Source organism: Zophobas morio, unplaced genomic scaffold (assembly GCF_036711695.1).
Source record: "Zophobas morio isolate AGI-343-1 ecotype UQ-CSIRO unplaced genomic scaffold, CSIRO_AGI_Zmor_V1 ptg000004l, whole genome shotgun sequence".
Lineage (NCBI taxonomy): Eukaryota > Metazoa > Arthropoda > Insecta > Coleoptera > Tenebrionidae > Zophobas > Zophobas morio.
In genome coordinates this window covers 8,580,016-8,824,071 of record NW_026972109.1, presented here as the reverse complement: position 1 = coordinate 8,824,071, position 244,056 = coordinate 8,580,016, and the positions used below count along the sequence as shown (strand labels likewise).

The following is a 244,056-nucleotide window of genomic DNA, read 5'->3' as shown; positions in this document are numbered from 1 at the left end:
TTTAAACTACTTCAAAATCAGACACAAGAGGTCCCTTAGATTCTTTCAAACTACTTCAAAATCAAACACAAGAGGTACCCGAGATTCTTTCAAATTACTTCAAAAATAAGACCCAGAATGTGTGCTCGAAATTCTTTAAAATCACTTCAAAAACAAAACATAAAGATCCCCGAGATTCTTTCAAATTACTTCAAAGACAAGACAAGAAATCCCTCAGATTCTTTATCAGACTACTTCAAAAACAAGACACAAGCAGCCCCAGAGACTCTTTCAGATTACTTCAAAAATAAGATCTACAGAGGATTATCGAGATTCTTTCAAATTACTTTAAAAACAAGACCCACAAGGAATCCTCGAGATTCTTTTAAAGTACTTCAAAATCAGACACAAGAGGTCCCCTAGATTGTTGATGATATTTTGCGTAATATGGATAGGGGAAACGTTACTGCATTAACTTTATTAGATCTGTCTAAAGCTTTTGATTCCATCGATATTAATTGCTTGTTGGAAAAATTATCTTACTACGGTGTAACTAATTCTACCTTAAAATGGTTTAATAATTATTTGCACAATAGAAACCAGGTTTGTCGCATAAACTCTGTCACAGGTCAAGACACTTCTGCCACTCGTGACATTAAAAGAGGAGTTCCACAGGGATCGATTTTAGGTCCTCTCTTGTTTTCCGTGTTTATATCCGATATTCAGTTTGTGCCTAAATACTGTACCTTGCACTTGTACGCTGATGATATTCAAATGTATTTAAGCTTTAATCCCCAAGATACAACAGCTCCGATTAAGATTAATGAAGATTTGGCAGAAATTTTTCAATGGACTGCTTGCAATTCTTTTTATTTAAACACTAAAAAATGTAAAAACATAATATTCGGTTACTCTACTTTAACGGCAAACATTCATCTTAATTTAGTCATTAACGAACAACAAATTCCCTGTGAAAGTGTTGTTAAAAATTTAGGTGTAATCCTTGATTCATGTCTGAATTTTTCACAACATGTTTCTGCATTATGCCGTTCAAGTTATTTTAAACTAAAGCAGCTTGTTCCTCTCAGACAATCTTTAGAACAGGACACTAAACTCATTTTAGTTAAATCAATAGTATTGTCTAGCTTAAATTATTGTACTCAAGTCTATGGTCCGTGTCTGTCGGAGTATGACAAAATCAAACTACAAAAAATTCAAAATAGTTCTGTGAGATTTATTATTAACGTACCGAGATTTCAACATATTTCACCATATATAAAACTTTTAAAAGAACTTAAGCTAAATGAACAGCGTTTCTTACATTACGTAAATTTCATTAAAAAGATTCTAGAAATTCATGTTCCTGAATATCTTTTTGCTAAAATGATTAAAAGAAATGAAATAAATATAAGAGACTTAAGACATGTTGATCAACGACTCGAGATTCCTGTTCACAGAACTGCAAAGTTTCAGTCGTCTTTCTCCTACTTAGCATCACATATTAACAATAATTTTTTGATATATTTAAATGCATCCAGTTCTTGTATCAAAAAGAGAATTAAGTCTGATATTTTAAATGGTCATGACATAAATGTTACTGTTCGTCGATTTTAAGTTTGACTATGTTAGTTAGGTTGTTTTATTTATTTTACTTATTTACGTATTCTAATTATATATTGTATGTTTAATGTGTGTAGGTATGAGTTAGAATCGTTTTAGTATCAGGGTTAGCCTGCATTCTAACTTTTTGTACGCTGCTGTAGTTGTGCAATAAACTTATTCTTATTCTTATTCTAGATTCTTTCAAACTACTTCAAAATCAAACACAAGAGGTCCCCGAGATTCTTTCAAATTACTTTAAAGACAAGACAAGAAATCCCTCAGATTCTTTATCAGACTACTTCAAAAACAAAACACAACCAGCCCCAGAGACTCTTTCAGATTAGTTCAAAAATAAGATCCACAGAGGGTTACCGAGATTCTTTCAAATTACTTCAAAAACAAGATCCACAGGAAGTCCTCGAGATTCTTTTAAACTACTTCAAAATCAGACACAAGAAGTCCCCTAGATTCTTTCAAACTACTTCAAAATCAAACACAAGAGGTCCTCGAGATTCTTTCAAATTACTTCAAAAATAAGACACATAAAGTGTGCTCGAGATTCTTTCAAATCGCTTCAAAAACATGACCCACAAGAAGTCCTCGAGATTCTTTTAAACTACTGCAAAATCAGACACAAGAGGTCCCCTAGATTCTTTCAAACTACTTCAAAATCAAGCACAAGCAGCCCCAAAGATTCTTTCAGATTACTTCAAAATTAAGACCCACAGGAGGTTCCAGAGATTTTTTCAAAATGTGTACTTCAAATATATACAAAACACAAAAAATATCCTAGATTCTTTCAAATTATTTCAAAGACAAGACAAGGAATCCCTGAGATTCTTTATCAGACTACTCCAAAAACAAAACACAAGCAGGTTTCAGATTACTTCAAAAATTAGATCCACAGGGGAGCCCCGAAATTCTTTCAAACTACTTAAAAAACAGGACCCTCATGGGTGCCTCGAGATTATTTCAAACTACTTCAATAGCAAGACCCTCAGGGGGTCCCCGACATTATTTCAAACTACTTCATAAACAAAACAATGAGTCCCTGAGATTATTTCAAATTACTTCAAAAACAAAACAATGAGTCCTTGAGATTATTTCAAATTACTTCAAAAACAAGACCCACAGGAAGTCCCCTAGATTCTTTCTAACTACTTCAAAGTCATACACAAAAGGTCCCGGAGATTCTTTCAAATTACTTCAAAAATAAGACCCACAAGTGGTCCCCGAGATTGCTTGAAATTACTTCAAAAATAGAACCCTCAGGGGATCCCCGAGATTATTTCAAAATACTTCAAAAACAAGACCCACATGGAGTCCCTGAAATTCTTTCAAACCATTTCAAAAACAAAACAGAAATGGCCCCTTCAGAATTCTTTCAAACTACTTCAAAAACCAGACAGAATAGGTCTCTGAGATTGTTTAGATTACTAAAAAAATAAAACCCACAAGGAGTCACCAACATTCTTTCAAATTACTTCAAAAATAAAACCTACAAGGAATGCCCGAGATTATTTACAAACTACTTCCAAAACCGGACCCCAGGAGCCCTCGAGATTCTTCTAAACCACTTCAAATCAAATTCATACTATATTCATAACAAAACACAAGGGGTTCACTAAAAACTTTCAAATTCCCTCAAAAACAAGGCCCACAGGATGTCCCTGAGATTCTTTCAAAACACCCCAAAAACAGAACACAAATATCTCTGCAATTTTTGCAAACTACTTCAAAACCAGACACAAGAAGTGCCCGAGATTCTCTCAAATTACTTCAAAAATAAAACGTGCAAGGGGTCCCCGAGATTCTTTCAAATTACTTTAAAAAGAAGACCCTCAGGGGGTCCCCGAGATTTTTTCAAACTACTTAAAAAATAAAATAAAAGCGGCCCTCGAGATTTTTTCAGATTACTTCAAAAACCAAACACAGGGAGTCCTGGAGATTCTTCCGAACAACTTCAAAAACAAGGTTCTTTGAAATTATCTTAAAAATGAGACAAGGGATTCCCGAGATTCTTTCAAAATATTAAAAAACTAAACTCAAGTCGCGAGATTTTTTTTGCTACTTCAACAACAAAACACAAGGGGTCCACGAGAATCTTTCAAATTACTTCTAAAACAAAACACAAATATTCCCGCGATTTTTGCAAACTACTTCCGAATCAGATGGAAGAAGTCCCCGAGATTCTTTCAAATTACTTCAAAGACAAAACAAAAAAAGTAATTCTGAGATTCTTTCAGACTATTTCAAAAACACAACTCAAGCGGTCTTCGGGATTTTTTCGATTCTTTCAGATTACTTCAAAATTAAGACCCACAGGGGATTCCTGAGATTCTTTCAATAAACTACTGCAAAAATAATACACAAGGAGTCCTCGAGATTCTTACAAATTACTTCAAAAAGAAGATTCACAAGGAGTCCCCAAGATTATTTTAAACTACTAGAAACAAGACCCACAGGGGGCCTCGAAATTTTGTCAAACCACTTAAAAAATAAAACAGTAGCGGCCCTTGAAATTCTTTCAGATTACTTGAAAAATAAGATCTTGTGGATCTTATTTTTCAAGTTCCTCGAGATTTTTTCAAACTACTTACTTCTTTCGAAATGCTTAAAAAACAAAAAAAAAAAGTTGTCTCCAGGTTCTTGGAAATTATCTTAAAAACAAGACGAGGGATTCCCGAAATTCTTACAAACCACTTCAAAAAAATATACAGAAAGATCCCCGACATCTGAGCCGGTGTCCGAACCCAAATTTTATATAATTTTAAATGAAGTAAAATTTCGGCCTTTCAGGCACCTGTCTGAATTTTTTTCTCGCTGGTTCATCAGGTCCCAGCCGCCCCTGAATATAAACATGCAAAAGGATGTTAAAAAAAAAAAACAAATAATGAGAAAATGTCGGTAAAAAACTTAATAAAAACTATAAGGAAAGTATTAAATATTCTGGAACAAATTACGTCATTAAAAGGAACAAACAGAAAAGAAATCAAAGAAATAAAGAATTAACACGATTAACTAAAAGTCTAAAAGTGGAAAGAAAATAAATTCTGAAGCCCCAGAATAACTAGAAAAAGCAGATGACAGAGAATAGTAAGAAGGAGAAGAAGAACCACTTATAAAACTGAAGAACTAGAAGAACTGATGACGATCTAGAGCAAAGAATGGTAAAATACGTTGCGGAGAATGTAGCTGAATATCTAGAGTGAAGAATAGAGAATATGAAGATGGAACTAGAATAAGGAAACAGAAGCAAAAAATAAACTGCTCGGGAGAAGAGTTAGAAGGGAGAAGAGCTAGAAATGGTGTCGACATATGAATATATAGGAACATTGAAAACCAATGATGCAAAAGATAGACTTGAAATTAGTCTACAGAGCAAGACAATAGGTATTGCGAAAGAAAGAAATTAAAAAACGGTAAAATCATAAATTGTGAATCTAATATATGCCAGCAAACAGAAATGAACAGAATGAGAAACTAAATAATAAGGGCGGATTTAAACAGAACCAGTAATAAGAATGAGACATAACAGTAAATAGGAATTTTTATGTAAGATAATTCCTGTTTGACAAGATAAAACGAGGTGGAAAAAAATCTGATGTCGTTGCACCAGACGCTACTTAAGGATTCGAAACTGCATTCAGAACATGTATTTAATGCAGAAATAACGAAAAAGTAATTAATTCAGATTATTAATTCAATTAAAAAAACATCATTAATTGATTAAAGAAACAAACATAGCGGTTGTTAAATGATGAAACGAACCTTTTAACAAAAAACCAGCGAACAACAACTGAAATTCCAAATAATGTATTATGCAATTTCATTAATTACGGAGCCACATAGTCTATAATGGCCTGTGGGTTGCCAATACATCTCAAAATAATAGTAATTATAAGACGTTAACCTTTCGAAAAAACATTGACGTCATATTAAAACATTTTAAATAGTTGAATGTTCTGCGGAGTTTTTGACGTAAGCAGCAAATTGACCTCATAGAAATTCAGTATCAACAAAGAAATTTCCGGAGAAAATGTTGCGGATTTCCTACAAATTCCGATAAGCGCTTTAACACTGCGGACCACCCATCATCTCTCGTTATAAACAAAAGAATTAAAACTGTTAACCTTGTGTCCAGCCCATTACAATACACGCAACTTCGCTTCCATTTCCACCTTTATTGTGGCCCAACCTAAACCTTCTATGATAATAATTGCAGAATTTCACGCCTCGGGCTTTGCCAATTCCCACAATAAAGCACCCCAAATCGCTATTAAACCGCCACCATAATTTGTTCCGAACCCATAAAGTAAAATTAAAGCTAACTTTGCTTACAAAGCCACGTACGACGCAAATTCGCACTTCACACGCCATAAAAGCCGCCATAAAATTTTCACAAGTTTTTATGAAACAAGTGGACACAACATAAAGTATTGATTAGAACATACCTCGCTCCTCTAATTTATATATGAAATCGATATATTCAGTACAAGGACGCGTCTTTCATTGTTTTCGACTCATAGAAACTTCACTGTCTGATGGCCTCCTCAAGTTGAGAAAATGAGAATTGATGATATGTTCCTTCATAAATTTTCGTGTGCTTTGAGTTAATTAGAGTTTGACATACGGCTGTGGATCTTGGGCGGGATTAAGGTTAAGATGCGCGCTTTATGAATTTATGTGGCGAAAGGACAAAGTAAGCTTGTTGAGGACGAGAAACGGGCCGTTATTGGATGGTTTAGTAAAAATTTTGTGGTGAGACGAACGAAATGGCATGTTTTTTGTTTAATGTTATAAAAGTATTGTGGGGGGGTTCTTTATGATGTGGAAATTATGTTGGAAGTGGAGATAGCGGAGTTTTATGAAACTGGATATAATAAAAGTCACAGCTTTTAGTGGTTAACCCAGATTTTGTTCTTAGTCAGAGGTCTAAACGGTATCTGGACTGCCACTGATAAAGAATAACACTGTATAAAGGCAGCTATTAAATATACAACTTATGAATGTTAGTTTTTATACTTTCTTGTTCAACAACATTAACACGATGTGTCTTCAGCCAATCGTAAAGCCGAGCAACAATGGAATAAAAAATTTACAGACCTAGGTTGAATTGTTTGTAAATTCACGTTATTAATGCATGTCTGTTTCCAATTGCATGACGACTTATAATAATTAATTTCGTTGGCATAAACAAACAAAATTTCCGATGCAGGCGCTGTTGTGACGTAATTAATTATTTTTACAAAATCCTGTGTTTAGTGCGTAGTTCCTGTTGAAAAATGTATATGTACTTAAACCATGAATTTCGTTGATGGTGATTCTAATTTAATGGATCATTGGTGGACGTGACTCTATTGATTTACAAACATTTTAAGCAATTATTTGTCTTTGGCACCGAAAAGCGTAAATAAACGCTTCCTTTGCTTTTCGTTTTGTTGAAATTGGACAGTTTAGTGTAATTCGAAAACATGTGTGGGAATTTTGTGTTTCCTTCGTTTTACGATGATTGGCTAAAATTCATTGTTACTTGATTTATAAAGTAATAACTAGTGTCAAGGTGCTGATTCAGTTTTGATTGATAATATGCATATCGGATCGAAACACGAAATTTCGTGTTGCGAGCTTGTTGGACAGAATTAGTTATTCTCTATAAGTGTTTTATGGTTTGGACAGGTTCCAGTACTTCACACTGGTATTTTTTCCCATTGTTGCTTTTCATAATACACAAATGCAATAGTTAAAAATAAACGCGGCAAAAATGAATCACTGAGATTTATTTCACGTTTTAGCGGCTTTGTTACGAACACGAAAAAATTCGAACTGTCGACAACCAACAAATAACGGGCTTAGTTCTTTTTTCGGGATTGGTTGAAGGTTATTTCGACAGAACTTCCCGTCCACCTGAAGTACAAAGAAATATCCAGATTTTTCGAAAATTTATAAAATTTGATTTTGCAAATTTAATTTTTTGATTTTTCAATTATTTCGATTTTTAAATTTTCGATTTTTCAACTTTTCGAATAAAAAAAATGGTCGAAAGTTATTTCAACTGAACTTCTCTCGCTTCTGAAGTATTGTCCAACAAATACTGTTCTCTGAAAAATTATAAAATTTGATTTTGCGGAATTTTACTTTGTTGTGATAACCCCTATTTATTAAAAAATATATAGAAGGTACTAGTTACAGTGTAATAGAAAAAAAAGAAGGTTTCACCCTCTAAAGAAGGATAGTTGGGCGCCTCGAAAAGATTTAATATTCTTCAAAAAAAAAAAAAACACTTGGGACCCCCGAAAAGATTTCGCCTTCCTTCAAAAAAGACAATTGGGACCCAAGACAAGGTTCCACCTTCTTAAAAAAATTGGTCGTAGATTACTTCGACAAAACTTCCTTCGCCCATAGTCTTTTAAGCAAAGAATAGCCCCGCCCACCCACCCACCATGGAAACATTATTATCTTATTATGATATTGGCAAATTGTGCTATACCGTTGCAAAAAAAAAATAATTAACCGTAAACAAGGTACCTAGAAAGTATTAAGCTGGTATTAATTCAAAATATCAAATGTGAGAATTACATTTAAAAATCAATATTACCGACGCTCCTCCCACTCACTCAAGATCCACCTTAAAACATCGTTTCATTGGCGCGGAGACAAGGGCGGCGCTAAATTGTACTAAATTGTGTCTACTTTATATGATTTCTTTAATATTTCTCTGTAAACGTTGACGGTAAGGTCGTTTTTCGAATATGTGTTAAAATTTTATTTAAAAATAATAGTTCAATATAGATTCTATTATTGTCAATTTAAATCCAACTTCCATTTCAAAACCAATAGAAAAGGTCATCAAAGTGGAATAAGGGTGGGTGGCCACAATTTTTTGTGCAAGCAATAGCCCCGCCCACCCACCCACCGCTTGATTCTAGTGACTGATCTTGATAATGTAAATTAATGGAAACATTATTAACTTGGCAAAATATGTTATACCGTTGGCAAAAAAAAATTATAAACCGTAAACAAGGCACCTAGAAAGTATTAAGCTGATATTAAATATTAGGGGAACGAGGGGCTTGTTGTAACAGTTTTTAGGAAAACGAATATAATTTGGTATCTATTAGCTGTTTGACCATTATAAAAGTATATATCGGTAGTCTAACTATTCCCCTATTGGACTGAACAGGCAAAAGGTCAAAATTGTTCATCTTCACTTCACACCAGGCATTTTCTTAAAAAAAGTGCAGTGTTACAACTTGCCCCGTGGTTGGGGCTAGTTGTAACAGCCATGAGACAGGTAGTAACAGTAAAAATAAAGCTGATGTTGATACATATTTAGACTTTATTTTTCAAAAATCAACACAACACTTCACTATATACAATTTTTTTTCAGTAAAACTGAACTAAACTTTTAGAAGAAGAGTCAACATTAAAGATTTGAGTTTTGTCTTCCTTTTTCTTAATATATTTGGAAACCGATATATGGCATAGGTCAAAATTTTCGCTCGCTTTTCGTATGCTAGGTGAGAGATTTGTAGAAGTGAATTTGGGATAAGTTGTAACATGTTACAACTTGCCCCAAGCGTATTGTTACAACATGCCCCGTAGTACAATTTTCTACATTTAATTACATTTCGACAAAATTATGTGGCTTAGCGTCAAAATGTGTACGGAATATTAAAGCTGAGTAATTTTTGAGCTACATGCAAAACTAAACGTTTTAAATTAATTAATAACTGATACGAAAAACCAAATTTTACTAAAGCAATATTTTACATTACTTGGCCAAAACGAGACACGTGCACACATCCACTCACTGCGTTGGCTGAAGGAACAGTGGTTGTGATGACATGATGTCTTATGGTGCAAGAATTAAATTCAGTAAAAAACCTGACGTTAAAGAGTTTAAATTCTGGGTAAAAATTTAGTGTTACAACTTACCCCTGTTACAACAAGCCCCTGGTTCCCCTACTGCTGCTCCTCCCACTCACTCAAGCTCCAGCTTAAAATATCGTTTCATTGGTGCGGAGACAAGGGCGGCGCTAAATTGTACTAAATTGTGTCTACTTTATAGGAATTTTTTAAATATTTCTATGTAAACGTTTATGGCAAGGTCGTTTTTCGAATGTGTTAAAATTTTATTTAAAAAAATAGTTCAATTACTTTTCAATTTAAATCCAACTTCCATCTCTGAACCAATAGAAAGGATCATCAAAACGGAATACGGGTGGGTGGGTGGGGCCACAGTCTTTTAAGCAAGCAATAGCCCCGCCCACCCGCCCGGTCTTGACTCTCGTGACTGATCTTAATACTGCTAATTAATGAAAAATTATTATCTTATTAGAATTTTGAGCAAATATGTTATACCGTTGGCAAAAAAAGATAAACCGTAAACAAGGTACTAGGAAGTATTAAGCTGCTATTATATAAAAATATCAAATGTGAGAATTACATTTAAAAACAATATTACTGATGCTCCTCCCACTTACTGAAACTCCACCTTCAAATATCTTTCATTGGCGCAAAGACAAGGGCGGTGCTAAATTGTACTACATTGTATCTACTTTATATGATTTTTTAAATATTTCTCTGTAAACATTTACGGGAAGGTCGCTTTTCAAATGTGTTAAAATTTTCTTAAAAAAAATAGTTCGATATAGATTCTATTATTTCTCAATTTAAACCCAACTTCCATCTCAGAGCCAATAGAAAGGGTCATCAAAAGGGAATAAGGGTGGGTGGGTGGGCCCACAGTCTTTATTCAAAACGAGAACTTTTTGAAATAATATTTTAAGCCAAACATAAGAGTGATTTTTTTAACAATAATGAATCTTGAATAAATTTATTATGGGTACAATGCAAGAGAGAAAGAGAAATAAAAAAACAAAAGGCCAAGTTTGGAGTCTAATGGTAAACTGTTATTATACCGTGCGTTATGTTTTTACAAAAATTTGGCCGCTTAGGGAAAAACTCAAGCGGATTCGTACTCCACACTTTATAGGACTATATTGTTATACAATAGTTAAATCAAATAAAAATATTCTTTGAAATGACGTCATCAAATCGTTGGTGGGAATGATCAGCGAAATTTTGGTTAACCATCTACACGCTATTTCTAATATAAATACAAAATTTAACAACAGCGGTTTTAAAGAATACGTGTCTAATAAAGAGGGATGCAGACACCAGATAGACAGACAAACAGACATACAACCAGACAGACATAAACGGGAGACTCCTTTTTTGTACTCTAGGGGTCATGAAACGTCGAGAAAATATAAAAGTTGCCATTCGTCTGATGGACTCGATTGCTGTACACAAGTGAAAAAAGAAAAAAGTATGTTTTCAGTTTTTAAAAACCTAAAACTAAAATTAAAAAAAACGAAATATTTTAAATTCGAAAAGTTGAATAAATTAAAAATTATAACAGAAAAAAATATTCAAAAAACAAAAGATTGTGACATAAAATGGAGAAAATGAAAATTAAAAAATCGGGAAAATGAAAAACAAAAATTAAAAACCTAAGATAAATAGCAAAATTAAAAAAAAATGCATACGGAAAAACTGAAAAAACGAAAAAATGTGATATCAAAAAATTGATCGAAGGTAAATAAATCCAGTCGAAAATTTAGAAGATTTGATTTTGGAATTTTAGTTTTTATGACAACCCTTGTAAGTTAAAATCAAGATATGTATGGAGTAAATGTAAACAAACGGTGCTACGCGTATGTTTCAAATGAGTTTTTCCTTTACAAAATTTTGTGATAACGTTATCAACATTTTTCCAGGGACACGTATATCCAAATTGACCCATTCATTAATTGTTTTGAGTTACCCAGTAATTCTAAAATATATGAATAGAATGATAAATCACAAGTCTGTAAACTCATCATATTTTCCAAATTTTAGGTAGGATTTATTTGGCAAAATTTTGAGGTGACGTCATTAGTTTTTTTAGGGGATAAGCAAATATATTTTGATTAAAAATGTACCATGCTTGTGATAATTTTATTCAAAATATTCCGAAAAATCTGGAAGTTTCTAGTGAAAACTGAATACTGCACGTGTAGAACTACGTTATTTTATACAATTTAACACCAATTGACTGTGTACAATTTTGACGTGACGTCATCACATTGTTGGTGGGGATAACTAGACAAAGTTTCTATATTGGACTCGATTGCAATATTTCCTTAGCTTACACCTGGGAGCTAATTCTACTGATTTTTTCTGAATTCATCAGCAGTTTAAGAACCATAATTTTATGCAAAATGTTTTGCATATTTTAGCCATAACTCAAAACTCTGAAATGTTCTGTTTGGTCTGTATGCTCCGTTCAAACAAACCCTCGTTGTGAAAATGTGCACACTCTTGAGCTCCGGTTGGAAAAACGAGATCACACCCGCGTACACAGAGAAAACAAATTCACAAAAATGTAACACACCAACCACAATTAATTCCAAACCAAAAACACAATCCATTTTTAATCACACCAGTTCGACACCTCCTTTTCCGCTTTCCCGTCCAAGAAGGTTAAAAACCTGCCAGTCTCCCGGACGCGCATTATTCTAAATCAGTCAGACGTCCTGCGAACAATAAACAGAAAACTCTGCGAAAACTCACGCCAGATCAATTCAAGATTGTCTTATTGATGTCTAAACCAGCGCCTACATTAAAATGTCGTATGATTTGACGGCCACGAAGATTGATAGATCCAGTCATAACTTGCGAGTTTACTTTTACCAGATCGTCGAGAGATTAATGAGAGCTTTTACAATCAATTATCTTTGATGATGACGCTGCTTTATCGACGGAAAAATCGCCAAGCCGTCGGCTTATTTCAGTCACGTGTAACAGCAGAAAAAAATAGATCGGCCAATCAAGCGTTGATTTATTTGGGAAAGAAGGGCTCGTAAAAATTGTGAAAGTCGGGATGTTATAGGCGCGTAATTGGAGAATTTTACGGGCTTTGGTGTACACAGAGAAAAAGGTGCTTAGGAGATTTTAAATTCGATTAGCCCGGCGCATCCACCATTTTTTAATTAAATTTTTACATTTTCGTGCATTTGGAAGGAATTGGAGCGAGAGAATCCGTTCCACCTTTATACTGCATTGTTAAAAAGTGGAAGAGGCCGTCCATAAAGTTAATAGAAGAAAAGGGACAAATTGGCTCATTTCAGTTCAAATTGTTTTCTACGAAAGCGTGCACTGAATTAATTCCACATCAAAGGCATTCAAATAGAGAAACTTAGGGCTTTGTAGCCACCTACAGTGATAAGAAAAGGAGAAATCTGCTCTCATTTTACGACAGGAAAAGGCATGAATCGTACTTGGTTTAAAACTTAAAGTAATCGTAAAGTCGTTACTTTTATTGTTGTTGGTAGTCCAGAACTTTACAATTTAGATCATTTGTTAAGTAATGAGTTCGTATTTTCTCCAGACTATCTTTAAAAAGAAATGCAGACACAGTCTTCCTGTAAATACATAATATACCTAAGTATATCGACCTCAAACAACACTTACATAATTAAACTCTAAACCATTCTCCTTGAAATTATATGTCATTAAACCCACTTAGTAGTCACATAACCGCCTTATTACTATTTTACACAGCTCACACCCACCGCTTACAACTCCTTTGATTTTCTGGTAACGAAAGTCAACCTCAGTCAACTTTAACTCGAAAAACCTTTCAAGATTGACGTTCTATTTTCACCCTCATTCAACTCGATAAATCCTTGACACAACACCTTTCAATAATAAATCCAAATGAATAAAACACGACTCAGTAATTCTGATGTTTTTAATTTTAATTGACGCGCATATTTGGGCGAAAAACCGCGTGTTTCAGGACGTTTTCACGCAGTGCCGCCTGAAAACTGTAGGTGGCGCTAGGTGCAGCTGAAGCGCGGTTCGCGAATGTTGACCTTACGAACTTTCGCTGAGTAACGCTGACCTACGACAATTCAGAGAGGGTAATTCTTTTTATAGAAGCAGAAACGTGGGTGAGTTGGCTACGGGCCGGAAAATAAAAAAGTTTTAACGATTTCTTCTAAGGAGTATTGTATTTTGTGTATCGTTTAAAATTTTAATTTTGTGTAAATGAGGTGCCGCTCTTGCTGTGTTTATTGAAGCTGAAATTTACGTACTAGTAGAGGAGCTGGTGAAAAGTACTGAAATTTCATGGGTTACAGGTATTACCTTTGACTTTTATGAGCCGCGCTATAAATAAGTACATTTTAATTACGATGGAAGTGCTATTTATAGGCTCGTTTGTACATGTTTGGCGCGACTTTACATTTCCTGCAAAAAATAAAATGTTATTTGGTACTTTTTTGTCACTTAATCTATTTATACATGTTTTATAAGGTTAATTTTTTGATCTGTGTATGTTGGACCGTAGTTTTTTTTTATCAGGATTTTGTTAGTCCAAAGAATTTTATTTTATATAATTATGAGTAGCTAATATGTGGTGCTTATTTTTCTAAATAAGACACACTATATTTGTAAAACAAGTCAGAAGCAAAAAATAAAAAAATAAGAACGTATTAAATTTGCGTATGTAGACATATGTGAGCAATAAATCTATAACAAAACTATTCACGCCCACAAAGTCCATACCCCAGTCATATACGAGTATAAATATAGTTTTATTAGAAAATTATTTAAAATAAAAAGCAGCTGCAATAAATATTTTTTCTTGTTTTGAAACTCTCCCGGGTAGAGTTCTACAAAGCACAAATAAATTTTTATATCAAGATCGCAATAAAAGTTCAAAATTTAAATTATGTTTTTTTTTCCACGAATTCTGAAATTTCGTTGTTACCCACTTGTGTCCAGGATTTACAATAGTAAATTTGTTTTAATTTTTATAAAATAAGATACTCCTGCATTTCTGGTGTATGAAATCCGGGTTAAGTTTTCACCCTAGACATCCAGATTTTTGGAAAAAAAAACAAAATTTTATAACAACATTATGCAATTTAACTTCGAAACTGCATGCTAAATGGTTAATCAAAATTTATTCGTTTATCCCATTTCAAAAAATTGATGACGTCAACTCAAAATTTTGCCGAATAAATCCTCTCTGAAATATTCAAAATGTTATGACTTTTCTTGTGGTTTGTCAATGCACTCATAGTTTTTAGAATTATTTATACAGGCTGACCCAAAAAAATTAGTGAATGAGGCAGTTTATTGTATTTACAATTTTTTTATATCACTTTTTTTTTCATTTTCTTTAATTTTTCAATTTGCCATTTTTCAATGTTTCAGTTTCATCTTTTCGTTTTTGCAACTTTCATTTTTAAATTTCTCGACTTCCAAAATTTTCAGTTTTTCGTCTTTTCAATTTTTCGATTGTGCAATTTTTAGATTCTACAATATTCCATTTTTCGATTTTTCAATTTCTGAGTTTTTAATTTTCGACTTTTCAAATTTTTTTCTACAATTTTTCAAGTTCTTGATTTTTATTTTTCATTTTACCGATTTTTTAATTTTCATTTTCTCGGTTGTTGTTTCAGTTCTTGATTTTTCAATTTCTCGATTTCCCGATTTTTAAATCTTTCAAATTTGCAATTTTTAGAAATCCAAAAATTGCTAATTTGAAAGATTTAACCGATTTTTCAATTGTTCCATTTTTAATGTTTCGGTTTCATATTTTTTACTTTTGCAGGTTTTGTTTATTCAATTTTTCAATTTCTCGACTTCCATATTTTTCAGTTTGTCGGTTCTTCAATTTTTAGATTTACAATTTTTCAGTTTTGCAATTTTTTGATTTTACAATATTTATTTTTCGATTTTTCATTTCCTGTATTTTTTCAATGTTTTTTTCGAAGTTTTCGTTTATTCGGTTCTTCAAATTTTCAGTTCTTCATTTTTCAATTTCTCGATTTCCCAATTTTTAATTAAATCTTTCAAATTTTTGGATTTATTTCTCAATTAACCGATTTTTCAATTTTTCTATTTTTGAATGGTTCGGTTTCACATTTTTTCATTTTTGCTAGCTTCTTTTTTTCAATTTTTCAATTTCTCGACTTCCAAATTTTTCAGTTTTCCGGTTCTTCAATATTCCGATTTACAATTTCTCAATTTTGCAATTTTTTGATTTTACACTATTTCTCCATTTTTCAATTTTTTATTTTTCAAAATTTCGTTTCTGCAATGTTTAGATTTTTCAAAATTTTCATTTTAGACATTTTCGTTTTTTATTTTTGATTTTTCAGTTTTACAATTTTGCAATTTTTCAATTTTTCGATTCGAAACTGAAAAATGGTAATGGAATCCTCAAAATTTTGAAGTCGAAAAACTGTAACATTGAGAAATCGAAAAATTATAAAATTAAAAATTAAAAAATTGAAAAAGTGATTTTTTTTTAATTATAATTATTATTAGATACAAATTTAAAATCAAAACTATGAAAATTGCAAATCAAAAAATCAAGAAATGAAAAAATGAAAAATCGAAAAACTGAAAAATCTAAAATTGAAACAAACAAAAAATTAAAAAATCTAAAAATTGAAAAAGTTAAACAATGTACAATATTTCGTTTTTTCGATTTTGCAGTTATTCGATTTTTTAGTTTGTTAATTTTTAATCTTACGATTTTGCAATTTTTCGTTTCTTCAATTTTTCAAGTTATTTTTTTCCACTTTTTAAATTTTTCAAAATTTTTATTTTTCATTTTTAATTTTTTAATTGTACAATTTTGCAATTTTTTAATTTTATTGATTCGAAAGTTGAAAAATCAAAAATTGAGAATTCGAAAAGTGTAAAATCCAAAAATTGCAAATCGAAGAACTGAAGAAACGAAAAATCGAAAAAATTACTGGATTGAAAAATTTAAAATAAGGAAAAACGAATCGAATTGAAAAATTAGAAAGAAGGAAAAACTAAACGAATCGAAAATGTAGAAAAATAGAAATCGAAAAATCGAATAAATGATTTATTTGTTCAGTCCAATTTTTGAAAAACAGAAAAATTCAAAAAGTGAAAAATTCTGAAATAAAACTAGACAAACTGCAAAACAAAAATTGAAGAAATGAAAAATTGAAAAGTCGAAAAGTTGGAAAACGAAAAATTCAAAGCAGGAAAATTAAAATATCCAAAAATTAAAAAAATTCACATTAAAAAAAAATAGAGAACAGAACATTGGAAAACCAAAAAATTGAACTAATAAAGAGAAAAAACCGAAACGAAAAGTTGCAAATCAAAAATTGAAGAGACGAAAAACTGAAAAATCTAAACTTGAAAAAGTGAAAAATTAAAAATTTAAGAGTGAAAAAATCGAAAAATTAAAAGCCGAAAAACTGAAAAATCCAAAAAATCAAAAATTTCACATTAAAAAAAAATAGACGCTCAGAACATTGAAAAATCTAAAAATTGAAATGCATTATTGAAAAATCAAAAAACTGAAAAAACGAAAAATTGCAAATCGAAAAGTGGAAAATTGAAAAATTGCAAATCGAAGAACTCAAGAGACGAAAAATTTGAACATTTAAAAACTAGAAATCCAAAAAAATCAATCAATTGAAAAATTGGAAAAAAGGAAAAAGAATCGCATCAAAAAATTGAAAAACGCAAAAATTCTAGAAACAAAAATGGAAATAGAAACGTCAAAATTGTAAAATCAAAAACCTGTAACATTGAAAAATCGAAAAATTGGAAAATCAAAAATGAATAATGGAATAAACGAAAAAGTTTTTAAATCAAATTTGAAAAACAGAAAAATTCTAAAATGGAAAAATTGAAAAAGTGTTTTTTTTTTTAAATTGTAGTTATAAAGTATTAGATACATATTTAACACGAAAACTAGAAAAATTGAAAAAACAAAAAATTAAAAATTTAACACTTGAAAAATCGAAAACTTAAAAGCCGAAAAATTGAAAAATCCAAAAATTCAAAAATTTTACATAAAAACAGATTAGAGACTCAGAACATTGAACAATCGAGTATATAAACTGAAAAATTAAAAATTTAAAACTCGTGAAATTGCAAATCGAAAAATTGAAAAAAATTTAAATTCAAAAAAGAAAAAATTATAAACTACCGAAAAATCGAAACTTTGTAAAAATATAGACAATAAAAATCTAAACGAATAATTGCAAATCGGAAAATTAAAGAAATGAAAAGTTGAAAATATAAAAATTCAGAAATTAAGACTTGGAAATTTGTGAAATTACAAATCGGAAAATTCCAAAATGTAAAAATTGAAACATTAAAAGTTTTGAAAACTGAAAAATTTAAAAATGAAAATCGAACAGATGCATATTGTAAAACTGAAGAACCAAAAAATGAAATTTTGCAAATCGATAAATTGAAAAAAATTGAAAGCGAAAAAACAAAAAAATTGAACATTGAAAATTCAAAAAAATTTAAAAATGAAGAAAATAAAAAATCGAAAGGAAAAATTTCAAATCGAGAATTTTATGAAATGAAAAATTAAACAGTCTAGAAATTAAAGAAACAAGAAAAATGGAAAATTGCTAAATCGTAATTCGAAAAACTGAAGAAACGAAAATATTAAAAAATTAAATTTGAAAAAACAAAAGATTATAAAATCGCAACATTGAAAATTCGAATAATTGTAAGAATGAAGAAAATAAAGAACCGAAACGAAAAACTACAAATCAAAAATAAGGATCTAAAAAATAAACAAATTAAAAAACCCACACGAAAATTTACAAATCAAAAAATTACAAAACTCAAAAGTTAAATGTTAAAAATTAAACCTTGAAAACTCGAAAAATTTCAATTTAAAAGACTGTAGAAAAAAAAATTAAAATTGAATTGAAATGAAAAATTTCAGTGAAAAAAGCTGTCGAAACGGGATTCGTTGGGCGGCGCTTCAAGGATGAGGAAAGTTCTTTCGAAATAACCTTCGACCAATTTCAATTTTGTTCAAATTTAAATACGTTTGATTCATGTTAGGTGACGATGCACGTCTATGACAATGGCTGTGTTGTTGTTCGAGTAGTACCAAAGTAGTAATTAGTATTTAAGTACGTTCAATACAATTTTTGGAAAAAAAACTTTGCAAAAAATCTTCTCTGTATGCCAGCACTAAGTAGTACCTACGAAAAAGTTCACAACCATCAAGTACGCCAGTGGTACCACTAAGAGTACTACTCTCTGGTTGTGGAGATCGTGCCTACGCTTCTTTGCTTCTTCGCACCTTAGACCTCCCCTTCCACACATCCTTTCCTCGTTCCTTCGCCCCCACTCGAAAAAACCCTCTCGAATTTTCACCGAATTATACCCTGCCTTTATCAATAATTCACGCCATCGATCGCGGTTGCCTTGATGGTAATAAGTAATGGCCTGTTTGTCGCTACCATTATTAATGCACCAGGGGCCCATACGCACGCACTCACCCACGAAAAATTTTCGGCGTCCATCCATCAGTGCGTTTGGTGCACGAGCGGTGTGAAGCAGCGTCGCGATGCATCCCCGCGTCGACGCCGTCGTTTCGCGTACCTGTGCCGGTCCTCAGTTGCGTCGCGACGCTCGCCATGAACAGGTCATGTGACCCGGCCAGCCGTCGATATCATAGGTCCACTGATGGATGTGCTGTGAGCGGCGGGTGATTTTTTCAGCGCGGACTCGCGTTTTCAGTTTTTTCCCCGAGTGATGGGACTGTTCTAAACAGGGAAAGGTATGCAGTTTTTTATGAGGGGGGCGGCGGGGGTTGTATGCGCGTTTTGTTGTTTGGAGACGGCATTGATTCGACAAGTATTTCTCCTGCCGGACAATTACATCGAATGCTTGTTTATTGATTGCGGGGGAATTACGGGAATCGATATTTTAATTTTGTTTAATTGAGGGAATTATTGTTTTGGGATTTTTGGGGATTGGGGATATGTGGGTTGTTTGGGTGGAGGAGGTAAACTTTGAGAGGCACTGAGTGAGGCAATCAAGCTCGCGATAATTAAATCTGGGAGTTTGGAGCAAGTACCGATTTAATTACGTTGGGGATGCGTTTCGAGACTTTGCCGCGATGTCGATACAAATACATAATCGATTCTCCCAGATGTGATTTATAGGTAATTTATAATTCTACGAATGTGTGTACAAAAGGGATATCGATTGGAACCATTATAGGAACTTTGGTTAATTTTTTATCAACAGTAACACGAACCTTAAGCACAACATGATCGGTTAATTGGTTGAAAAAAAATTGGCCCGGCCTATTTTTTTTTGTAACTAAGTATGTAGTACTAGCACCCTTGTATACAATTGATCATCACATACTGGATGTCTCACATTTTTTGTACAGGCAATAAATGGTACTTTTTTTGGCTATTCTTGGTACTGGCATTTGCGCAGATGACAAACTTGTTTCTTTCGTTTTTTAGGTTATGTATTTACGGAACTTCCTATATCTTGCGTCGCACTATACATTTATTGTAAACTGGTTGAGTCTCATGGGTGAGTGGTTGACCCCAACTCCCACCCCACTACTCCCAGGTTTATTCAGTTCATCGTGTTTACTTAATGAAATATTAAAAAAATAACCACAACATTTCAATTCAACGTATAATGATTTTCTAAAATAATTCAAGTATTGATAGCCAGGAAGTTGAGAATGGGTAATAAAATTTATATAATTATTTACACAAAAATTCTTTTGCTTCTGAAGAAAAACATGTACCACATGTGTCTAAATGAATAAGTTTTTGAGATCATAAACCTTTTGATATTCATAAACATTATAAATTATAATTTTGCTACCGGCGTTTCCAATATTAAAAAAAATAAGCCATTGTTTTGACATAACCTTTATAAACATCCTAAAAACGCAACTGAAGCGAAATCGAGTCAAAATATTTTTCTGGATAGGTATTTTCAAATTTTTTAATGCTTCCACGTTTCCATAATTCAGAAAAATGAGATGAGTCGTTTCTGAACTGAACATTATAATAAATCAATGCGTAATTCCTCCCCGGAGGGAATGATTACATAAACTTTGCTTTACTTGTCTAAAATTTCAAACTTTTCTGTGTTCCTGTACCTACTATTTTTGAATAATAACTTTTGGAAGGAAAGAAACCTTTTTCCTCAATTTTTCAAGTTCTTGACTTTTTTTCATTTTAAAGATTTTTCAATTTTCATTTTCTCGATTTTGTGTCACAAGTTTTCGTTTTTTCATTTCCTTTATTTTTTCAATGTTTCTTTCGATTTGATACTTTTAATTTATTCGATTTTTTCAGTCTTTCATTTTTCAGTTCCTCGTTTTTCCAATTTTTAATCTTTTCAATTTTGCAATTTTTGGATTTCTCAATTATTCGATTTTCCGATTTCTTTAATTTTCAACGTACCAAAATTTCAAACTCTTATGTGTTCCTCTACTATTTTTGAGGAATACCTATTGGAAGGAAAGAAAAAATAACATTGAAATGTAGACATTTTCGAATGACGTCATATTTTCTTGGATGGATAGAGTAGACAAATTTTGGCAATAATCTTAAAATATACTAACTAATTAGGTGGTCAGTAAAGTTTTTGCACAGATTGGCTCCATAATATAATCACCAGTCAACGATAAATGTGTACAATCGCAAGCAAAAGTATTGTTGCCAGCGAGAGGTATTAGTCCTCTCTACCTCCTCGCTGGGGGTTACAATAATCCGATAAACTCTTAGGTAGGATAAAGTCGACAAAGAGCAAAAAGTCTGGATTTATTTACATTCGACCAGTTTGTTGACATCACAATTTTTCATTTTTTATTTTTTTTTAATTTTTCAATTTTTCCATTTTTCAATGTTTTGGTTTCATAATTTTTCGTTTCTGCAACTTTAATTTTTTCAGTTCAATTTCTCGGTTTCCAAATTTTTTAGTTTTTCGTTTCTTCAATTTTTCGATTTACAGTTTTTCAGTTTTACATTTTTTCGATATTACAAAATTTCATTTTTCGGTTTTTCAGTTTCTCAATTTTTAATTTTTCAATTTTTCGTTTCCTCAATTTTTTAAGTTCTTAATTTTTATTTTTCATTTTACCGATTTTTTAATTTTCAATTTCTCGATTTTTATTACAAATTTTCCTTTATTCATTTCCTTTATTTTTCAATGTTTTTTTCGATTTTATAATTTTTAATTTATTCAATTCTTCGAATTTTCGATTTTTAATTTTTTAATTCCTCGTTTTTCCAATTTTTAATCTTTTTCATTTTGCAATTTTTGGATTTCTCAATTATTCGATTTTCAATAATTTCGATTTTCAAATTTCAAACTCTTTTGTGTTCCTGTACCTACTATTTACGAAGAATAACTTTTGGAAAAAAGGAAAAAACACCATTGAGATGTTGACATTTTCGAATGACGTCATATTTTTTGGATGGATAGAATAAACAAATTTTGGCAATAATCTCAAACTACAACTAATTAGGTGGTCAATAATCAGCAGTCAACGATAATTATGTACAATCGCAAGCAAAAGTATTGTTGCCAGCGAAAGGTATTAGTCTTCTCTGTCTCCTCGCAGCGGGTTTGCATAATCCCATAAACGCTTTGGTATTATAAAGTCGACAAAGAGCAAAAAATCTGGATTTATTTACCGTCGACCAAATTGTTGACATCACAAGTTTTCATTTTTTCATTTTCTTTAATTTTTCAATTTCTGATTTCATAATTTTTCGTTTCTGCATCTTTAGTTTTTTCAGTTTTTCAATTTCTCGGCTTCCAAATTTTTCAGTTTTTCGTTTCTTCGATTTTTCGGTTTCTCAATTTCTAAATTTTCAATTTTTTGTTTCCTCAATTTTTCAAGTTTTTATTTTCCATTTTCCCGAGTTTGTTATTTTCATTTTCTCGATTTTATGCCACAAATGTTCGTTTTTTCATTTCCTTTATTTTTTCAATGTTCCATTCGATTTTATAGTTTTCAGTTTATTCAATTCTTCAAATTTTGAATCTTTGATTTTTCAGTTCCTAGATTTTCCATTTTTAAAATTTTTCATTTTTGCAATTTTTGCATTTCTCAATTATTCGATTTTCCGATTTCTTTAATTTTCAACCAAAATTTCAAATTCTTATGTGTTCCTGTGTTATCTTGAAAATAATATTGAATAACTTTTCAAAGGAAAGAAAAAACAACATTGAAATGATGACATTTTCGAATGACGTCATATTTTTTGGATGGATAGAATAAACAAATTTTGGTATTAGTCTCAAACTAATTTACTAGGAGCTCAGTAAGTACTTGAAATTGGCTCCATAATATAATCATCAGTCAAAGATAAATATGTACAATCGTACGGAAAAATATTGTCTGAACCCAGCAGCGAGAGATTAGCCTTCTCCGCCTCCTTGCTGCGGGTTGCCATAATCCCATAAACGCTTAGGTAATAGAAAGTCGACAAGGAGCAAAATTTCCTGATTTGTTACAGAAAATTTTGAATTTGAAACGAGAACACTTTGAGACAATATTTTAAACTACACACTAGACCAATTTGTTATTAAAATTATTTAGATAGAACTGCCTTCGCCCCTGAAATACAGACGAAAATTTATAAAATTTAATTTGCGAATTAAATTTTTTTTATGATCAAAATCAAATTTTGAACATTTTCGAAAAAGCTTTTAGTTTTTAAGCCAATGTTAAAAAAATGCACTGTACAACATATAGCATAAAAATACTAAAAAATACACTAATTATGTTTAATCTTATATAAAAAGAATTAAAATTCCTGGAAAACCTCACTTTTTGAACTATTTAGATTATTTAATAACTCCTTGACGGGTGTTATCGAGTTTTTTCTTGTGGAGAGGAAAGGATTTTGCCATTAAGGGCCACCCCTTTGGCTCACGACGAATAAAAAAATCATCACAATTGAGATAGGGTGGGTGGGCGGGGCTTCCATTTTGCCTTTTTTTCTTAATATATGTAGTCTTCTTTTCACAAGAAGAAACTTAAAACCTGTTTAAAATGGTAAATTTTTGTAGACAAATATGGATTTTGAAATTAAGCTCCGCCCATCGATCTGAGAACCAATTAAAAATTCATCATAGTACATTTGATTAAAAAGAAGATAAAAATCGATAGAAAACGTATTATTTTACACATTCTGAATTCAATTTACTCAGCAAAATTGTATATAACGTCATAAAATTTTGGGAGAAAAAGCAGAACAAATATTTTTGCTTCTAATTTTACTGCCTTTTTTATTTGGCGTTCTCTGGCCCCATAACCTGTTGCGCTTTCGGATTTTAATTTTACTTCTTTTACTTCCATACATACATTTATAAAAGAATTCGCAACTCCAGAAAACTTATTCCAAAAATAGATTGCGGAATTGTCATCTTTGTGCTGTGCGCGTGATTGTCGACCACCAGTTTCGGGCGATTTTTGATGAAGAAACTAACCACCAGAGGGCTCCGGTTAACATTCGAACATGTAAGCAAGAGTTAAAAAAAGGCACTGTACAATAATATAGTATAAAAAAAATACTGAAAACTACACTACTTATTTTTAATTCGATGTATAGTTTTGGAAATTCCATTGTACCCTATAAAATTTTATTGGCAATAACGAAACGGACAGTAGTACAATAACAAGAGATATTTTCGCGTGCCGGTAATCCCCAGATGTTAGGAAGCAGAATAATCCAGATCCGGACAGGGGCTATCGTTACTCATGAACGGAAATGACCATTATTTTATGAGTACAACTACCTGCTAAATGTTCTCAGACAAATTCGAGTGAACTTGTGTGAGCCACAAATATTTCTTACCATTGTACTACTGTCCGTCTCGTTATCGTCAATACAATTTTATAGGGTAAAATGAAATTTCCAAAACTATAAAAAAAAAATTAAAGTTTCTTTAAAACCTCACTTTTTTAAATTATTTAATAATTTTTTGAAAAGTCTTTTCGAGTATTTTCTTGTGGAGAAGTAAGGATTTTGCTACTAAGCTCCGCCTCTTTGGCTTACGACGAATAAAAAAAATCTCCACAATTGAGATAGGGCGGTTGGGCGGGGCTTACATTTTGCCTTCTTTCTTAATATATATAATCTTTTTTCACAAAAAGAAACTTAAAACATGTTTAAAATGGTAAATTTTTGTAGACAAATATGAATTTTCAAATTAAGCTCCGCCCCTCGATCTGACAACGAATGAAAAATTCATCACAATACATTTAATTAAAAAGAAGAAAAAAATCTACGATAGATAGAAATCGTATTATTTTGCACATTCTGAATTCAATTTACTCAGCAAAACTGTAGATAACGTCATCACATTTTGTGAGCAAAAAAAAACAGAACAAATATTTTTGCTTCTAGTTTTATTGCCTTTGTATTTGGCGTACTCTGGCCCCATAACCTGTTGAGCTTTCGGATTTTACTTTTACTTCCATGCATACATTTATAAAAAAAAATCCGCAACTCCAGAAACCCTGTTCTAAAACTAGATTGTGGAATCATCATCTATGTGCGGTGCAGGTAAATACACAAATTATTTTCAAATATATGTAAAAAAAACTAAAATTCCTGTAAAACCCCACTTTTTGAACTATGTATTTAGATTATTTAATAATTATTTGAAAAGTGTTATCGAATTTTTTCTTGTGGAAAAGTAAAGATTTTGCCACTAAGCTCTGCCTCTTTGGCTCACGACGAATAAAAAAATCTTCACAATAGAGATAGGTGGGCGGGGCTTACATTTTGCCTTTTTTCTTAAAATATATATAGTCTTCTTTTCACAAAAAGAAACTTAAAACATGTTTAAAATGGTAAATTTTTGTAGACAGATGGAGTTTGAAATTAAGCTCCGCCCCTCGATCTGACAACAAATGGAAAGTTCATCACAATACGTTTGATTCAAAACAAAAAAAAAATCGGCTACAGATAGAAAGCATATTATTTTGAACATTCTGAATTCAATTTACTCAGCAAAATTGTAAATAATGTCATCAAATTTTTCGAGAAAAAAAAGAACAAATATTTTTGCTTATAGTTTTACTGCCTTTGTATTTGGCTTTCTCTGGCTCCATAACCTGTTGACCTTTCGGATTTTACTTTTACATCTTTTACTTTTGTAAAAAAAATCCGCGAATCCAGAAACTTTGTTCTAAAACTTGATTGTGGAATCCTCATCTTTGTGTTGCGCGGGTGGCTGCCGACCACCAGTTTCGGGCGATTTTTAATGAAAATAGATTATGTGGTGTAGAAATTGTCACTTACAATAATATAGTATAAAAAATACTAAAAACTACACTAGTTATTTTTAATTCGATGTAAAAAAATAAACAAAAATTTCTATAAAACCCCACTTTCTTGAACTGTTTAAATTATTTTATAATTCTTTGAAAAGTGTTATCGAGTTTTTTCTTGCGGAGAAGTAAGGATTTTGCCACTAAGCTCCGCCCCTTTGGCTCACGACGAATAAAAAAATCATTATAATTGAGATAGGGCGGGTGGGTGGGGCTTACATTTTGGTCCTTTTTTTTAAATATGTGTAGTCTTCTTGTCACAATAAGACACTTAAAACATGTTTAAATGATAAATTTTTGCAGAAAAATATGGTTTTTGAAATTAAGATCCGCCCCTTGATCTGACAACGAATGAAAAATCCATCACAATGCAACCAAGAAATTTTGGTTCTCTATTTTATTCTACCTAAACGTTTATGGGATTATCGACGCTCTCAGAGAGGAGGCGGAGCCGCCCAATGCTTTCACTACACTGGCAATACTTTTGCGTGCGCTTGTACATACACAGATAAACAGACGGAGCCGGAAAATCTATAAAAGTACGTTTAAATTTCAACCAAAGAAGGAAGTAAGGGTTGAAAGGTAGACATTTTAGTGAAGTAGATTCGATAGAAAATTTAAATTTATAGTTCTTTTGTGTGCCGAAACAGCTCTGTAAAGGAAAAGGAGCGGCGGTATTATGCGCAATTTCTTGTTTAAAGGCGGCATTGATTCGCCTGGTATTTCCTTTTACATTCACATTACACTTATATCGAATGTTTTTTATTGATTTCGGTGGGAATTACCAGAATCGATATTTTAATTCCGGAATTATCGTTTATAGTTTTGGAATTTTTGAAAAAGGTCACGTGTGGGCGGTTTAGATTAAAATTTAGCTTTGAAGGGCACTAATTGACGCAGTCAAGCTTGCACTAATTAAATCTGTCGTACCGATTTAATTACTCGAGATGCTAGACTTTACTGCGCTGTAATATGAGTACGCAATCGATTTTCCAGACATATGATTATCCTAAATTATAACTCTAAGAATTTATACACAAAAAACGTATCGATTTCCTGTTTACAGGAACTTGTTAGTAGTAATCTTTTGTCAGGAAATATCGATGCTAAAAATTGAATCACACTGAGAAAAGTGTTTCATTTAGAACAAACTGTGACTAGTTCACCGTGAAATAAGTACCTAATGAAAATCGTTGTAATACCATGAATTTCAATCTGAACAAAGGCCGCTTTTCGCATTTTCCAGTCCCAGGAGCTTTTCCTTCGTAAATCCGGCGCGAAGACCCGAAATATAGATTGTTTGTAAGAAAAATACCGTATTGTAAACTGTCTCCCTCTTGTAATGATAGCAAACAGGAATTATAATACTGTCACAACATATCAAAAGATTTTTATTAAATAAAAAAGTAGTGTACTCGGCAAACACGATTTGGAAAAAGTAAACATCAACAATAACAACCTTCGTTTGCTTTACATTACACCTGAAATTACTTGTACATTTATCCTATAACCCCAAGTGTAAACAAGTTTATAATATCGTGATAAAAATTCAATATCGTGGAAAAAGTAGTTGGTGGGAGCGGCACCTTGGGGGTGGCTGCGTTCACAGTAATATTAACTCGAGCTGAATTTCTGCCAATACACTTATTAAAATCGATTTTAATTGCGATTCAATATGTTTCAGTTGAGTTTATGTAATTAATGTTGTGCCCCATTTCTTGTTTAATTTAAGAACTGCGAGAATCGATATTTTAATTCTGTTTGTTTGAAGAAATTATTGCAAGGTGGTGTTGTTGTTTGAAATTATTAGAGCTTAATTTGTGTTGTTTGGACGAAGGGGTAAAGGTTGAAGCGCCCTAAGTAGGACAATCAAGCCCTCTATAATTAATCAGGGAGTCTGGCCAAAGTACCGCTTGATTACGTTAATTTTTACAAAAACCAACTCCACTTTTCCTTCAATATTTATTAAATCAAGTCATAACAAGGAAGCGGAATTAAAATCCTCCTTTTCACCCATCACGTACCGACCGAGTTTACATATTAAAGACATATTTATTCAACACCAAACCGGAAACAAGCAAGCTATAAACTGTGTTATATTTCACCGAAAATATTCAGGCAACATACAACAAACGCAACCTGATCCCCGGAATCCGCGCAAACACTTCACGCCCCTGTTTTTCTCTTAAACAAACAAGTTATTTCAGAAAACGTCTATTTTAGCTGGAATTTTTGTTATCGAACGGCTTTGCCAAGGTAACGAAGTTTCGCGAATTATTTTAACATCGAAACTTTGTAATTCTAAACTGTTGGGCTTTATGCCGCTAATTGAGCACCTGGGGGATACACAACTTTAACTTTTATCCGCAGGCAACAAAAACGAGGAGAATGACAGTGATCAAATAAAATATCGCCGAAAGCTCGGCTTTGTAACTGTAATTTTTTAAGTGTGTTAAAGAAGGGAAAAACGGTTAAATCTGATGTATTTCGCAACGTTTATCACGAGATGTATTGGCTTAAGCGGATTAGTCCCGGATGAAGTAGAGTCGAAACGGGTTGACAGTGTACTACAAAAATAGTATTTGTGTTTAGTTGTAGGCAACTTTTCACTCGTTTGTTGATAACGTAAATGTGTAACTTTCATTCATACTCCTTTTTCTTTCCGTATTAAATTTTACATGCAATATCGACACATGCCACATGCAAAGTTGTTATTCACTTTCTTCATCTTCCGCGTTTTCAGTAAACTAGAAATAGCTAATTTCCATTAAATAGACACGTTTTAATTAACTATCACCGTGTTCCTATTCCGTCAACAAATATTTAGATTCGGCGAATAAAGCTTCCATTAAAGCTTTTTAGCATTGTTAGCGATCCGTCAATCTGTGTGGCAGCTTTTAAAGAAATTGTTTGGAACTGTTCGTGTGCGAAAGATAAGCTTTTACGTTGCGTGCTGTACATGGAACTTCCTAACTTTGTTTCTTCCCGTTTCTAGAGACGAGTAATAAAAACAGTTTAAGTTCCGGTGGTTTTCCGCCCGGAGTTGGTAATACATGGCGATGCGACGGAAGTTTATTTACAAAATAAAAATGTGAGCGAGAAGTAAATCCCCGGACAAATAGCCGGATTTAAATGGCGCCTACCGTAAGGATAATTAAATTTTCAGGTTTAGATGGTCTTTGTAGGAATTAATGGATTCATATGTAAATGTCAGACTGCAATAAAAATCTGAAAGGTAATTTATTTTTGGAGTTTGCGATTTTAGCGGAATTACGCTTTAGATAAAAACTTGACTGTACTGCGTGTGTTCCCATTTTTGATGAAAATAATGGGATTATAGTGGAAATGTTCAAACGCGTTCTTTTTTTGTGGAGCTTATACAACAGGGCTAAAAATAGGACTAAACAAATTTCCTGGATTAAAATGATGTTTGTCAAGCTTAACGTGCAGTTTGATTATCGAGTCGTAATTATGTTCCTTGTTCAGTTAAAAAATTAAATTCATTCCGCTGCTACTATAAATAGGTCACAACGCTTAAAACTACAGAAACATATAGGGTGTTTCATTAACATCCCGAAATTCTTTCATACATAAACATCAATTTTCACCCCAGCCTTGAACTGACAATTCGCTTGCAAATCCATCGGTTATAAAATCTCATTTGAAGGCATTTGCCTTGCAAATAAATCCATTCATTCCGCTCGTTTACCCGATTTGTTGACGTTATTACCAGTGGCGTCACTTAGTTTCAAACATAACTCGACAAAATCTTCAAAAACGTTTTTAACGACAGCATCCATTCCACCGTCACGTCTTTATCGACCTTTCCGGAATTAAATCCACCCTTAAAAATGTTAATAGATGCATAGAAACTTCAAACGAAATAAATTTTAACATCTTGCCACCCCCCCATTTTAATTCGTTAAATATTAACGAACCCAACCCAATTCCTAGTCGCTTGTTTTTCTCTTTTTGAGTCTGGCATCCTTGATGACACGCACGCTAAAACCATCAACCCTTGCATGTTTATTACAATTCAAATATTCAAACTGGATTTAAAATCGAAATGAAAAAAAACGTGTTTATTGTCGGTGAACCGCAGTCATTTTTGAGCTGATTTTTTGGCGCTAAAAAGTGTCCAAAGCCCGCGGCAATCTCCGAAATAATCCCCCAATCCGCCGTAATTTAATACACTCCAAGCGCGTCCCCTAATTGCCAATTGAATTAAGAAGAGTGAAAAGAAGGGCACTTTAGAAAACGTTTTATTCGAATCGGGCAAACCGGAAAGTCGGATTTGTGTGTAATGCTGGCGTTTCCTTCCTGCAGTAATCAAGAAGGCTAAGTTTTAGGGGGTGGTCCCATCGCGTGCCGCCGCCAAAGGTCGTGTTTGTTTTCAACAGAGCTAATGATGGGACGAATTTCGCCGTGAAAGGAAAGAGTTTGGGACTGGAGTTTGGTTGCGCTAATTAATTTAAAAGGGGTTGTTTAAATTCTGAAAGATTTTTTATTTTATTGTTATAAGGCGTCTGGGGGTTGAGTCGCGTGTGGAACGACACGTTTTGCTTATCCGTGGAATTAGGGGGAAATTTGCAAATTTTAAGGGATGTTTGCATTTAGCTTGGTGGAGTTTACCGGTTTATTTCGTTTGGAGGAAGGGAAATTTTATAGCGACGTTAAAAGGGAATACATTAATTATTTTTGCGCTTGTAAAAGCTGCGTGTTTGTATTTTTCTTTTTAGTTTAAATTTAGTGGTGGCATGCAACGGGTTTGCTGGCTTGCGGGGTTCAATTTACCCGTATGCGTATTTTTTGTTTGAATTATGGGGGATGTTTTTCTGAAATTCGTTTGTTGTGTTTGTTCAAAATTATATATACTTTTAATGTACACATGCATATTTCTTGTTGTTTGAAGAAAATTAAATTACCGACACGAATAAAACATTGTGAAATATATATTTTATTGGCAGTGTAGTAAATGAAAATAAACTTTGAAGGAACATAATTAAATTTAGCAAATCTGATTGTTCTAAAATTAGAATTTTCAACTGCAGATCCGAACATAATTACACCTTTTATATTCCATGAAACGTAATCTTGAACCATTTTATTTAAATTAACTTTCGCAGCACGATACAATTCTTCTTTTGAATTTTCATTCAGAACAAATAAACAGAATTTCCTTTACTTTCCGACGTCGAATTCAACGTTTAAACTTTTACGAAGGAAGCTAATTAAAGTAATGAAACTGTCTTTCCAAGCAGATATTATACAGCAATATAGATGTTTGCAACGTCGATCACACTAATTAATTAGTAAGTTAAAGTTAACTACATTAACTGCTAATTACAAAGTGGAAACTGAATCCAATTTAATAAAGACTTTTTCTGTGAAACACTTCATAAATAATTCTGTTTGACACGGCTGTCCAATATCATTTTACTTCCCGAGCGTGGACGAAGGAAGTATTGTAATCGATGACCCCTAGAGTACGAAGAGATAGGTCTCCTGTTTCCGTCTGCCTCTCTATCTGTCTGTTTGTCCGTCTGTCTGCCGTCCCCACCAATAATGTGATGACGTCACTTCAAAATTGTACATAATAAATGGGTTTTAAATTGTATAAAATAACATAGTCCTACACATGTTTTCGATGACTCCCTATTAAGTTTTTACCCGAAACATCCAGATTTTTGGAAAAAAAAACCAAAATTATAAAACAATTTATAATTCAATTTTGCATCTGCAAAACCCAATACTTTGAAATTTTGCAGACATTTTTAAAGTTATTGTAAGCATGGTGAATTGTTAATCAAAATATATCTGTCTATCCCCTGAAAAAATTGACGACGTCATCTCAAAATTTTGTTCAATAAATTCTACCCAAAATGTGCAAAATATACTGATTTGAATAAAAAGTGCAACACCTATTATTCGTCAAGGGATTTTGTTGAAATTTTCACAGAAGGTGTAATCTAGCATATGCAGTAAGTGATTAAAATTGGAACAAAAAATTCCAGCGATAGCTGGACTTTTCTTCTGTCTTTTGTCTACAAGGTCTGGCTCTGTCACATAGCCAATGCAAAACTCTTACCAGCTTTTCTGTCAAATTCGTGTCAAACGCATCTTTCACAATGCCTAGAATTCGACAACCTGCCAAGTATCGTCACCTAAGTCAGTTTGAACGAGGCCGAATAATTGGTTTGAAAGAGGCTGGATTTTCATTGCGGGAAATTGCCAATCGTGTGGACCGCAATGTAGCAACGGTACTAAGATGTTGGTCGAGATGGTCTGAAGAAGGACTTCATGAGCGTCGCCGCGGATCTGGACGTCCTAATACCACTACTGCTCGTGAAGAACGTCACCTAAGAACTTTAGCGCTAAGAGACAGGTTTTCCACAACACGTGCTGTGGGAAATCATTGGTTGGAAACTCTAGAAAGAAGACTGTCAATGGCATCCGTATATCGCCGAATAAGATCTTATGGACTTCGTTCGTACCGACCATTTTGGTGTCTACCTCTTACTCCACGTCATCGCACCCGCAGGCTAGAGTGGTGTAATGAGCGAGTGAATTGGGTGCAAGAATGGCATAACGTGGTGTTCAGTGACGAATCCCGTTTTTGTTTGTGGGCCCATGATGGGCGTAGGAGGGTCAGACGACTACGTGGAGAACGCAGAAATTTAGATCTTGCTCTTCAACGTCACACTGCCCTTACGCCAGGAGTGATGGTTTGGGGGGCTATTAGTTATAACAGTAGATCACCCCTCGTTTTCATTGAAGGCAATTTAAACGCTGCCGGGTACATAGCAAACGTATTGGAGCCCGTTGCAGTACCATATCTTCGGGGGTTAATTAATCCCATTTTCCAACAAGATAATGCTCGCCCACACACGGCGAGGGTTACAACACAGTATCTGGACGAAACTAGTGTGGTGGTACTTCCATGGCCTGCGCGGTCCCCTGATCTGTCTCCAATCGAGCACGTCTGGGATATGCTCGGTAACCGACTGGGTAATTTACCCCATCCTCCGGATACTTTGAATGATCTTCGGCTTCGTCTTCAAGAAGCTTGGCGTGAGCTACCTCAGGCCGATATTAATCATCTGATTGATAGTGTACCTCGGCGAGTAAATGAGTGCATAATTAATCGCGGTGGGGCAACTCATTATTAAGTAACTTTGTTAATTGTTACCCTTTCTTTTTCAAATTGTAATCATTTTCTTGTCGCACTACATTATAGCTTCTGTGAAAATTTCAACAAAATCCCTTGACGAATAATAGGTGTTGCACTTTTTATTCAAATCAGTATATATATGATGAGTTTTTACTTGTGATTTATCATTGTATTCATATTTTCTAGATTTGCTTAAAAGAATTAATAAATGACTCAATTTTTGTTATTGATTAAATCAGGAACGGCTCACTCCATTTTCCCAGAAAATTTTGAGAATACAATACTGATATTTTTCAATTTCCATTTTACACTAAATAAAATAAGTCAGTCAAATGAAGACAGGAGTTGGCCGGAGCTACATTTATCGGTTCTCTAGTTTTATGAACAAAGAGTAGCCCCCCCCACCCACCTTTTCTTCATTCCAGTGACTACTCTTAATATTGTTCAGTCCTATCTTAGCAAGTTTTAGCCCCGCCCACCCACCCTTTTTTTCTTGGAAGATATGTCATTTACCAAAATCAATCGTACCTTAACAAGTACTAGCCCCAAGGGAGCTACATTTAACTATTTTCTAGTTTTGTGAACAAAAAGTAGCCCCCACCCACCCAACTTTTCTTCGTCCAGTGACTGCTCTTAATATTGTTCAGTCCTATCCTAGCAAGTTTTAGCACCGCCCACCCACCCTTTTTTTCTTGGAAGATATGTCGTTTACCAAAATCAATCGTACCTTAACAAGTACTAGCCCCACCCACCCACCCTCTATTTTTTTTTTGAGGGTATGTCATTTACCAAAATTAGTCTTATCTTAGCTGATACTAGCCCCACCCTTTCATTCGGAGTGGACAAAATGAATCACTGAAATGGAGACCGGGTGGGTGGGCGGGGCAATTATTTGGTCTTTTGTAAAGCGAGTATGGGAACTAATAGAACGTAGGCTGTCAAAAAAAAGCATTAATCGTAATTCTTTTGTTATACTACTTATTTGCTATAATTCTTTATTTCTTATCTCTGAAGAAAAAGATGGGAGAACGGGTCGGTGGGCGGGGCCTATTTTTTTTCCTATCGAATCTTTTATAAGCAAGCAATAGCCCCGCCCACCCGTCCTCTATTTTCTTAGAAGCTATATCGTTTGCCAAAATCAGTCTTATCTTAGCAAGTACTAGGTCTTGCCACCCACATTTTATTTTCTTAGAGTCTACGATGTACGTTATTTATCAAAAGCAATCTTACATTAGCAGACACTAGCCCCGCCCACACACTCTGTTCTCATTCTAACGATTTTATCTCTCTCCTACTAAGATTGACTTTTTATTCGGACTACATAAAATGGATCTTTAAAATGGAGGGGAGGTGGGTGGGCGGGGTGAATTATATGTTCTTTTGTAAAGTAAGAATGGAAACTAATAGAACGTAGGCTGTTAAAAACAAACGTTGATCGTAATTCTTTTGTTAATACTACTTATTTGCTTTAATATTTATTTCTTATTTCTGAAGAAAAAAATGAGAGAACGGATGGGTGGGCGGAGGCCAAGTTTAACTTTTTCCTGTAGAACCTCTTAAAAGCAAGCAATAGCCCCGCCCACCCATCCTTTCTTCATTCCAGTGATTCAACTTCCATTTTACACTAAATAAAATAAGTCTGTGAAATGAAGAAAGGGGGTGGCCGGGGCTACATTTAGTTTTATGAACAAGCAGTGGCCCCGCCCACCCACCCTTTCTTCATGCCATTGACTACTCTTAGTAAGTCCTATCTTAGCAAGTTTTAGTCCCGCCCACCCACCCTTTTTTTCTTAGAGGATGTGTCATTTACCAAAATCAATCGTATTATAACAAGGACTAGCCCCGCCCATCCGCCCTCTACTTTCTTTAAGGGTATGCCATTTACCAGAATCAATCTCATTTTAGCTGATACTAGCCCCGCCCTTTCATTCGTGGTAGACAAAATGAATCACTGAAATGGAGACCGGGTGGGTGGGCGGGGTCAATTATATGTTCTTTTGTAAAGCGAGAATGGGAACTAATAGAATGTAGGCTGTTAAAAAAGCGTTAATTTTAATTTTTTGTCATACTACTTATTTGCAAAAAGATTTATTTATTATTTCTGAAGGAGAAAACGGGTGTGTGGGCGGGGCTAAATTTAACTTTTTCCTACAGGATGTTTTATAAGCAACATTAAATTTTTTTTTATTCTTAAAAACTTAAAACACATTTAAAATGGTAAATTTTTGTGAAGAAATATGGATTTTGCAATTAAATTCCGCTCCTTTGCCTTTCGACGTTTAAAAAAAAATCATCACAATTGAGATCGGGGGGTCAGCGGGGCTTATATTTTCCATTTTTTCTCAATATACGTAGTCGTCTTTTCAGAACAAAAACTTAAAACATGTTTAAAATGGTAAATTCTTGTAGACAAATATGGATCTTGCAATTAAGCCCCGCCCCTCTGCTTACGACGAATAAAAAAATCATCAAAATTAAGATAGGGCGGATGGGTAGGGCTTATATTTTGCCATTTTTGTCTTAATATACATAGCCGTCTTTTCACAACTAGAAACTTAGAACATGGTTAAAATGGTACATTTTTGTAAGGAAATACGGATTTTGCAATCATGGGGCCGAACCTAATTGCAAAATCGATATTTCCTTATACAAATTTTCCATTTTAAACATGTTTTAAATTTCATGTTGTGAAAAGCAGTCTGCATATATTAAGAAAATAAAAGGCAAAATGAAGGCCCGCCCACCCACCCTATCGCAATTCTGATGAACTTTTTTATTCGTCATGAACAAAGAGGGCGGAGCTTAACTGCACAATACTTATTTCTTCACAAGAAAATAAAAACATGAGTATCATGATGTTCAAACCATTTATGTACATTAAAAAAAAGGCAAAACTTAAAACACATAAAATGGTAAATTTTTGTAAGGAAACATGGATTTTGCAATTAAATTCCGCTCCTTTGGCTTTCGACGATTAAAAAAAAAATCATCACAATTGAGATAGGGCGGGTGGGCGGGGCTTATATTTTCCCTTTTTTCTTAATATACTTAGTTGTCTTTTCAGAACAAGAAAATTAACCACATGTTTAAAGTGGTAAGTTCTTGTAGACAAATATGGATCTTGCAATTAAGCCCCGCCCCTCAGCTTACGACGAATAAAAAAATCATCAGAATTAAGATAGGGAGAGTGGGCGGGGCTTATATTTTGCCATTTTTGTCTTAATATACATAGCCGTCTTTTCACAACAAGAAACTTAGAAGAACATGGTTACATTTTTGTAAGGAAATATGGATTTTGCAATCATGGGGCCGAACCTAATTGCAAAATCGATATTTCCTTATACAAATTTTCTATTTTAAACATGTTTTAAACTTCATGTTGTGAAAAGCAGTCTGCATATATTAAGAAAATAAAAGGCAAAATGAAGGCCCGCCCACCCACCCTATCGCAATTCTGATGAACTTTTTTATTCGCCATGAACAAAGAGGGCGGAGCTTAACTGCACAATACTTTTTTCTTCACAAGAAATTAAAAACATGAGTATCATGATGTTCAAAGAATTCTATGTACATTAAAAAAAAGGCAAAATACGCACCCCGCCCACCCACCCCATCTCAATTGTGATGATTTTTTTTATTCTTAGAAACTTAAAACACATTTAAAATGGTAAATTTTAAAAGCTACGACAAATAAAATAATCATCAGAATTAGGACAGGGCCGGTGGGCGGGGCTTATATAACATTTTGCAATTTAATTTTTGGAGTTGCATATACAGGGTGACTCAAAAAAATTAATGAATACCTGAATTTATTTGACTTATTTAGTCAGGAACTAGATAAACCGAATGCTTTGCAATCTTGGAGATGTTTTAAAGTTATCATAAACATGGTAAATTTTTGATCAAAATGTATTTGCTCATCCCCCCTAGAAAATTAAATTAATAACGTCACCTCAAAATTTTGCTAAATAAATCCTATGTGCAAAGTGTGATGTGGTTTATCATCATTGCCTTCATATTTTTTAGATTTGCTTCTACAGGGTGACTCAAAACAATTAATAAATCAGTCAATTTATTTTCTTAAACAACTCAAGAATTGTAAAACTGAATGCTTTGAAATCGTGCAGACCTTTTAAAGTCATTGTAAGCATAGTAAATTGTTAATCAAAATAAATCTGTTTATTCCCCCCAAGAAGTTGATGACGTTATCTCAAAATTTTGCCGAATAAATTCTACCCAAAATGTGCAAAATATGATGAGTTTTTACCTATGATTCATATTTTTATTGATTAAATTAAGAACGAGTCACCCCATTTTCCCGAAAATGTGAAAATACATACGTTTTGATTTAATAAGAATTATTATAATGATTTTCAGGACATTTTATCGATTGTAGTTTACTACTTAGTAGTTTTGATCCTCTGTTTTGAGGGGACAAACTCATTCAAATCAAACTAATTTCTACGTGACTTTCTTCCGATATATAAACAAAAACACTTGCAAGGTGTTGTTGTTCTTATCGAGGATAACCTAAGGACATACAGTAATGGAATCCATTGGGCAATTTGGTATTTTTATATTTTCTCGATATTTTATAACCCCTAGACAAGGCCGTAGTTCGGGTGGGCTAGGGAATACTGAGCCTCCCCCGATCTAGACAAGTTATAATTAACCAAATGTGAATTACAACATCGAAAATTAAAATAAAATGTAGTGTTTTATTCAATAAACGGAAGTCAGAGCAATAAAAAAGTCTGGACCGTCGGCATTTATGATCCGGTTATTGCAATTCGTAGAAAACATCTTTTAATTTAGTTTCTATTTCACTCTCACGTCTACAGGTTGATAAGTGTTATCGTTATTTGTCTTAGACGTGATTGAATTATTTCGTTATTTTATTGAATATAAATCACTATTCAAGAATAACAATAATACAACACTTTTAATTTTTCGAAACCACTCGAATCTTCGACCACATTTTTAAAGTTGTTTTAAATTTAGTTTTTTATTTTCCCAATACGCAGACCCATTTTCATTCGAGGTGGAATTTCTGTTGCATATAAAATTTTAACAAAATCCCCTCACGGTCCACGCATTTCCGCATCTCTCAATGCCCTCCCATCCTTCGAGTGCTTTCTTTTCCCCTTTTCAGCCCGGAAGTTTCATAAGCGTCTCTCGACCGTAGCCAGGTCAGCAGTTTCAGGTTTCAATACAAACAGCTCTTTGACACGCAACACTGCAATATCCTAGCCTCTTTACGGCGTGATTTGTACTATTGTCGTGCAGCCAAACCCCCATTGACCTTAAAAGTCGAACAGATTTGCACAAATTCGGGCCAATTTTCGCACTCCGGAAAACCAACATCGATTCTCACCTTACTTAGTTCGGTATAAAAGAAGTTTTCCTTGCTTTAAAGCGTTATTGTAAGTGCAAATTGCGTTGGCGTTTGATGTGAAGTCAAAAGACAGGTTGAAGATGAGTGTAACAACCTGAGTATAGCAAAAGCTTTGGCTTTTCGGAAAACTTGGGAGAACTAGGGAAACACCGCTAAAACCGTGTTCATATTGACATGTTTCCGATAACTTTTTCCCGTCGGAAGAGTCAAGGAAAAGTGTACCACATCCTGAAACTAAGTTGGAAGGTGTGTTTTGGCCAATTATGGTACTGGATTTTAAGATTTCATGGTCGTTGTAATCAAAGGCTTAAATTTTGGCAAGTAACACGGTTGCCGTAATTGCTCCTCACTACAACCCGATTAAATTAGCATGTATTAACATACATTTATTTTACAACAATTCTGCTTTCGGATTACTCCTATGTAAATTGTTATGTGTAAGATTTTTCGACCCGTGTCTCTGAAGCATAACCACTACCAAAATTGGTTGTAGAAGTTTGAACCAACTCTGGGATATATTTCCACCTAATTCGATTCCAGCTTTCGCCCTTTCATTATTAAAATAAACCATCTTCTTTCGTGTCTAATGAAAATATTCTGCCTCCATGCCCCACACAAAGCGCATTATGTTCCATATGCAAGATTAAACGACCGCATGGGGAGGAAATAAATGGATTCGCGTCGCAATTCTCCAGTTTGGAAGTTTAAGATTCATGGGGTGGTGAATACTGGAGAATCCGACTAGTTTCCGACAGATTTGGACGCTCGGGTGCTCCCTGGAAGCAATTTAACTTGGACAATGCGTGAGCTCCGGTCATTTTTATGAATTTGGGACGAAATTGCTACTTAGGGAGTTGAAGTTCGAAGAGAGTGGAGTATCGATCGCTCATTTCGAAACGTCAGTTCGATAATTTATTGGTGTATCAAGTTTAATATTTAACATAAGCGGAGAAGATTAAATTTCTATTAGCTTTGAGGAAGTTCAATCAGCACGGTATTATCGGTTGTTTTAAATTTTCAACGAAGCGATCATTGCAATGTTTTCGTAGTGGGAAGCTTTTAATACGGAAAGACATAATTTTCGTTGTGTGGGTTTGATGGGAAGTCGATCATTTGCTCGTTTCTATAACAGTAGAGGAGCCACAAGTGACTTACAACAAAAGAATTTGGGGTTTGTGGCGCCACAAAAGTACATACATACATTGAAAACAAAATTAGTAGAGATCGATGTTAATACCACCCGTCATTTATCAAAAATAATAAATATGTTTGGATTTTTTCTAACCAATACGAACGATAAGTTCATCCACATTTGTTATTATTCGTTATCTAGAACTACTGTAAGAGTAAAGTGCCAACGTGTGCACTTCCGTGTTAGTTTGTTCTGGTTTCAGGTAGTTTCACATAGTTATTATTCCCAGAAATGCCATTATCTGCAACAAGTTCCCGCGTAATAACACCGGGATATCGTTCTGATTACGCTAACGGCGGGACGCCTGAAAGCTTTTCGAGCTTTCTCAAGCATATATTTTCTTTTTTATTACTATTTTACCGCACAACTAATTAAACCAATCCCAACAAACACGGCTTATATTTAGTACTCTCGAACGGCCATAAAGTAAACGGTCGAACTTGATTATCTGCTACTTGATGGGCCAAAACGACTGCTCCGAGTGTCTTGGGCTATGTTTAGCCCAACTCTCGACGCATTCCACATTTAATAACGAAAGTGGAAAGTGCAACGTGTACTGTAACCTCGGACAATCGAACGTCAGTCAAGAGCTAAAAGTGCTCATAAAATATGAAATTGATTGAAAAAAATTATAAAAACGAGTTAGGATATCAAAATTTGAATTTTCTTTTGAACTAGGTATTAATCGATATCTGACACAGTTTCTTTGTTCTAACGAAATGTTTAAGAAAGTTCACGATTAAAATCGGAAGCGACCCTTAAATCAGAAGTGACCTAAAATAGTTTTCACACGGGTCGTATTTTAAGAACCATTTTGTAAACAGTCGGTAACAGTTTTCACTTCCTGAAGTAAACTAAGGAGTTTTTGATGTTCTTTAACATTTACGGGTCGTAGACTACGAAAATAAGATGCCTAGTTTTCGTTCTTTGTCAGTTTATTTAAAACAGATAAATTTGGAACCAATTACTTTAAAATTTTACGCAAACTTTTAGATTATCGTGCTGATGGCAGAATAATTTGTGTTTTTCCTTCCAAAAATTGACGACGTTATCAATAAAACTTACAAATCAGCGCGAAAGCTCACTTCCGAGATACAATGATATCGGGACGGTGATTTCAGATTTGTTACTGGCGAAAGATTATCTACAATTTGACACCAATTTTCAGTGGATTCAGCCAATTTTAACATTTTTTTTTTTATTTTAGAACATTTTGGAATCAAATTTTGTAATTGACGGAAGAGTTTCTACAATTTGATAGCAATTTTCCGTCGATTGAACCAATTTTAAGTTTTTTTCAGTTTTTTGGAAAACTTTTGAAAATTTTGAATTCACTTTTCGTCTTTATTAGAACATATATCGTGACGGCGATTCCAGATTTGTAATTAGCGGAGGATTATCTACATTTTGACACCAATTTTCGCTCGATTGAAGCAATTTTAGCCATTTTTTTGGAAAATTTTTGAAAAGTTTGAATTCACTTTTCTTGTTTATTCGAACAAATATCGTAACGGCGATTTCAGATTTGTAACTGATGAAAGATTATCTAAAATTTGACACCAATTTTCGGTCGATTGAACCAATTTTAACAATTTTTTTGGAAAATTTTTCAAAATCGAAAAAGTAAAAAATTATTGAAAAATCGAAAAATTACAAACCGAAAAATTGAAAAATTAACAAACTGAAAGATCAGAAAAAATTAATTAATAAAAAAATTGGAAACGAGAAAAAATGGATCGAATCGAAACTTTGGAAAACTCAAAAGTTTTTTGGAAAATTTTTGAAAATTTTGAATTCACTTCTCGCGTTTATTGCACCAGATATCGTAACCGTGATTTCAGGTTTGTAATTAGCGGAGGTTTATCTTCATTTTGACACCAATTTTCGGTCGATTGAACCAATTTTAACCATTCTTTTTGGAAAATTTTTGGAAAACTTGAATTCACTGTTCTTGTCTATTGGAACAGATATCGTAACGGCGATTTCAGATTTGTAACTGGCGGAAGATTATCTACAATTTGACACCAATTCTCGGTCGATTGAACCAATTTTAACCATTTTTTCGGAAATTTTCTGAAAATTTTAAATTTACTTTTCGTGTTTATTGAAAACAGATATCCAGACGGCGAGTTCAGATTTGTAACTGATGAAAGATTATCTGAAATTTGACATCAATTTTTGGTCGATTGAACCAATTTTAACCATTTTTTTGGAAAATTTGTGAAGAACTTGAATTCACTGTTCGAACAATTTGACACCAATTTTGGATCGATTGAACAAATTTTAACCTTTTTTTTGGAAAATTTTTCAAAATCGAAAAAGTAAAAAATTATTGAAAAATAGAAAAATTACAAATTGATAAATTGAAAAATCGCCAATCTAAGAGGTCGGAAAAAATTGAAAAAACGAAAAACTGAAGAAAAGAAAAACAGCAAAATTGAAAAATTGCAAATGAAATAGAAGAGACAAAAAATTGAAACATTGGAAAACTAAAAAATTTATGAATCAAAAACAAGAAAAAATTAATCGAATCGAAAAATTGGAAAACCCTAAAGTTTTTTGGAAAATTTTTGAAAATTTTGAATTCACTCTCGTATTTATTGAACCAGATATTCTGACAACAATTTCAGATTTGTAACTGGCGGACGATTATCTACCATTTGTCACCAATTTTTAGTGGATTGAGCCAATTTTAACCATATCCTTTTAATTTTGAAAATTTTGGAATCATATTTTGCTTTTATTTCAATAGATGTCGTGAAGACGATTTCGGATTTGTAATTGGTGGAAGAGTATCTACAATGTGACACCAATTTTCGGTCGATTGAACCAATTTTAACCATTTTTTTTTTGGAAAATTTTCAAAATCGAAAAAGTAAAAAATCATGAACAATCGAAAAATTGCACAATCGACAAACTAAAAGATCGGAAAAAATTGAAAAATCTGAAAACTGAAAAAAAGAAAAATAGCAAAATCGAAAATTGCAAATGAAAGAACTGAAGAGATGAAAAATTGAAACATTGGAAAACTAAAAATCGAAAAAAATTAATGAATCAAAAAATTGGAAACAAGCAAAAATTAATCGAATCGAAAAATTAATGGCGATTTCAGATTTCCAACTGGTGAAAAAATATCAACAATTTGACTCCAAGTTTCGGTCGATTGAACCAATTTTAACCATTTTTTTGGAAAATTTTTGAAAATTTTGAAGTTACTTTTTTTGTTTATTAGAATAACTAATTCAACAGACTTGAGAGCGATTCCAGATTCGTAACTAGTGGAAGATTTTATACAGTTTGATACCAATTGAATACCGATTGAATCCGTTTTAGCCATTTTTTTGAAAAATTTTTGAAAATTTTGATTTCACTTTTCATGTTTATTGGAACAGATCGCGTGACGCCGATTTCGGATTTGTAATTGGCGGAAGATTATTAACAATTTGATACCAATTTTCGGTCGATTGAACAAATTTTAACCATTTTTTGGAAAATTTTTGAAAATTTTGAATTCACTTTTTGTATTTACTGAACCAGATGTCGTGACAGCAATTTCAGATTTGTAACTGGCGGAAGATTATCTACAATTTGACACCAATTCTCGGTCGATTGAACCAATTTTAACCATTTTTTTGGAAACTTTTTGAAAAATGGAAAAAGTATTTAAAAACTGAAAAATTACAAATCGAAAAATTGAAAAATTGACAAACTAAAAGATCGGAAAAAATTGAAAATCGAAAAACTGAAGAAAAGAAAAATAGTAAAATCGAAAAATTGCAAATGAAAAAACTGAAGAGACGAAAATTAAAACTTTGCAAAAATCGAAAAAATTGGAAAGAAGAAAAAATGAATCGAATCGAAACATTGGAAAACCCAAACATTGGAAAGTCGAAAAACATTGAGAGATCGCAAAATTGAAAAATCAATTTCGATTAATTAAAAAAAATTAACTTGAACAAATGAAAAAGTTGTAAAAACCAATAATTGAAAAGTGGAAAAATTCTAAAATCACAAAATTGAAAAAGTGTTTTTTTTTTAATTATGATTATTATTGCATATTTAAAGCGAAAACTAGAAAAACTGCAAATTAAAAATTACTGAAATGAAAAATTGAAAAATCGGGAAACTGAAAAATCCAAAGTTGAAAAAACCAAAAATTAAAGAGTCTGAAAGTTGGAAAACCGAAAAATTGCATATCGAAAAATTGAAAAATTTCACACTAAAAAAAGGAAAATTAAAAATCAAAATATTGAAAAACTGAAATTTTTAAAAAACAAAGAGAATAAAAAACTGAAACAAAAAAAACATCGATTAATTGAACAATCGAAAAAGTGAGGATTTAGAAGTCAAAAATTGAAAAATCGAAATATTTAAAGATCGTAAAATTCAAACATCGGAAAATTGAGAAATCGAAAAATTGAATAATAAATAATCTGAAAAATCCAAAAACTGGGAAATAAAAAAATAAAAATTTGAGAAATCAAAAAGTCAAAAAAATGAATTCGAAAAATCATTAAGGTTTAATTGAAAAATCATAAACCTAAAAAACCAAAAAATTGAAGATTTGAAACATAGAAAAACTGAGAGTTTATAAAAGTCAAATTTGAAAAATTGCAAAAATTAAATATTTCTAAACCCAAAAATTGAACAGGAGAAAAATTGTCAAATCGAAAAATTGAATAATAAATAAACTGAAAAATTTTAAAAATTGAAAAATTGAGAAATCGAAAACTCAAAAATGTAAAGTCGAAAAATCGAAACCTTGAAAAATAGAAAAATCGAATTCAGGAAATGGCAAAATCAAAACATCGATTAATTGAAAAATGGAAATAAAAAAAAATGAAGAGGAGGAAAACTGAAAAATCGGAAAATTGAAACATTGGAAAATTGAGAAATCGAAAAATAAAAAAATATAGAATTCGAAAATTTGAAGAATCGGCTAATTGAAAAATCGAAAAATTGTAAAATTCCACTACTAATAAATATCGAAAATAGAGTAATCGAAAATTAAAAACTGAAAAATCGAAAGTTGAAAAATCGAGAAAAAGTGAAAATTCGAAAAACAGAAAAATCGAAAAATTCTGGTTAAATATTCAACACAGCTTCATAAACCACATGTTCAAGAATATGTTACTTTTTAATATTTAAACTAGTCAAGTTATTATTTTACTCTAGTATAAGATGCATATACCTAAAATTTGAAGGAATGAGAAATTTTCAGTAGAAAAATTGAAAGATGTAACTTGAAAATTCAAAAAATTGCGAATCGGGAAACTCAAGAAAAATTCAAAATTAAAAATTAAAGAATTGAAAAATTTAAGTCCAAAAAAGCTGCAGCAATGTTATTTATGCCACTGTTTTTTAGCTTTATGAAGGTTATAAAAACAAAAATCGCAAACAATTTTTATAATATTTCAAAGAAACAGTTTGTTGGGTTGCAATTCAGGGGCGAGGTAAGTTCTGTCGAAATGACCTTCGACCAATTTTTTTTATTCATTCTGGAGACTCTTGGGTTCCCATAATGTATTATTTTTTGAGCCCATGGAGATTTTTTTTGTAAATTATTTAAAATAATTTTAGGGGACTTTGGTGTTCTATTTTTGGAAAATTCTTATTAACCCCGCCCACCCGCCTTCTATTTTTTGTAATCTACATCTTTTTTTTGGGACTCCCGAAACGCCCGTACATAACGTACTGAAGAGTTAATCCGCCATTTTTCAGACACCCGGGATAATAAATTTCAACTACCTAAAGCTAATCTTCCAAGAAACTAAGAAAGTAATACGTGGAAATTCAAAAGAAAATTGCGGTGGCTGCCATGCGATAGATAAATTAAGACCCCTGGAAGACTTCAATTCAGAAATAAAATCTTTAACTCTGAAGGCAGCAATTGTGGGCTTTCGTTGAATTAGACCTGGAAGATTAATTCCCAGAAAGACGTTTTCGTATAATAGCGTCAATCACGCAACAAAAAATTGAGAAATGACTCTTGGAACCTTACGAAGCGTTACTAACTTTACGAGTTCGTCGTAAAACATCTGCCAAATTATTCATTTCTCTCAGCGCAATTCCAAAAAACAAAACAATGTAGCCGTTAATACAGTTTTCTTCAAGTGAGTACGCATAAAAAATACAGCCACCTCCGCAGGAAATAAATCAAGCCGACTTTACTCTTAGCAACTCACCCCATTATAATTTTACATATCGCCACCTGGCTGGAGCGCCTCGGTCCTCGGAGAGGGTGGATTTTCCAGGATAGCGCCTTGTTTATTCCTTGTGCAGCTCGGTATTTATTTCTCTTTGTTTACGAACACTTGAGTAACTTGAGATATGTGCTTATATTACTAACCTGAAAGGAAAATCCATAGTTTAATTAACCGACGTCGAAATTCACATCGCGAATGTTTTTAATGGTTGTTTGCTCAAAACGCGTTGCGGTTTTCATTTCCGTCATTACGGAATCAATACCGATGATGAGTGTTTCTGGTGCCTAAATTTGGTCGCTGTATCGTACAAACGTAGATCAATATTTTTTTAGCGGAAATGGAGATAATTATAAGAATTTTCAGAGGAGCTTCGATTGTTTTTTCTTATTATTAGATGAATCATCAATTATTTATTTTCGTCGATGTCATATCAGTCACGTCGTGCTCGATAGAAATCACAAATATATTAAAAAGCGATTTCACGCAACGCCGTTTATAAAAAATTGTGTGGGTGTATCGAATCAGTGTTGATAGTCAGTATTCAGCAACAAAATTGCATTCATTGTGTGGTAAACAAGCACTTTTTGATCGATATCAGTAATTATTTTCTCCGTGTTTGTAGAGACAATTTCCTAATAAAGTGTTGTAAATATTTAATCGCCACGATATGCAATGTTTTAATATTTAAAGCTATACAAGACACGTCGAACGTGTTTAATTTTAATTTAATGTAGTATATTTGCTTCAGCGCGATAAACTACGTTATTCATTATTTTGATCAATAAAAATTTATGATAATGTCGCACGGTTAATAATAAATGGAGGTTTATGTGGCAAGGGTGGTTTTTATCAATTTGTTTGAACTTTATTCTGTAATAAAACTGAAATTGAGAAAAGAGGACGGAAAAATATCACATAATTAGGTATTGAGCGACATTCTCAGCTTAGTAAGTTCTAGTTTCAAAGGAAACAGTCCTTACTCACCCTAAATTTTGCCCTTACAAATTCCCGTGTAAAACAGTAAAACCGATACCCCCTCGATGAAAATTAATGGTTATAACAGTCCCGAGTGTCACAAACCGACTCATGTCATAAATTACATTGCCTGACTTCAAACAAAGAAAATAACAGACACTTACCTACTCACTAAACTTATTAATTTAATAACGATGTCGTCATCACCGAACGATATTCGTCGCCAATCGATACCCATTGTCCTTCCCTGAAGGTCGTTATCACAAGAAGAGGGAGAGTAAGAATGCCGAAACACGTTAAAAAGCTTCGGCAAATCTTACTGACCTGCCTCTATGCGACACTTAATCTTAGGATCCATCCCCACCGATAAATCCTCGACCTGCAAAGAAAACACAGAAATCAACACAAGCGTGCACTCGATTACGGAGAAAAGCGACCACTGGACAATTTGTAGATTTGTACCTTGGTTTTACGACGAAAATAATTTACAACGTTAAAAAATCGTAATTTAATTCGAATTTATGGCACGAGCGTTTCGCGAATGAAACTGCAAAGGGCAAAGGTGTCGTGTGATAAGCGTGAGCCATTTGTCACTGATAATAGAGAATAAAAAACTAAATGGAGGGGTTTTTATAAGTTAAAGCTCGTAGTTGGCTTTGTGTTACTAACTTTTTCCAGAAAAAGCTTCGCGGCATACGTGAAGTGACACTTACGCATCGAGGGCAAACATTACGCGTGAATGTTATCATCGTAAGAAAAATAACGTTCTAGTGATTTTTATGCAGCGCCGTGCATCGACTTTATCGAACTCGTATCAAAAATGACGTTTATCCGACAGGTGCACGTTCGATGTGTTATTTTGCCACCAACCTTATTCTGTTGAAAAATAGATTTCCATTCCGACAGCTTGCGAGGAATGTATTTCAATTTTCTATTCAGCCACGCAATTCTTGCTCTTGATAATTCAATAGTGTGCTGCTTCTGGTTGTAAACCTCAAACGCGCCAAATCCTCGCGATCTTTGGGAATATGGACGAAATTCTGCCTCAGAGGGTTTGCGTTCAATTATGAACTGGTTATGAACTATTTCGGAGCTTCTGGAAATAAACAAGGTAATATTTTCGTTCGGATTGTTAATCTGGTCTGGTGAATTCATAAATGTATGTACGAAAATTGTGTTAAATGAACCCAGTTCCGGGAAAATGCTGGGATTATCATCATAAAGACTCGTTAAGCGCGCATTAATGCAATTTGTTGGGTTAAGTTTTGTTGCTTGAATAAAGTCGGATATTTTGAAGTTTAATGGGGTTTTTTATTAGAAAAAACTTTCTGTAATTTGTATAAAAGTTGGAGTTAATGAAAAGCTTCGCAGTGGAAAGAAACTTTCACTGTAATTAATTGCTAATTTTAACGTCCTCGAGGTTATTACTCAAGATTTTTAAGTCGTCGAATATTTAAATGATGGAATTTTCGCCGAAATCACAAATTATGCATGTGCAAAGAGCTTGCATCATCTTTTTCTTTAAATTTTGGTAAAATTTTCATCACGCATCTTTAAAAATCAATATCTCAATTATTTATGAAAAATTTCGGAAAGCGGTTTTCACCACCGTTTACATAACTCTAGAAATTATGTTGTCGACTTTCTTTGTCGGAAATGAAATACAATAAAAGCAGTTTGTACGACACAAGTTAGGTTTTCTAAGGAATTTTAAGATTAATCACTAGAAATACAAAATTTCAAAAAAAATTGGGACCACAAGAAGGTTTCGCATTCTTAAAAAAAGAAAACTGGGACCCTGTGAAAGTTTCACATTAAAAGAAAAAGACATTTAGCGCACCTGAGAAGGTTTTACATTTTCAAAAAAGACAATTGGGACGCACGAGAAGGTTTCACATTGAAAAAGAAAACCCTTTGGCGTCCCTGAGAAGGTTTTACGTTTTTAAAAAAGACAATTGGGACCCCCGACAAGGTTCCACTAAAGGAAAAAGATATTTGGCGCCCCTGAGAAGGCTTTACATTTTCAAAAAAGACAATTGGGATGCACGAGAAGGCTTCACAGTGAAAAAAAAACCTTTTGGCGCCCCTGAGAAGGCTTTATATTTTTAAAAAAGACAATTGGGACCCCCGAGAAGGTGTCACATTAAAAGAATAAGATATTTGGCGCCCCTGAGAAGGTTTTACATTTTGGAAAAAGACAATTGGGACCCCCGAAGAGATTTCATGTTAAAAAAGAGAAATTTGGTGCCCCCGAGAAGGTTTTACATTTTCACAAGAGACAATTGGGAGCCTCGAGAAGGTTTCACAATTAAAAGAAAAAAACATTTGGCGCACCCGAGAAGGTTTACATTTTTAAAAAAGACAATTGGGACCCCCGAGAAGGTTTCACATTAAAAGAATAAGATATTTGGCGCCCCTGAGAAGGTTTTACAATTTCGAAAAAGACAATTGGGACCCCCGAGAAGGTTTCGTCTTAAAAAAAAGAAATTTGGTGCCCCCGAGAAGGTTTTACATTTTCACAATAGACAATTGGGACCTTCGAGAAGGTCTCACATTGTTAAAATAATACATTTGGCGCCCCCGAGCAGGTTTTACATTTTAAAAAAAGACAGTTGGGACCTCCGAGAAGATTTCACAATTAAAAGAAAAAACATTTCCCGCTTCCGAAAAGGTTTTACATTTTCAAAAAAAACAATTGGGACATCCGAGAAGGTTTCACATTAAAATAAAATGATATTTAGTGTCCCTGAGAAGGTCTTACATTTCTAAAAAACGTAATTGGGACCCCCGAGAAGGTTTTACATTTTCAAAACAGACAATTGGGACCCCCGAGAAGGTTTCACAATTAAAATAAAAAAAACATTTGGCGCCCCCGAGAAGGTTTACATTTTCAAAAAAGACAATTGGGACCCCCGAGAAGGTTTCACATTAAAAGAATAATACATTTGGCGCCCCCGAGAAGGTTTTACATTTTAAAAAAAGACAGTTGGGACCTCCGAGAAGATTTCACAATTAAAAGAAAAAACATTTCCCGCTTCCGAAAAGGTTTTACATTTAAAAAAAAAAACAATTGGGACATCCGAGAAGGTTTCACATTAAAAGAAAATGATATTTAGTGTCCCTGAGAAGGTCTTACATTTCTAAAAAACGTAATTGGGACCCCCGAGAAGGTTTTACATTTTCAAAACAGACAATTGGGACTCCCAAGAAGGTTTCATGTTAAAAAAAAAGAAATTTGGTGCCCCCGAGAAAGTTTTACATTTTCACAATAGACAAATGGGAGCCCCGAGAAGGTTTCACAATTAGAAGAAAAAAACATTTGGCGCCCCCGAGAAGGTTTTACATTTAAAAAAAAGACAGTTGGGACCCCCGAGAAGATTTCACATTGTTAAAAAAATATATTTGAAGCCCCCGATAAGGTGTTATATGAAACAAAAAAAGTTGGAACACCTGAGAAGGTTTCACATTAAAAAAAAACATATTTGGTGCCCACGAGAAAGTTTTACATTTTGAGAAAATACAGTTGGGATCCCCGAGAAGGTTTCACATTGTTAAAAAAATATATTTGGAGCCCCCGATAAGGTGTTATATGAAACGAAAAAAGTTGGAACATCTGAGAAGGTTTCACATTTAAAAAAAAACACATTTGGTGCCCACGAGAAGGTTTTACATTTTCAAAAAAGACAGTTGGGATCCCCGAGAAGGTTTCACATCAAAAAAATCCTTGGCGCCCCTGAGAAGGTTTTACATTAAAAAAAAAAGACAGTTGGAATCCCCGAGTAGGTTTCGCATTAAAAAAAAATTTGGCTATCCCGAGAAGGTTTTACATTTTCAGAAAAGATAATTGGGACCCCCGAGAAAGTTTTACATTTTCAAAAAATACAGTTGGGATCCCCGAGAAGGTTTCACATTGTTAAAAAAATATATTTGGAGCCCCCGATAAGGTGTTATATGAAACGAAAAAAGTTGGAACATCTGAGAAGGTTTCACATTAAAAAAAAACACATTTGGTGCCCACGAGAAGGTTTTACATTTTCAAAAGAGACAGTTGGGATCTCCGAGAAGGTTTCACATTGTTAAAAAAGTATATTTGGAGCTCCCGATAAGGTGTTATATGAAACAAAAATAGTTGTAACACCTGAGAAGGTTTCACATTAAAAAAAAAAACACATTTGGTGCCCCCGAGAAGGTTTCACATCAAAAAAACCTTTGGCGCCTCTGAGAAGATTTTACATTTTCAGAAAAGATAGTTGGGACCCCCGAGAAGGTTTCACATTAAAAGAAAACATTTGCCGCTTCCGAGAAGCGTTTACAGTTTCAAAAAAAAAAAACAGTTGGGACATCCGAGAAGGTTTCATATTAAAAAAAAAATGACATTTAGCGTCCCTGCGAAGGTCTTACATTTCTGAAAAACTCAATTGGGACCCCCGAGAAGGTTTTACATTTTCAAAAAAGACAATTGGGACTTCCAAGAAGGTTTCATGATAAAAAAAAATTTGGTGCCCCCGAGAAGGTTTTACATTTTCACAATAGACAATTGGGAGCCCCGAGAAGGTTTCACAATTAAAAGAAAAAAACATTTGACGCCCCCGAGAAGGTTTACATTTTCAAAAAAGACAATTGGGACCCTCACATTAAAAGAATAAGATATTTGGCGCCGCTGAGAAGGTTTTACAATTTCAAAAAGGGCAATTGGGACCCCCGAGAAGGTTTCATCTTAAAAAAAAGAAATTAGGTGCCCCCGAGAAGGTTTTACATTTTTAAAACGGGTAGTTGGGAACCCCGAGAAGGTTTCATCTTAAAAAAAAGAAATTTGGTGCCCCCGAGAAGGTTTTACATTTTCACAATAGACAATTGGGACCTTCGATAAGGTTTCACATTGTTAAAATAATACATTTGGCGCCCCCGAGAAGGTTTTACATTTTAAAAAAAGACATTTGGGACCCCCGAGAAGATTTCACATTGTTAAAAAAATATCTTTAGAGCCCTCGATATTGGTGTTATATGAAACAAAATAAGTTGGAGCACCTGAGAAGGTTTCACGTTAAAAAAAAAAATTGGCGCGTCCAGCAAGATTTACACTTTCAAAAGTGACAATTGGGACCCCCGAGAAGGTTTCGCAGTAAAATAAAAAGATATTTGGCGTCCCTGAGAAGGTTTTCATTTTCGAAAAAGGCAGTTGGGACCACCGAGAAGGTTTCACATTAAAAAAAAAACATTTGGCGTTTCCGAGAAGGTTTTACATTTTCAAAAAAACAACTGGGACCTCCGCGAAGGTTTTACATTGAAAGAAAAAGGCATTTATCGCCCCTGAGAACGTTTTAAGTTTAAAAAAAATATCAGTTGGGATCCCCGAGAAGGCTTCACATTTTAAAAACATTCGGCACCCCCGACAAAGTGTTACATTTTTAAGAAAGACAATTGGGACCCCCGAAAAGGTTATAGATTCTAAAAAAACAAAAACCGAGGTTTTACATTTTCAAAAAGACATTTGGGACCGCCGAGAAGATTTGGTATTCTAAAAAAAATATTTGATGCCCCCGAGAAAATTTTACATTTTTAAAAGGCAGTTGTAACCTCCGAGAAGGTTTCACCTTAAAACAAAAGACATTTGGCGCCTCCGACAATGTTTTATATTTTTAAGAAGAGAGTTGGGACACCCGAGAAGGTTATAGATTCTAAAAAAACAAAAACCGAGGTTTCACATAAAAAAAACATTTTACGCCCCCGAGAAGGTTTTATATTTTTAAACAAGACAATTGGGACCCCCGAGAAGATTTCAAATTCTAAAAAAAAAACATTTGGCGCCCCCGACAAGGTTCTACATTTTTAAAAAGACAGTTGGGATACCCGAGAAAGTTCTACATATTTAAGGCGTATTATCACCTTTTCGAGAAAGTGGGGAAATTTCATTAAAAAAAAATATGACGTCATAAACATAGAAATAATACACAATACGAGGGAAAAAGAGAAAAAAAAGAAGAAAAAACCAAAGGCCAAGTTTGGAATCGAACGCGTGACATCCGGTCCTCATTCCAGTCTCATAACCACTAGACCACCTCCGGAATGGCTTTTGCTAATGGTAAACTGTTATTATACCGTGCAGTATGTTTTTGCAAAAATTTAGACGGGTAAAGAAAAACTCAAAGCAGACTCATACACCACACTTATAGGACTATATTGCTGTATAACAGTTAAACCAAATTAAAATAGAATTCTTTGAAATGACGTCATCAAATTGTTGGTAGGGATGATATTTTTAATATACATACAAAATTTTACAATAATAATAATCGGTCCAGCAGTTTCGGAATTACGTGTTTAATAAAAATGGATATATAGACATCAGACAGACTAACAGACAGACGGAAATGGGAGACTACTTGTTTCGTAGGTACTCTAGGGGTCATGAAACGTTGACAAAATATAAAACTGGGTCCGATGGGCTCGATTACTATACTTCCTCGGGAAGTAAAAATGGAACTGAAATCGTGATGTGGTGTAATTACGTTCTGAAAATTCGATATCTTGTAACCACAGCGATTTTTAAACATCAAAATTAATATTAAAAAATTTGTATATCCCGAAATTGTAACTTGTTTTTTCTACCTTGATAGAGAAAATATTATTAACAATTTTTAATTTTATTACAGGAATGATTTTTCAAAAAGCCCAGAAGATTTCTACACTAAAACTTCTCCGATTTAGTCCCTTAGAAATTTGCGTGACTTAAAAAAGACCCAACAAACGAATTTTTCAGCTGATGTCGTTAAATGTTTCAAACTTGTAGAGAATTTTGCATTGACCATGACAAAAAAATAATAAAATATGTATGAACGGATAGATCAATAAATCAATGAATAATGTTTTGACCTGAAGAAACCCAACTCGTAATTTTAACCTTACCAAGAATTTATGCCGCTCTTTTCCACATTGTGTTAAACAAAATTACACCCCTAGAACCCATACAATTGTCCACGATTATCATCGTAAAAGACTAACTAGAAACAGAAAACCGACCACAAATATGTGGGTTCGACGCAAATGATTACAAAGTGTTTAAATAAGCTTAGGGGATAATCTCAACCATACACACTATGTACACACTCGAGCATGAAAACATTGAAATCGATTATCGAGGGTGAAACTTTAAGACTTCGTCTAGAATCACCACGCTGATTTATCATCGTTTCGATTTTTAAACCCGCGAATCCCAAATCAACTCCTAATCGAAAAATGAGTCGTGAATCAAGTCTATTTTAAACCACCAGCGTTATTTATACCTCATAACCATTAACCTTTCGATAGTTTACACCTAATTTTAGAGCCCTAATAATGTAAAGCAGTCGTAAAATTTATAACCAACTTAACACCAATTGAACATGATTTCCGGTACAAGAGAAACCAAAACACTCACCCCGTTTCCAGCGAAGCCAAACCAGACGAATTCGGGCACAAAAGGCCGATCGAGCAACGACGCTGATCATTCAAAATCACAATCTAGCGGCGAAACTCGATCAGATCTTCGCACCCTTTCCGGTTTCCCGAGTCCGCTTTTCCACGATGATCACCATTACCAGAAAAGGGAGCGGAAAGAATGCCTGAACAATTAATTGTATGTTCAAGCAGACTAACACTCCAAGTTCTGAAGTAATTTTCTTGCACTAGAGTCACTTGGAGTGGTTTTTGGTGTTGAAGACGAAGAACTGAAGACAAAGCAAGGGAAAACTCTTGATATAGCCTCCTCTCCACTGTCAAGTCAGGCGATTTGCAAGCATTGGACAATCAAAGAAAACATAGATAACGAAAAAAGTGGAGGGCTGGTTTGGTTGTTCCATTGGTGCGACTAGTGCAGGGGAGGGATGGGTGGTGATTAATTGAAGTTGTTGGTCATTGTTGATAACATTCCTTCCAAGCTTTTTTATTTTCTGAAAAATTCAGGGCTGATAAAAATAATCTTTTTGTTTGGTTTTACGCAGTTTTATGTTTCCTTTCAGCATAAATTATAAGAGTTGTTTTATTTTTCATATCTGGATACATTGACGTATTATCTAGTAGGAAGAGTTTTCGTCAACAAACCGGGATAGTTTCAAGGTGAGAAAAATGAGCGAAAACACGGATTAAAATGTAAACCGAACTTGAGACTTGCCAAACACCTGCTGAAATTCTAGCGTCTGCATGTACAGGGTGTACCAGCGAAAATGCATCTGTCTTCAATTTTTTGTTACCAATTTTTTTTATTTCAAAGTTAAATCGTTACAAATATATTCTTGTCAAATTTCCAGCTGTGTCATGTCGTATAATCGTTTTATCGCCGGCTATTAGCGTGGAATAAATATAAAAATCTCTATTTCATACGCCGAAATCAAAAATTTATGGGAATAATTGCGGCATTTACGGCACATAAAAGATTTAATGGGTTGTTAGTTCGGCTTCAAACGATCATATGGTAAATGGGGAACTATTATTTCTACTTCAAATAATGTTAATCTAAATGATAATTTGTGGCATTTTGAAACTAATTATTTCTGTCCCAAATGAAATAACAATGATATTAATTATAAAATGACCTAAAATGTTGGGGGAAGTTCACGAACTGAGTTTTTAGTGATTTATAAATAAAAGAGAAGCTGAAGCTTCGATCTCGCCAGTAATAAATAAGATTATAAATAATGTAAATCCTAAAATTAGTCTCGTAGTATTTTTGCACTTTTCATAGTTGGGGGATATTTTTCATTTATTATTTATTCAGAACGTTTCATATAATTTAAATTAATCTGGTTGCTAGTTTTACTTATTATTATCTTAGAAAAAAGATCAATGTATCTATTTCACGTACGTATTACGTTTTTGGTAGGGTTTTCAACATTACATCACAAAATCGATCAGTTAGTAATTTTGGGTAAATCGACAGAATCTAAATGCCGCCCCTGACCCACTTCTGAAAATAACGTACCACAGGAGTAATGTTTTTATGAATTTTTTCCGGTGCTTTCCAATCATTACTTTTTTACAGCTTCTGAAAATAGCTTCTTCTTCATTTTTTGTTTTCATTTTTTTCTATATTTAGTTTTGCGGTCAGTAAAAAATATGTTCAGCAAAGGACCAAGATTGAACTCCAGAATTTTTTCAGTAGCATGCATTTTTGATTAAATTAGTTTTGTCTAGACTAAAATATAGAAAATAAATCATTTTAATCGAGGTTCAATCTCTAAATCGGTGTGTTAATCTAAACTCACTTTAAATTTAAAAAAACCGTAGTTTCAAATTTCATCCTTAATTTTTCATGGAAGGAGTAAAATTTACAAAATTTTGAGAAAGAGACACCCGAAAAGAGGAAAGTGGGGATGATAGTAATTCAGGTGAATTAGCGAGGGACTGCAGGATACAAATTTTTACAAATTTAAAAATCAAAATACCGAAAAATTGAAAAATGGAGAACTCGAAACGTCAAAAAATGGAAAAATTGGTAATACAAAAATAAAAAAATTGAGAAATCAAAAAGTAAAAAATCGAGAAATCGACAAATCGGAAAACAAAAAGTCGAAAAATTAAAATTTAGAAAATCGAAAAACCAGAGAAAAACTGAAAAATGCCAAAACTGGAATATTAAAAAATTGAAAAATCGAGAAATCGAAATGTGAAAAAATCTAAAATTCGAAATGTAAAAAATTAGAAAATTGAAAAAACAAACCTGAAATAGAAATAACGAAAAGTCGAGAAATCGAGAAGAGGGAAATTCAACAACTGAAAAATCGGAAAAGTCCAAGAATTGAGAAATCGAAAAATCGATTAATCGAGCAATCGAAAAACCAAATATTTAGAAACGCCGAAATTATTAAGAATCGAAAAATTTAAAAATCAAAAATTCAAAAATTGAAAATAAAAAACCGAAAAATTGATAATCAAAAAGTAAAAAATTGAGGAATCGAGAAATTGGAAAAAAACGAAAAGTCGAAACACCAAAAAAAAATTGAAAAATCGAAAAGATAAATAATCGAGAACCAGGGAAATAGAAAAATATTAAAGCCCGTGTCGAAAAATCCAAAGATCGGAAAAAACTGAAAAATCCAAAAACTGAAACAACAAAAAATTGAAAAATCGAGAAATTGAAAAGTGGAAAAATCGAAAATTTAAAAACAAACCTGAAATAATGTAAAATTAAATAATTGAACAGAAAAATTGAAGAATTGATGAAATGACAAATCGAAAAATCGAGAAATTGACAAGCCGAGAAATCGAACTACGGAAAATTCGAGAAATCGAGAAAAGTCAAATTCAAAAAACTGAAAAATAGAAAAGTCGAAAAATCGAGAAAACGAAAAGTCAAAAATCGATTAATCGAGAAGTTGAGCAATCGAAAAACCGAAAATTTAGAAACGCCGTATATTATTAAAAATCGAAAAATTTTAAAATCAAAAATTGAAAATATAAAAACGAAAAATTCATAAATAAAAAAGTAAAAAATCGAGGAATCGAGAAATTGGAAAACCGAATGGTCGAAAAATTGAGCAATCGAAAAATCGAAACACAAAAAAAATGAAAAATCGAAACCTCTAAAATTCAGAAAATCGAAAAATAAGCAAATCGAAAAATCTAAAAGCCCGTATTGAAAACATCAAAAAATTGAAAAATCGAGACATCAAAAAGTGGAAAATTCGAGAAATCGAAAATTTAAAAAATCAAAAAATCTAAAAAATAAACTTGAAATACTTGAAAATTAAACTGAAAAATCGCAAAATTGAACAATTGAAAAAATGAAAAATCGAAAAAGCGAGAAATCAAGAAGTCAAGTAGTCGAACTACGGAAAATTCGAGAAATTGAGAAAAGGGAAATTCAAAAAACTGAAAAATCAAAAATTCGAAGAAACGTGAAATCGAAAAATTGAAAAATCGAAAACTCGATTAATGGAAAAATCGAGTAATCGAAAAACCGAAAATTTAGAAACACCGCAAATTAAAAATTGAAAAACTTAAAAATCAAAAATTGAAAAATTCGAAATACAAAAATCGAAACATTGAAAAATCTAAAAGTAAAAAATCGTGAAATCGAAAAAGTGGAAAACCGAAAAGTTGAAAAATTGAAAATTAAGAAATCGGAACACCAAAAAAATGAAAAACTAAAAAAGCGAAAAATCTAAAATTTAGAAAATCTAAAAAGTAAAAAAATCGAGAAAATGGGAAATCGAAAAATCTAAAAGTCAGTATTGAAAAATCGGAAAATCGGGGAAAAACTGAGAAATCCCAAAACCGAAACATCAAAAAATTGAGAAATCGAGAAATCGAAAAATGGAAACATCGAATCGAAAATTTACAAAATCGAAAAGTTGGAAAAACAAACCTGAAACACTGAAAAATTGAAAATTTGAAAAATCAATTAATCGAGAAATCGAAAATTAAAAAAAAAACTTGAAATAGTGGAAAATTAAACAATTGAAATCAGAAAAATTGAAGAATTGATGAAATGACAAATCGAAAAATCGAGAAGCCGAGAAATCGAACAAAAATTATTAAAAATCGAAAATTTTAAAAGTCAAACATTGAAAAACTGAAAATATAAAAATCCAAGATTTGAAAAATATAATAGCAAAAAATCGAGCAATCAGAGAATCAAAAAGTCGAAAAATTGAACAATCAAGAAATTGAAACATCAGAAATTGAAAAATCTAAAATTTCGAAAATCGGAAAATTAAAAAACTGAAAAAGTAAAAAGTCGGGAAATCGAAAAATCTAAAAGTCGGTAAACTGAAAGATCAAAGAATCTGAGAAAAACTGAAAAATCTCAAAACTGAAACACAAAAAATTTAAAAAACAAACTTGAATTATTAAAAAATTGTAGAACTGAAAAATCGAGCAATCGAAAAATTAGAAGCGCCAAAAATTTAAAATAGAAAAATTTTAATATCAAAAATTGAAGAATCGAAAAGTTGAAAAATTAATTAATCGAAAAACCGAAAATTTAGAAACACCGAACTTTAAAAATTGGAAATACAAAAATCGAAAAATTGAAATATCAAAAAATCGAAAAGTCGAGAAATCTAAACACCAAAAATTAAAAAATTGAAAAATCGAAAAACCTCAAATTTTGAAAATCGAAATATATAGTAAAAAATCGAGAAGTCAGTATATTTGAAAAATTGGAAAATCGAGAAATTAAAAATCGAGTAATCGAAAAGAGGAAAAATCGAACTGAAAATTTAAAAAATCGAAAAATTGAAGAACAAACTTGAAATACTGAAAAATTGAAAAATCGAACAATTATTGAATAACTGAAAAAATGAAAAATCGAAAAAGCCAGAAACCGAGAACCCGAAAAGATGAAAAATCGAAAAATCGATTAATCCAGATATCGAGCAATCGAAAAATATTTAGAAACCCCAAAAATTAAAAATCGAAAACTTTATAAACCAAAAACTGAAGAATCGAAAAACTGAAAAATCGAGAAATCGCAAATTTGAAAATCGAAAATTGAAGAATCGAAAAATTGAAAAATCAAAAAATTGATAACTAGAGAGATTGACAAATTGAAAAATCGGGAAATTGAAAAATCGAAAGTTAGAAATTCCAGAAATCAAAAAATTAATGAATCCAAAAATCCTACACGATCTCGATTGTTTTTTCAAAATCTCGATGTCTAAAATAATAATTCAACAGGGATTCATAAACCACAAGTTCAGGAATATTACTTAAAAAAAAGAAAAAGAGAAACCTGGAAGAGCAAAAGGTTACGGATTAATCAAACAGTAGAACATTCTCTGATATTTAAATAAAATAAGTAAACTTTGGTTTTTTTATTAAAGGCCATTAGCTAGCTATTCCTGGTCTGTAAATAACGTGCTGGATTGAATTTATTTTACCTTACTACTTTTTTTTTACTTTTTAACTAGCCATTAGGAACGAGTCTAGCGTCTAATCACTCCACTGAACGTAAAAATAAAAGACAGAATAAATGGAACACGAACCCAGAAAAATTCATCGGAGAATTTTTCCGTTCAAAGCACTACAATTTCCTTTAATTTTAGTCTCGATAATTTTTAAAAGAAATGTAAACCCCAGCTGCGGTTTTCCAAACAACATGAAATGATTAAATCGCCAACTAACTTTAAATTAGCTACCTCGGAAGCTGTACATTTTTGATAAAATCGATACTTAATTCCTCCGATATTTAACCCGTTATAAAATAAAAGTGCCAGCCAGACAATGCTTCCTCTTCAAGCTCAGTGAAACCACAACACCTATCAATTTTTCATCCCCTGAAGGACCTCATCAACCTACGCGGCCGAAAATATTTTATCCGACCGGTGTAACACGGAACAAAAATAAACCCGAACCTTGAATTCGGATTTATTTATTATTAAAGTTATCGACGTATCATTCAAGTGGAGAATTGAACAAATATCACTTTTGTTTTTGTCCCTGTTAAAAACAACAGAAAAATTCGTTTCAGGGAAAAATTCAGCGCTATCGAGAGTGATTCAGCGCAAAAGTGCACCATCATTTCGTGTAAAATTACACTTATCATGACCAGGAATTGCATGAAGAACACCTGCAAGTGAATCACTCGATAAGTGTTATCGAAGAATTCGACGGAAAATTCTGGAGTCGGGGTTGGAGTTGCATCATACATCAATGTCCGACTCATCATTCGACGTTTAATTTTGCTCAGTGGAGGGAAGATCAAAAGAACCCTAATTAGGTTTTTGATATTCCGTCTTTCATTTTGTATCGTTTTTCGCGTAGGGGGTAAAGACCACCCCTGAACAGACTGAACAGATTTCCAGATGAAATGTAGATTAATACATTAAGTCGCAGCTGTTGAAAATGTAACTACCCAAATTGAAACAAATTTCCTTTTTCCCAAAATAATGATCCTTCACTGTAAGTGATAACTTCGCCGAATAAATGAACCTGGGTCGAACTTCCACGCGTTCCTCTAACCGGAATCGTAAATTTTTATTACGTGTAGAAAGATCACTTTCAATTTATCATGTTGAGACGATGCAGCGACGAGCTGCTCTTTGTTGTCATGAAAGCGAATACCATTTCTCGATTTTTTATTATCTTCCAACTCGGACTCTTTTTACAAAAAAGGCGTTTTATTAAGTCGTGTTCCTTACTCTCGTAATTGGAATCTGTAGCAAACAAAATGAAATAATAAAGTCCATTTTTACGACGACTATAAAACATGATAGTTCTGGAGGGACTGCTCGAGGCGCCATTTCCCGTAATGAGACATTTCAAGAACCTGCAGAGCTTGCAGTAATGGGGTTCTCAAGTGCGGTTAAAAATATTTACCCTCCAGAAACAAAATTCTTTTATTTCTGGTTTCAAGAGTGAGCTAAGTTTGTAATGGGGCGGTTTTTGCGACTGGATTGTGTCGGGAATTTTCTGATTAGGTCACAATATTCAAGCAAATTTCTTTGACGTGTCAGGAGATCAGGGTCAACAGAAAGTTTATAAACATTGATGCAGAAGAGCGACAAAAGTTCTTTGTAAATAACTTGACAGATTTTTTCTCGAAACTCGTGGAAATGTTCCAGATCTTGATCGAATCCAGTTTCGTAAGGGTCCGCCTTTAATATTTGAGTAATCAACCCTTTTCGGAAGCGGGTTTTTGCTGTTTACAATAACTCAATGGGGCTGTGGGTGGAAAATGTCAAGTCCAGTTTTAGTAACTGTTTGTTTATTGTAACAATGCTGACAACTCTTTTAATGTGTAATTAATAGACTCGCTTTTCCGTAGGAAAATCAATTCGAGTCTGTACCTGAAAAGGTCACACCGGTTCGTAAATATTATTAAAGTAAACAAAATTTAGTTCACATACGAAGTGGTTTCTGGGAAAATGTTAATTTGTGCTAGGAAAGTTCAAACGAAATGACCCATGAAATTCCGCTGGAAGCTCGCAAAGCGATTTAAGTGAAAGGGTGTCGCTGAGTCAACAAAAGGGGTGAAAAAATGTTTTGGTTAATTAATGAAGTTCATTGTTCTATTTTTTTAAGGTCGGTTTAATTGCTTTGTGATAGTGATAGTCGGCGAGTGGTGACGCCTATGGTTTGAATTTTTTATGGGTTTTGAAGATGACCTCAGTTATTACGTTGTATTCGCAGTATTTCGGGTTTTGATTTATTATTTATGTGTTTTATTTGGTTTAGACAGTATTCAGTTTACGGATTCTGATGTCATTGTTTTTTTTTCACCAATCTTAAATTCTCTAACTTCGGCGTCATTCGAAAAGAAACAAGCACTAGATTACAGAGAATTCCTAGTAATCAAAGTAAATTTTTCAAAAAACTTCATAAAATTGTTAAAATGGCACTTATGCGAAAGAACAAAAAATACTGGTTTCAAAAAAAAGGTTCAAACTGCCTGTTCAAAAGAAAAAGCACTGGGCTACTAGAAAATGTCTCCGAAGAAACGAATCTGAAGTTAATTTTGCTAAAAATAATGTTAAAATGGTCTCCATTCGAACACATTAAAAAAAAAGTCAAAAAATTGTTAAAATGTCAGCTGTATGAAAGGAAAAACACTAACTTATTTTTGTTCTAGAGCTTGAAATAACTTAGAAATTGAGGAAAATATGTTTCTTAAGTTTTCAAAAAAAGAGGTGAAAACTGCCTATTCAAAAGGAAAAAAGCACTGGGCTATTGAAAACTTTCTTCTAAATTATGAATCTCGAATACTGAGAAAATTAGAAAAGTTATTTCCAAAATACATGTTAAAATGATCTCCAAAGTATGTTTTCAAATTTTTCAGAAAAAATACAAAAATGGTTAAATCAGCAGCTAACCGAAAGGAATAAAATATTCATTCATAAAGAATTCTTCCTAGAATTACAAACTGGGGTCACTTTTGTTCTACTTCTTGAAATAACTTAGAAAGTGGAGAAAATATTTGCCAAAATTTTTCAAAAAGAAAATCAAAAAATTATTAAAATGGGAGCTATGCGAAAGGAATAAAATATTCCTAGAATTACATTCTGGGGCCATTTTTGTTCTACTTCTTGAAATAACTTAACACATTAAGAAAATATTTTCCAAAACGTTTCAAGTAAAGTTTCAAACTGCTTTTCGAAAGAAAAAAATCCAATCAAAATGTCTTCAAAGCTAGGAGTCTCAACTAATCTTCGAATTATGTCTGCAAGTGACCAAGAAAATTAGAAAAGCAGTTTCCAAAAATTTTCCAAAAAACTTGTTGAAACGGTCTCCATTCGAAAGAAAAAAAGGACTAGTTTGTAGAAAATTATTTGTAAATTAATAATCTAACATTATTTTGATTCTATTATCCATTTCAACAGCCGATAAAAATGGCAAAATATATTTTCAAATTTTTCCAAACAAATCGAAAAATTATTAAAATGGCCGCTATGCGAAAGGAATACAACATTCATTCATAAAGGATCCTTTCTAGATTCACAATCTGTGGTACATTTTTGTTCTATTTCTTGAAATAACTTAGAAAATGAGGAAAATGTTTTCCAAAATTTTCCAAAAAAAGGTTCAAACTGCTTAAAAAAAAAACAAAATCTCTTTAAAGCTACGAATTTGAAGTCATTTTCAATCTGAATGACCAAGAAAATTAAAAAAGCAGTTTCCAAAAATTTTCGAAAAAATCTTGTTCGAACGGTCTCCATTCGAAAGGAAAAAGGAACTAGTTTGTAGAGGATTATTTGGAGATTAATGTTTTGACGTCATTTTGATTCTGTCCATTTCAACAGCCGAGAAAAATAACAAAATATGTTTTCAAATTTTTCCAAACAAAACGTTCAAAAATTATTAAAATGGCAGCTATCCGAAAGGAATAAAATATTCATTTATAAAGAATTCTTCCTAGAATTATTTACAAACTGGGGTCTTTTTGGTCCTACTTCTTGAAATAACTTAGAAAATGGAGAAACTATTTTCCAAAATTTTTCAAAAAAAGGTTCAAACTGCTATCTTTTCAAACAAAAAGAAACAATATAAATATCTTCAAAACTGTAATTTTCAAACTGTTTGCATTTTGATTTTGCCCATTTCAACATCCGAGATAAATAGCAAAATATATTTTCAAATTTTTCTTTTAAAAATCCAAAAATTATTAAAATGACAGCTATGCTAAAGGAATAAAACATTAATTCATAAATAATTCTTCCTAGAATTACAATATGTGGTCATTTTTCTTCTATTTCTTGAAATAACTTGGAATGTGGGGAAAATATTTTCACAAATTTCCCCAAAAACAGTTCAAACTGGTTTAAAAAAGAACACCAAAATGTCTTCAAAGCTACAAATTTGAAGTCATTTTCAAACTGTGACCAAGAAAATTAAAAAAAACAGTTTCCAAAAATTTTCCAAAAAACTTGTTAAAACGGTCTCCATTCGAAAGGAAAAAAGAACTAGTTTGTAGAGGATTCTTCATAGATTACTAATTTATTAATTTGCCGTTGTTTTGATTCTGTCCATTTCAACAGCCGAGAAAAATGCCAAAATATCTTTTCACATTTTTCCAAAAAAATCCAAAAATTATTAAAATGGCATCTATGCGAAAGGAATAAAATATTCGTTGATAAAGAATTCTTCCTAGAATTACAATCTGGGGTCATTTTTGTTCTACTTCTTGAAATAACTTAGCAAATGGGAAAAATATTTTCTAAAATTTTTTGAAAACAGGTTCAAACTGCCTTTTCAAAAGAAAAAAACCAATGAAAATGTCTTCAAAGCGATGAATCTGAAGTAAATTTCAAACTGTGTCCGCAAATGATCAAAAAAATTAGAAAAACAGTTTCCACAAATTTTCCAAAAAACTTGTTCAAATGGTCTCCGTTCGGAAGCAAAAAAGGACTAGTTTGTAGAGAATTCTTTGTAGATTAATAATTTGGCCTACTTTTGATTCTGTTCATTTCGAAAGTTGAGAAAAATCGCAAAATATGTTTTCAAAATAATTAAAAATTTTTCAAAAATTGCTAAAATGCAACTATGCAAAAAGAAAAAATACCTATTGATTTATAGAGAGTTTTTCGTGGATTAATAATCTGAGGTCACTTTTGTTCTACTTCTTCTAATAACCTAAAAAATGAGAAAAATTATTTCCAAAAATTGAAAGAAAGGTTCAAATTGTCTATTCAGAAAAAAGCACTGGCCTACTAGAAAATTTCTTATGAGCTACGGATCTAAAATAATTCTCAATCTTTCTCTGCAAAGTACTGGGAAAATTAGAAAAAATATTTTCAAAAATTTTTGAAAAAAAAGTTAAAATGGTGTCTATCCAAAGGAAAAAAGAATAGTTTATAGAGAATTCTTTGTAAATTAATAATTTGACGTGAGTTTGATTCTGTTTATTTCAACAGCAGAAAAAGTGGCAAAATATTTTTTCAAAATTTTCCAAAAATTTCCAATAATTGTTGAAACAGCAGCTGTGCCAACGGAAAAAAATACTGATTTATACGAGTTCTTTGTAGACCTAATATTTGAAATCACTTTGCTTCTGCTCCGAGAAATAACTTAGAAAATGGGAAAATCATTTTCAAAAAAAAAGTACCGAGAACATTACGATAAAGATAAATTCCAAAAATTTTGCGAAAACCATGTTAAAATGGTCTCCATTCGAAAGTAATAAAGACTAATTTATAGAGAAATATATTAATAATAATAATTTGGCGTTGTTTGATTCTGTGCAACAACCGAGAAAAGTAGCAAAATATGTTTTCAAAATTTTATAAGAGAAATAAAAAAATTGTTAAAATGTCAGCTGTGCGAAACAAAAAATACTGACTTATTGAAATAAATTAGAAAATGAGGAAAATATTTTTCAAAAGTTTTCGAAAAAGAAGTTCAAACTGCCTATTTAAACCACGAATAAGTGTTAAAATAATCTCCACGCCCAAGGAAAAAAATCGCTTATAGAGAATTCTTTGTAGATTAATAATAATTTGACGATATTTTGATCCCGCTTATTCCAACAACCACGACAAATGGCAAAGTATGTTTTAAAATTTTTCCAAAATAATCCAAAAATTGTTAAAGTAGCAGCAAGGCGAAAGGAATAACATTTTCATTTATGAAGAAATTTCTGAAATCTGACGTCATTTTTGTCCTATTTGCAATACTCAGAAAATGGCCTACTAGAAAAATTCTTCTAAGCTACAAATCTGAAGTAATTTTCAATATTTTTCTACAAATGACCGATACAATTACAAAAATTATTTTCAAAGATTTTCCAAAAAACGTAAAAATGGTCTCCATTCAAAGGAGAAAAAATAGTAGTTTATAGAGAATTCTTTGTAAATTAATAGTTTGACGTCATTTTAATTCTATTCAACCAGAAAAGTGCTAAAATATTTTTTCAAAATTTTTCAAAAAATTTCCGTTAATTGTAAAAACAGTGCAGCTCTACGAAAGGAGAAAATACTGATTTTTAGGAGTTCATTGTAGCTTTACTATTTGAAGTCATTTTGTTCCTAGAAATAACTTTGAAAATAGGGAAAATATTTTCCGAAAATTTTCAAAAAATAAAAATCCAGACTGCCTATTCACAAGAAAAAAAGCACCAGGATACTAGAATAATAATAATAATAATAATAGTGCTTTATTACGCCGAAAGATGTAAAGGCATTACATAAAGTACATAACAAAATATTAACATAACAATTCATATTAACATAATAGTAACAATTTGCGACATTCTTTCTTGAAGGCGTTGAGGGAGATACCAAAAAACTCTAAAGTGTTGCATTCGTTAGCAATCATCAAAACGCTATTTAGAGGCGAATGTAATGCATAATTCGTTTTATGAACTGGTATAAAAAACAGCCTAGGCGTACGAACCTTACGGATTGACACATTAAGACCTACCAACGCTAGCAATATGGGGGCTTCAATTAAACCATTTAATAATTTAAAAAGAAAACATAGTTTGTGATACTTACGACGATTTTCTAGTGTATGTACTGACAGATAAGATGCAACAAGGTCTGTATCTGCTAACACAATACCATCACCACACAACTTATATTTGACATATTTTAAAAGTTTGACTTGGACAGCTTCAATTCGGCTTATGTTAGAAAGTTACGAATCTCAAGCAATTTTCAAACTGTCTGCAAATGACCGAGAGAATTAGAAAAATAATTTCCAAAAGTTTCCAAGAAAAAATCCAAAAATTATTAAAACGGTGATGCAAAAGCGAAAAAGTGCTGCTTTATAGAGAGCTCCTCGTAGATTAATAATCTACGTTCAATTCTTCAGTATTCCTTGAAAAAACTTTGAAAATGAGGAAAATCGTTTTCAAAAGTTTTCAAAAAAGAGGTTCAAACCGCCTATTCGAAAGAAAAAAAGCACTGGGCTATTGGAATTTTTTTTCCAAACTACGAAACTCGAATGACCGAGAAAAATGGAAAATTAAGTTCCAAAATACATGTTTCCAAAGGACAAATCTCAATTTTTGTAGATTAATAATTTGACGACATTTTGATTCTGCCTGTTCCAACAACCGAGAAAAGCGGCAAAGAATCAAATTTTGCTAAAAAAAGGAATAAAAATTCATTTATAAAGAAGTTTTTTATTCTACTTCTTGAAATGTGTAACTTTGAAGATGGGTAAAATATTTCCCAAAATTTTTTAAAAAAAGGTTCAAACTGCCTTTTCAAAAAAAAAAAACCATTGAAAATGTCTTCAAAGCTACGAATCTGAAATAATTTATAAAAACTGTGTCTGCAAATTACCAAGAAAATTAGAAAAACGGTTTCCAAAAATTTTGCAAAAAACTTGTTAAAACGGTCTCCGTTCGAAAGGAAAAAAGGACTAGTTTGTAGAGAATTCTTTCTAGATTCATCTGACGTCATTTTGATTTTGTCTATTTCAGGAGCGGAGAAAATCGGAAAATTTTTTTTTTTTTATTTTTCAAAATTTTCAAAAATTGCTAGAACGCAACTGGGCTACAAGAAAAAAAAACTGATTTATACAGAGTGTTTCGTGAATTAATAATAATCTGAGGTGACTTTTGTTCTATTCCTAAAATAACCTAGAAAATAAAAAAAATGTTTCCAAAAATTAAAAAAAAAGTTCAAATTGTCCATTCAGAAAAAAGCACTGGGCTAACAAAAAATTTCTTATAAGTTACGAATCTGACGTAATTCTCAAAGCAAAAAAATCATTGGGATACTTGACAATTTGTTCAAAATTACGAATGTGAAGTCATTTTCAAACTGTCTGCAAATGACCGAGAGAATTGGCAAAATAATTGCCTAAAATTTTCCAAAAAAATTGTTAAACTGGTCTTCATTTGGAAGGAAGAATTTGACGTCATTTTAATTCTGTTCATTCCAACAGTCAAGAAAAGAAAATATTTTTCCAAAATTTTCAAACAAAATCAAATCAAGTTTCATTTTTGTTTTATTCCTTGAAAAAACTTTGAACATAGGAAAACTATTTTCCAAAATTAAAAAAAAAGTATAATCAAAAGTTGTCCAAAAAATATAAAAACGGTATCAATTAGAACGGATAAGAGCTTTAAATTATAGAGAATTCTTTGTAGATTCATTGTTAACATCAAACAAATACGAACAGAATTTTCCGAAAAAGGACTGCGTTCTCTTTTAAATAGAAGCTTTTATATAACACAAAGTATGTTTGTAAAATGTAAATAATCTGAAGCTCGATAAAACTTCATTTATTATTAGCACAATGCAGAGATTATTATTTTTCTGTGTAATGCCAGACATTTTCTTATCTTTGACGATATGATGAAATTACATTCTTCTCTGACTACTCATCACACCAGGCACGAATAGTGCCCGTGCTCTGACTCTGACTCAACGGAATTTGCTACTGGTATGTTTAAAAACAGAATTGTTTTAAAATTTCCATATGGAAATGTTATTCTTTTAAGTTATAAAACAGTGTTTGAAATAATCTGTCACTGTACAGCTTTCGAGAAATATTGGCACAATATCCGTTTTAATGGTTTTAGCTTAAAATTAGACGTTAGAAAATTAATGGAATATGCTCCTGCAAAATACCAAACTCTCAAATTAAGTCTGTTTACACAATCTCTTCCAACACAGTACGTCTTTTCAGCACGTCTACTTTACGAGTAAAGTTCTTACTTCCACCGTAACTCAAAGATTCTTTTCTAATCAATACTACCCACCTTCATAACTCGATCATTTTATCTAACTTTTTCACTTCAAAAAGTTATAACTCCACGACCTATTACACACACACGTATTTACCTAAATGTGCGCCCCACAACGCTTTCCTCACCAGACACATTTCAATTTCGTATTCAGCTCGGAGCTTCGAACCCACCGGACTGAAAACATCTAACTATACGTTGTCTACCTTTCGGCTATTAACTTGGCCAAATTTACTCGTCCTAATTGTTGTAACGTTTATGTAACTCGGCTCTAATCTGCACTGTTTACTACCGGATAATTCAACTTTGATCGACTCCCGGAGTAGTCCGGTCAAGTTTAACTAGTTTTATTTTTCGCTTGCAGAGTTAATCAACGAATGATGCGCCGCCGGAAAAACTCCAGTTTGGGATTCCTGAAGTGACCGACTCCGGGTAATCGACGCCGCCATGTTAGGGGCAACACCGGATTTCACGTGCAGCTAATATGTTCTTATTGGCTGCCGTCTTATTGCTACTAAGTGCCGGATTAGCAGGTGAGCACTGTGCGGAATCGAAAAAAGCTCGGAGTCCGGGCAAAGCGAAACAATTCTACAAATCGCTGAACACCTCAATAAATTTCTGAATTAAGTTTCTGTAGTTAATAAATGACGAACGATCGTAAACAAAAATCTAGAGCTAAAAAAGTTCCATTAATTTTTTCACATAGGGGCTGTTTGTGCTTTTTAAACGAAAGAGACGAAAAAAAAATTTATTAAGAGAACACTCCGGGCTTGACGCAGACGTACTTTAAATTTGTTTGAGCTGTGTACAAGTCTGGTCTTTAAATAAAGTGAATAAATATAACTCACTTTGATGAAAATTTCAGCTGAAAGCTAAAAACTAAAGACTGTGAATAGTATATTTTCTGGAGGACTGTTTTATTGATTAAATTAAAATTATATGTAATTAAAAATAATTAAATCTTGCCATTTCTTCAATAACAGGGAGCGTTCAGGAACCTTATAAACCAAGCGTAACAAAAACACCACCCGCGGGGTTTTGTTTGGTTGGTTTAACTCAATTAAATCAACGTTGTAATAAACTAGTTTGATTTATTATAAATAGAAACGACGAAATCGTTTTCAAAAATAAACAGACAGACAACTAGAAAAAACTGACTGAAATTAAGCATAGGGCAGAACAATATTTTCATTAAACCCCAGGAAATTAATTTTCTGTTAAATATTATGAGTCCGAATACTCAACCAAGTTCAAAAACTCGGAAATAATGAAGCGTAAAATTTTATTCAGGCAGCTGCCGGCAGAATATTCTAAGAAATTATATAAATTTGTGAATACTTTAACTAAGACTTGAAGCCAACCTTCCACTAAATTTACAAAAAAAACGTGTACCATCAACCTTCGAAATTTCTAGTTTTTAAATTATAGTTTAACTTTAAAATTAAAATAAAAAAAAAAAACAAAAAAAGTCGGTTAATTTAGCTCAAACTAACCAGTTTTACGTTGTACTTTTCCGTCCAACACTATTAATATGCATTCTGTACCTTTTACGCCAATATTTGAATAAATGTTCCCCAGAGGAGCCAAGAGGCATCTCCGCCTAAATTTGCTCCCTTAATCTAAATAATATTTCACTTTTCACTTTCATCTTCCCCACGTTATGCAGTCACAAAGATTCACAATTTCCTTATAAATAACGAACAGAGTTCTCGAGCACCAGTTTGGCGGGTTTTTCTTTTTCTCTCCTCTTTATTTTCCAAGTTCAAGCAGACGTGAATAAAGAATGAGAAATAAAATAGAAACCCGATCGAAATGTATTTCGTTTATTTTGGTTGCCGCTTTATGGGTTTTTGTTTGAATGAATGTACAGGTCGATCGTAAAATGGTAACCTTAAAATATGTGTTTTTTATTGCTGGAATCGTCGGGCCTGATAAGAATGTTTGGAGGGTTTTGTTATTTATGGAGTTTATAAAACGTGGGGGTTTTACTTGTGCGAGTCAAATCGAATTATGAGTTCGCGTTGTCGGGGAAATGTGTTTAGGTGAAGTTTAAAAAGAAGCAGTGGTACGGACTTTATTAAATTGTTTGTTTAAATTTGCTTGGAATATGTTGTTAAGAGATGTGGCTGGAGCAAGTTAAGTTTATTCTGGACGTTGCTGCAGCATTGTCTGAATTCAGACAATACGGAAACAATAATAATAAAAATGCAACGTCATCACAATAGAGAAAATTAAACAGTACGTCCTTGTTGTGTTCTCTATCAAAAAATTTCCACTTCAGCTTCATTCCTTGTTTATTTTCATGTTCTCTCATCGAGGTCGCCTAAAAAGAATTGGGTCGTGCTATTAATATTTAAAACTTAGATTAATTAGTCGAAATTGTTTATTTACCACATCAACAGTGAAATAAAATTTAAAAACCATTAACTACATTTTTCAAACAGTAATGAAAAGAACCCACCTTCATTCGGTCTCTATAATTATACCCTGACAGAATCATAAATGCGAATCAATACTACACAGCGCATACATTACAATGCAATGTAACATCAAAATTTAAACCGAGATATACAACTACGTAATGGTTAAATCCAGTTCACCGTTTTCCGCGTTTTTACCCATTGTTGCACTAACACAATCAAGCTTTCGAAATGACGACTTCGAGAACAACAATTGTTATTTTGTTCAACGATAAAATGTACTTTAAATTTATGCAAGGATGCGGTTTTCAAAGGGAATTTGTGATGAATTCCAGGGTATGAAATATGGAGGATGAGACATCATGGGGGTAGATCTTCGTGGAAAAACTAAATGGACGCTGTGTCCACTGGAAATACTAGTCTATTACGGGTATCAAGGGCTATGGACTTTGCCCTGAAATTGAATTCAGAGAGATATTCCTGAAACCTGAATGCATTTGAAAGGCTTTGTGCAGACGAGACAAGCCGGAGGTTGTATATTTATGCAACTGAAATTCAGTTCTTAACACACGGGTTTTCCTGAAGCTATGGTTTGAAATGTATTGGTAGCTTCTATTTTATTTGAATAAAAATTAAATTGAGTGCAAGTTTTGTAATCGGTTCATTGGACGACGTTTCGTGGCGTCTAGAGTACGTCTCTCTGAGTGTCTGTGTGTCTGTGTGTCTGCTGTCTATCCGGATTTTTATTAGACCGATAAATCTCCGAAACTCCCAGACCGATTTTTCTCAAATTTTATATATGTAGTAGGAATATCGTGTAAAACGCTAATCAAAATTTGGCTAATCGTCCCTACCACCAATAGGAAGACGTCACCTCCAAAATTTACATTAGTAAATATTATTTAAATTTTATAAAATAAGATACTCTATACATGTGGGTTATGAATCCGTGTTGAGTTTTTATACTAAACATCCAGATTTTTGGAAAAAATCACGCAAACGTTTTAAGATTTGACGTTCTCACAAAATAATCGCAAAAATGAATTTTATAATCGGTGTGAAAGTCAAATTTTTTAAAAATTATACAAACTGCCATATTTCAATTGACGATTCTCGAAAAATGGCAGTAATTTTCAAAGACATGGACCAGAAAATGACTTCTGTGGGTTGAAATTTACAAACAAAATAATCTACAATAAATATTTTTAGCCAATTTTCGAAAAAATTTCAAAAGATTGATACTGAAAAATTGGCGACCGAGGAAAGTGGTAACTTTACCACACATACACATACAAAACATACTTATGTTTTCAAAATTTTTCAAAAAATTCACAATAATTGGTAAATCAGTAGCTATACGAAAGGAAAAAATACTGATTTATAGGAGTTCCTTGTAGACTTAGTAATTGAAAACATTTTGTTCCTATTCCTAGAAATAATTCGAAAATTGGGAAAATATTTTTCGAAAATTTTCAAAAAATAAAAAGTCCAAACTGCCTATTCAAAAAAAAGCATTGGGTTACTAGAAAATTTCTTCGAAGTTACGAATCTGAAGCTATCTTCGAACTGTCTGCAAATGACACCGAGAGAATTAGAAAAATAATTTGTTAAAATTTTCCAAAAAAGCATGTTAAAGTGGTCTTCACATCGAAGGAAGAATTGACATCATTTTAATTTTGTTCATTCCAACAGGAAAAAAAATCGCAAAATATTTTTCAAAAATTTTCCAAAAGAAATCCAAAAATTGTTAAAACAGAAATGCTGCGAAATCGAAAAAGCGCTGCTTTATACCGAGTTCTTCGTAGATTAATAATCTGCGTTCAATTTTGTTCTATTCCTTGAAAAAACTTCGAAAATCGGAAAAATGTATGTTTTCCAAAAATTAAAAAATATATACATATTAATCAACTTATCAAGAGAAAAAAGCACTGGACCAATAGAAAATTTCTTTAAAGAACGAATCTAAAGTAATTTTCATTCCATCTCTATAAATAATTGCAAAAATTGAAAGTATAACCAAAAATTGTCCAAAAAAGTATAAAAACGGTATCAATTCGAAAGGAAAAAACGTTAAATTATAGAGAATTCTTTGTAGATTCATTGTTGCCATGCAAAAATAGTGGCAATTTTCCATGAAATGAAGCCTAAGATAACTTCTATAAGTTGAGTTCTACAAAAAAATGTCTAGCTAATTTTCGAATGTGGCCGAAAAATAAACAAAAATTTCAAAAGATTGGTACTGAAAAATTGAGCCTGAAAAAATAGCCTAAAAATACACAAAAGTTCTGATTCTGTTCATTCCAACAGCCAAGAAAAGTGGCAAAATATTTTTCCAGAATTTTCCAAAAAAAATCCAAAAATTGTTAAAACAATAATGATGCGAAAGCGAAGATTTTGATTTATAGAGAGCGCTTTGTAGATTAATAATAATCTGCGTTCAATTTTATTCTACTCCTTGAAAAAACTTTGAAAATCGTGAAAATATTTTCCAAAAATTAAAAAAAAAGGTTCAAACAACCAATGCGGAAACAAAAGCACTGGGCCAATAGAAAATTTCTTCTACTACGAATCTAAAGTAATTTTCATTCCATTTTTAAAAATAATCGCGAAAATTGGAAAAGCATAACCAAAAATTAAAAAAAAAAATGTAAAAACGGTATCAATTCAAACCGAAAAAAGCTTTAAATTATAGAGAATTCTTTGTAGATCCATTGTTACCATAAATTCAATCGGCGATTCTGCAAAAATAGTGCAAATTTTCCATGAAATGAAGCCTAAAATAACTTCTAGAAGTTGAATTCTACAAAAAAAATGTCTCTAGCTAATTTTCGAATGTAGTCGAAAAATGAACAAAATTTCAAAAGATTGGTACTGAACATCTAACTAATCTTGAAAAAATAACCCAAAAATACACAAAAGTTCTGATTCGGTTTATTCCCACAGCCAGGAAAAGTGGTAATATATTTTTTTTAATTTTTCAAAAAAATTCTAATAATTGTTCAAACAGCAACTATGCGAAAGGAAAAAATGCTTATTTATAAGAGTTCTTTGTAAATTTACGGTTTGAACTCATTTTGCTTCTACTCCTAGAAATAACTTTGAAAATGGGTAAAACATTTTCCGAAAATTTTCAAAAAATTCAAGTCCAGACTGCCTATTCAAAAGAAAAAAATTGATCGATTAAAATGGTCTTCACTTCGAAAGAAGAATTTGACGTCATTTTAATTCCGTTCATTGCAAAAATCACGAAAAGTCGCAAAATATTTTTCCAGAATTTTCCAAAAATAATCAAAAAATTGTTAAAACAGTAATAATGCGAAAGCGAAATTTATAGAGAGGTCTTGGTAGACTAATAATAATCTGTATTCAATTTTGTTCTATTCCTTGAAAAAATTCTTTAAAAATCGGGAAAATATTTTCCAAAAATTAAAAAAAAAAGGTTCAAACAACCTATGCCGAAACAAAAGCACTGGGCCAATAGATTTTTTTTTTAAACTAGGAATTTAAAGTAATTTTCATTCCATTTCTATAAATAATCGCGAAAATAAGAAAAGTATAATCAAACATTTTCCAAAAAAACTTAAAAACGGTATCAATTCTAAAGGAAAAAAGCATTTGATTATAGAGAATTCTTTGTAGATTCATTGTTAACATATCAACCGGCGATTCTTGTAAAAATAATAGGAATTTTCAATGAAATGAAGCCTAAAATAACTTCTAGAAGTTAATTGTACAAAAAAGAAATGTCTCTAGGTAATTTTCGAATGTGGTCGAAAATTAACAAAATTTCAAAAGAGGTACTGAATACCTAACTAAGCCTGGAAGAATGGCCCAAAAATACATTCTGATTTTGTTCATTCTAACAGCCAACAAAAGTGGTAAAATATTTTTTCAAAATTTTTCAAAAAAATTCCAGTAATAATTGTTCAAATAGCAACTATGCGAAAGGAAAAAACACTTATTTATAGTAGTTCTTTGGAAATTTACAGTTTGAACTCATTTTGCTTCTATTTCTAGAAATAGCTTTGAAAATGGGGAAAATATTTTCCGAAAATTTTCTAAAAATAAAAGTCCAGCAGACTGCATATTCAAAAGAAAAAAAATTGATCGATTAAAATGGTCATCACTTCGAAGGAAGAATTTGACGTCATTAATTTTGTTCATTGCAACAATTAAGAAAAGTCGCGAAATATTTTTCCAGAATTTTCCAAAAAAAAAACAAAAATTGTTAAAACAGTAATGATGCGAAAGCAAAAAAGTGCTGCTTTATAGAAAGCTCATTGTAGATTAATAATCTGCGTTCAGTTTTGTTCTATTCCTTAAAAAAACTTTAAAAATCGTGAAAATATTTTCCGAAAATAAAATAAAAGGTCCAGACAACCTATGCGGAAACAAAAGCACTGGGCCAATAGAAAATATCTTTCATTGCATTTCTATAAATAATCGCGAAAATTCGAAAAGTATAACCAAAAATTTTCCAAAAAAATGTGAAAACGGTATCAATTCGAAAGGAAAAAAGCGTTAAATAATAGAGAATTCTTTGTAGATTCATACCATATTTCAATCGGCGATTCTGCAAAAATAGTAGGAATTTTCGATGAAATGAAGCCTAAAATAATTCCTAGAAGTTGAATTGTACAAAAAGAAATGTCTCTAGGTAATTTTCGAATGTGGTCGAAAAATGAAAAAATTTCAAAAGATTGGTACTGAGTACCTAACTAAGCTTGGAAAAATGGCCCAAAAATACACAAAAGTTCTGATTATGTTCATTCCAACAGCCAAGAAAAGTGTTAAAATATCCTTTCAAAATTTTTCAAAAAAATTCCTATAATTGTTCAAACAGCAACTATGCAAAAGGAAAAAAGGCTTATTTATAGGAGTTCTTTGTAGATTTACGGTTTGAACTCATTTAGCTTGTACTCCTAGAAATAACTTTGAAAATGGGGAAAATATTTTCCGAAAATTTTCAAAAAATAAAGGCCAGACTGCCTATTCAAAAGTAAAAATTGATCTACATATTAAAATGGTCTTCACTTCGAAGGAATAATTTGACGTCAATTTAATTCTGTTCATTGCAACATTCAAGAAAAATCGCAAAATATTTTTTCGAATTTTCCAAAAAAAATCCAAAAATTGTTAAAACAGTAATGATGCGAAAGCGAAAAAATGCTGCTTTGTAAAGAGCTGTTCGTTAATTAATAATCTGGGTTCAATTTTGTTCTATTCCTTAAAAAACACTTTGAAAATCGGCAAGATATTTTCCAAAAATAAAAAAAATTCAAACAACCTGTCCGGAGAAAAAAGCATTGGCCAATAAAAAAATGTTTAAACTACCAATCTAAAGTAATTTTCATCAATCTCTATAAATAATCGCGAAATTGGAAAAGTATAACGAAAAATTTTCCAAAAAAATTTGGAAACGGTATCAATTCGAAAAGGAAAAAGTGTTTGATTATAAAGAATTCTTAGTAGATTCAATGTTGTAATATTTCAATCGGCGATTGAAAAATAATAGGAATGTTCGATGAAATGAAGCCTAAAATAACTTCAAAAATTTGAATTCTACAAAAAAAGTCTTTAGCTAATTTTCGAATGTGGTTGAAAAATGAACAAAAATTTCAAAACATTGGTATTCAAAAATTGAGCTTGGAAAAATGGCCTAAAACACACAAAAGGTCTGATTCTGTGCATTCCAATGGCCGAGAAAAGTGACAATATATTTTTTCAAAATTTTCCAAAATTTTTAGTAATTGTTAAAACTGCAGCTATGCGAAAGGAAAAAAATACTGATTTATAGGTGTTCCTTGTAGATTTAGTAATTGAAGTGACTTTGATTCTACTCCTAGGAATAACGTTGAACATGGGGAAAATATTTTCCGAAAATTTTCAAAAAATAAAAGTCCAGTGAGACCTATTCAAAAGAAAAAAAAGGACCGGGATACTAGAAAATTTCCTGGAAGTTACGAATCTGAAGGAATTTTCAAACTGTCTACAACTGACCGAGAGAATTAGAAAAACAATTTCCTAAAATGTTCCAAAAAACATGTTAAAATGGTCTTCACTTCGAAGGAAGAATTTGACGACATTTTAATTCTATTCATTTCAACAATCAAAAAAAGTCGCAAAATATTTTACAAGAATTTTCTAAAAAAATCCAAAAATTGTTAAAACAGTAATGATGCGAAAGCGAAAAAGTGCTGCTTGAAAAAATTGTGAAAATCGGGAAAATATTTACCAAAAATTAAAAAAAAGTTCTAACAACCTATACGGAGAAAAGAGCACTAGGCCAATAGAAAATTTCTTAAAACTACGAATCTAAAGTAATTTTCATTCCATATCTATAAATAATCACGAAAATTGAAAAGTGTAATCAAAAATTAAAAAAAAAAAAATGAAAACAGTATCAATTCAAAAGGGAAAAAGCGTTTGAGTATAGAGAATTCTTTGTAGATTCATTGTTGTCATATTTCAGTCGGCGATTCTGCAAAAATAGGAATTTTGAATGAAATGAACGCTAAACTAACTTCTAGAAGTTGAATTCGGCAAAAAAATGTCTCCAGCTAAGATTAATTCTGAAAAACTGAGCTTTTGGAAAAATGGCCTAAAAATGTACAAAAGCTCTCAGATAAGGATGCCAACGTGCTGATTTGAAAAATAAAGCGTTTTTATGGTCCCGGACCAAAATTTTTTGAAATTAAAAAAAATTTCAAACATTTCAGTTGGTTATTCTGGAAAAGTGGAAAGATTTTTAGACGAAATAAAGCTGAAAATAACTCCTGAGGCTCGAGATCCACAAGAAAATAAATCTCTTTAGCTAATTTTCAAAAATAATCGAAAAATGAAATGACGTCAAATTTTTGGTGATAACGGTCAGACAAATTATGGTTAGGGTTTTACGCCATAATATCGTTAAAACATATCTAAAATTTGACTACTGTTAAATCAGTACTTTCAGAGTAATAAAGGCGTCAGTGGACTAGAGAGAATAGTCAGTCAGACGAAACGGAAGGACGACTTTTTCATTTTCTAAGATTTACGAAAGGTCCAAAAAACATGAAATTATAATACATAGGTACTTCCTTATACCCCAGTTATACATCTTGTGGAAAGAAAAGTGACGGTTAAATTTCTTGATAATTATTAGCTACAACTTTTTGAAACTTACACCAAAGAAACAGACTTCATTGGACTGTACTTCCGGGTCAAGACAAGTTCTGTCGAAATAACTTTCAACGAATTTTTTTGTCTCCAAATCCATATTGTATGCACCTCGCTTCTCTCCCTCTTCTTTGAGTCCGCACTCCAGGATCCACTTAACCTACATAAGCCCCAATTGGATTTCGCTGATGGCGAAATAAGAAACGTGTGAAATTCACTTAAATCAGCCGTTATTTGCGTCACAATTCTGTTGCAGGTTCGATGCCCGGTGGTCCCGGGGTCCCAGAGAACATCACCGTAACTTTCCTAAATCCCACTTCCGTCAAAGTGTCGTGGTCTACATCCGTCGAAAATGTGGATAAGTACGACGTCACGTACAAACCGACCGACGCCAGGTATGCCGTTGCAGTGCTTGTGATAAAGTGACGTCATGCAATTTAGAGCTGTGACGTCACCACGTCCATTCCTACTACTAGTGCTTGCTTTAAGTAAAGAGATTCAAACAACCCCCGGTTGCTTAAACGAGCACTTGAAAGTAGCTTCGTCCGTATTAATTACTTAGAAAATTTCGCCACGCATCTCAGCTTCAGCGCCAGCGTTTAATTCCCACCCCATTACCCACCACTGCTGGCTTCCACCGTCATATCCATGTTAATTCCCGTAAACACCACGCTTAATTATCCCCTAGTAGCTTTGCATCTTTAAAGGATCAATCGATCGCTTGTCACACACGCGACTTCCATTATTGAGAGGGGCGACTTGGTCGATAAGGGTGCAATATAAGGGTTTTGTTCAGTTCGGATTGTCATTCTAGACAGTATAGCTTAGCGATCGATCATCGGCAGTGGCTTTTATTGCGCATAAGTTAGTTGTGCTAGTGCAATTTTTCGAATACGTGGAGGAAACTTGCCCGTTTGAATAAACTCGTTAAAAAAGGGAGGATTTAGTGTTGCTTGCTTCCGCTACGTATTAACTTTGCTGCCTTAAGCCTTGGTATGACGAGGATTATTGTGGAAATATGTAATCCGGGGATGCCTTCGGGGCGGTGAATTTAATGTAGACAGGTTGTACGTGCTCTGTGTGAAAGAGAAGAAACATAGTTAGGGTGGAGGGTTTCTTGTTGCGAAGGTAATGAACCCTTTGGTGCTAGTTCTCAGACGAAACTCTTACGAGATTCTTTTTTGTGCAACGAGGACGATACTCGAGAGATGTGAGGGTGTTTTAAAGATGTTGGAGAGTTCTCAGTCGGACGTCATTACACGTGTGTGTTGCTATTATATTTCCAGAGAACGAAACGCAGTAGATTTGTAGTAGTTTTGAAACAATTTTTGTCTTTAAATTTTTATTTTCTTTGCTTGTTGATTGCAAGCATAAACGCTCGAGTCTCAGTCTTGAATGTGTGTTTAAATTCTTTACTACATTTTCAATGCTCTTCCGTGATCAATTCCAATCCTTTCACTAACTTCCGAACTTGCAACTTCGTTCTCTCGAATCCCCCTTTTGACAACATACATTGAAAGCGTTACACTATTACGAGCTCCAGCATCTAGTTTCGAATTCGCAATATATGTGTATTTACCTTTGAGAACCGTAAACTCAGATTATATTAAGCATTTATGGGGAGTCGTCCTATAAAAGCTAAAATGTCGTAAATAGAGGGCACGATGTACTTTTTCAATTTGCTTGTAGTAGTAATTTAAAGCGAAATAACCGTAAACTCAATTAAAGCTATCAAGCAGAGAATAGTTTTCAAGAGTTCATTGCGAATTTATATAGAGAACTTCTATTGATGCACGTTTGGGTATTCGACTTGGATGTTTCGTCATTCAAACTGTACGTGCAGTGACAACAAAACACGTAAACTCTTTCAAATTCTGCACATTTTATCTGCTATGCCGAATCTTAAAAATTCAGCAAGTTGAGATAAAAATGACAGTTGGTCACATTGTTCTGGCTAAAATTGTCTTGACACTAATTTCGTTTCAGTCTTGTCTCAGAGAAGTTATTATTGAGTAAAAATTCATGGACTCTATTTTCTCCTAGACTTATCTGCCACTTCGTGAGCAATCAATATATGTAAGAATATGTGATAAATAATTTTTAAAATTTTTCGCATCCTACCTGCTGCGCCACTTTCGCAACAAATCAATTCCAGGCGAGAACCCAGCGAAAATCGATCACGTTTTCTTAACTCTCAAACTGCTCTCGGCACTAATTTCATTTCAGTCTTGTCCCAGAAAACATTATTAGTAAAGTAAAGACTGAAAAAAATCTCTCGAGAACTCCCGAACTTATCGTCTTCCATCCACTCGAACTCCTTTGAATCGTTTTATGATTCCCAACTTTCTCAACGATTGTTCACGATATTAACTCGTGAGAAATCCCCATTTTATCTAAAAATAGATCTCTGCAGCTCTCAAAACTTGTTAAGCGATTGACACTAATCCGCCATTACCTTCCCGCGTCTCGCGACGCAATAATCCACTTACGGGCGAAGCAGCGGGACCCTAAACACAGCGAACAAAACGTTTTAATATAAATTCCAGTCCCGGAGGCATCTCAAAGACGAACGACATTTCTTTGTCATGTCGCTTCTTGTTTAGTGCCGCTAATGCCCCAGGTATAATTTCAATAAACAGGTTGTTAGTTACAGAGTGGTGGCGGTGGTTGCGGGAAATTCCGATGCTGTGACCTTGAGCGGCCTAAAAGCGGACACTCAGTATCAACTGACGGTCGCCGCCGTTTGGGGCGGCAAAAAGTACAGAAGCAGGCCAATCGTCTTCCGCACACTGGGTAAGGCGACGGAATGTGCGCAGGGGAGGAGGGCCGAACTCATAACTGGTATTAATTTGCATAGTTTGGAAGTTTCGGAATGGAAATGGCGCGATTTCCATAGTTTCAAGCGGAGTTTTGAGGAAAAACGCGCTTGTGGTGCTTGAGGAAATGGTCATTGCATAAAATTGTACAGCGGGTGAGCTTTTGATTCGGTCCTTATCTGGATCAAATTAAAAGACTCCAGAAGCGCCCTCCTCCCAATCAGTAGTTGACTAGGTGTAGTTTCTTCGATGTTGGATGTTGTTCCCGTAGGGAAAAAGACACATGGTGGACTGTGCGTAGAGCTTATGTGTGTTCCAGAGCCACCGCGGTCGTCCCCCCAACAGGACCCCATGGCGACGCTTCCGTCGGACTCCCCGGCGACGAGGGATGATTCAGAGTCCGACGACCTACCAGATTACACTTATCCCCAAACGAGTTCCACTGTACGTGATTAGATTAATCCGTTGCGTGGCGACGACTTTTGATGTCGATCACGAACTCGGAACGTGCTTTTTTTAAAAGACCGTCGCAAAATCGCGCAATCCTACCTGCTGCGCCAATCCCCGAACATAAAAGACCCCTTAGAGACGTCGCTATTAATTATTTGGGTTCAAAACTAAATTATTTTCAAATTTTATTGTCATGCAGTATTAATTAGATTTATCCTTCCTGCTGCGCCAATTTGAAACGGCACATTCCGAGTCCCGCCGCCGGCGCTCTCTAATCGGCTTTGTTCGCCGCCAGGTGAGAGGTGTCGAAATAGGTATAGTCCTCTTGGTCCTCCTGGTCTGGGTGGCGGCGATAGCGCTGTTCTTCAACAGATGGGGCAAAATCCGCATGCTGCTTCCTTATCAGCCGGATTACAAGCAGGAGCAGCTCAAGGTGCCGGGGACGGCAGCCTGTGCGGCGGCGGTTGCCTCTGGCAACACCTGCACACATCACTCCGGCGATCACCTCTGCCAACAGGTGATTATTCGATACCATATGCACAAGTTGTGGATTTGCGGAGGGTTCGGATTGGAGTTTTCGATGGTGAATGTCGTTATCGGTTCAGATTACGCAAATTATAGGGAGAAGGGTCGTATTAAGTGCCTATCATTGGTTAAGTGATATATCTCTTCCGTTCGACCCGACCGGAAATCTATTTCTGTTTGCCAACCCTTATTTCAAGGGCCGGGAAAGTTGTGATTAGATTTGTCGGCATGACGAATCGAATTTAAATTTCTGGGGGTTTTGACGCGCTGCTTAAAAGATTAACTTCGACGGGGATGTTTGCATCTCACCGACGAATACAACTATTGAAAAACGTGCATAAAAAACGGAGTTTAATTACACATGAAGGGTCGCATCTCCTAAATAAATAATGAAACTCTTCTAAAAAAAAGTGTAAACCTCAAGAGTAAAAAATCAATACGACATTCTACCACCGAAAACCATCAATCTTCGAATTTCCTGCAAAGTGTTAACGTATTTAGGAAAAATCGCGTCTGTAAAGCATCTATTCATTAAAATTCGGAATGTATAAACAATGAGGGTATAAAAAAGCGAAAAATTAATTCGGTCGCGTTTGCCGTACTCTTTTACTGCGATCGATAGAAATTCTTACGAAATCCATAACTTCGGCATACGACATTCAACCCTACACACAATTTATACAGTCAATGGAAATTTTACCCGAGCATTGTTGTTGCTATGCGCCATTTGTGGTACCTCATGTAAATTGTCAATAACAAGGTGTGTGTTTCATTCCATACGATCTGTTTATGTTGTTACTGCGTCATGTTGCCACATGTCGTCATGAATTACGCAAACATGTTTATCGAGAATCATCGGAGTTTTGTGAAAATTAAACATCCACAACTTTACCACTTAATGAACTTCATGTAACAATTTCGTTTGAAAATACTAACGCACTTTTACTACATTATTAGGTTTTTGGCTGCATGTTTTATTAACAACACAAATTCGAAGTCTATAACGCCGTAATTAAATATTAATGGTTGCCTAATGCACTTAAGTGCATTATATTAGTACTTGCATTAATGCATTGACGAACAAAATTGAACGTTTATTGGTTGGCGTTTATTTTGAATTTATATATGCACCGGATTTTTTATCTCTCTTGCACTTTTCCATCTTCGTCATATAAGTTTTAAAATAAATAATAATTATAAAATTTTAACAATTTAACCGGTTTTTTAATCCTACATCCTGAATAAAATAGTAATTTCAGAAATGTCAGTCAAGCATTCCACGAATTCACATTTTCGATTAACATTCTATCAGGTGCGTCGAACAACTCTCAGTTCTTTCTTTTTATTCTTGGACATGTTTCTGAAGGTGTTGGTTTTTTTTCCAGCACAAGGAGTTTTAGGTTTCACGACATGCTATTTATTGCTTCTAGCGAAGCAGTAAGTTCTTAATGGTGTATTGATTTTTTAATAAATAAATGTGGAAAGTCCAGTGTTTCTTTACTGTTCGGAAAAATTACTACCGAAGTTTTTCGCGCAAAATTTATTCGAAAGCCAACTGCGCACCATAGTAGAAAATAGGCAAAAACGAACTGTATTTTTTCATTCATTCAGGATCATATTTCCGTTAGGGTGGCATAAAAAAAACTGTTGAAATTTGAAATATTCGGTTTAACCTTCATGTTCATGCAATTTTTTTAGTCATGAACATACATTAAAACAATGTGTCTATTATTAGGTTAATGGTTTACAAAATTTTAATGCTACATAAAAAATCTTGCAGTTGTGATGTTTTAACCACATGAAAACATAAAACGGTTTATTAGTATAAATTACTCGTCTAATTTTTATTATTTTCTATTTATCTGAAAGTCACCGATTTAGAGGTGTCTCTAAATTCTTGCTGCCAAAGAATAAAAATCAGAAGTGTGCTGCAATCAAACCGGTTATGAATAATATGCGATCAAAACTTAATTTGTTAGAGATACAAGTTTACAGGCTAACCACTTTTTTGAACATTCCTTTGTTGTGAAGCATTATAGTTACCTAATTTATTTTTCCATTCGGCATATTTTATCAATCAGCTACAAAAAAGTGTTCCGTAGTAAATAACCAACCTTTCAGTGTTTTTTCTTAAATAAGTGTAAAAAAAGCTCACCTTCATAATCTTTTTAAACTTTTGATCTGAAGTTGAAAATGCTTCTAAAAATCACTAGTTTTTTGTGACCATTTTTAAAAAGCTTAATATCGTATCACGTGGTGGCGCGTGATATGAAATTATAGTTTTTATATATATTTATTTCAACTTGCCTTTCAACTTGATGTCTAAATAATATTGTAAAAAAACGGAAATCATAAATATTTTAACAGCACGAGACGCTAGGAAACATTTGGGTGTTTTTTTCTAATGAATATTCAAACAGTTTATTTGCAAAACTAGTTACAAAATATTAATTTTATTTGACATGTACTTCCAGTCATTTGGAATGCAGTTAATTAAGTTTTTGCTGTTTACAACAAATATTCTATTTCCAAATTCAGCAAAATTGCAGTCAGCAAATAGTTTAACAAAAATGACGTGAATAATAATAATATTTCCAAATGATTAAACAACTTCTGAAATTAAATTAAACTACCTATTGGTCAAAAAAATCATTATAACATGAATGTTCGCATAAAGTTTATTGAATTTTTAGAAGTCCAATAATGTTTAGAATAATTATTAATTAAATGCGAAATTAATCAAATGAATTGTATTTATTATATATTTCCGCACAAAAATTTACCATTTGGGACATGTTTTGTCTTTATTTTTCTACGAGAAATTGCCATGTCAAACATGTTCTTAAGTAATTAATCATGTTGTTCACAGAAAACGATGTGTATTAAGTAAAAAAAGAAAGCCAAAGATTAAACCCGCTCCGATCTCAATTATAATCAATTTTTCATTCGTTCTCAGATCGAAAGGCGGAGCGTAATTGCAAAATCCATATTTCCCCACAAAAATTTACCATTATAAACATATTTTAAGTTTCTTCGTTTCTTCTTGTGAAAAGAAAACTACGTATACTAAGAAAAAGGGAACAAAATATAAGCCCCGCCCACCCGCCCTGTCTCAATTGTGATGATTTTTTTTAATTCGTCGTGAACCGAGAGGCGGAGTTTAATTGCAAAATCTGTATTTTTACTCAAGAAATTGCCATGTGAAATATGTTCTTAAGTAATCGTGTTGTTACAAGAAAACTACATGTATTAAGTAAAAAAAAAACAAATATTAAGCCCCACTTATCCCCGCCCCAATCTCAATTCTGATCAATTTTTCATTCGTTGTCAGTTCGAAAGGGGGAACGTAATTGCAAAATCCATGTTTCCCTAGAGAAATTTACCATTTTGAACATATTTTAAGTTTCTTGTTGAGAAAACAAGACTACCTATGTTTAGAAAACAAAAGGGCAGAAGATAAGCCCCGCCCACCCTCCCTATCTCTATTGCAACGATTTTTTTTTTATTCGTTGTGAGCCTGGGGGTTGAGCTTAATTGCAAAACCCTTATTTTTCAACAAGAAATTGCCATGTGAAACATTCTTAAGTAATCGTATTGTATTGAGTAAAAAAAAACAAAGATTAAGCCTCACCTATCCCCGCCCCAATCACAATTCTGATCAATTTTTCATTCGTTGTCAGATCTAAAGGCGGAGCTTAATTGAAAAGTCCATATTTCCCTACAAAAATTTACCATTTTGAACATATTGTTACGATGATCGGTGATTTTAAAATCGACGTGGGTAAACTCAACAATATATTTCTTAATAACTCAAATTTACACGACTAATTTAAGCAGCGATTGTGTACAAAAATAATTCCGGAGCAACTTGACTGAATTCATTAAATGGACTCGACCCGCTGACTGAATAATCTCATTCCCGAAGGTGGCCTCTATTTAAACCCATATTCCCTTCTAGATGTTTCGCAATCGAGGTATTTCTGGAATACCAATCGCGACTACCGCTTCCAGGCTTTTCTTTAGCGAATGCCGCCCCGTCGCCAGCACCGACGATGAGTCACCCATCATCGCCATACATACTAGTACCCATAGGGGTCGTACCGGGGCGACCTATGGGTTTCTTTCATAACAATATTTTAAGTTTCTTGTTGTGAAAAGAAGACTACGTATATTTAGAAAAAATAAGGCAAAAGATAAGCCCCGCCCACCCTCCCTATCTCAATTGTAACGATTTTTTTATTCTTGAGGTTGAGGTTAATTGCAAAAACCTTACTTTTCTACAAGAAACTGCCATGCGAAACATGTTCTTAAGTAATCGTGTTGCTCAAAGAAAACTATATGTATTAAAAAAAAAGAAAGCCAAAAATGAAGCTCCACCTATACACGCTTTTTATCTCAGTTGTGACGAAGTTTTCATTCGTTTTCAGACCGAGGGGCGGAGCGTATTTGCAAAATCCATCTTTCCCCATAAAAATTTACAATTTTGAAAATATTTTCAGTTTCCTGTTAAGAACAAAGGGTAAATTATAAGCCCCGCCCACCCACCCTATCCTACTTGTGATGATTTTTTTTATTCGTCATGAACCGGGAGGCGGAGCTTAGTTGCAAAGTTCTTATTTTTCTACAAACATTGCCAGGTGAAACATGTTCTTAAGTAATCGTGTTGCTTAAATAAATCTCTACGTATTAAGTAAAAAATTAAGCCCCACCTATACTCGCTCCTATCTCAGTTGTGACGAATTTTTCATTCGTTGGCAGACAGAGGGGCGGAGCATAGTAAATCCATCTTTCCCCATAAAAATTTACAATTTTGAAAATATTTTCAGTTTCCTGTTGTGAAAAGAAGACTTCATATAGTAACAGAAAAGGGTAAATTGTAAACCCCGCCCACCCACCCTCTCCTAATTGTGATCATCTTTTTATTCGTCATGAACAGGGAGGTGAAGCGTAATTGCAAAATCCATATTTCCCTACAGAAGTTTACCATTTCGAACATATTTTAAGTTTCTTATTGTGAAAAGCAGGCTACGTACATTTAGAAAAAAAGGTAAAAGATAAGCCCTGCCCAACCTCCCTATCTCAATTGTAACGATTTTTTTTTATTCGTCGTGAGCCTGGGGGTTGAGCTTAATTGCAAAATCCTTCTCTTTCAACAAGAAATTGCCATGTGAAACATGTTCTTAAGTAATCGTGTTGCTCAAAAAAAAACTAGGATGTATTGAGTAAAAAAAAAAACAAAGATTAAGCCCCACCGATTCCCGCCCCAATCTCAATTTTGATCAATCTTTCATTCGTTGTCAGATCGATTTTTCAGGTTTTCGATTTTTCAATTTTTCTATTTTTTAAGGTTTCGAATTTTCGATTTCACTTTTCTGATTTTTTGTCTTCTCCATTTTCTAATTTCTCAGTTTTTTGGATATTTTAGTTTCGAGATTTTTCGATTTTTCCATTCTTCAGTTTTTCTTTCATTTTCCAATTTTTCGGAATTTCAGTTTTGGGATTTTTCAGGTTTTTGATTTTTCAATTTTTCTATTTTTTAAGGTTTCGATTCTCCGACCTCACTTTTCTGATTTTTCGATTTTCCAATTTCGCAGTTTTTGGATATTTCAGTTGTGGGATTTTTCAGTTTTTCTTTCATTTTTCAATTTTTCGAAATTTTGGTTCGGGTTTCTTCAATTTATTTTTCAATTTTTCGATTTTACAATTTTCCCTTCTATAAACTCAATTTTTCATTTCTTCAATTCTTCAATTTTTTAGGTTTTTGATTTTCCAATTTTTTAAAGTTTAATTTTTTGACCTCACATTTTTCACTTTCTGATTTCTTAATTTTTCAATTTTGCAATTTCTCAGTTTTTGGATATTTCAGTTTTGAGATTTTTCGGTTTTTCCATTCTTCAGTTTTTCTTTTTCATTTTCCAATTTTTCGAAATTTGAGTTTTAGGATTTTTCAGGTTTTTGATTTTTCAAATTTTCTATTTTTTACGGTTTCAGGTAATTGAAAAATCCATATTTCCCTACAGAAATTTACCATTTTGAACATTTTAAGTTTCTTGTTGTGAAAAGAAGTCTACGTATATTTAGAAAAAATCGCCAAAAGATAAGCCCCGCCCACCCTCCCTATCGCAATTGTAACGATTTTTTTTTATTCTTCGTGAGCCTGGGGATTGAGCTTAATTGCAAAATCCTTATTTTTCTACAAGAAATTACCATAGGAAATATGTTCTTAAGTAATCGTGTTCCTCCAAGAAAAATATATGTGTTGAGTAAAAAAAACAAAGATTAAGCCCCACCTATCCCCGCCCCAATCTCAATTTTGACCAATTTTTCATTGGTTGTCAGATCGAAAGGCGGAGCGTAATTGCAAAATCCATATTTCCCTACAGAAATGAGTAAACTCAACAATCTATTTCTTGGTAATTCAAATTTATACGACTAATTTAAGCAGCGATTGTGTACAAAAATAATTCCGGGGCAACTTGACTGAATTCACTGGACTCGAGCCACTGACTGAATAATCTCATTCCCGAAGGTGGCCTTTATTTAAACCCATAATCCATTCTAGATGTTTCGCAATCGAGGTCTTTCTGGAACACCCATCGCGACTTCCGCTTCCAGGCTTTTCTTTAGCGAAGGCCGCCTGGCCGCCATCGCCGACTATGACTCACCCATCATCGCCGTACATACTAGTACCTACAGGCGTCGTACCGGGGCGACGTATGGGTTTCTTTCGTAACAATATTTTAGTTTCTTGTTCTGAAAAGAAGACTACGTATATTAAAAAAAAAAGGCAAAAGATAAGCCCCGCCCACCCTACCTATCTGAATTGTAACGATTTTTTTTATTCTTCGTGAGCCTGAGAGTTGAGGTTAATTGCAAAAACCTTATTTTTCTACAAGAAATTGCCATGCGAAACATGTTCTTAAGTAATCGAGTTACTCAAAGAAAACTATACGTATTAAGTAAAAAAGAAAAGCCAAAAATTAAGCTCCACCTATACTCGCTCCTATCTCAGTTGTGACGAATTTTTTATTCGTTTTCAGACCGAAAGGCAAAATCCATATTTCCCCAAAAACATTTACAATTTTGAAAATATTTTCGGTTTCCTGTTAAGAACAAAGGGTAAATTATTATAAACCCCACCCACCCACCCAATCCTAATTGTGATGATTTTTTTATTCGTCATGAACCGGGAGGCGGAGCTTACTTGCAAAGTTCTTATTTTTCTACCAAAAAAGTTCTTATTTTTCTACCAAAAATGCTACATGAAACGTCTTCTTAAATAATCATGAAAGAGTTCATTCTAGATACTAATTAAATGCTAAATTAATTAAATGGGCTAATAAGATGCTGCTTGTTATCCACCAATTAACTTTTAATTTCCAAATTAATTCAATTCATTACCGCGTAAATAAAAAACAAGAATTACTATAGGATCGTTATATTATTTTTCAAGCGAAAATTATATCGGAAGCCAGAAGGGTTACTTTGTCCAGTTTCTTTTGCGCGTGAGAAATTATTTAATAACATAAATGGTACGAATGTGATAATGATAAGTTCAGTTTAAAAAATATAACTGGTCACTGAATAATGACTACGTGAAAAACACGAAAACACAGGTATGCTAGGTTCTATATTTTGTTTACTATTATTGTATGAACAAATTTTTAACTAACTGTGATTGAACAATTTTTCAATGCACCTTTTATTAAAACGCACTCTATTCACAGGCTTTACAGCAAAACACCAAAACTGCTTTTGCGCATTTAAGCACATCAAAATTGATAGAATGTTATTATTCAGTGATGAGAATGCAAAACTCCGTTTGCGTAATTTATTCATGTGGCAACTCGACGTGTATTAAGCCTAAATTAAACCGGAGCCAATTACCGCCATCAGTGCAAGAAGAAGAAAAACCAACGCCGGCTAATCTCTCGCCCGATTCGGCCAGTTTGTACCTGTGGAGCCATGGAAATGGGTTATCTAACCGATGTCGAATCAGACTGACTCGCCAATCCATCTACATTACGTAATTATCAAAACGAGCACATTCTTTTGATCGTGTGCTTACCGTGGTCCAACAACTTATCGTCTTGTATTGGATTTTTTCTTGTTTCATGTGTCGATTAAAAATCGATTGCACTTTAGCAATTATGACTGTCGACAATTCCACACGGACACATTTGACTCATTTTCACACTGACAATCTTTTTTGAGTTGTTGTTTTTACAGAGCGAAGAAACGGAGGAAGCCGAAATGGCTTCGCTTCCTTTTAACGACATCATTAACAATAACAGAGTAAGTGGAGTAGTTGCAGGGAATTGTGTGATGGCTTTACAACATGGCTTCTATACAATGCAATTGCTCGACATTTATAATTGCTAAGTTTGATTTATTACGTAGTGAGGGATTTTATGCTTTACTGACAACGAGTGGCGCTAAAGAGTCACAAAATGTTGATTCGCGGTTTTGTATATTTATGCTCTGTCGAACCAATTTGGAAAATGTTGATCCGGACCCGCACCTGTTCATTCTCTGGATTGATTTTTTTTTCGACGGCAAAACGGGGTTCATCGGGTTTCAGTAATTAGAACGCATAGCTTACGAGGCGACTTTTTCATAAAACTAATTATACTTCGCGTTGAAACGGGCGGAATTAAAACAGAGAGAAAGATGAAAAAATTCAAGCTGTGTGTACTGCGGGGGAGAACTAGCTTTTGCAAAAAAAAACAAATTGGGAAAGATCCAAAATAGGGTTTTCAGTTAATGTAAACGTCGACGTTTCAGGAAAAATATGAACTACAATTTGGGTTTAATGCATTTTTCAGCAAGCACTTGCCGTTTAATGAATTTTTGCAGCTTTAGGAGTCTTTGTAGTTGAAATATTATGCAGATCAATTTCCCCTTACTTAATTCATGCTTTTGCTTATAACACCTTTCATCCGTTCATTTATTTTAGGAACGTTTTTCAAGAATCACGTTTTATACTTTGACAGTGCTATAAATTTTATGCGGTCGCTTTTACTTCTAATGCAATAATCATGTCGTTTCAATTTTTTCTTTGTATGTTTCGTAATTTTCACGGTTTATTTCTACATTTTTTGTTTACGCGTGTTGACGTCTCTCTTCTATTTTTGTCTAACCAATATATTTATTCACCGAATTCTACATTTTTAGAATGAGCTAATTAATAATGTACCATATTTTTTGTAGTTTCAAAATTTTAAGTAAGTCTTTTTTATGAAAATGGGCAAACATTGCCAAGCAAAATCTGTAGTGTATTTGTTCAGTAGAAATATTTGGCACTGACTTTCTTTAAGCGAATTAGCGTCAAGTGTTCTTAAAAATTATGTTATTGCTGTAAATTTTGTAGATCTCAAGAACTTCGTGGTGTGGCTAATTTCATTCATACATCATTAAGTCAGTGGGGATCTTAATTTCGGGTAAATATTGTGAACAACTCGTGCTGGAAATTGCAGATGTAAAGTTCTTGAATTTTATTTCATTTTCTGTACCTACCGATCTAGTAGCTTCGAAATTTTACTATTTAGACTATTTTAGGCTTACTTTATTAAGTTGGGACTGTATCACTATTTCATTTTTTTTTTTACTACTTACGGAATAAATAAAACACAAATTCATTAGGTCCACGTACCTACGCATGTGGGCTTATTTAAGATTATGTACATATGGTTTCCTACAGGTTGAGGAAATTCCTATTTTTGGGTTAGTAATAAAAGCGGTTAAATATTTATCAGTCCAATCTTATATTAAAAGCTCTTTTATCTTTCGAAATAATTCCTCCATTTTTCCAATATGCAAACCAAATAGGTATAATGGAGCTAAAAAAATATCCTATGTCTATCTGTTTGTCCGCAGACAAATAATCTTCTAAACTACCGGAGCGATTGTTGTCAAATGTTGTATGCATATTAGGAATATCGTGTAGATGATAAAACACTAACCAAAATTTGTCTGGGGACCACTGGTAAATGACTGAAAAATATTAAGAATAATCACTGGAATGACGAGAGGGTGGGTGGGCGGGGCTATTGCTTGCTTATGAAAGATTTTGTACGAAAAAGTTAAACTTAGCCCCACCCACCCACCAGTTCTCTCTTTTTTTCATCAGAACTCAGAAATAGCTATAGCAAATAAGTAGTATAACAAAAGAATTATGATTAACGCTTTTTTTTAACAGCCCACATTAAAAGAACATATAATTGACCCCGCCCACCCACCCTATCTACATTTCAGTGATTTTTTTTCTCTAGTCCGAATCGAAGGTTGATCTCACTTGAAGAGAGATAAAATCATTAGAATGAGAACAGCGTGCGTGGGCGGAGCTAGTAACTGCTAAGATAAGATTAATTTTGGTAAATGACATACCCTCTAAGAAAATAGAGGGCGGGTGGGCGGGGTTAGTACTTGTTAAGACACGATTGATTTTGGTAAATGACATATCCTCTAAGAAACAACCAGGTGGGTGGGCGGGGCTAAAACTTGCTAAGATAAGACTGAACAATATTAAGAGTAGTCACTGGAACGAAGAAGGGGTGGGTGGGCGGGGCTACTGTTTGCTCTTAAAACTAGAACAAAGCAAAGTGTAGCACAAATTTTCTGGAAAACGGAATGAACCGTTCCTGATTTAATCAACAAAAAAATTGACTCATTCATTAATTTTTTTAAACCACCCGTTAAAGCAAATCTAAAAAATATGAATACAATGATAAATCACAAGGAGAAACTCATCAGTCATCATATTTTGCACATTTTGGGTAGAATTTATTGAGCAAAATTTTGAGATGATGTCATTAATTTTTTGGGAAGAATAAACAGATATATTTTGATTAACAATTTACCATGCTTACAATAACTTTAAAATGTCTGCAAGATTTCAAAGTATTCAGTTTTGCATTTCTTAATTTATTCAATAAAATAAATTGACTGATTTGTGCTTTTTTTGAGTCAACCTGTATAAGCAAATCCAAAAAATATGAATGAAATGATAAACCACAAGTTACATATTTTGGGCATTTTAGATAGGATTTATACAGCAAAACTTTGAAGTAAATATATTTTGATTAAAAATTTATTGTGCTTATTATAAGTTTAAAACATCTGCAAGATTTCAAAGCATTCGGTGTTGCAGATTCAAAATTGAATTACAAATTGTTGTTTTTTTATAATTTTGATTTTTTTTTTTCAAAAAATCGGACTTTTCGGGTAAAAACTCAACACGGAGTCATCAAATACATGTAGGACCATGTTATTTTATACATTTTCAAACCCATTTATTATGTACAATTTTGAAGTAAGATCTTCACATCACATTTTTGGTGGGGATGATTAGACAAATTTTGGTTAGCGTTTTACAATCTACATGATATTCCTAATATAAATACAAAATTTGACAACAATCGGCCCAGCACTTTCTGAGACGGACAGACGGACGGATAGACAGACAGACAGACGGAAACAGGAGATCTATTTCTTCGTACTCTAGGAGTCATGAAAGGTCGAGAAAACGTAAAAGTAGAGAGTTGGCCGACTGACTCGATTACAATACTTCCTTCGCTTACGCTCGAGAAGTAAAAATTCATGAATGAAGCGACATGTTTTATTGTCCATTCCATTTTCTTGAAAAGTTGAGGATACAGTATGCTATTATTATTAGTGTCCTGGTTAAACTGTTGATGACGTCATCAAAAAAAATTTATATGGAAAAACTCACTAGAAACATATGCATACAATCCTTGTTTACCTGCATTTTAAAAATCACGCATATATTAATTTAACTCATCATAAAAAAAAAATTAATTCTCAAAGTTAAATGTGATAATTTTTCGTAACTGTATTTGTTCGACTGTACTTTAGAGGCGAGGGAAATTCTGTCGAAATAACCTTCACCTTATCTCAGTTGTGATGATTTTTTTGTTCATCGTAGGCCAGGGGACGGAGCTTAATTGCAAAGTCCTTATTTTTTTACAAGAAATTACCATGTGAACCATTTTCTTAACCAATATTCATATTTTCCCCCAAAAATTTACCGTTTTGAACATGTTTTAAGTTTTGTGTTGCAAAACGTAAGCCCCGCCCACCCACCCTGTCTAAATTTTAATGATTTTTTTATTCACGGTGAACCGGAGGGCGGAGCTTAATTGCCAAATCCGTATTTTTTTACAAGAAATTACCATGTGAAACATGCTCTTCAGTAGTCGTGTTGTTCAAAGAAAACTGTATGTACTGGAGTAAAAAAAGAAGCCAAAAATTAAGCCCCCACCTATCCCCGCCCTAATCTCAATTTTGCAAAATTTTTCATTCGTTGTGAGATCGAAGGGCGGTACGTAATTGCAAAATCCATATTTCTCTACAGAAATTTACCATTTTGAACATATTTTAAGTTTCTTGTTGTGAAAAGAAGACTACGTATATTTAGAAAAAAAGGCAAAAAATAAGGCCCGCCCACCCTCCCTATCTCAATTGGAACGATTTTTTTTTATTCGTCGAGATACTGAGGGTGGACTTAATTGCAAAATCCTCATTTTTCCACAAGAAATTAGCATGTGAAACTTGTTCTTAAGTAATCGTGTTAAAAAAAAACTATATGTGTTAAGTAAAAAAGGAAGCCAAAGATTAAGCCCCACCTATACCCGCCCCAATCACAATTTTGAAGAATTTTTCATTCGTTGTCATATCGAAAAGCGGAGCGTAATTGTAAAACCCATATTTCCCTACAAAAATGTATCATTTTGAACATGTTTTAAATTTCTTGCTGTGAAAAGAAGACTACGTACACTACAAAAAAAATGGACAAAACATAAACCCCGCCCACCCGCCCTGTCTCAATTGTAACGATTTTTTTATTATTCGTCGTGAGCCGGAGGACGGAGATTAATTGCAAAGGTCTTACTTTTCCATAAGAAATTGCCATGTGAAATATGTTAGTAAGTAATCGGCTTGTTCAAAGAAAACTACTTGTGTTGAGACAAAAAGGAATCCAAAGATTAAGTCCCACCTATTCCCGCCCCAATCTCAATTTTGATGAATTTTTCATTCGTTGTCAGATCGAAGGGGGGAACGTAATTGCAAGATCCATATTTCCCTAAAGAAATTTACAAGTTTCATTATATTTTACCTTTCTTGTTGTGAAAAGAAGACTACGTATATTTAGAAAAAAAGGGCAAAAGGTAAGCCCCGCCCATTCTCCGGATCTCAATTGTAATAGTTTTTTTTTTATTCGTCTAGGGGTGGAGCTCGTTATTTTTCTACAAGAAATTTCTTCAACTATATTTATTAACTGAAAAAGGAAGTCAAATATTAAGCCCCACTTATACCCACCCAGATCTCAATTGTGATGAATTTTTCATTCGCTATCAAACCGAGGGGCGGAGCGTAATTCCAAATCCATAATTCCTTCCAGAATTTTACCACTTTGAACATGTTTTAAATGTCTTGTTGTGAAAAGAAGAATACGTATATTAACAAAAAAAAGAGCAAAGCATAATTTTTTCGAACCTGTATTTGTTCGACTGTACTTTAGAGGCGAGGGAAGTTCTGTCGCAATAACCTTCGACCAATTTTTATTAATCTCTAAAATTAAAAAGAAATCTAAACAACAAATTATCCATTTCATTCATCCTTTATTATTATCGAAAAAAAAAACAAATATTTTCAACCGACCATTATCGTAAAGGTACACTCAGTTAAAGCAGCAAAGAATTCATATCCGTTTCTTATACATTTCCAACATAATACCATTACTCACAGGTCGCTAACCACCGTTCCTCCTTTTCTCATAAAACTCGCCTCCCCAATTTAAAAAAGCAATATCCTCATCCAAAATAAAAATATAAAAGCGCAACTTTCATCAGGCACAAAATAACGCCCCAGTCGTACGACCTCCACCTCGCCTTTATGAGACCGTTATGCATCCCCCAATTACACAGTTTGAAATTTTTCTCTCATCTTATCTCTGTTCGCGTCCACTAATTCGATTCCGCCGGAACTTTTACATTTAACGAGAAAGAAAAACCCGCTCCAATAATTAAAACAGCTCTCTCGCAAGGTAAGTGAATGGTCGCGGCTGGTCCCATGGTATCCAGCGTGATTTTCATGCAGAATGTGTTGGTATAGGGGTGCTGCATGTGGGATCAGTGTTTCGGCTACCCAAGGCGAACGCGAGATTCGCGCGATTGTGGGTGCCAATTCGCACTCCTCCACCGGGCTGAAGGCACCTAGCAACTAGCCGAAACGTCGACGACTACCCCATGCGTAAGTCTGGCGATGGGACGCTCGCCCGGCGCCTCCACCATCGTTTACATCGGATTTCAGTACTTGGGCGGGAGTTGACGCATCATTGGCCAGCTAGAGCCCGCCCTACGCTCTTATTGGTCGAAATATAGTTAGCGACGTATGAGGCGCCAGGGGCGGGACTAGTTAGGTGCCGCCCTAAAGCCGCAATTTTTAGACCTAGCTATTGTTTCTTCTCAAACCAAAATTTAGAACATTTTTGAATCTCCATGAAGTCTAAATCCTCTTTTTCTAGCTTCAGATTGTAGCCCTTTTTAGAAAAAAGTTAATCTACTTAGATACATATTTTTTATTTTTTTGTTTGCAATGCTTAGATGAGAGTAGTGCTACCTGCTACCCCTTCTGGATCTAGATTGTGTGCAAATTTTTTAACTATGAAGTGCAACTGAATTGCTCGAAAATAGTTAAACCGGCCTATTTGATGCGTCGATTTCCCACTGCATGGTTAGTCCGCTGCTTCTCTCACTTCTAGTTTCCAGAAATGTACAGGGTGGTGGAGATGGCAAGTTAAGAATTGCAGCCCCCTGTACCACACGTTCGGAGGACCAATCACGGTCCGTCGTCATTGGTCCTTCTCAGCTTACTCAGCACCGCTTACAGACAACACAATTTTTAATTGACACATGTAGAAAAGGTCCGTTCATAGACGATGGGGCGTCCTCGCTTGAAATCGGTGATTAGCGTTTTTGTCAGTGTAATGCACCGTGTACATTTTTGATCTTCAAACACTTTTGTGCGTCTTCAGCCACAGTCTTGTCAGTGATTCACTATACGTGTCGTTGAGTTTTAATGGGAGCTATGGTTCGTCAGTACACGCTAAACTACATTATTGAACTTGTTCGGGGCGAGTCGAGTAAGAGTGTAACCGTGGCGGGTTTGAAACGTCAACGAATTGGGCTTTTTAATTGGCTCGCCCCTGCTTGGATTTGTGGTTGCTTTCGACACGTTCGCCCCAATTTGTAGGGACGGTTTCGACAGCAGTCCTTGTACTAATACGATCAAGTTGTGACTTATGCGGTTCCTGATTACTCGACGAGTATATTGATTTTAGAGGGGTTGCAAGATCAAAGGGTGGACTGGTGCGTAGTTACCGTGCACGTGTTAAAATAGTTTCAATTATCTTCCTCTTTGAATAAATATGTCATGTTTTTAATTAAGGGATAATACAGGCGGATAAGAGATAATGGAGTATCGAATTTAATGAACACTGGGAGTTGCTCGATTGGAATGAAATAACAGGGGTAATTAAGTAAATGAAATAGATAACAGATATCGTAAACTAAACAAGATTTGTTTTATTATGTCGATAATGGGTTAGAGAACAATAAAACTGTAATAAGAGGAAAGCTGGCATTATCACGAGAGGGGTGCTTTAATGTTATCAGTCCCAAACGTCAGCTATTAAAAAAGGATACGTTTTATGTTTATTTGGAGTTTTACGGGTGTCCCCAATTTGGAAGATCGTAAGAGGTGTCATAAAACTAAACATACGAGCTTATTTGCCACTTTTAGATCGCTGTCGTTATTTTAGTTAGCCACAGAAACAACATTGACATCGCTATCAAACCGATTCACTTGTTCCAAGACCCCGACTAGCCCATTTTTCGTCACTCCAAAAAACTCGAAACCACATTTAAATAACACACGATAAAAGAAAACAGAATGTATAGTGAACCAAGAGTTATAAGGTTATATGGCCATCATAAAATCATCCCATTGTGTCGAAGTTAAGTTGTTTACAATAGAAAAGGTTTTAGGGTCGTAAATAACGTGTCCACTGCAGCTCGACCGGCTCTTGTGGTTTCGTTCAGGGGCGGCTTTCACTAAATATGCAAATCCACCACTCCACTATTTCTTTACTACCTGCAGCCGCTGAGGGTTCCGAAATAACCACTCGCTTTGAAAGCCAGCCCTGTTAAATATGAGCAAGAAATGTTTAGAAGATGATTTATTGCCAACCGGTAAGCTTAGTGCGAACCACACAAAGGGGGTATTTATTTGCGGTCAACTACTTTTATGATGGCCATATAACCTTATAGGTCCTGGTTCACTATAAAATTGATACCAGAGTGGTGGCACACAACGATAATAAATACAATTGAATATTCACAGTGAAAGCGAACAGACATCGGATGTCAAATGTCAAATCTGCGGTTGTAAACACACGAACACTCAATACTTAGATATTTACGAATCAAACACTATTCACGCTACTAGTTTAATGAACAACTGAAACAAGTTTGGGTCACAAATGAGTTTGATTGTTGACATAAAATTTTTTACTCTAAATTAATGTTAATTTTATGGCCTCTTGAGTCGAAAGCACAGTTCTAATTAGTCACAGACAAATTACTCAACGAAATCGCTTGATGTAGTCAGACCAAACTTAAAATAAAAGGTGTGTGCAATCGAGTTTTGAAATAAAACTTTATTTTATTTTATTACATCACCAAACAGAAAATAAACTTTGAATGTTCTATTTCCAACAAAAACAAAACAAGAGTGATTAAATAATCCCAGTGTTACAACAAAGCTTTCATCGCTCTTCACTAAAGCGATATTGAGCCCATATATGTACATGTATACGAAGCAAATATTAGTTAATCTTGATGGGCAAGTTAATGCTCCTCTCAGAGTAAACACAGCGTAATATAATAAACAGGAAGCGAAATTGTAATTAATGTAACAGTACATTAGGTGAACTTTGATGAGTTGCCTCTTGTTGTTTTGACCCCGTAACCCGAGGGTGAGTTTCATTGTTGGCAAAAACGTTGCTTCGATTGACGTCACCTTCGATCTTAACCCCTGCTTGGTTGCAACTTGGTCGTCGTAGCGAGTCGCATTTCTAAGCGAAACTTTTGCCCGTAGCCGTGTCCTCCGCAGCCACGTAAGCCACACCGTCCCCGCATAAACTCGGCCATTTTCGTGTCCAACAGCGGTCCGGGTCTCGACCCTAAGGAATTTTTCAGACGTCATGGTTCCGTCTCTAGGCTTTGCCGCAAGGCAAGGAGTGTCGACAATATATCTCTTGAGGAAAACCACTTCGGATTGCCTACATTGTCGGTGTCCGGGCCGTCGCCTCCCGAAGACGAAGAGAGAGAGGAGGTGCAAGAGACCCAGAAGTTTCTCGAGTAAAGCACAAAGGAGGGAGATTTCGTCGTTGTTTTGAGGAATATGTGGACACTTCCAGTTCCAAGCACTTCTTTCAGTGTACATAACGGTTCGTTTTAGAGAGCAATAAAACGGATAGTGTTTTTTTAGAGACGAATCGGTGCCAATGTGTGAAGTGACTGATGCTCTTTGGACCGCTTCATAAACTTGTGTTAGGGTTTTAGAACTTTGTCATTAGGGTTAGAATCGACTGTACTGACTACTACGAGCTTTGTGCGAACACCGACCTTCATGCGTGGAGAATACTAATTACTTTACATATCGGAGATCCGAATTTTTCACTTTGACGACAAAGAAATTATATTTAGAGAAACGGGACCAAAGTCGATTCATATGAGCTTTAAAAAGTATTTAGATGGTGGATGAAGGGGTGTTCGTACAATTTCTACATTTTTCAATAGCTTTAAATACTATAGGGGTTAGTTAAGAGGTCCAACACTGCTACTTTCAAACCCTGATGAGGTGAAACGGTAATCCGATGGGTTTTTTCAATTAATACACCAAACAGTCAATACGAACATCGGATTACTTCCAAATTTTCTAAATTTATATAAATTGATGGCTTTTTATTAACTTTCAATTAGCTATGATCAAACTGGATTTTACCACTTGCCTGTATCAACGATCACTTGCTCAAAACTCTAAATGTCACCACTAGAGAAATTATTTTGACGATGATAACTGTAACTTTTATACGTAGAATGTACTTCCTAACCGTTTGTTGTTATGTGGTTTGTTTCTCATTGGTTTCTAAAGGCGGCTTTCCACTCGACAGTGGAACGCCGTCTGAACAGGCATTTCAGTTTTAGACCGTCACAAAATACCCAACATTATTTTTAATCTTATTAAAAGACTTTACTAGTTTTATGTCCGCTCATTAACCTGTCCGTGTACCCTAAAAAACGAGAAAACCACCCCGTCTCTGAGAAAATTACACCCCGTGAAATGCCTGCCCATATTCCTCGTCTCGTTTATGTCATCGTTGTGTTTCATTAAGTCTATCTTTTTTACGACTGTAAAGATAATCGTTGTATACTAACTGTTCATGTGTATATATCATCTTTCATTTACTTGATATCGATTGGCTTTGTAACGATGGGTCCAAACTGACTTGATAGAACCCAACCTACTTTATTTCCATCACTGTGATTTTAATGCCTTCTACAACCTCTACGCGCCATCTGATTTCTTTTGTATGACACTCTGTCGAGGTAAAGGGTCTTGTAAGCGCTGTACATAAATTTACCACTGATTTCTTTGTGTAACGCAATAAATTATACCTACTCAGTCCATTTTATTCATCCCCGACTTCATTATCTTCAAGTCAATTTGTACAAGAATCGCTTAAGTACACATCAAAACAAACAAATTTTAATTTTAAAGCTTTCATAAGTTTCGCGGAAGCTCGCGCAAAAAATTTCAATAAAGTTGCTTTTATTAAATTTATGTTTATGAAACGATGGAAATTCCAGATGTGGAGATGCAAGTCAAGATATTAGAGGAAATGACAAGAGGGTCGTTTCGAAAATTGTACTTGTAACTTTAACGTCAAGTTTAATGGAATATTAAATTGAGGTTGCTTTTATCATTTTTGCTTTTTAGGGAGGGGTTTTAAGTGCTTAAAGGGACCACGGTAATTGATATGTCGTGCATAATGCAGGTACAAAGTACGAAGAGCTTTTTTATGGCTGTTAATAATTAATTTATGAATTTAGGGGTAAGTTGGTCACACAAAATTTGCTTTTACTGGCCTTTTTTCCGTCTAAGATAGCTGACATATTTGAAACATTAATATTAATAACTAAGTTACAAGAATGTCTATCCATATTTTAATTTTGATTGTTGTGTTGCTTGACGAAAAGAGAAAAACAACTAATTAACTCATTAAATAGGACTCCGTTTAGATATAATGTATTTCGAGAAGGTCACTGACGCAAGTAATTAACATTAGAAGTTCATAAATATTAGGAAATTATGATCCCAATTTAAGTTTTCGACTTCATCTGTTAGTATAATATTTATTTTGCTTATTTAAACATAACTATAGCTGCGTAGTTGGTATTACCACACATCAAACTGAGGACAGTAGTACCACCCAAAGCTTCACGGACAAAGAAAACTCATACTCACTTTATTTTCAATCACACGATTTGTAGGACGCGTTTTATTTCCTCGCAAACTGAACACATTTTTAAAAACAAGTGTTCACATTGATTTTTAAGCATAAGTAAAACTTGCAGCACTTTTATTAAAGTTTTCAATCACCATTCCTTGAGGTTACTGTGACAGTAGAAAGCACCACACATAATCCAAACTAAGGTAATTATGAACACTGGAAGTTGACAAAACTCATTTTACATAAGTAAATTAGCTACAGAAATTTGTGATTTGTTAATATTTTCGTTCGTAATTGTTACATTGTTTAAATAACATTCGACACGTTTAGTATATGCAACCAGTTATACACCAAAAACAACGGGCTAACCATGAACAACTTATAATATTATTGTAGAAACTTTGTCGTTTTTTATTTAAGATACTCAGATAAAACCATTTTCTTAATCAAATGGAAATTTTATCAATAATAAATTATTATTTATCGATTAATTTATTCGCGCGACTAATTTAAAAAGTTGATATTTCTGCAGCGCCTCTCATGACAATCAAACAAACTACACCGCGCATGCGCTTTTCGCCTAACCTCACTTTCTGTTTACAAACAAATCGATCTCATTAAACGCGCCAAACGTAGCAAAACCCACACAAAATCTCTCCCAAAATGGATAGATATTTCCAGAATACGTCCAGCAACGCTCCAGGGTTCGTTTATTTCAACCAGAACACAAGCCAAGAAGCCCAAAATAAATCCGACACGACGGACTTCCTGGCATTCGGTGACTCCCCACAGGCGTCCCCGCAACCCAACAGGTTCACTCCGCCCTACTACAGCAGCCCCCAAACCAAATTCTACAGAGGAAGCCCGCGGAATTACCCCCCACACACCAGAAGGTATCAGAGATGGTCAGGGGGCAATCGCTCGTTTAACAGCTCTGGGTCAAGTTTTAACCAGAGCACGTCGTTTAGAGTACGTTTTCGTGATTTGTAGTGACATAATTAACAGTATTGTTTGTAGGATGACGATCAGGAGACAGAAATAAGCAAATTTGTGCATCCGTCCTTCTTGGAGGATCCGTGGGGGCGACTGGAGGCGAAATTGAAAGAACAGAGTAGTGTGAGCGAGGCGAATGATTCAAGAATATTGGAAGAGGAGGAGACTTAAGTGGTGTTGATTTCGTTGTCGGTGTTCAATGTTAAATCGAGAGTACAAACTGTACATATGTGCAAATTCGATGAAAACTCAAACGTAAATGTAGGTTTTAGGTTATTTTTCAATAATAAAAAAAAGCGTATTTTAATTATTTCGTGTCAATGGAAAAATTTGATGGTTTACAGGTTGTTGCTTTACCGACTACAACATATTGATCGTAAATGCGACAAAACCAACTAAACCGAACCTAATAAAACATCTAACTTTGGGACAATTCGTCTTTGTCGTGGAATTTTTAGTGCATTTCTTGTTGGTTTTGTTGCTTCCAGACGAAATTTGAGGTCTCTGCATTACCGATAAAGTTTGACTGATTACGTTACAGATATCTCCACTAGAAAATATTTATGCCGTGATAACTATTTCTTTGTTTCATTATTAAAACTGCATTAATCGGAGTTGTAAACTATACTGTTCTAGGTGTAAATTGTTTCAATGTATTTTTCTAGTTACAGATTTCTCCAATGCCAACCTCATTCATTTCAAGATGGCGCAGCGTGTTCTTGGGGTGAAACTGGTGAACCCTGTGTCCATGCGCACTCACTTCTAAAAGTTATGGAAATAAAACTTTGTTTAGTTTTGCGAGTTTTGTCCGTCGTGTACGTTGTAGTTTACGTCCGTCGAACCTGTTGCGTTTATGTGAACCAAAATCGTGCGTGATGCCTAACCGGTGTAACTGCAAGAAAAAGTGTTTTTAACCCACACGTGAGTGTTTCCGAAGCAACGATGGGTCTAGGGCTGTCGAAAGAGGGCCCTTGTCAGGAGCCCGAAAGACCGGAAAGTGTAATTTCGGCGAAATTGCATGGAAGACAAGCCAGCATCAGACAAAGTACCATCAGGGCAAAATCGAAGCAACCCATGCCCGATCCCAGCGAACTGGAAAGAAGATTCACCAAAGTGCTGGTGAGTCGGGTAACCTTCGACGATATGAATCACATTTTACTGGACGTTTTATCAGTGTTTATACCATTAAGTAGCCGCGAGCATGTGTGGGGTACTTTTTTTTTCACTAAACTATTCAGGAATGTTGTCAGTACACATCGTTCCGATAAGAATGGACGGTCTTTTTCTTGTTTGCGCGATGGGCGAGAGGTTGACCTGCGGTACCAGTCTGTGGTACCGCAAGGGTTGGAAGAAAATATAAATTTGTGAACATCTGGCGGCGCGGTTCGTGTGGGTAGCTGATTTACATCGAGCGCGAATTTATTGCGATTTTATAGTGGTAGTACCAATCCACATATCGACTCTACCACGATGAAGTCAACACCCAAAACTTTCGTTTTTTACATTTCTGCAATGATTCATTCGAAAGTTACATGGTTTTTATTATGGTTATTAACATAGATAAATATAGGTTGGATCTGACTCAATGCAGCCTCGTTTATTTCTCTAATTGTGTGCTGGCACCATACAAACGGGTCAATTAGTTGAATTCGGGTGCCCATCTTTCAATACAATGTTATCATCTGCTTTGTTGCAATCGAAAATTTATTAGATCGTCGAACCGTTAAAAACTGGTTCATTGTTTATTTTAGCATTTGGGTACTCTTGGCAAAAAACGGCCACCAACATTGTTCCTGACGAGGTTTTTGCGACAACCAACGAGAATAGAAATTGCAAACAAGTGACTTGCCCGATCTGCTTTTTTCCCCGATCCGTACATCGAACGCAACTTTTTACTTTTATAAATTAATAATAATAAACGTGCGATGCCGGTTCAAGCTCCCTGGAATCAAAGGCATTTTATGAATTCTGCACAAAAAGTGGCCGCAGAGGCCGCCAGGTTGACTCATCGTTTTAATATTCGACCAATATCCGATCCGGATTTTCCCCTCTTGTTTAAAATTTTATAAGGGTGTCGTCGCCATTTCATTGTGCAGATGGCCGGTTCACAAGCCGAGTTGGCGAGGTTTTGACAGCTGTCAGTTGGGTTAACCACGATTAAGAATTCCGACGGAGTTGCCGTATTTTAAAATAAGTGATATTTATGGTCATTACGTGAAATAAATACTCAGAAAATTGGGTTATGTACAAGATTTGCAAAGCCACAAAATTGTGGTTTAATTTCCCGTATTACTATTATTATAATTTAGAAATGAGTAGTCATTCCAAGTGAAATTAAATAAGCGCTGCAGAATTAGCACAGACTCATTTCTACCTAGATCATGTCATATCAAGTTATAATAATAATTTTTTATTTTATTAATGCATATAAACATACAAGTTTTTTTTGCATAAGTCACATATATGTACATACTGCACACAATAAACAATAAAAGAGAAATGACAAATTAATTGACATACTCATTTGACATACACATTTTCGGGGACGCTACATAAACTTTTCATTTTCAAGTTCAAAATATGTACAAAGTATAATAAATTATTATCAAACAAATCGTTTTCTGAAGTACCTACATATAGGAAAAGATCGAGAATGATAATAACAAACAACACTACATAATAGAATTTAGATAAGCAGAGATAGCCAAATATAGAATTTACACAAAAAATAAGCCGCAATTGTTGGCGTTTCACAGATTGTTGATACAAAAACGTCGGTCCCCCATTTCCGCGGATCTCCGTGTGTCTATTCGAAATTTTGTCACACGATGTTAATTAGTGCTAAGTTCATGTCAAAATTAATCTGTCCATCCCTACCAAAAAATTGATGACATCATCCAGAATTTTTTTAAATGGCCCATTGAAGTGTGCAACGTGACATCCTGCTTTATTTGTAGTTTAATAATTGACTCCCATTTTTAACTGAGGTAAACGGGTGATGCAAAAAGACGAATCAGAAACTGAAAAATTACTAAAGGACTTAATTTTAACATCTGATTTTTGAGTCAGTAAACTCTCGTGTTGCAGCTGAAGCAACACGAATTAGTAAATTAAAAAAGTACATATTAAGCGACTACATAACTGTTACGTAACCTGGACGTAATAAAAATTACAATAGTACATATCGGGTATATTTAAATCTGTCGTCAAGTGACTACAACGCCAAAAGCGGATGTCGTATGTTGTTATTTCCGGCGTTAAGTTGTCATAGACGTCAAAATAAAACTTAGAGCAAAAACGCACTACGACAGTCCGCTTTTGCGCGACGTTAAAAAAATCGGCCGTCTGTATCGGATCAAGTTGGCCTTGATTTTTGTGAACATTGTAAATATGTCCACAATTAACCTAAAATTTAATCGATGACATCTGACAAACCGGAAACGTCAATTATAGACACAGTATGAATTAATAAAACACATGCGTTTTCGCCAACTTGACGACTTTTTCATCAAACACGCGTTAGCAGTGGGTGTGAAACATTGAAAGTGATATTGGGTATGAATAAATAACAAAGCAATAATCTAACACCCAAAAAAGTGGGAGATTAATCAAACAAAATTGAAACAAGCCCCGAATGACGTTTCCATAGCTACAATTTGATTTTCCATTTCTCGCGTTAAATTTTATTTTTGGCCGAACAAAACGATATCAGAAATGGTGTAGGCCGGACAGATTGCTTCGATCGCCTTAAATCAATAACGTACTAGCCACATGAATTTATGATAACGTATTTAAAACGTCCCAGATAAAACTGACTCCCCTTTGTTGCTAAAGTCGACCAAGCTTTTAAAAATTTAATCAGCCAATAGATGCGGCCGCCGTATCGATTTTGAGTCATTAACTCTATAAATGTCCCGTATTCGTTTCGCAAGTTATTAAAAACCACTCAGCGTAAATAAAAAATAATTACATTGTCATCTTGATTACGAAGAATGATTCAACGCCCCAAACAAATATCGGTGAACTTCATCTCGCAACATGTAATTTTGTAATAAAGATATTTAGATAAAAAAGTGATAATTTAATACGGTGAGGGAGCACATTTGAATATGGAAACGGTAAGATAACACGCTTGGTAATTATGTGTTCAAAGAAAATAAGGAAAAGAGAAACTCCGGAATTTATCTTGCTAGTGCAGCTTTTTATATTTATTTTATAAATCTTATCTGAATCCAGATTCAAGACAAATTTATAGCGAGTTCTGTTGCTTTTCTTTTTCAGAAACAGGTGCGTTCGCTGGACTTACCTTGAAGTATCATTCAATTAAGGAAATTTGATCAGTAGGTGGTAATCGATACTTATCGGTAAAACAAAAGATAGAGATAATATGAAAGACGATCCGGTGTCACCTAATTTGGCAAAAGGAGATTATGATTGCGATAAAACAAAAACCGCTTGAGATTTTCAAGCACTCGCTCCAAAATTCACGGTGTATATTTGATGACTGACTTAAGGGATAGTGAATACACCCTCAACACCTGTGATTCATGGATGATTAACTGTATTAGAGATTCTTACAGGGTCTTTGTACAGTCTTGGTGCCTCAGTCAATAAACTTTCTACTTCAAAAATCTCGGTATCATGCGACATTCCCTCGAACATTAACTATTCAAAACCCACGCTTCTTGGGTTATTTGGTGTGGGCAGTCATGCAACACTCAGTAATATACTTCTGGATGAAATTCCAAATCGACTGTATTAAAAAGCCGTTCACACCTGTTTCCATTCAGTCACTCCAGACGTTCCAGAATTAGCTTTACTATCAACGTAAAATCCTATTGGATTTCCTGAAACAACGGAGCATCTGCGTGCACTAAGGCCATCAAACGGGTTCGTGTCGGGGGTGGGCGGCACTATATAAACGGCGAGACAGGGAGGGGCTTTTTTTGTCCTCCCTATAAAGTGCTGGATTTAATTAGCGTGTGCGGTTAAAAATGGCTATGCGGTTGAGTTCATTTACCGAAATAGTGATACGTTTTGGGAGTCGGCGCCGAGTTAATATCACAAAGGACTTTATGGAGTTAGTGTTAATTAAAATTGCCGAGAGGGAAATTTGCAGATGGATTTTTTTGTTGGTCTTTTTCAAGACTTGTTGGAAAAATTTAGTGCACTAAATGAACTACATTAAACCCTTTCCGCCCTCCAATTTCCGAAAATAATCATCCGCTATTTATAACCAGGATATTACGTGTTTATTTTGGGTGCACACTGGAAACCTTCCTCAATGTATCTCGTCACGAGTCATGTCAACGACTGAGCGCTTTCACGGAGGGTAACTGCAGACAAACAAACACACCCCTTTTAATAAATTCCCGGTGGTTCGATCAGCGAACGTCGATTATTGCGGGATGAACGACCATTTGCAAGTTTGTAATGTGTAAATAATCCCTGTCAGCTGCTCTAAGCAGGTGTAATCGAATAAGGAATGCCGTAAATCCCTCAGGAATAAATCTGAGCACAAAACGGAAGCGTAGATAAATAAAAGTGAGACGCCTGTGTAATTAAGAGATTTGGAATGTCACTTGTCTAAGCGTGTGTAAACAACGTCCATGTTAAACAAACATTTTTGGGTAAATAGGACTTAGGGGTGAATCAACCCTTGTGTGGGGTTTTTAAGCTCGGGTTTAATTAAACGGATTGTTTCGGTTTATGTTGGTGTAACACAACGCATATTTTTCTTGGCTAGCGGTGTGTAATTTGTGTGTTTTTGTAATGAAGCGGTTATTTTGCTTCCTCCAATTGGAATCGTAATTTACTGCGTTTTGTAGTGGTTTGTGTCATGTGATTAAATTTAAAAACGTTCATAGCGCAATTTGGTAGTGTATAATTTATTTTTTAACTTCGGTTTACACAGCAACATTGAGATCTTCACTAAATTTCGCTTTAAATGCGCAGCGTAACATTTCTCGTAGTATTCCAATTAACGTTTCTGCTATTATATTATAATTTATAGCTTCGTTATGGCACCGCTTGTAAAGTTTCAAAGCACAGATGACAATAAAACTAGTTGTATTGTGTTTTAGGGTCAAAAATTAGCCCCATTTCATTTGTATAACATTCCCTCGGCTTCGCCTCGGGTGATCCGGTTAGACCCCCATTTAACACAAACGTGAGAATTATCGCCGTTATGATCAATTACAAATGCGAATGGCCGCTACATGTGTTATTATTTCACCTTCCCTTTGTTTATCCTTTGTTTTATAACTCCACTGTCCTCGTTCACTGTCACTAGATATTGTCAAGGTCTCGCCATATGGGTCCATAACATTATTCTAAATTCGGATTTGTTTATTTATAATCAGTGATTCATCCTAAATTGCGTAAAATTTTTTCAGACGACTTTCACGCTTCGGTTTTGTAACGGATATGACGGCGCTGTTACAGGAAATGGGTTTGATAGGTTCGTGAAGTGGTGAGTGAATTGCGGCATTCAACCACCATTGAGCCTCTTGAAATCCCATTGCTCATTTGTGTATTAAGGACGGAAAAGTCGGGTGATTACTGATTATTATAATTCCACGCTTTTACTATAACGGCAGGCCTTGCTGATAACGATAAAAGTGCCATAACAAGATAAAAAAAACGTTTGGAAAATGTCACATATAAATATCCATCCAACAGGTGTGATAGTGTAGAATGCGCAAGGACGATTCATCGACAATTATATAAGGACGAACGAAAATCGATACTTTCATTATTGCTTTTATGGCAATGCCAAATTGGACTTTATTTGATTAATGTTCGAATGTTTTATGGTCTGACAGAAGTTGGCAGCGGTGAAGGACCTCGATGCCGGGCAAAACAAAATGGTTTATGGTGGATCAGCAGTAAAACAAGGATATTTATTTTGGTGAATGTTTATGGTCGATCCGGAGTAGGTTAATTTATGAGGATTATTGGAAAATGCGGAAATGCGTTATCTAATCGATTGTTTGGGCAAATCGTCATTGTTTGTTATTGGGAGAGCCGGAAAATTTGGACAATTAGTTTGAGTTTGAGTTCCCATAAATTTATTGGTATTACTTCCTCTCGTAAAAAGTTTATGAGATATTGGACTTTTCCGGTACTACGAATTTGTCGATTTTGCTTTGTCTGCGATTTTTATTCATGTTGTATACTTTGTATTTTCGTATTTGACGTCTTATTGTTATTTTTTTATTGCTACGCAAAATCAACTTAAGTGGAACCCGAAACCGATAAATTTAATCTGAATCAAGGAAATAGTTAATTGTGTTTTATAACAAGTGCTCAAAAAAAAATTAATGGAAAAAATGCGCCATTGCGTACACTGGATATTGAGTCTACAGACGACGAGGGAAGTGTTTGAACATCTTAAACCATTTTGCAGCTTTTCTCATGTTCTAAGTCTGAAAACAGTTCAATCGACCAAAAAAGTCTTGTTTTTCTTCAGTTTTGGGTATCGAATGTCACAGAATTGCTTGTAAATCGTTGCATTGACAAAGTAACGAACTTTAAAGGCCCCTTCATATTAAATATTTGTTAGTAGTACAGTTTATTTAAATAATAATGTCTTTATCAAAATCAAAATATAACATAAATTAACTCAAAATACGTCGTATTAATGGACAATTAGATTACTTAAGAACATATTTCACATCATAATTTCTCATAGAAAAATAAGGATTTTGCAATTTTAAGTTTCACCACTCGACTTACGACGAATAGAAACATCATCCGAATTGAGAAAGGGTGGGTGGGCGGGGCTTATATTTTGTTTTTTTTTTTTTTTTCTTAATATACATAGCCATCTTTTTACAACAAGAAACTTAAAACATGGTTAAAATGATAGATTTTTGCAAACAAATATGGATTTCGCAATTATGGTGCAAAATCGATATTTCCTTTTAAACATGTTTTAAATTTCTTGTTGTCGAAATAAGTCTACACATATTGAAACAAAAAGACAAAATGTAAGCCCGCCCACCCACCCTATCTCAATTGTGATGATTTTTTTTTATTCGCCGTGAACCAAGGTGGCGGAGTTTAACTGCAAAATACTTATTTTTTTACAAGAAATTAAAAACGTGTTTTTGAGTATAGTGTTGTTCAAAGAATACAATGTATATTAAGAAAAAAAAAAGGCAAAATATAAACCCCGCCCACCCACCCCATCTCAATTTTGATGTTTTTTTTTTATTCTCAGAAACTTAAAGTCCATTTAAAATGGAAAATTTGTATAAGGAAATATCAATTTTGCAATTAACCTCCGCCCCATAACTGCGAAATCCGTATTTCCTTGCAAAAATGTATCATTTTAACCATGTTTTAAGTTTCTTGTTGTAAAAAGATGGCTATGTATATTAAGAAAAAAAACAAACAAAACAAAACAAAATATAAGCCCCGCCCACCCGCCATTTCTCAATTCGGATGATTTTTTTTATTCGTCGTAAGCCGAGGGGCGGAGCTTAAAATTGTAAAATCCCTATTTTTCTACGAGAATTTATCATGTGAAATATGTTCTTAAGTAATCTAATTGTCCATTAATAGTGCCACTAAAATCATACGACGTATTTTGAGTTAATTTAATTTATGCTATATTTTGACTTTGATAAAGATATTATTATTTAAATAAACTGTATTACTAACAAATATTTAATATGAGGGGGCCTTTAAAGTTCGTTACTTTGTCACTGCAAGGATTTACAAGCAATTCTGTGACACATATTAAATCAAAAAGACAGAATGTAAGCCCGCCCGCCCACCCTATCTCAATTGTGACGATTTTTTTATTCGCCGTGAACCAAGGTGGCGGAGCTTAATTGCAAAATACTTATTTCTTTACAAGAAACTAAAAACGTGTTTTTGAGTATCGCGTTGTTCAAAGAATACGATGTATATTAAGAAAAAAAAAGGCAAAATATAAACAACGCCCACCCACCCCATCTCAATTGTGATGTTTTTTTTTTATTCTCAGAAACTTAAAGCCCATTTAATATGGTAAATTTTTGTAGGGAAATATGGATTTTGCAATTATGCTCCTCCTTTCGATCTGGCAACGAATGAGAAATTCATCAAAATTGAGATTGGGACGGGGATAGGTGGGGCTTAACCTTTGGTTTCCTTTTTTACTCAATACATATAGTTTTCTTTGAACAAGACGATTCCTTAACAACATATTTTACATGTCAATTTCTTGTTGAAAAATAAGGACTCTGCAGTTAAACTCCGTCCTCCGGCTCAAGACGAATACAAAAATATCGTCAGAATCGAACAAGGGCGGGTGGGCGGGGCTTACCTTTTGCCTTTTTCGTAATATACGTAGTCGTCTTTCCAGAACAAGAAATTTAAAGCATCCTTAAAATGGTAAATTCTTGCAATTGAGCCCCGCCCCTCGATCTGATAACGAATGAAAAATTCATCACAATTGAGAATTGAGATCAGGGCGGGTGTGGATGGGGCCTAATCTTTGGCTTTATTTTTTCTTAATATACATAGTATTCTTTGAACAACACGATACTCGAAAATATGTTTTTAATTTCTCGTAGAGAAATACGGATTTTGCAGTTAATCTCCGCCCCCTTAGCTCACGACGAATTAAAAAAATCTTTCCAATTAAGATAGGGTGGGTGGGCGGGCTTACATTTTATCTTTTTGTTTTAGCATGTGTAGACTTATTTCGACAAGAAATTTAAAAGTGATAATTTTTTGTAGTAATCAACGAACAGCCTAGCAAAAACCTTTTTTCTGACAAGGCCGACAACCTACCCTACATTAATTATTAGCGTTCTCGGCTAATTTTTATATTGTATGACGAATTCGATTTTATACAAGTCATCCGGAAAAATGGATGCTATTGTGTCGATTATTATTTTAGAAACTGGTAAATTTGGAGTTATATCATTGTTAATTGTTAAAAATTCACAGCTATTTTAACTGTGTCAATGTCATCGGAATATAGCTTCCAAAAATTCAATCCTATCTGATAAAATTTGTTTTCGTATTTGACTACTTCGTATAGGTTTCGCTTCCTTGTGGCTATTTTCTTCCTTTCTTTGGGTGCAGTTTTAATTAATGTCGTATACTTTGTATATTATACTTTTGTTTTTGTTTTTTTTTTATTTCTACGCAAAATCAAGTTTAACAGAACCCGAACTTCAGATATTTAATCTAAGTAAAGAAAATGGTCAATTTGCTTTATAACAGTTGCCCAAAAATACGTGTACTAGATAACTGGGTCTTCAGACGACGAGGGAAGTGTTTGAATATTTTAAACCATTTTGCAGCTTTTGTTCCAAGCTCTTAAAAACAGTTCAATCAACCAAAAAAATGTGAGAAGTATCGTAAAAAAAAGTACCATTGTCTTCTGTCTTCGTTGAAATCAAAATATAACAAAAACTAATTCTAAATACGTCGAATAATTTTCCACTATTAGTGGACAATTAGTGATACAGTCCTTTTCGGAGTATTTAACAAACACGAACAGTTATTGAAAAAATTTGAATTCAACATGGGTTTGAGTGGTCAGTTCAAGATCTTGTCGCTTGTTTCTCATGTTCTAAGCCTTTGAAAACAGTTCAGTCGACCAAAAAAGCACTATCGTCTTGTTTTTCCTCATTTGTGGGTATCGAATGTCACAGAATTCCTTGTAAATCCTTGCATTGACTAAGTAACGAACTTTAAAAGCCCCATTGTATTAAATATTTGTTAGTAGTACAGTTTATTTAAATAATAATGTCTTTATCAAAATCAAAATATAGCATAAATTAACTCAAAATACGTCGTATGATTATAGTAGCACTATTAATGGATAATTCGATTACTTAGGAACATATTTCACATGATAATTTCTCGTAGAAAAATAAGGATTTTACAATTTTAAGTTGCTCCGTCCCTCGGCTTACGACGAATAAAAAAAAACATCCGAATTGAGAAAGGGCGGGTGGGGGGGGGGCTTATATTTTGTTTTGTTTTGTTTTTTTTTCCTTAATATACATAGCCATCTTTTTACAACAAGAAACTTAAAACATGGTTAAAATGATACATTTTTGCAAGGAAATATGGATTTCGCAATTATGGGGCAGAGGTTAATTGCAAAATCGATATTTCCTTATGCAAATTTTCCATTTTACACATGTTTTAAATTTCATGTTGTGAAAAGAAGTTTACACATATTAAAACAAAAAGACAGAATATAAGCCTGCCCGCCCACCCTATCTCAATTGTGATGATTATTTTTTTATTCACCGTGAACCAAGGTGGCGGAGCTTAACTCCAAAATACTTATTACTTTACAAGAAATTAAAAAAAAAACATTTTTTTGAGTATCGTGTTGTTCAATGAATACGATGTATATTAAGAAAAAAAGGCAAAATATTAACCCCGCCCACCCACCCCATCTCAATTGTGATGTTTTTTTTTATTCTGAGAAACTTAAAGCATGTTTAAAATGGTCAATTTTTGTAACAAAATATGGATTTTGCAATTATGCTCCGCCTTTCGATCTGGCAACGAATGAGAAATTCATCAAAATTGAGATTGGGGCGGGGATAGGTGGGGCTTAACCTTTGGTTTCCTTTTTTACTCAATACTTACAGTTTTCTTTGAACAAGACGATTCCTTAAGAACATATTTTACATGGCAATTTCTTAAGGACTCTGCAATTAAACTCCGTCCTCCGGCTCAAGACGAATACAAAAATATCGTCAGAATTGAGCAAGGGCGGGTGGGCGGGGCTTACATTTTGCCTTTTTCGTAATATACGTAGTCTTCTTTCCAGAACAAGAAACTTAAAGCATGTTTACAATGGTAAATTCTTGTATACAAATATGGACTCTTGCAATTAAGCCCCTCCCCTCGATCTGACAACGAATGAAAAATTCCTCACAATTGAGAATTGAGATCAGGGCGGGTGTGGATGGGGCCTAATCTTGGCTTTATTTTTTTCTTAATATACATTTGAACAAAAATACAGATTTTGCAGTTAATCTCCGCCCCCTTGGCTCACGACGAATTAAAAAAATCTTTCCAATTAAGATAGAGCGGGTGGGCGGGCTTACATTTTGTCTTTTTGTTTTAACATGTGTAGACTATTTCGACAAGAAATTTAAAACATGTCTAAAGTGGTAAATTTTTGTAGTAATCAACGAACAGCCTAGCAAAAACCTTTCTGAGTAGGCCGATAACTTACGCTACAGTAATTATTAGCGTTCTCGGCTAAGTTTTATATTTTGTGACAACGAATTCGATTTTATACATGTCCTCCGGAAAAATGAATGCTATTGTGTCGATTATTATATTTGAGACTGGTAGATTTAGAGTTATATAATTGTTAATTGTTAAAATTTCACTGGGTCAATGTCATCGGAATATAGCTTCCAAAAATTCAAACCTGTCTGATAAAATTTGTTTTCGTGTTTGACTACTTCGTATAGATTTCGCTTCCTTGTGGCCGTTTACTTCCTTTCTTTGTCTACAATTTTAATTAACGTTGTATACTTTGTATTTTTTATTCCTGCGCAAAATCAACTTGAACAGAACCCGAACTTCATATATTTAATGTATTTAAGTCAAGAAAATCGTCAACTGTGCTTTATAACAGGCGCTCAAAAAGAAATTAATGAAAAAAAATGCGCCCTCACGTGCACTAGATAACGGGGTCTTCAGACGACAAGGGAAGTGTTTGAACATTTTAAACCATTTTGCAGCTTTTCTCATGTTCTAACCTCTTGAAAACAGTTCAATCAACCAAAAAAATGTGACAGAAATATCGTAAAAAAAGTACCATTGTCTTGCTTTTTTTCGTCATTTTTATGTGTTAAACGTCAGGGAATCGCTTGAAAATTCTCACATTACCGAAGTAACGTTTTTTGAAGACCTCTGTCATTAAATATTTTAGTAGTACAATTTATTAAGTAATAATGTCTTTGTTGAAATCCAAATATAGCATAAATTAATTCTAAATACGTTGAATATATATATTTTTTTTAATTAATGATAGAGTCCTTTTCGGAGCTTTCAACAAAAACAAACAGTTATTGGAAAAATGGGTTTGAATTCAACACGGTTTGAGTGGTCAGTTCAAGGTCTCGCTAGGAGTGTAAAAAGAAACCTACACATATTAAAACAAAAGGCAAAATATAAGCTCGCCCACCCGCCCGATCTTAATTGTGATGATATTTTTTTATTTGCCGTGAACCAAGCTTAACTGCCAAATACTTATTTCTTTACAAGAAATTAAAAACATTTTTTGGGTACCGTGTTGTTAAAAAAATACTATGTATATTAAGAAAAAACGTCAAAATGTTAACCCCGCCCACCCACCCGATCTCAATTGTGCTGATTTTTTTATTCCTAGAAACTTGAAACACATTTAAAATGGTAAATTTTTGTAAGGAAATGTGGATTTTGCAATTAAATTCCGCTCCTTTGGCTGTCGACGAATAAAAAAAATCGTCACAATTGAGATCCGACGGGTAGGTGGGGCTACATTTTCCATTTTTTTTTTTTTAATATGTGTAGACTTATTTCGACAACCAGAAACTTGCGGACCTTGTGGCCATTTCCATCCTTTCTTTGGCTGAAATATAAATTGATGTCGTATACTTGGTATTTTCGTATTAGACGTCTTATTGTTATTTTTTTATTGCTACGCAAATTCGTCTTGAATGGAACCCGAATTCTTGGTCTTCAGACGACGAGGAAGTGTTCGAACATTTTAAACTATTATGCAGCTTTTTTCCTGTTCTAAGTTCTTGAAAACAGTTCAATCAAAAAGAATGTGATAGAAAAATATATAATAAATATTTTAGTATTGCCGTTTATGTACGACTAAACAGTGCATTCCACCTTAATTGTGAAATTAATACTTGTCTAAATCCACTTGATACTTTTTACTCATGTAGAAGATAGTGTCATTAGATATTGTACGTAGAAAAAGATGATTTCCAGGTCATCTTACCAAACAGCGGAATATATTTTTGATTACAGATTATTGTAGTAAGTGATGCGTCATTTTCAATGTAAAAATTTACAGGTATTTTAACTGTGTCAATGTTATCGGAAAACAACTTCCAAAAATTCGAACCTGTCTGATAAAATTTGTTTTCGTGTTTGACTACTTCCTATAAGTGTCGCTTTCTTGTGGCCATTTTCTTCCTGTTATTTCCATACTTAGTGATAATGTTGATATCGAGTTCCGTTTAATCTTTAGCATACATTGATTTTGAGATGAATAAACTAAATAACTGAGCAAATAATAACTCTGATAATATTCATCTTACGACTGACTCATTCCTAGCAAACTTAAACAGTCATGAAATCTCAAGAATTTTAATTATGAAAAATAAGATGCTTTCTTTAACCTTACATACTAACCCAATTATACTAAAAAACATGAAACAAATAGCCTTAAAGTTCGTGTAATTAATGTAAATGACCAATTAGAATAATCTCTTTGTTTCTGTTTAATCTTTATATTTATTTGTTTTCTAAGTGTTTCATTCCCACGATAAATTATGGTTAATTTTACGGGGTTATCTGTGCCCATGAAGCGTGAAGGAGTGTCGAAAATCTTGTAGGCGCAGTGTGTAAACAAACAAATAAAAACTCACCAACACAACCAACTTTTGTAATCAGTTAGAGAATTTTGCAACACAAATGTGACATTGTAGACACGCCATTTTTCCAACTTTGTTGATACGTAGTTATTTTTTTTCTTAAAACTCCATTAAATGTAATTAAAACGCATTAACCGCGATATAACTCATTAGTTTTTCTACGATCTTCCAACCTCCGCTGATAGAAAAACGACCGGTTTATCCTCCATGGGCGAATAATTAATAACCCGATCCCACTTCTCATCTACTTTATTTACGACCAAGTCTGAAAAACAGTAGCAAGAGCAAAATCGACCTCTTGTGGAGAAAGAGCGAGCTTCATTTACCAGACTGACATTATCGATGTAACCATTGACTTTCCTCTGTATTCAGAAATCGTCATTTCTACCGCCTCTAATGACAACACAAAGATCCAACAAACGCTCTTTGTCGCCATAATTGTAATATTAAATCACAAAGCGCTCCAGTCGGCATGTTTCGCGTGCGTAATTTATGAAAATATATTCTAAATGTGCTCCCGGTTGGTAATAATAGCAGCAAACCGGACACAGTAACGTTACACTAGGCTAAAATAACAGAAATTTATGTTGTTTTCCAGGCCTCCATGGATTTGCCGCCCGACAAGGCGAAGCTCCTCAAGAACTACGACTCGGAGAAGAAATGGGACATCATCTGTGATCAGGTAACCGTTGCAGAAAGAAAGTGAAGAAGTTACGTAATGCTGTGACAACGCTTTCTTCACGACACGACGTATTATCTGCGGCATCAATGGGTTTATTATCCACATCCACCCAATCAGCGCTGATTGCACCCAATCATTCAATCACACGGACTCCTCGCGGTAGCAAATTAAATACGGTTTTTTTATTGTATTGCACTCGGATTTTCTTTCAATGTCGTCTTTGTTTGACTTCTTTGTTGTTCTTTCACTTCCACCTGCACCATATATTTAATCTTCTTCTTCTTTTTGTTCTTCTTGTTCATAAATTGAATGATATCATTTCGAAATTTTGCCAAATTAATTTCTGTTTAAACTGTACAACAGAACTACGGCTTTACTTACAAAGTCCAACAATCAGTTGTTTTGAAATATATTTATATTTCCCAAGCTAAGCCAACAAAGTGTTGTAATCGAGTCCATCGGCCGACACCCTACCCTTGTGTTTTCTCGACCTTTCATGACCCCTAGAGTACGAAGAAATAGGTCTCCCGTTTCCATATGTCTGTTTGTCTGCCGTCTTTCGGGATTTTTATTAAATAGATAATTTCAGAAACTACTAGACCAATTCTTGTCAAATTTTATGCACATTAAGACTATCTTGTATGTGGCACGCCAACCAAAAATTGACTGATCATATCCACCAACAATTTGCTGACGTCAGCCCCAAAATTTACACTAGTAAATTTGTTCTTATTTTTATAAAATAAGATACTCCTGCATTTGTAGTGTATGAATCGTGAGTTTTCATCGTAGACATCCAGATTTTATACAGGTGACTCAAAAAAATTAACGCATGAGGCAGTTTCTTGTATTAATTAAATCACTCCATTTTCCCTAAAATTTGGGAATACAGTACTGTTATTATTAGTATTACACTGCCCATATCCAAATTGACATGCGTGTTTTTGATGACGTCATCACGAAATTTTAACATTATATACATATCTTGATTTTAACTTATAGAGGTTATTTTTTCAATTTTTCCATTTTTCAATATTTCGGTTTCATAATTTTTCGTTCCCTCAATTTTTTGCCGAACGTAAGGAAGTATAGTAATTGAGTCCATTGCCACTTCCATATTTTTATTTTTCACGTACCCGATTTTTTAATTTTCATTTTCTTGATTTTATATCACAATTTTTGTTTTTTTCTTTTCTTTCATTTTTTCAATGTTTCTTTCGATTTTATAATTTTTCATTTTAGCAATTTTTGGATTTATCAATTATCAGATTTTCCAATGTCTTTAATTTTTGGTATTTCGATTTTACAATGTTTCGTTTTTTTTTTTGCAATTTAGCACTTTTTCGATTTTTAAGTTTCTCAATTTTTCATATTTCGATTTTTCAATTTTTCAAAGTTTTCATTTTATCTTTTTCGTTTTTTTTTCATTTTCGATTTTTCTATTTTACAATTTTCTCATAAAAAAAAAATCAGGGGCGAGGGAAGTTCTGTCGAAACAATCATTTTTTTAATTTGAAAACTTTAAAAATCGAAGAACGAAAAATTGAAAAGAAGAAAAAACGAATCGAATCGAAAATTTGCAAAAGCCAAAAATTTTAAATTCGAAAAATTAAAAAATCGAATACATGAAAAAGCTTTAATATCCAATAATGAAAAGTGGAAAAAGCGAAAAATTTTAAAAATTATAATGATTGTTTGATTCATATTTAAAATGAAAACTAAAAAAATTGCAAATCAAAAATTGAAGAAACGAAAAATTAAAAGATCTAAAAGCTGAAAAATTGGAGAATGAAACCCAAAAAATAGAAAAATTTCACATTGAAAAAAAGAAAAATTGGAAAATCAGAACATTGAAAACCGAAAAATTGAAAAAATAAGAAAATAGCAAACCGAAACGAAAAATTGTAAATTGACAATTTGAGGAAATAAATTAAAAAATCGAAAAATTATAAAATCGAAAATTGCAAATCAAAAATTGAAGAAATGAAAAATTAAAAGATCTAAAAGCTGAAAAATTGGAAAGTGAAAACCAAAAAATTTAAAAATCCAAAAATTGAAAAATTTTACATTGAAAAAAAGAAAAAATTGGAAAATCAGAACATTGAAAAAATAAGAAAATAGCAAACCGAAACGAAAAATTGTAATATCTGAAAAACCGAAACTAAAAATTGTAAATTGAAAATTTGAGGAAATGAAAAATTAAAAAATCGAAAAATTATAAAATCGAGATATTTGAGGTAACAAAATTAAAAAGCCAAACAGAAATTTGCAAATCGTAACATTGAAAACTTGAGAAATTCCAAACAATTTAAAAATTGAAAAATTCAAAGTTGAAAAACTGAAAAATTTAAACTTGAAAACTCGAAAAATTCCAAACTGAAAAACCGAAGAAACAAAAAAAAAATTAAAAATTGAAGCAATCAGAACTTGGAAAGTCACAAAATTAATGATCAAGACACGAAAAATAGAAAAATTTTAAATCGAACGAACAATTATAAATTCGGAACATTGAAAAATTGCAAGTCGAAAAATTGAAAAAACAAAATTGTAAAATTGAATAATGAAAAATATAAAGAAAGTAAAAAATCCAAACGAAAAATCGCAAAATCTAAAAATTGAAAAATTCAATAAGTAGTTGGAAAATGTAAACTTGAAAACTCGAAAGAAATAAAAAAAAATAAAAACTGCAAAATCGAAAAATTTAAGTAAGGAACAATCGAGAAATTGTAAAAATAAAAAATCGAAAAATTACAAAATCTAAAAAATGAAACAAAAAAAGAAAAATTGAAAAACGCAAATCGAAAAATTGAAAAAACAAAAAATTATATAATTGAATAATTGAAAAATATGGTGAAAATGAAAATCCAAACGAAAAATAGCAAATTGAAAAATTCAATAGTTGGAAAATTGAAACTTGAAAACTCGAAAAATTACAAATCGAAAAACCGAAGAAACAGAAAAAATAAATAAAAATTGGAGCAATCAAAATTTGAAAAGTTACAAAATTAATAATTGAAAAATCGGAAAACTGAAAAATTTTAAAATGAAAACTCGAAAAGATGCATATCGTAAAATTGAAGAAACAAAAAATTTAAAAAAATGAAATAGAAAGGACAAACAATTATAAAATCGGAACAGAAAAATCGAAAAATTGAGAAAACAAAAAATTATAAAATTGAATAATTGAAAAACAAAGAAAATAAAAAATCCAAACAAAAAATTGCAAATCGAAACATTGAAAACTTGAGAAACTCTAATCTCCAAAAATTGAAAAATCAAAAAATGTAAAAGCGATAAGGCGAAAAATTAGAAAATGAAAAAATGTGGACTTTAAAAAATCGAAAAATTGAAGAATCGCGGAACTGAAAAAGCGATAAATCGAAAAATTAAAAAACCGAAAAATCTATAAACAAGTAGGCGAAAATTGAAACATCAAAAAAGTGAAAAATATAAAATTTAAAAATTCGAATAATTAAAAAATCGAAATGGCCCAAAATTGATGAATCGAAAAAGTGAAAGATCGAAATCCCGAGAAATCGAAAAATTTTAAAAATCGGTAAATCGTAAAGCCGAAAAATCTATTAAAAAGTGAAAACCAAAAAATTTAAAAGTGAAAGCTGAAAAATTGGAAAGTGAAAAACCAAAAAATAAAAAAATCCAAAAATTGAAAAATTTCGCATTGGAAAAAAAAAATTAGAAAATAGCAAACCGAAACGACAAATTGTAATATCTCAAAATTCCATAAAAAACCGAAACCAAAAATTGTAAATTGAAAATGTGAGGAAATGAAAAAACCCAAACGAAAAATTACAAAATCTAAAAATTGAAAAATTCAGAAGTTGGAAAATTGAAAAACTGAAAAATTTAAACTTGGAAACAAATCGAAAAACCGAAGAAACAAAAAAAAACAAGAAATTGAAGAAATGAAAATTTGAAAAGTCGCAAAATTAATAATTGAAATCTAATGAAATTTCAAAATTAAAAATTCATATCATAAAATTGAAGAAACAAAAAAAAATTAAAAACTTCAAAATCGAAAAATTTAAGTAAAGAACAATCGAAAAATTGTAAAAATAAAGAATCGAAAAATTACAAAATCTGAAAAATGAAACAAAAAAAAAGAAAAATTGATACATTACAAATAATCTAAAAATTGAAATATTTAAACTTGAAAACTTGAAAAATTACACCGAAAAACCGAGGAAACAAAAAAATAAAAAACTGAAGAAATGAAAACTTGAAAAGTCGCAAAATTAATATAATTGAAAATTTTTGAAATTCCAACTCGAAAAATTGCAAGGTCTAAAAATTGAAACATCCAAAAGTCATCGGAAAATTGAAAAACTGCAAAATCGAAAAATTTAACAAACGAAAAATTGAAGAAATTGCAATAGAAAGAAACAACAATTATAAAATCGGAATAAAAAATAAATAAAAATTGGAGCAATCAAAATTTGAAAAGTTACAAAATTAATAATTGAAAACTCAAGAAATTTCAAATCCAAAAACTGCAAAATCTAAAAATTGGAAAATCGAAAAACTGAAAAATTTAAAAATGAAAACTCGAAAAGATGCATATCGTAAAATCGAAGAAACAAAAAATTGAAAAAAATTAAATAGAAAGAACAAACAATTATAAAATCGGAATAGAAAAATCGAAAAATTGAGATAACAAAAAATTATAAAATTGAATAATTAAAAAATATAAAGAAAGTAAAAAATCTAAACGAAAAATCGCAAAATTTAAAAACTGAAAAATTCTATAAGTACATACGTAGTTGAAAAATTGAAAATCTGGAAAATTTAAATTTGAAAACTCGAAAGAAACAAAAAAAATTAAAAACTTCAAAATCGACACATTTAAGTAACGAACAATCGAGAAATTGTAAAAATTGAAAATAAAAATCGAAAAATTACAAAATCTGAAAAATGAAACAAAAAAAAATAGAAAAATTGAAACATTACAAATAATCTAAAAATTGACAAATTTAAGCTTGAAAACTCGAAGAATTACAAACCGAAAAACCGAGGAAACAAAAAAATGAAAAATTGAAGAAATGAAACTTGAAAAGTCGCAAAATTAATATAATTGAAAACTTTTGAAATTCCAACTGGAAAAATTGCAAGGTCTAAAAATTGAAACATTCAAAAGTCATCGGAAAACTGAAAAACTGCAAAATCGAAAAATTTAACAAACGAAAAATTGAAGAAGTTGCAATAGAAAGAACAATTATAAAATCGGAACATTGAAAAATCGAAATATTACACAATCTAAAAAATGAAACAAAGAAAGAAAAATCGCAAATCGAAAAATTGAAAAAACAAAAAATTATAAAATTGACTAATTGACAAATATGGAGAAAATAAAAATCCAAACGAAAAATCGCAAATTGAAAACTTAAAGTTGGAAAATTGAACAGCTGGAAAATTTAAACTTGAAAACTCGAAAAATTACAAATCGAAAAACCGAAGAAACAAAAAAAAATAAAAATTGGGGCAATCAAAACTTGAAAAGTTATAAAATTAATAATTGAAAACTCATGAAATTTTAAATCCAAAAATTGCAAAATCTAAAAATTGGTAAATCGGAAAACTGAAAAATTTAAAAATGAAAACTCGAAAAGATGCATATCGTAAAATTGAAGAAACAAAAAAAAATGAAAAACTGCATAATCGGAAAATTTAAGAAACGAAAAATCAAAAAAATTGAATAAATGAAAAATATAAAGAAAGTAAAAAATCCAAACGAAAATTCGCAAAATTTAAAAACTAAAAAATTCAGTAAGTAGGTACATTGTTGGAAAATTGAAAAACTGGAAAATTTAAACTTGAAAACTCGAAAGAAACAAAAAAAAAAGTAAAAACTGCAAAATCGAAACATTTAAGGAACGAACAATCGAGAAATTGTAAAAATAAAGAATCGAAAAATTACAAAATCTGAAAAATGAAACAAAAAAATTGAAAAATTTAAGCTTGAACACTCGAAAAATTACAAACCGAAAAACCGAAGAAACAAAAAAATTAAAAAAAAAGAAAAACTGTAAATCGAAAAATTTAAGAAACGAAAAATTGAAATAGAAAGGACAAACAATAAAATGAAAAATCGAGAAATTGTAATAAATAAAAGATTCGAAAAATTATAAATTTGAAACTTTCAAACCTTGAATAATTGAAAAATACGAATAAAATAAAAAACCCAAATGAAAAATTACTAATCGAAAAATTGAAAACTCGAGAAACGAATCGAAGAATTGCAAAATCTAAAAATTGAAAAATTCAAAAGTTGGAAAGCTGAAAAATTGAAAAGCTGAAACTTAAAAACTCAAAAAATTACATATTGAAAAAATGAAAAAAAATCAAAAATTGAAGAAATGGAAAATTGAAATATCCAAAAGTTGGAAAATTGATTTACTGAAAAATTGAATAACTTTTCACCAATTTTTTTAGTTTGGTTTTTTCTTTCCACGTTCTTTAAATAATCCGAAACCCGGATCGTCGTTGGGAAGTTATACAGGGGAACCACTGCAAAGTTACCACAACTTGTTACAATCGAAAACGTGCCTGAATCAAACAAAGAACCCAAGTTCAGTTACAAGCAATACCAAACATGGATTAATACAACCCGAAGCAAGTTCAACCAAACGATTTTATTTAGCCGCACTTCCTGTACATCACATTGCTGCGTTCTCAACCAGCTGAGAGTAAATTTGTTGAGGTTCTCCGGTACGCCCGTCTGCATACAAAAAAGCTCTATGACTAATAACGTGAATAGGTAGTGTGCAATAGAGCACATTTGCTCCATTCATATGGTCATAAAGCGGCATAAAACCCGACGATAATGAGTAATTGCGACAAGGGTCCCAAAGACAGAGACGGCGCTAGTTTTTGAACCGTATATATTTATATCCTTTGAAGTTCTGGGCCACTGTCCTCTGTACCAACCTCCAATAAAAAAGCGAGAGTCGCGACGCATATGGTAAACATTTGTGTTTGTTTGGTCTGAAAGAGATAAGGGATCGACTATAGTTTCACTTCTGTAATTATTTAACTAATTTGCTGCATTTTGTTTTTCTTATTCTATTGATTGCCTCCGCGCTGTGTGCGGCGACGAACATCCGGTCGACGAGATAACGATTGTTATCTGGATTTTTCATCGGAAGAAGATTCATTCAAGAATCGGAATTCGGAAGAATTTTTACTAAATCGGGGATTTCGATAAACGCTGTCACTTTCATTCAGTGGAAGCGGTTTAGTCATATCCAAATAAACATCTCGGAAGTTGCGGCGGCGAGATAATGAAATAAGTGAAAGCGTTTCCACTTTTTATATTTTTGCTTGAACTTGTCAAGTGGTATCACGTAAAAATAGCGGACTTTCAAATGTTGTTTTTAACCGCTTATTAACTAAGACTAGAAATGGTGTCAAATGTCATGCGTTGATATTATCAGTGGTATATTTTAAGTGACCTTAAAATTGTTATAGTGCAATCGATTACAATAGTGCTTAAGCGGGCAGCTGCAGCTCTATTAATAAACATTATGAAGACTATTTAATTTTAAATAAATAATGTATTCGATACAGTTAATTAATTTTGGTATTTTGTTTAAAATGTAATTAAAATATTGATCTATGGCATTATCAGGTATAAATTGGTAATAAATTAAATTTATGATACCTAGTGCACTTTTATATCATTACGAGAAAATTGAAAAAGTGACAGTCCTATCCGGAAGCCTTGAAGCACAATCCAATTCTAATTTAATTTCAATGAACAGGCCAAAATTATTTTTGTTTTTATTGTTCTTCAAAAAAATTGTTCTAAGGTTATTTCGACATAACTTCCCACGGATCTGATGTGCAGCCCAATAAATCCCACTTTGAAAATTTATAAAAAAAAAACGCAACCCTGAAAAAATTTAAATATTTAGAAATCGAACTGAAAAATGAAAACATCGGAATACCGATAATCTCGATTCACCGATATGTTTTTCGGTTGTTCAATTCCTGGACATTTCGATTTTTCAGCTTTTCCGTTAAAAAAAAATGATTTTCCCTTTTTTTAATTTTTCGATTTTTGAAGTTTTTTGATTTCTCGAGAATAAATGGATATCTCAAGAAATCAAAAACCTGATTTATCGAGAAATCGAAAAACGAAAAGTCGGAAAAATTAAAAAAATCGACAAACCCAAATTTAAAATCGGGAAATCGAAAAATGTAAAATTTAAATAATCGAAAAATTAAAAAAACAAAAAAATAATCTGAGAAGTCAAAAATCGAAAAAATGTGAAAGTGGCCCAAAATCGAAAAATTCAAAATTGAAAAATTTAAACTTAAAAAAATCGATGAATAAAAAATTGAAAGTTCGAATATCGAGAAGTCGAAAAATTGAAAAATTTTAAAATCGAAAAACAGAAAAACCGAAAAATCTAAAAGCGAGGAGGCAAAAAATTGAAAAATAAAAAAATGTGAAATTTAAAAAATTGAAAAATTGGAAGATTCAGAAACTGAAATATATATTGAAAAATTAGAAAATCAGGAATCAAAATTGAAAACATCTCCAAATCGAAATATCAAAAGGTGGAAAAATCGAGAAGTTGAAAAGTCCAAAAATCTAAAAATTAAATAATCAAAAAACCAAAGAAACAAAAAAATAAAACGAGAATTTGAAAAATTGAAAGGTCGAGAAACTGAAAAATCGAGAAATTTAAAAACGCCAAAATTAACATACCGAAAAATTGTAAAATCGAAAAGTTGAAAAATCGAGAATTCCAGAAGTCAAAAAATTCTAAATTGTACAATTTAAACTTGAACAAATTGCTGAATCAAAAATTGAAAGATCGAAATCTCGAGAAATCGAAAAACTGAAAAACTGAAAAACCGAAAAATCGAAGAAATATCAAAAGAATAGTTGAAAAGTCCAAAAATCGAAAATTTGAGAAACTGAAGTACATTAAAAAAATTAAAATCAGGAAATCGAAACATGGAAAAATGGAAAATTTAAATAATCAAAAAACTAAAGAAACAAAAAAAATGAAACGAAAATTCGAAAAATCCAAATTTCAAAAAGTTCAAAATTTGTAAATTTAAGCGTCGAAAAACTGAAAAATTGAAAAGTCGAAAAACCAAAAAACCGAGAATTCCAGAAGTCGAAAAATCGAAAAACTGTGAAAGTGGCCGAAAATCGACAAATTTAAACTTAGAAAAAATCGATGAATCAAAATTTGGAAGATCGAAATCTCGAGAAATCGAAAAATTGAACAATTTAAAAATCAAACATTTATAAATCGAAAAATTGAAAATCGAAATGCGAAAAACTGGAAAATGAAAAAATGTGAATCGCAAAACTGAAAAATTGAGAAATTGGAAGATCCCAAAACTGATATATCGAAAAATTAGGAAATCCAGGAATCAAAATGGAAAACATCGCCAAATCGAAATGTCAAAAGATGGAGGAATCGAGAAGTTGAAAAGTCCAAAAATCGAAAAATTGAGAAATTGAAATACATTAAAAATTTAAATTCGGGAAATCGAAAAATAGAAAAATGTAAAACTTAAATAATCGAAAAACTAAAAAAACAAAAAGTAAAACGAGAATTCGAAAAGTCTGAAATTAAAAAAATTGAAACTTGAAAAATTGAAGAGTCGAAAAACTTAAAAATGGAGAAATTGAAAAATGCCAAAATTTACATGTCAAAAAATTGTAAAATCGAAAAGTCGTAAAACCAAGAAACCGAGACTTCGAGAAGTCGAAAAATCGATATTTGCGAAAACGGCCCAAAATCAAAGAATTCTAAATTGAAAAATTTAAACTTAAAAAAATCGATGAATCAAAAATTGAAATTTAAAAACCCGAAATATTGAAGAATCGCGAAGCTGAAAAATCGAGAAATTGGAGAATCCCAAATCTGAAATGATCAATAATAATTAAAAAATCCAGGAATCAAAATTGAAAACATCGCCAAATCGAAAAATTGAGAAATTGAAAAAAATTTTAAAAATCCAAAATCGAGAATTCGAAAAATCTAAAATTTGAAAAATCGAAAATTAAAAAATTGAAGAGTGAAAAAACTGAGAAATCGAGAAATTGGAAAATCCCAAAATTGATATGTCGAAAAATTGTAAAATTGCAAAGTCGAGAATTCGAGAGAAGTCAAAAAATCGAAAAATTGTGAAAGTGGCCCAAATTCGAAAAATTCTAAATTGAAAAATTTAAACTTAAAAAAAATCGATGAATCAAAAATTGAAAGATCAAAATCTCGAAAAATCGAAACATTGAAAATTTAAAAAATCGAAAAATTGAAAAGCCAAAAAATCTGAAAGCGTGAAGGCGAAAAATTGGAAAATGAAAAAATATGAAATTTAAAAAATAGAAAAATTGAATAATCGCAAAACTGATAAAATTGAGAAATTGAAAAGTGCCAAAACTGAAATTTTAAAAAATTAGAAAATCCAGGAATCAAAATTGAAAACATCGCCAAATCGAAATATCAAAAGATGGAAAAATCGGTAAGTTGAAAAGTCCAAAAATCGGAAAATTGACAAAGTAAAATTTAAAATCGGGAAATCCAAGAATGGAAAAATGGAAAATTTAAATAATGGAAAAACTAAAGAAACAAAAAAATAAAACGAGAATTTAAAAAATCGAAAATTGAAAAATTGAAGAATCGAAAAATTCTAAATTGAAAAATTTAAACTAAAAAAAATCGATGAATCAAAAATTGAAAGATCGAAATCTCGAGAAATCAAACATTTTAAAATCTAAATATGAAAAACCGAAAAATCTAAAAGCGAGAAAAATTGAAGAATCGCAAAACAGAAAAATCGAGAAATTGGAAAAATCTCAAGACTGAAATGTCGAAAAATTAGAAAATCCAGGAATCAAAATTGAAAATATCGCCAAATCGAAAAATCAAAAGTTGAAAAAAAATCGAGAAGTTGAAAAGTACAAAAATCGAAAAATTGGGAAATTCAGTGAATATCGAAAATTTTAAACCTTAATAAATCGAAAAATCTAAAACCGAGGGCGAAAATTGAAACATCAAAAAAGTAAAAAATTCGAAGAATTGTAAAATCTAAAAATTGAGAAATCGAAATGGCCCAAAATCGAAAAATTCCAAATTAAAAAATTTAAATTAAAAAAAATCGATGAATCGAAAAAATGAAAGATCGAAATCCTGCGAAACCGAAAAATTTAAAAATTTTAAAAATCGGTAAATTAAATAACCGAAAATTCTATAAATGAGAAGGCGAATAAACGAGGAATCGAAACAACGAAAAATTAAAGAATCGAAAAACTGAAATATAAACTCCCAAAACTGAAATGTCGAAAAATTAAAAAATGGACAAATCGAAATTGAAAAAGATGTAGAAATGAAGAAGTTGAAAAGTCAAAAAATCTAAAAGCAAGAAGGCGAAAAATTGAAGAATCGCAGAATTGAAAAATTAAGAAATTGGAAAATCCCAAAACTGAAATGTCGAAAAATTGAAAACATCGCCAAATCAAAATATGAAAAGATGGAGAAATCGAGAAGTTGAAATTTCCAAAAATCGAAAAATTGAAAAACCAAAAAATCGAAAAACAAGGCGAAAATTGAAACATCAAAAAAGTGAAAAATATAAAATTAAAAAAATTCAAAAAATCGAAATGGTCCAAAATCGAAAAATTCCAAATTCAAAAATTTAAATAAAAAAAATCGATGAATGAAAAAAGTGAAAGATCGAAATCCTGAGAAATCGAAAAATTCAAAACTTGAAAAAATCGCTAAATTGAAAAACCGAAAAATCTAAGTAAGAAGGCGAAAAGCCGAAAAAAATTGAGGAATTGAAAAATTGAAAAAGATGGACAAATGAAGAACTTGAGAAGTCAAAAAATCGAAAAATTGAGAAATTGGAAAGGTCTAAAATCGAAAGCAAGAAGGCGAAAGAGCGACAATCGAAAGAAACATCAAAAAAATGAAAAATTTAGAATTAAAAATTCTAAAAATTTAAAAAACCGAAGAACAGTCAAATATAAATATTGAGAGATTGAAATATGTGTCAAAAACTTAATATATTGAAAAATAAAAATAAAAAAGAATTTAATCGAAAATTTAAAAAATCGAAAAATTGAAATATTGAAAAATCGCAAAACTGAAACATTGAAAATTTCGAGAAATCGGAAAGACGATAAACCCAAAAATTGAGGAATCGAAAATTTCAAACATCGTAAAACTGAAATATCAGAAAATGAAAAATCGAATATTGAAAAACCCGAAAACTTGAGAGATCGAGAAATCGGAAAGATGAAAAATCGAAAAATTGAAATATTGAAAAATCCGAAAACTTTGTAAATCAAGAAACTGAAAAATCGAGAAATCGGAAAGACAAAAAATCATAAAATCGATAATTTAAGAACGCCAAAAATTCAAAAATCGAATAATTGAAAAATCTAAAAGCAAGAAAATGAAAAATCGAAGGATCCAGAACGGAAATTTTGAAATAAAAATTCTAAATATTTAAAAAATCGAAGAACTGGAAAATGGAAAAATTGAGACATTGAATTATGACATTATGTTGAGAAATAAAAAAAAAAAAATTAAAATCGAAAAATCGTAAAACATCGGAAAATTTCGTCGCCGCGAAATTGAAAAATTGTTATTTTGAAAATCTGCTGGATGCCTCTGGTAAAAACTCGACACGCAATTGTAAACCGCAAGTGGAGGAGCACGTTGTTTTATAAAATTTACTATTCTAAAATTTAAAGACGACGTCATTTCATTGTTGGTGGGAATGACACATACGGCGGACAGAAGGACGGAAAGGGAGACCTATTTTTTTATACTCTATTCATGAAACGTCGAAAAAACGTGAAAGGGGCAGTCGCCCGATGGACTCGATTACAATACTTTCTTAGCTTACGCTCGGGAAATAAAAAGAAAAAGAGATTATAAAAATGCTTTCGAGAAGTTTCTTGAAGGAGTGGACACTCACTACATTTACGTCCATTTCAATTTCTTGAAATTGACATCAAGTTTATAATATAAAGTTAGCCCAAACTCTATTCCACCTATCTGCTGTTCCTTGTGTCCATATTTCGCCAAATTGATGTTACATGAACACAAACCTTTCAAGAAAACAACATCGGTAAACAGAAAAAACTCATCTCGTTTGAAGCACCGGTGCGCATATTATTTACACATTTACTACCAAACCAAACATAATTTAGTGGCTTTTAAATGATTTTATTAGCATAGAAATGAATCTTGTGGCAATAATTGTTAACAAACAACTATAAAGTGCCGTAATCTCATTATTTTGTCCGGTAGTAAAATTAAAACGTTTCTAACTTTCACGATTTATGTTTTTATTGCGTCAAACAAACCATCCGTGCAGAATATTGTCATAGATATCGTTTTTAAAACATTTCCGTGACAAATATTTATCAGAAATTGGTCCTTGTCAAAATTCATTGAATCGTTACGTCACACTTTAGAAAATAAACACAAAAAATATTGTTCCTAGAAACTGGAATATTGTTCGTGTTTGTAAAATTAAGAGCACGGACTAGGAGGGGCGCCTATTATGCAATAATGTTTAAAAAAGTGGTGTTCAGCTGAGTGGTATCCTCGACCTGGTAACTGTTCGAAACGTTTCCGACCAATCAAGTATAATAATTTGTCGAGGAAAATAGAGTCATTAAAAGTGATAATAAAAAAAAAAAATCGTGTTGTCCGAAGCCCAACCCACATAATACTGCTATAATTAAAAATGACGCCTCTCCTTCTGATTAGTCATTCAAATTATTACTACGCTACTTAATAAAACCGCCAAAATTATGGCACGAGTGTCTGGTTTCGTCTAACGAGTTTCATATATGCAGGGGTCATTTTATACCGGGGTTTGTCACTCGAGAGAAATCCACGAACGTGCTTTCGCATACAAATTTTTTAGCTTCGTCACATTACCAACAGTTAATCCACAGTTAATCCCCAATAAAAAGCACATTGTTTAACTTATTAATAACGTCATGCTAGTCATCCACATGCAGTTTTTATAGCGAATTTAGCCGCGAACTTCCGTTTCCGCCCCTTTCGACCCAGTCAGCACATTATGAAACTCTAATCAAACTTTTTAGTGCAATTCCTGCACGTCCATGCAATCCAAGGTCTGCTCTGTAAATGATTTAATTTAATCCGACACCTTGCATTCGTGCGTGCAATTTTTTTTCCAGGGTGGAGTTAACGAGATTCCTTTCCCAAGCTAATTGAATTAAAATCCCCGAATTCTTATTTTAATTAAGCGGGTCAGAGTGCACAGCGTGCTTTAAAAATACCGAACTCATTATCTCGTAGTTAGTCACTAGGTTGCGGTCCGATGAAGTCAGCTTGACCTTCTCGTTTTTAATTCCGCACTTGGAAGAAATTATCCTTTAATTATGATTTGCAGGAAATGGTCCACGCTAAGGATCCGCCCTCGTACTACTTGAATAAATTACGGACTTATCTCGACCCGAAAGCGTCCAGAAGCCATAGGGTAAGTTTTTTCTGTGCAACCAACCCCTATCACAGGTCGTTAAACCCTTAACACAATCAAATTAAGTGTGAAGTAGGAAAGGGTTGGTTAACCGGGGAACAATACGCCCGCTAGATAGCGGGATAGATAGAACAAACATACATGGAGGCTACAATTACAATTAAGTTGTTTATTTAATGGTTTTATGATTAAATATGTCATCAGTGAATTTATTAAGGTTAAATGTATGCGAGTCGTGGTCGAGATTGAGCTTTTTTGGCGACGGACTTGGCTTGCGGTCAGTGGCGGCGCCACGACTGCCGCAAGAGTGCTTAATTTAAATCTTTTAAATATGAAAACTAAAAGTGAAATTTTCTTCTTAATTTTCTATTTAATTTTTAAAGACTTGTGAAGTTTGGTCGGATTTTTTACAGTGATTAAAGTCGTACATTCAGAAATTATCTTCGTAATGACTCAAATATCCTATTCTTTTTTTTGGACAAAAGGACTCCAAAATTACTAGAATTATTGATCTATTTTATGTTAAAAAATATGAAAAGTTAAAATATCATTAGAAGTTAATGTGGTAATTTTTGAAAACTAAAACTGAAATTTTGTGTTCGATTTTGAAAATTTGTGAAGTTACTAAGATTTTTAATAATAATTAAAGTCCTACATTCAGTAATTATCTTTTTAATTATTCAATTTCCATATTCTTGTTTAAAATAGAATTTGGAAATATTTGTCTGTCGAAAGATTGGAAATTTCATAATTACAAAACCTGGGAAATTAGATCAGGCACCAATTACCAGGTTACTACCAACTTCGTCATTACATGAAAGCCTAAATCTAAACAGAACAGAAACTTTAAAGCCAAATTGAACATTTAAGGCTGTTGCTACGATGAAATGAACAAGAAATATTTCCATAAGAATCAAACGTAAAATGATGGTTAAGGAACTGCGAAAAAATGTATTGTTGTATTCTTGATGGTTCTATTGGCAATTTTTTTGGACAAAAGGACCCCAAAGTTAATGGAATTATTGATCATTTTTAGTAAATGTGGTAATGTTTGAAAACTAAAACTGAAATTTTGTGTTCGATTTTGAAAATTTGTGAAGTTACTCGGATTTTTAAAAATGACCAAAGTCCTACATTTAGTAATTATCTTTCTAATTATTCGATTTTCATGTTCTTGTTTAAAATAAAATTTGAAAATATTTGTCTGTCGAAAGATTGGAAATTTCATAACCACAAAACCTGGGAAATTAGATCAAGCACTAATTACCCGGTTATTACCAACTTCGTCATTACATGAAAACCTAAATCTAAACAGAACAGAAACTTTAAAGCCAAATTGAACATTTCAGGCTGTTGCTACGATGAAATGAACAAGAAATATTTCCGTAAGAATCAACCGTAAAATGGTGGTTAAGGAACTGCGAAAAATGTATTGTTGTATTCTTGATGTTTCTATTGGCAATTTTTTTGTACAAAAGTACTCCAAAATTAATGGAATTATTGATCATTTTTAGTAAATGTGGTAATGTTTGAAAACTAAAACTGAAATTTTGTGTTCGATTTTGAAAATTTGTGAAGTTACTCGGATTTTTAATAATAATTAAAGTCCTACGTTCAGTAATTATCTTTTGAATTACTCAATTTTCATGTTCTTGTTAAAAATAAAATTTGAAAATATGTACTTGTCTGTCGAAAGATTGGAAATTTCATAATCACAAAACCTGGGAAATTACATCAAGCACCAGTTACCAGGTAATTACCAACTTCGTCATTACATGAAAGCCTAAACCCAAACAGAACAGAAACTTTAAAGCCAAATTGAATATTTAAGACTGTTGCTACGATGAAATGAACAAGAAATATTTCAGTAAGAATCAAACGTAAAATGATGGTTAAGGAACTGCCAAAAAATGTATTGTTGTATTCTTGATGGTTCCATTAGCAATTTTTTTGGACAAAAGGACTCCAAAATTAATGGAATTATTGATCATTTTTAGCAAATGTGGTGATGTTTGAAAACTAAAACTGAAATTTTCTGTTCGATTTTGACAATTTGTGAAGTTACTCGGATTTTTAATAATAATTAAAGTCCTACATTCAGTATTTATCTTTTGAATTACCCAATTTTCATGTTCTTGTTTAAAATAAAATTTGAAAATATTTGTCTGTCGAAAGAAAATTCATAACCACAAAACCTGGGAAATTAGTTCAAGCACCAATTACCAGGTTATTACCAACTTCATTACATGAAAGCCTAAATCTAAACAGAACAGAAACTTTAAAGCCAAATTGAACATTTAAGGCTGTTGCTACGATGAAATGAACAAGAAATATTTTCATAAGAATCCAACGTAAAATGATGGTTAAGGAACTGCGAGAAAATGTATTGTTGTATTCTTGATGGTTCTATTGGCAATTTTTTTGGACAAAAGGACTTCAAAATTAATAGAATTATTGATCATTTTTAGTAAACGTGGTAATGTTTGAAAACTAAAACTGAAATTTTGTGTTCGATTTTGAAAATTTGTGAAGTTACTCAGATTTTTAATAATAATTAAAGTCCTACATTCAGTAATTATCTTTTGAATTACTCAATTTTCATGTTCTTGTTTAAAATAAAATTTGAAAATATTTGTCTGTCGAAAGGTTGGAAATTTCATAACCACAAAACCTGGGAAATTAGATCAAGCACCAATTACTAGGTTACTACAAACTTCATTACATGAAAGCATAAATCTAAACAGAACAGAAACTTTAAAGCTAAATTGAACATTAAGTTTGTTGCTACGATGAAATGTACAAGAAATATTTCCTTAAGAATCAAACGGAAAATGATGGTTATAGGAAAAAATTTATTGTTTTATTCTCAATAGTTCTATTGGCAATTTTATGAGCAGATAAACTCCAAAATTACTGTAATTACTCATATTTTTTATGTTAAAAAATGTGAACAGTAAAAATATCGTCGATAAAAATAAATATGGTAGTGTTTGAAAACTAAAACTGAAATTTTATATTTGACTTTATAAACTTTTGGAGTTACTCGGATTTTTAATGATTAAAATCGGTACATTCAATAATTTTCTTCGTAACGATTCAAATTTCCTATTCGTGATTCAAATAATATTTAAAAATACTCGAAAGACTGGAAATTTCATAACCACAAAATCTGGTAAATTAGATCAACTACCAATTACTAGGGTATTACCAATTTCGTCATTACATGAAAGTATAAGTCTAGGCAGAAGAGAAACTTTAAAGCAAAATTGAACACCTTACGGCTGTTGCTACGGTGAAATGAACAAGAAATATTTCCTTAAGAATCAAACGTAGAATTGTAGGAATTAAGTAAAAATTTATCGTAATATTTTCAATATTTTTATAGACAATTTTATAGACGGATTTCAAAATTAATGGAATTATTCTGAAATTTTAAACGTACCTTTACATCATCGTGTAGGTGGTAAAATTCTAATCAAAATCCGTTCGTTCATACACACCAAAAATTCTCTGACGTCATTTTAACAACTATATCTTAAGTAATTTCTTGGTGAATGAAAGAATTTGAACACGAGAAATCAGGATGTCATTTTTCCCGCAGTCACCGTTATTTTCCTATTGATTCTTACGGGGTCGGCGCTATTTCCTGTCCATATCAGCGTAGCAACCGCCTTAAGCAACCCACTAAACTTGCAAACTCATAAAAATACCATTCCTCTTCAGAAACGAAAAATGGTGGGAGAATCGACCTCAACGCAAGTTCTTCGCGACTTGGAGATTTCCTTACGAACCAACCACATCGAGTAAGTCCCACCCCGTCCGTCAGCCCTAATTGACGTTTTGTCCGTAGATGGGTTAGAGAATTCCTAAACGAAGAAAACAACGGCTTAGACGTCCTCATCGACTACTTGAGTTTCCGTTTGGGCATGATGAGGCACGAACAGCGAATAGCGGAATCGCGAACAGCGTCAGAAGAACGTTTAAACCCCAATCAAACATTAAGTCCCGTTACGACAACACTAGATAAACAGAACGGTTACATTAGGTCCCCATTAGATATCCCCGACAGTCCGAGCATAAAAAGGCGCTCGAAACACGTGGCAAAATTGAATATGGGCGAATCGAAAGACGATATTCACGTTTGCATCATGTGCATGAGGGCTATAATGAACAATAAAGTGAGTTCTGCTGCGCCGACACAGTAAAGTGCTGATTTGTCTTTAAAAATTGTTGTAGTATGGATTTAATATGGTAATTCAGCATAGGGAAGCTATCAATTGTATTTCGCTAAGTCTCATTCACAAGAGTTTGAGGACGAAGGCGCTGGTGTTGGAGTTGTTGGCGGCGATTTGTTTAGTTAAGGGTGGACATGAGATTATTTTATCGGCGTTCGACAACTTCAAGGAGGTGTGTCATGAGGTGCACCGGTTTCAGACTTTAATGGATTATTTTCTCAACTACGACGTCTTCCACATCGAGTTTATGGTGAGTAGAATGTGACACGTAAAAAATTATAAATCGTGTGTGTGTGTGTGTTGTTTTTTTTTAGGTAGCCTGTATGCAATTCGTCAACATAATCGTCCACTCCGTCGAAGACATGAACTTTCGCGTCCATCTACAATACGAATTCACAGCTTTAGGTTTGGACAACTATCTCGAAAAGCTCAGGTTCACCGAAAGCGAAGAACTCCAAGTACAAATTTCGGCTTACCTAGACAATGTGTTTGATGTTGCAGCACTCATGGAAGACAGCGAAACGAAAACAGCAGCCTTAGAAAAAGTAGGAGAGTTAGAAGACGAACTTGCACAAGTAAGCCGTCACAATACTCCCCGTCTAAAAGAAAAAATAACCAAATTTTCAGATGCACGAACGAATACAAGACGTCGAACACCAAGCCTTAGAAAAAATCGCCTTTCTAGAAACCGAACTCGTCCAAATCCGACAAGAACGAGACGAACTAGCCGAATTTAAACGACACGCCGACGAAGAAGTCAGCACGTTGAGACGAGTCGTCCAACACCACGAACAGGAGTCGAAGAACCGCCAGTCGATGTTCGAGTCGAAGATCGCCGAACTGGAGAGCGCCACCAAGGGATCTTCAAGTAATTATTTTTTCCACCTTCAAGCTAAAACCACTGCCGTTCCCCTGCATCTAATTCTGAATTTAATTTATTTCAGTGTCTGGTTTGTCCGACATCCTGACGACGACGCCCCCCGACTCCACCACCTCGCCCTCCGTCTCGAATACCCCCAACTCGCCTGTGATACCGCCCCCCGCGCCGGTCGCGCCGCCGCCGCCCCCGTGCCCGCCGCCTCCCCCGTCCAGAGTGCCTTCAGCCCCCGTTCCGCCGCCCCCCGCCGGGTTCATGCAAGCTCCAGACGGTGCCATGACCATCAAACGCAAAGTCCAGACCAAGTACAAGCTCCCGACTATCAACTGGATCGCGCTAAAGCCCAATCAGGTCCGAGGGACCATCTTCAACGAGTTGGACGACGACAAGTTGCACTGCCACATCGACTTCAACGACTTCGAGGAGCGGTTTAAGATCGGTAATGCGGGTTTGTTGGCCAACGGGAACAGCGAGATCGATGGTTTGTCGACTTTCCCGAGCAAGAGGTTTAAGAAACCCGAAAATGTGACGTTGTTGGAGCACACGAGGTTGAGGAATATTGCGATTTCGAGGAGGAAGCTCGAGATGTCGCCCGAGAAAGTTATAAATGCGATAAATATGTTGGATCTGAAGCAGCTGTCGCTGGAGAACGTGGAGTTGTTGCAGAGGATGGTGCCGTCGGAGCAGGAGACGAAGGCGTATAGGGAATACGTGAGCGAGAAGAAGAACGTGAACTTGCTGACGGAGGAGGATAAGTTTTTATTGCAGTTGACGAAGGTCGAGAGGATTTCGGCGAAGTTGTCGATTATGAGTTATATTGGCAACTTCTACGACAATTTGCATCTGATTGCGCCTGTAAGTAGGGGTTGGGTTGCGATGAATTAGGCAGTGTTAAGTTTCGGGTTTTAGCTCAAAAATAAATTCATCCGTGAAGTATTTAAAACGCTTTCAAAGGTCTAAAAATTATCATTTTTGAATCGGTTGTCCACTAATCTAAAAATATTCAAAATTGGGTATCATTAACTGTTTTATTACGATATCAAAGCCCAAACAATGTATCAGAATTTCTAAATATTTATGGCAACTAATACACATTTTTTGATTTAAAAAAATTTCATGACATACCTGATATCGACTTCTAGTTTTGGACACCATCTCCTGATTGGTTTTTATCTATATATATTTTTATCTATAGGTCGATGTGTCTGTATGTCTGCCGTCTGTCCGAATTTTTATTAGACAAATTATCTCCGAAACTACTGGACCGATTGTTATCTATTTCAATTTTATAAAATAAGATAATTCTTCACATGCGGTTTATGAATTTGTGTTCACTTTTTACATCGGTAATCAAAATTTATTCGTTTATTCCCGTCCAGAAAATTCGTGACGTGATCTTAAAATTTTACTGATCTTAGAATTACTTACACAGTGACTCAAAAAAAAAATGAATAAATGATTGAAAAATTTATTGTATTGATTAAGATCAAGAACGAAAAAAAAAACGAAAAAAGTCATCAAGTTGGCATTGCTTTTTTGATAGAAGAAAACAGAGGAAAACGCATGTGTTTTATTAATTCATACTGCTCTATATAATTGACATTTCCGCGTTATCAGCTGTCATCGATTAAATTTGAGATTAATTGTTCGCAATGTTTACAAAAGATTAAAGCCAACTTGATGACTTTTTTAATTGAATACCCGTTATCTTTATTTTAACTTACGAGGGTTATAAGAAAATAAAAGTTGCAAAATCAAATTTTGCAGTTTTTCGAAAATTCTGGATTTATTTACCTTCGACCAATTTTTTTATTACAGTTTTTCGTTTTTTAATTTTTCAATTTCTCGATGTCCGAATATTCAATTTTGCAATTTTTCGATTTTTCAGTTTCTCAATTTGTAATTTTTCGTTACCTTAATTTTCCAAGTTCTTGATCCAAAGTATGCTTTCTAGCTAAAATTTGTTGATTTCCTTGGTATTTTCTGGCCCGTTGGGTGCTTGAAACGTTAGAAAACACAAGAAGAAAAAGTCATGTTTCTGAAGTTTTTTTAATAAATTTCATGAATCTACAAAGGCCAGAATGTGATTTTTTTAATTTTTATTTTCTCATTTCCTTAATTTTTTTTCAATATGTATTTTATTTATTCAAATTTTCAATCTCAATTTTTCAATTCATCGATTTTCCAATTTTTAAATTTTCACTTTTACAATTTTGGAATTTCCCAATTATCCGATTTTTATTAATTTCAATATTTCGTTTTTACAATTTTTTTTCGATTTTTAAGTTTCTCAGTTTTTAATCTTTCGTTTTTTCAATTTTTCATGTTCTTGGTTTTTATTTTTCATTTTCCCGATGTTTTAATTTTCATTATCTCGATTTTATACTAAAATTTTTCGTGTATTCAATTTTTGTCAAATTTTGAATCTTTGATTTTTCAATTCCTTAATTTTTTTAATCTTTCGATCATTTTTAATTTTTCACTTTTGCAATTTTTTTTTTGTTATTCGAAAAACTGAAAAATTAAAAATCGAAAAATTGAATAAACAAAAAAAAATTAAAATCCAATATGCAATTGAAAAATGGAAAAATTATAAAATTAAAAAGTGAAAAGTCTTCAATTATAATTACATATTATTTCTTCAAATGAAAACTAGAAAAATTGCAAATCGGAAATTGAAGAAACGAAAAGTTGCAAATTGAAAATTAAAACATTTCACGTTGAAAAAAGAAAAATAAAATGAGAACATTGAAAAACCGACAAATTGAAAAAATAAAGAAAATAAAAAACCGAAACGAAAAATTACAAAATCTAAAAAATGAAAACTCAAAAAGTTTCCATATCGTAAAATTGAAGAACAAAAAAAAATTACAAATCGAAAAATTAAAAAAAATAAAAATTTAAAATCCAATATGCAATTAAAAAATGGAAATATTCTAAAATTTAAAAAGTTAGAAGTTTTAAATTATAATTACATATTATTAATACTTACCATGAAAAGTAGAAAAATTGCAAATCAAAAATTGAAGAAATGAAAAATTGGAAAATCCAAAAGTTGCAATTCGAAAAATCCAAAAATTGAAACATTTCATTTTGAAAAAAATTGCAAAATAAAAAACCGAAACGAAAAATTGCAAACTAAAAAATGAAACATCCAAAATTTGGGAAATCGAAATACTGAAAAATACTGAAGAGTTTACATATCTTACAATTGAAGATAAAAAAAAATGAAAAATCGAAAAATTGCAAATCGAAAAATTGAAAAAATTAAAAATTGAAAACTCGAGTAATTGTAAACTGAGAAATTGCAAAACCTAAGAATTGAAAAATTTTAAAGTTGGAAAATTGAAAAACTGAAGAAACAAAGAAAATAAAAATAGAAAAATTTAAAAATTCAAGTCAAAAAAGCTGCGATTTTCACATTTCCTTTATTTTTTCAGTATGTATTTTGTTTATTCAATTTTTCAAATTTTTAATCTTCAATATTTCTTTCCAATTTTTTAATTTTTCAGTTCTGCAATTTTTGGATTTCTCGATTATCCTATTTCTTTAATTTTCAATATTTCGGTTTTACAATATTTCATTTTTTCGATTTTTAATAATCTGGATTTTTCAATTTTCCGTTTCCTCAATTTTCCAAGTTCTTGATTTTTATTTTACATTTTCCCGATTTTTCAATATTCATTGTCTCAAATTTATACAACAATTTTTCGTTTCCAGGTTTCAAATTTTCTTCGATTTTTCAATTCCTCGATTTTCCGATTTCTTTAATTTTCAGTATTTCGTTTTTGCACTATTACATTTTTTCGATTTTACACTATTAAGTTTCTCTTTCGATCATTTTTGATTTTTCAATTTTGCAATTTTTTTTTTGTTATTCGAAAAGTTGAAAAATCGAAAAATTAAAAATTGATAAACTAAAAAACTGGAAAAAAAAATTAAAAATCGAAAAACTGGGAAAACTAATTCAAATTGCAAAATTGAAAATTGCAGAATTGAAGAAACGAAAAATTGAAACATTGAAAAATCTGGAGACTTAAAAATAAAAAAAATAAAGAATCAAAAATTGGGAAGAATAAAAAACAAACCGAATCATAAAATTGGAAAATCGTCAAAATGGTACAGTCGAAAAACTGTAAAATCAAATAAATGAAACAAATTATCCAATATGCAATTGAAAAATGGAAAAAAATTTAAGTGTTAAATTAAAAAAGTGAAAAGAGTTAAATTATATTTACATATTATTTTTGTATTATTATTACTTCAAGTGAAAATTAGAAAAATTGCAAATCAAAAATTAAAGAAACGAAAAGTTGAAAAATCGAAGAGTTGCTAATCGAAAAATCCAAAAAGTGAATCATTCACGTTGAAAAAAAGAAAAATAAAATGAGAACATTGAAAAACCGAAAAATTGGAAACTCGTGAAATTGCACATCGAGAAATTGCAAACTCTAAAAAATGAAACATCCAAAATTTGGGAAATCGAAATATGTACTGAAAAATACTGAAGAGTTTACATATCTTAAAATTGAAGATAAAAAAAAAATAAAGATTGAAAAATTGCACATCGAAAAATTATAAAAATAAAGAAAATAAAAAACCTAAACGAAAAATTAAAAAAATAAAAATTGAAAACTCGAGCAATTGTAAACTGAGAAATTGCAAAACCTAAGAATTGAAAAATTCAAAAGTTGGAAAATTGAAAAACTGAAGAAACAAAAAAATTGAAAATAGAAAAATTTAAAAATTCAAGTCAAAAAAGCTGCGATTTTCACATTACATTTATTTTTTCAGTATGTATTTTGTTTATTCAATTTTTCAAATTTTCAATCTTCATTATTTCTGTCCAATTTTTAAATTTTTCAGTTCTGCAACTTTTGGATTTCTCGATTATCCTATTTTTTAATTCTCAATATTTCGGTTTTACAATATTTCATTTTTTCGATTTTTAAGTGTCTCAATTTTTAATCATTGGATTTTTCAATTTTCCGTTTCCTAAATTTTCCAAGTTCTTGATTTTTATATTACATTTTCCCGATTTTTTCATTGTGTCTACAACAATTTTTCGTTTATCCAGTTTTTCAAATTTTCTTGGATTTTTCAATTCCTCGATTTTCCGATTTCTTTAATTTTTAGTATTTCGTTTTTACACTTTTCCGACTGTTAAGTTTCCCTTTCGATCATTTTTGATTTTTCAATTTTGCAATTTTTCCGTTTTTTTTTTTTTTGTTTTCGAAAAGTTGAAAAATCGAAAAATTAAAAATTGCTAAACTAAAAAGTCGGAGAAAAAATAAAAATCGAAAAACTGAGAAAACTAATTAAAATTGCAAAATTTAAAATTGCAGAATTGAAGAAACGAAAAATTGAAACATTGAAAAACTAAAAATCTGGACACTTCATAATAAAAAAAAATAAAAAATCAAAAACTGGAAAAAAGAAAAAACAAACCGAATCATAAAATTGGAAAATCTAAAAATTGAAAAGTCGTCAAAATGGTAAACTCGAAAAACTATAAAATCGAATAAATGAAACGAATTTTAAATCCAATATGCAATTGAAAAATGGAAAAAATTTAAAATTGTAAAATTAAAAAAGTGAAAAGTCTTAAATTATAATTACATATTATTTTTGTATTATTATTACTTCAAGTGAAAATTAGAAAAAATTGCAAATCAAAAATTAAAGAAACGAAAAGTTGAAAAATCGAAGAGTTGCTAATCGAAAAATTGGAAGCTCGTGAAATTGCACATCGAAAAATTGCAAAATCTAAAAAATGAAACATCCAAAAGTTGTGAAATTGAAACACTGAAAAATGTAAAAATGAAAAATGGAAAAATTCTAAAATTGTAAAATTAAAAAAGCGAAAAGTCTTAAATTATAATTACATATGTATTATTATTAATACGTAAAATGAAAAGTAAAAAAATTGCAAATCAAAAATGAAAGAAACGAAAGATTGAAAAAACGGAAAATTAAAAAATCTAAAAGTTGTATAATCGAAAAGTTCTTAATCAAAAAATCCAAAAATTGAATCATTCACGTTGAAAAAAAGAAAAATGAAATGAAAACATTGAAAAACGGAAAAATTTTCAAAATAAAGAAAATAAAAAACCGAAAAATTTTTAAAGCTCGTGAAATTGCATATCGAAAAATTGCAAAATCTAAAATCAAAATATTTGAAAAATTTAAAAATGAAAACTCGGAAGTGTTTACATATCGCAAAATTGAAGACAAAAAAACGAAAAATGGCAAAATTGTAAAATTAAAAAAGTGTAAAGTCTTAAATTATAATTACACATTATTATTAATAACGAGCGTTCAAATAAAAATGACGTCAAGATGGCTTTGTAAATGTGAATTTAGGGCTTAGTGAATGATTCGTCCACATTTCCAAAGCCAACTTGACGTCGTTTTTATTGGAACGCTCGTTATAAAATGAAAACTAAAAAAAATGCAAATCAAAAATTAAAGAAACGAAAAATTGGAAAAATAAAGAAAATAAAAAACCGAAACGAAAAATTGCAAGCCGAAAAATTTAAAAATTCAAATCAGAAAGCTGCAGGGGTGTTATTTACTGATTCTAACTTTATAGAGGTTATCAGAAAACAACAGTCGCAATTTTTTTTTATAATTTTTCAAAGAAGCGGGATTTGTTCGACTAGAGGCAAAGGAAGTTCTCTTGAAATAACCTTCAACTAACTTTTTTGAAATGTAATGTGTAACCACACGACTGATTAATTTTAAACTAATTTTAGCAAACCCACGCTATCATTTCTGGCTCCAATTCTGTAAAGAATTCGAAGAAACTCAGATCGGTGTTGGAAATAATCCTAGCCTTTGGTAATTACTTGAACAGTAGCAAGCGTGGGCCTGCCTATGGATTCAAATTACAATCCCTCGACACTCTCTTGGACACAAAATCAACAGACAAGCGAACGTGTCTCCTTCACTACATAGTTTCAACCATCAGACAAAAATTCCCCGAATTGCTCAGCTTTGATTCGGATCTCCACTACATAGAGAAAGCTGCAGTTGGTAAGCCTTGAAAAAAATAAAACAATTATTAATTTTTCCGCGACAAAATTTAACACTTTTTGGTAATTTATTCGCCCTAAATCATTGCTGGATCAACCTCAATAAATCCATTAGGGAAAATTTTTTATGTCGTCTTTTCCCCCAGTTTCTCTAGAAAACATCACCACTGATGTCCACGAATTAGAGAAAGGAATGGAAGCGGTCCGAAAAGAAGCGGAAATTCGTGGAAAAGGCGCCCACAGTATAGTAGTGCGCGACTTCCTCGCCAACGCCGAAGAGAAACTGCGCCGGTTGAGAAACGACGCGAAAGCGGCACAAGAAGCCTTCAGAGAGTGCGTCGAATATTTCGCGGAATCGCCGCGAACGACCGACGCGAATTCCTTCTTTTCGCTCTTAGTCAGGTTCGTGAAGGCGTTCAAGGTAAGTAATTGCGATTTATGGCGACTCCCTTCCATAAATAATAATAACTTGTCAAAACGCAGCACGCTGATCAGGAGAACGAGCAAAGAAGGAGGCTGGAAATCGCCGCCCAGAATGCCAACAATAAGACCAACGAGGACGTCGCCAAAAAGAATAAAATCAACCAGAAGAAGCAGCAGGTAAAACGAGCAATAGCGAAAGGTGGTACGGTAAAGTAGGGTAGAGTAGACCAGGATGCGAGGCGTTTCTGTTGGGATATCGAGGTGGCTTGTGTCAACAGGGATGTCGTTGTAGTACGAGATTTCAGGGTGCAATTATTTTGACGTAATTTTTGACCTTCAACGAAATTTCATTAAACTTATTAAAGCGCTTTTGTTTTCTTTTTTAATTAAACAAACGTACTATGAACGTCAATCAATTAAAATTTATTAACGTAGTAAGCTACTCCAATTGTTGGAATGGAAATTTTATGCTCGAATTGTGACCTTCAGATCTCGGAATACTGGTGGTAATGCATCTACTAACTTGTGATTAATTAATTAACATGCTTCTAGTCGCACATTCATTTTAACCCTTCCTTTAATCATTCGTGTTCTTCCTATACCTTGCAAGTATTGAAAATGTAAACGTGGCATGCAATGTTCATCCATTGGCTCTCATTGTGTCGTATTTTCAGCCACCGAAATTACCAAATTTTTTGGTTAAAATACTGGAAGAATAAGTTTTTCTAGAGTAAGTTCTCTTTATTCTGTAAGTTGTAAGTATAGGTGGAAACTTATAATAACCCGACTAAATCATTTTGCACCAACTACTTGACGCTAAACTCGTGAAAGACGCAAGTGGGCGGAGCTACAATTGTCATTTGAAGCCTACTCGCGTCTTAAAAATTTTTTGTACCATAAATTTGTTTCCGTAGGACGCTGTGATAAACGAACTAAAGCACAAAACAAGACTGGTACAAGAAAAGAAACTTCTCCAACAGGACGAAGTGTATAACGGTGCTTTGGAAGACATTTTGTTAGGACTTAAAAGTGAACCGTACCGAAGAGCGGACGCCGTCAGAAGAAGTCAAAGAAGAAGGATAGATAATAATAGGTTGTCCAAAACAATGGAGGAGCTCGAAGTGTAATTATTCCGGATTTTTGTACATATTTTTGTAAATTTTGGTCTTAGCTCTCTGAATTTTGTATGATATTAAAGAATTGTTATTGTATTTAAATATTTTTGTATATAAGGCAATTTTATAAAGTACTATTAGTTGTAGGGCTATTTTTATAAAAGTTTAAGATGTACACTGAGCAAACCACCAAGGCACATTCCTTATCTTTGTCAGTGGTGTGTTTTATTTTTTTGTGATTGAATATTTAAATTTTGTATAGTAAGTTTGTTTTGAAGATAGTGAGCAATAAAGATTATTGATTTTAATATAATGTGTGTTTGAAATTTTCCCTTAGTGAAGTTACAGGTTGATTTTTGTGGAGGCGCCATCTGTCGGAAACTTTGGAAAGTTTGCGGTAATTTTGTTTTCCGACGATAATTATTTTTTGGTTTTGGACGTAAATTTAGTTTTGGAGTTCGTTTGTGATGCGAGATTTATAGAAAACTAATAGTTTGTAGAAATTTCTGTAAATAATTAATTCTAGCGGTTTGCGAAACGTGTCCCATTTTTACGTAAATGTTGGCAGCCCGTGGAGGGGATGCTGACGCATGTCAGAAACAGACTGCAATGAAAATGGCGTCCTGTTGTCAGGATCGGTTTCGACAAAATTTTAACTCTTGAAAACTTTCATGACCCATGCTTCATCAAGTAAAATGAACTAAAAAGAATCAATCTAAAAGATTAGTAGTACAAACCAAGTAAAATATTTTGTCTAAAAAGCCATCAGTACCCGTAGAACGAGCAGGATAAAAAAGGGCTTCGAGATGTCCCGAAAATCTGTTTGGTTTTAGTGCTGTGGAGTGTTTGTTCGTCGGAAACGGACTCTTTACAGTATTGGGGTGAGTTTTTAACCATTTTCGTCCGCCCTTCGGCCGCTTCCTTGCCCGTTTCGCTGCGAAAACCGCTTTTGACCCACCCAAACCACCACGTTCGCCATCATCACGTTCGCGTTCCAAGGTCACCTACGTCAAAGCGTTCCGCGATTTTCGGGGCTCAGGCGGCGTTCTTGCGTGCAGTGGGCTCTCGGGGGGGCACCTGGGGCGGTCGTGAAGAACAAAAACGGGCAGCGGAGCGCCGGCGGCCGATGACTCATGGATCCACGCATGCCAACATGTCACCAGCCAGTGTCAACATAACCAACAAAAGTCTCCAATGAGTTTTTGAGTATGTGGTGTTTTTGCAGAGGATCACCCGGAGGAACAACAGCACCGTGTAATATGTGCTGCACCGCTCCTCTCTCCGGTTCGTAAAATGGAAAAAAATCGGCATGGGCGACATAGCAAAGATAAGTCGAAAAAGTCGAAAAAGCGCAAAAATCGAGAAGCGAACGGTTCCTCTGCGTCCGGGAGTTTGTTAGCGAGTTGCAAACCGCTAGTGGAGTACTCTGATGTTAGTTCGGAGGACCTTTCAGGACCCGAAGCTGGTGAGATACAGAGTGGAGAAGAGAGCTTCAGTCTGAGTGATGACGGTGAGATAATGCATAGGAGTAGTCGACATAGCAGATTCACGCGGCTTGAAGAGGAATATTACCTTGCCCGACAGAGCCAGTTGGTCATTGGCCACTCTCCAGGTACACACTTTCATTACGTCCTAAAACCGCCCCTGAACTTCCGCAGACCCGATTTACGTGCTCTGATAAAACTGAACTAAACGGGATCATATTGCATACCATAAAGTCATCAGGTTCTCAATTTCATGGTAATACTAACACTCATTACGTTACACGTGCCTATAAAAATCAATTTATTGTCTTGGTTTTATAGACATATACATATGCATAAACTTGGCGACAATAAGAGTTTTGATGACCACTTTTACACGAATTTCAAGGTTTTTATGTATTTGGCAAATATTAGAATAAACTGATGAACTTGGAGTTGTATCTGGCCAGATCTGGTTAATTGTTCCTTTTTGAGTTGAACCTGTTATTTGAAACAATAAATAAACTGCCACTATTACAATTTACAACGGCGGAAAGCCAAATAACGTAAAATATATTTTGTTGTAATGTTGGGAAATAATATTGATGTATGCAATCAAGGATAAACTTACCAAATATGATTTCTTTTATCAAACCAGAAAAGTCTTGAGAGTTTAAATCAAGCTAAAATGACTTTTACAAAACTTCTAGAAGTGAATTATAATACAAATAAAGTCTACACAAATATTTATTTCTGTTTGTTTTGTCGAGTAATAAATTATTAGCATGCAATGTTCTGAAAAATACACGGTGTCTGTTGAAATCACGTACCATTTTAATTAGTTGTGGGATGACTTTTATGAGTCCATGTTGGTTTAATACTGAAAATGATAAAACGTTAACAAACCTTCGTTATTCATCCCTCTAACGAATTAATGACGTCAACTCGATTAAATGGCGCCCGGTAATTTTAACTTTACGTACAGGGGTAGTTCAAAAAAATAGGAACATTAACAAAAATTTATTTATTCAGCCCAAGAAAGTTGACGTCATCTCAAACAGTTGTTATTCAAATGTTGTGAAAATGAACTGTTTATTGTGTGCTCAGAAGCGCGAAAAGTTCCACATAAATAACTGCAAGTTTTTTTCTCATTTTTAAGATAAGTTTTATAGCGAAGTGTGACTTAATTAGTCCGTAAAATTAATGTTTTTTTTTCAGCGTTAATTTATTCACGAACTATATTCAAAAAAGTTCATTTCGTGTATCCGACATGGAAACATTTTAACATTGATTCCTGATTGAAAGGCGTTTGAAGCTTTTTTACTATCTGTGTCCTCCGTATTATCTATGTCGTTAAACCAAATAATTGAGATGGCGAAAACAGGATTTACGTCACAGTTCTACTTTTTAAAAAAATGTTTAAATATTAATTCAGCTTAACCTAATTCAATCCACTTTCTTGTATGTCAAATAGGTGTATTTTGGGTATATTGTAATTGGTGTTTTACCATTGAATCAGCAAATAAATTAGAATTTAGATTTAAAATAATTATGTAAAAGAAACTAAAAAAAAATAATTTTTAAAAATTTCGTTTTGGAACAACCGAAACAATCGGAAAATAAGTTCCTTTTTTTAATCAAGTTGTTTACGCAGTTAAAAATGATCAAAACAGACGCATTTTTATCTAATGTTTTTAGAGACGACGTCATCAACTTTTGAGTGGGGCTATTCAATACATTTTATAAACGCTGCAACTATGACGAGTATTATTTGTCACCGGGCGTCGTTACCCGTCGCCATGCCAACCACGCATTTATTTCGCCCAATAAAACCACCCGGATCTGCCAAAATCCCGACTGCCCATCTCAAAACCGGCGTCTTTTGTTTTAGGTCGCAGACACCGTTTGGACCCGTCTATGATCCCCCGTTCCCCCTCCCCCACTCTGATGGTACCTCACCGCGAACGTAAGCCGTCAGTGTCGTCAAAATCGTCCCGTTCCAGCGAAGTCCGCCACCGTCGAAAAACCGAAGGTTCCCCATCCGACTACAGACAAGTGATAATATCTCCGGATTACACCGACGACTATGACTCGCTAGACCGAAAGAAACGAAAAAAGAAAGAACGAAAACACAAAAAAGAAAAAAAGAACAAGAAAAAGAAAAAACGTTCCAAACATCATTCGCGCAGCACGAGCTTAGACAGTCTAGACAGCGATTCCGTCGAAACGCCCCCGAAGTCCAAGAACGAAGAGAAGGAAGTCCTCTCCGACTGGGAGAGTCCGACTGTCAAGCCTCTCCCGCCAATCACGGACAAGATCGACACCAGCGCGTGCTCGCCGGTAAGTAATGTGAGGAATGCGCGTGCGCGGTATGTAATGTGTGAGTTAGGTGTCGAACGACAGCCACATTGCGTCGCCCGAGCCATTGGAGCCGGAAAGGCGCTCCCCCAGTCCGGTGGTGGCGGCTACGCCGCCCCCGAGAAGCCACAAGGACTACCCGCCGCCAAGGGAGTCGCCGCACACGCCACCCCTGGCGCCGATCAGGGTGAACAATTCGGTGGAGGACTACGAAAGACACAAGGCGTACGACTGTTCACCGATAGTGATTGACGATTATAGCCAAAGTCACACTTCGGTGAAGTCGCCTTACAGGAATCCCAGTCCAGATTTGGTCATGCATCATTCGCATAGTTCATCGACGTCGACGTCGAAAAGGAGAAGGCCGGAGAGGAGTTCGAGTCATCATAGGAAACACAGGAGGGAGAAGGATCATGTTAGGGATAAGAGAAGGCTGAGTAGGAGTAGGAGTCCGTTGAGTAGGAGAAGGTCGAGGTCGTCGAGTTGGAGTAGGAGGCATCATAGTCCGTCGCCTAGTAGAAGTAAGATGAAGAGGTATAGATCGAGGAGTCCCAGGAGGGATAGGGACAGGAGGTGAGTTCACACTTGTAAATAACTACTTGTGTCTATGACCTTTAATATTTCAGAAGTCGCGAGAAGAACCGCAGCCCCAGCCCTCACTCAATCAAATCCTCCCAACTAAAGAACAAAATCACCGACACTAGTCTATTCGCCGAGCTAGTGAAAGACCGGCACAAACGCGAACTCGAACTGAAGAAGCTCGAGAACATGCTAGAAAACAAAGCCGAACACAAACCAGAAACCGAGACTGAAAAAAAAACGGAACCGAGCACCGCACCGACGACGACGACCACCACCACCACCACGTCGGCGACGACGAGCGACGAAGTCGACGCCACGGCCAACACAAAGAACAACGCCAACATCCCCATTCCTATGGACATCGACGACATCCCGATACCATCCGACCAAAACGTCGTCAAGCTGAACGAAATCGCCTTACCTGAAACCGTGCCGTTACCGAACGAGAGGCCCGAACAACCGCCGACGCCGCCGCTCCCCAACTCGCTGCCGCCGAAGCTGGCCAACTCCGTCGACAAGGTGCAGCCGCCGCTGCCCCCGGCGACGGCGCCGCTCCCCAAGAAGGAAACCGGCAAGAAGCAGAGGGGCTCGATCACCAAGCTGCCGATGCCGCCGGGGATGAACCAGAGCGAGCTGGAGAACATCGAGTCGCCGCCGAGCAGGTCGCCCACGCCGCCGGCGGTGGTCAAGGCCAAGACGCCGCCGTTGAAGAAGGGGATCATGAACCTGCCGATGCCGCCAGGTAAGCAAGATTTTGTGTCGAAAAAAGTGGTCTCCCGTTTTTGCGATAGTAAATGTTATTTAAATTTTATCAAATCACATTTGACCATTTTTTTTACTTGGATAGTTAACCACTATTTATAGTAATTCCAGGAACGGAGGAACTGAGCGGTGACGACGACGTCACTAACACCCCTCCGCGAATCGTGAACAACAAGGTGGGCGAGAAATCCCGAGCGACGCCGAAGCCTCGCTTAAAACGTCCGAAGATCCTCAAGCGGAGGGGTTCGAGGAACTTCCAGGCGGTCAGCGGGAAAGACTGGGGCGAGCGATGCGTCGACATGTTCGAGGTGATCGCCCAAATCGGCGAAGGGACTTACGGGCAAGTGTACAAAGCCAAAGACGTGGACGCCGGGGAATTAGTGGCCTTGAAAAAAGTAAGATTAGAGAATGAAAAAGAAGGCTTCCCAATTACCGCCGTTAGAGAGATAAAGATCTTAAGACAGTTGAATCACAAAAATATCGTTAATTTAAGGGAGATCGTTACGGATAAGCAGGATGCTGTGGATTTCCGGAAAGACAAAGGCTCGTTTTATTTAGTTTTCGAGTACATGGACCATGATCTGATGGGACTGTTGGAATCGGGAATGGTGGATTTCAACGAGATGAACAACGCTTGCATCATGAAGCAGTTGTTGGATGGGTTGAATTATTGTCACAAGAAGAATTTCTTGCATAGGGATATCAAATGTAGCAACATTTTAATGAATAATAGGTGAGTTCGGCGTAGCTGCTGAAGCACTCAAGTGTCATTGTGTTTTTGCAGAGGCGAAGTGAAACTGGCGGATTTCGGTCTGGCCCGCCTTTACAACGCTGAAGATAGACAGAGGCCTTACACGAACAAAGTAATCACGTTGTGGTATAGACCCCCAGAACTGCTCCTGGGTGAGGAAAGATACGGTCCGGCAATCGACGTCTGGAGCTGCGGCTGTATTTTAGGTGAACTGTTTCTGAAGAAACCGTTATTCCAGGTACTTCTTCGTTATTTTCCGCTTATATACAGGTGTATTGTTTTTTGGTTGCGTAGGCAAACGCTGAGATGATGCAGCTAGAAATGATCTCGAGGGTTTGTGGTACTCCAACACCGGCAGTTTGGCCGTCGGTCATCAAACTGCCCCTTTTTCACACCCTCAAGCCTAAAAAGCTCCATCGGAGGCGTTTGCGTGAAGATTTCATGTTTATGCCAACATCCGCACTGGATTTGCTGGATAAAATGTTGGATTTGGATCCAGAAAAGAGGATTTCGGCGGAGGATGCGCTCAAGTCGCCGTGGTTGAAAAATATTAACCCGGAACAGTAAGTAGCGTCGTAGTTTTTATTATTATCACCACTACTTAGTATTATTATTATTACTTATTCTTACTGCTACCATGTATGACTATTGACTATGGTTTTGTCGTGCTATTTATGTCCAATAAAACTACCCTTTCCAACCCAAAATTACAAAATGTAAGGTAGGTTTATAACGATATGCTGCGACCATGCGCTACATAAACGTAGGGCAAATTTTATATTTATTTGTGTATCTAATCAATAAAGTGTTTATCAGTTCCTTATTTATTGAGCTGTATTATGTTTCGGGCGAAATTAAATCAAGTCGACCAATGAGAGAGGTTATCTTTAAGTATCCCCTCTCTTTTTCCAAAAAAATTTTCAATATTTTGTAGTGTAACTTTGTTATGTAGTTGTCGTGACTGGAATTTTTATTTATAGTGACTTAAGTAGGGTTCGTGGATTCGGGCTTGCGTGGGTAAACGGCTCACTTTCGGTTTTCTTTCAGGATTTGCGCGCCCGAGCTGCCGACGTGGCAGGACTGCCACGAGTTGTGGAGTAAAAAGAGGAAGCGGCAAATGCGGGAGCAGCAGGAGTCCATGCAGAATTTGCCGCCCGGTAAGCCGTTGGTGATGGGGCGAGATAAGAAACCCGACGATACGTCAGAAGTAGGGGGGTGAGTGGATGATCTAAGTGGTACTGTGTTTCCTCGTACTGAGTTGTTAGTACTTGACACGAATTGAACGTACAAGTGTTGGACTTGCTAGCAACTCGGACTTGCATTGTGCATCTTGGACTGAGAATCTTAGATGAATTTATTTGAATTTAGTCATTTTATGTTCTGGATGTTTATTATAAATTATTTCCTGTAAGGGTTTTGTACGATATTTTACATAGAGTATATTTCTATCTATCTGACCCTTCCTTTTGTGTTGCCAAAAATCTACTCCTTTCTCCCCTCCTTATTAATTTATTTTATGTGATAATCGTTTTAAATATCATCAATTACAATTTGGTGCTACGGACTATCGACTTGATTTTTGGGCAATGCAAACTCTCGCAGTTATGTCTAGGTAACAAGTAAATTTTTATGTTAATATGTTGTGTAGACGATTTGCTGTACATTAGTTATTTGGTTGCCTTTTAAAGTGCCTTCGTCTATGGTATCACTATCGAAATATGTAAATTTCGTAAGACATACGAAATCAAATTAATTCCTGTACATATAATTTAAGCTCTAATAGTTAGCAAAACCAATTTGTTAATTGATTACCTATATTTGTACATATGTTTTATTTTTATTTCATTTAAAAATAAACGGGATTAATTTATTTTTTGGTTTTTATTTTACCCAGCATGCCGGTAGTAACCCCTTGCATGCCACTAACCCGCCAACCCTCCATTACTTTTCTGCTTCCAGTTCCTCCAAAGTGCTGAAAATGGAAGCGTACGACGCCGCCGTCCTGTCGTACGCCCTGGCGACGGCCGCCACCAAAATCAAACCCGGCTTACTGGGAATCGCCCCCATGTTACCCCCCAGAATCCCAGACGGAGAGTCGCTCACACCCCCCGCGCGACACGACAATATCCCAGAAACGGACGAAAACCGCGGTTACCTTTACCAGCTGCTGTGCACCGTCGAGCAACAAATTATCAATAAAACGGGCGTCCAGCTGCCCCAGCTCATGGAGATTTGCTCCACGAAGCAGTCACAGGTTGGGGCCCCCGACGATATAACTCCACTTAACCCCTGTTTTGTAGGTGGACCAGCAGACCATCGCGCATCTGGAAACCCTCCAGAATGAGCTACGCCAAATCTGCAAAGCCAATCCTAACTCGACGCATTTGTTGCAACTCAATGTTGACGAAGACGATAGTCCTGGAGTGTCCTTAAAAACCGAAACTGTATGCAAGAGCTTGGTTGAGTTGTTGAAACAGTTTGGGCTAGTCTTAGGCGCGAACGTTTTGAAGAAGGTTTTAGTCAACTAATTATGTGAGCCTTAATTTTGTATAAATTTTATATTTTGCGAGGTTTGTTTGGTTGTTTATTTTTATGTACACTTGTGGCAAAGATACTACATATTTTAGCAAATACTGTCAGATTGTACATTTATCAATAAGTAAAGACAAATATTACCTGGGGTTTCCTTCCAACACCTCACAGTCTCACCTTGGTGTCAAGTCTAACTGGGGGCTGCGACCACATAACCTCAATCTTTCGTACGCAATAAAATACATAAAACGGAATTAGTAAAATGCAATATTTGCTTTCATAACGAATGAAAATATCTTTAATGTGTCGTAGCACGAAAATACTGGTAATTCAAATTTTAATTTAACATGAGCTGTGACTAGGGTCACACCACGACTTTTATTTTATAATCGAAAAATCAATATCTAAATTATTCGCGTCGTTAAACGTGAAGCGTTTGCCCCAAATCAAGCAAAACCGGCACTCATACTGATCCAAAATCAAAAAACGTCCAAAAAGTTCAGCGGAAGTGGCTACGAGCACACCAGAAACCCAGAAACCAACCTAACCTCACTTTTGCGAGTGTTTTACCATCACAATCAAGCTCAACAATGAATAATTTAGAAATTCCTGCAGAAACCACCCCCGAATTTACCTCAACAAGCGAAACAAGCCTTCTGGTGGTTATTGTGGACAGCAACCCCAGTCAGAAAATGCTCAGGGACAACCCCCACGTTTTAACTCACTGCGTGGATTCAGTGATAGCCTTCGCCAATTCCCATTTAATGCAAAAAGCCCAAAACAAACTAGCGGTGATGGCTTGCCACTCAAAAACTAGGTGAGACTTTTGAGAAAAATATTTTCTCTATAGTGAAAATTTCAGTGAATTTATATATCCCGGCCCCAACAAACCCCTAGACGTGCGACAAATAGACGGCCAGTATGAAGTTTTCACGGCAGTCGAAAAAACTATTAAACATAATTTGGCGAAGCTGTTAGCCAATGAAAAGTCTACACTTGTCACAGAGTCATTGCTAGCCGGAGCTATTGCTATGGCTTTGTGTTATATCGCACGCATACAAAGGACAAAGCCCCCGGGCTGCAGGGTATGATTTTTTTTTATTTTTTCTCTTTAATAATTGTTGGATTTTCAGTTAAATAGTCGGATTTTGGTGGTGACAGGAAGTGGAGACTCAGCGTCCCAATATATGAATTACATGAACGTTTTTTTCACTGCTCAGAAACAAGGGATTGTTATAGACGTTTGTGCCCTTGATCAACACTTAAGTTTGTTGCAACAAGGCTGTGATATTACAGGAGGGCTATATTTAAAAGTCCCACAATTGCAGGGTTTACTTCAATATCTTCTTGTAAGTTAGAAATTGTGCGGGTTTTTTTTTTGACTAAATTTGCTTTGTAGTGGGTATTTTTACCTGAACCCCCTATCAGACAGAAGCTGGTGCTGCCCCCACCCGTCAAGGTCGACTACAGGGCGGCCTGTTTTTGTCACAGAGAACTTATAGATATAGGTTATGTTTGTTCAGTGTGTTTATCAAGTAAGTAGAATGACCAATCGGGTGTGATTGCGCATGCGCATTTTCATTAATTTCTTTTTTAGTATTTTGCAAATTCAGTCCAATTTGCACAACTTGTCAGTAAGTTTTTTTTTATTGTTGTAGGTAACATTTAATAATTGTTTTTTAGCACTGTTTTCAAAATACCGGGTCCATTGGCTGTAAAGTCGAAAAAGAAGAAAATTAAATTGTAATTACGAGGTAAATATGTGATGAATAACTGCCACAATTAAATAGTGTTTTATTTATTATGAATTTTTTATCCCGTTATCGTCAAGGGTGTTCGATAATGCACCAGTTAATGTTGTTGCATTAATGTAAGGTCAGGAAGGTCTAATATAAATAGATTCTAGGTCACTTCTTGCTCTTTATTTACAATATATCATCGTAGTCATGTTTAGTTTGATATAAAATATATAAGAGCACTTTTAAGTACTACGTAATAAAATATATTGTGTTGAAAAATGTTAATATCACAAAAATACTCATGTGTCTGACGAAGTCAGTATTTACTCAACACGAAATTGCTGAAAAGGCGTCGCCTCATCACAATTAGAAAAATAGTTCTATATAATGCCCTAAGGAACTAAAGAAAAAGAAAAACAAAAATTACAACTAATACTGTAAATATTATAATAATCTTAACGAACTATCAACAAATTATGGCAACTGAAAATATCACTAATTACTCAAACACAGTCGTCACCACGGCCATCACAAAAATCCCTCCTATCAAAGCAACGATTTGCTTGAGCGACTCTTTCGGGTCGTCTTCTTTGAGCAAGTCGGGCAGAACGGTGACAAGCGCAATGTGGAGAAAAGTACCCGCTGTGAAGGGTAGAATCCACGACGTCCTAGCCTCTGCAATCAACAAATCAGTAAAGACATTCTTTCCCCTCGCGGATTTTAATACCTATCGAGTTAGTAGCTCCACTACACATAATGGCCGCGAAGGAGCCAATCAGGCCCCCTCCAGCTGTCAGAATCTGAAAAACGGCGGCATCCCACCGACTGAACCCCGATTTGAGCAAAATGGCGAAGTCGCCGACTTCGTGTGGAATTTCGTGCACCAAAATCGCGAAAGTAGTCAAAAGACCCAGCCGAAGCGACACCAAGAAGGCGCCCCCTAGCGACAATCCGTGCGTAAAATTATCAATAGTGTTGGCCAACAGATTTAAATAACCGGTTATCTGGAAATAAACAATGAGATCGCTTGCGGCTGTTGTTCACACAACCTTACGTGTTTCTTGTTCTCTTCGATATGTTTGAGTGGGTAACCTTTGATGTTGTTGTTTTCGGGAGTAGACAGGTGGCGCTCACCTAATTTTTCTATCACAGTGAAGAATTTCTCGGCTACGACGAAAACCACCAGGCCCGAGAGGATTAAAAGTCCGGTGGTTGTTGTAGGTTGGCCTCCTGCAAGACTTAGTTAGAGGATCGTTTCGCCGGTAATAAACGATCCAATTGGAGCTATTGCGTCATCGCTGGCTAAATTACGTTAGAACAGCCGCCTGATTTATTAGTTCATCCGAGAAGGAAAATGAGTAGGAGGGGACTTTCAAGCGCGAACAAGTGTTTTTGCGTAGTTCCATATCACCAAATCACGAGTTATTTTTTGATTGGTGGAAAGTCGAGTTGTGTTTTGACAACTGTGGCTCCAATTGGTCGTTCGATTTTGACACAACTTCTAATTGGTCGTAGTGTCAAAAAAAGGCGGGGTTTCTATATTTACCGTTATTTGCGACATCGTTGGCCCAAATCTCCGGAAGCGAGTGAAGGAAGACATCTCCTAGTAGACCTCCAACAGCAAAACTCAGCAAAGTCTTCAGCTTGTTGGCACTGTCTGTAAAAATGCATCGAGGTCATGGCCATATCGAGACAACAACAATTAGGATTTTCCGACACGTGTTTATTTTTATCAAACGAATAGAACGTCTGACATGTTTGTCTAAACAGAAATTCGTTCCTCTCGTGAGTGTAAACAAAGATAAATACTCAGTGAATCGATAGTTATCTTTGACAATAACTGCAGTGATTTTTCTTCAATTATCAATCAACTCATCAAATAAAGCCTCAGGGAAGGGCCCAATTTCAACAACAAAGTAACGATTGATAAGTTGATTAATCTAATCTGTACGTGAGGAGATTAGCCTTTTGCGGATCGCAGGTAGTCCGAAGGGTTCTAGAGGGCATTACGCTCTTGCGTAACATATATTTCATTTGAAGACCTGTCTGGGTGTGATAAAAATTCAATTTAACGTTAAATTGAACACAAAGCGATTGACGTCACACACCAGGCAATCGATTCACACTTTCTTCCATTACCTAATTTGGAATTCAGTTGCACAAAGCGTTAAATCGGTGTTGAATTAACCATAACTGCAACATTTTCCTCGATTAGCAAACCATAAACGCTGACATTTGGCCGAAGAATCAAAACAAGAGTCACGAGGAAACACATGGAAGGCTAGAACCTTAGCGAGACCTTGAATATCCAATAATATTTACGCTCGCACAACAAACTGGTGAATTATTTACGATGCAAAAGGCAGGTGATCCGTGAACCAAATTCGATTTAATTTTACGACCGAAGTTGGGGGCATTTCCGGAAAAACCGCAGTCAAAACAGTGACAATTATGTGAAATGTAACGTAGCATTTGCAAGTCATGCTAATTTTTGGCACAGGCTCCCGGCGAATTGTTTTCCTTGAACTGTCGCGGTGTTTGATTTGTTAATTCTATTGCTAGTATTTTCTTTGTTTGGGTTGAACGATTATGCATGAATTTTGTCTACTGAAGTGTGGTAGCCAAAAAGTGACAAAGAAATGGTATGGTGTAATTGTTTCGCCATTAGTAACAATAGTCAGGTTTTGAAACGTGGATTGCGAGTAATTTAATAATAATTATGTGTGAAGATATCGCAGACGTGCATTTTTTATCTAATCGAGTGTGTGGATGCGTTGTTGTAATTTCTATGCGTAATTATTATTAATCTGTGTTTTTTCCAATGACTGTGCACTATTTTTAGGGGCGAATGAGTTACACTGGGGATCAATATCAATATAACTAGTGTAACCACGGGTTAGACAACCTAGAAGTGATTGTACTATAAGCAGATTTTTTTAGCTGGACAACGATGATCTAACAGAAGTATGTTAGAAGCTGTTTACCTACAAGTTAGTGAATGATTCAAGGTGCAAATTCACTCATTTATTATGAATAGAACCTTAACACAAACTATTGCGTCACAGCTAAAACAAATGACCTACGTATAATACAGCAATTATGGTTGAGTTTCACATAAAACGTTGCGATATCTGGACCCCAATCAAGTACTTTCTGCAGTTAAGAAATAATTACATGGCTGCAGGTGCAATATTTTGGATGGGTTTAATTCTGAAGACAATACGATCTTCGTTTAAATCTCTTTCAAAAAACTATCACCATGACCCATCTCAGATTATCACAAAATTTACACTTTGGAAACAGTACCAGGAAGTACAAAACGCGATAGTTCTTTATTGAAAACTGATATTAATTCCAAGTTTTCTATTTTGCTCAAACAAGGTGTAAATTTTCTAGGACAATCTCAGCAAACGTGGAAATTTAAACCCTCCATCCTGAAGCACCATCAGCATTACCCAAGAGTCAAGTACCGATTACTTGTACGTGATCGCACTATCGTTAAAATTTTACCTGTCAAGATATTTTTTGTCATTAATAAATTAGTTACTTGACAAACATCACACCACTGTCAATGTTTTATATAATCGAAAAGAGATAAGCTCGCGGAATACGAAGAAGCAATAGTGAAGTCCATTTTGAGAGAGGAAAAAACCTGCATCATCAAATATAAATAGTATTCGATTCTCGGTTGCTAAAGCGTTTATGAGAAAATTGAATCGAGTATTTCACAAAAGTGCGATAAAACATTAACAGAACAATTTCTTAGCTACCGTATTCACATGTTTTTAAGTCGTGAGTATGTGAAATCATTTATGAGGCACGCCTACGGATTTTACTGATAAAACCACAACCACGAAACTGCGCCCGACGAAAACAATGTTAAAATTGCAAATGATGTGTTCTCATACATATGGAACACATTTTATGCAAAATGATTGAATTCTTAACAACAAAAAAACGTGTTTCCCTTAGGTACCACCAAAAACCTCATTTTTTACGGTAAGTCTGAAAATCCAAAATTTAAATATTTATTTGATATATTTTCTTTTTTTCAGGTATTTGCTTATTGTATCAAGTGGAGCACGGGGAAAAAAGGAATTTACTTTTGAAAATATTCCACAAATTTGACACATTTTTGGAACTTTCTCATCCGGGCGAATGTACCGGCAATTGTTTCACCTATGATTTTTGAATAAAATTTTTGCAACATATGCTTTGACTTGTTTTGTTCCATTGTTTCAACCGACATGATGAATTTATTACGATCCTATCCGATACACCACACCATTTTGACTTTCAAATTGGCGTTGATTATGCTCTCATTATAATATGTTAATGGGTAAAATTAATGATCAAGTCGTTAGAAAATCGACAAGTAACAATGACGGATTCTCCAATTACCGCATACTGACAAATGATTATAACGTGGTATAATCACACTTGTGTCTCCAGCTTCAAATTTTTGACTTATTCCGTATAAAATAAAATGACTTTCCATTTCTTGGCATACATTATCGGTTCAATTCTTGTACTCGTTACGCACTGTTACAAATTGATAAAAATCCGCAGCATATGGCGTAGTTGGGGCCTTAAATTATCGATCACGAACTCAAGGCAGCGCAGCCCGTTTTCAGGTACAAGAGTATAGTCGGTCGGTTATTGATTTTTTTAACTTTAGACCAGTTTATTTTACAGTTAGGAATTAGCTACGTTCAAACGGAGAAATTTTGGCCACAATTCTACGTGTCATAGTTTCGCCAACCACTATGTGTCAAAAATTGAAGTTGTGGCTGTTTTCGATTAAACCCCCTTTGTGATTTATTCTTTGACGAAGTGGCTTAGCAAATCTGCGAGTACATAAATGCCGCTTGACCGGCCAATGATCGAGGCTAAATTACAATGTTTAACTTAAACTGGTTTAAAAACAAAAAGGGCTAATAAGTAGGTCGCAGTTTAAAAAGGCTTTTGAATCATTTTTGCGCACGACGTATGCTTTTAAATAATTTAATTCCCAATGCCAAATACACTACTGAAGAAAAAATGTCTATTAAAATTTTTAACGCAAGTGTAATTTTACCCAGTTTAATGGGGAACTTATGAAGAAGAATTTTATTTACTTATTTTTTTTTTTTATTAATTTGTCATTTATTTATATTTCCAGATATATCAACTGTTTAATTGAAAAACCGATAACAACTGACAATGCAGAAATGTCAGTTATATACAACAGTATGGATTAATAAAGCACATGCGTTTTTCGCTATTTTCTTCTATTAAAAAAGCAACGCTAACTTGACGACTTTTTCAACTAAACAACCGTTACACTTCATGAAAGCTAATACTGTTTAAATAAACAATTATTAAAATAATTTTTAAGGTGCTTCGGTTCCTGTCCAAAACGAATTGAATGTGTTCTCGCACTACATAAGCGTAATTAAAATCGGGTAAATATTTGCCGGACTGGAGTTAAAGTGCTGGATTAGTGAACGCCCGACCTAGATCGGAGTTAAGCTTCTCCGTTACTCTTCATCATGTCAATTTAAGACTCAGTTTTACGAAGGATAATAAGTGTAACAGGCGAAGATCAAAATTGTAGACTACGCTCTGAAATCTATTGTCAAAAATTGGTCCAAAGTAATTTGGGCAGTACTTCGGCCACTCCTGATCTGTAATGAAAGTTCAGTTTCTCGGATAATTATGAAATTTGTTGTGTGAATTTTATTGTATTTTTTATGATAACCACTATACCGGGTGTTTGGAAAATGGCGGATTAACTCTCCGCTACGCTTTTAACAATCAACTGGCGAGTCTGGGAAAAATAGTAAAAAAAATCCTTCTCGCATTTAAGAGGAGTTACAATGATTTTAAAATTGGTTCTTTTGCTACTTTTAACAACTAAACAACACATTCATTATCGCAAGAATTTGTAATAAAATTTTTAGTTAATATTTCTCGCGCGCATGACCATGTTTAATTACCATTTCAGTTAGAATGCACAAAGATATGGATAAGTTGATAAAATTCCATTTAACAACAATGCTTGCCTGATATAAAGCGAATGTACAAATCAGGAAAAATCGAGTAAGCAGTTAAAAATGTTTGACCTATCAAAAATTGTCAAAGTTTTTAAGAACCTACGTTTAAAATGTTCGCAATTAATTTTAGGTCCCTTGGTATTTTATTTTCGCATAAATTTAAAGGAATCTGCTGTTTTGTCGCTGGATGAACTTGAAAAAATCTTTTGAGCTTTCAGTGCTTTACTTTTTACGAATCTGAAAAAGTCTTGTGTGTATTATCTTGGAAGCCCATGGAGATTTTTAAATTAAATTATTTAAAACAATTCTATGTGTGTGTTCTATTTTTGGAAAGTTCTGAGCTGACCTGTTTTTGAGTTAATTTTGAGACCGAGTTTTTTTTTTTTGAAAAATTTAAAACAATTTTGAGGTTGTAGGTTTTCCTCTTTGGAAAGAATTTGAAAGTGCTTTGGAGCCTCTTGTGTCTTTTCTTAGAATCATTTAATTACATTTATTACAGCATACGTCAATCTTATCTTGACAAGTTCTAGCCCTACCCACCTGCCTTCTCTATTCTTAGAGAGTATCTCATTTGCCAAAATCAGTCTTATCTTAGCAGGTACTAGCCCCGCCCACCCACCTTCTCCTTTCTTAGAGGGTATGTCATCTGCCAAAATTGGTGGTATTTTAGCCCCACCCACTTGCCTTCTTTATTCTTTGAGGGTATGTCATTAATTTGCCAAAATCAGTCTTATCTTAGCAGGTACTAGTACCGCCCACCCACCCTCTCTTTTCTTAGAGGGTATGTCATTTGCCAAAATTGGTCGTATTTTAGCAGCCACAAGGCAGGAATTTTGAACATCTCTAGTGTTTAGTTGGTTATGCTTTAATGGATTTTTTTTGTTGGTTTTGTTTTGGTTTATAATTTATAAATGTCTTATTAAATGTTTTTTTTTGGTCTACTTATTAATGAAAAATAACACTTGTTTTATGAATAATAATACACGACGATTAATGACTACTAGTTGTCATGGTTAATTTTAGGTTCCCTGGTGTTTTATTTCCGGATAAATTTAAAGGAATCAAGTGTTTTTTTGCTGGATGAACTTGAAAAAATGAAACTCTTGAGTGCCGCAGTATCTTTTTTTTAATTTGAGAGACTCTTGGGTACCCATGGTGTATTATTTTAGCAACCCATGGAATTTTTTTGTGAATTACATATTTAAAACAATTTTGGGGGACTTTGGTGTTCAACTTTTGGAAAATTCTGACCTGATCTGTTTTTGAGTTAATTTTGGGACCCCGTTTTTTTTTGAAAAATTTAAAACAATCTTGAGGTTCTAGGTATTCCCGTTTGGAAAAAATTTGAAAGTGCTTTGGAGCCTCTAGTGTCTTTTCATATAATAATTTAATTAAATTTCTTACAGGATACGTCATTTGCTAAAAATCATTTTTACCTTAGCAGATACTAGCCCCGCCCACCCGCCCTCTCGTCTCTTAGAGGACATCTTATTTGCCAAAATCAGTCTTATCTTGGCAGCTACAAGCTCCGCCCACCCACTCTCTCTTTTCTTAGATGGAATGTCATTTGCCAAAATCAGTTTTATCTTAACGGGACTAGCCCCGCCCACCCGCCCTTTCTTCTCTAGGAGTATGTCATTGCCAAAATCATTTTTATCTTAGCAAATACTGACGACTAACTTTTACAAAAAATGATCAAAATATATGCACAAGGCAGGAATTTTGAACATATCTAGTGTTTAGTTGGTTATGCTTTAATGGATTTTTTTTTTTTGGTCTACTTATTAATGAAAAATAACACTTGTTTTATGAATATTGAGTAATAATACACGACGATTAATGACTACTAGTTGTCATGGTTAATTTTAGGTTCCCTGGTGTTTTATTTCCGGATAAATTTAAAGGAATCAAGTGTTTTTTTTTGCTGGATGAACTTGAAAAAATGAAACTCTTGAGTGCCGCAGTATCTTTTTTTTAATTGGAGCGACTCTTGGGTACCCATGCTGTATTATTTTAGGAACCCATGGAGAATTTTTTTGGTGAATTACATATTTAAAACAATTTTGGGGGACTTTGGTGTTCAACTTTTGGAAAATTCTAACCTGATCTGTTTTTGAGTTAATTTTAGGACCCCGTTTTTTTTTTAAATTTAAAACAATCTTGAGGTTCTAGGTATTCCCGTTTGGAAAAACTTTGAAAGTGCTTTGGAGCCTCTAGTGTCTTTTCATATAATAATTTAATTAAATTTCTTACATGATACGTCATTTGCTAAAAATCAGTTTTATCTTAGCAGATACTAGCCCCGCCCACCCGCCCTTTCGTCTCTTAGAGAACATCTCATTTGCCAAAATCAGTCTTATCTTGGCAGCTACTAGCCCCGCCCACCCACCCTCTCTTTTCTTAGAAGGTATTTCATTTGCCAAAATCAGTTTTATCTTAGCGGGAACTAGCCCCGCCCACCCGCCCATTCTTCTGTTAGGGGACATCTCATTTGCCAAAATCAGTCTTATCTTGGCAGCTACTAGCCTCGCCCACTCACCCTCTCTTTTCTTTAGGAATATGTCATTGCCAAAATCAGTTTTATCTTAGCAAAGTAGTGATGACTAACTTTTACAAAAAATGATCAAAATATATGCACAAGGCAGGAATTTTGAACATTTTCTCTAGTGTTTCGTTAGTTATACTTTAATGGTTTTGTTTTATTTATTAATGAAAAATAACAGCTTGTTTCATTAATAATCAACTTCTGGTTGTTATGGATATTGTCCTAAAAAAATAAAAGGTGGATTTCAGTCACCATCGCTACTAAAAAATCAGAAAGTAAGCCGGAGGTATTCACGCATTAGGTGCGTGCAGTGTTGCCAATTTTACTTTTATAAAATTACGTTTTTTCATAGAATTTTTTTATAATTTTTTTGGGGATCCCGAAACCCCCCTACATAACGTACTGAAGAGTTAATACGCCTTTTTGCAGACACTCGGTAGATTCAAATACAAAATCAAGTGGATTATTAAACGGGTGAACAAGTTCAAGTAACGATTAAATAAAATATAATTGTGTAGTGTACAAACAAAATACAGAAGTATCATTTCTATGAAACTTACTTCGCAAAATTTTTAAATGACGTCACCAAGTTCTTGGAAGGGACAATGATAAATTCTAATTGTCGATCCATCATAATAAATCACAGCGTATGCACATTTTAGACACAACTTATCTAACAAAATTTTTAAGTGAGTGTTAACTGCCATCCTTTTTTTATATCTCCAACTAAAATTAATAGAGAACTGTGTTTCCAGTTAACCCGATAGTAACAATCTAAAAATAATAATAGAAATATGTATTTTCAGTGGCATGATTTAATAAATCCAAAAAAGTGTAAAATCAAATTTTGGTAGATACCGAGAGATCGAAAAAGAAATTAGTCGAAGTTAGCCATGCACGACAAGCCATTTGTCGTAATTTAAATTTTTTATTAAATGTCAAATTGACAGTTTAAAATTAGAATTATGACACCTACTTTTAAATCACATAAAACTGAATCAAAATCGCCGTTTTCCAATTCTGTCCCACTTCTGAAGTAAGATTCTAAGAAAAAAGCTTTAATTTCGTTTGATAACTGCAAATTACTTTTGTCAACGTGTCGTTTAATAAAAAATTATTTTAAACTAAGACAAACGGCTTTTCGTGCTTGGCCAACTTTAACTAATTTATTTTTCAATCTCTCGCTAAAATTATAATCTAGCACCCAAGAATGCAGAGTAACTATTTTTTTTAATAATGTTTCTGTTGCATTAAAACAAATCTCTCGTACAAAATGCTTTGGGCAGCTTTCTACACTCCTAATTACAATTGAGCTAACCTATGGACAAAGAGTTCACACAACTTTTCTTATAGCATGCGTATGAAACCCAAAATATTCTCGATTAATTAAGTGAAAGTTCCTATACTATACAATTTTTTCCCGGTTTAGTTAATGAACTTAAGTATGTTTGCACAAAACTAGCTTAATTTTTTACTCAACATATTCACATACAACGAAAAATGTGGTCTAATGTATGTTTCTAACGTACTTAGTAATAGTGAATTATTATTAAACTTAATTCAACAAACCGGTTTTTGCGCATTGGTAGCAAACAAATAACAACATCGCCGCTATCGAATGTGTTAAGTGACTTATTAGAATGTCTTTAGTATAGTTTTCTAGTCAACAGGTAGTTATTAACATATCTATTGATAGAACTAAACGCGAGTCCAATCGTGTTACTAAAAGTTTTAGGCAAAATTCGACCCTATGGAAGCTTAACATTATTATTATTGTTTCGGGCTAGAACTCGGATGACATCAGAAGTAACAAAATTAGAAGGCCATAGATCTAAAAAAACCTCTTTAAACAGTGCAAAATCCGCACACAAAAGTTAGACATAGATGTAAACAAATTGTAATAACATAATGTCAACAAACAATAAAAGAACGTTCACCTTGGTTTCCATCGTGTTTATCTCGTGTTATGACTCGAAACTATTTAAAACATGGGAAGTACAAAATTATCTACTAAAGCCTCAATTAACTAAAGCCCCGAAATCAATACAAAGTCCTAATCTCATCTCAATTCCAAAATAATAACCCGAGTGATAAGATTTTTACTGACGGGCAATAAATTGCAACTTCTCTGACCACAAAAGGTTTAAAACAAACACATTCATCAACATCCGCTATATTCTTTCCCACTCATTAAATCACGCGCTCCAGTTGCATTCCAAGAACTGCCCACGACAATCGCCGCAGATAACCCCCAAGGCCTAACAAAGGCCGCTCATCATTTGTTTATTGCGCGCCAATGCCGTTCGAGTCTCTTAACCCAATCAATTACGCAACACGACCTAACCTCCTTGTTTAAGATTGTCCGTCTGGTCAATGGGAATGACGAGAAGAGGCAGCACCCCGCTGAGGCCCACGAGGATGGACCCGATCATGGCCCACAACCAGGGCATGTAGTCTAGAGTCACGACCCATCCTGGGACGAAACCGTCGTAGGTTAGGTTGAGAAGAGCGCCGTTGGACCCGGTCAGGATCTCGAAAATGTTCACAGACGATGCCATAAGTGGACATATACTGGGTTTTTGGGAACGCACTGCACTGCTTTTGTCGACTAACCTACTCTGAGATTGAGCCGAACAAAATACTCGATTTTTTGAATGTACTGATAAGCGGATTGTTACACTGGCGACATTGTTTCCACTTTTACTACATTCTCGACGAGTGCGAGTTTATTTACTGGACGACGGAGGAGTCCCCTCCATGGCTGCGCTGTAGCACGGAGTCGATGGGTTTTCCACCACGGTTGGAATCGGGGTTTTTGTGCGATGCGCACAAAGACGGGGGAGTGTTGGGACGGCTCTTGGAAAGGGGGCGAAATTCGTTATTTTTCGAGATTCTTCTGAAATAAATAGGTGTTTCATTTGGGTTGTTGTAGTCGCTTGCTAGTGGAAGTACTTTGGTCGTTTCCAATGATGCGGTTGGCAAGTCATCAACAGCGTCTGATTCTTCGAATTTGTTCAGCGAATGAGCTTAATATCACGTTGTTTTCTATTAATTAGTCTTGCGGATTCAAAAGTAATCACGTTCTGAATACTGAGTAATGAGTGACAACAACTGCGTAGAGTACCCGTCAAAGCGAAACATGGCATCACGTGGTCTGGACCGTTGTGGCGTCGAGGTCATTTTTGAATTCGAAGGGGAGGTAATATAATTAAAAATGATTTAAAGTAAAATTAATAATTCTTTAATCTAAAAAAGGTCACTATATGATTTTTTACACTTACAATTTCTTCTAAAAGTGGAATCGAAATATGCCTATATCACTTTGGCTACGCCACTGGTAATTCGAGAAGGCGCATCTTAGGCTCCGCCCATGTCATGTTTTGTTCTGACGGGAGCTTTAGACAATGGTACCGATACTGGTACTGTCGTATTTAAAATAAATGACTTGCTTTGTCACTGATTAATTGAAATATAATAATAGAAATATTTAATTAATTGCAATTGGTTCAGGGTATTGAAGTATTTATTTTCAAGGCTGCAGCCTATTTCCTTGTATTTGTAAAAAAATTGAAAATTATGCCACATAAATTCGCTTTATAAAAGTTTTATAAAAGGTGTTTTACTTTTGCGTTTCACTCAGAAAGCAGTCTTTGTCAAGACTACGTTATGTTATTATTACTATACAACCAACAAGTTGCAACAAAACTAAAAAAAAATTAAGACAATGCTGGTTCTGACAAAGTTTTTAAAGATTAATTTGCTCGTGAACTTGATAAGACGCGTTATCTATAAGGTGTACAGAAGTTGGTACTTTTGCAAATGACGAATTACACGATAAAGTGAGTACAGATTTAAAAACTGGCCTAAAGTTGTTTAGGCAGAATCTGCCAACCGACTCTCCGGTCTAAAAATTTGCTTTGGAACTAGAAAACTTCAAAGAATGAGGGTTCTTGTGTCATTTTGAAGTTATGTAGCTTTTTGACTTACAAATGACCTCAACCATTCCAGAATCCGGTGTGGAAATTTGGTTATAAAACTGGAAAAATTCAAAGAATCAAATGCTTTAAACCGCAATGCAAATCCTCGTTCGATTTTGGATTTACGTCTTGTTAAATTTGAAAAAAAAAACCGGTGATTTTTACCTAAAAAATAAAACCATTACTTAAGAACATATTTCACATGGTCATTTCTCGTAGAAAAATTAAGATTTTACAATTAAGCTCCGCCCCTCTACTTACGACGAATAAAAAAATCATCAGATCTGAGACAGGGCGGGTGGGCGGGGCTTATATTTTGCTCTTTGTTTCTTAATATACATAGCCATCTTTTGATAACAAGAATCTTAAAAGATGGTTAAAACGGTACATTTTTGCAAGGAAATATGGGTTTTGCAATCATGGGGCCAAGCCTATTTGCAAAATCGATATTTCCTTACACAAATTTTCCATTTTAAACATGTTTTAAGTTTTATGTTGTGAAAAGAAGTCTACACATATTAAAACAAAAAGGCAAAATAGAAGCCCACCCGCCCATGTATCAGTTGTGATGATTTTTTTCATTCGTCGTGAACCAAGGAGACTCAGCTTAACTGCAAAATATTTATTTGTTTACAACAAATTAAAAACATGTTTTTGAGCATCGTGTTGTTCAAAGAATACTATGTATACTTAAGAAAAAGGCAAAATATATACAGCGCCTACCCACCCCATCTCAATTGTGTGATTTTTTTTATTTTTAGAAACTTAAAACACGTTTAAAATGGTAATTTTTTGTAAGGAAATATGGATTTTGCAACAAGGCTCCGCCCCTAGATCTGCCAACGACTGAAAACTTCATTACTATTTAGATCAGGGCAGTTATGGGTGGGGCTTAATCTTTGGCTTTAATTTTTTGTTAATATATATAGTATTATTTGAATAACACGGTACTCAGAAACATGTATTACATGGTAATTTCTTGTAGAGAAATACCTAATAGGAATTTTACAATTAAATTTCGCTCCTTTGACTGTCGACGATTAAAAAAATCATCACAATTGAGATAGGGCGGGTGGGCGGGTGGGCGGGGCTTACATTTTGACTTTTTTCTTAATACACGTAATCGTCTTTTCAGAACAAGGAACTTAAAACATGTTTGAAATGGTAAATTCTTGTAGACAAATATGGATCTTGCAATTAAGCCTCGCCTCTCGATTTGACAACGAATGAAAAATTCATCACAATTGCGAATTGAGGGCAGGGCGGGTATGGGTGAGACCTAATCGTTGACTTTATTTTTTTCGTAATATACATACATAGTATTCTTTGAACAACACGATACTCAAAAACATGTTCTTAATTTCTCATAGAGAAATAAGGATTTTGCAGTTAAGCTCCGCCCCCTTGGCTCACGACGAATAAAAAAAAATCATCACAATTGAGATCGGGTGGGTGGGCGGGGCTCCATTTTGCCTTTTTTTCTTAATATGTGTAGACTTATTAAGCTTCTTCATGTTCTAAGTTCTTGAAAACAGCTCAATCAACCAAAAAAAATGTGACAGAAATATCATAAAAAACACAATTGTCTTCTGTTTTTTTTTTGTGTTGACAGTCACGGAATCACTTGAAAATCCTTACATCGTGTTACATATTTTAGTAGTACAATTTATTTACGAGTAAACAGTGCATTCCAACTTAATTGTGAAATTAATACTTGTCTAAATCCATTTCATACTTTTTACTTATGTAGAAGATAGTGTCGTTAGATATTGTAAGTAGAAAAGATGATTTCCAGGTCATCTTACCAAACAGCGAATATTCTTTGAACAACACGATACTCAAAAACATGTTTTTAATTTCTCGTAGACAAATAAGGTTTTTGCAGTTAAACTCCGCCCTCTTGGCTCACGCCGAATAAAAAAAATCTTCACAATTGAGATAGGGCGGGTGGGCGGGGCTTCATTTTGCCTTTTTTTTCTTAGTATGTGTAGACTTATTTCGACAACAAGAAACTCTCCATTTTTCTTCTACAACCCCTTTATAAATGACAATTCTCAGCTCCAAAAGCAACTGCAACGGTAAGTTTGTAAATCCCACTGCTAACGTCATCAAAAAGAGGTGTTCATGGAGTAGGTCCAAATCTAACAAAATCTACGATGAATTTTGTGCAGAGTACATAATTTTGGAAATTTTACGACCGAGGCACCACTTGGAAGCCGCCAGCACTTCTTCCCAAGAAGCTATTTGAGTATCCATTCGGGAAATTTGGTTATAGAAGTCAAAGAATTAAGTACTTTAAACCGCAATGAAAATACTCGTTCGATGGTTTTGAAGTTACGTTTTGTTAAATTTGAAAAAAAAGGCTGATTTTTAACTCAAAAATGAAACCCTCCTATAATCGTCTCACCAGATTAAACGGATCTAGCATCCAGTCCGAAAATTTGCTTGTAGAGCTAGAAAGTTAAAGGGAATCAAATGCTTCGAACCGCAGTGTAAATTTTTGTGCCGTTTTGAAGCTATCCCTTGTTAAATTTGAAAAAAGGCCGGTTTTAACTCAAAAATGACACCTTGCTATATATTTGTCGCTCCAAACTAAACAGATCGAGTATCCGGTGTGGAAATTGGGTTATAGAACTAGAAAACTTCAAACAATCAAATGCTTTAAACCGCAATGCAAATCCTCGTTTGGTTTTGGAGTTGTCTTGTTAAATTTGAAAAAAAGGCTATTCCTCGTTAAATTTGCAGAAAAGCCCGTTTTTAACTCAAAAATGACACCTTCCTAAATATTTGTCTCTCCAAACTAAATGGATCGAGTATCCGGTCTGAAAAATTACTTACAGAACTAGAAAGCTTCAAGGAATCAAATGCTTGAAACCGCAATGAGGATTTTTGTGTTGTTTTGGAGTTATGTCTCGTTAAATTTGAAAATAGGCTGTTTTTTAACTGACAAATGACACCTTCCGAAATATAATCGTCTCTCCAAATTTAACGGATCGAGTATCCAGTCTGGAAATTTGTTTGTAGAACTAGAAAACTTCAAGGAATTAAATGTTTTGGAAAAATATTCTTCCTCAAATCTCCACCACCAATATTACCCTCCTTGATTCACTAGTGACGTCATTCATTATATTCGATTAAAATATTGTGCTTTTAATAAATACAAAAAGAGTAGATCTTCACAATCTTATGACTCATTCAAACGTCTTCGTTCCAAGTCTAAAGCACTTATTAATATTGCGTACAAAAAATACTTATCCGACTTAGAACAATCCATTTCTGTTGATTCCAAAAAGTTCTGGAGCTTTATTCAAAGCAAAAAGGAAACATCTAGAATTCCAGGCCTTATGATCTATAAAGGTAATGAGTTAACTGATCCATCTGAAATTGTTGACGCTTTTGTGTCTGCAAAACTTCGATAGCGTGTTTATTGTTTCTAAACTTATGGAATACTCTCAGTTAATTTTTAACATTAGGTTGTCTGCTTTAAATATATCGCGGAGGTGTTATTTACGCCACATTTTTTAAAGAAGCGTAATCTCCGAAACTGCTGGACCGATCGTTGTCAAATTTTGCACATGAATTTTGACGACGTCATCTCCAAAATTTAGAATTAAAAGTTTTTTTAATTTGATAAAATAAGACACTGTTGTACTTGTGGTGTGTGAATCCGTGTCGAATTTTCACCCTAGACATCCAGAATAAAAAAAAAAAATTAAACTGAATAGAATAATTTTAATATAACTTTCTTTACCCCCTCTCTATTTTCTCAGAGGGCAATTTGCCAAAATCAGTTTTATCTTAACAAGTACTAGCCCCGCCCACCCACCCTCTCTTTTCTTAGAGAATATGTGATTTGCCAAAATCAGTCTTATCTTACCACGTATTAGCGCCACCCACCCACCCTCTTTTTTCTTAGAGAATATGTGATTTGCCAAAATCAGTCTTATCTTACCAAGTACTAGCCCCACCCACCCTCTCTTTTCTTAGAGAATATGTGATTTGCCAAAATCAGTCTTATCTTACCGCGCCAAATTACTGTTGAAGATGTTCTGATAAATTTGAAAAAGTCCAAGGATCGTTTCACAATGGGTAATGGTCCTTTTTCTTACTTATTAAAGGTTGTGCGCAGATTCTTGCTGAGCCACTTTGTATTATATTTAATTTAATAATAAAGAAATCCGTCTTTCCTTCACTTTGAAAGAAGGGATATATTTGTCCCACTCTTAAGAAAGGACACTAGATTCAGGTGACAAATTATAGAGGTATTTTGATACATGTATTTTTCCAATATATATATCGGAAGTAATTGATGGTAATGGACAATGTGATGTCATATAGGTATACTGATTTCGAAAAGGCTTTCGATAAAATATATTAATTTTCTTGTACCACGACTAAACACTCGTCAATATATTGTTTTTTATATTAACCTTGCTAGAACTAATGCTCTAGATAAATCTCCCATGAATTTAATGGGCGGTTTATTTAATTGTATTTCTAATAACTCTGATATTCATAAAGATTCATTAATTTTGATCTCTGCCAAGTTGCCAAACATTGAGGAATGGCACTTTTTATCCATTCGTCTCTCTTTTTTCAAAAAACTGCATCACAAATATGGAAGCATATATTTTATAAGTTTTGAATAAGATGTACTTACTTGAGATGACGTCATCAAAATTCTCATGGGAATGATTAGACAAATTTTGGTTTTATATTTTACCACGTACACAATACTCTTAAAAAACATAAAAAATTCCGAAAACAATTTTTTTCATATTCTTGGAGCTATGAATCGCCGAGAAAAGATAAAACTAGCCTTTGTGTTGATGATCAGTCATGTTACAATATTTTCTAGCTTACACTCAAGAAATAGAGTTGGGAAAATTGGCGGGCCGTTTGGAAAAGGACAAATTTTCGGTTCAATTTCAAAAGAACGTGATATTTGTCTCTTAACGTCAATCAAGATAATAAATTTGAATGCGGTCCTGTCTGCTCAGACAAGGGTTTGCAGAGTAGACCCTTTTACTATCTAGCAGGTAGATGGCCAAGCTATTTTTAACAAAAGTACAAACAGTTCGTTAAAAATATTCTTTCGCCCTCAGTTCTAGAAATTTTACAAGAACAGTGATATTTACTTCGATTTGAGCTTTTTCTTTCCCTGTCTAAACGTATATTGTTGTTAATTTATTTGTTTTGCTCTTAGTATTACACTCATTATCTCATTTTAGGAAAAACCAGCCACCAAAATTATTTTATTACTGTACTTTTCTTAACGAAGAAAAAAGAGATGTTTCGTCATGAATCAACATTTACACTTACATATCTATGTGTTTTCAGTTATTAGTTTAAGAATTATAACACGTTAACAATTCACTTATTCATCCCTTCCAGAAAATTAATGACGTCATCTCAAAAATTTGTAAAGTACAAAAAATAAAAAAACTAATCTATAATTTCCTTAAATTCTAGAAACACAGTAACCTTACATGTTGCATGTTTAATGTTACATCTGCTACGTGCCAAAATTGAGGTATTTATTCCACCAAAATATGACAACGTTATTCCCAAGATTTATTTAACAAACCAGTATTTTTAGAACTAAATGATTACTATCCACATCTTAATGAAAACGCATTCTGTGTTAAATTGTTATATATTTTTTTAAATCCTGCAGAGATGACTATTTATCCAATTTAATGATAGATTAGAGTTAATGTGTGGGATAATGTATCTTATACTAATCGACACATCTATTAAACAGATGTTCGGTGATAACTAATTCACCAAAAGATCTACATGAGAAATCTCAAAAGCAAAAACATGTTATTTAAAACACAAAACTAAAACGTACTGCATTTAAATTTTCAACTAGTCTAAACTTACTTTAATTGCAACAATTACACGAAATTATCTAACTGCAATCAGAAACGCGATAACTCCGTTGAACTGTTACCAAGCACAATCGCTGTTTTTGCATGCACATTTATTTATAACTTTCAGAACGCAGTCAGACAGATAGAGACCCGAAATCTTCATTTATCGTTTCAAAATTACCAACGGTGAATAAATAATTTCATTGAGTGGACACTTCCGCGCTTTTAAGAAAGGAAGTTCTCCTAAATTTTATGGTGTCGGTTTTTGGTCAGCTTGATTTAGTGCACAAATTGGCTGCAATAAACCAGTCATTTGGCAAAAATATGTCTTCAAAAAGCGGTCGGTTTTATGTCTTTGGGGTGTTTGTGACCATGGAGCGTATACAGATGAAGTCAGCCGTGACTTGTTTCCTTTTGTAATGGGAAAACAGTAAATACTAAAATTGTGTAACATACGTGGAAGTAATTACGTTTTAAAAACCCCTTAGTTTGTTGATTGAATGCATGTTTTGGAATGCACATGTTCATTGTTTAGCAGGACGTTTTCACGGATTTGGCGGTGGTGGAATGAACCATATTTCAACCGCCGCACTTGCGCATGTCACAAACCAGTGCGCACTTAACCATATATAAATATCATATATAACTGTTATTACTTATCAGTTAATATTTTGACTTTTTTGCACGTTTTGTTTGCTATTTAGATGCTTCTAGGATGTAAACACGCGAAAATGTGTGTTTATAATTTGTTAAAAACAGAATTTCCCAGAATTCAGTGTTCCTTATTATTACTTAGCCAATAGGAAAAACCTGCAAAACAATAGAATATATATAATTTGTCTTTGGATTAAAAAACTACACAACTTTATGAACGAATTGTCAACTAATTGCTAAACTGTCGGTTCAACTCTGGTCAATGAAGAATACTTTGTGGTCTGTGCCAAGTGTGACTCAACTATTACTAAAAGCGCAAAACCGCGAACAATAGAAAAATGCTCATTCAGTTATATCCGTCGTCCAACTTATGCAACCAACTTTACACCACCGAACAATGACTCCCAAACCCATTATTTTTTAAATGTTTCGCTAAAACCTCCTCGTCACCGGAAATATTTAACACACCACAATCAGTACCAAATTCTTACAAAACAAATCCCTTTTTAGAATCGAGCACCCCAATCTATTTAAAACCCATGCAGTTGATTGCGTTTTATTCCTATAATTAATGGGGCGATTATATTTATCAAACATCTATGTCGCCACCATAAATCTATTCTAATCTCACACAATGCCAATAGAATTCAAGTCTCGACAACAAATGTTTTGAAAAAATTTTGGAACCATTACAAAAACACAAAAGGGTCAGCGATCAACTAAAATGTCACTAAAATGGTTTCTCCCATCAAGGCTCAACGAAGCATAAATTCCCCCTGAAAAAATGCTCCACCGAACTACAATGAGTTAAAAATAATTTTATATCTTCAGCGTCTAGTCAAACTTCACTCGCGCTTGCTTAAGGAACGTTAATCAAGCACTCATAACAGCATCGGGCTGTTGGTATTTGTTGTGGCAGTTGGTCTTTGGCAAAGCTCGGACAAGCTTGTTTGAAGTGATTTTTCTGCGATACATTGTTGTGGATTTATAAGAAGGTAGGTCTCCTATTTATTATTTTGCTCCGCTTATTGTATTTTTGTTTTCTTATTTTGACGCAATTTTTTTTAGTTTAGATAACTTACATAGATAATAATTTCGTGCCTGCCTCTCATCTAAATTTATTTACAAATCAACTTTATGTACGTGCAATTACCATTAAACTATAAATAGGAAGAGCCGGATTGGTGGGAAGACGTCGAGGAACTAGAGTTTGCACAAAGTGCCTCATTCAGTAAAATTGTCTTAAACGCTTTTCTAGCGCCTATTTTTCGTCTCTTTTCCACGAATCTCGCCACTTGTCTTAATTTATCCACGTCTAAATTAGTTGCGCTCCGTTAATAACAATCGGCTAATTAGTAACTTTTTCACAAAGACACATTTTGGTGCCAGTGAATATTCGTATTTGTTAAGATATTCAGTGCTGGCAAACCCGGGTGGAGCATACTATTTTCGTTCATTAAATTTTATCATACTGACAATTACACACCAACGTGTTACTTTCAGTTCAGACGGAGCCGAAGTGACTTAAGTCACTTTAAAGCTCTACTCACCAATGGATGCCTGGGGAAACTTAGATATTACAGCTGCCGTAGTCAGGGATGACCTAAATAGCAGCTTCCGAAGGTCAAAAAGAATCGTAAGTATCTCCTCATGAGCACAGACGTACTTAAATCGCGACTTAAGTAATTAAGAAATTCCCGCCGAAATTCTGTTTAAAAACACAAACGCAACCGCGAGGTATGTCGGTTTTGAGTTATTTTAAGAATGTGTCTAGATCCTTAGACATGGTGGAACGTTACGTAAACAGAATGTGCACGTAATTAAGTGTATTTTTTGTAAAATCGGTTTGAAAAATGGATGTAAGTCCTGATGTTTGGGGCCAGTTGGCCTTGGAAGCTTCACAAGTGTATTTAACTGATGGTACGGCGGCTAAGAGCCCGTTCGCCGGAACGGTAGGACCAACATTGCAATTTTACGACTTGTTACAAACCCCTCACGGTAAATTTTATTCCAGACTATTGAAAAGCTCCCCGATAAGGTGCTTCTTCACATCTTCAGCTACTTAAGCCACAAGGAAATATGTCGTATGGCTAAAGTGTGCAAGAAGTGGCGCATGATCGCCTATGATACCAAGCTCTGGAAAAACGTGTCCTTAAGACCTGAGATTTCGGGTCTACATGTGGGGTCATTAGAGTCTCTCCTAGCTTTGATAAGCATAAGATTTGGTCCCTCGCTTAGATACATAGAGCTTCCCATTGAGCTTATCACCCATACTGTTTTACACGAACTGGCCAACAAGTGTCCAAACTTGACCCACATGTTGCTCGACTTTTCCACTGCTATGCAGCTGCATGACTTTAGCGAGCTTCAGGCTTTCCCCACCAAGCTCAGATATCTTTGCATTTGCTTATCAGAAGTCATCTTTATGGAAGGGTTTATGAGAAAAATTTACAACTTTATTAATGGCTTGGAGATTTTGCACTTGATTGGAACATACGAGAAGATTGAGGAAGAGGAAGAAGAAATCTATGAGGTTATCAACGTCCATAAACTCAAATCAGCCACTCCAAATTTGAGGGTTATTAATCTGTACGGGATTAACTTCGTGGACGACAGCCACATTGACGCTTTCAGTTCCAACTGTATTCAGGTAAGTCGATTCTGGTTACTACCACGAATTACAACTGCGTGTTTAGTTGGAGTGTTTGGCGGTCAACTATTGTGCCAAAGTGACGGGGTCCACCCTCAAAACCTTGTTCCAAAGAAGCAGAAGATTGAAGTGTCTCCTCATGAATGGAACAAGTAAGTTTTTATTGTCTTTCTTCGTTTTTGACTTCAAGATTTCTAGATTTACAAAGCGACTATCTCACGCAAGTGGAATGGGAGAAGTGTTCCTTACAAGAACTAGATATTACGGCCACGGATCTATCAACTGAGGCTTTGCAAGATATGCTTTCGCGTCTTCCTGGGCTTCGATTTTTAAGTGCAGGCCAGCTTAACGGCTTTAATGATACCGTTCTGAAGACATGGGTGGAATCTGGAATGGCCCGAAATTTAGTAAATTTTTCGTGTCATTATTTTTGCTTTGTACTAATGTAGGGTTTAGGTGGCTCTAGATTTGGACAGTTCTGACAACTTGAGTGAAGATGCTATCTATAAGTTCTTGTGTAAGCATGGACACCAGTTGTGGGGCTTAGGTTTGTCTGGAATGACCCATATTACTGATTCCTTGTGGCAGTCGGTACTACCCATACTCACGAACGCCAAGTAAGTACTTTTGTGGTTGTTCCATTTTTTGAATGTCTGTTGTTCCAGGATTTTGATCATGGGTACCCAGGAGCGTCTAGGTGTTAATATCCTCGTTGATCAGTTGATGGATAGTATTGCTAGGAATTGTTTGGCCGTTGAAAGATTAGAGTTGAGGTGGGATCCCGATAATCTTCGTTTTTCTGATAAGAGCCAGAAGGCTATTGACACTCTGAGAGTGAAGTGTTTGAAACTCAAGTGTTTAAGCTTGAGGTGGGTTCTTCGTGTTTGTTTCTTTGTACTAATACGTATTTTGTAGTGATGGTCGTTACTATGAGATTACCAAAGCCAATTTCGAGCGTGCCGACCGCATGACCGTGGTCAGGACATTGACCAACTGTCGGGTCTCTAATTACTATCTTCTTTCCAACTACAAGGACTTGGTATTCAATTAAATGAAACGTGCCAACGTAACTTAAAATAATTTTTATTGTTCTATAATAAATTATATAACAGTATAGCTCAGGAGTGCCTCAGTGACTTAAGTGTTTTATAAAATTTAATAATAGAAAAAATAACAAAGAAAATTGAATTCGATAAGGAAAGTTGACTTTATAACACCTATCTGCTCTGTACAATAGATATATACATAAAAATTTTTGCACATAATATACATAAGTACCATTTCAACAATAAAGAATCAAAAGAAATCGATCGGTTTTCGTCATAAACATGGGTTCAATAATCTAAGTATGACACCGGTACGCAACCCACATCAAAAATCACAGGAACCATCATGACGCGACTTTCGAAACCCCCAAAACTCAACCTTCCTTAAATGTGGATCGAATCTCAGCGTCTGACCAAACCCAATAACTAGGACTCGTCAAAGTCATCATAATATTAAAATACTATATTTAACGTATTCAGTACATACACTCCTCAAATCTCCGCGATACACTTAAAAATCCTATTATATCGCTAAAATTATCACCTGTCGTAATTATTTTCCTCCTCCTGGTCGGTGGGCCTCGGCTGATTGCTTTGCTTCCTCTCCTCGCAGTCCATCCCGTGGAGGATCTCATGGCACAGAGGACACCTGTCCTGCACGTACAGCCACTTCCTCAGACACACCCCGTGGAAGAAGTGTTTGCACCTGGTGATCTTCGCCGAGCGCATTTCTTGGTAGCAAATGGCGCAGACGTCGTCCAGACGCCTTAATTGCTCTTCCTCCGCCTCTGGCAGACTCTCGATCTTATTAACAGCGGTCCTCCGTTTCATAAAAACGGACCAACCGGCTTTGGCGTCGCACCAGATGTTAAAGTAGGCGTGGATGCACATCATGACAGCCCTAATGGCGCTGCCGCTCTCGAACAACAAAATCCAGGCACCGTTGAAGAACAGGAAGATGCCAAAGCAGAACTCGACGGTGTTGCCGAAAGCCCGGATGTAGTAGATGTAGTCGTCGAGCTTCTCCCAGAAGGTCTCCCTTCGGGCATCGAGAAGGAAGAGGGAGTAGATAGCCAGAGAAACGAAAACTTTCACGATGACTTCTATGCTGAAGGCGGACACGGCCAGAAGCCACGTGGAGGTGTCTTGCGTGGACCACAGGTAGTACATGAGAAGGAGAGGAAGCACCACCAGGACCAGACAGACTAGAAGAGCGTGTAGATGCCGCCTCAGCGACGGATTGTGCGATGCACTGAGACTCATTAGGAGAGGGTTCACCACGTTGTGAACGAAATGTAAAATTGCTGTGAACAACAAACAGAAATTTCTGCAAAGTCGGACGAAGCGAATTTCGGGCTCCAAGCCGGTCAGGCCGGTTTGTAAGGCGAGGATGTAGAAAACGATGGCCGAGACCGTGCCGAAATTCTTGTCGTTCTCGTCGTCGCTGAGGAGTAACCATTGGAAAAACTTGCCTATGTAGTTACACACGTACGAGACTATGCTCGTGATCCCAAGAACCGCAGTCAGAGTATCACAACCTGTGACTAGAAGGTACTTCAACAATCGGAAGGAGGGGGTGACGTCGTCGTCCAACTCCCAGTACCCTGAAGCGAAGAAGATACCCATGTGTTCCAAAACTCGGAGCAGCCAAAAGGTGCGCAGGACTTCGGGTACGTTCAGTCTAGTCCATTCGGTCTCCACCAAAGCCGACATACCGAAGTTAGAAACGAAAGTCCTAGCGTAGCTGTACCCTTTGTATAGGGTTTGTATTATGGGTACTACGGACGACCAAAGGACGAACTTAACCAGTGCGAGAGGGAGGAGGGCCGAAAACACCGGCATGTGGTTTAAAAGCCACGAAGGCACAGGCAATACCGTCATCATGGAAGGTGCAAGGAATGCCAAAGGTAACAGTTTCTGGAGAGTGGAATATCGAGGTCCCAGATGGATGTTCACGAAGATAAACGACAGGAAACACTGCAGTACATAGTTTTGGAAAACCTGGAACGTCACCTCCCCGTTTTTAGTCAGGGTTTCCAGGTCCAACGAGAGAATATTGTCCAAGATGCTTGACCCATTGTGGAACTCTTCCAACATGATGGAAACTGATTTGATTGTGCTCATGTTGCTCCAATACGACACGAAAACTACTCCCACGGACATTATGTACATATAGGCCACCATCAGGTGTTTTATGTGTAAAATGAAGAGACATAGGGCAGCTGCACATCCTGCAAAAAAAAAACAAGATTAGTCAAACTATTGATTGCTATTTGGTGTCCGACGAAAGGGGAAATTCACGGTTCACTCTTCGAAAGGTCGGAACTTTCAATTCTTCTCACTTATTTTCATTTTACTTTAAAAATAGATTTATCGATTTCGGCGGTGTTTTAACACGGATGAGTCGCTCGAGGTGCTATTAAGAGAATTTATGCAAATCGACTTCTTGCACGCATCTCGTGTTTTAAAATGTGAAAAGACTTGAAAGGGGAGAATTAGTTGGGCGTTTGGTGTTAAATGTGATAACGAAACGACGGATTTTTGCACGCTGACTGTTTTGGCAACCAAATGGAACAAAACCGCCAAAATTGATGCGCAGAATAAGCGACAGTTACTTACTTTAAATATTAAAAATAAATAAATTGCGCATTCAATTTTACCGTCGAGGTATAATATACATAGTTTTATATGGGGTTGCAATGCACCAAAAAATATTTTTCCTATTTGTATGCACAGTACGATGGAGTTTTGAATTTTTATTTTATCTAAATGCTGCGAAAAAATTCCAGGGTTGAATAGAGAGGATTCTAGGAATAATGTTCAGTTCAAACAAGAAAATGTAGTTGGTGGTATTACACAAGTTTACAGTTGAGTTTGGGCAATTCCGCACCTTGTTTTGTCAGCTTTAAAATTACGAAATTATTTAGTTCACCTTGAGAAAATAATTCAAGTTGTAAATTGTCCTTAAAATTGCTAGTCTTATTCTAAATGTTTCTATAGATGCATGACAGAAATTCTATATTGATGAATGATAATTGTAACGAGTTTTCTCCATTGAACAAATATTTCTGGATTATGAAGTATGCTTCCACTATACCGGGTGTCTGAAAATGGCGGTTTAACTTTCCAGTATTGTGTTTGCAAACTACCACCGGACAGTGGAGATCACAAAAATTAAGCAACAAGGCGACCCTAATCGGATTACCACGTAGCGAAAATTATGACACCTCTTTTAGCCGGTCCCCAGGCTGTTTACCTAGAAAATCCTAGAAACGATACTCAGGACAGGATTCGTTATTACGTTTTCTACATTTCTAATTAGCTAAACACGTAAAGTTGTAATAAATGTTTTATTTTTTTATACTTGTACATTATAATGATGTTATAATTATTATTAATGCTAAAATTATAAAAGCATGATTTTATCATTAGTACAATCAAACCTGGCGAAGCCCCGAGGGCAACGTAATAACAAGAAAAATTTTATTAATGGTAGGGTCTTGGGACCTACATCCTTTCTTAACACAGCGGTTTTCATTGTTGCTTAATTTTTATGATCTTCCCTATCCGGTGGTAGTTTGCAAAAACTGTACGTTATGTATGAGGGTTTCGGGAGTTCAAAAAAAATAAAAAAATTCTTTATGATGTAGATTACGGAAAAAACGTAATTTTATAAAAGTAAAACTGGCAACACTGCACGCACCTAATGCGTGAATACCTCCGGCTTACTTTCTGATTTCTTAGTGACGATGGTGACTGAAATCCACTTTGTGCACATAAATAAGCTCGTAATGTTTCCAAATTTTAATAATTTTTTGTAAAAGTTAGTCCTCAGTACTTCTTAAGATAAAACTGATTTTTTTGGCAAATAACATACCCTCCTAGAAAAGACAGGGTGGGTGGGCGGGGCTAATTCTTGCTAAGATAAGGGTGTTTGGCAAATCAGATACCCTCTAAGGAAAGACAGGGCGGGTGGGCGGGGCTAGTACCTGCTAAGGTAAAACTGATTTTGGCAAATGACATTCTCTAAGAAAGTAGAGGGTGGGCGGCTGGGGCTAGTACCTACTAAGATAAGACTAATTTAACAAATGGCGTATCCTGTAAGAACTTTAATTACATTATTATAAAAAAGACACTAGAGGGTTCAAAGCACTTTCAAACAGGAATACCTAGAACCTCAAGATTGTTTCAAATTTCAAAAAAAAAAAAAAAAAAAAAACAAAAACGGGGTCCTAAAATTAACTCAAAAACAAGTCAGGTCAGAATTTTTCAAAAATAGAACAACAAAACCCAGCCCACCCACCCTATCTTTTCTTAAAGGGTATGCCATTTTCCAAAATCAATTTTATCTTAGCAGTTACTCGCTAGGATGCGACTGATTTTGGCACTTGACATATCCTCTAAGAAAAGAGGGGGTGGGTGGGCGGGGCTAGTAACTGCTAGGACAAGACTGATTTTGGTAAATAAGATACTTATTAAGAAAAGAGATGGTGGGCGGGGTAGTTCCTGCTAAAATAAGAGTGATTTTGGCAAATGAGATACCCTCTAAGAAAAGAGAGGGCGGGTGCGTGGGGCTAGTACCTGCTAAGATAAAACTGATTTTGGCAAATGAGATACTTTTTAAGAAAAGAGAGGGCGAGTGGGTGGGGCTACTACCCGTTAAGACGGATTTTGGCAACTAACATATTCACTGAGAAAATATAGGGCGGTCGGCTGGGGTTGGTACCTGCTAAGATAAGACTAATTTTAGCAAATGACGTATCCTCTAGAAATTTAATTAAATTATTATAAAAAAAAAGATACTAGAGGCTTCAAAGCACTTTCAAACCGTAATACCTAGAACCTCAAGATTGTTTTAAATTTTCAAAAAAATCCCAACATTAACTCAAAAACAGGTCAGGTCAGAATTTTCCAAAAATAGAAAACTAAAACCCCGCCCACCCGCCCTCTCTTTTCTTCGTGGGTATCTCATCTACCAAACACTCTTATTTTAGCAGGAACTAGCCCCGTTCACCCACCCTTTCTTTTCTTAGAGGGTATGTCATTTACCAAAATCACTTTAATCTTAGCAGTTACTTGCTACGAGACGACTGATTTTGGCACTTGACATATCCTCTAAGAAAAGAGAGGGTGGGTGGGCGGGGTTAGTACCCGCTAGGATAACACTGATTTTGGTAAATGAGAAACTCTCTAAGAAAAGAGAGGGCGAGTGGGTGGGGCTAGTACCCGTTAAGACGAATTTTGGCAAATGACATATTCACTAAGAAAATATAGGGCGGTCGGCTGGGGTTAGTACCTGCTAAGATAAGACTAATTCTAGCAAATGACGTATCCTCTAAGAAATTTAATTAAATTATTATAAAAAAAGATACTAGAGGCTTCAAAGCACTTTCAAACAGTAATACCCAGAGCCTCAAGATTGTTTTAAATTTTCAAAAAAATCCCAAAAGTAACTCAAAAAACAGGTCAGGTCAGAATTTTCCAAAAATAGAAAACCAAAACCCCGCCCACCCGCCCTCTCTTTTCTTCGTGGGTATCTCATTTGCCAAACACTCTTATCTTAGCAGGAACTAGCCCCGCCCATCCACCCTCTCTTTTCTTAGAGGGTATGTCATTTTCCAAAATCACTTTTATCCTAGCAGTTACTTGCTACGATACGACTGATTTTGGCACTTGACATATCCTCTATGAAAAGAGAGGGTGGGTGGGCGGGGCTAGTACTTGCTAGGATAAGATTGATTTTGGCAAATGAGATATCTTTTAAGAAAAGAGAGGGCGAGTGGATGGGGCTACTACCCGTTAAGACGGATTTTGGCAACTAACATATTCACTGAGAAAATATAGGGCGGTCGGCTGGGGTTAAGACTAATTTTAGCAAATGACGTATCCTCTAGAAATTTAATTAAATTATTCTAAAAAAAGATACGCTAGATTCTTCAAATCACTTTCAAACAGTAATACCTAGAACCTCAAGATTGTTTTAAATTTTCAAAAAAATCCCAACATTAACTCAAAAACAGGTCAGGTCAGAATTTTCCAAAAATAGAAAACTAAACCCCGCCCACCCGCCCTCTCGTTTCTTCGTGGGTATCTCATCTACCAAACACTCTTATTTTAGCAGGAACTAGCCCCGCTCACCCACCCTCTCTTTTCTTAGAGGGTATGTCATTTTCCAAAATCACTTTAATCTTAGCAGTTACTTGCTACGAGACGACTGATTTTGGCACTTGACATCCTCTAAGAAAAAAGAGGGTGGGTGGGCGGGGCTAGTACCTGCTAGGATAAGACTGATTTTGGCAAATGAGATATCTTTTAAGAAAAGAGAGGGCGAGTGGGTGGGGCTAGTACCCGTTAAGACGGATTTTGGCATATGACATATTCACTAAGAAAATATAGGGCGATCGGCTGGGGTTAGTACCTGCTAAAAAAAGACTAATTTTAGCAAATGACGTATCCTCTAAGAAATTTAATTAAATTATTATAAAAAAAAAGATACTAGATGCTTCAAAGCACTTTCAAACAGTAATACCTAGAACCTCAAGATTGTTTTAAATTTTCAAAAAAAATCCCAAAATTAACTCAAAAACAGGTCAAGTCAGAATTTTCCAAAAATAGAAAACCAAAACCCCGCCCACCCGCCCTCTCTTTTCTTCGCGGGTATCTCATTTGCCAAACACTCTTATCTTAGCAGGACCTAGTCCCGCCCACCCACCCTCTTTTCTTTTTTGGAGGGTAAGTCATTTTCCAAAATCACTTTTATCTTAGCAGTTACTTGCTACGATACGACTGATTTTGGCACTTGACGTATCCCCTAAAAAAAGACAACTGGGCGGAGCTAGTACCTGCTAAGGTAAAACTGATTTTGGCAAGTGACATTCTCCAAGAAAGTAGAGGACGGGCGGCTGGGACTAGTACCTCCTAAGATAAGACTAATTTCAGCAAATGACGTATCCTCTAAGAAATTTAATTAAATTGTTATAAAAAAAGACACTAGGGGCTTCAAAGCACTTTCAAACAGGAATACCTAGGACCTCAAGATTGTTTCAAATTTTCAAAAAAAAAAAACAAAAGAAACAAAAACGGGGTCCCAAAATTAATTAAAAAACAAGTCAGGTCAGAATTTTCCAAAAATAGAAAAGCAAAACCCCGCCCACCCGCCCTCTCTTTTCTTCGTGGGTATCTCATCTGCCAAACACTCTTATCTTAGCAGGAAGTAGCCCCGCCCACCCACCCTCTCTTTTCTTGGAGTATGTCATTTGCCAAAAATTGTTTTAAATAATTTAAAAAAAAATCTCCATGGGCTCTCAAAATAATACACCATGGGTACCCCAGAGTCACCCGAATAAAAAAAAAAAAAAAAGATTTACTGCCGCACTCAAGACTTTTTCAAGTTCATCCAGCACAAAACATCAGATTCCTTTAAGTTTATCCGGAAGTAAAACAACAGGGGACCTAAAATGAACTGCGAACACTTTAAACCTAGGATTTTGAAAACTGACAATTTTTGATACGTCAAACATTTTTAGCTGCTTCCTCGATTTTTGCTGATTTGTATTTTGCCTTTATATGAGGCAAACATTGTTGTCAAGCAAGTTATTACAGATATCGTAAAATATACGTGTATTATTTACAAAACTACGACACGTATTATACATATTTTTCAATAACAATACAAAAAATCATTTCTGAGATGAATATTGTAGTTTTTTACTTTTCAAGCGTAAGCGAACTTTTATGTTTTTCAACGTTTCATGACCTGTAGATTACCAAAAAATAGGTCTTCCATTTCCCTCTGTCTGCCTATGCCGATTTTTATTAGATATGTAACTTCGAAACTACCACACCGATTGTTGTCAAATTTTACATGTACATTAGGAATATCATGTAGATGGTAAAACGCTAAGCAAAATTTGGCTAATCATCCCTACCAACAATGACTTGACCTCCAAAATTTACAACAGTAAATAGTAAATTTAAATTGTATGTACTAAGATACTCCTGTACTTGTGTTTTATGAATCCGTGTTGAGTTTTTACTCTAAACGTCTAGGTTTTTGGAAAAAATCATCTCAAAACTTTGCGAATAAATTCCATCTAAAATACGCAAAATATTATGAATTTATACTTGTGGTTTTTATGTTTTTTGGAATTACACACTTATACAAGGTGATTTAAAAAACACAAGACCAATTTTTTAAATAAGTTATTTTAGAACCATGCGTAATACATACGTAACTGGAATTAAATTTGATAGTACTTGTGCATGAATTTACAGTGAAATAAAAATTATACTCAAGGATAAGTGGTGAATAATTTTGTTTGTTGAACAGAACATGAATGTGTATTTATGTATCGGTTGGGCTACTTCAAGCTGCAACTGTAATAAAATTACCAGAAAAATGCATAGAGACCGTTGTTTTGTACAAAAAGTACTACATGTTAAAAAAATCGATTCCAGTGAACACGTAATACCGATTTTTTAAAGTAAAGAATAAAGAAAATATTTTCATACTTATATAAACTAGAAAAGTAAATTCTGCTGACTTAAAATAAATTACGCATAATAAACGATATAAAACGAATCCACACAATACAATGCTATCACATAAAGAATAAAAAACAACATATTTATAGATTTTCGAATCTCTGGCTTTTTTGTTGTACAAAATAAATTAAGTATATTCTTGACAACACGTATCTACGATAACTGTAATTAATTTATTATATGTTGCAATCAAAATTAAAAAAAAAGACAAAATAAAATACAGAAACTGTATAGGTACTAAACGCCTGACTTTCCGCACCTCTGAAGCACACCCAATACCAACAGATTAAACAATTCCCGAAGGTGACGTCACCAATTTTACGCCGGGGATAAATACATTAGTTTTGATATACACAATATTCGCACTAATCATAACATTGTACTACTAGATTATGGGTCAAGGCAAAGGTATATCTATTAAATAAATCGTAGACAGTAAGTATGATTACTTAACCAATTTTCGCGATAGTATGAAGGTGCGCTTAAAACTTCAAAGCACTTAAATGGCAAGAAACAGATGATAGTGAACCACGTCATTTCCGTGTTCTACGAGCTGCGGGGGCCAACAACATGAAATTCTATTTCCCCAGATTTACCCTTGCTATAGCTCAGGAAGCAAAAATCGCATTGAGCTACAAACAGGAAATCATGCATAATTATTTCTAGAAGAAAGAAAACAAGGTTAAAAATAAACATGTTTTTAAAACGACAAATTCCACAATATTTTTTTAAGAACTTTTTGAGGCAATTGATTCATTTATTTAAACTTGTGTCTGATAGTGATAACAATATGACGATCATCATGACACTTACAAAAAATCATTCATGACTGTGACTAATCTAACTAATCGTATTGTAATTATCAAAATGAAGTGTAACTTATTTTTAATACAGTATCCGCAGACAAGCCAAGATACAGCGACCGCGAGGTCAAAAGTCGATAATAGCCACTTCATAAACATTTGTTCCCTTATTTCCACCTTTCTCTTATTAATTTGTTAAGCAATAGATGTGCTTTTATCGTCGGTTTTATACTGCGTTCGCACGCCACAATTTTATTGACGGACCCAAATGCGGTAAAATTGATATTGCATGTACATCGCAAGGTCGGTTATCACGTTATCATTTATTCTCCAATGAAACTTTTGTTTTGGTGTTTTTTCTAGACTAGAAATCAGGATTTTGACCCCGCAGGTTGCAGCGATTTGAAACTTGTGAGAAAAATTTCCGCTTGCATTTGATTTGAGGTTAGCAAAAATTGATGTACAGTGTATTAATTACACAATCTTTTCACCCAGCTCTTGACATTGAATATTAAAACACAATTCATACAATTTTGTAAAGCAATGAATCAGCAAAATAAACCTATGCGTATTGTTAGTTCATAAATGGGTCTAGTTAGTCTAGAACAATCCCAAAATTCCCTTTTTGGTCTACTACTGGCTTGACGTTGCTAACCCAGCACCGTGCCTCAGGACCCAAAGTGTTAACCACGTTCCAAATAACAGGAACTTTGGAATTGTTGTTTTGAATCGATGTCATACTAACCTACAGCACTCAGCAGCAGCCTCAGCAAGGACACGAAAAAAAACTTATAGAATACTGGGTTATAAGGGACCGTCGTCGCATTGCTTCGAATATTTTCTTCGAATTGCTCGAATTTCTCTTGGAAACTGGACAGATCATGTTCAGTCAGCTCTTCGAGGCCTATACCAAATTTAAGTATTTCATCAATTACGAATAATGGTGGCACCCTTAACACTACTTCCACTAAGCCTAAAACTCTTGAACGGAGCGACATTTCATTGCAAGAAATCGCTGGTCGGATCACAGCAACTTTATTTACTTTTTACTTATAAAAACTTGGTGACAGTGTTACTTGGTTGACTTTATACTTTCATTTGCCGCTAACGTAGGTTCCTAAAAACTGACGTTTCACTTAACTGTCAAAATTGATAAACAGGTCGCTGTAATGGAACGTTACAGATTCCAGCGGACCAAACACTTTGCGTAATTTCAACAAAAAATTTAAATAACTCGGATCGAAATTATATTTTTCATTATTTCTATTCGCAATGGCTTTTGCTCGTAATTTTTTGCAATTAGAATAAATAAATAAAACATTGAATACAAGACTGACATTTTTTGTGTAAAATATTTAAAATTTAAATAGTTATTTTTTAATAATAGTAATAATAATAATAACAGTGGTAAATCTCTAATGTTGAACTACTTGAACTGTTATTTTTGCATACAATAACATTTTATCACGTGATTGTGAGGGGTTGGACGATACAATAGCAGAGGGTTAGTGCTAATGCTAATGAGGAATAAGGACGACAAAGGACGAAAAAGGACGAAAATGAGGAATAAGGACGAAAAAGAACGAGAAAGGACAAAAAGGACGAAAATGGGGTATAAGGACGAAAAAGGACGAAAAAGGACGAAAAAGGACGAGGCAGGACGAAAAGGACAAAAAGGACGAAAAAGAACGACAAAGGACGAAAAGGACGAAAACAGACGAAAAGGACAAAAAGGACAAAAAAGGAAGAAAAGGGCGAAAAAGGACGAACAGGGACGAAAAAGACCGATAAAGGACGATAAAGGCCAAAAAGGACGAAAATGAGGAATAACGACGAAAAAGGACGAACAAGGACGGCAAAGGACGACAAAGTACGAAAAAGAACAAAAAGGACGAAAATGGTCGAGAAAGGGCAAAAAGGACGAAAATAAGGAATAAGGACGAAAAAGGACTAAAAAGGACGAGAAAGGACGAAAAGAACGAAAATGAAGAATAAGAACGAAAAAGGACGAAAAATAACAGAAAAGGACGAGAAAGGACAAAAAGGGCGAAAATGAGGTGTAAGAACGAAAAAGGACGAACAACGACGAAAAAGGACAGCAAAGGACGAAAAAGGACAAAAAAGGACGAGAAAGGACGAAAAGGACAAAAAGGACGAAGAGGACAAAAACGACGAAAATGGACGACAAAGGACGAAAAGGACGAAAAAGGACGAAAAGGACAAAAAGGACGAAAAAGGAAGAAAAGGGCAAAAAGAATGAAGAGGATGAAAAGGACGAAAAAGGACGAACAGGGACGAAAAAGACCGAAAAAGGACGACAAAGGCCAAAAAGGACGAAAATGAGGAATAACGACGAAAAAGGACGAAAAGGACGAAAATGACGAAAAGGACGAAAATGAGGAATAAGGACGAAAAAGGACGGGAAGGACAAATAAGGACGAAAAAGGACCACAAAGGAAGAACAAGAACGAAAAAGGACGAGAAAGGACGAACAAGGACGAAAAAGGACGAACAAATACGAACAAGGACGGACAAAGACGAACAAGGACAAAAAAGGACGAAGAAGGACGGAAAAGGACGACAAAGGACGAAAAAGGACGAGAAAGGACGAAAAGGACAAAAAGGACGAAAGAGACGAAAATGAGGGAAAAGGATGAAAAAGGACGAGAAGGACGAATAAGGACGAAAAAAGACGAGAAAGGACGAAAAGGACGAAAAGGACGAAAATGAGGAAAAAGGACGAAAAGGACGAAAAAGGACGAAAAAGGACGAAAACTGACGAAAAAGGACGACAAAGGACGACAAAGGAAAAACAAGGACGAACAAGGACGAAAAAGGACGAGAAAGGACGAAAAGGACGAAAAAGTACGAAAAGGACGGCAAAGGACAAAATGGACGAAAATGAGGAATAAGCACGAAAAGGAACGAAAAAGGACGGCAAAAGACGAAAAGGACGGAGAGGACGAAAAAGGACGAAAAGGACAAAATGGACGAAAATGAGGAATAAGGACGAGAAGGACGAAAAAGGACGAACAGGGACCAAAAAGGACGAAAAAGTACGAAAAGGACGAAAAGGATGAAGAGGATGAAAAGGACGAAAAAGGACAAGAAAGGACGAAAAGGACAAACAGGATGAAAAAGACGAAAATGAGGAACAAGGACGAAAAAGGACGAGAAGGACGAGAAAGGATGAAAAAGGACGAAAAGGACGAGAAAGGACGAAAAGAACAAACAGGATGAAAAAGACGAAAATGAGGAAAAAGGACGAAAAAGGACGAGAAGGACGAATAAGGACGAAAAACGACGAAAACTGACGAAAATGAGGAATAAGGACGAGAAAGACGAAAAAGGACGAAAAAGTACGAAAAGGACGAAAAGGATGAGGAGGATGAAAAGGACGAAAAAGGACGAGAAAGGACGAAAAGAATAAAAAAGATGAAAAAGACGAAAATGAGGAACAAGGACGAAAAAGGACGAGAAGGACGAATAAGGACGAGAAAGGACGAAATAGGACGAAAAGGGATGACAAAGGACGAAAAAGGACGAGAAGGACGAAAAGGACGAATATGAAGAATAAGGATGAAAAAGGACGACAAAGGACGAAAAAGACGGAAAGGACGAAAAAGGACGAAAAGGACAAAATGGACGAAGATGAGGAATAAGGACGAGAAGGACGGAAAGGGACGAAAAAGGACGAACATGGACGAAAAAGGACAAAAAGGACGAATATATTCAATAAATAAAATAAAATATATTTTTCAAAAAAATTGTAAAAAGTTCTAGAATGTCTTGTGTTTGAAAGATTTTGAAATAATTTTCTGGGCTTCTTGTATCGTTTATTGATGAATATGAACTAATTTTTGGGTCCTCTCATGTTTTGTTGTTGAAAGAATTTGAAAAATCCAGGCAGAACCTGGAGTTCTTTTTTTTTTGAAAGATTTTTGAGGGATGCTTTATGTCTTTGTTTAAGGAATATAATAGAATTTTTTTGAAAGAATTTAAAAAATTCTGACAGATCTTTGGTGTTTTGTTAATGAAAGAACTTAAAAGAGTCTTGGAGACCTAGTGCCTATTTTTTGGATTAAGGATTAATCTTGGGGACTCCCTGTCTTCTACTTTTGATAGAATTTGAAGAATAGAATTGAAGAAACCTCGTGTTTTAATTTTAGTTTGAAACAATCTTGGGGACTCTTGATGTCTTTTTTTGAAGAATATGAAAGAATCTTTGGCGCTTCTTATGTTTTATTTTTGAAAGAATTTGAAAAAATCTCGTATACTTCTGGTGTTTTTGTTTTTGAAAAAGTTTGAAGGAATCTTTGCAACCCTTTGTGTTTGCTTTTGAAATGTGAGAGAATCTTCGGAGAACTCTGGTGCTTACTTTTTCAAAGTATTTTAAAGAATCTTAGGCTCACCTAGTGTCTTTTTTTAAGAATATAAAAGAATCTTTAGACCCCATTATGCTTTATTTTTGAAAAAAATTGATCCCTGATGTTTTGCTTTTGAAAAAGTTTAAAAGTTTTTTTTTTGAAGAATATGAAATAATTTTTGAGACCGCTCATGTTTGTTTTGTTATTCAAAATTTGAGCAAATCATGGAAAATGTGTTTTTTTTAAGAATCTGAAAGAACCTTGAGGGCCTAGTGCCTTTTTTCAGGATATAAAAGAATCTTGTAGACCCTTACCCTTTTACTTTTGATAAAAGTTAAACAATGGCAGTGAAGAAACCTCGAAAACCTTTGGTGTTTTAATTTCTAAAGATTTAAAAAAAAATTGTTTTATTTTTGACAGAATTTGAAAAATTCTCGGAGACCTCTGTCTTTTACTTTTGACAGAAGATATAGAATAGAAACCTGGAGGACCTTCGCTGTTTTAGTTTTCAAAGAATTTGAAAAAAAAAGTTCTATTTTTGAAAGATTTTGAAAAATTTCGGAGACACCTGGTGTTTTGTTTTTGAAAGAGTTTGAAAGAACTTTGTATTTTGTTTTTAAAAGGGTTTTAGAATCTGGAGGGCCGCTGATATCTCCTTTTTTAAAAAATGAAAGAATCTATAGGTTCTCATGTGTTTTATTTTTCAAAAATGTGAAACACCTCTAAAACCCCCACTGTTGTGGTTGAAAAAATATGAAATAATTTTCGGGGTCCCAAGTGTTTGAAGAATGTGAAATAATTTTTGAGATCTCTCCTGTTTTTTAATTGAAAGAGTTAAAAAAATCAAGAGCTTTTTTAAACTTTGAAAGAATCTTGGAACGCATAATATTTTGTTTTAGAACTAGTTGACAAGAAATATGCAAAATATTATGGACCTATATTTACTAATCAATCCATTCCTTTTTATATTAAAAATTTTGGAAACAATTCGAAAAATGCATAAATCCAATTCTACTTGCACTATGGGGTGTAGTATTTAGAAAAAGCGATAATTGCAACTTTCCTTGGAAATTAAAAACTTTAAAAACATATTTTTACGTTTTAACATATATTTTATATAAAATTAGAGGAGTATACGGAGAAGAAAATGTTACATAACGTTAGATGAATTACCAGAAGTTATTTATTTAAATGCTTGAACTTTAAAGAAATGAGGAGAAGAGACCTACTAAACGCGACGTAGAAAGTAATTTTGTACAGACAAAAAATTAGCGTTAGCCTCAATTCTTCTGCAACTAGCTCCTCTATTCTAAATTGGAATTGGTGTCAAAATCTTCAAGTCTAAAAATTTTCCTGTCTTTTGGAAAGTGACTTCACGTTTTTAAATGATCTGGAGGTTGAAAACAGTGATATTTTGAGTCTGGAGTTTATTATTATTATTATTATTACTATACGACCGAGCAGGAAGAAATAACTTAATGTTTTTCTGTTTTTTTTTTTGTGTTTTTATGTAGATATAAATGACTTAAATGTAACTTTTTAGGGGTTTGGTGACAAATTTCGAAATCAATAGTGAAATTAGTGACTATATATATAGTCACTGGTGAAATGGTCCGCTGCAATTGTTACAGATTCCTACATTACTATATAATCAGTTGCAAGATTACTACTCCTCAAACTCGAATAGCAATCCAGTTATCTGTTCACAAGCTATACTATCTTTCACACGTGTCGCCTCTGGCCACCAGAGGTCGCGCTCAGTTCCCATTCCAATTTTGGCGGGCGGTTCGACTCAAATAGCCCAACTATTTGTGTCGTAAATCTTTTTTTTGGTGCGCTTTTAGTATGAAAAATGGGCTAGCGACGATAAAAAACGCCACCTTTTAGGAGCGTATAAACGAGCGGTTTGTTGCATGGCATGTCCTCTAAAAATAGTTGGAACACATGTGCGTCTAAACATTCAAAAACACTAATATGCCAACGCTTCTCGGTCATTAGTGAGTCTTTAGCTAATAGCCTAACACCGTTTCATGTCAAAATAAACGTATTAATCAACGGGAAAACTATTCTCTTTGGTGTCTTCTGCCATAAAGGTTTTTTTGGGACGGTTTTGGCGAGGAGCATTATTGACGGGGAGGAACGTTCATCATTTTTAAAAGGTTTATAAGAAAAAAGTAAGAGTTATGTCGGCTTTTACTTGAAGGCTGTTGGGTGCGAGTTAATTGCGTTTGCGACTGTGTATAAAGTTATTAATTAATTATAAATCGATTTGCACATTTAATGTCCGCGCCATAAATTTGTTAATGTTGTGTTTTGATATGCTTACCTAATCTATTTAATTAGTTAAATTAATCTGTCAATTAACATGTATTTATGGATTTTTTAATCCGTAATTAATTTCATTTAGTCTGGTTACAATATTCTTGCCCGGTTCTGGAATTATGTAACGAGTTTTTCTATGTCAGAGCAAATATTCGCCAGATTTAAGTATCAACTATTCTTAAAAATGTAACTGGTTGTCAATAACAATATTAATGCAAATCGATCAATCACGACTAGACGGCAATTTTTTCTGAAATTGAAATGTCTATTTATTGCGAATAAACAGCATTAAGGTGTGCCACCGGAGGAGTTATTGAAGTTAACAGAGTTGTTTGCTGTTCGGGTACCTTGAAATCAGGGCCACATGTAGATAGACTCTTTTCAATGCACCGAATTTGAATTTTATTCTTTAAAATATACGCACTTGGCCGTTTTTGAATATGTTATGCAGACTGCAAGTACGGATTTTATAAAGTATAATTACGTGTCATTATTCTGCTGCATGTAAGCTATTGACAGAAACAATTTGCAATCTCGGGATGGGCAATTACATCCAGGATCATCTTCAATGCTGCCAACAAATCATTTAGAAAATCCATTGTTCCTAGCTGTCTCGACGTAATCACATGACGACTTAAATCTTCTTTAAACACGCACTGCATTTCCATCTTTCATGTGACAATCATTAATTACTAGCGGAAACCGCTTGATGCTGTCTTTGTCTGTTGCGTAGATGTGGTGTGGTCGTCAGACTTGGATTTCTGTGCCGTTTACGTATGGATTTAACATGGTAGTTTGAAATTTTCAAGCTGTGTACATTTTATGCGATATATAAGAGAGCTATTAGACTTTAATTGATTTCTTATTATGGGCAAAAGGCGCTGTCAAGAGCATAAATTTGAAGAAACTGTTAAATCCTGCAACGAGTACTGCACTGCTACCATAATGGTTAGTCTACTTGTGAAACTAATTTATTTCCACAGACGTTTCTGCATTTTTACGATTTTACATAGTTAAATATAATTAGATGACAGCAGCTGGAAATTAGGCTCATGATTTTATCACAACTATGTGTATGTAGGCAGGGGTTCGAATCCAAAGTTTATATACTTTTCAATGAAGTAAAATTTCGGGCTTTCAGACTCCGGTCTAAATTTTTCTCAAGTTGGTTTAGCAGGTCTCATTAGCAGGACCTCGCGATTCTTTCAAATTACTTCAAAAACTAGACACATGGAGTCTTCGAGATTCTTTATAATTATTTCAAAGACAACACGAAGGATCTCCGAATTTCTTTGAAACTACTTCAAAAACAAAACGTTAGGGATCGCCGAGATTCTTTTAAATTACTTCAAAAACCAGACACAAGGAATCTTTAAGATTCTTTCAAACAACTTCAAAAACGAAGCACATGGTGTGCCCGAATTTCTTTCAAACTACATATGTATTTTAGAAACAAAACAGAAGGGGTTTTCGAGATTCTTTAAAATTACTTCCAAATCAAGGCAATCGATCCCCGAGATTCTTTCAAAGTACTCTACTTCAAAATTAAAACAAAAGGGGTGCCCGAAATTATTTCAAACTACTTCAAAACAAAAATTGGTCCCGGAGATCCTGTCAAACTACTTCAAAATGAAAACAAAAAGGGGTCCTCGAGATTCTTTCAAACTACTTCAAAAACCAGACACAAGGGGTCCCCGAGATTCTTTCAAACTACTTTTATTTTATAAAATACAATATACTAACGCTTTCTAGTCTGTATTTATGTAAGTCTGTAGCATTTATATTAAACGACAAGATCAATTTAGTGACTGTGGTAGCTCCAAAAAAATGTACCGTGCTCAATAATACATATTTAAAATAATCTTTCACCAAAGTTTAGAGAAAACGACAAAAAAAATAACATGGAGTCGTATCTTTTCCCTTTCGTTAAGTCATTCATTACTTAAAATTTTAATTACAATGAGTGACATAACACGATAAAAGCATCTATCAGACAAAGAGAAAAAAAAAAATGAACGTCTCTAAATATGTATAATTAAAGGAAAAGAAAACGGACCATTTAAACTAAAAAAAAAAAAAAAAACTAGTGAAAGCTTAGTACAGTATAAGAGAATATTATGAAGACAAATATGTTGCTAAATTAGATTAAGTTACATAAATTAAATTAAAATGGTTTGCTCAATTATGCTCTTCAGTATTTAACTGTTTGTCTGATTTTGAGTGTGATGTCTTTATATTTTAACATGTAATTCTAATTTATATTTTGATGTGTAACATGCTGATGTATATTGGTTGTTAATGTTATGTTTAAATAAATTGATCCATTCATTCATTGATATTTCAAAAAAGAAGCAAAAAAGAGTCCCCGAAATTCTTTCCAACTATTTCAAAAATAAAACACAAGGGGTCCTCGAAATTCTATCAAACTACTTCAAAAACCAGACGCGAACGGTCCAGGAGATTTTTTCAAACTACTACAACACCAAAACAAAAAGGGTCTCCAAGATTGTTTCAAACTACTTCAAAACCAGACACAAGATGTCCCCGAGATTTATTAAAACTACTTCCAAACCAAAACAAAAGGGGTCCCCGAGATTCTTTCAAACTACTTCAAAAACCAGACACAAGAGGTCCCCGAGATTCTTTGAGTGAACTTCAAAACCAAATCAAAAGGGGTCTCCAATATTCTTTCAAACTACTTCAAAAATAAAACAAAAAGGGATCGCGAGATTCTTTCAAACTATACATCGAAAACTAGACCCAAGGAGTCCCCGAGATTCCTTCACACTACTTCAAAACCAAAACAAAAAGGGGTCTCGGGATTCTTTCAAACTACTTCAAAAAACCAGATACAAGGAGTCCCAGAGATTTTTTCAAACTATTTCAAAAACCAGGCTCCGAGACTCTTTAAAAACTACTTTTATTTTATTAAATACAATGTAATTAGACTGATTTTGGCAAATGACATGTCTTCTAAGAAAACAAAGGGTGGGTGGGCGGGGCTAGTACTTGCCACCCCCTCTTTTTTTACAGGGTATGTGATTTGCCAAAATCACTTTTACCTTAGCAGGTATTAGCCTCGCCCACCCACCCTCTCTTATCTTAAAGGGTATGTCATTTGCCAAAATCACTCTTATCTTAACAGGTACTAGCCCCGCCCACCCACCCTCTCTTTCCTAGAGAGTAGCTCATTTTCCAAAGTCACTCTTATCTTAGCAGGTACTACTAACTACGCTGTCTAGTTTTTACATAAATGAGTCTGTAATATTTCTATTAAACAACAAATATCTCTTTAGTGAATATAGTAAACCTCATTGCTATTTTGCTTATTATAAAAATAACTTTTATTATTATAAAAATAACTTTAATTATGATCAAAACAATTTTTTTACACAGTTGTGTAAGCTAAAAACAGTGGCGAAAACTGCGTTACGAAGTTTCCAGAATAAAGATATTGATTTTCAAATCTAAGTGATGAATAATAATTTCACGAAAATGTTAAAAAACAGACGAGGACAAAATTGTTTAAAAAAGACTCTCTTGTCTTACATAGTGAAAGGTGTGAACAAGTTATAGTTCAAATTTTATAATAATAGGTTTATTAATAACGGAGATACTACGTTCTGAAAATATATTGAAAATCCTGAAAGCCACAGGTAGAGACTCCTCTTAACTGTTTGCCAGATTTTATGTCTTTATATTTTAATTTTAATTTGTATTTTGACGTAAAACATGCTGATTTATATTGGTTGTTAATGTTATGGTTAAGTAAATTCATTCATTCTTTCATTCATGCTTCAAAAACGGCAAAAGGGGTGCCCGAAATTCATTCAAATTATTTGGAATTCTGTTTCAAACTACTTCAGAAACAAAATAAAAGGGGTCCTCTAGATTCTTTCAAACTACTTCAAAAACCAGGCACAATGAGTCCCCGAGATTCTATCAAACTACTTCATAAACAAAACACAAGGGGTCCCAGATATTCTTCCAAATTACTTCAAAAACAAGACATACAGCAGGTCCCCGAGGTTCTATCAAATTACTTCAAAATCAAATCATAAGGGATCCTCGAGATTCTTTCAAACTAGTTCAAAAACAAAACACAACAGGTTCCCAAGATTCTTTCAGATTACTTTAAAAATAAAACCCGCAGCAGGTCCCCGAGATTCTATCAAACTACTTCAAAAACAAAACACAAGGAGTTCCCGAGATTCTTTCAAACCATTTCCAAAACAAAAAAAAAAAAGATCTTCGAGATTTTTTCAAATTATTTGAAATACAAGACTCACAGAGAGTTCTCCAGATTCTATCACACTACTTCAAAAACAAATCAAAGGGATTCTTGTGATTCTTTCAAAATAATTCAAAAACAAAACGCAACAGGTTCCCAAGATTCTTTCAGACTATGTTAAAAATGAGACCCACAGAGGGTCGCTGAGATTCTATCAAACTACTGCAAACACAAAATACAAGGAGTCCCAGAGATTCTTTCAAACCACTTCAAAAACAAAACAAAACAAATCCCGAGATTTTTTTCAAATTACTTCAAAAACAAGACACACTAAAGGTCCCCGAGATTCTTTCAAACTACTTACTTCAAAAACCAGACACAAGGGATCCTCGAGATTCTTTCAAATTACTTCTCAGAACTAGAAATTTCTTGCAAACAACTTTAGGCAAATTACGCAAATTTAGACGTAGTGACCATTTTTTAATATACCAGGTGTCTGGAAAATGACGGATTAACTCTTCAATTCGTTCTAATTAAATAATTAAAAAATTCTTTATGATATAGATTACGAAAAAATGTACTTTTATAAAAGTGAAATTGGCAATACTGCACACACCTAATGCGTGAATACCTCCGGCTTACTTTCTGATTTCTTAGTAACAATAATGACTGAGATCTACCTTTTATTTTTTCTAGGACAATAAACATAACAAACTGATTTTAAAAGCTACTAGCCCCGCCCACCCACACTTTCTTTTATTAGGGGATATGTCATCTGCCAAAATTGATTTTATTTTAGCAAGTACTAATTCCGCCCACCCGCCCTCTATTTTCTTAGAGAGATTTCGTTTGCCAAAACCCTAGCAGGTACTATCCCCGCCCGCCCATCCTCTCTGCTCTTAGAATGTATCTCATTAGCCAAAATCAGTCTTATCTTAGCAGAGACTAGCACCGCCCACCCACCCTCTCTTTTTTTCGAGCGTATGTCATTTGCCAAAATCAGTCTTATCCTAGCTAGTAGCTGCCAAGATAAAACTGATTTTGGCAAATGAGACATCCTCTAAGGAAAGAGAGGTGGGTGCGGCTAGAACCCATTAAGACTAATTTTGGCCAATGACGTATCCTGTAAGAAATTTAATTAAATTATTATAAAAAAGACACTAGAGGCTCCAAAGCACTTTCAAATTCTTTCCAAACAGGAACATCTAGAACCTCAAGATTGTTTTAAATAATTTACAAAAAAAATCCCTATTCGCTCTTGTAAATCGCAAACATTTTGGAAAAATATAGAAATCTCGAACCACGAAACCTTGAAAAATTCTAAGAAATCAAGATTTCTAGAGAAGTCTTGAGAATCCTTGAGACAACTTTAAGAAATTTGAAGAAATCCTGAGAAATCTTGAAAAATCTCGAGAAATCTTGAGAAATTTTGAGAAATCTTGAGGAAATCTCGAGAAATTTTCGAAGAAATGTCAGAGAAATCCCTCTAAGATAATAGAGGGCGGGTGGGCGGGCTTAGTACTTCATAATCTAAGACCGATTTGGGTAAATGACATACCCACTAAGAAAAGAAGGGTGTGCGGGGCTAGTTCCTGGTAAGATAAGAGTGATTTTGGCAAATAATATATCCTCTGAGAAAATAGGGGCGGGTGGGCGGGGCTAGTAGTTGTTAAGATAAGACTGATTTTGGCAAACGCTATACCCTCTGAGAAAATAGAGAGTGGGAGGGCGGGTCTAGTACTTGCTGAGATAAATCTTATTTTGGCAAATGACATATCCTCACAGAAAATAGGGGCGGGCGGGCGGGGCTAGTACGTGCTCAGATAAGACTGATTTTGGCAAATGCCATACCCTCTGAGAAAATAGAGGGCGGGTGCGTGGGGCTAGTACTTGCAAAGGTAAAACTTATTTTGGCAAATGACATAAACTCTGAAAAAGTAGGGGCGGGTGGGCGGGGCTATGACTTGCTAAGATGAGATTGATTTTGCCTCTATTAAACTTGTAAAAACTTGTTAAATTTAAAAGGTGTTAAATTGCATATTTTGAAAGTAACGAGTTAAATTCCTTAATCCGATTGGACATTTGTTCTTTAACAACTCACTCAAAAATTGTTCTGGGACGCTCTGTATAAGCAAATTTAAAAAATATGAATTATATATTCAAAATAAATCACAAGTGTAGACTGGTCATATTTTGCACATTTTAGATAGGATTTATCCGGCTAAAATGAGAAAAAAATTTTGAGATGACGTCATCAATTTTTTGGAGAGGATAAGCAAATATACTTTGATTAAAAATGTATTATTCCTTACTATAAGGTTAAAACATCTGCAAGATTTCAAAGCATTCGGTTTGGCAGTTTCAAAATTAAATTGCAAAATGTTATATAATTTTGATTTTTTTCCAAAATTTGGGCGTTTTGGCATTTTCTATGTACAATTTTGAAGTGACGTCATCGCATGATTGGTGGGGATGATTAGACAAATTTTGGTTAGCGTTTTACCATCTACACCATATTCCTAATAAAATATGTACAACATTTGACAACAAGCGACACAGTATTTTCGGAGATTATCTGTTTAATCAAAATCAGGACGGGAGACAGACGTACAGACGGACAGACAGACGGAAAAGGGAGACCTATTTCTTCGTACTCCTGAAAGATCTAGAAAACGTAAGTAAAAGTGGCTTACGCTCGGGAAGTAATAAATTTATGTGGATAGTAGCACATAACTCAGTTCACTTTAGAAGTGAGCGGCTCGTCTGTTTGTTATAATTTTAGCAGATAATTAACACGAAGAAATGAAAATTGCTAAAAACCTGCAAAGCTACTTACGTAGTACCTCCCTCACTTCTCGAGCACAATAATTACTACATTCATCAAAGCATTTTAATTTATTTTAGTCCAGTTCTGTAATTATGCACTAGATCATTGTTAATGTCGTACTAAAATTTCAGACATGTTCGCTATGTAAGTCCTAAGACAAATTATAAAATTTCGTTCCATAAATTTTATTTTTTGATGATCATCCGTCTAATAACGATAAAAACGTGGGTACACTTTCAAATCAAAACTTTTTAAACCATGTCACTATAAATTTCAAGTTGACGCAATATATTTTTTGGAGAGGACCGAGATTGACATTTCCTGTTCTATACACTCTATGTGAACAAAAGTGGAGTCACTGTAGTTGTACTAATGTTCATAGACAATTCTCTCATCAAATTTCAATGTAACACAAAATACATAAGTACATATCTCATATGTAACTCTTTTTATATTTTATTTTTCTAAAATGTACAAACATAGTTACCTAATAGTTAATTTTGACTTTCGCTAATATTCTATTTGTCAATTTTGAGCTTCGATAAGTTTTTAGTCTTCGTGATAAGATGAGGGTTAAATCATAGATTAATGTAGATGCGACATACAGGCTGATTTTGCAAAACCACCCTTATTGACATTGGAGTCCTCAACCGTCAAAGGCAAGCGCCAAATTTAAATAGTCGATGCCAATAAAAAAGCTTTTTGTGGTTGTTGTCGATACACTGTATGATATTAACAGTGAGAAAAAAAAAATGAACAATTAAAATCATCCTTAAAAAATCGTAAAACCGAAACACTGAAAAATCGTAATATCAAAGAACTGAAAATCGAAGCTCCCAAATTTAAAAAATCAGATAACTGAAAAATCGAAACATCGAAAAACTGAGAAATCGAAAAATCAAAAGATCAAGAAATCATGGAGCCGAAAAGTCGAACAACTGAGAAACCGAAATAGGTCAAAATCGAAAAATCGAAAGTTAAAAATTGAACAATTTATAAATTGAGAAACTGACAATCAAAATGTCGAAAAATCCAAATCTCGATAAATCAAGAAATCAAAAAACTTAAAAATTTGAAAAATTGAAAAATTGAGAGATTGAAACATCCAAAGAACGAAAAGTGATGAAGTCGAAAAATTGAAAAATGGAGAAATCGACAAACAAAAAGTTAAAAGTTGAAAAACTGGAAAAGCGAAAAATTCAAAAAACGAAAAAATGGAAAACTGGAAAAACTGAGAAACCGAAATAGGCCAAAATAAAAAATTGAAAAAATGATAAATCGAAAACCTGAACAATCAAATCTCGATAAATCGGGAATGAAAAATTAACAAATCGAAAAATTGAAAAACAGAACATCTAAAACCAGGAAGTCGAAAAATAGAAAGATTAAGAAATATTGAAAAATTAAAATATGAAAAGATTGAAAAATCTAAAATTTAAAAATCCAAAAATTGAAAAATCGAAAAAGTAAAAATGTAGACAAATCGAAAAATCCAGAAGTCAAAAATAGAAAAGCCGAAGAATTGAAATATTGAAAAATCCTAAAACTGAAAAATCGAAAAATCCAGAGTGAAGTCGCAAAATAGAAATCTTAATAAATCGAAAAATAGAAAAATTAAAAACCTGAAAAATAAAAAAAATAAAGAATTGAAGAACAGGAAAATCGAAACACTCGAAGGTCAAGAAATGGGAAAATCAAAACATCGATTAATTGAAAAATCGAAAAATTGAGTTTGAATGAAAGAAAAACTAAAAATGGGAAACTAAATCGGGAAATCAAAACATTGAAAAATCGAAAAATTTAAAACGACAATTGAACACAGAAAATCTAAAACCGGGAAGTCGAAAAATCAAAAGATTAAGCAATCGAAAAATTGAAAAATCGAAAAAGTAATAAAATCGACACATCGAAAACTCCAGAAGCCAAAAATCGAAAAGTCGAAGAATCAAAATATTGAAAAATCCCAAAACTGAAAAATGAAAGAAAAACTGAAAAATGGAAAACCTGAAAAATCCGAAAACTGAAATATCCAAAAACTGAGAACCTAAAAAGTCGAAAAATTGAGCAATAGAAAAATCCAAAAAGTGAAGTCGAAAAAAAAATCAAAAACCTGAAAAATCGAAAAATTAAAGAATTGAAGAACAGGAATATCGAAGAAATGGGAAAATCAAAACATCGATTAATTGAAAAATCGAAAAATTGAAAAATCGAAAATTTGAAAAAACGACAATTGACAAACAGAAAATCTAAAACCGGGAAATCGAAAAATCGATAGATTAAGAAATCAAAACACTTGAAAAATTCGAAAACTTCAAGAACTGAAATGAAAAATCGAGAAATCGAAATATCTTATATTGAAAAATTAAAATATCAAAAAACTGAAAAATCTAAAATTTAAAAATCGAAAAAGTAAAAAATCGACACATCGAAAAATCGATGCAAAAAAAAATAAGCTGATGCTGCCAACGTTGCAAACTTGTTTTTATACACTTTTTTAGAAAAGCTGACTTTAACTAAAGCCAAAAAAAAATGTGTTTAAATAACAATCTGTCTGATTTGTTGAGTATAATTTTTAAGCATCTGTGTCCTCTGGTCAATTAATTACTTACTAGTTAGGACACCAGACAAAGAAGAATATTATTATAATTCTCCTTTGTCTGTGACACGCGCCGACTGTTTCCGACGAGTGCAAAAACCTTTTTCGAAGGCAGCTTACGAATCTTAATTTAATACAAATTGTGTCGTAAAATTTCCAAATAAAAATATTTGGATATTCCACAATGAAAAGGGTAATCCCAGAAAAATAATAATCTTGTAGTTTCACTTTAACAATATTCAGCTTTAAAAAAAATTATTTTCCTGGTATTTTAAAATTAAACACCGTTAATGTAGAAACTAATAGCTAAAAAGAAACAACACTAACAATTAATTTTCGTCCTATTACGCCACGTTTCCTCACACACCTAAATATAACCCCCCGAACCCACTTCGAAAATATTAATGTTCCTCGAGCAAAAAAACCGAAACTTACAACTCGCTCATTAATAAAACTCTAAAAGCGCTCTCTCTCCCTTTGTCCCTTGCGTCACCCTTGTCGTCACCGCCTCAACTCCTGCCATCCGAAGAAGCTCCCATGTATCGCATTACCGAAGAAGAACGCCGAGAATTTGCATGAAGATGATTCCAAAAGCGACATGTGTCTGTCTGTCTGCCAGTGCTAATGACTAATTAATGGAGCGGTCGGATCGCGTTGGCTGCGACCGCGAAGCGAGAACTCTTCAAGCAAAGAGAAAGGAAGTGAGATATTATATGACTGTCTGTCTCGGGTCGTTTTGCTTTTGTTTTGGTGCGGCCCATCATTTTTCTCTCCGTTCACTTTGTTTTGCCACTTCTTAATTAGCTTGTAATTAGTTGCTTGCCGGTTTTTAGGGGGGCGGGGAAGTCCGGGGAAAAAGGGCTTTGTGGATGGATGGACGGAGTGGGGCGGGAAGAGCACCTTTAGAGGAGGGGGAAGAGTGCATAATTGGGGATTTTACAATAATGTTTTGTAATCTAAGGTCTATTTGTTGAAAATTGGTCGGAAGTTAAGTATTATAAATATTAGCCCCTAAAGTGTAGGCCAATAAATCCCCCTTCTTTCAAAAATCATAAAAAAAATTTGCGATTTTTGTTTTTGTTGTTTCTTCGGTTTTTCAATTTTCGCAATATTTAATTTTTCAACTTTTCGATTTGTATTTTTTCGTTTCGGTTTTTTATTTTCTTTGTTTTTCAATTATTGGATTTTGCAATGTTTCGATTTTACAATTATTTGTTTAAATTTTTCAATTTTTCCTTCCTTTAATCAATTTGCGATTTTTCAATTTTTTATTTTTTTTGTTTCTTCAATTTTTCGATTTATCGAGTTTTCCATTTTTAATTTTTCAATTTTCCGATTCTTTAATTTTCTATTTCTTCAAATTTTCGATTTGCAATTTTTGGTTTTGGTTTTTTATTTTCTTTATTTTTACGATTTCCCGATTTTTCGATTTTATAATTTTTTGCTTTTTCAAAACAAATATCCATTTTAAAGTTTTCATTTTAAAAATTTTCAGTTTTCTGATTTTCCATCTTTTGAATGTTCCAATATTTAAATTTTTCAATTTTTCGATTTCCAATTTCACGAGTTTCCATTATTTAATTTTTCAATTTTTCATTTCTTCAATTTTCCGATTTGCAGTTTTTCATTTGGGCTTTTTATTTTCTTTATTTTTTCAATTTTTGGATTTTCCAAGTTTTCGATTTTTAATTTTTCAATTTCCCGATATTTAATTTTTCAATTTTTCGGTCTTTCCATGTCACTTAACAATTTTGGCGATTCTATAAATTTTAGATTTTACGATTTTTGAGTCTTCCATTTGTTTTCGATTCGATTCGTTTTTTTTTCTTTCAAATTTTTCTATTCATCAATTTTTATTCTTTTCGATTTTTCAGTTTCTCCATTTTTAGTTTTCAATGCTTCGATTTTTTGTTTCTTCAGTTCTCCAATTTATTATTTTTAAAGTTTTCACTTTTTCGATTTTGGATTCTTCAGATTTTTAATTCTCGATTTTATTTTCGATTTCCCAATTTTTGACGTTTCTAAACCTTCAATTTTTGATTAATCGATTTTTTGATTTTTCCCATTTGTCGATTCTCGACTTTTCAATGTTTCTATTTTTCAATTTTTCGTTTTTTTTTTAATAATGGATATTTCGACGTTTCGATTGTTTCAATTTTATGATTTTCACTTTTTCCATTCTTCAATTTTTCTTCCTTTTTTCAATTTTTAGGTCACTTCATATCAGTTTTGGGATTTATCATTTTTTCGAATTTTCAACTTTTCGATTTTTACACTTTTCGATTTCTCGATTTTTTCAATTTTTCGACTTTTTAAATTTTATGTTTTTCGATTAAGCGATTTATTTGTTTCGATTTCTTGGTTTTAAATTTTTCGATTTTTTGATGTCTTGATTTTTTAATTTTTCGACATTTTTATTTTTTAATTTAAAAAATTTTAGATTTTTCGATTTCTCTATTTGTCGATTTTTCGAATTATCGGTTTTAGACTGTTCGATTTTTCAATTTTTGGAATTTTTAGATTTTCAATTTTTCAGTTTTTTGATGTTCCAATTTCTGAATCTTTCAATTTTTCGATTTATCGGTCTTTTTGTTGTTAAATTTTCAAGTTTTAACTTTTCGATTTTTCAATTTTAGCTTGTTTCTATTCCTCAATTTTTCGTGTTTCGATTTATCAATATCTCGCTTTTCCAATTTTTCCTCATTTCAGTTTTGGAATGTTTCAATTTCTGCATTTTTTTAATCTTGGATTTTCGATTTTTCGGTTTTTCGACTTGTAAATTTTTGAATTTTTTTAATTTTCGAGATTTTGATTTTTCAATTTTTAAATTTTAGACTTGTCGATTACTAGATTTTCGATTTTTCAGTTCTTCGTTTTTTTTTTATTTTTGAGTTTTTTTTATTTTTCAATTTTTGGACTTTTTAAATTTTACGTTTTTCGATTAAGCGATTTATTTGTTTCGATTTCTTGGTTTTCAAATTTTTCGATTTTTTGATGTCTCGAGTTTTTAATTTTTCGACATTTTTATTTTTTAATTTAAAAAATTTGAGATTTTTCGATTTCTCTGTTTGTCGATTTTTCGAATTCTTGGTTTTAGACTGCTCGATTTTTCAATTTTTGGAATTTTTAGATTTTCAATTTTTCAGTTTTTTGATGTTCCAATTTCTTAATCTTTCAATTTTTCGATTTATCGGTCTTTATATTGTTAAATTTTCAATTTTTAGCTTTTCGATTTTTCAATTTTGGCTTGTTTCTATTTCCCAATTTTTCGTGTTTCGATTTTTCAATATCTCGCTTTTCCAATTTTTCGTCATTTTAGTTTTGGAATGTTTCAATTTCTCAATTTTTCAGATTTTCGATTACTAAATTTTCCGGTTTTTCAATTTCTGCATTTTTTTAATTTTGGATTTTCGATTTTTCGGTTTTTCGACTTGAAAATGTTTGAATTTTGTAACTTTTCGAGATTTTGATTTTTCAATTTTTAAATTTTAGACTTGTCGATTATTAGATTTTCGATTTTCCAGTTCTTCGATTTTTTTTTATTTTTGAGTTTTTTTATTTTTCAATTTTTCGACTTTTTAAATTTTACGTTTTTCGATTAAGCAATTTATTTGTTTTGATTTCTTGGTTTCAAAATTTTTCGATTTTTTGATGCCTCGATTTTTTAATTTTGCAACATTTTTATTTTTTAATTTAAAAAATTTTAGATTTTTCGATTTTTCTGTTTGTCGATTTTTCGAATTCTCGGTTTTAGACTGTCCGATTTTTCAATTTTGGAATTTTTTTAATTTTCAATTTTCCAATTTCTTGATCTTTCGATTTTTCGACTTTTCGGTTTAAGTTTTTCGATTTTCAATTTTTCGATTTATCGGTTTTTTTATTGATAAATTTTCAATTTTTAACTTTTCGTTTTTTCAATTTTGGCTTATTTCTATTTCCCAATTTTTCGATGTTTCGATTTTTCAATATCTCGCTTTTCCAATTTTTCGTCATTTCAGTTTTGGAATGTTTCAATTTCTCGATTTTTTAGACTTTCGATTCTTGAATTTTCCAGTTTTTCAATTTTTGCATTTTTTTAAATTTGGATTTTCGATTTTTTAGTTCTTCGATTTTTTTTTTTGATACTTATTCAAGTTTTGATTTTTCAATTTTCCGACTTCTTAAGTTTTACGTTTTTTGATTTTGCGATTATTTGTTTCGATTTCTTGGTTTTCCGCTTTTCGAATTTTAGATTTCTCAAATTCCCAACATTTCATTTTTGGGAACTTTTAAGTTTCTGGATTCTTCATTTTTTCGATATTGCTCGATTTTTCGGATTTCGATTTTTCAATTTTTCGTCATTTCAGTTTTGGAATGTTTCAATTTCTCCATTTTTTAGACTTTCGATTCTTGAATTTTCCAGTTTTTCAATTTTTGCATTTTTTTAAATTTGGATTTTCGATTTTTTAGTTCTTCGATTTTTTTTTTGATACTTATTCGAGTTTTGATTTTTCAATTTTCCGATTTCTTAAGTTTTACGTTTTTTGATTTTGCGATTATTTGTTTCGATTTCTTGGTTTTCCGCTTTTCGAATTTTAGATTTCTCAAATTTCCAACATTTCATTTTTGGGAACTTTTAAGTTTCTGGATTCTTCATTTTTTCGATATTGCTCGATTTTTCGGATTTCGATTTTTCAATTTTTCGACTTGGAAATATTGTTTGATTTCTCAATTTCTCGATTTATTCATACCTATATCTATTTTTCGATTGTTTTGATAATTCGATGTTTCCCGTTTTTTCAGTTTTCCGATTTTTCAATTTTTTGCAGTTTTCTGGTTTTTCGATTTTTCAATTTTTCGATTTTTTAACTTTTAGAATAAAAAAAAAATATGGAAAAATATCAAAATTGTAAAATTGAAAAAGCATAAGATGAGAACTTTGAAAAATCTAAAAATTGCAAATCACGAACTTGAAAAATTGAAAAAACAAAAAATTGAAAAATCGAAAGATAAAAAAATTAAGAAACTTAGAAATCAAAAAACTCCAAATTGAAAAATGAAATATTGTAAAATCGTAATATTGAAAATTACAAAAATGAGAAATCCAAAACTTGCAAAATTGAAAAATGTAAAAATTGGAAAATCGAGGAATTGAAAAATCAGAGATTGAAAATTTGAAGAACTGATTAATGAAAAATTATAAAATCGAAAGAAACATTGAAAAATTGAGGAAACGAAAAATTGAAAAATCGAAAAATTAAAAATCGAGAAAGTGCAGATTCGAAAAATAAAAAATTGTCATATCAAAAAATTGGAAAATTGAGAAACTGCATCGCGAAAAAGTCGAGATAACGAAAATTTGAAAAAAACGAAATCTTGTTAAACCGAAACATAGAAAAATGTAAAAATTGAAAATTATAGAAAATGAAACTAAAAATTGTTATATAAAAAAATTGGTCAAAGGCAAATTAATAAATCCAGACTTTTCGAAAAATTATATGGTTTGATTTTGCGAATTTTATTTGCTTATGATAATTCTTAGAAGTTAAAATAAAAATATGTAGTAATGTTAAAGTAAGTGTAAAGAAGCATGCTGTGCGTTTGTTTCAAGGGAGTTTTTCTATTAGAAAATGTTGTGATGACGTTATCAACATTTTTTTGTGAGGCGATAAACGAATAAATTTTGATAAATGATTTATCGTGTTTACGGTAACCTTAATATGTTTACAAGATTTCAGAGCATTCGGTTTTGCAGTTTGTAAGTTAAATTGTAAAATGTATTTTTTTTACAAAAAACTGGATGCCTAGGGTAACACAATTTTGATTTTTTCTCCAAAACTCAGATTCATACAGTATCTTATTTTATAAAAATAAAAACAAATTTAATGTTGAAAATTTTGGAGAAGACGTCATCAAATTAATAAACGTACAAAATTTGACAACAGTCGGTCTGGTAGTTTCGAAGATGATCTGTCTAATAAAAATCCGGACAGACGGCAGACAGACAGACACAGAGAGAGATTCAGGAACTTGTACAACTGACTTAGTCGCGCCGTCACTTTTGCTACACACGATCTTGTGACGCAGCATATGTCAAAGCGCCCTAAACCGCTCGAGCGTCGTCTCGCCACCTCCCTATAGGTTTATAAAGCCGAGCAATTTCGGCGAAATATCCCCAAAGGGTTGTTCAGCACATCCACCTCCGCCGCTACATTACCCTCGATCGTTTTTTGCACGCCCTCGAACAAAACCGTCGAAAACAATGTGCACGTCTGAACAATGGCACCTGAGAATGGCGTCAAATCAGGCACACCAACCGAAGCGAGAAACAGTGCTGGCAACGCCAATTCCCCACCGCATGACATATAATGCGAGATAAGCTCTTTGTGTAATAGTTCTATTGCATAATAGTCGCGCTACGAGTTCTTATCAGAAAATGACTCATAACAACTGACAGACGCGAACAGGAAATTGGAATAAGAAATTTTGGGGCGTAAAATGAAAGATAGTAGTCCCGTAATTTCCTACCATCCACACGGCCATTTGTAGCAGGAGTCGGAGCGTCGTCGCTCCACCAGATTCTGTATTCAGACGACTGGAAAGTTGGCAGGGCTTTTAGGGCTTGCTGTTGGAACGATATTCTATTCACCACACGACTCCCGCCCCGTTCCTCCTGCATGCTCCTGCTACACCGTTCGCAGGAACGACCACTTTTACGTCCATCACGATTTCCCGAACGAGAATGTAATCGCGGGAATGGGGACTGTTGGCTTATTAACGCGGACAGGAAGGGAGGTTTTATCAGATTGACCAGCACCACTAGATTACTTATTGCGGAGAATTCTATACAAAAAAAAAATATTCCTAGTTTGTTACAAACGACATTTTATTTTAAAACACTTCAGTATATTTTATGCAGGGCTAACTTGATTTTGATTTAAATAGTACTAGTGGTCAAATGTTCCGTTTAAATAGTGCATTCGTAAAATAAATTGTCAAAATAAAATATACTGAAAATCAGAAAATACAAGACAATAATTTTACAATAAATGTTAGAAATATTTTCCATTTATTTCCTGGCAATAGTAAATACGTTGCACAAAATTTTCAAATGAATCTGTTAGAATGGTAGGAGGAATAGTAGTAATTACATTGAATATTCTTTCTTAAAGTTCTTCGATGTTTTTGGTTTATTAACATAAACTAGATTTTTTACATAACCCCACAGAAAAAACTCAAGGGGGTTAAATCGGGTGACCTAGCTGGCCACTCAACTGCTCCCCTTCGTCCTATCCACCTTTCAGGAAAGTTTCAATCAAGTAATGCCGTCCTTGAAGTCCGAAGTGAGGTGATGCTCTATCTTGTTGGAACTAGATGGAATCTACAGGTAAATTTGGTTCATAGTTCGGAAATATTTATCTAAGTCGAGGAATAACACTTTGTTGCAAAGGTTGGAGGAATTTGTTGAAAGTCTTATCCTACTAGATACTAGCCCCGCCCATCCACCCCCTCTTTTCTTAGAGGGTATGTCATTTGCCAAAATCAGAGATCTCGAAATTTCAAGTTTCCAAGATTTCTCAAGTTTTCTAGGGATTTTTTTAAAATTCCCTAAAATTTCTCAAGATTTCTCAACATTTCTCAGTATTTTTCAACATCTCTAGAGGTTTCCAGATTTCGAGATTTCTCAAGATTTCTTCGAGACATTCTTGAAGTTTCTCGACACTTTTCAGGATTTCTCAGGATTTTTCAGGATTTCTGGAAGTTAACAGGTTACGAGATTTCTCAAGATTTCTCTGCGATTTTTTCGAAAATTCCTCGAGATTTCCCAAAGATTTCTCAAAATTTCTTAGTGTCTCAAGGATTCTCAAGACTTCTTGAGAAATCTTGATTTTTTAGAATTTTTCGAGGTTTCGTGGTTCGAGATTTTTATATTTTTTCAAAATTTTCACGATTCACAAGAGCCCATGGAGATTTTTTTTTGTAAATTATTTAAAACAATTTTGGGGGACTTTGGTGTTCTGTTTTTGAAAAATTCTGACCTGGCCTGTTTTTATTTTTTAATTTTTTGCTCACGTATATTTTTTTAGAAAAATTTAATACAATCTTGAGGTTCTAGGTGTGCTAAAATCAGTCTTATTCTAGCTAGTAACTGCTAAGATAAGACTGATTTTGGCAAATGACATACCTTCTAAGAAAAGAGAGTGTAGGAGGGTCGGGCTAGTACCTGCTAAGTCTGATTTTGACAAATGAGATATCTTATAAAATAATTTCGCAACATTTCTCAAGACTCTTCGAGATTCCTCAAGAATTCTACAAGATTTCTCGCGATTTATCCAGGTTTTTCAAAATTTCTCGAGGTTTCTCAAGGTTTTTCGAAGTTTCGACATTTCTAAATTCCGAGGTTTCCAGATTTCGAAATTTCAAGTTTCCAAGATTTCTCAAGTCTTTTCGGGAATTTTTAAGATTTTCCAGAATTTCTCAACATTTCTCAACATTTTTCAGGATTTTTCAACATTTCTAAACGTTTCCAGATTTCGAGATTTCGAGATTTTTCGAGATTTCTTCGAGATATTCTGGAGGTTTCTCTATACTTCTCAGGATTTCTCAGGATTTTTCGGGATTTCTTAAAGTTTACAGGTTACGAGATTTATCAAGCTTTTTCTGAGATTTCTCCGAAAATTCCAAAAGATTTCTTGAAGATTTCTCAAGATTTCTCAGGATTGCTTCAAATTTCTTAAAGTGTGTCAAGGATTCTTAAGACTTCTGTAGAAATTATGATTTCTATATTTTTTCAAAATTTTCACGATGCACAAGAGCCCATGGAGATTTATTTTGTAAATTATTTAAAACAATTCTGGGGGACGTTGGTGTTCTGTTTTTGGAAAATTCTGACCTGACCTGTTTTTGTTTTTTAATTTTTAGACCATGTATTTTTTTTAGAAAAATTTAAAACAATTTTGAGGTTCTTGGTGTACCAAAATCAGTCTTATTCTAGCTAGTAACTGCTAAGATAAAACTGTTTTTGGGAAATGACATACACTCTAAGAAAAGAGAGGGTGGGTGGGCGGAGCTAGTATCTGCTAAGACTGATTTCGGCAAATGAAATACCCTCTAAAAATGTTTAACAAGATTTCTCAAGATTATTTGAGATTTCTCAAGGATTCTACGAGATTTCTCGCGGTTTGTCGAGGTTTTTCAAAATTTTTGAGGTTTCTCAAGGTTTTTCGAAGTTTCGAGATTTCTAAATTCCGAGATTTCCAGATTTCGAAATTTCAAGTTTCCAAGATTTCTCAACATTTCTCAGGATTTTTCAACATTTTCTAAACGTTTCCAGATTTCGAGATTTCGAGATTTCTCAAAATTTCTTCGTGACATTCTTGAGGTTTCTCGACACTTCTCAGGATTTTTCAGGATTTCTTAAAGTTTACAGGTTACGAGTTTTCTCAAGATTTCTCTGACATTTCTTCGAAAATTCTTCGAGATTTCCTCAAGATTTCTCAAGATTTCTCAAGATTTTTCAAGATTTCTCAGGATTTCTTAAAATTTCTGAAAGTTGTCTCAAGGATTCTCAAGACTTTTCTAGAAATCTTGATTTCTTAGAATTTTTCAAGGTTTCGTGATTCGAGATTTCTATATTTTTTCAAAATTTTTGCGATTTACAAGAGCGAATGGGTATTTTTTTTGAAAATTATTTAAAACAATCTTGAGGTTCTAGATATTCCTGTTTGGAAAGAATTTGAAAGTGCTGTGGAGCCTCTAGTGTCTTTTTTATAATAATTTAATTAAATTTCTTACAGGATACGTCATTGGCCAAAATTAGTCGTAACTAATTCTAGCCGCACCCACCTCTCTTTCCTTAGAGAGTATCTCATTTGTCAAAATCAGTCTTATCTCAGCAGGTACTAGTCCCGCCCACCCACCCTCTCTTTTCTTAGAGGATATGTCATGTGTCAAAATCAGTCTTATCCTAGCTAGTAACTGCTAAGATAACTCTGATTTTGGAAAATGATATACCCTCTAAGAAAAGAGAGGGTGGGTGGGCGGGGATAGTACCTGCTAAAATAAGACTAATTTTGGCAAATGACATATCTTCTTTGAAAAGAGAGCGTAGGAGGGCCGGGCTAGTACCTGCTAAGTCTGATTTTGACAAATGAGATATCTTTTAAAAATATTTCTCAACATTTCTCAAGACTCTTTGAGATTTCTCAAGAATTCTACAAGATTTCTCGCAATTTATCGAGGTTTTTCAAAATTTCTCGAGGTTCCTCAAGGTTTTTCGAAGTTTCGAGATTTCTAAATTCCGAGATTTCCAAGATTTCTCAAGTTTTTTCGGCATTTTTTTAAGATTTCACAATTTCCTAAGATTTCTCAACATTTCTTAGGATTCCTCAATATTTCTAGACGTTTCCAGGTTTCAAAATTTCGAGATTTCTCAAGATTTTTTCGAGACATTCTGGAGGTTTCTCGATGCTTCTCAGGATCTCTCAGGATTTTTCAGAATTTCTTAAAGGTTACAGGTTACGAGATTTCTCAAGGTTTTTCTGAGATTTCTCCAAAAATTTCTAAAGATTTCCTGAAGATTTCTCAAGATTTCCCAGAATTGCTTCAAATTTCTTAAAGTGTCTCAAGGATTCTTAGACTTCTCTAGAAATGATGATTTCTTAGAATTTCTCAAGGTTTCGTGGTTCCAGATTTCTATATTTTTTCAAAGTTTTCACGATTTACAAGAGCCCATGGAGATTTTTTTTTTGTAAATTACTTAAGACAATTTTGGGGGACTTTGGTGTTCTGTTTTTTTGGAAAATTCTGACCTGACCTGTTTTTGTTTTTTAATTTTTAGACCACGTATTTTTTTTTAGAAAAATTTAAAACAATCTTGGGGTTCTAGGTGTACCAAAATCAGTCTTATTCTAGCTAGTAACTGCTAAGATAAAACTGATTTTGGAAAATGACATGCTCTCTAAGAAAAGACAGGGCGGGTGGGTGGGGTTAGTACTTGCTAAAATAAAATTGATCTTGGCAAATGACATACTTTCTAAGAAATGAGAGGGTGGGTGGGCAGGGCTACTACCTGCTAAGACTGATTGCGGCAAATGAGATACCCTCTAAAAATATTTCTCAAAATTTCCGAAGATTCTTTGAGATTTCTCAAGAATTCCACGAGATTTCTCGCGGTTTATCGAGGTTTTTCAAAATTTCTCGAGGTTTCTCAAGGTTTTTCGAAGTTTCGAAATTTCAAGTTTCCAAGATTTCTCAACATTTCTCAGAATTTTTCAACATTTCTAAACCTTTCCAGATTTCGAGATTGCGAGATTTCTCAAGATTGGTTAAAGACATTCTTGAGGTTTCTAGACACTTCTTAGGATTTTTCAGGATTCGAAAATTCCTCAAGATTTCCTCAAGATTTCTAAAAATATCTCCGGATGTTTTCAAATTTCTTAAAGTGTCTCAAGGTTTCCCAAGACTCCTCTATAAATCTTGATTTCTTAGAATTTTTCAAGGTTTCGTGGTTCAAGGTTTCTATATTTTTTAAAAATTTTTACGATTTACAAGTTTTCTCGGGATTTTTTTAAGATTTCCCAGAATTTCTCTAGATTTCTCAATATTTCTAGACGTTTCTAGATTTCGAGATTTCTAGATTTCTCAAGATTTCTTGGAGACATTCTTGAGGTTTCTCCACACTTCGCAAGATTTCTCTGAGATTTCTCCGAAAATTATCTCACTTATTAGAGGATATGTCATCTGCGAATATCAGTCTTATCGTAGCAGGTACTAGCCCCGCCCACCCACCCTCTATTTTCTTAGAGGATATGTCATGTGCCAAAATCAGTCTTATCCTAGATAGTAACTGCTAAGATAAAACTGATTTTGGAAAATGACATACCCTCTAAGAAAAGAGAGGATGGGTGGGCAGGACTAGTACCTGCTAAGATAAGACCCTCTAAAAATATTTCTCAAGATTTCTCAAGATTCTTTGAGATTTCATAAGAATTCTACGAGATTTCTTGCGGTTTATCTAGATTTTCCAAATTTCTCGAGGGTTCTCAATGTTTTTCGAAGTTTCGAGATTTCTCAATTCCGGGATTTCCAGATTTCGAAATTTCAAGTTTCCAAGATTTTTCAACATTTCTAAACGTTTCCAGATTTCGCGATTTCGAGATTTCTTCGCGACATTCTTGAGGTTTCTCGACACTTCTTAGAATTTTTCAGGATTTCTTAAAGTTTACAGTTTACGAGATTTCTCAAGATTTCTCTAATATTTCTTCGAAAATTCCTCAAGATTTCTTCAAGATTTCCTATCCCGCCCACCCACCCTCTCTCTTATTGGAAGGTATGTGATTTGCGAAAATCAGTCTTATCTTAGCAGGTACTAGCCTCGCCCACCCACCCTTTCTTTTCTTAGAGAATATGTCAGGTGCCAAAATCAGTCTTATCGTAGCTAGTAACTGCTAAGAGAAAACTGATTTTGGAAAATGTCATACCCTCTAAGAAAAGAGAGGGTGGGTGGGCGGCTTCTAGTACCTGCTAAGATAAGACGGATACCTTCTAAAAATATTTCTCAAGATTTGTCAAGATTCTTTGAGATTTCTCAAGAATTGTACGTGATTTCTCGCGGTTTATCGAAGTTTTTCAAAACTTCTCGATGTTTCCCAAAGTTTTTCGAAGTTTCGATGTTTCCAGATTTCGAAATTTCAAGTTTTCAAAATTGCTCAAGTTTTCTCGGGAATTTTTAATATTTTCCAGGATTTCTTAAGATTTCTCAACACTTCTCAGGATTTTTCAACATTTCCAAACGTTTCCAGATTTCGAGATTTTTCCGGATTTCTCTGGCATTTCTCCGAAAATTCCTCGAGATTTCTGGAAGATTTCTCAGCATTTGTGCAAATTTCTTAAAGTGTCTCAAGGATTCTCAAGACTTTTCTAGAAATCTTGATTAATTAGAATTTCTCAAGGTTTCGTGGTTCGAGATTTCTATATTTTTTCAAAATTTTCATGATTTACAAGAGCCCATGGAATTTTTTTTTGTAAATTATTTAAAACAATTTTGGTGTTCTGTTTTTGGAAAATTCTGACCTGATGTGTTTTTGTTTTTTAATTTCGAGACCACGTTGTTTTTTTTAAAACAATCTAGAAGTTCTAGGTATTCCTGTTTGGAAAGAATTTGAAAATGCTTTGGAGCCTCTAGTGTCTTTTTTGTCATTTTTGCACGAAACACCTTACCTATCAAATTAAAATTATTTTCAAAGGTAACTATGTCATCTTTTTTTTTATTGTGATTAATTTGCAGTCTCTTTTTGTATAAAAAGAAATGTATTGTATGCATAAAAACATTACTGCTTAAGTTGACTTGACCTCATCTGACCTGACCTGACCTCTCTATTGTGTCAAATAAAGAAGTTTTAACATTTCTGTGAATTAATAAAAACCAAAAAGTATATCCTTAAAACAGCTGCATTTTATGAAACAAAAATTAAGAAATCGTATATTTGGTATAAATTTAGTGCTAATTGTGGAATTAATCGTGATAATCTTGACCTTCTCTCTTCACGTTTCTGCGCAAACACATGTTTGACGTTTGACCACCGGTAATTCACACCGAAATAATTTATTACCATTATTATGGTTAAGATAAAAAATATAATTAGATTTTTTCGACAGTTGTTTTGACACCCTTTCACTTTTTCTAAACACATCTGTAAGCGGAAGACATTAGCCTTTATTATTAATTAGTATCATTTGGCTCACTGCCCTAACTAAACTTGTAAACTAGCTAATAAAATAGTTTTAAAATTTTCATTGGAGGAAAATTATCAGTTGGCAGTTTACACGCGCTCGTAAATTATCATCTTCGCTCTAAAATTGTGGAATGAAAGGATTATAAATCGCTTGGTGGTTTTTAGGACTAATAAAGTGGTCTAAAATTGACAGGACTAACTTTACTAAATGATTGCACGAAAATAAGTCGCTGGTCGTTCTTTTGTGTCTGGGTGACACTCGTGAACACTTGTGCTAAAGATTTATTAATACAATCATATTATCAGAACTATGTACCAAAAAATATGCATTTTTGGCACTACACCTAACTACTAACGAGAGCAGATTTATGTGTTCAAAATTCGTGGTAACAGAGAATTAGAAGCTTTTTCGTCTTTGCTTCTTTCGAACAGTGTTGGCGAATTCCCAGACTCGACTTTTTCGACTTCAGGCCATTTCATGTGTGTTAATTTACGCTCGGCAAGTGTGAGTAATAAAAGATGAAACACTGGTGCTTCACTTTGATTTTTCTCAAATTAATAAGATATTGGACAATTACAAGTGTACATTTAGCCATAAATTTGAAAAATTATAGTCATGGTGACTTTTAGGGTTAGTTTGTGATTTCATTTAAACTTTATTTCTGTGACACATGTCGTGTTGCAGTTTTTTGTATAAAAAGTTACTTCGTGGGGAGTTTATTACAAAACAGATTTAAATTTAACGCTGTTTCGCCACACAAGTTTTCACTATCCTAAAATAATCGTCCGCATTATTGGTTAAATTTCTGCTATAATAAAAATATTAAAGTAAGACTATAATACAACAATTTCATATAAGTAGTTTGTTTAATTTATTGGCGGAATTTGACCGATCTTACAAAGCTGTAATTGATTCTTGTTACTGGTTACAACCACTTTCCTTTACCTCGCTTGGGAGTAGTGGCCCACGGTCTTCCGCGTTGTTGCTGGTACATTTTCAGTGTGGTGAAAAAATAATCCAACATCAACATTTAAACCTTTACTCCAACAGCTTGGTTCAAGGTTAATTTCGAGCAACACTGTCCTGATGACGTAATGTGTAAAGAGGGGATTTTAGTCTAAAAAAAGCCACAACAGGCCCTAAAATTTTTGGTAAAACTTGCATAACAAATTAGACATTGTTCTAAATTTTTTTGTAAAACTTAGTCATCACATACCTCTAAAGAAAAGAGAACTTTTACACTTTTTCATCACTTTACGAAAACTCAACACGAACTAATTGATACAGGAAGAGAACTCGAAATGAAAGTTGTAGGAGGGCTTGGTTTATTTAATAGATCAATGATCACGAAATTATAAAAAAATAGGCTCCAAACTGCGTTAACTAAGTTTTGTTCGTTTCGTGCCCATTTCGTGCCTTCTCCTTTCGCGTTTTAGCAGTGTAGATCAACCCTCCCCCTTATTCCGAGGGAGAGGAGCTTTATCTGCCGTTATATTATTACATTATAACAAGTGGCTCGAGAACGGAAATTACACAAACTATTTTCAAATAGAGTCCCACTCAGTGTTTTAGTACAGCATGTTACAGATAACAGCGCCATTTCCGTCCATTTTACACGACTTTTCGCCACTCCAGACCGCCACCCCCATTAATCTCATTAACCCTCACGTATGAAATTTTTCTCTGAATGCAATTCCCATGGGCCGCCGATGCCATTAATTTCGGTTTTTGACGTTTTTTCGTGTCCACGCTGTGCTTTTCAAGGTGTAGGTGAATGGAGAGCAAAGCGAATGAATGAGTCGATATTATGACGTCTTTATTTGAGAAAAAGTGCGACTTCATTGTGGGGCAGTTTGAGGTCGCAAATCGCAACATAAATTATGTTTTGTTCGTGTATTCGAGGGAATTTTATTGTTGGCTATGAAGACGTTGTTGAAAGTGGATTTATTCGGCCGCAAAGTGTCATAATGAAGCTAAATAGTGGAACAGTTAATGGGCATATGCGTGAATGCTGGCCGGGACATAAAGGACGGCAAAATATTATTTAAACGACTGACTTTATTATTGTGAATGGAATTTCGACAGTCATAGACGATTGTGCGATGCAAGGGTCGACGAGGGCTTTGGTGTCAAGCTGAGGCGATTAATTTTCGAAATAAAAAGGCTGAGATTCGCCAAATCAAAGCTACCTTGAATGCAGCCGCCAGTTTTTTTTTTCGTGCCTTAATATATATTTTTGACGTCATTAAATTACGTATTTCACTGAACAATAAACACCCTGTATATAAACAGTTTTATAATTCTGTTTGTATTAAACGTTACCTATATTGACATGATTAAATATTTTTGAAAGTATAAAAATTACCAGTTTATCGGGAAAAAGAAATACACTTGGTATTTCTAATGAGAAAGGTCACCCACCGTAGCAGTTTCTCTACAAGCACCCATTAAACACAATACGAGTCAGTTGAGTTGTAAACTATCTGGATATACCTGTCACTTGCTTTGCTGTAATTGAAAATTCAGTTTTTTAGATTAAACGGACAATAAAATAGGGAATAATCTCTTCAGACATAAATAATGCTCATTGATTTCAACGAGAAAACTAATGGAAGATCTTGTCTATAAATAATTTATCACCATCAATCCCATTTGGTATGTACTCGAACTTGCTATCCAATAATGTTCTCACGACAGTTGATTAATACCTGGTTAATTAGTTGAAAAGGTCAATTTTTTAAACAAATAATAAAATATTGTGCTACGTTTTCAAAGTAATCGGTTCACTAGTTTCGGAAATTAAAAACAATAAAAACATCTTTTGTTTAAGAAGCGGCCGCTTTCGCTTTATCTACCGCCCTACCAGTGCCCTTTCCCCAATTTTCCCGCCTCCGCCGCCACCCCCAATACATGACGAAGACAAACAATGCAATTAAATCGGCGGCGGCGATCACGTCGTTTTAAATTAATTTCCTGGGAGCAGCACAGTAGCCTCGGCAATAAATTCCGTCCGAAGACAGCCGTTATCTCCAGAAGCAGAAGACCAATTGGTTAGAATGAACCATTAGCGGCGACTCGGACGATACTCTCACCCCGAGGCACCGATAACTATTTATTAAACGGCCTAAACGCTTCTGGGAATCTCGTTCACACCTTCGCGTAGATAACAGCCAGGGTTGGTTTTAGGGATTTTTTTCTCTTGTTTTTCGACGTATCGGAGCTCTCGGAAAATAATTAAATACGAAACCCTTAAACGTGCTTTAACTGTTCCATGCATATTTAAAACCTACTAAAGTCGATAGACCACAACTTCGCGGTAAGCGAAAATAAAGTCGGTAATAATAATTACTGTAATGCGGTGCAGAAGTTTTACGGGGGAACAAATGGCGAGGGGGGCGTGACGGGAAGATCGACACATTCTTTATGCTGGGTTTTTATTATGTGTATAATACGTACTTGTGTTTGTATCGGTCTCTAGTTCACTTCTAAGTACATCGTAAATTTTTTACCGATAGAAAATACCTTCAAACTTCACAATTTACTACTCTACTTTTAGCCCTGTGACATAATATCTTGGCTGTTAGTGTCATGACTAATGACTGTGGCGATTATATTTTTTTTGTAAGTAGACGATAAATTGAAAGAAATCTAGTAAAAATACAAAATTACATTATAAAAAAAAAGGTTCCACTTTATGTATTATACATATTATACAATTGCGTGTGGTAAAAATTCAAGGCGAATTCATAACCCGCAAGTATAGGAGTATGTTATTTTGTATAATTTAAACAGCATTTTCCATGCACAAGAAATACACAAAATATCCACACAAAAAACAGTTATCAAACATTTTTTTAACGTTTTTCTGTTACATATTTTGTAGGTATTTTATTTTATTCTTTGTGTATTTTTTCCTTATGTGTGTATATCAGACAATTTTTTTCTTTCGATTTTTCATTCAAAAGAGAAGAAAATGACGTTTTTTCCAAAAAATACTTAAATGATTATACAGGGTCATTATAAAATATTGTAGTCGAAGAAGGCCATGATTTTGGTGACATTATGTGCCGCCTTTTTCAGTTTTGTGGAAAGGATTACACTAATATTGGAATTTTTATTTTTTACGCCACATTAGTGGCTACACTGTTTCGGCGCCAACGCTTCATCAGATTCTGTCGGATGTCAACAATTTTTTCGTTTCTGCTGATTACTGGTGCGTTTTCCCACATTTTGTGCGTTAATCGACTTGTCTTGTTGTTATCATTTGCTGTCTTCCCCTTTATTCGAACTTTAAGTGTCTCAAAAAACAGTTTTTATCAAAACTACAGATCATTGTCGAATAATCTCAGGTAATGAACACAGAGGAATAGTCAGTGTTACAAATGACTTTTTTAGGTTAAGAATTAGGATGGGTTATTCTTTAGAGCAAAACACCTTCATAGTGATGTCCTATTACCGTAATGGGGTGTTAAATGAGTATGGAGACTGGGTGTACTCTGTGGATGCCTGTAAAGACGAGTATCTGGTGAAATATCCTGTTGTCATCGAGGAAGAATCTTTGAAGACACACATACGGCGAATAGTGGCAAGATTTAACGACACTGGTAGCGTCTGTAAGGGAAAACCGACGGGGAGACCTGAAGTTAGTGAAGACGTTGTTGACGATTTAAGGACGAGAATGGAGCAAAGTCCGAAGAAATCTTTGTCAAAACTGTCTTTACAGTCCGGAGTACCATACAGCACGTGCCAGAAAGTCGTAAAAAAGAAGTTACATATGCATCCATATAAGATTTCGTTGGTTCAGGAGCTGCAACCAGCAGATTTTCCTCGCCGCGTCCAGTATTGTCATTGGTTTCAAGCTAATTTGGACGATAACAGGATTCTTGATTTGTCGTTCTTTTCTGATGAAGCCTGGTTTCATCTGTCTGGCTATGTCAACTCACAGAACTTCAGAATTTGGAGTACAGAAAATCCTCACGCTTTTGAAGAAACACCATTACACGCAATGAAGGTCGGTGTGTGGTTAGCTGTTTCCAGACGACGATTCATAGGCCCGATATTTTTTCAAGACACAATTAATGCGGCGAGATACAGGGAGCAAATTTTGGATGTATTTGTGAATCAGTTATTGCCTGAAGAATTAGAGTCTGGTTATTTTCAGCAAGATGGTGCTACAGCTCATACGACAAGAGAAAATTTAAGATATTTGGAAGAATTTTATGATGACCGCATAATAAGTTTAAGAGCCAATCCAGAGTGGCCCCCCCGATCTCCTGACTTGACTCCACTTGATTTTTCAGTGTTTGGATGGATGAAAGACAGCATTTATAAGAACAGAATCCACACATTGGAAGAATTAATGGATAAAATTACACGTTTTTGTAATGAAAATCTCAATGAAGAAGTATTGCAGGACATTTTTGAAAATAAAAAAAGAAGAGTGGCTTTGTGTTTGCGGGAAAATGGACAACATTTTCAACATCTTTTATAAACTACATTGTAGTGGCCTACTTTGTATTTAAATTTAAAGAAAAGCGCGCCCAACCGACGACGGCGACGAAGACGCTGTGTAAGCAAGAAGGTGTGGAGATTGTGGCGTGGACGGCGCGAAGAGCCGGTGGCGGCAGTTAGTTTTTTAACACCCATCAGACAAGAGGTTGTATTTACAATTGTGTACAGAGCGCTTTCTGTCTGTGTTTTATTGTTTCAGTTTATTCATTGTGTTTTCACCCCGACTGTCACCTGGACTTTTCCCCCTTGTCGTTGGGGCCGCCAACCACCGCTGCCGTCTTCCGTGGGGCTGAGAATCGCTTCTTCGCTCGCGGAGGGAGGAACGTTTGGGGCGGTAAGAACGCTGGGCGTTTTCCGTTTCATTCACATTTTAACGAATTAATTCTCGATTGGGTAAAAGTCCTTGACAAATGTGGCGTACTTAAACTTTGTTGCAATATCCACAATTTTAGTTTGGGTTTGATAGTTCTTCAAGTTTCAAAGATATTAAAACTAAAATTTGTCTAATCAGAAAATGTTCGGGGTTGTTTGGCGAGAGCGGGGAGCGGCCCAAATTCAAATTGATGATTTTTCTTTCATTCGTATGACTGTTTTTCTCGCAATACCGAATGCCGCCAACACGGGATATGCGAAGGGTGTCTTGCTGGTAAAGGAAACTTTAGTGGTGGGAGCCAGTGTCGTGTGTCCCGCGGTGGATGGAGTAAAGTTACGGGATAATACTTGCCGCCGCTGCCTCGGGCGCCGGCGAACACAGGATGGAGATAGCGTGACGTTTGGGGTGGCACAGTGGCTTGGTTGTACGTAGCTGGTTAGAGCGAAAAGACGGTCAAAAGACAAGGTCTAGAACCGCTAGCGCTACACACCCCCTGTTTCTAAATTTATTGAATTAAATTATGTTTCTGTTATCTGCTGACTGAAAAGATAAGAATTTCTAACACGCCACTATGACAACTGTGGCATTGCCATCCAATTACTTTAGCTAGAGCTTTCGCGAACTGTTTTTTTTTTCATTGTATGTCACTGCTAGGATTTTGAAAATATTATAACTAAATTTATAATTGTTTTCATAAAAGATGGAGCGGTTTTGCAGCTGGGAAAATATGCTCATCAAGTTTATTTCACAGCTTTTGTCCTCTCTTTTAAGAGGAACCAACTTTCAGCCAATTGTTTTGTTATATGTGTAAACTTAAATATTCTATTTCAGTTCAAATCTCTTTTTACCAAAATTGAATAAAAGATGTTCCCTTTCAGCGCTGACTTTGACTTCCTACACTCTTCCCGCTCCTCATTGCGCCAATTTGTATCCGAACGCATTCCGCCATTCAAAACACAACGTAGGGTCCCCATTTTGTTGACGATCACAGTTCATGGCTACTTTTCGAAATTTTCGCGGGTTTTCAAATTTTATGCGCATGTTCCAATTTTGGCGGAATGTTTGGGTTATTACAACATACATGTGTATTTTACATTTCAATAAACAAAACTGGATGGAAAAAGTGTATGTAGGTACTGTAGTAAAGTTTTTTATCATCAGTAACTTTCACTTTTCTTTCTGTGGTAGTTGCATTCTCTCTTAATTTAAAATTTCAACTTACTGTTTAGTAATAATTGTAACTTTACTATTAGGAAGGTTAAAAATCTTTATTAAACATTCTGTTATTTCAAGAGGTTTCTTAATCATCTACAGAAATCTTTAACACTATGCTCCTGAAACTTTATTGTTTCATCTTTTTTATTATAGGAATTTTGAAAAATCTTGATATTAGGATGACCATGTGGGCGTGTTTTGGGTAGAACTTCTTTGACATTCCTGTTATACAGATCTCGCATGTTTCATATATCTAGAAACTGCAAAGCTGAAGATAATGCTTGGACATGGCAGTTTTCACCTATTGTAGGAACAAAGATGAAGGCTTTCAGTTGTGGTATTTCAAGAGAAAAGCACTGCTTACAAACCACGTCTGCACAATGTTTTGACGATTCCTTACAATTTACAAACTGAACTTTCGCGTGATTACAATTTTAGCAAAATTATTTAATACCAAAACGGTGAACCTTTACAAAAGGCACTTCGCGATTTTGCACAAAACTCTTCTACAGCACCGGCTGATCACGTTCCTCACTTACAAAAGTTGTGCAAATGCTTCCTTGTGTCACAAAAAAATATATTTAGTGTTCGCCCTATGGTTTCCACACTATTAGTTGCGCCAAATGTAGAAAACCAACTACACATGCAATTTAACTCGCACGAGTTCCAATAACTAAATGATCTATGGAGTAAGAAGTTCCACGTTTAGGGGTATGTTTGTAATGGGGTGCAGTGTGTCCATTAAACACCCGACATTACCCGCGTGTTGGTGACTAACAATAGTTACGTTATGTTAGGGACAGCTTCCGAGTAAAGTGTACAAACAGGAAATTTATCAATTTCTTTGTGGCAGAAGGAAGCATTTGACAACATTTGAAGACGAGGAACGTGATCAGGAGGTGCTGTTGAAGAGTTGTGTATGCAAACAGTTTGTGCGAAATCAAGAAGTGCCTTTTGTAAAGTTTTACCGCAAAAACTACTCACTGTCATTTTAAAACAGTGGTACTGTGCTTTAATTGTAATAAGACTTGCTCTGTCATTATCTATTACGTGATTTTTCACAATTTTTACCTTCAGAGAACCTATAAAAATGTATTTTTTTATTAATTACCGTGTTCAGTGGTTTCGACAAATTTAACCTCACTTTTTGGATTTCATTATTTGAAAAATTGTTGTTTCTTTGTAAAACAGACCAGACGATTTATTCTATTCAACTCCAATCGACTTTCCAATGTGTAATTCATGACAAAGCCCTTCAACATGCCTTCAACGCTTTTCTGACAATTTACAATTTTTGAAGGTCAAATTCAAATATGTTGCAGTAGCCAATTAGCCATGCAGTTCCAGTAGCGTTCACAATTGCTCGACAACATTGCAACCCTTAATGCTCTGGCGTATTTTCGTGTATTTAAAATGAAATTAAACCGCGAACCGGGCATTTCAATTTTTGACACATCTGACAGATTTGTTTGGACGTTCGTGACATTTCAAAACAGTTCAAATCATTTTGGTGATTAGCGGCACGAGAAAAATTTCATTTGTTTTTCATAGGTGAGTTGACTACAATATTTTATAATGACCCTGTATATTCTTGTTTATAAATCGTTTTATTTTGTGTTTAATTCTGTACAAAATCCATTTTAAACATTATCTAATTCCTTTTATTTTACTTCATCTACTGCTTCTTTAACACACCTTTTTCTTTTCTTTATTTAAATGCTTACCTGCAATACTGCATTAGAATAAACTCGTTTTGGAAAATTTTCTAGAATTTTTTGATTCTTATTTTTTTCCACATTAATACCTGCCCTGGTGTCCAAATTTTAATACATTTTTCTGTCTTTAATTAAAACTCTTATTTCATTTTTTTTATTATTATTTTTTTAATTTTATGTTATTAAATAAGATAAAAGAGGATAAGATCTATTAATTCTTTTTTTTAGTTAATAAGTTAGATGAAGAAATTTTATTATGTATTTTTTCCTGTCTCTCTCATTACTATTGGCTCGCTTCTGAAGTACAATTAAACATATCTGGTTTTTCAAAAACTTATAAAATTTGATTTCGCGAATTTTATTTTTTTATAAGGACCCCTAAGTAAAAACTTGTCATGTTTTGCACATTTCGGGTAAATTTAGGAATTTAACTCGTTACTATGGAAATTTGCAATTTAACACCTTTAAATTTCACAAATAACTAGGACCGCCCACCCACCCCCTATTTTCTCAGATGATTTCATTTGCTGAAATAAGTCTTATCTTAGCAAGTACTAGCCCTGCCCACCCACCCTTGACGTTCTTAGGGGGTATGTCATTTGCCAAAATCAGTCTTATCTTACCAGGTACTAGCCCCACCCACCCACCCTCTCTTTTCTTACAGGATATGTCATTTGCCAAAAACAGTTTTATCTTACCAAGTACTAGCCCCACCCACCCGCTCCCTATTTTCTTAAAGGATATGTCATTTGCCAGAACAAGACTTATGTAAGCAAGTACTAGCCCCGCCCACCCGCCCTTTATTTTCTCAGAGGATGTTATTAGGGCGTATTTGCTTAAGATACGTCTTATTTTGGCAAATGACATATCCTCTGATAGGATAGGATAGGGGCGGGTGGGTGGAACTAGCAGTTGCTAAGATAAGACTGATTTTGGCAGATGACAAAACTCTGAGAAAGTAGGGGCGGGTGGGCGGGGCTAGCACTTGCTAAGATATGATTGATTTTGTCCCTATTAAATTAGAAAAATCAATCGGTCCAGCAGTTTCGGAGATTACGTGTCTCATAAAGATTGTATTTGCTCTGAATGAAAGGGGAACTTATACTGTACTGGAATAAAATTTCTCGTTAGAATAAGAAGAGGGTGGGTGGGCGCGGTTAGTACTTACTAAAACAAGACCAATTTTGGCGGATCTTATGTTGGCAAATGATATATTCTCTAAAAAAATAGAGGTGTTCCATTTGAAGGTAGCTAAAAAATTGTGTGAAAAATACAATTCTCTATTTTTACAAGATTAATAGGCGCAAAATCCGTTTTATCTTAAAAGAGGACGTCATTTGCTGAAATAAGTCTTATCTTATCAAGTACTACTCCCGCCCACCCACCCTTTACGTTCTTAGAGGGTATATCATTTGCCAAAATCAGTCTTATCTTACCAGGTACTAACCCCACCCACCCACCCTCTCTTTTCTTACAGGATGTCATTTGCCAAAAGCAGTTTTACCTTACCAAGTACTAGCCCCACCCATCTGCCCCATATTTTTTCAAAGGATATCCCATTTGCCAAAACAAGACTTACGTTAGCCCGTACTAGCTCCGCCCACCCGCCCTTTATTTCCTCAGAGGGTACTACTTGCTAGTACTTGCTAGAATAAGTCTTATTTTTGGCAAATGACATACCCTCGGAGAGGATAGGGGCGGGTGGGCGGGGCAAGTACTTGCTAAGATAAGACTGATTTTGGCAGATGACATAAACTCTGAGAAAGTAGGGGCGGGTGGGCGGGGCTAGCACTTTCTGATATAGGATTGATTTTGCCCCTATGTAACTTGTAAAATCAATTGGTCCAGCAGTTTCGGAGTTTACGTGTCCAATAAAAATTTTATTCGCTTTGAATGAAAGGGCAATTTATACTGTACATGAATAAAATTTGTGGTTAGAATAAGAAGAGGGTGGGTGGGCGAGGTTAGTACTTGCTAAGACAAGACTGATTTTGGCGGATTTTATCTTGGCAAATAATATATTCTCTAAAAAATTAGAGGTGCTCCATTTGAAGGTAGCTAAAAAATTGTGTGCAAAATACAATCCTCCATTTTTACAATATTAATAGGAGCAAAATCCGTTTTACCTTAACAGAGTTTTTCGTTTGTTGAAATAAGTGTTATCTTAGCAAGTACTAGTCCTGCCCACCCATCCCTTACGCTCTTAGAGGGTATGTCATTTGCCAAAATCAGTTTTATCTTACGAGGTAATAGCCCCATAAACCCACCCTCTCTTTTCTTACAGGATGTCATTAACCAAAACAAGACCTACGTTAGCCCATACTAGCTCCGCCCACCTGCCCGTTATTTCCTCAGAGGGTACTACTTGCTAGTACTTGCTAAAATAAGTCTTTTTTGGCAAATGACATATCCTCTGAAAAAATAGAGGCCGGGCGGGCGGGGCTAATACTTGCTAAGATAAGACTGATTTTGGCAGATGACATAAACTCTGAGAAGTAGGGGCGGGTGGGTGGGGCTAGCACTTGCTAAGATAAGATTGATTTTGTCCCTAAACTTGTAAAATCAATCGGTCCAGCAGTTTCGGAGTTTACGTGTCCAATAAAAATTTTATTTGCTGTGAATAAAAGGGGAACTTACACTGTACTGGAATAAAATTTGTGGTTAGAATAAGAAGAGGGTGGGTGGACAGGGTTAGTACTTGCTCGGACAAGACTGATTTTGGTAGATGTTATTTATGTTGCCAACTGACATAGGTATTTTCTAAAAAAATAGAGGTGTTTCAGGTGGCTAAAAAATTGTGTGCAAAATACAATCCTCCATTTTTAAAAATAACGTAACTGAATTTTTAAATATGATTTTTTTCCTAGAAAAAAACAAATATTTTAAAAACTGTTGATCAAAAAAATCGTTACGTGTTTAATTTGTCTAGAGATTGTAATAAACGCGAAAAAACTAAACCGATAGGAACGTAAAATCCATCTACATTGAAATATTTTTTATAAATTTGTGAGTGCTAGATTTTCCAAAAAATTACGTGAAATTGAAAGGGTCGACTACAAACGCAATTCACATAAACATAGATGAAACCAGTAATGATTGCAAGGAAAAATACAAGATTGTGGTAAATTGGGCCCTGCGGCTCGCTTATGAAAAACTCGGTAGGAAAAAGTTAAACTTAGCCCCGCCCACCCACCCATTCACTTATTTTTTTTCCGAGATAAGAAACAAATCTTATATTATAGCAAATAGTACAACACATAAAATGTTACAATTAGAGCCTTTTTTAATTTTTTTACAACCTGGGTATTATTATTTCTCAATTCCACCATACAAAAGAACAAATCATTAACCCCACCCACCCACCCGCCTTTCAGTGATCAATTTTATCTGCTCTGAATGAAAAGTGAACATGCACAAACTGAACAGGAGTAAAATCTGTCGTTAGAATGAGAAGAGGGTGGGTGGGCGGGGTTAGTACTTGCTAAGACAGGACTTATTATGGCAGAATTTATATTGGCAAATGATATACTCTCCAAAAAAATAGAGGTGTTTAATTTGAAAAACTAGAATAGAATTTTACAAAATCGAATATAATTTTACGAAAAAACTGGATTTTTTCCTAAACCAATTGTTGTTTCTCTTGATGTTCGTTTTAGAAAATCAATCTATAAATGACAAGAGAGTAAGGATGAAACAAAAGTTATGATAATGGAAATGTGTAAGAAAAAAATTATCTTAAAAAGCTCAGAAGATCAACAAATTGTGTCATGTGTGCTTACACTTAACACTTTTGAAACAATATGAAAAATCGTAGATAAGAAGTAGTGAATGAAAAATACTTATATCAAAAATGAAAAAATAAGAAACATTTAATTTGTGACTATTGTTATTATTCTATAAGAAAAATAGATATAGTACTCGATTATGAAAAAAGTCATTGGTTCTACACTAAGAAATTCTAGCGCCAATTTTAAATTAAAAAATTCAAAACATGAATGGAATGATAAATTACGAGTACAGACTCATCATAAGACTCATCATAAGTATTTTGTACATTTTAGACAGGATTTATTCAGCAAAACTTTGGAGTGGGGTCATCAATTTTTTTAGGGGGGATGAGCAAATACATTTTGATCAAAAATTTACCACGCTTATGATAACTTTAAAACATCTTCAAGATTTCAAAACATTCGGTTTTGCAGATGCAAAATTAAATTGCGACATGTTGTTTTATAATTTTGACTTTTTTCCAAAAAGCTGGACGTTTCGGGTAAAAACCCATTTAGTATGTACAATTTTGAAGTGACGTCATCACATTATTGGTGGTGATGATTAGACAAATTTTGGTTAGCGTTTTACCATCTACATGATATTCTTAATATAAGTACAAAATTTGACAACAATCGGTCCAGTACTTTCGGAGATTAAGTGTGTAATAAAAATCCGGGACGCCAGACAGACAGATGGATAGACGGACCGACAGACAGACGGGAACTGTTGACCTATTTCTTCGTCCTCTAGAGATCATGAAAGGTCGGGAAAACGTAAAAGTAGAGAGTCGGCCGACGGACTCGATTACAATACTTCCTTTGCTTACGCTCGGAAAGTAAAAAAGTACTACGTATATGTGTGTCTTTCCATTACAAAAGTTTGTGATGATGTCATCAACATTTTTGTAAGCATACATATATCAATTTGGATAGATACAGTGCTAATAATAACAGTATTGTATTTCGAAAATTTCGAGAAAATGGAGTGATTTAATCAATAAAATAAATTGCCCCATTTAGTTAAAAATATCGTTCTAACTAATGATCTCTGCCAGGAATTAAATGATTCTTTTTTCTCGTAGTAACTCATATTTGCACTTTATAATATAACATACTCCTATATTTGTGGTTTATGAGTCTCCCTCGATTTTTATCACAATTATTTTACACAAGCTGATATTTGGGTTAATTTTTTTAATAGTAGTTTTTAGCATTTAAACCCTAACGACGAACTTTTTTTTTGTGAAGAACCTCATTTCTACTATAAATTAATAAAAACAATACAACATTCTGGCAATCTTGATCTTAAGAAAATTTGACAGTTATCATACCAAATTATTAAATTCCCTATTGTTAATTATTACGTAAAAAACTCTTAATTTCAGTAATAAGCGATTTTAAAGTCAACGTTGTGCAATAAATAAAAAAATTAACATTTTTCTGAAGCCTTCATTTTCCTTAACTCACTGCTTGAGATTTCCATTGATCTTCCAACTTCAGCACCGGCCGTGATTCACACAAAGCAATTCTTGATCTTGCCGCGCTGAAGAACTTTCAATAGTCCGTATTTCTGGAATCCGTGCTATTAATTAACCTGTGGGAAAGCGAATCATCGGAGACAAAAACCCTCACATGTATAATTCCCTGCTAATTGATACCTAAAGAGCAAAAATAATGACTTTATTTTCTTTGAATTTCCTTAGACATCAGCATCGTTGGAGGTGTAGTATGTAAAGACGCGGCTTCGGAGGCCGTTAGAAGAAAGACTACTTACCAGACCAGGTGTACTGTAAACTAAAGCTGGTAGCGCGGACTGAGGTATCTTGATTTATTTCCTAATTAGTCCGGACAGGTATATAGGACAGGTACGGCAGAAAGGTTTGAGGATAAAACGGAACGCGATATTAAGCTTGCGATGCGATACGAGTTATAATTGGATTGGGGCTGAGGATGAAAAAGTGGGATTTTGAAGCAGAAAAAATAACCTGGGAAGAATATGTCCTCAATAAATTTTCGAATGATAAATGAGGTGGCTGTCTACTGCAATTAAAAAAAAAACTTCTACGAGTCTTTTTCAAGATTATACAGTTTTTTTATTTTGGTAGTTCTTAATACACTCTGTATATTTGGACGCGGAAATTGTCGATTTCGCGGCAGCGGGTAATTTTTGCTTCCTCGGGGAGCTTTGTTCGGGCTCTTCCCATTTTTCCTGCCGTTTCCCTTTCGAGGCTGTTAGCGTAAACATACGACATGACGGAACGCTGGCATGTCTCCGACAAATCTATTGTTTCCAATCCCTAAACAAACCAATAAATAACGAGATCCGTATTTAAATTGACGTCCAGAGCTGAATCTGCGAGATTTGCGAGTGCGCTGCTTGACAGGAGCCAGTGGCGTGCCTTCGCGCACCTCTAGGACCTGCTGTGGGTCCTTTGCTATTCAAATTTATTCGACGTTTGATTCACGAGCGATAATTAATTATCAAACAATACGCGTAGACGTTAGTTGCTCTTTATAGTTTTACATAATATATGCTAATGCGTTACGTGTAAGTTTGTTTCAATGTAAATTCTTGAATTTTCAAGTGAAGATCAAGTAGAGTTCTTGACCCTACTTCATTACCGAAAATCGCACCTTCACACCTATTATGGAAACAAGATTTATAACATTCAAGGATTGTCATCGAATTATGGAGAATTAAATGTAGCGGTTGGCATCAAAGGTTGGGTATAATGAGCATGGTTTATTCTATTGGAGAGTGGCCTTGGACGAGCGATTTTTGAACTATGGCAGGTGGCGGGTTTATTATATTTGAGTTAGTTTGGTGGTTTTTTTGTGTGCAGATATGAAAATGTCACACTGTTTTATGAAACATAAATTTTGATGATTTAAACAGAAGTGCTGCTGGGAGAAGTTCTATCTTGCTTCTTTTGCACATTTTTTTGTCGACTGTTTCTATAATAAGTATATGATTTTAAATTTTATACAAGAAAATGTATTTAGTAAATTTCGAAAATCGTCGAAAATGGGTACATGGTGGAAAATTTCATTTTTGAAAAAGTCGTCTTCTGAAAAAAAAAAAACAAAAGTTGCAGATCTTGACGTCCTGATTCCAAAAATATGGCGTGTTTAGAGCCACGGTGCAGTATTTTCGACAAAATTCGTGTGAAAATCGAATTTTTTGAAATTTTCAATGGGCGATTCTGGAAAAACGGTTGTAGTTATCGAAAAAATGAGGCCGGAAGTGACTTCTGCTGCTCGACATCTACAATAAAAATGTAGTTAAATTTTGAAAATTCACGAAAATGCGTCGAAATTTTCATAATAATTTAGGTGACATTCTTTCGAGGTATAAACATAAACACTTGAACTTAAGCTTGTTATTACTGCTAAGAGGATATTTTTTCCCGTTGGTTATCTGTTTTAAATATATTTTATATTGATCGTACTTGGGAGCGCAATTTTTTCGCGCAGGGGCTGTAGAGCATCTTATTTATGCCGGTAGTGTTTAGGTACTTTATTACAAAAATGAAAATCGCAAAGTTAAATTTTATGACTTTTTAAAAGCAGTAGGTAGGTATCAACAATAACTAGAAACCACCTTTATAAAATGTTGAAAACTATCAAAACTGAAGCAACCAAACCAGCAAATTGCATCAGAACTAATGACGGACACGTTTTAAGAGAAAGCAAAATAATAATGAATAAATAGAGATAATATTAAAAAAAAAATCTGGTCGAAGGTTATTTCTCCAGTTTTTCTCCAAAATGTATCCATTGCTTCTGTTTGGATTTTCTTGCTAGTTTTTCCATATTTCCTTAATTCCTGTATTTTCTGCTTCTTTTAATTCATTTTCTAGTGCAAAATTTTAATAGTTTTCTTCACCTATTTTTTTTTTATTGTATGATGTTATTAATTCAATTCTAAGTTGAAGAAAAACGGTAAATGACGAAGTTTCAACACAGTTGTAGAAGAATTTTATTTTAGAACCAGAAGAATCAGAAGGTGTTTGACTAAATACGAGATCGAGATTGAAAAAGAAGATAATTGTTTCATCTTAGCAACTACTAGTCCCACTCACCCACCCCCTCTTTTTTTAGAAGATATTTCATTTGCCAAAATCAGTCTTATTCTAGCAAGTACTAACCCCGCCCGCCCATCCTTTCTTTTGTTAGAAGGTATCTCATTTTCCAAAATCACCCTCTCTTTTCTTAAGGGGTATGTCATTTTTCAAGATCAGTTTTATCTTAGAAGATACTAGCTAGGATAAGACTGATTTTGGCACGTGACATACCTTCCAAAAAAGAGAGGGTGGGTGGGCGGGGCTAGTACCTGCTAGGATAAGACTTATTTTGGCAAATGAGGTACCTTCTAAGAAAAGAGAGAGTGGGCGGGGCTAGTTCCTGCTAAGATAAGAGTGATTTTGGCAAATGACAACAAACCTGTAAAAAAAAGGCGGGTAGACGAGGCAGTACTTGCTAAGATAAAACTAATTTTAGCAACTGAGATACCATCTAAAAAAGGTGAGGGCGAGTGGGCGGGATTAGTACCTGATGAGATAAAACTGATTTTGTCAATGACATATTCCTATAGAAAAGAGGGAGTGAGTGGGCGGAGTAAGTAGCTACCAAGATAAGACTTATTTTGGCAAATGAGATATCCTCTAAGAGAAGAGAGGGTGGGTGGGCGGGATTAGTACCTGCTAAGATAAAACTGATTTTGGCAAATCAGATACCCTTTAAGAAAGGAGAGGGCGAGTGGGCGGGACCAGTACCTGCTAAGATAAAACTGATTTTGGCAAATGACATACCCTCTAAGACAAGAGAGGGGGGGGGGGCTAGTAGCTGCTAAAATAATACTAATTTTGGCAAATGAGATATCGTTTACTGATTTTAGCAAACGATGTATCCTCTAAGAAATTTAATTAAATTATTATAAGAAAAGACACTAGAGGTTCTAAAGCACTTCCAAATTCTTTCCAAATAGAAATACCTAATCTAGAACCTAAAGGTTGTTTAAAATTTTTCAAAAAAAAAATCGTGGTCTCAAAATTGTAAAACAACAACAGGTCAGGTCAGAATTTTCCAAAACCAGAATACCAAAGTCCCCCAAAATTGTATTAAATAATTTACAAAAAAATATCTCTCGTGAATCCTGAAAATTAAAAAAATATATAGAAATCTCAAACCACGAAACCTTGAGAAATTCTAAGAAATCAAGAGTGGTAGAGAAGTTTTGAGAAATCTTGAGACACCTTAAAATATTTGAAGCAATCCTGAGAAATCTTGAAAAATCTTCAGGAAATCTCTAGGAATTTTCAGAGAAATTTCAAAGGAATCTTGAGAAATCTCTTAACCTGTGGACTTTAAGAAATCCTGAAAAATCTTGAGAAATCCTGAGAAGTGTCGAAAAACCTCAAGAATGTCTGGAAGATATCTTGAGAAATCTCGAAATCTCGAAACCCGCGAACGTCTAAAAATGTTGAGAAATCCTGAGAAATATTGAGAAATCGTGAGAAATGCCCGGAATTCTTAAAAAAATCCCGAGAAAATTTGAGAAATAATTTACAAAAAAATCTCCATGGGCTCTCGTGAACCGTGAAAACTAAAAAAAAAATATATAGAAATCTTGAAGCATGAAACCTTGAGAAATTCTAAGAAATCAAGATTTGTTGAGAAGTGTTGAGAAATCTTGAGACACCATAAGAAATTTGAAGTAATCCTGCGAAATCTTGAGAAACCTTCAGGAAATCTCGAGGAATTTTCGGAAAAATTTTAAAGGGATCTTGAAAATTCTCGTAACCTGTAAACCTTAATAAATCCTGAAAAATCTTGAGCAATCCTGAGAAGCGTCGAAAAACCTCAAGAATGTGTCGAAAAATCTCAAAATCTCGAAACCTGGAAACGTCTAGAAATGTTGAGAAATCGTGAGAAATTCTGAGAAATTTTAAAACAATCCCGAGAAAATTTGAGAAATCTTGAGAATTCTTGGAATCTTGAAATTGCGAAATTTGGAAATCTCGGAAGTTTGAAATTTCGAAAGTTCGAAAAATCTCGAGAAACCACCAGAAATTTCGTAGAATTCTTGAGAAATCTCAAGGAATCTTGGGAAATTTTGAGAAATATTGAGCAATTTTGAGAAATCTGGAAAATATCTCGGAGAAATCTCAGAGAAGTCTTGACTAAATTCAGAAATTTTGAGAAATCGTGAGCAACGTGGAGTTATCTTGAGAAATTTTAAGAAATCGTGAAAAATTTTCAAAAAATAGAAATCTTAGGTATGCCGGTATACGTAGTGGAAATGTTTATATTTGAAAAAGTCACGTCTCAAAAAATTCGGAGATGTAGATGTCGACACGTTGATTTAAAAAATATAGCGTGTTTATGGTCACGGATAAATATTTTCGAAATATTCGGTGTGTCGAATTTTTGAAAATTCCAAAAAATTTACTTATTTAGTTAAATTTCTAAAATCGTCAAAAGTGGGTCGAAATTTGCATAATTCCATACATGGTGGAAAATTTCATTTTTGAAAAAGTCCTCTAAAAATTCTCAAAAAATTCAGGGTTATAGATTTTTACGTGTTCATTTCAAAAATATAGTGTGTTTAAGGACACGGAGCAATATTTTCGAAATATTCGGAGTGAAGTTCGAATTTTTTATTTCCTCTCTGTCGTCTTTATCATTTCTTACATTTTCGATCATTTTTGTGACTGCATTTTTGGTGTGATAGGTTCGTCCAACTCCAGTTCCATCTCTGTTCATCACCTTTCCCATCTCATCTCCTACACTCAAAAAATGTATGTTTCCTCAATTTCGTGGCAATATCTGCAGCTGCTGTCTTCCTTCTTCCCTACGCGTATACCCCATACATAATCTACTCTCCTGTGGGTGCAACCGGTTCGCTATGGGATCAGTTTTTTGTCCACTGTTCGTCTTTGACTGGTTCCTGGTTCTAATCTTAACCCTAGTTTATGCACCTCCGCTCTCTCCTCCGCCATAAGCTCTATCAGTGGTATCCAAATCTCTTCGATTTCATGGGTCCACCAATATGGCTGAACCCTCGGTTTTCCTGTTCTTCTTTACGCATTTACCGTCCATCTCGTTATATATACTTATATGTATGTAGTGTTTGCTCATGCCGCTCGTAACTAAGGTCAACTCAATGTGCGATCTACTTTCCCAACCCTCGAAAACAGGGTTTTCTCGATTTGGTACCACCAGATTTAGAGTCGCAATTGATTCCTCTATATACTTCCTCTTTTATCGGAGCTTTGTAAACACCACATTTCGCATTCTTTTGACGACTACTTCATATCCTTGACTTTGGTCATTATAGCATCACCCCTTATTCACTTCCTGACGGTTTGCTAGTCTGCCAAAACAGAGAAGGATTCTCCGGATCTCCGGTACCTCCCTGGATTAAATCCATGTCTACCTCTCGGGCTACTTCCCGGACGGTTTAACCTCCAGGTAATTCATATTCCTTGTCCTTAGCCGTCTGTCTTCGTTAGTCCCCCCTCGATGGGCCGCCACCTTGACGTGGTGAGGGGGCTTTTTACCAAGAGCGGCCCATACTGACGAACTATAACCACCTCATGTCCAAGTTTTCACGTGGATCGTTGTATGTATTTTTTATTTCTTCGGAGCTTGTCTTTATTTCGCCGTAAGCCGCCGGTACAAGATGGTTAGGGCTTCCCCTATCCGCCGGGGGACGCGTCCACCAGGAGTTTGGCTTCTCCCCTGGGATCTGACCTGACCTGACCTGACCTGATCTAACATAACCTGACGAGATCTGACTTGACCTGACCTAATCTAATCTGACCTGACCTGATCTAACCTGAAACATGAAATTATAATACTTTTTTCAGTTTTTTCTCAAAAAGTGAAACCACTTTTCATATCGCTTTTAACTATCCTAAATTTCCATACTGCTACGTTTTCGCAAATTTTTTTGATTTTATCGTAACCCTGACCTAAAATTCACGAATATTTAACCTAGTAACAGCATGTTACTTTTACCCCGACAAACTGCAAAATATGCAATTCAAAAACAAAACTCCCACCGCTCCAAAAACCTTGCTATTACGCCAGTAAATTCCTCGAAAACACTTACTAATAAAACAGAAGGAAGCACTTTAATGTTTAACCCTTAAGGTCACCTAATCAAGAATACAACACACTGGAAATTATAAATCAATCATACACAAATTTCGCTGTTGTTGAAAGGAAATGACTCGATCGACAAACATAATTATCGAATTTTTGTGGCATTGTATTCATAATCTCGGTTTTAACATAAAATATGCAGGTGTTCGACGCACATCCAGCGATTGTAAATTTTTTGGGCAACATATTCATATTGCTCAACAGCTGCACGTTATTATTTAAAAAAGGATTGTTTTTTTGATTGGAATTAATTGCCTGATGGCCGGCTGAACGTAATAAATTCGGCTTGTGTGTCGCTTGCTGCCTTCTTTGTAGACGAGCAAATTTGTTTAGCCGTAACTAATACGGCGCTTTTACCGTTTGATATTCGAGATTTGCATGCAACGATTCAGAAAATATAATTCTGGTTTATTGCTGGACTTTTTGCGGGTCGGGTGGCTCTTGGGCGCCGAGCTTTATGGGCCGGAGGCCGACGGGACCGTGAAATTTTTCTAATGGTCGAAAAGAGGTTCGCTTGTGCTTCACGTATTTCTTTTATTTTGTGTCTCAATACTACGTTTTTATTATTCCAGTGATCTTTCTACGGCTACTGTATTGAAGGAGAAGCTATTTATTTATTTATTTTACTGTGAAGATATTAAATCGTTAATCAAAATATATCTGTTTATCCCTTTCAAAAACTTGCTGACGTCATCTCGAAATTTTGCTAGATAAATCCCATTATCTTGGAAAAAACAAGATCATCTGTTATAAATAATTTAACCAAGAAACTGGATTTCGATTGTGCTTGTCAGTCTTCAGGACATCAGAATAAAATTTTGCGAATTAAAATCAGCGACATTTCAACTCTTTGTTTTTTCGTTCTTTAGCGGCATTCTTAATTACGCGAAATGTTGCCTGCTTTATATCCACAAGCAGCGGTAGCACGGTAGTTAACCAATTTAAAAACGAGCCAATAAAAAGAAATTTATGAATGAGACCAAAGCAGATAAAGAGTCCTCTTGTAGCCGACCAAATTCTAAAACTTGGATAATTAAATTTGATATAACAAACTGGATGTTGTAAGGAATGTAAATATTCTGATACGGTAGCCGATCTAGCCGACCAAACAATTCTTCGGCGATGAATACACAGAAAATTGTTTCTCACACCTCCTGAAATAAAACTGTCTGGAGGTTCTGAGTTCTGTCGTCAATTTTTTTGAGTCGTTCTTGTTTAAACTCGACCGAGTTAAGGAAACTGATTGGCATGCCACGATGATAATGAATTTATCCATATTTGATAGAGAAAGTCTGCGGTACCATAAACGAATCTCGAAACTAACTAGCCCCAAGTGCCATAAAGTCGAAATAAATGTAATAACCAAATTGAGCAAAACTTTCAGTCAGTACCGAATTTCACCATAGAGCGATTGCAAACAAACAATTCAGTACTGCCGGTATTTTTCTAACCCACAACATTCCTCTCCAAATTAATCGCAACTCAATCTAAAAACCCTTGACAACTTGTCCGGGCCACTGTCCCTACCAGATGCCATGGGACGAAAGACAATCAGCCTATTAAAACCGGACACCGTACCAACAATTTATTGTTCCAATTAGCCAAATCGTGAAGATACGTGTTTTGGAAAAGCAATGGTCCTCTCCAGCTCCTTGTTAGCACCATCCATCGCATCCTTCGTCAACACTCCAGACAAGAACGCCCTCTGACAACGTGCAGTCCGTCGGGCCGCATCGCTCCCATCTCGATGGCCGTCGATTTTTTGTGCTACGGTGGTGCTTTAATTATTTTGCTTCACGTAGCCTCCGCTCGTTTAAAACACAAATTAACGCCACGGAATTAAGGACTTAATCCTTTAAGTTTGAATTTCAATTCGGACCAGTCTACGCTACCTAATTAAGTGAGTTCGTGTGTATACAAATTAAATCGGGCCGTTTAATTATTGTGCGTTTTTCAGTTTTCGGGACGGCTTTTATGGGTTTTTTAGGGATCGTTTCAGATTAGGTGGTTGTTAAATTCACAGAATTAAAATTTTATGGGGGGCGATTTGAATAATTTTACATGGGACAAGGGAGAGGTGAGTTCGATGGTTGACGAACATGGATGAGGAATGAAGATGGGCCGGCTGGACTAAGTGAGACGGTTCGGAAGAAAGTCACCGATTTCTCAATTTTATGCAGTACTCACAAGGTTCCGTATTGGCTCCGTTAAATTTCACTATCTACACAGATGATATTGGTGGTTTTCTCAGTGTCCACTTACTGTATCCAGATGATATTTTCAATATCTAGCTACTAATGATGTCGGCTTATAATTGGATCAACAGTCCGTAATAACAATAATAATAATGATAATAATGTTGTGTGCGGAACTGTTATATGAACATTTCTTTAACTGCAACCATTACGTAAGACAACTTGATTTTAATGAGGCAATAATACCGATTAACATACCAGGATGGTACTGACAATTTATTACCACACTAGTACGATAATAAATGTCATTCTTTGGCACCTACACTTTGCCTTTCTTACTTTGGTTGTATTCACTTCAACATCTAAAATTAACGTAGAATTCAATTATTGTAACGCAAAATCTGTCGCGACTAATACTAATTTACACTTAATGACCTGTTTATTTTGATTTGTCCAAGTGTAACATAATAACCTGAGCTATTGTGGTACATACACTTAATAGGAATCATGAAATTTGCAAGGTTCTGTCCTGGGTCCGTCTCCTTTCCGCTCTCACGCTAATGATATCCCACGCCTCGCTTTAATATCTTACAATTATAAAGACGTGTGTGAGTTCAGTAAATTTATTTTTCATGCAAACACGCCTCAATCTCTCGCCTATTCGCCCGATTCTCTTTCTCTGAAACCTCACCCTGTTGTCACCTTCTCCGTCTCTCTTTCCCTCTCTCTATTCCTCTAGACGAACCTCGAGATAACAACCAATTAAAAGACGTGTTGTATATTGAATAATAATTACATGCAGCTACTACCCGGTTCCATCCGTGTCGATTCAGTAAAGCGGTACGTCTTCCCGCTCGACTGCGCACCAAACGAAGACCGGAGTGTTGTAGCGCAATCTGAAACGATTTAAGTAAATTAAAGAAGTCGAAGGCAATTTGTGAAATTATTTCTTGGAATTGCAGCGTTCTAAAGTGGTTTGTACTGCACGATATCTGTGCGTCGATACAACAGTTCGGACAAAGATGGATGTTGGCGTTTGCAGTCGAGCAGCCATTGTTCGCGATCGAATAAAAATAAAGGAAACACTTCTCAGAATTTAATTAATTAGCTTTATCGCGCTTTGAAATTATTTAGAGCACACGGAGAGTTAAAAGGGGTAATAAAGTGGCGATGGTGATGGGTGAAGTGGGTGGGGTGATTGGAAGGGAAGGAAGGGGAAAGGCGAGTAGCTATATATGTAATTTCGATTTAATCAATTTACAAGCTGTTGTTTCAGGAGGGGACAAATAACTCAAGGAGTTTTATGTTGGCAGGAATGGAGTGATTGAGTGGTGTAGTGTAAGTTTTGCACGATTTTAGTTCTTACGTCATTTGGCAAAAATGTGGATGTTGCACTGTATCAATACTTATTTGTGTACACCGTGTAGTTCGCTTCTTAATTTCTTTCTTAATTTTTTAATTAATTAATAAAATTGTAAAATGTCTGTGACTGGAGCATTATTTAAATTTTCAAACCAAAAGTTTCAAGTCTCAAATTTGAAAAACTGTTCAAAATACACGTATTTCATAATTTGTAAAATTAGATTGAAGTTAAATGATTGATATTTTTTTTAGAATCGTTTGCCATTTTTATCAAAAAGTTGCAACTATAATGAAGTAAATAGACGAAATGTCTGAAAAAACAAAACTGATGACCTGAAAAGCGAAAAATAAATAAAAGCCTCTGAAATTTATTTTTCCATTTTTTGGGGCCTAGTTTTCTGAGTCGTCCTCTTCATTTTTGTTCGTAATATACCTTGTATTAAAATTTTCTTTGTCGCTCTGGTTTTTGGGAGTCTTCCGACGTGCTCTAACGTCCTCATTCTTTGTGTTTTTATGTGTGATGTTATGAGAGGCTGTTGTACATTTCCATTATTTCTTTGTTTCTCCTTCTTGCCCACGTTTTTTCACTTTTTTCCTTCATGCCCTATATAATTTTTCTTTTGTTCTTTTTGACATCGACTTTGATTTCGTCCTTTTTCTGGTTAATTTATAATATCTTTCTTAATGTCTTAAATTTTCTTTTAGAAGACCTTTTATCAGATCGTCCTACGGCCTCCCTGGCGTCGACTTCTCACAGATTAGGACTGCTTCGGGTCCTGGGAAGGCGGTGACGCTGCCTTAGTACCTTTATGCGGTTTCCGACTCGTTATATTTTTTTTCTTATTTATGTGTGTGTTAACGTCTTTTTAGATTATTTTTAATATCATTATAATGAAATATCTTTTGTGGAAGCTGATGCATGATTTGGAAGTAAGTTGTTTACGAAGGGCGGTGTAGGAATTTTTTAGTACTAGGTCTCCAATTGAAAATTTTGACGATTTTTGAGACAATCAATACGAAATTTTAAACCAGGTTTTTCATTTTTTAGTGTCAACAGTGTTTAAC

At 34.1% G+C, this 244,056-nt stretch overlaps 9 protein-coding genes and 1 long non-coding RNA gene across 20 annotated transcripts; 7 read left to right on the top strand and 3 right to left on the bottom strand.

The window, feature by feature from the left end:
• Positions 1-13,663: 13,663 nt before the first annotated feature.
• LOC135140454 (uncharacterized) lies at positions 13,664-100,970 on the top strand. Of its 6 annotated transcripts, none has more exons than XM_064071014.1 (8): positions 13,664-13,772; positions 69,198-69,366; positions 78,668-78,806; positions 81,059-81,204; positions 81,499-81,671; positions 81,973-82,194; positions 90,432-90,497; positions 99,381-100,970. In XM_064071014.1, the coding sequence occupies exons 2-8, from the start codon at positions 69,318-69,320 to the stop codon at positions 99,645-99,647; spliced, it is 1,062 nt and encodes a 353-aa protein (XP_063927084.1). In that variant the 5' UTR covers positions 13,664-13,772; positions 69,198-69,317; the 3' UTR covers positions 99,648-100,970. The 6 variants fall into 6 exon arrangements, with proteins under 6 accessions (XP_063927084.1, XP_063927093.1, XP_063927111.1 ...); XM_064071023.1 differs by lacking the exon at positions 13,664-13,772 and adding an exon at positions 19,022-19,231 and having other exon boundaries at positions 81,065-81,204; XM_064071041.1 differs by lacking the exon at positions 13,664-13,772 and adding an exon at positions 19,022-19,231 and having other exon boundaries at positions 81,547-81,671.
• Positions 100,971-102,366: 1,396 nt separating this feature from the next.
• LOC135134874 (uncharacterized) lies at positions 102,367-103,099 on the top strand. The gene is made up of 2 exons (XM_064063747.1): positions 102,367-102,768; positions 102,817-103,099. Exons 1-2 carry the CDS (start codon positions 102,463-102,465, stop codon positions 102,961-102,963), a joined length of 453 nt encoding a protein of 150 aa, XP_063919817.1. The 5' UTR covers positions 102,367-102,462; the 3' UTR covers positions 102,964-103,099.
• A 465-nt stretch (positions 103,100-103,564) lies between these two features.
• Positions 103,565-146,618, top strand: Frl (Formin-like). The gene is made up of 13 exons (XM_064070966.1): positions 103,565-103,911; positions 118,027-118,110; positions 132,535-132,621; positions 136,345-136,424; positions 136,472-136,799; positions 136,858-137,106; positions 137,171-137,431; positions 137,484-137,724; positions 137,801-138,588; positions 144,489-144,768; positions 144,914-145,188; positions 145,251-145,367; positions 146,105-146,618. Exons 1-13 carry the CDS (start codon positions 103,735-103,737, stop codon positions 146,315-146,317), a joined length of 3,180 nt encoding a protein of 1,059 aa, XP_063927036.1. The 5' UTR covers positions 103,565-103,734; the 3' UTR covers positions 146,318-146,618.
• A 274-nt stretch (positions 146,619-146,892) lies between these two features.
• LOC135140392 (cyclin-dependent kinase 12) lies at positions 146,893-154,896 on the top strand. 3 transcript variants are annotated; one of them, XM_064070930.1, is made up of 11 exons: positions 146,893-147,186; positions 147,531-147,815; positions 149,660-150,108; positions 150,158-150,699; positions 150,753-151,450; positions 151,573-152,203; positions 152,255-152,459; positions 152,516-152,784; positions 153,269-153,436; positions 154,181-154,475; positions 154,522-154,896. In XM_064070930.1, the coding sequence occupies exons 2-11, from the start codon at positions 147,599-147,601 to the stop codon at positions 154,747-154,749; spliced, it is 3,702 nt and encodes a 1,233-aa protein (XP_063927000.1). In that variant the 5' UTR covers positions 146,893-147,186; positions 147,531-147,598; the 3' UTR covers positions 154,750-154,896. The 3 variants fall into 3 exon arrangements, with proteins under 3 accessions (XP_063927000.1, XP_063926991.1, XP_063926982.1); XM_064070921.1 differs by having other exon boundaries at positions 146,894-147,186; positions 147,531-147,917; positions 151,582-152,203; XM_064070912.1 differs by having other exon boundaries at positions 146,894-147,186; positions 147,531-147,917.
• A 217-nt stretch (positions 154,897-155,113) lies between these two features.
• On the top strand, positions 155,114-156,554 carry LOC135140417 (general transcription factor IIH subunit 3). The gene is made up of 6 exons (XM_064070953.1): positions 155,114-155,570; positions 155,616-155,838; positions 155,887-156,102; positions 156,153-156,288; positions 156,351-156,387; positions 156,437-156,554. Exons 1-6 carry the CDS (start codon positions 155,344-155,346, stop codon positions 156,498-156,500), a joined length of 903 nt encoding a protein of 300 aa, XP_063927023.1. The 5' UTR covers positions 155,114-155,343; the 3' UTR covers positions 156,501-156,554.
• Positions 156,555-156,925: 371 nt separating this feature from the next.
• On the bottom strand, positions 156,926-167,802 carry LOC135140408 (zinc transporter ZIP13 homolog). Its single transcript, XM_064070941.1, has 5 exons — positions 167,417-167,802; positions 158,039-158,149; positions 157,547-157,722; positions 157,220-157,496; positions 156,926-157,167 (listed from the first exon to the last, which is right to left on the bottom strand). The coding sequence occupies exons 1-5, from the start codon at positions 167,628-167,630 to the stop codon at positions 156,992-156,994; spliced, it is 954 nt and encodes a 317-aa protein (XP_063927011.1). The 5' UTR covers positions 167,631-167,802; the 3' UTR covers positions 156,926-156,991.
• Positions 167,803-174,842: 7,040 nt separating this feature from the next.
• Positions 174,843-175,875, bottom strand: LOC135140386 (uncharacterized). Its single transcript, XR_010282250.1, has 3 exons — positions 175,790-175,875; positions 175,396-175,735; positions 174,843-175,336 (listed from the first exon to the last, which is right to left on the bottom strand). It is a non-coding gene; the product is annotated as an uncharacterized LOC135140386 (long non-coding RNA).
• A 509-nt stretch (positions 175,876-176,384) lies between these two features.
• Positions 176,385-179,535, top strand: LOC135140374 (F-box/LRR-repeat protein 2). Of its 3 annotated transcripts, none has more exons than XM_064070891.1 (8): positions 176,385-176,574; positions 177,088-177,215; positions 177,594-178,229; positions 178,276-178,381; positions 178,428-178,636; positions 178,686-178,846; positions 178,895-179,098; positions 179,145-179,535. In XM_064070891.1, exons 2-8 carry the CDS (start codon positions 177,132-177,134, stop codon positions 179,278-179,280), a joined length of 1,536 nt encoding a protein of 511 aa, XP_063926961.1. In that variant the 5' UTR covers positions 176,385-176,574; positions 177,088-177,131; the 3' UTR covers positions 179,281-179,535. The 3 variants fall into 3 exon arrangements, with proteins under 3 accessions (XP_063926961.1, XP_063926952.1, XP_063926944.1); XM_064070882.1 differs by having other exon boundaries at positions 176,386-176,574; positions 177,083-177,215; XM_064070874.1 differs by lacking the exons at positions 176,385-176,574; positions 177,088-177,215 and adding an exon at positions 177,342-177,531.
• LOC135140364 (protein TRC8 homolog) lies at positions 179,297-189,708 on the bottom strand. The gene is made up of 2 exons (XM_064070861.1): positions 189,368-189,708; positions 179,297-181,506 (listed from the first exon to the last, which is right to left on the bottom strand). Exons 1-2 carry the CDS (start codon positions 189,618-189,620, stop codon positions 179,816-179,818), a joined length of 1,944 nt encoding a protein of 647 aa, XP_063926931.1. The 5' UTR covers positions 189,621-189,708; the 3' UTR covers positions 179,297-179,815.
• Positions 189,709-222,739: 33,031 nt separating this feature from the next.
• LOC135140347 (uncharacterized) lies at positions 222,740-225,442 on the top strand. Of its 2 annotated transcripts, XM_064070850.1 has the most exons (3): positions 222,740-223,030; positions 223,077-223,692; positions 223,751-225,442. In XM_064070850.1, the coding sequence occupies exons 1-3, from the start codon at positions 222,744-222,746 to the stop codon at positions 223,799-223,801; spliced, it is 954 nt and encodes a 317-aa protein (XP_063926920.1). In that variant the 5' UTR covers positions 222,740-222,743; the 3' UTR covers positions 223,802-225,442. The 2 variants fall into 2 exon arrangements, with proteins under 2 accessions (XP_063926920.1, XP_063926912.1); XM_064070842.1 differs by having other exon boundaries at positions 223,077-225,442.
• The last annotated feature ends 18,614 nt before the right edge of the window (positions 225,443-244,056 follow it).

Excerpts from the sequence above, each read along its gene's own strand:
- LOC135140454 (XM_064071014.1), top strand. The coding sequence starts at position 69,318 with ATGTTCTTATTGGCTGCCGTCTTATTGCTACTAAGTGCCGGATTAGCA. Across the intron at positions 78,807-81,058 it reads TACAAACCGACCGACGCCAG|TTACAGAGTGGTGGCGGTGG; the intron begins GTATGCCGTTGC and ends ACAGGTTGTTAG. Across the intron at positions 90,498-99,380 it reads ACATCATTAACAATAACAGA|CCGTGTCCTCCGCAGCCACG; the intron begins GTAAGTGGAGTA and ends TTTTGCCCGTAG.
- LOC135134874 (XM_064063747.1), top strand. The coding sequence starts at position 102,463 with ATGGATAGATATTTCCAGAATACGTCCAGCAACGCTCCAGGGTTCGTT. Across the intron at positions 102,769-102,816 it reads ACCAGAGCACGTCGTTTAGA|GATGACGATCAGGAGACAGA; the intron begins GTACGTTTTCGT and ends TATTGTTTGTAG.
- Frl (XM_064070966.1), top strand. The coding sequence starts at position 103,735 with ATGGGTCTAGGGCTGTCGAAAGAGGGCCCTTGTCAGGAGCCCGAAAGA. Across the intron at positions 118,111-132,534 it reads GGGACATCATCTGTGATCAG|GAAATGGTCCACGCTAAGGA; the intron begins GTAACCGTTGCA and ends TATGATTTGCAG. Across the intron at positions 137,107-137,170 it reads TCTTCCACATCGAGTTTATG|GTAGCCTGTATGCAATTCGT; the intron begins GTGAGTAGAATG and ends GTTTTTTTTTAG.
- LOC135140392 (XM_064070912.1), top strand. The coding sequence starts at position 147,599 with ATGGAAAAAAATCGGCATGGGCGACATAGCAAAGATAAGTCGAAAAAG. Across the intron at positions 150,109-150,157 it reads ACACCAGCGCGTGCTCGCCG|GTGTCGAACGACAGCCACAT; the intron begins GTAAGTAATGTG and ends TGTGTGAGTTAG. Across the intron at positions 150,700-150,752 it reads AGGAGGGATAGGGACAGGAG|AAGTCGCGAGAAGAACCGCA; the intron begins GTGAGTTCACAC and ends TTAATATTTCAG.
- LOC135140417 (XM_064070953.1), top strand. The coding sequence starts at position 155,344 with ATGAATAATTTAGAAATTCCTGCAGAAACCACCCCCGAATTTACCTCA. Across the intron at positions 155,571-155,615 it reads GCTTGCCACTCAAAAACTAG|TGAATTTATATATCCCGGCC; the intron begins GTGAGACTTTTG and ends TGAAAATTTCAG. Across the intron at positions 156,103-156,152 it reads GTTTACTTCAATATCTTCTT|TGGGTATTTTTACCTGAACC; the intron begins GTAAGTTAGAAA and ends TTTGCTTTGTAG.
- LOC135140408 (XM_064070941.1), bottom strand. The coding sequence starts at position 167,630 with ATGGCATCGTCTGTGAACATTTTCGAGATCCTGACCGGGTCCAACGGC. Across the intron at positions 158,150-167,416 it reads GGACAATCTTAAACAAGGAG|ACAGTGCCAACAAGCTGAAG; the intron begins GTTAGGTCGTGT and ends GCATTTTTACAG. Across the intron at positions 157,723-158,038 it reads CAACGATGTCGCAAATAACG|GAGGCCAACCTACAACAACC; the intron begins GTAAATATAGAA and ends TAAGTCTTGCAG.
- LOC135140374 (XM_064070874.1), top strand. The coding sequence starts at position 177,433 with ATGGATGTAAGTCCTGATGTTTGGGGCCAGTTGGCCTTGGAAGCTTCA. Across the intron at positions 178,382-178,427 it reads TCTCCTCATGAATGGAACAA|ATTTACAAAGCGACTATCTC; the intron begins GTAAGTTTTTAT and ends CAAGATTTCTAG. Across the intron at positions 178,637-178,685 it reads CTGGAATGGCCCGAAATTTA|GTGGCTCTAGATTTGGACAG; the intron begins GTAAATTTTTCG and ends TGTAGGGTTTAG.
- LOC135140364 (XM_064070861.1), bottom strand. The coding sequence starts at position 189,620 with ATGTCGCTCCGTTCAAGAGTTTTAGGCTTAGTGGAAGTAGTGTTAAGG. Across the intron at positions 181,507-189,367 it reads GCTGCTGCTGAGTGCTGTAG|GATGTGCAGCTGCCCTATGT; the intron begins GTTAGTATGACA and ends TTTTTTTTGCAG.
- LOC135140347 (XM_064070842.1), top strand. The coding sequence starts at position 222,744 with ATGTGCCGCCTTTTTCAGTTTTGTGGAAAGGATTACACTAATATTGGA. Across the intron at positions 223,031-223,076 it reads TCATTGTCGAATAATCTCAG|GTTAAGAATTAGGATGGGTT; the intron begins GTAATGAACACA and ends TGACTTTTTTAG.